This window comes from Bufo bufo, chromosome 4, assembly GCF_905171765.1.
Source record: "Bufo bufo chromosome 4, aBufBuf1.1, whole genome shotgun sequence".
NCBI lineage: Eukaryota > Metazoa > Chordata > Amphibia > Anura > Bufonidae > Bufo > Bufo bufo.
In genome coordinates this window covers 223,327,556-223,615,913 of record NC_053392.1, presented here as the reverse complement: position 1 = coordinate 223,615,913, position 288,358 = coordinate 223,327,556, and the positions used below count along the sequence as shown (strand labels likewise).

The 288,358-nt window shown below is 44.6% G+C and overlaps 1 protein-coding gene across 1 annotated transcript; it reads right to left on the bottom strand.

Moving 5' to 3' along the window:
• Positions 1-46,685: 46,685 nt before the first annotated feature.
• ATP13A3 (ATPase 13A3) lies at positions 46,686-248,129 on the bottom strand. The gene is made up of 33 exons (XM_040428333.1): positions 247,705-248,129; positions 181,293-181,391; positions 178,577-178,750; positions 162,272-162,457; positions 159,185-159,255; positions 154,395-154,475; positions 152,188-152,257; positions 147,165-147,299; positions 145,822-145,894; positions 139,806-139,937; positions 139,545-139,724; positions 139,271-139,428; positions 138,969-139,157; positions 137,874-137,935; positions 137,417-137,567; positions 132,202-132,318; positions 130,638-130,655; positions 101,720-101,873; positions 94,504-94,624; positions 92,505-92,629; positions 92,060-92,232; positions 89,229-89,351; positions 89,069-89,148; positions 78,395-78,437; positions 71,182-71,291; positions 70,245-70,341; positions 68,783-68,855; positions 63,672-63,849; positions 63,410-63,582; positions 63,142-63,230; positions 62,778-62,858; positions 47,663-47,749; positions 46,686-47,193 (listed from the first exon to the last, which is right to left on the bottom strand). Exons 2-33 carry the CDS (start codon positions 181,335-181,337, stop codon positions 46,996-46,998), a joined length of 3,747 nt encoding a protein of 1,248 aa, XP_040284267.1. The 5' UTR covers positions 181,338-181,391; positions 247,705-248,129; the 3' UTR covers positions 46,686-46,995.
• Positions 248,130-288,358: the final 40,229 nt, after the last annotated feature.

Sequence of the window (288,358 nt, the reverse complement as noted above, 5' to 3'; positions counted from 1 at the left end):
AGTTATATTATAATTATACAAAAGGGCCATTATATATTATAATTATACAGAGGGGCCATTAATAATATGATGAAGATGTTGAGGAAAGTCTACATCACAGGAGATGTCACTGGATGGATGAGGTATGTGGTGCTCTATTCTACTGTATATGTTTTAGCGATGTAAGTAATGTCCATCCACATATTTGTTTCACTGTAGGGTTGGGGGTGGATTGAGAATGGCCCACCCTGCCGCATCCTGGCCCCAGACTTCAGTTCCCACTGTGCGTGTTCTGAATTCTGGGGCCTCACACCATCTACTACATTATCTGTACTCAGAGTTATTACTGTGTTATCTGTGGTGTTACATAGGACGACAGGTGACATCCACTACATTATCTGTAAAAAGGGGCATGTCCCAGGTTGGGGTAGGGGCGCAATTTATGGCTACGCCACTGACAGCTGGTGAATAGATAGATCTGCCTGGCTGTAGCATTTAGGACAGACTGAAGGGGGGAGAGTTTAGTGAGAGGGAGACCGATTAGTAATGAGTTGCAGTAGTCAAATAGATAATTTCAGTAAAGAACATAAATGACTCTCTGAAGAGGGTCTATCTCGAACTCCCACCCACGAACACAGACATTTCAGCTGCACCACAAAGTAATATAAATGCTAGTCTGGCATTGCCATTCCTGCCCTATCCCTAGGCTGGGTCAAAGAAGCAAAGCCTAATTTGGAAAGTCAATCAGCCCATACCAAGGAGATAGTTAGAGTATTCAGTTGCTGTAATATTCGTTTTGGTATTGGGACCTCAGTAAAAAGTGTATAGGCATTTAGGCAAAATAACCAACTTGACCACATTTATACGGCCAGCTACAGATAAAAGGAGAGTCCTCCAAGTCTCACGTACATAAGCTATCAATGGTAAAACGTTGTGCTGAATATGTGATCTAGTGATTACAACTAGGGATGAGCGAATCGACTTCGGATGAAACATTCAAAGTCGATTTGCATAAAACTTTATTCTAATACTGTACGGAGCAGGAGCTCTGTACAGTATTAGAATATATTGGCTCCGATGAGCCGAAGTTATTGGAACCAAACCAGAGTTCGGGAAATGTTTTTTTACAGTACAAATTAATTTATAAAGTGATTGCACGAAGTCTCGCGAGGCTTCGCGAAGCAATAACTTTGGCTCATCGGAGCCAATACATTCTAATACTATACGGGGCTCCTGCTCCGTACAGTATTAGAACGAAGTTTTATGCAAATCGACTTCGGATGTTTCATCCGAAGTCAATTCGCTTATCCCTAATTACAACCTCTAAATATTTGTCTGAGACAATCCCAAGACCAGCTATATGCGTGTTACACCCCCCCCCCCCCCCACACACACACACCTACCTACCTTAAGGGTGCATAGACTGAATTGTCCCAATTGACTCTCAAGCCTGAATAATCACCAAAGTTGTTAATAAAAATGATAGCACGTGGAAGGGAAATTCTGGGATTAGAGGGGAAAAGGACCATATCATTGGCATAGGCTCTATCCTACTGGGAGGCACAAGTGATTCTCAAGTACTGATTGTCTTAACGGAGATGGACAGCTAGGGCCTCGATAGCCAAAGTGAGAGCGTAGAACGCACGGTGTCTTAAACTGGGCAAAAAGAGGAAAGCCCAGTAAAACTAAGCCCGAGGCCTTGAGAAGTTGTGGATGCAGCACATAATATCCACAAGAAGGATAAGCTTGCCTGATGACTGAAGATGATGTGCGGAAGGTACCTCTGGATATAGAGGACCACAGAATTGCTGTGGGGGCCCGGACTGGAAAGCCAAGATGTCTTGCATGACTACAGGCCCCATGGAAAACCGAGGGGGTCTACTCAAGAGAAATGGGTCTGTAGAATCTGGGTATGCATGAGACCAGGCGAATGAGCAACAGGAAGACCCAGACAAGACCTTATCAACACAGGAAAAACTTGGAAATCTGGAAGGAATTACTGGGCAACTGGCAGAGGACTAGTCCTGTAGGGATCTCCCAGGTAAGTGAGGAGACCCCTGTGGGCCAATTTGTAAGAGAAAATTGAGAGTAGCTACTCCTTTGTAAAAAAAAAAAAAAAATCCAGCACGAGAAGAGACCAAGGATACTTTCACACTCACGTTTAGTGCGGATCAGTCATGGATTTGCACAAACGCATCCGTTCAGATAATACAACCGCATGCATCCGTTTGTATCATCTTTAACATAGCCAAAACGGATCCGTCTTGAACACTATTGAAAGTCAATGGGGGACGGATCCGTTTTCTATTGTGCCAATGAAAACGGATCCGTCCCCGTCCCCATTGACTTATATTGTGTGTCAGGACGGATCCGTTTGGCTCAGTTTCGTCAGACGGACACCAAAATGCTGCAAGCAGCGTTTTGGTGTCCGCCTCCAAAGTGGAATGGAGGCAGAACGGAGCCAAACTGATGTATTCTGAGCGGATCCTTATCCATTCAGAATGCATTAAGGGCAAAACTGATCAATTTTGGACCGCTTGTGAGATCCCTGAACGGATCTCACAAATGGAAACCAAAACGCCAGTGTGAAAGTAGCCTAAAAAGTATTGAATATGATCACTCATCAATACAGAGATAAGGGACGGCCAAGGGGGATGAAAAGCCACCACGGGAACCAATCAGAGGTATAAAATGAAAAACCATAGGCAAATGGGGAGTAGTCTGATAGGAAAAGACTGTGTCCTCGGGGATCTGCAATGAGCAAGACAGTGGGTCTTTGGGGCTGCTATGCAGTGGGTCAGATTTAGGTGTAACTAAGTTTCTGACGCCAGTTGCAGCTTGCGCAGGTACTATAGAAGGGCCCTTTAAGATGGTATGAGCACACGTACTAGGTTAGGAATGCCAGAGGGGGATATTGTCTCTGTATTGTGTTTCCTACCTGTGGTACGGCTGGACTCCTGTATCCTGGCTCACATACAACAAAATTGAGTGCTGTAAATAGGAGTAATGGAGGAATGATTGAATTCCACACAGAGAATAGGGTCCAACTTGTCTTTACTTGAGGTTATCTTATGCAGCTCTAGATCCATACAATGTTACAGCAATAGTCTTTAGGTCCCAGCAGGTATTAGCAATATGTGGCAGGAATTATATATATATTCTGCATCTAGTACATACGCCTTTAAGAATCTGGCAGGTATCTGTCTTCTGCTCTGTCTGAGGTTCTGCTTAGTATGGGCCTGACTAGCTATGGAGGTACTTATCTTCTCCTTGTATTTGGAATCTGTACTTACAGAACTGCTCGCAGGGAATGGTGGTTTCTTCCTGGAGATCTAGTAGTTCTGAAGTTGGCTGCTTTCTTTGTCATCCAGCTGAGGTAAGGAACTCAGGCTGGGAAGATTGCTTTGGGCCTCAGGTTAGGCCTGAATCCTTGGTTGGGGTCCCTGTTTCTGGGAGCTCCTATACACACAGCCTACCCAAACAGGGGGTGGCTGGTACACTGCATAGAACTTTCTGTCCTCCCTCTGAAGTAGGATGTGGGAACATTCCACTCCTCAGATGGGGGAAGCTAGCCTGGAATGGTATTTTCTAGTCTAGGTATACTAAACTGTCCTACAGACTATCTGCATATTGCCGCCACCTGCTGGTGTACATTTGTAATTACAGCAAATACATTCAATACAGACATAGAAATGGCATACAATATAAATACAATGTATATAGAAAGGCTGAGCACTCTCCCAATGGACCACAATGCAGACTATTCAAAATTAATTATATTTATATTTATTACACCGATATATAGATCAAAAATTAAAAATACACCTTAAAAAATACAATACAATATAAAAATTATTTGAATAAAAAGTGTTCAAATAAAAGCATTAATGATGGTATACAAAAGATTAATGTATGCAACCTAAATAATATGCTGATTGGAAGAAAAAAGGAGTCGATATCTATTCAATATGTTCAATGTGAAAATAATTTTCGACCATAAGAAAATAAATGTTCGAATGAAAATAGGAACAAGTTATTTCCTTTCGGATAAATGTCCAGACTGGAATATGGTATTCAATATGAACTTGCAATAATAATGTGTTCAATATGTTCAATGTGAAAATAATTTTCAACCATAAGAAAATAAATGTTCGACTAGGAATAGGAACAAGTTTTTTCCTTTCGGATAAATGTCCAGACTGGAATATAATATTCGATATGAACTTGCAATAATAATGTCGATTAAATATTATTCAATCAATATTCCCTGTATGGCAATGCGAAAAAGAGGAACATTCACTCTTGCGAAATGCCGTCTGGCTATAGCTCACGGTGGCGTCCCACGTGGCTAATGGAGTCAGATTCGGCTGGTACCTGTTAATGATGATTCAACAGGAGCAATATGAACGGAGTAGCCCTCTGTGTAAAGGTTCTTTAGTAGGAGAGTCTTTAAATGCAGCTCTATCACTTCAAGGGTTTAAATGTTCGCTATATGCCATATGAATCCATCAGGGTAAAAGAAGTCGATTCCAGTAGTTGAAGTCAAAAACGTCCATCAGCTGATGTCCACTGAGGAAGGGGCGAGGAAAAGACCCCGAAACGCGTCTGGTTTCAAAAGACCCGCACATCAGCTGATGGACGTTTTTGACTTCAACTACTGGAATCGACTTCTTTTACCCTGATGGATTCATATGGCATATAGCGAACATTTAAACCCTTGAAGTGATAGAGCTGCATTTAAAGACTCTCCTACTAAAGAACCTTTACACAGAGGGCTACTCCGTTCATATTGCTCCTGTTGAATCATCATTAACAGGTACCAGCCGAATCTGACTCCATTAGCCACGTGGGACGCCACCGTGAGCTATAGCCAGACGGCATTTCGCAAGAGTGAATGTTCCTCTTTTTCGCATTGCCATACAGGGAATATTGATTGAATAATATTTAATCGACATTATTATTGCAAGTTCATATCGAACATTATATTCCAGTCTGGACATTTATCCGAAAGGAAAAAACTTGTTCCTATTCCTAGTCGAACATTTATTTTCTTATGGTTGAAAATTATTTTCACATTGAACATATTGAACACATTATTATTGCAAGTTCATATTGAATACCATATTCCAGTCTGGACATTTATCCGAAAGGAAATAACTTGTTCCTATTTTCATTCGAACATTTATTTTCTTATGGTCGAAAATTATTTTCACATTGAACATATTGAATAGATATCGACTCCTTTTTTCTTCCAATCAGCATATTATTTAGGTTGCATACATTAATCTTTTGTATACCATCATTAATGCTTTTATTTGAACACTTTTTATTCAAATAATTTTTATATTGTATTGTATTTTTTAAGGTGTATTTTTAATTTTTGATCTATATATCGGTGTAATAAATATAAATATAATTAATTTTGAATAGTCTGCATTGTGGTCCATTGGGAGAGTGCTCAGCCTTTCTATATACATTTTTAATTTATTTGACCGGGTGAGTCATCAGGCTTAGTAGCACCCATCCACAGTGAAAGGCGATAGAGAGCCACCATACTCTTTATATAAATATAAATACAATGTCAGGATACACAAGATGACAACACATCTACACTTTAACATCATGAAGCTGGGTGACAGAGTTTTAGTGACATACTCTGGGATGTTGCATATCAATGGCATCCCAGCTGTGCAGCAGAAAGCAATGTGGCAGAAGAGTTTAGCCAAAGCAACCTCTGTCACTGGACAAAAGAAAGACTGAGTGATGCTGGATCCAGGACCATATCATGACTGGCTTTAGACAGCCTACGGAAACTGAGCAACCGCACTGTGAAAAGAGAGCAGGCTATAATACATGAGAGAGAGCACATACACTCGGCAGGAATACACTCATGGAAGCCGATCCAATATGATATTGCTGGCCCTGCCTTCCATCCCAACTACAAAACGGGGCCACTTTTACTATTTTTTCCAGGGCCACTTTAAGTTGGAAAAAATAGTAAAAGTGGCCCCGTTTTGTAGTTGGGATGGAAGGCAGGGCCAGCAATATCATATTGTGGCACATTATACTGTCCCAACATAGTACCACAGTACATCATAAAATACTGCCAGGGATTAAATGGCCCCCTGAGCATCGGCCTACCAGTAAAAATCCCTGTGAGGTCTATGGCTAATCCGCCCCTGGTAAAGATCGCAGTATACACCTCTGCTTAAAAAAGAAACGCTCCCTAAGGAGAAGGTACTGTGGTAGACAGATGCCCCCAGAGCCGTAGAGGCTTGTCGTGAGACTTCTAGCAAAAGAAGCTGCTTGATACTCCACAGAGAAACTGCCCAGATAAGGAAGACCCAACTGTAGGCTGAAGATAAAAAATACAGTAGTGATCGTTAGAAGCAAAGCTGCTGCCAAAATATCAGGTGTGTAGATTCATCAGAGACTAGGGTTGAGCAAACCCGAACTTTATGATTTTTGGGCCCCGGGCCCGAATATTTCAGTAAAAGTTCGGGTTCGTTCGGTTATTTCTTGGCGCTTTTTGAAAGGCTGCAGAGCAGCCAATCAACAAGCGTTTAACTGTGTGACCTTAGAAGCCATCACAGCTGATAGGTTCCATTTCAGTCCAAAGCCTATTTTTATATAAGCTTATATTCCATCACTATCTATACATTAATACATCACGCACACAGGAACACGTAGGGGGCAAAGTCCTTGGAAAAACTACTACTAAGAGGTTTTGCTCACATATCACATATAGCCTTGGACTCTGGTAAAAGATAAGATAACTGAAATGTGTAGCTGGCCAAAACGTGTGTTACTGGTTAACTTAAACATCATGTAATTTAGGACTATATATGTCTCACGTGATCAATAAAAATGCAGAGTGACTTTGAACTGCACAGAAGTGTGTCTTGTGTCATTGTCTCTCTCTCTGGCCAGATAAAGAATCAAATCAAGCTGAATACCGAAGTCTTGTACAAGGAGTACAATTAAAAGGGAAAGATAAGAATATTCCTTACAATTTGGGGGCTCGTCCGGGATTGAGAAGGTCGTCCTCGAGTTTGGTAAGAAGAGACACTGATTTTTGTCCTTTAGGCCATTCCGGGGGCACTGACCACATCTCGATTCAAGTACATAAGGGACCCTTAGATAGACTTCGAAGTACTGTGTCAGGGATACAGTAAGCATAACTCAGTGAGTTTTGCCTTAGGACTCAGGGAAGTCCAGTAACAAGAAAAGTGCACTTCAGAGGGCTCAGGGAGCCCCGTAAAAGATCTGTTCCGGGAACAGAAAGGACTCAGGGAGTCCAGTAACAAGGAAGGTGCACTTCAGAGGGCTCAGGGAGTCCCGTAAAAGATCTGTTCAGGGAACAGAAGGTTTTACAGCTTGATTTGATTCTTAATAAGATAATTGTAGAAGTTTTGCATGATAAGTTGTTTTGTCTAACACACAGTTATATAAGGGGAAGTGACAGGCTGGGTCGTAAGTGTACAGCTGTCGTCCCAAGACTAACATTCTGTTTTGTTTTTTGCTATTACTGTTTTGAATTATTTTTGTAAGAAAATAAGTTTTAATAATGGGTAATAAAAAAATCTAAGACAGAATACCCTAAACCAGAACCAGGAGAAACATGTAAACAATATGTTGCCCAAGTCAGTCCTACAAAGTATTACCTTGTTAACCCATGGGTAGATAATTTGGCAGGGTAGACAGAGGCAATGGAAGCGGTAGACCCCTTTCCCAGGGAAGGAGACAATAGCATATATCACATGGACATGGTCAAGGGTCTATGCTTAGGCGACACTGCCACCTGACCATATTTTGAACCTGACCTTTCATGGGATATGGATTATATGCAGAAAGGAGATAGAAGAACACATGATAGAGGTATTTAAACAAAAGTCTTCACTCCCAGTAGCCGTAGCATGTAAGCAAAAACCCTCAGAAAGCGTTATTGATTTCTGGAGGAGATTTATGGATTGCTGGAAATTGGAGGCAGGGCTACCGGTTCTCCAGAATGACAGTCTAATTATTTGCACATTTATTAACAATCTATCTGATAGGATAATGCTTACAGTAAAACAGAACGTCTCCACGTGGACTTCAGACAACATAGATCAATTTGAAAAAATTCCTGAGATAAGGGAAGTAGGCAGGGAATCATGCAGAGTAAGTAATGTGTAATACATTATACAAGACTAAGAATTGTTCGGTCATTTTCTTTCCCAAGCAGTGTAATGTGGGAATCCAGCTTTTAACAAAATGACTGTATGATTATAACATGTATATTGTCTTCTTATAAGAGTTGATTAATCACAGAGTGAAGACCAGAAGATATTGGAAAAAGCAGCTCAATGGTGACATACTCCATTAGCAATTCTAGGTGTGGTGTGGATATCTGTTTCCAGGAAAGCTGTGTTTGTCTGTGCTACAAGTTTTGGAATGTAACATAGAAATTGTGTGACTGGGTTGGAAGATACATGATTCAGTGGAATGTGAATGGGTGTGGCTTTGAGTTGTAGTGGAGTTAAAAAATGTAAGAGCAGAGCTGTGTGTGCAATTCAGTTTTTATGTATGAGGGCGAGGTTATGAGCGGTTTGTGAAATGAGTACATGAAAATGTATGTGAATGTGTATGGAATACGGTATTTGTTTTCATATAATATGCGCATTGAGAATTTTATTTTATTTTTATTTTTCTTTGAAGTTTTTGTTTTTTATTGGTGCCAACAGCATTTAAAAGCTGTACATTTTTTTATTTTTTTTTATTGAAGTCAATGAAAAGTTTTTATGGGCCCTTTGTGTGTTCATGTCTGTATTGTCAGATCTGTTTGTTTCAATGTTTGAAGTTATGTGTTACATGTTAAGTGTTGTGCTAAACTGAGCTCTGTTCTTATGGACAGCTGGGACACTAATGACAGACAGGAGGAGGACCACAGCGTCCGACTAAAAGGGGTGGACTTAGATGACTAAGAGTGGGAGGAAGGAGGATCTGAGCATTCTATGTGAATTAATGGGGTTTTGACAAAACCTTTCAAAACTGACTCACTACCACTCGAGACCATGGACAGGGAATACATCACAGATCATGTATTCCGCATTATACCAGATTGCCCAGTCAGCCTGTTAGTGAGAGATTTGTTCATTAAGCTTGACTTGCAAGTATCAGCAAAGAATCAGGACATAAAAGAGTACACTCAGATCTCATTCCAATCTCTACACCTGTGCCACTGATTCTTGCAAACATACAGGACCACCCAGAACTTAATAACATTAACCCTGCATTATGACCTTCAAATGAATATGACACAGGATTCATAGATTACACACTTTACACAGCTACTGCGAAACCAGGTGTCATCTCAGTGTTCCAGAAACAATACCCGCTGTCAAAAGAGAAACTTGATGGACTTAGACCAATGATAGAAGAATTCCTACAAAAGGGAATCCTGGAAGAGGTGATTTCACCCTACAGCACGCCTGTGAATCCAGTGACAAAGGCAGATGGTACTACCCGCTTTGTACAGGATTTAAGGGCCATCAACAACATCATTGTGCCTATCGCCCCTGTTGTACCTGATGTCACTTAATTATTATCTGCCATTGCAGCAGACGCTGTCTGGTTCAGTGTGATAGATCTGAAAAATGCATTCTTTTCTATCCCAGTTGATAAGATAAACAGACTACTTTTTGCTTTTTCCTTTGACGGACGTCAACTGACCTGGTGCAGACCCCAGGGATATGCTGATTCACCTGTAGTGTACAGCATAGTCCTCCAAGCCACGTTAAAACCATGGTACCCCCCAAGGTTCTGTGCTGCTGCAATATGTTGATGATCTGTTACTGTGTAGCATGTCAGCGGAGGCCAGCATTCATGATGGTTTACAATGGTTGTCGGGATGTGGTCACAAAGTGACACTTAAGAAAATGCAATGGTGTAAAATGCAGGTTGAATACTTGGGCTTTGTCCTCACAAAAGGTGAAAGGAGAATCAGCATAGAAAGAGTCCAGTCTATTGTGGGCCTGATCACCCCGCACATCAAGAAAGAAATGTTAATCTTTCCTTGGTATGACAAATTACTGTAGACAATGGATTCCTGATTGCTCCTATTATGACAATGTTTTGAGGCAAGCCACTCTGGACGGAAATTTGATTAAATGGTCTTCTGAAATGTACAATGCATTTGATTATCTGAAATGTTTACTCATGTCGAGTCCAGGTCTGGGCCTCCCTGACTATAATATGCCCTTCCACATGTTTGCACGCCAAAATTGTAAAACCATGGCGGGTGTACTGACACAAGAAAACGGAGGCAAGTTGCGTCCTTGTGTATTCTTCTCAAAGGTAATGCCCACCCCTGTTCAAGGGATGCCGGCATGTCTGTGTTCTCTTACAGCCTGTGCTATGATGGTAGAGTTGGTAACTCCTTTCACAATGTGACATTACACCATTTTGCATACCACTCATGATGTTGTAGGCCTACTCAAGGACATCCGCACTCTACACAGCAGGCAGCTGAGCTCATGGCACTCACTAGAGCATGTATTCTACATGCTGATAGACCGGTCACCATTTATACTGAGAGTAAGTACATGGGGTAGTGTGGGACCATGGTATGATTTGGCAGAGGAGAGGATTAACGGCAGCAGATGGTAAGGATCATGTCTCACAGGGCAATGCGCTGGCAGATAAGGTGACGAGATGAATGGCCAAATGCAACCCCACAGGTTTGTGTAACCATTGGGAGATGCCATGTCTGGCACCTCCAACCCCTGAGATGTTGCAAATGCTTAATGATCTTCAAAGGTATGCCACTGAACAGGAACAGCAAGACTGGTGTTATCCAGTATTGCAGAAAAATCCTAAGATAGAATTAGTCTGCGAAGAGGGGAAGTTATGCATTCCCCCAACACAGTGCTTCCATCTTAATAGCACATTTCCACGGAGTAGGACATAAACAGCATTGAGATACTCATGGGGAGGCCTTTCCCCACCCCTTGGGCCCAATGATAGTGCAGGGAGGAGACCTTGATTTAATAAGGGAAGACTGTCACCAAATTGATACAGGTACTTAACTAAACTGAGGAAAAAAGTTGCTTGTAAGTCTCCCTCTCTTCCACAGGAACCCACCCACCCATACAGGGTGGTGGATGAGGTGGTGGTCGAAACACTTAAGAAAGGAATAGCTCAAGGTGATTTCGTATATGGCCCACCTACTACCGTGGTTGCAGTAACCAGAACAGCTGTGCTGACTGAACAATCTCCAATTTGGATCCACGCCACCCGAGTGAAGCTTGTGAGAGAAAGAGAGGAGGCAGGAACGGAGGCAGACAGCCTTGGCCTTGAAGAAAGACAGGAAGTACTAATGGGGGCAGACAGCCATGACCTCCAACGAGGCCCGGAGGTACTAACGGAGGCAGACAGCCTTGACCTCGAAGATACAGAAGGGGTACTAATGGAGGCAGACAGCCTTGACCCCCAACGAGATGACGCAGTCGGGAAATTCGTCGAGATGGCTGAAATGAAGTGCCTTGATAATTGCAGTCCCCACCCCAGTAGATGTATGGACAGGGCTCCTACGTTCCCAATCAAATGACACAGATTTTCAGGATCATGATGTTAAATATGGATATGTAAATCCTTATCATGCTCGTTATAACTGTCCTACATATGAGACTCTGCAAAGTAATATGATAGAAATCTAGAAAGTTGTAAAAAGATAGTATCAGAAAAAAATATGCAATGTAATATTACAAAAACAGTACCATCCCTAGACAAACATGTACCTCTACCAACAGGATGGGTATTGGCCTGTGGAAATACTAGTCACACATATATACCGGCCAATATTACAGAGGGACCCTGTACAATAGCTAGGTTGACATTAGCAATGATACCACTATTCCCAGCAATGCAGACACGACACACAAGAGACAATTCCCTACAGCTACCAGAAAAGTGTGACTACAATGTGAATCTCCTCTCTAGATCAGAATACATAAGTTTAGGGATATCTATGATAGGGGTACCAGGGTTGGCCATATATAACCACAGGACAATATCAAAACTTGCCTGTTTTATGGTAAAACAGATAAATGTCACTAGTGCAGTTCTGCAAGATATGCTGCTGGATATACAGTCATATAAAAAGGCTATCTTGCAGAATAGGGCAACTATTGACTATTTATTGCTCCAACATGGTATAGGATGCTCAGCGTTCGCAGGGATGTGTTGTTTCAATTTATCAGATCACTCCCGTGGAATAAAAGATAAAATAGGCCAACTAGAAGAGATGATAAAACATATAAAACAAGAGGTTGACCAAGGATGGTGGGACTGGCTTTTTGGCTGGATACCTGACTTTGGTCAAATAAGGTATGTCTTAGGAGTGGCACTCGCCGTGGTCGCTGCAATAGTGTGTCTCTGCTGTTGTCTACAGTGTGTGCCCTCCCTTCTTACCATATGTAAAAATGTGGCCGAAAGAGGGGTACACTCAACATTCCTCTATACTCCGGTAGAGGTAGAAGAGGCAAACACAACCCCAACAAAGCCTGAGGATTATACTCCTGAAGGGTATATGGAATACCTAAAGGCTTATAAGCGAACTAAGGAAAAACTAGAAAGGAACAAAATGAAAAAAACACATTATATAGATATATCTAAATGGGTTTAAGAGAGGATTGATAGGTTCTATTTCAGTCCAAAGCCTATTTTTATAAAGGGTTATATTCCATCACTATCTATACATTAATACATCACGCACACAGGAACACGTAGGGGGCAAAGTCCTTGGAAAAACTACTACTAAGAGGTTTTGCTCACATATCACATATAGCCTTGGACTCTGGTAAAAGATAAGATAACTGAAATGTGTAGCTGGCTAAAACGTGTGTTACTGGTTAACTTAAACATCATGTCATTTAGGACTATATATGTCTCACGAGATCAATAAAAATGCCCTGAGCGCAGTGACAGAAAAAAAATACTTTTATCCGCCTGTTAGTTAGGTAGGCGGTGGCCATTTTATGCAAACTCAGTGCACCAGCACTGCATCTGTGCTTTTGTGACATTCAAATCCAAGCTTGAAATACTGCACTAATAATAAACACCCTTTTTGGCAATATACAACATCTGGTGCCTTTGCAGGATTAGTCAGTGTGCAATTTAAGCTAGAAATACAGCCATAATTTTCTGTGTTTTTAAAAACACCCTTTTTGTGCAAAATACACTATTTTACAGCCCTAGCTGCATCTGCACGTGTGAAATTCAAACGTTATACAGCTTTCATATTCTGTTAGTAAAAAATTTTTTTGGGCCAATATACATCTGGTGCCTTTCATTTTGGGCCTCTGCCGCAGTAGTCAGTGTGCAATTTAAGCTAGAAATACAGCTGTAATTTTCTGGGGTTTTAAAAACACCCTTTTTGGACAAAATACACAATTTTACAGCCCTTGCTGCATCAGCACGTGTGAAATTCCCACTTTATATACTGCTGTCATATTCTGTTATTAAACAAACAACCATTTTGGGCAAAAAACTTTAATTGCGGCCTAGTCTGCATCTGTACGTGTGAGATACACCCTTTACATACTGTGGTTCTATTCAGTTATTTGAAAAACAGCCATTTTGTGCAAAACAACTTAAATTGTGGCCTAGTCTGGATCTGTACGTGTGAGGATACACACTTTAGATACTGTGGTTATATTTTACCATTAATAAAACACCCTTTTTGGGCAAAATACACAATTTTACAGCCCTTGTTACATCAGCACGTGTGAAATTCAAGGGTATATACTGCTGTCATATTCAGTTATTAAACAAACACCCATTTTGGGCATAAAACTGCATTTTGCAGCCTTTGCTGCATATGTCATTGTGAGATACACACTTTAGATACTGTGGTTCTATTCAGTTATTTGAAAAACAACCATTTTGGGCAAAAAAAACTTTAATTGCGGCCTAGTCTGCATCTGTACGTGTGAGATACAACCTTTGCATACTGTCGTTCTATTCTGCTATTAAACACCCATTTAGGGCAAGATCCTAAATTTGAGAAATATGAGAGAGTCAAATAAGGGACGTGGCCCAGGTTGTGGTGCTGCTGGTGGAGCTCCTGTTGCAGGGAGAGGACGTGGTCGATCTGTGCCAGCTACACGCACAAGTGAAAACCCTTCCTCAAGTGCGAGTAGGCGACAGAACCTGCAGCGGTATTTGGTCAGGCCTACTGCAGCTCGACGAATGGTGAGGCCAGAACAAGTACAGGCGATAGTAGATTGGGTTGCTGACAGTGCCTCCAGTTCCTTCACATTGTCTCCCACCCAGTCTCCTGCTGAAAGATCAGAGTTGGCACCTGCAGCCGATGTCCATCAGTCTTTCACCTCACCCCCTTGCAAATCAGCCAAGCAGTCTGAGCCCCAAGTCATGCAGCAGTCTCTTCTGCTTTTTGATGACTCTGTTAGCAGGGTTTCCCAAGGCCATCCACCTATCCCTGCCCCAGAAGTGGAAGAGATTGAGTGCACCGATGCCCAACCACTTATGTTTCAAGAGTAGTACATGGGAGGACCATCGCAGCACATCTCGGATGATGACGAAACACAGGTGCCAACTGCTGGGGCTTTCGAAAGTGTGCAGACTGACAAGGAGCGCAGGGGTGAAAACTGGGTGGAAGATGATGTGGAGGACGATGAGGTCCTCGACCCCACATGGAATCAAGGTCATGCGAGTGACCTATGTAGTTCGGAGGAAGAGGCGGTGGTCGCACAGAGCCACCAGCACAGCAGAAAAGGGAGCAGGGTGCAAAAGCGGAGCGGCCGTCCCCTAGACAGTATGCCTGCTACTGCCCACCGCAGCAAGGGACCGAGCACACCAAGGCCAGCTCCAAGGAGCTCCCTGGCATGGCAGTTCTTCAGACAATGTGCTGACGACAAGACACGAGTGGTTTGCACGCTGTGCAATCAGAGCCTGAAGCGAGGCATAAACATTCTCAACCTGAGCACATCCTGCATGACCAGGCATTTAAGTGCAAAGAACGAGCTGCAGTGGAGTAGACACATCAAAAACGAAGAAAGGTCTCTTACTGGGTGGCCACGCTGCTGGATCCCCGTTACAAGGACAACGTACCGTCCTTAATTCCCTCACTGGAGCGTGATCGTAAGATGCGCGAGTACAAGCGCACGCTGGTAGACGCGCTGCTGGTGGCATTCCCTGAGAAGTGGAGGCACAGTGGAAGCACAAGGCGAAGACAGAGGAGGAGGTCGCCAACACAGCTGGGGCACCGCCAGCCCCTCAGAAGGCAGGGTTAGCATGGCCGAAATGTGGAAAAGCTTTGTCAGTACGCCACAACAACCAGCACCACCAGCTGATATGGAACGTCTTAGCAGGAGGCAGAATTTCACCAACATGGTGGAGCAGTATGTGTGCACACGCCTACACGTACTGAATGATGGGTCTGCCCCCTTCAACTTCTGGGTCTCCAAATTGGGCACATGGCCTGAGCTTGCCATTTACACCTTGGAGGTGCTGGCCTGCCCTGCATCCAGTGTATTATCTGAACGTGTGTTTAGCATGGCAGGGGGCGTTATCACAGACAAGTGCAGCCGCCTGTCCACAGCCAATGTGGACAAGCTCACGTTCATTAAAATGAACCAGGCATGGATCCCAAAAACCAGTGTTGGCTACCTCGTCCTCCTCCAACGCTGCTTCCACTTACACCGCTACGTCCACCGCCTCTGTACGTATTTTATTTTAGGTCATTTCACTACTTTGTCTGTTACATTTTCAGGTGAGATTCACCAATTTTTGGTTGTGACATACCACTGCTATACCTAGTAGACAGGTTAAAAAAATTCACAAAATTTGTCTGTTACATTTTCAGGTGAAATTCACCAATTTTTGGGTGTAATATACCCCTCCTCTACCTAGTTGACAGCTTAATAAATTTCACTAAATTTTTCTTTTACATTTTCTGGTGACATTAAACAATTTTTTTGCCATAGACCCCTGCTCTACCAAGTAGACAGGTTAATAAATTTCACTAATTTTTCGGTTACATCCTTGGGTTAACATTTTACAATTTTGAACGTGAACAAACCCCTGCTCTGCATAGGTGACAGGGAATAAAAATTCTGAAATTCTTCTTTACTTGATGCGCGCCACCACATTTGCGCTTCAATAATTTGTCCCACATTTGCGCCTCAATAACTTTTCCCATATTTCCACTCGATCAAAATAAAATTTCATCCATTGATCTCCCTTGGATGTGGTCTCTCTTTCTCACGCTCCCTGCCCGGTGTGGAACCCTGATTCGCCGATAACCGTGATCAACATGGTAGGCTCAGAAAAGAAGATCGAAAGTTGATAGAGAAGATATCCAAATGGAGGGTGGACATCACAGGGGCACCTCTGCATAGGTGACAGGTACATAAATTTAAAAAAATCGTCTGTTACATTGTCAGGTGACATTTTACCAATTTTGCCAGATAGAAACCCCTGCTCTGCATAGGTGACGGGAATAAAATTTCTGAAATTCTTCTGTAATTGATGCTCACCACCTCCTTTCATTCAATGCTTAAACTTTAACAATTTGTCCCACATTTGCGCTTCAATACTTTGTCCCATATTTCACGATCATATTTAATTTTAAACAATTAACCTCCCTTGGATGTGGTCTCTTTTTCTCACGCTCCCTCTCCGGCGTGGAACCCTGATTTGCCGATAACAGTGATCAACATGGTAGGCTCAGAAAAGAACATCGAAAGTTGATAGAGAAGATATCCAAATGGATGGTGGATGTTACAGGGACGTGCAATCAGGCAGAAGTTATCTAGAGTCAACAAAGCGTTTCCAAATACAAAATAACTGGCTAACGTTTCCAAATACAAAATAACACATTTCCGCTCGATTACATTTAATTTCATCCATTGACCTCCTTTGGATGTGGTATCCCTTCCTCAGGCTCCCTCTCCGGCCTGGAACCCTGAATCCCCGCCACCCGTGATCACCATGGTAGGCGCATAAAAGAACATCGAAAGTTGACAGAGAAGATATCAAACTGGATCGTGGACATCACGGGGACGTGCAACATGGTGGAGCAGTATGTATGCACACGCCTACACGTACTGAATGATGGGTCTGCCCCCTTCAACTTCTGGGTCTCCAAACTGGGCACATGGCCTAAGCTTGCCCTTTACGCCTTGGAGGTACTGGCCTGCCCTGCAGCCAGTGTATTGTCTGAATGTGTGTTTAGCACGACTGGGAGGGGGTTATCACAGGTTATATTTCCCAATGTTTTGGGGTGTACCCTAATTTTAAAAATATATAAATTTAAAACCAAAAAGAAGTGTAGGCTACCTCCTCCTCCTCCTCCACTGCCGCTTCCACCTACACCGCCACATCCACCGCCTCCTCAACTTCCTACTCCATATGGACCTCCTAGATCAAGATTATTATTTTTTATTTTTACGTATTTTATGTTATTTAAAGTCATTTTCCTATCCACTTTTGTTTGCAGAGCACTTGCCATGCTCTTAACCACATTTTGCAGCCCTCTAGCCCTTTCCATGACATTTTTACAGCCATTTTAGTGCTCAAAAGTTGACTTCAATGGGGTTCGGGGTCAAGTTCGAGTCCCGAACTCAAACTTTTTTGTGAAGTTCGGCCGAACCCGAACATCCAGGTGTCCGCTCAACTCTATCAGAGACCATCTACTGTCATAATGTAGCAACTCTGCCTCAAGGGGACAAAGCAGTTATCAGAGTAATGCATAGACTGGTCCAATACAGGAGAAATACTCCTCCAGGAGAGAATGTGATGACTATTTCTGACGTCACAAAAGTACCTGAGAAAATCTGGTCACATAGGAAAAAAAAAAGTGCAGTCATTCCAGATCAGTAGGTAGCCAACCTCAGGAGTATGGATACTGGTCAGATAACCGAAACAGTATTTGAGGGAGCGCAATTACACGTCTTGCGGAGGTGCATAACGTGGAAAGGGTGTTGTGTTCCAGCAATAAACCATCTATTAGCAGTGATAACATGTAACAGCTCCACAGCTCTGTCCGATGAGGGGGGAATGTAGTTGATTCACAGTATGTGCCCTGAATAGGTGTGTCCACTACATAAGGACATGTCAGAGCTATTACTCCTCTCTTAAGAGGCAGTGCTGATAGTGTCACAGCGTCAACAGTTAGCGCCAATGTCCCACTTGTGATGGAAACAATGTGGTAGACCGGTGCCATAGAAATGGAGGTTATGCCAACTAAAGAACCCCGCAATATTACCCACCAGAAGTGAATGGCTCATCAGCTATAGCATCCATGCTAATGCAAATACCTGGTCTGAAAATGAAAGTAATGCAGATGACCATGTCATCAGGAATGAGAGGACTATTCAGCTAAAACTAAGTGCCAGGATAATAAGACAACCTATTGGAGCAAGCGGCCTCCTTGCTTCAAGTCACAGTAACCACGGCCCCTTTACTGTGACTGACAGTGCTTATGCACAACAGTTCGGCTGGCTTTGCCAAACTGCCGGCTGTCAGTCACAGCGAAGGGGTAGGGAAGGGGGCGTGGTTACCGTGACTTGAAGAAAGGAGGCCGCTGCCTCTGTGACTTTAAGCCTGACTGGAGATTAAAGATAGTTTTTACACCGGAAGTGACGCGTGCGTTCCACCGTCTGGAAGGGGAGGAGCTTAAACATAGCAGGCGTTGCGCGGCCAATTTGAAAAAGGGAACGCCGGCCAGCCAGCATGGAGGGAGCAGCAGCAAGCAGATACCGGTCCAGACGGCCAGATCTTCCCTCCATTCCCCCCCCCTTGAAGCAGCATCATCATGCAGGAAGAAGGGGAAGTAGAACTGCGCCCTGACAGACAGGAGCAGCTCTCTGAATCCAGCATGGTACTCCTGGGGGTAAGAGGGGTTAACCCCCACCATCTCCCTTTGGGGAGTTATTATTCTGGTCAGAATTAGACTGATTAGGGCTGTTTTTATGCAGGTTAAAGAAGCCCCAAGAAAAGCTACCCACAAAACGAAAGCTAAGGAGTGTGGAATTTGCAAATGTAAATTGAGCCCGTCCTACCCCAAAACATGTTGCCAACCATGTCTGGATAAGTTAGTAGCAGATGAGTCGCCATCTTTATTACAAAGCATCCAGGAGTTAGTTAAAAAGGAAGTTCGTTCTTCTGTGGAAGATCTTAAAAAATCCCTGCCTAGCTCATCCAGACATAAGAAGGCTCAGACGATAGTGGAGGATACTACGGATTCTGAGTCTGAGGAGGGCGCCATTGCAAGCTCAGATTCCTCCTCTGAGGATTTGACAGGGAAGCCGTTATTTAGAGCAGAGGATACGGATCTACTATTAAAAGCGGTTAGATCCACGATGGAGCTGGAGGAAGAAAAGGAGTCCAGGTCTAGGCCAGAACTCATGTTTGAAAGCCTAAAGCCCAAAAAGTCTAGGGTGTTCCCCATTCAGGACTGTATCAAAGACCTGATTAAACGTGAATAGGAGAAGCCCGACAAAAAATTACTTATCCCTAGAGCGGTTAAGAGAAAGTACCCCTTTGAGGATCAAGAAGTATCAGCTTGGCAGGAGGTACCGAGGGTAGACGCCCCAGTAGCTAAGAAATAAAAAATCAGCTCTCCTGTTTGAGGATTTAGGGTCCCTTAAAGATCCCATGGACAAAAAGGGCAGATGCCTACTTAAGAAAGAATTGGGAGGCATCCACTTCTGCCTTTAAACCGAATATAGCGACTACTTCGGTGGCAAGGTCATTAAAAGGTCTGGTTGGAGGAACTAGAGTCTCATATAGAGAATAAGACTCCTAGGAATCAACTTTTGGAAGCTATACCAACCATGTCCAGAGATGCCTCCGCTGATGCATTGAGGCTTTCCGCTAGAGCAGCCGCAGTGTCCAATTCAGCCAGAATGTCCCTATGGTTGGAAGGGCGATGTAGCTTCAAAATCTAAGCTATGTGCCCTTCCTTGTCAAGGAAATTTTTTGTTTGGGTCTGCTTTGGACGATATTTTAGATAAGGCATCTGATAAGAAAAAAGGATTTCCAACACCGTCCTTTCCTAGACAGGGGAAGCTATTTCAGAGTAATGAGAGAAGGAAAGGTTTTGGGGATCAGAAGAAAAGAAGGGAATGGAGATCGGATAAATCAAAAAGCGTGCTGTTTAAATCCAGACCTCAGACTTCAAGTTCCACTCAACAATGACGCCAGACCCCAGGTAGGCGGTCGTCTTTCTTCGTTTTTTTTCCTGCCTGGCGAAATATTACCGCAAGTGCCCGGGTAAGGAGTATTATAGAGGAAGGCTACCGCCTAGAATTCAAAACGCTACCACCCAGGACATTCAAAATTACTTCCTTAAACCAACATTCTCCAAAACAGGCGGCACCTACGGAGGAAATAAACAACCTCCTGGAAAAGGCAGTCCTTGTTCCAGTCCCAAAGAACAAACTAGGAGAGGGTTTTTATTCGACCCTATTTTTAGTTCCCAAACCCAACGGGACGTTCCGGCTGATAATAAATTTTAAGAGTCTCAACCAATATCTGACCTACCAGAAGTTCAGGATGGAATCCATCTCCTCCACGGTCCTCCATCTGTTCCCCAACTGCGTGATGGCCTCAATAGATATAAAAGATGCCTACTATCACATGCCCATTCATCCATCATCTCAAAAATACCTCAGGGTAGCGGTGAAGATGAGAGAATTAATTGTCCATTTAAAGTTCAGAGCACTTCCCTTTGGGATATCACAGGCGCCGAGGCTCTTCACGAAGCTAATGGCGGAGGTAATGGCAGAAATAATAATCAGACATCATTATAATCTCATACCTGGAAGACCTTCTCTTGGTAGGGCAGTCCCCAAAGCTGTTGAGATCTCAAATACAGGTGGACCTGGGGACCCTGATGAGCCTTGGCTGGTTAATAAATTGGGACAAATCGTCCCTGATTCCAACTTCCAAATGTGTTTTCCCAGGCATCTTATTAGATTCCCAGACGCAGAAATCTTATCTTCCGGTAGACAAGAAGAAAGTTATCCAGCAGAAAATCAGGTCTTTCAGCAAAACCAAGGAAGTATCCCTAAGAAAAGCAATGTCTATTCTGGGTCTGATGACGGCTTGTATTCCTGCTGTAAGGTGGGCCCAATTCAGGTCCAGAGTACTTTAATGGCACATTTTGTCCAAGTGGGACGGGAGGTTGCTATCCCTGGATTGCAAGATCGTGATCCCGGGGTCAGTAATACGGTCCCTAACTTGGTGGCTAAAAGTTCCGAACCTAAGTCAAGGAGTAGAGTGGTTAAAACAGGACCCCTTAATAATAACCACCGACGCAAGCCCTTGGGGATGGGGGGCCCATTCAGTTTTGGGGTTTTCCCAAGGCCCTTGGTCAAAAACCCAGAGTGCTCAGTCCCAAAATGCCAGGGAGTTAAGAGCAGTCCTATGCGCATTAAAGGAAAGTCTCCCATCATTGCCTCAAAAACATGTCAGGATCCTATCCGACAATGCCTCGGTGGTAGCTTATATCAACAAACAAGGGGGGGGATAAGATCTCCTCAACTAATGCAGCTAGCATCCAGGATCTTCTCGCTAATACAGGGGAAAGTTCTTTCTCTCTCAGCGGTTCATTTGAAAGGCTCAGAGAATCACCAGGCGGACTTTCTCAGCAGACACAGATTCAGCCCGGCGAATCGGTGTCTGAATCAGGAGGTATTTCACCAAATAGAGGCCCTATGGGGATCTCCCACAATAGATCTATTCGCCTCGGTAGAGAACAAAAAGTGCGAAAGTTTCTTTTCTCTGAGCAGGGAGGATCAGTCGATAGGCACAGATGCGCTCTCACAGCCATGGGGGAAGGGCCTAGTCTATGCGTTTCCTCCCATCAGCCTATTGCCCAGAGTGATCCAGAAGATCAGGGGGGAGCAGGCAACAGTGATACTAATAGCACAATTTTGGCCGAGAAGAGTCTGGTTTGCCTGGTTTTCCAGAAAGACAGGACCTATTGTATCAGGGCCCTCAACATCATCCGGAAGTCAAGAACCTCCACCTGACAGCCTGGATTTTGAGAGGGCATTCTTCAGGTCTAGAGGCCTATCAGAACAAGTCATTGGGACTCTTCTAGCCAGTAGGAAAAAGGTCACCTCCGAAATATATCTGAGGGTATGGAAGACTTTCCTTCGGTTTGCAGGGCCAGGCCTAGACTTGAGCTCACCCAACATACCTTTAAATTTTACATTTCTTACAGGAAGGCCTTAACAAAAAACTTAAACCCAGCACTCTCAAGGTCCAGGTCTCAGCACTGAGTGCTCTATTTGACTTTAGATTAGCTACTCATCCTTGGGTCAAAAGGTTTAAGGGTTTCTCTAGACTATGTCCTACAGTTAAATCTAAATCAGCCCCGTGGGACCTTAACCTGGTTCTATCCGCTCTAACCAAGGCTCTGTTTGAGCCCCTTGCGGACATCCCCTTAAAGTTGCTATCCTATAAAACTGTATTTTTAGTGGCCATTACATCCGCCAGACGAGTAGGAGAACTATCCGCTTTGTCATCTTCCCCTCCATATACTCAGATTCTGGAGGATAGAATTGTATTCAAACCGGATCCTGCTTTCCTGCCCAAAGTAGTTTCAGTATTCCATAAATCTCAGGAAATAGTTCTCCCTTCTTTTTGTCAGGACCCAAAGAACGAGGGGGAAAAGTCCTTTCATACTTTAGACGTCAGAAGGTGTGTCTGTGCATATTTAGAGTCTACGAAGGGCTTTAGGAAAACCCCACAACTCTTTGTTCAGTTTCAGGGTCAGAACAGAGGCTCGAAAGTCACAAGCCGTACCTTAGCCAGGTGGATCAAGAGAGCGATAGGTCTGGCATATTCACAATCAGATTGTCAGGTACCTTTAGATTTTTCAGCTCATTCCACCAGGGCAGTAGCCTCTTCCTGGGCAGAAAAAGGGTGTGCTATCATTAAGCAAATCTGTAGGGCAGCAACGTGGAGTTCCCCCTCTACGTTTTACAAGCACTACAGGTTGGACCTTTCATCTGTGCAGGATATGTATTTTGGGAGAAAGGTGCTGCAGGCTGTAGTCCCTCCCTAATAGTTGTCTAGTCTCTCATAGGTGCTGTCATGGGGCGTAATGGAAATACTTCAATTACTCTTACCGGTAATATGTTTTCCATGAACCCATGACAGCACCTACATAATTCCCTCCCTATAAAAAAAAAAAATAAAAAAAAAAAAAAAAAGTGTAAAATATATATATTCGTGAAACAAAGGGTTAAGGACGGCACACCTCCGATTTAAGATGGCCAGGTGCACCAAACAGGTGTTGTACCCAATCACCAAAAAACAATAGTAATAACAATAGAATGGGCACTCATATATCCAGTTCACAAGATAGGCAAAGCGACTCAAGCAATATATTAATAATATATCAATTTATTAGTTTATTTAAGACAGTATAAAAGCGGATGGGTAGCGGTAATATTATAACCATACGCAATAAGCAATGAGACCTAACCAGAGCTGTGTCCCCAATTCAAAATGTCTAAAATTCACATAAAATATATTAAAAAGGCAATTTATCCACTGTTATAGCTAATAGAAACTGGAAATCCAGTCCGGCATGTATGAAAGAACTAATATAATTCTGTTATCTAGAACAGTGGTGCAGCAGATATATCTCCAGATTATATAATTAAATAAATAAATAAATAAGCAATAAAAATGTGAATGTCAAAATTAATAGTGATAGTGCATGGTATAAAACATTAACATATAGTGAAATACCTATAAGATAAATATATTAAATAAATAAATATATATAGTGTACAATTAATTAGTGAATATATATGATTAGTGAATATATATAATAAGTCTCTGGAGAATCAGCAGTAATAGGTAACTTGTTGCATCCCACTGATGATTGTATTCCTAGAAAACAGTCTTTTACTATTGGAGCATAGAGCCTGGGAATCGGCTTGGTCCGCGCAATTTCCCAGGAGTATAATAGATTTCAACAGAGTCAGCCGCAACGAATGTGGCAAGATAATTGAGCAGCAATATAAATGTATCCACTGTAATGTGCCGATACTTGTGCAACAGCACCAGATTACTCACGTACAGTCCTGCTCTCACCGTGGCGTCCCACGTGGTAGAGATCCGGGGTGAACTTGTCTTTCAGTAGCGCAATCAAAATCTGCTAGGTTTATCTACTAGCAATGGTATGTCCACCCGACTGTGGACGGAGGTGCTTCGTTGTAACACACTGCAGAGCTGCGTCAGGTTTCTCTGATTAGAATGGGTGTTCCACCTGTCTAAGTCAGTACTGGTGGTGAGAATCTCACCCGTCAATCACTATAGTGTGTCCAGAGAAACCCGCAATTCAGTTGCTTCTGGAAACCGCAATAGAGTTGTCCTTTGGAAAGCGCTTTCTCAATCCAATGTGTAGTAAGAATTAAAGCCGGTATTTCATCAGGTCCAATTGCTCCTCACCAGACGCGTTTCGAAGGCTAGCTGCCTTCTTCCTCAGTGGCTAATTTGGGTCTGACTGACTACCCGGCTATTTATCCATTTTTTCATCCAAAGGGCTCCTTATTAGACCCGAAATGGAACCCAAAAAATCTGGATTTCACAGATACATTTATCATGTGTTGCAATATTGCTGCGGTATATCTGCGGCTTTTGTGTAGACATGCGGTTTTTTATTAAATACTCTTAAGTCCACCAGAAATAATTATATTAGATTCTTGTTATAGTTGGTTATGTTTGGATCCTATGTACATAGTTGCATCCAATATCATATCTTAGCAAAAACACTTTATTTATAAAATTAAATAAAAAGTCATAAATATAGAAAAAGCTTGGTTAAGAACCTATTAAATGGTAGGGAGCTTCAGTGTTAGGTCTAAAAATGTAAAATATATAAAATATATAATTTAAATAATTCATATAATATATGGGGTATTCATCTACTGGAAGGTACATGCATATGTTTTTTATATATTTATCTCTTTTATTTAGTTTTTATGTATATCTTGATTTTCTTAATAAACAGCAGACTTAACCTGTGGGGCTCATCCTCTAAAATGTTCAGGCAGAGTGCACAGGAGAGTGGTAAAATATATATATATATACACACATACACACTGCTCAAAAAAATAAAGGGAACACAAAAATAACACATCCTAGATCGGAATTAATTCAATATTCTTCTAAAATACTTTGTTCTTTACATAGTTGAATGTGCTGACAACAAAATCACACACAAAAAAAAAAATGGAAATCAAATTTTTCAACCCATGGAGGTCTGGATTTGGAGTCACACTCAAAATTAAAGTGAAAAAACACACTACAGGCTGATCCAACTTTGATGTAATGTTCTTAAAACAAGTCAAAATGAGGCTCAGTAGTGTGTGTGGCCTCCACGTGCCTGTATGACTTCCCTACAACGCCTGTGCATGCTCCTGATGAGGTGGCGGACGGTCTCCTGAGGGATCTCCTCCCAGACCTGGACTAAAGCATCTGCCAACTCCTGGACAGTCTGTGGTGCAACGTGACGTTGGTGGATAGAGCAAGACATGATGTCCCAGATGTGCTCAATTGGATTCAGGTCTGGGGAACAGGCGGGCCAGTCCATAGCATCAATGCCTTCGTCTTGCAGGAACTGCTGACACACTCCAGCCACATGAGGTCTAGCATTGTCTTGCATTAGGAGGAACCCAGGGCCAACCGCACCAGCATATGGTCTCACAAGGGGTCTGAGGATCTCATCTCGGTACCTAATGGCAGTCAGGCTACCTCTGGTGAGCACATGGAGGGCTGTGCGGCCCTCCAAAGAAATGCCACCCCACACCATTACTGACCCAATGCCAAACCGGTCAAGCTGGAGGATGTTGCAGGCAGCAGAACGTTCTCCACGGCGTCTCCAGACTCTGTCACGTCTCTGTCACATGTGCTCAGTGTGAACCTGCTTTCATCTGTGAAGAGCACAGGGCACCAGTGGCGAATTTGCCAATCTTGGTGTTCTCTGGCAAATGTCAAACGTCCTGCACGGTGTTGGGCTGTAAGCACAACCCCCACCTGTGGACGTCGGGCCCTCATAGTCTGTTTCTGACCGTTTGAGCAGACACATGCACATTTGTGGCCTGCTGGAGGTCATTTTGCAGGGCTCTGGCAGTGCTCCTCCTTGCACTAAGGCGGAGGTAGCGGTCCTGCTGCTGGGTTGTTGCCCTCCTACGGCCTCCTCCACGTCTCCTGATGTACTTGCCTGTCTCCTGGTAGCGCCTCCATGATCTGGACACTACGCTGACAGACACAGCAAACCTTCTTGCCACAGCTCGCATTGATGTGCCATCCTGGATAAGCTGCACTACCTGAGCCACTTGTGTGGGTTGTAGACTCCGTCTCATTCTACCACTAGAGTGAAAGCACCGCCAGCATTCAAAAGTGACCAAAACATCAGCCAGAAAGCATAGGAACTGAGAAGTGGTCTGTGGTCACCACCTGCAGAACCACTCCTTTATTGGGGGTGTCTTGCTAATTGCCTATAATTTCCACCTGTTGTCTATCCCATTTGCACAATAGCATGTGAAATTGATGGTCACTCAGTGTTGCTTCCTAAGTGGACAGTTTGATTTCACAGAAGTGTGATTGACTTGGAGTTACATTGTGTTGTTTAAGTGTTCCCTTTATTTTTTTGAGCAGTGTATATATATATATATATATATATATATATATATATATTGCAAAAAAAATAGAAATCTATATTTTAGTAATTGTGCCAAAGAGGAGATATACCTGGCATATATTTGCTGCAGTTTTTTCCTGGTTTGTTTTTTGCTTGTGTTCTTAGTTTCACTATATTGCTGGCCCCAGGAATCTTGTCAAATACTGAGTGGTGGAAGGCAGTGGACCAATTTAAAGATCTGGGAAGTTCCTGTTTTCTGTCCGGAAGGGGGAGGATCTCTCACAGGTGCTGTCATGGACTCATGGAAAACATATTACCAGTAAGAGTAATTGAAGTATTTTGCATCTATAATTGCATATTTACATGCACAGACAGACCAGGCAGTTACCAGAAAGGAATTGTACCCTTCCCGATAACTGCCTACTCGTCACTAGTGATAAGTAGCTGCCTTTATATGCAGCAATCACCTCCACTATTTAAGGGTAAGTGGGGGGCGGAAGAGATGTCTACAGTGATCACATGTCCCCCTTGAGATTCCTGGTTTCTGGGCAGCAGATCACCCTTTGCACAACATGATCTGCTGCCCTGAAAGGATGTATTAATCTGCAGCAGAAAACAAGATTTTTGTGAACTCACCTGTAAAATCTCTTTCTCGCTTAGTTCATTGGGGGACACAGGACCGTGGGTATTGCTGCTTGCTGCCACTAGGAGGCAACACTAGGCTGAAAAGTGATAACTACTCCCCTGCCGGCTATACCACCTCCAGCCTGTAGAGAGCATATCAGTTTGTGCCCAAGCAATAGGAGGAGAAAAAAAAACCCATAGGTAAACAACCAATAACTGACCAATGCCAGTCGGATCGAACTAGAACCGAAGACCACACTGGCTCCTCAACCTCATCATTCGCGGCAAACATAAGTTACTGGGTGGGAGCTGTGACCCCCAATGAACAAAAATCTAGTTTTCTCGCTTGTATCATTGGGGGGGACACAGGACCGTGGGACATCCTAAAGCAGTCCACGGGGAGGGAAACAAATCACACGCTCATGGAGAAAACTCCCTCGAGGATGCGTAATCCACTGCCGCCTGCAAGACCTTGCTGCCCGAAGCAGCATCCGCTGATGCCTAGGAAGGCACCCGGCAACATTTGGTGAACGTGTCCCCGGAAGACCAAGACACTGCCTTCTACAACTGGAAAGCTGCTGCCTAGAGGAGATGAACCCGAGAAGGGTGGACCATAACTCCACTGGGCGGTGTATTGTCCCGGGAGCAGAATGCCCGAGCAACTGAGAAACAGATATACCTGGAAAACGTTCCTTTTGGAGACTGTCAAGGTTTTACAAGACCTCCAGGAAAAACCAAAAAGCGCTAGGCATGGACAAGCAAACCTCAGAGGCCAAATGACATGGCTGATGGAGAGCTTGCTCTCTATAATGCGAGGGAGAAAGAAGAGACCATGTCTGATGATGTGGAAGGTGGCAACTACCTTCTGCAATGAAAGAAGATACTGGGCGGAGCACTGCCTTATGTTTATGACAAAAGACCAATGTACATACAAGAAGGTGCTATTAACCCCGAAAAACGCTGGTTGGATGATCCTGCCACTCGGAATGCCGCCTTCCCAGAAATACAAAAGACGACTATGTTCCAGAGGGATGAGCTGTTCCTCACTGAAAGGCCAAACGACCCACAGGTGTTTTGAATGAAGCTGGCTCCTTGCCACGACTCTGGAATCAGAACCAAAAACAACAATTGGTAGACCAATGCCCCTAAAGGCTTGTGGTGAGACTTCTAGCGAGAGACGCTGCTTGAGAAACCACCGAGAAAAAAAATGTCTCACTGCAGACCAAAGAACCAATACCTCGGAGAAAGGTAGAAGCAAATGTGATGCGAGCATGGGCGGTGATGGTAAGCCTACCAGTGCCATATATTGACAATGTGGCAACCCAGCCTGGAAGGGCAGATGAGTAGGATCAAGATAAGAGAAATACTCTTGCCAGGTGAAGTGCAAATCAACCGTACCCGAGGAACCCTGGTCACGTGGAAAAAATAAAGATGGGATTCCAGAGCTGTACAACCCAAGGCTACTGGACAGCTAGACAGAAGGGGAAGGTGGTCAGCTAACCAGCTGGAGAAGGGACCGGAAAAAAAAAGGAGTGTTTCTTTCCGGGAACAAAACCCTTACCAGCGTTGGCAAGGTGTGACAGACACCCGCTCTGCTCGGCGTGGGGAGACACGTAGTCCACACCCGGAATGAGCGGTGAAAGGAATGACCACCATATGCTTGAGGTAGCGTAGACATTACTCATCGGTAGCACTAATGGCATCACGGCACCCAGGTCCCGCTTATAACGGCAATCTAGTGGTATACGAGTGCCGCAGGGACTGAGCTACCCAGTAGAACGCACCCGAAGGTAGGTGCTGATCAGCTATAGCATTATGCAATCGCAAAGCCAGAGTTGAAGACAGAAGGACAACAGTTGACAGAGCAACTGACAAATTATTCATAGTGTAAACCAGCAAGAGGCCAGGGCTAAAGCCCAGTCCCACTGAGACTGGCGCTCTATAGAATCTAGTGGTAATGCAAAACTCCGCCTGAGGAGGAGGACATACAAGGGAAGCCACAAAGTAATGGTAACGCCATACTCCAGCTGAGTAGAGGGCCACACCGTAGAGGCCCCCGAATCCAGTGTTAGAAGAATCCGTCATCTGACAAAGGAGCTGTGCAGTAGGAACCCTAGTATCTAGTGGTGACGCAAATACCCTTTGTACAGTAGGAGCTACAGCATGCTCCGCCAGCGTAAAACTAGGGGGGGGCCTGAGGACATCCAGAAGAAGCCATGGTATCATGTTGTCCCATTTAAGTAGAGCTACCCTTAAACACTCCACCTGAAAAGGAGCAACCGCCGAAGCAGTGCCAAGGTAGAACCCCTACGTGAGGGGGGGCTGCCTCCCTGCAGCGACTACAATCTCTAGCCCTAGTGTGAAAACTTCCTTTGCGGAGAAGAACACGCTGTAGTAGCCACTGCAGAGTGTCAGCATAACACTCTCACCTAGATAAGGAAGAGTGGTGGACACAGAATAGAGAGTCAGTGCAACATTCTGCTCGCTGAATCGTAATCACCATATACTGTGCAATGGTGTGTGCATTACACATTGTCGAGGACTAATACCCTGACCGACCTGAACGGTGGAGGCCCATGAGGATGGGGGGGTCTAGGACACATAAGTGTTGCCGGGTGACCGCCCTGAGAGCACAAAAGTCAACATATTTGCACCCCGGACCAGCGCTGGAAGAAAAGAAAAATACAATATGGACGTAGCTACAGTATCCAGGCACCAGCGGGAGCGACTGTTGCCATGGCCCAGCCAAGGCATCTAGTGTTGTAGCTTAGTTGAATTATAGCATGCAAAGATGCTTAGCGATTCCCCCGTTAACGGATCACTTGTGGGAAGGGGTAATGCCCCAGGAAGCATGGCGATGGCAAACGACTGATTGAATAGCATCCAGTGATAGTGCCATCCTCTGGTTAAGGAAGGGGGGTAACGTGATAGTCAGAACCGTATCCAATGGTAGTGTAATTACCCCACCTATGGAGGAGGGTAATGCCTACGGTAAGCGCAGTACTCAGTGGTAGTGCAATTACTTCATCTATAAAGGGGAGTAACATATATTGCAAGTACTGTATCCCGAGGTAGTGCAAGTACACCACCTATGAAAGGAGGTAATGCATACGATGGATCCTGTATCCGGAGAGAAGTGCAATTACTCCCCCTAAGTAAGGGGGTAATGAATTCGGTAAACCCTGTAACTAGTGCTAATGCATAGCGCCACCTAAGAAAGAGGCTAATGCATACGGACAGAAATGTACCCAGTGGAACTGAAATTCTGCCACCTACGGAAGGGGGAACGCCTATTGCTGGCACTGAGACCAGTGCTAATGCGGTTAGTCCACCTACGGAAGGAAGTACCACATGAGGCAAGTACTGTATCCAGTAGTAGTGCAAAAGCCGCCTAAGGAAGGGGGTAATGCATACAACCTTGGAAGGCAATCTTGGAAGATTGAACCGGATTCGTATCAGAGTCCGAATAACTGACCCCCCCCCCCTCTTGGAACCAACCCCTCCAGGGAGGGAGGGTTCTGACGTGACCCTAGGGAGGAAGGGTGGGGGTGCGGAGGAGGGCAAGGAGGAACATGTCCTGCTCTGGTCCGCTCGTGCGCAGTTCTACCTCTCAGCATCTAGCCCATGCCAGTTGCGGGCTTCCCCAGTGGTGATATAACAACCAAACTACCCCGAGAATCGGAGCTTCTACAGGTCCACTCACCGGGTTGCGCAGGCGGTGCTTTATCAACCAAACGACCCAGGAGGGCGGATTGGGAATCCATCAGATGTCCTCCACTGGATTTTCCCAGGTGGAGCAATTATCAATCAAACGGCCCCGGAGGGCAGATTGGAAAACCCTCAGATGTCCTCCGCTGGATTTTTGCAAGAGGAGAAATATGAAACAAACAGCCCCAGAGGGTGGAATGAGAATCCTTTAGATGTCCTCCATTGGATTTGCGCGGGGGGAGCATTATAAACCAAACTGCCCAAGAGGGGGGATTGGGAAACTGCGAGAAAACCTCCATTGTCTGGGATAGGGCACAGCCCCAGTATGGTACACACAGTCAGGTGGTCTTGCATTGATGTGGGCTGAAGAGGGTAGGACTTGTATGGGCGCACTTTTTTTTATTGATGACCCAGCCTCAAATGGACAAGAGGCAGGAAGGGCTAGTTCAATATCAACGCTCATTGCCTGCAGATAGAGACCCAGGATAATCTGGAGCCGACCTCAAAGAGGTGGCTAGCCAGTAAGGATTAAAACGGCCTTGAGGACCGGGGGTAGAGCCAGCAGGCTCCTGGGCAGTGGGACAGCAAGTGGGAAGAATTCAAGCCAGAAAGATGAACCCGCCCCCCCCCCCCCCCCCATACCTGGGGATGAAAGTTGCGGCCGCAAGGCTGGGAACTAAAGTTTTGCCGCAGGCCGACCGGGAACCACCGCCTGCCGGAGCAGAGGGAGCTGCAACCGGAGCACGAAATGCGCCCTCCTGCCGCGGAAGCCCACCGCAGTGGGCCGGGAAGCAAACAGTGCATGCCGGAGAAACAAAAAACGGTAGGGCCGAAGTAAAGCCCAGGCCTAGATTTTGCGACCCCAGCCGACTGGAATGTCCGTTCCGGCGCAGAGGAACGGAGTAACCCAGAACGGGGCTAGCAGGCGCCCGGGTGTGTATGCCGGCCGCGGGTCGAATAAGTGCAACGCTTAGCCGACCGGGGAGCATGCCCGGTCGGACGGAGAACGGGAGGCGCGGAATGAGGTAGAAGGCGTCTGCTTGTAGTTACTGCCCGCAGGAGCCCACCCCACAGGCCGGGAAGAATCGTCGCAGGCCGCAGGGCCTAAGGAGCAAGAGGGGGATGTCTGGACTTAACTATTCTTATGCCAAGGCCCTGTGTTTGCCCCCCCCCCCCCCAGATGGTCTCCCGGGGCCCAGAATCGTAGTGGAGGGGGGAGGTGACCGAGAATACTCACCTAAACAGGATTACTCACCCCATCTTCATCCTCTCCTCCATCTCCTTCACCCCTCCTCAGCTTACCAGCAAGGTCACCTCTTCTGGCACCCGAAGTGGCAGGAGACTGGAATGGCGGGGGGCTCTCGGCGGATTAGGGTGACCCCTTGACTGGCGGGAAGCAGGGGAGCTGGGCTGCCCTGGTACACCTTTCCTTCTTGGGGAGGTCGGGCGGTGAGGGGTTCCGACACCAGCCTTGCTCCCGGGGAAGACAGAGTGACTAGGCAACTCTGTTTCCCAAAACCTACAAGGTAAAAAGAAAAAATAAGCAGGGAGGTCTGCCTCCTACAACACCAAGCTAAAAACTGATATGCTCTCTCCAGGCTGGAGGGGGTATAGCCGGCAGGGGAGGAGTTATCACTTTTCAGCCTAGTGTCGCCTCCTAGTGGCAGCAAGCAGCTATACCCACGGTTCTGTGTCCCCAATGATACGAGCGAGAAATGAACAATTCACCTGACGCATTTGCTCGTTCATCTGGTGATGGATGGCACCTTTTACACAGGCCAATTATTGGTAACAGGCATTCACAAAAACTTTTTTTCCTGATAATAGTCTTGCATAAATGTGCCTCAAGGCATTTATTTACTGTGGATAGGCTGTAAATGGAAATATCCCTTTAAAAACAGGCAGGCCCTCCAAATGCACCACTTGAAGACGTATTTTAGGTCAGAAGGAAACCCAGCAACCTCAGTGTGTTGCCATATGTAGGCAGCATTAAGCAAGGCCTCATGGCTTCGTAGCACAAGGGCAGGATTAGGTATTGTACAAGGAACTCAAAGAGGATCCAATAAAAACACACACTAACTTAGAATTGTGCATTTTATTTAAAAGGACTTTAATCACAAAATTATTTTACATGACTATATACATGATATACAGTATATATATATATATATATATATATATATATACACACATTTCTGAAGGTATGCTTTCTTTTTTACAGTAGGGTACCATAAAGAGCAGCACTTTGTTCATTTTGATATGCAGCATCCATTTCTTTCTTTATTTTTTTAGTATTCATGGGCAAAAGCCATGAAATTAATCTACAAGTAGTTGAGATGCAGGGCACAGTGTGGCAAAGAAAAAAATAAAATAAACTGTACAGTTCGGTGGAACTGGAATGTTCATCTATGAGGCTTACTGCGTGGAAATGACTCACTAATTTACTGTTCAGTTTAAGGTAAAAAGAAAAGGCTACATGCACACGACAGTGAAAAAAAGTCTGTTAAAAATGGACATGCTGTCAGTTTGTTATGGCCATTTTGCATCAGTGTGTGCATCCAGCTGCCCCCAGCTTTAATAATGCCCTCATGTTGGCTCCTAGCTAAAATAATTTCCCCCAATATTGTAGGAATTTTTTATTTTTTAACTGCCCCCAGCTTTAATAATGCCCCCTATTTTGGTCCCAGCTAAAATAATGTCTCCCACGGTGTAAATTTTTTTTTATTGTGCCCCCAGTTTTAATAATGCCCCCAGCTAAAATAATGTCCCCCATAGTGTAGGAATTTTTTTTTCTGTCCCCAGCTTTAATAATGCCCCCAATGTAGGCCCCCATCTTAAATAATGTCCCCCATAGTGAAGGATTTTTTTTAATGTCCCCAGCTTTAATTAGGGCCCCATCTTAAATAATTTCCCCCATGGTTTAAATAATGCCCACCGCTTTTTTTTGTTGTTGTTGATTTTACAAAAAAAACAAAAAACAACTTGCCTTATCCACTTGCTTGTGCTGCAACAGTATCTTCTCTCTTCACTGAACAGGACCTACGATGTGCGCGATGACGTCAACGAGCACTCCCACATGGTTACGTCACCACGCATATCGCAGGTCCTGCTCAATGAAGAGACTGCCGCAGCGCGAGCAAGTGGATGAGGTGAGGGTTGTTTTTTTTAAAACCCCTAAATGGCCATATAGATAAAGTGCACCCGTTGATTTTAATGGGGTCTGTCTGGCCGTGGAAACGGACAAATATAGGACGTTCTATTTTTGGACGGATGCTATTCACTGGCCGTTAAAAGAACGGCCATGTGAATAGCCCCATAGACTTTCATTGGTGGTAAAAAATGGCCGTGTGACGGCCGTTACTTAAAGGGAGTCTGTCACCAAAATATGATGTTATACACCACTTACATGGCTCTCTAGAACACCTATCCATGATTCTAATGGTACCTTTGTAATTTTCTTCTGAGTTTCACCCGCAGGAAATACGCAGTTTAATCCATATGCAAATGAGGGCTCGCAAGTGCCCGGGGCGGCGTTCTGTGTGTAGGAGCCCAGGCTGCTCTGCCTTCTCTTTACATTACTCCTCCCCAGCCTCTTCCTTGGCCTGCCCTGCAAGTCCCTTGCGTCATCCACAGGACCGGCCGATATCCCGCGCGTGCGCAGTGCACCGCCGGTGCGAGCATGCGCACTGTGATACCAATAGTGGGCACAGCATCGCTACATGTAGTGCGCATGCGCCGGCCTCCAGTCCTCCTGTTTGCTTCTGGTCCGCCCCCTAGTCACTGGTTTCATGCCTGTGCTGGCGCATGCGCACTACATGTAGCGATACCGTGCCCACAATTGGCATCACAGTGCGCATGCTCGCACCGGCGGTGCACTGCGCACGCGCGGGATGCCGGTCCTGTGGATGACGCAAGGGACTTGCAGGGCAGGCCAAGGAAGAGGCTGGGGAGGAGTAATGTAAAAAGAAGGCAGAGCAGCCTGGGCTCCTACACACAGAACGCCGCCCCGGGCACTTGCTAGCCCTCATTTGCATATGGATTAAACTGCGTTTTTCCTGTGGGTGAAACTCAGAAGAAAATTACAAAGGTACCATTAGAATCATGGATAGGTGTTCTAGAGAGCCATGTAAGTGGTGTATAACGTCATATTTTGGTGACAGACTCCCTTTAAACAGCCGTCACTGTCATGTGCATAAGGCCTAATCCTTACAAGACACCACCATATGCCATGAATGGATGTATTAAATAACCATATCTTAAGAAGCTCCATACTCTTTATGTTAAGTTAGAGACTTAAACTGTAATCTACATGCCAAATCGGGTAAGTCAGCAATGTCATCCATATACATATGTATAATATATCAGAAACTAAAGCAACTTAAGGTTTAATAAATTTACAGCACAATTACTGGTTATCCTCTTAACGTGTAGAGAGAAAAAAAAATTGTTATTGGGCTCAGCAAAAGGGGAATTCACTGGAAGAAACCTAAAGCCGTATGTAAACACAATGTGATATATAAGCGACAATTACATGACAGTCTTCAACTCTGCATGTACAGACAGCAAGGAAAGCCTTCAGTGCAGGCAAAAAAACGGGGTTAGTCAGCGCATCCCAGCACGCTGCCATGGCTAGAAACAGAGAAAAAAAAGACAATGCAACAGCACTCTGCAAACCAGATAAAGTACAATAATGCCATAGTCACAAAAAACATTCAAGCGCTAATGCTACACTTATTTGTAAAGTGAGATGCTTGACAAATGCATTTTGTACAAAACCATTTGAGCCCGTCTGCCTGAATGTCTCTGTAAAACGGGAACCTAACACTAAATACTACCTGTTATGCACCATAAAGTTCAGGAAGTGTTGGTTCCACATGCATGCTGGGTCCACTCTGCCTTTTACCATTTTTGGTGCCATAAAGGCCTCCATTACCTCCAGGGGATGCAGGTACCAACATGCATGCCGAGCCCACTCCATACCTCTCCTGGCGCCAGACGACTTCCAATGAATGTAGTGAGAGCAGGCCACAGCTTTATACTGAATCAAAAATCAGCCTATGGGGCAGACAGGCTAATCAGGAGTGCACAACTCGCTGGAGTGCCACACCTACAGCGCTGTAAATCTTAAAAAAAAAAAAAAGGGGGTTAGTCAGCACATCCCAATGCGCAGGTGCACGCTGCCATGGCTAGAAGCAGAGTGGTCCCAGCATGCATGTAGAACCAACACTTCCTGAGCTTTAGGGCGGCCATTATGTCGCATAACAGGTAGTATTTAGTGTTAGGTTCCCGTCTTACAGAGATCACCTTGATGTTTGGCGGACGGGCTCAAATGGTTTTGTACAAAATGCATTTGACAAGCATCTCACTTTATAAATAAGCGTAGCATTAGCACTTGAATGTTTTTTGTGACTGGCGTTATTGTACTTTATCTGGTTTGCAGAGTGCTGTTGCATTCTTTTTTCTGTTTCTAGCCATGGCAGCGTGCACCTGCGCATTGGGATGTGCTGACTAACCCCCTTTTTTTTGCAGATTTAAAGCGCTGGAGGTGTGGCACACCAGCGAGTCGTGCACTCCTGATTAGTCTGTCTTCCCCATAGGCTGATTAGTTTTAGTATAAAGCTGTGGCCTGCTCTCACTACATTCACTGGAAGCAGTCTGGTGACGGGAGAGGTATGGAGTGGGCTCGGCATGCATGTTGGTACCTGCATCCCCTGGAAGTAATGGAGGCCTTTATGGCACCAAAAATGGTAAAAGGCATCTCACTTTATAAATAAGCGGAGCATTAGCACTTGAATGTTTTTTGTGACTATGGCATTATTGTACTTTATCTGGTTTGCAGAGTGCTGTTGCATTGTCTTTTTTCTTCAGTGCAGGCAACTATGGACCCTGCAAGGAAAGCCTTCAGTATTTGCAGAACAAGCAACTATGGACACTGCAAGGAAAGCCTTCAGTACTTTCAGGGCAAGCAACTATGGACGCTGCAAGGATGGCCTTCAGTGTCTGCAGAGCAGGCAACTATAGACGCTGCAAGGAACGCCTTCAGTGTTTGCTGAGCAGGGAATGGACAATGCAGTCACCTGATTAGATCATATGGCCATGCACACAACATTTAAAAGGTGTTGTCTGACCCCCAAGCTGAAATTAATTAAGGCCCAAAATGTGTTTTAAATAAAAACTCACACTCACCTGCTCACAGGTGCTCGTTCTGCCACTAATGGTTCTGTCCCAGCTGCTTCCAGTCCCATGGACCAGGAGTTTGATGTCCAGTTCATTGATCAAGTGTACCACTGCAGCCAATCTAGCAATGATGGGTCCCCGACTGGCACATGACGCAGAGGTTCAGTGGTCATATACCATTCAGGGAAACCTCACCACTGAGACCAGTGAATGGCTGCAGCAGTGCATGTGACCAAAAGAAGGGACATGACACTTCTGGTCTACAAGGAACCAGTGGCAGTAAAGACAGGACCCACAACCAAAAACAGAGTTCCAGTTAACAGGCAAGTGTTTTATTTTTTTCTTTCACTATATATGCATTCTGGGCCCTAATTGATTTTAGCTTGGGGGGTTAGACAGCTCCTTTAATCATGGTTAATTGCTTACATACAGCTGTGAGTTTTCTACAGTGATTCTTTGGATAAAAATGGCTGCATAGAAATAAAACTTCATTTTGCATGAGCACTTTTTAATTTGTAACTAAAATGTATAAAAATGCATATGAGGAAATATTTAGCTAATCTTACACAACTATAAAAACAGTTAAAATTTTAATAAAATTGATGCATGTCATTATGCGTTCTAATTCAAGAAACCTGAAATTTTTGAAGGAGTCTGAGGCCTTGATTAACATCAACATAAAAATCTACTGAACTCGTGTCATCTCAATTGCTGCTGGCCAATGGAACTAGAATCAGTGAAATTTGATGCATTAGGAGGTCTCCACTTTGGTCTGTGCTTTCACAAGCCATGTTACTCTATGTGCAATGCATCATCAACACAGGTAAATGGGCTCTGTGCTTAAATATGCATGTCCCACAGTGCAAAGAGGATAGGACATAACCCTCTATATGGAAAGGATACTGCATGACTATTTGCTAATAAACAAAGAACACATAGAATACATATTACAGATTCACACAGTCTGAAGCACAACTGAGGAAAACAAATAAATAAAATAAATTATTGCAACAATCATGACATACATAAGCAAATATATAGAAAATGCAAGCTCCACCCACCCCCTTCCCCAAGACGGATTTTTAAGAATCATAAACTTAAATCTTAAAAACTGTATAAGCAAAGAAAAAGCATTTTGGTAGGCGACTTATTTCAAGCATTAATTGCAGCACTGTTTCCTGTAAAGAAAAAATTCTCATAACTGAGCTAAATTTAACATTAGCAATCATGTATGGATTAAACCAAATGAGAGAGCACATAACCGAATACCTTACCACACATTAACTTGTATTGCTTAGAGTTAAGTGACTTATAGACTGCTATTCTAGAGGTACAGTGAATACCAAGGAAAATGTAAACGGCCTTGACAAACCAACAGGAATTAGTGAAGTCTAATATTTAGGCCAAAGTTCATGGGGGGAAATTATCATGAGGGAGTATTTAAAGTCAATTTTGCAAGAGTCCGAGTTGCTTTTGTCTTATACTTAAACTGAACTCTTGTCTTAAAAAGCTTCTCCCGTTTTCCTATTCCACCCTCCAACTGGAATGAGATTGTGATTTTTTTTTTTGTGTGTGACTTTTTGGATAAATCTGGAGTAAAGCATACTAACTTGGCTAACCCCACCCTTATATGAAAACTGGAGTGAGTGGTGTTAAAAAAAATAAATAATAATTATTGCAAAAGCTACTTTTTGTGACTTTTGAAGCCAGAATTCTGCAGTGAAGGCATGATAAACTACTAGCAGTAACACAAATCTTATCATCTGTGATAACATATTGCAGTGACAGAACTGCCAGAGCAGCAACTATACTAGGGAAGAACAATGAGTTTGTGCCACTCATGCACAGTAACCACAGAGCAGTTTATATTATAGTACTTTTATTTTACAGTTTAGAGTGGCTAATAGTAATTTTAGTACATTGCTTGCACGATTACAAACCTGGTGTATTGTTTCTTAAAGGAGCTTTCACACGATTGTGATGGCTTATCTGTAGGAAGGCCATCACTTATAGATGACCTGCTAGCTCTCCTGCAAGGTCTATTACAGTAAATACTTTTATTCCTCGTGAAATAATTCTGGAACATCTTTTCTTATAATGCTGCATTGTGTAATTCCTCTTGAATATTTATTAAGATATCTTGACAATGGAATCAGTAAGACTTAGCTGTCAAAAGGGAGTGTTCCTACACAGTCTGATAATGTCAGCACTGAATGGACAAAGTCAGTGTATAAGAACACTGCCCCAAGCTGGTAACACGCAGTCATCAATTCCTTCATACATCAACAGTAGGAATAAAAGAGGAATAGCACAACACACTGTTGAATTATATCATCAATACAACTATTTGCTAAAAGAGACAAGGTCTGACAGGTCTTTCAAGGCTATAAACAGCTTCAGGGGCTATTTCATTTTATGATGGGATTTTACCAATTTTGGGTGAAAATCATTTTATAAAAAGTGATCTTAGGGTACTTTTACACTAGCGTTTTTCTTTTCCGGCGCTGAGTTCCGTCCTAGGGGCTCAATACCGGAAAAGAACTGATCAGTTTTATCCCCATGCATTCTGAATGGAGAGTCAGTCCTTCAGGATGCATCAGGATGTCTTCAGTTCAGTCTTTTTGACCGATCAGGCTTTTCAGAAAAACGTAGCATGCAGTATTTTTACCTCCGGCCAAAAAGCCTGAACACTTTGACTGAAGGCCGGATCAGGCATTTTTCCCATTGACTTGCATTAACACCGGATCTTGCGCTGTGTGTTCAGTCAAAACGGATCCGGCTTTTGCATGTTAAACCCGAAAAATGTGAAAAAAAAGTTAAAGTCCATAAATGGCGGATCCGTTTTTTCCAATGCATTTTTTCATTGTGATCAAAATCCTGATCAGGATTCAAATGTAATCCGTTTTCACACGTTTTTCCGGATCCGGCGGGCAGTTCCGGTGTCGGAATTGAACGCCGGATTAAAACAACGCTAGTGTGAAAGTAGCCTTTATCAGTTTTTTTTTTCTTACAGAGTTAAACTTCAGCCTAGCTGTAGAGTATCATAGTTTCAGTTTTACACTGAGTCCTTGTCATGTTGCTCTTCTTACAGCTATGTGTAGCCCTTATCTCTGAACTCCTGACAGCTCATAAACACACATTATACCTAAATTCTTATCTAGATAAGAACATGGCTTAAATGAGCATTTAGGAGCTGTCTGGGGTTCAGAGATAAGGGTTACACATAGCCGTAAGAAGAGCAACATGATGGGACTGTAAAACAAACTATAAAACTATAGCCAGGCTAAAATTTAACTCTGCAGGACAAAAACTGCTGAAACTGATTAATAAGGATCAACTTAAAAAAATGACTTTTAGCCCAAAATTAGTAAAATGCAACCAGAAAATATAATTGCCCCTGAAAGTTTTTATGGCCTTCAAGGTGCCCACAGAATTAGACATTAGTCAGCCGAACCCACCAATGTTTCAGAAAGGCCCACTATTAAATGTGTATGGGGGTGTCCCTACTCTCCCCTGATAGGAAAGAAGAACCTGGCATGTCTGGCTGGGGCTTATTTCCTGTTCCTCACTGAAAACGCATGTAAGCTCAGCCAAATGTGTTTGTGGGAGTCATTTGTAACAGGTTCTCGGTCAACAGCAATCAAAGATGTAGGGGCAGCTTTGCTAATGTATGGGAGGAGTTCTCATTACAGTTGCAGTACCTAAAGAAATAATTTACAGATCTGTATAAATTAAAAACTATCACTATATGGCCAAAACGTAGGCACTGATGCAGTAACCTTAGAGGTACAAACAGTTACAATAACTAAGTAACTTCCTGTGGCAGAGCATAGTTATAAAAGAGCAAAACCATCTCACTTCTGCAGTGCACTTCAGCAATTGCTATGAGTCAATGAAAGGAACTTAAGTAAAACTGAAATAAAAAACCCTGAGGGATGCTATATTTATTTCTAAGACAATACAAGAAAAATAATTTTAATATATTTAACACATTTCTGTTGCAAAAGCTAGAATTCTTTTTATACATTTGTGCGCTCATTTTAATCAGCAAAATATACACACTTTGCTTAAGTATACAACTTAGAAAAGGGGAGGGGGGGGGGGGGGGGCATATGCTTTAGCTGCTTAGCTACTGTACTGTTCAACTTGGGGACTGCAATTTGCAGAATGACCACAGTTTTATCAGACAGCTTCACTAGTCCATGAATATTTCATGCAGAAACTTTACTGCTGTTGGTGAGCCTGCAACAACATGGAACAGTTAAAAGGCCACTTTGTAAAGCCCTTATAAAGAAACTGAGCTGCCTTTTTCCTTGTTACCTTATTTTGTGGTGCAGTCCAACAAAAACACCAGTTCATTGCCAGACAGAATTAAAATCTCTAGGCACATAAAGGGTTAAGTTTGGAGACCACAAACCAGCACCATACACACGCAAACCACTTGTATTATCTGTTAGCACACCTTGCTTGCAAGGAGAAGTTCAGTCACTGAATAAATATAATCTTCACACGAAAACTCTGAAATTCATTATTATTCCCACTACAGTTATTAATTTCCAAATAATGTTCACAATAGATTAAAAAAAACTGAAAATTTAAAAAGGATTGTTGGGAAAATAAACTGTAGAGGTTACTTTCCTTCCTACCATATGGATTGCTAGATAAATTTACTGTACATACTAATATATACACATCTGTACAAGTCATTATATAATATCTACATACATAGATATGTATAAAGTTCATTTTTATTTGATATTTCATGTGTAAAAAAAACAAAAAAAAAACACAATAGAACTTTAAAGGGAACCAGTCATCAACTTCATGCTGACCTCACTACGGGCAGCATAAATTAGTGACAGAAATGCTGATCTCAGCGGTGTGTCACTCATGAGCTAAAAGTAAGTGGTTGCTGAGAACCAGCATCATAATCATTGCAGCCCAGGGCTTGAAAAGAGTCAAATCTACCTGAGAAGAGTCCGGGTTATTCATGAATTCCTGCTCTCCCTGCCCACCTGCTGATGATTGGCAGTTCTCTCCTAGAGAAAAAGGGAGAAAACTAGGTAGAAGACTGTCAGTCATCAGCAGGTGGGCAGGGAGAGCAGGACTTCATGAATAACCAGGACTCTTCTCAGGTGGCAGTGACTTTTCCTGGCCCAGTCTGCAATGATTGTGATGTTTGTTCTCAGCAACCACTTGTTTTTTAACTTATAAATGACAGACCGCTGAAATCAACTCACCTGTCTCTACTTTATGCTGCCTTTAGTATGGGCAGCATAAAGTTGATGACAGGTTCCTTTTGAAGAGGCGGTGGGGGTTGTAGATATGTTTCCTGGAAGTAACATGTATCCCTACCGTATGCATTAAGGCTAGGTTCACATCTGTGCTAAAATTCCTATGCCGCAACAGAATACTAAAAAAATCGCCAAATCTGGCATATGCTGGGCACTGCTGGCACCCGCTGGATCCCATTGGCAATAATAAGGTCCATTGAGTCCTTGTGTGGATACTAGCATTTTGCTGGATGAAACCCTCTGCATGAGCAATATTTCATCCATTATATTTGCTGGAATCTGCAACTGAGGCTCCTACTGGAACTGTTGCCGCAGATATGCACTTTAGCTTTTAACAGATTTTGAATTAATCAACAGGAATAACATTATTTCACTTGTATTTTTTAGCCACACAAGATGCAGACAACTTGTCTGCTCCGTGTGAAGCATAATCAGCAATGGCTCAGGAAACTGCAAGAAACAACCAGATATATCTTAAACCGAGACCACTGGGACTAGCATTACGGGGGGCACAATATTAGGCCAAAAATGTCGGAAATATATTTTTGTACGGGTTGTCTCACTTCAGCAAATGGCATTTATCATCATGTAGAGATAGTTAATACAAGGTACTTACTAATGTATTGTGATTGTCCATATTGCTTCCTTTGCTGGCTTCATTCATTTTTCCATCACATTATACACTGCTCATATCCACGTGTTAGGCTACTTTCACACTCGTGTTTGGTGCGGATCAGTCGTGGATCTCCACAAACGCATCCGTTCAGAACGGATCCGTTTGTATTATCTTTAACATAGCCAAGACGGATCCGTCTTGAACACCATTGAAAGTCAATAGGGTACGGATCAGTTTTCTATTGTGCCATATTGTGTCAGTGAAAACGGATCCGTCCCCATTGACTTACATTGTCTGTCAGGACGGATCCGTTTGGCTCAGTTTCGTCAGACGGACACCAAAACGCTGCTACGACCAACCAGCAATCCAGCAGTGGTGGTTGTGCTTGCACACTATAGGAAGAAGAACCGGCCTCTCTGGTTGAGAGGACTGTGGGCGCAGTCATACACGCACAGCAGCTCCCATTCTGACCACCTATCTGCGTTGCAGCAGTGGCCGCAACCCCTTGAAGTAAGCAGTGTATATGTTGGAAAAATGAATCAAGCCAGCAAAGGAGGCAATATGGACAATCACAATACATTAGTAAGTGCCTTGTATTAACTTTGTCTACATGATACATGCCATTTGCTGTGAAGTGCGACAATCCCTTTAAGTATTAATTTCCTCATATGTAGGATTGCTTACCTACCTGGAAAACATTATTATAGCAACAAGTATCTGAATATTTTAAATATTAGGCAGCATAACCTCCTGTATCTGTGCATGTGCTGTTTACAAGGAGATCCATGGGCAGCGTGTGTGGGCGGGCGAAAACACTTCTAGGTGCCTGCTGGGGTAAGGAATGATGTGCTTTACAGTTTCACATGCCAGTACACATAGGGTTAGGCCACTTCTGAAAATTCATAATAAAGTGGTCAGCCCCATAAATGGTCATGGCTGTTCGCTTGGCAAATGCTACATCTGTAGAGTCGGTTAGCTCTCTGGGCCCTTTTACATCGGCCAATAGAGCTTCCTCATTTCAGTTCACTGCCCTCTTGTTTGCTGCATTTAAATGCAGCAATCAAGGGGAGGAACAATCATTACTGCGAGTGTTCATCCCCATACAGTGCCAGCGTTGGAAGGCAGCACATCCCTGTTTACACAGAGCTATGTGCTGCCCACAAATGAGGATTTTTAGTGCTGCATGAAGGATGCGATAACCCAACAAGTGGGAAGTTTGCTCACCTGATCCTTGGTTCGTGTAAAGTAGCTGGCCATACACAAGACAACTTTGCAGCGATCAGTCGCCCGAGGGATCATTCATATCAACGATCCCGCCAGCAACACACCAGACTAAACTGACCAACCAGAGAGCCCATTTTTTATGCTACACACGCAGTTCCAAGCGAAAACGGCCATCATTTTCCAACCTGGGCGATTACATTTTTAGTATACAGACATCAGCCATCATGCTACTATTTGAAAAGATTATCAGCAGAAACTGCCAATTTGTATGACTAGATTAAAAGGGCCCCAAGATGAGATCCACTAGAAAACACATTTGTCCTATCCAATCCTTTTGTCTGTGGTAGAAACTACCACCAGATCTATGGCACTGCTTATCTCTTTCTACTCCAGTGAATTAGCATAAAAGTTGAACCAAAGATGCACGTTGATGGGGAAATCAGGACTGATCACAGATATCCTGTGTCCACAGACAGGTTAAACAGCTGTACATGGATGGGGTGCAGAATACATACAGAAAATAAATCCTCCCTGAACAGAGGTCCCTGAGATGACAGAGGCACAGGTAAGAATGACCTTCAAAAAAATGTAAACCAATAACCTAGCAAGATACTGTACAAGCAGATTTAGAAGAGGTAAATGTGTTGAATAGCACAACTCAGATTCCACAATGCTAATTGAGTGCTTTTACAGGGAGGTGCAAGCCAACTTAAATATCAACTGCCCTGTATCTTCCACTCAAACTAGTGGTTGCGCATGTTAAGCAACTGACGGCGAGCACTGTCAAAATACACGTTGTGGATCACCAAGTAAAACCGCAGTGTAATACAGAACCAGCAACGGGTACGGGGTTTCACAAATCTCATTTACACTTTGCTATTTTTCGTCCATGCGGAAATTCACCTTCAGTGTGTCAATTCTATGCGAGATTTTTTTTCTCTCCAGATTCCACCCTTTACAATGAAAGGGCGATATCTGTGGCATCAAATTCATAACAAAAACTGCAATAAACACAAGCAATAACACACCAATGTTTTTGGTGTGAATTTGGTGCGGAAACGCGTGTATGTACACTATAGGCTTCAACTGAACTGTGCCGAAGCAGTCCACAAAAGTTAAAATATTGATTCAGTCCTGATATATCTGCGCCGCACGTATTATAGAATGTAATTGCTCAAGAAATATACATTAAAGGTAAGATAATACTGTTATCTATATCATGTTGTATACCAGGGGGTCAGCAACCTTTGGCACTCCAGCTGCGGTGAAACTACAACTCCCAGCATGCACTCCTGCTCAGATGGCATGCCGGAGGTTGCTGATCCTTGCTGTATACTGTTTAGATCACTAAGGAAATTCCTGTCCAAGAACGGACAAGAAATTCCCATGCATCTTGCACAGGTGCAAATGTGCTGTGGTTTATGCCAATCTTTAACTCTTTAGTGCCTGGAGGATGAGCATAGAGAAGAGGAACAGATCCTTTTTCATGGACAGTATCAGAACTGAACACTGCAAAATTCACAGCTCTAAGGTCTGAAATGCATAGATCTAGCTGAAAAAAAAAAAAAGAAAGAAAAAATATAGAAGTTTCATTTTTACATGTACATTTGTAAAACATTTACTCGCTTTCTAAATCGTATTCCAAAGAATTCAGAAATGTTTTCTAGTGCAAACACTTGATGGATTCGGGGAGCAATACATATCCTGTGAAAAATAGGTGTAATTATAAAAAAAACTAAAATTAACCTCTGATGGATTCTTAAAAATGTAAATTAATGGGAAGTACAGACTGGGGTAAAAATGATTCTTTGGTGCTCAACACAAGTATTTAGTTCATGCAGACACAAGTAGGGCAGATGTATGATTTAACGAGGACCTGTCACCTCTCCTGACATCTGTTTTAATAAATAATTTTATTCCCCATGCAATAACTATTCTGTAACATCTTTTCATAGAACTGTATGCCGTTATGTTCCTCTATTATTCCTACTAGAAGTGTATTTCCAGATGTGGTCAATCAGTGCTAACTGTGCAGACATACTTCCAACTGGTAAAGTAACGTTGGCAATTCATTAAACTTCTAGGAGGAATAATAGATGAATGGCACAACACAGCGTAGTAAAAAGATGCTCCAGAATAGTTACTGCATGATGAATGCTAGCAGTTACTAGCATACACATGTCAGGAGAGGTGGGGCACTAGTTTTTCAGCAGGACACAGACTGGCCGGGAAAAGCAGACTTCATTTTTCCCCATAACAAAATACAATTTCTATATCTTTTGCAAAATGATAACTGTTGATCCAACGGTTTTGACAACATTGACAGATCACCAGAACATTCTGCTATGTTACTATTCCCTGCAAGTTGTTTTTATTTGGGGTTTATGGGAATTTAGAAGGAAGGGAAATAAAGGAAAACATTTCACTATTACAGTAATTGAAAGCATGAAAACCAATGGTCCCAACATGTGATTGCTGCTCCCTTCACCATCAACACACTGAGTGCTGCAGTGATAAAAAAAATGAACTCATTTCTGAAGTCTTTGCAAACAGTTATCCATTCAGACATTCCGTACGCAGACTTGTGTGTGAATGGAGGCATTACGAAAGTTCTAGTAAAGGGCTCTGCTCCACAAAGCATTGCAGACATCCCACGCAGCGATTTAACCATTAGAATAGTACAGAGCCGAAACGAGTGGCTGCTACGTCATTGTGACAATCTGATAGCTGCCATTCTCTAGGGCAGGGGGCTGAGCTTCTGTAGTTGTTCTTGGCTTAGGGGGCCAGTCTGGATCGACCAACAGCTCCTGTGCTAAGTGCATGTATTTGGCTTTCGGGATCTTCTTTTTGCAGAAACATAAGGAGGACAAGAATCGCGTTGCCCAGAGATCATTTGCTTCCTATGAAACAGAAAAAAAAAGTTTTTATTAAACTGCACAATACTTGAATTTGTAACCCGCGGGAACTGTCAACGGCACAGAATATGAACAGACACCCAATACCGCAAAAATCTATATGTGGTAGTAGCACGTATCAAAACCGAGAAATAGCATTATTGAAAATCAATCAGAACCAGGAATAAACGGGTTTGTTACGTTTATTACTGTGCATTTGTTAGTAGAGTCCTGAGGAGAGACTTTATTGCAAGCGCTTACATTAGACGCAATAGCTGCTCTTCCACCAATGCAATCCCTTAAAGCCACACATCATGCACGTAAAACACATTCGCAGCCTCGATAAACGCAGATGTAGTGAAGAGATGAAGAGGCACATAGATAACAAGGCACATGACACGGCTTAGCTGCTAATGGAAGCGATAAGGGGACAACGTTGTGGCTGCCCAACACATATGAACAGTGAAGTTCCAACCTGTGGGGGGTGGGTGACCTTGTGGGACTCTCCCTGCTTGTCTCGGTTGAACACAAGTTTCCAGAGTATGATATCAAGGACGATATTCTGCGAAAAATTGTGGGTGGGTGAAGAATTAAAAGCACCAGTTCATTAGAAACATGCAGATTACATCAGATATTTAAAACAGGTCAGTACCTCTCATTAGGACACAATCACAGTGCTAAATTAACAGCCGCGTGGGAAATACTTGTGATTTTAGAAGTGTTTCAGTGCATTTCAACACGGCAGATCTGTGAAACACTTGCCAAGTGGTTTGGTATTCGAACAAGACAAATCTATAAAGATAAATGTCCACCTTCACAACCAATGCATCTATAATGGAAAATAAGCAACTTTGCAAATAGTCCTGATTAAACGTGTCTTCTCGTTCTGGGTCTACAGCTCCTATGCAGACCAATGCTTCTCCATGGACAAGGACTACAGTACAAACAAAATCCATGTGCAGTCACATTCACATTGATCTGCACCCTACCAAAAGTGGTGGAGGACGTATAAAAGTGAGCCAGGCTGCAGCATCAGACCACAATGTTGGTTTGTAGCTTGGAACCTTGCAGATACATAGGTCTGCATAGCATCTGTATACACAAAATGGTATAAAAACATTTAAAAGGGGTTTTACCACAAACCAGACTTGTTTAGTACTGGGATCACATGTAGCATACATCACAGTACAAATTATATCTATTAATGTAAAAAAAACTAAACCAAAAAATAACCTTTTGAAGAGCCTCAGTGTCCCCATGAAAATCCAGGATCTGTGCTGAAAATGTGTGTGGGCTGTGCATTTACCCTTGGGCTCGAATCCTGACCCATTCATTTCAATGGGTACGTGCACATAAGCATCGTTTTTCCCTAAACAGACCCTGACTCACTCCATATCGCTCGTGTGTTCACATATGCGCTGTGAACGCTAGCATTCTGTTCCTGCGGAGGATATGCTGGCTTTTGGTCGGACCAAAAAAACACTGCACGCAGCACTATTAGTCTGGCTGAAAGCTGGCATACAGGTATATGCCAATAAGCAGCCAGATGCCATTACATGAATAGGGCTCCGGCGGTGCACGGTAGTATCCAGCTATGCCCGATGCAGTGAACTCCAGCAGTCTGTTACTCCGCTGGCAAATATGTGAACCCAGCCTTAAGGCTCCTTTCACACTAGCGTTTCTATTTTTCGGTATTGAGATCCGTCATAGGATCTCAATACTGGAAGAAAAAACAAACGCTTCCGTTGTGTCCACATTCACTGTCAATGGAGACAAAATGTAACTGAACAGAACAGAATGCTCCAAAATGCATTCCGTTCCGTTTAGTTGCGTTCCCATACCGGAGAGAAAACCGCAGGAAGCTGCTGTTTCCTTTCAGTCATGGGATGCAATAGAAAACGGATCCGTCCCCCATTGACTTTCAATAGAGTTCATGACGGATCCGTCATTGCTATGTTACAGTTAATACAACCGGATCTGTTTATAACGGATGCAGACGGTTGTATTATCAGTAACGGAAGTGTTTTTGCTGAACGGTGCCGGATCCAGCAAAAACGCTAGTTTGAAAGTAGCCTTACATGCTCCTACTCTCCCACAATTCTCCAGGGCAGCTAGACTATAAAGCTTCTCTCAAAAAAGTTGGGGACTGAACATACCTCTTAATCCATTTTCCATTATTCCCTAAGTACTTGGGAGGAAATGTCTGCAGCATACTAGATTCCCCCAATGAGCCCCATGCAGCTGGTAAGAGGACTGCTATGGCACACGTGCAAGGGACAGAAAAATTCAAAAAAATTGGAATGCTCTGTTCTGTGTGTGTATGAATGGAGCTTGATCTGCGTATATGTGACTAACTGTACCACGTCGATGTTACTACACAGAAAGTGGGACATGGGTCAATGCGAAGAAAATAACTGCATTTCTAAATTTCATAATTTTGACCTGACTACTGAGCTCTGTTTGTGTCGGTGGAAAGATTCCTTTAATCTAGACAAGTTGCAAAGTTGCACTCCTGACATTTCTGTTTTAGAACCTACTTGCATTCCCCATAATATAACAAATCACAGATTTCTAGCAGGAACAACAGTGAAACGGCACAACGCAAAAAGGGTCCAGTATTAACTGACAACTGGGTGTTACCAGTTGGGGGTGTGTCCTTGTATATGCCGACACCGTCCAATCAGTGCTGCCAGTGTCAAACTCTTCAGGTACACACTCCATTGACAGGAAGAATGACAACACCCAGTTATTCATTTATAAGAGGAATAACAGAGGAGCCATACAACACAGTTCTAAGAAAAGATGTACCAGAATTGCTAGCTCATGGGGAATACAAGTATTTAGTAAAAACAACCAGAACAGCGGACATTGCTTCTTTAAAAACAATTTAGGGCTAGGCTGCAATGTCTGTCCGTTCACCAATCAACTTGGCAGATAATGCAATATCTCGTCACTTCATTCAGCTTTTAAAACATAGATATAGTTTCTCTCAAATTGACTTGATTTAAAAATAGAAAAATTTCAATTTTCTCTCACATATCCATTGGAAGTGATCATTTAATACTTGACAATCTGAATTATATGTATAACAGTAACAGTCTATAGAATCTTGATTTCTTCCGTATTTCAGAGAGAAACACACAAATGCCTGAAAACATTTACACGCACGACTAACAGAATACTGGCGCAATGACGCAAAACTGAAAAGAAAAGGAACATGTAAATGGTGGCAGGCATGTTAGAGGGCTAGTTCAGAATTACAAGACTACCACCACACTGGCTCACAGGTTCAATGTGGTATCGCAGACTGACCCACTCACTTCAAATCAAGCTGAGATGCACTCCCAACCCTGGGACAGATATGGCGCCATTTCTAAGGGAAGCAGCCACGCTTCTCTACTCTTAGGCAACCTCTTAAAGGACCTATAGTGTGGAGAACAACCTAGAAACTCACACTTAGGTGATCAGAGCAAAAGAAATAAAGGGACATTGGGCCAGATTTATCATTACTTTGACAGCTCACTCCACTTTCACATATGGCTAAAGTCAGTTTTAGCCAAGTCAGATTTATGATCGGCCCTTTAAGACTGTAATAAATGTGGTTTGACAGTAGCAGTTTATCCGTCAGTAAGCAGCTTTACAAAAGTCGCACATCTTTACGAAAAAGTCGCACGTTTTTATGAAAAAGTCGCATGTTCTATTAAAAAGTCTCATAAGATAAGCATGGTCCTCACTGGAGTGAAATTGGGACTTTTTTGCGACTTTTTTAAATAGTCCCAATAGTAAATCTGTCTAGAGATTCATTTACATAAGAAAACACGCCCACTTTCAGAAAACTGGCGAGCATAGTGTAGAGCAGAAAAAAGTCGCAAATTTGTGCGCAGTTTTAGCGTTTGGGACTTTTTCACTCCATTATTCTGACCTGAGCTAATGATAAATCTGGCCCATTGTGTTTACATCAGTGGGTGTCCAACTGCTAGCATCCCCACTGAGCACAACCAGAATATCCCTTTAACCACCTTGGGGTGTATGCTTTATTACCCTATAAGGTCCATTTTATTAATTAAGAAAATTTGTCTGGAGGTTCACTTTAAATTCTGTAAATTAATCTCAGCAACATCCATTGTGCCGTGCACCAAGGAGCTGTCAAGTTATACTTTTTCGGTAGATACAGCCGTAAACCTTGGAAATGGGATAGGGAGAGTCTTCTACGAACATTTTAGCTAGACGCTGCTTATACTTTTTCCTTGTACAGTAGTAAAGGTAGCTTTACACAGAGAGATAATCCGACAGATTATAGGGAATGAACGTTCCTGTGAGCGCTCATTCTTGACAATCTGCTGCAGATCACCTGATGAGTGAACTAAACGCTTGCTCATCAGGTGATCCTGTTATTCGCGCCGGCACATCAATCACCATTTCTGGCCAGCAGGTCATGCGGTCTAAACAGCGATTTGCTGCCCAGAAACAATAATTCTGTATGAGGATGAGCAATCATAATATCCATCCCTCGTCTTCGTACTGTGAAGCAGCCGACTGCTGGGAAGAAACGCTTCCTTTCCAACAATCTGCGCCCCATTGGTATGTGTACATCCACCTCAAGTTCCCTTTAGCGGATTCGTGTCACAGGTCATCATCATCCATGGAAAGCTTTTCGACATTACCATTAGAACGGTCTTCGGAGATGGGACATAACCACACAGTTCACATTATAAAAGGCTGTTAGCATAAAAAGACTGATTATTAATATTTCTATGGCCAATAAAATGTATTGTAACACCCAGCAATTTCTACTACAGGGAATACACTATTACAAGTAGGAGCAAGACAAGCCATCACTCAAGTAACCAGCATAGCACAAACGGACCACTTCTGACACGGCCAGCCAGGCTCCATCTGTCTGTCTGTTTGCAGACTGACGTTTTCACATGCCTATTAGATACATGGATGCAATACAATACAGGATGGTGCTGCAGTACATGAAAGCAATGGGTATCGTGCAATATGCAGCATGCCTCACAGCAGCAGGGCTGTGGAGTCAGTACACGAATGGTCCGACTACTCTATTTTATCCTTCATAAATAATTAGTAATAACAAATCTCCTGTAGTAAAATGGTAATATCAGGCTTTTTTTCACCATCATATCAGTAATCAGGCTGCTCGGATAGAACATAAAGCAGACTTGTTGGAATACAATTTCTGAACAAATAACAAAACAAACAAATAACTTAAAGCCTCTCTCCTTCTGTACCAGTCTGTAACTCGTCTTGTTCATGCTTAGTACAATTGTCTGTATTATGTATGTATACCTCTTCTCATATGTACAGCGCTGTGGAATGAATGGCGCTTAAATAATAGATAATAATAAAAGGGAAAGTGTCACCTAGAAAACACATGGCTGCATAGGGATGAAGGCAGCGAGACGATATAGACCTCTACTGTACTTGTCAATGGTCGGAATTATGTAAAAAATGCTTTTTATTGCTGCTTTGACGGGTCAAAGAGGTGTGAATAAGGAATTCCCATATTGAAGACATGGCCACAGGGCTCTCTCCGGCCTCTTCATACCAACCTGTGGACACCAGGAAGTTGGAGAAAACCAAAGCGGCGGAGTTACTCAACTTGGTAACTCCCTTTGACTTAGTTGCACAAATGGCGTAGCCCTGGAAGCTATGCTGTTTTACCGAACTCTCTACGGCCTCCTGGCATCCCCGGGTTGGGACAGAGGCTGGAAAGAGCCCGGTGGACATGTTTTTCAAAACAGCAACACTCCTTTAAGTGCCCCGGCCTAACACCTCTCTCCACCCTCTCCCTTCCTGGTTGATAGAGCTCTCCAAGCCCTGCTGAAAACCTGTGTGTAACATCAGTAACAGAGAGAGATAGCTTACTGTTCAGTGACTGTGCGCAATCCATAGCAAGCGGTATCTCTGTCACTGAGGGCACATGCGCAGGTTTTCAGCAGGGTTCAGAGAGCAAAGAGACCGTGCAGGCCGGGGCACTTCAGTGCCTCATTCATGTCTCTTTGACCCTTCACAATGAAGTAAAGTAAGGTTGCAGCCATGGACAAGTACAATAAAGGTAAGGGTAGACGTACTGCTTCTGTGGCTATGTAGCCATGTCACCAGTTTTGTACGTGTTTTCTAGGCAAGAGTTTCCTATTTTCCCTTTCAATTCCTGTAAGTAAATAGGTCATAACTGGAAAACCTTGTTATGCTTTTAATAATAAGAAATATATGAAATTGTCCTCAGAAAAAGTATTGCCTTACTCAGATTCTCCTCCATGGATGCCCCGAGGGCAGAGAACAACATCTCTACTACTCTCTGTTGGTGGCAAAGCAGTGACCACACGGGCAACATCTCTGACAATAAAATAAGAGCCTTAGATTGATAGAACATAAATATATTTCATTATTAACATTTCTAAACTTCCTAAGAACGTAAATTATACAATATTAATAGATTATTTTTTTATTTTTTTTAAACTGTATCCAAAATCTTTTTTCCGATTCCAACTCCACAGCCCTGCGCAGCTGTAAATGTAAATGCTCTGCAATCAGTACATGTGTAGAACAATGGGGCAGATCTCTCAAACTGTCTAAGGGCTTAGTTCACAAGAAGCTGCAATTTTTTCAATCTGAGCACCACAGACCAGTTCACGGATGGATTTGCCCTATGGAATGCAGCTATACCACGAGTGGACACTGAGGTTCCCAGCAGAGTCTGTGTGGACACTGAGCTAACAAAATACATTACATGTTCTTTCTTGGTGCGATCACGGCTGTAAACTGCAGCGCAGCCTCGCACTGAAAATAATGGGAGACGGACCCAGCACAGCTGCCGGCGGCTTTTTGGTAGGGAATGCTCACCATATTCTGCCAGCAAAAGACTAAAGGGCCTAAAGGAACAGTCCATAGCAACCAATAGTAGCTCAACTTTCATTTTTCATGAGCAGAATATGAAATGAAAGCTGTGCAGCCGATTTTTTGCTGTGGGCAACAAAGACAGATTTCCCTGTAGACAGTTTCATAAATCTCCTCATTATCTTTGCCTCCTTTTGCGGTCACGATCAGCTGAAAGTTTCTCGAATGGTTTTCAGTCAAATGCTTTCTTATTAAGATAATCATACGTATAAAAAATAGAAAGTAAAAAAAAACATTTCATCTCAAACCACCCCCTAAAAGCATTCTGGTCCTCCCCCAGAATCCCTACTTCTGCTGTGATTGATAAGCTGCTCAATTCCCATATCTTTGTGAGAACACTACATGCTAGGGTCTTCTGTTTCAGTGCCATTTGAAGGTTAGAAGAAGACGACAGGTGTTGGAGACATAGCCAAGAAGTGGTCGAAAACTACACGCAAGACAACAGTTGTCTAATAACTGAAAAATGTATTGTCAATTGTCAATGCCCACACAAGTATGCAGCTTCATCTGAAAAACCATGCAACCAGCCATTAAAGTGGTTGTCTCACATCACGAGTTTAGGGCTTTCTGCGCTGTGTGTGTGTGGGGGGGGAGAAGAGTGTTGGTGGGGTTTCTGGTGGTTAAGAGTGATTTACGGCCGCTTGCCTGTGCATGCACGCTCCCGAGACTGCTAGTGAATTATTTTCAGCGCTGGTAGTAGCCTCCCTAGCTGTGTAGAACAGCTCTCAGCCTACTGCGTGCGCCCTGGAGCAGATATGGGGCGGCTGGGACAGGAGCTGCCGCACATGTGTGCCTATCAATCAATGTACAAATCTATTAAAAAACATGGCAGTTTGCATAGCTGTGCCCGCCATGTGCTCCCACCTAAAGATGTTGTGTAAAAATAGCCATGAACATCAAATGTCATGACAACACAAAACCAGTAAAAAGTACTAACAGGAAAAATATCACACAAAACATACACAATTTTAACGTACACTAAAGGGCAATTCATGTATCTTCTCCAGCAGATCTCATTTGAGTTCTGCCTCAGAAACAGACTAAGGCCTCATGCCCTTGGTCTGCAAAATACGGATACCCTCCGTGTACACTTCATATATTTCTCCCTCCCATCACTAGAAATGGCTATTCTTGCCTGCAAAATGGACAAGAATAGGACATGTTCAATAATTTGTGGAACGGACATATGGATGTGGACAGCACACTGATGACATTTGTGTGCTGTCCATTGTTTTTTGTAGACCCATAGAAATGGATGGGTCTGTGTTATCTGCATAAAATGCTGATGGCACACGGATGGAAAAATCCATTCATGCACCTAAGGCTACTTTCAACACTGGCGTTTCTAGGTCCGTTTGTGAGATCCGTTTCAGGGCTCTCACAAGCGGCCCAAAACGGATCAGTTTTGCCCCAATGCATTCTGAATGGATAAGGATCCGCTCAGAATGCATCAGTTTGCCTCCGTTCAGCCTCCATTCCGCTCTGGAGGCGGACAACAAAACGCTGCTTGCAGCGTTTTGATGTCTGCCTGACGATGCAGAGCCAAACGTATCCGCCCTGACTTCACTGACACAATATGGTGCAACTGAAAACGTATCCGCCTCCCATTGACTTTCAGTGTAAGTCAAAACGGATCCGTTTGCATTATCATGAACAAAATGCAATGCAAACAAATGGTAATGCAAACGGATCCGTTCTGAACGGATACAATCGTTTGCATTATAGATGCGGATCCCTCTGTGCAGATACCAGACGGATCCGCACCTAACGCAGGTGTGAAAGTAGCCTTAATCAGAAACCTTGGGCAGCAAGCATGATGTTACTGGTCTGAATATTGTGCCCGCAAAATGAGTGCCTCACCGTATATAGATTTATTGGTTAATGCCATAGGCTCCATTCAGACGTCCGTACGAATGGTCCGGATACGTTCCGCAATTATGCGGAACGGGTGCGGACCCTTTCATTTTCAATGGGGCTGGCAAAGATGCGGACAGCACACAGTGTGCTGGCCACATTCGCACTTCCAGTCTGTGGCTCCGCAAAAAAATAGAACATGTCCTATTCTTGTCCGTAATAGCGGACAAGAATAGGCATTTTCTATTATAGTGCTGACCATGTGCACATGGCCGGTGTCCGTGTTTTGAGGATCCGCAATTTGCGGATCCGCAAAACACTTACGGACGTGTGAATGGACCTATAGACTGGCACAAGTCACAACATTATTTTTCTTAATAAAATTCGAACTACATAGACTGGATAATTTTGTTTATAAGCCTGATAGATGTCACACAAAAAAGCCCTACGCCTCATGCACACAGATGTGATTCTTGGGCCATAAAAAAAGAAGAAAAAAAAAGTTTCCTTGAAAAACATCTTCTGTATGCATTCCGTGTTTTCAACAGAAAGGGCTATAATCTGCAAAAATGGACAAAAAACGAGATTTTTGTGAAACTCACCTGTAAAATCTCTTTCTCGCGGGGTTCATTGGGGGACACAGGACCGTGGGTATAGCCCCAATGAACCCCGCGAGAAAGAGATTTTACAGGAGAGTTTCACAAAAATCTTGTTTTCTCGCTGGTATCATTGGGGGACACAGGACCGTGGGACGTCCTAAAGCAGTCCACGGGGAGGGAACAAATCACATGCCCCTGGAGAAACAAACGCCCTCGAGGATGCGTAACTCACTGCCGCCTGCAAGAATTTGCTGCCTGGAACAGTATCCGCCGGTGCCTAGGAAGGCACCCGGTAAGACTTGATGAACGTGTGCCCGGAAGACCAAGATACTGCCTTCCACACTGGAAACTACTGCATGAAGGAGATGGACCCGAGCAGCGCCGACCGCTGGTCGGGTGGGCCAAGACTCAGCTGGGCGTTGCCTACCCGAGGGCAAATGCCCGAGCAACTGTTGAACGGATCCATCTGGAAAAACAGCCTTTGGAGGCCGTCAGCCTTGACAAGGACCCCAGGATAAGAATTGGTAGAAGTCCGTAGGGCTGTAAGCGCTAGTCAAGGACAAGCAAGCTCAGAGGCCAAATCACATGGCTGATGGAGAGCTCGGTTCGTGTACTACGAGGGAGAAGAAGAGAAACCCATGTCTGTGAGGTGTGGAAAGGCGACCACCTTCTGCGAAAAAAGAGGATCCTGGACGGAACACTGCCCTATGTTCATACTTAATGAAAAAATACGTACAAGAAAGGCGTATCAACTCAGAAAAAAAAATAAAAATAAAAAATAACGCCACCAAACAGCTGGCTCCTGGCCGCAGCTGTGGAAGTAGAACTAAAAGGCCAAGTCCGTAGGATTCACCTCTGGTCAGAGAACGCCCCCTAGGGAGCGGAATATTGGTAGACCAATGCCCTTATAGCCATAGAGGCTGGTGGTGAGATTTCTAGTGAGAGAAGCTGCCTGATAATCACTTAAGAAAAAAACGCCTGAGCCAGGCGTGCCCCACTACAGGCCAAAGTATCAATACCACACGGGAAAGGTAAAGTAAAGCCAATGTGAGCACCGCTAGTGATGGGAAGCCCCGTCAGTGACTATATTTCAACAAAGCGGCAACGATGCCTGGAAGGGCAGATGAGTGGAACAAAGATGAGAGAAAAACTCTTGCCGGGTGAAGTTTGACTACGCTCCACCCTTCTTGGTAAGGCTCTCAGTCCACCCCCGGAATGAGCAGTGAAAGAACAACCACCATTGGCTTGAGGTGACGTAGATATCACCGACATCTGAAGAGAGGTAGCACCAATAGCGTCACGGTATGACTACTAGAATCCAGGTCCCGCTTAGAACGGCAATCTAGTGTTGACGAGTGTCGCAGGGACTGATCTACCTAGTAGAACGCACTCAAAAAGTAGGTGCCACTCACTGTAGTCTTCAACAAAAGATTATGTCTTTATTGTTCACAAACAATACTCTGCGACGCGTTTCGGCTCACATCAAGAGCCTTTCTCAAACATATGGATTAGATGTGGCAGAAGGACAACAGTTGTCAGAGCCACGGACCCTTATTGGTAGTAAACCAGAAAGAGGCCAGAACTAAAGCCCATTCCCATGTGAGACTGGAGCTCTACAGCGTCTAATGGTGATGCGATACTCCGCCTGAAGGGAGGCCCTACAAGGGAAGTCCCAAGAGTAATGCTCACGCCATACTCCAGCCGAGGAGTAGGCCACACCGTAGAGGTCACTGATTCTCGTGTTAGAGGAATCCGTTGCCTGACGAAAGAACTGTGCAGAAGGAACCTTAGCATGTAATGGTGACTCAAACACCCCTCGTGCGGTAGAGGTTACCGCATGCTCCGCCAGCGTGGACATGAGGGGAAGGCCTGAGAACATCCAGTAGAATTTCATGTATCAAGCTGGCCCAGTTAGTAGAGCTAACCTTAAACCCTCCACCTGACAAGGGCGCTGAACAGGAGCAACTGCCGAATTAGTACCAGGGTAGAACCCCTACCTGAGGGGGGCTGTCTCGCTACCGCGACTAGGAGCATCTAGCCCTAGCATGAAGACTACCCTGCGAAGGAGAAGCCGTTGTAGTAGCCACTGCAGATTGCCAGCATAACGTCCTCACCTAGATAAGGATGAGTGGTGGACGAAGCATCCGGAGTCGGTGGAATATTCTGCTTGCTGGATCTTGACCACCGAACTCTGTGCAGTGTGACTGACCCGAACGGTGGAGTGCTCATGGGGATGGGGAGTCTCTAGGACACCTAAGGCTGGGTGACACCCCTGAGAGCACAAAGGCCGACATTTTTGTGTCTCCAATAAGCGCATGAAGAAAAGAGGGATATAGTATTGGAGTGTCCATATTATCCCGTGGCAGTATACATATGCCACTAGATGAGAATATCAGGCACCAGCGGTACCGACTGTTGCCACGGACCCCTGTGAAGGAAACCAAGGCCTCTAGATTCGTGGCGTAGCTGAAATACAGCATGCAAAGATGCATAGTGATCCCCCCGTTACTAGATCGTTTGTAGAGGGTAATGCCATAGGAAGTATGTGATGGCAAATGGGAGATGGAATAGTAACCAACGGAAGCGCAATCCCCGGGTTAGGGAAGGGGGTAGCGTGATAGTCAGAACCGCAATCTACAGAAGTGTAATTACCCACCCAATGGAGGGGGAAAAATCTACGGCAAGCACTGCGCCCAGTGGCAGTGCAAACGCTTTACCTATGATCGGGAGTAACATATCCAGTAAGTATTGTAACCCGAGGTAGTGCAAATACATCACCCATCGAAGGGGGTAACGCACCTAGCAGGAACTTGCATATGACGAGTTCTGTACTCTGTGGGAAGTGCCATCATCCCACCCCAGAAAGGGTGTAATGCGTACGTAAAACTGCGACAGCAGTGAGAATGCCATAATGCCACCTATACAAAAGGTTAATGTATGCTGACGATACTGAGCCCAGTGGAACTTCAATTCCGCCACTCACAGAACGAGGGCACCTATGGCTGGCATTGAGGCCAATGCTAGTGAGGTCAGTCCACCTCAGGAGGAGGTAATACCCAAATTAAGCACTGTATCTAGTGGAAGTGTAAGTAGTGCCTAAGGAAGGGGTTAATGCATACACCAGAACCAGAAAATTAATCCGGATTCATGTCAGAGTCCAAATAAATGTCCTGCTTCGGCTCGCTCGTGCGCAGTTCCACCTCTCAGCCTCTAGCCCAGGGCTGTTGCAGGCTGTGGCGGTGTTGACAGAAGAACCAAACTACCCGGAGGTGGAATGGAACTAAAGGTCTGCTTACTGATTGCGCAGACGGTGCTCTATTAACCAAACGACCCAGGAGGGTGGGTTGGGAGCTTCCAGAGGTCCTCCGCTGAGTTGCGCAGGAGGAGAAACTCAAACGGACGCCCCCGGAGGGTGGATAGGAAGTTAGTTATCCTCAACTGGATTTGCGCAGTTGTAGTATTATTAACCAACCGGCCTTAGAGGGCGGATTGGGATCCTCCAGATGTACCCCACTGGACTTTGCAGTTGGAGCATTATCAACCAAACGACCCGGAAGGCGGATTGGGGACTCTTCGGATGTACTCCACTGGATTTACGCAGTTGGAGAATTATCAACCCAACAGCCCAGAGGGCGGAATAGGAATCCCTCAGATGTACTCCACTGGATTTGCGCAGTTGGGGCATAATCAACCAAACGGCCTCAGAGGGCGGATTGGGATCCTCCAGATGTACCCCACTGGAGTCACGCAGTTGGAGCATAATCAACCAAACGGCCCGGAGGGCGGAATGGGAATCCCTCCGATGTACTCCACTGGATTTGCGCAGTTGGAGCATAATCAACCAAACGGCCCGGAGGGCGGAATGGGAATCCTTCAGATGTACTCCACTGGATTTGCGCAGTTGGATCATAATCAACCAAACGGCCTCAGAGGGCGGATTGGGATCCTTCAGATGTACCCCACTGGAGTCACGCAGTTGGAGCATAATCAACCAAACGGCCCGGAGGGCGGAATGGGAATCCCTCAGATGTACTCCACTGGATTTGCGCAGTTGGAGCATAATCAACCAAATGGCCTCAGAGGGCGTATTGGGATCCTCCAGATGTACTCCACTGGATTTATGCAGTTGGAGCATAATCAACCAAACGGCCCGGAGGGCGGAATGGGAACCCCTCAGATGTACTCCACTGGATTTGCGCAGTTGGAGCATAATCAACCAAACTGCCTCAGAGGGCGGATTGGGATCCTCCAGATGCACCCCACTGGATTCGTGCAGTTGGAGCATGGATTTTGTGGACTGAGGAGGGCAGGATTTGTTGCGCATAATTTTTTATTTTTTTTTTGGTGAGGACCTAACCTCATATGGAGAGGTCAGGAAGGGCTGTATACCGCAATATTAAGGCTCATTGCGCCTGCAGTAAGAGACCTAGGGTAAACAGGGGCCTGAAAAAGGTGGCTGTGCAGGAAGGGTTAACCCTGCTCAGAGGACCGGAGCGGAGCTCAGCGGGCACCTGGAGGAGGAGGGACAGCTAGACGGGGAGGATTCGCGCCTAAAGGACGAACCCGCCCCCTCCATAATAGGAATGAAAGTTGCGGCCTAGTAGGCCGCAAAGCCGGGACATAAAGTTTGGCGCACAGCCGAGCGGGCGGTACTGCCGGCCGGCTACCACAGAGGGACTCAGAGTAACCGCCGATACCCCCTCCAGATCAGTGGGCAGATGTGTCCACCTGCTGCGGGAACCCATCCCATGGCCGCAAAAAAACTGTACGGGCTGAGTTCCGGTAGGCCCGGAGAGAAGCCGGGGCCTAAATTTTTGGCGCCGGCCGAGTGAATAGCCGGCCGGGAAGTGGAGTGACCGGAGCGGCGCTCTCAAGCGCCGTGGTTGAACACCGGCCGCGGGTGCTCACCCCGCAGGCCGTATAACGTGCCGGCTACTACATTGGGGCCTGAGGTAATGTGGGGCCCTCATGAAGAAAAAGTCCTCCATCTTATGAGGTGACCGAGGTGACCAAGGGGAAGGGGGGGGGGGGGGGGGGCTGAGGTACTTACCCAATGAGGACTACTCACCCCATCTTCATCCTCTTCTCTTCACCCTTTCTCAGAGTACCAGAAGGGTCACCTCTTCAGCCGCTGGCACCCGAAGTGGCAGGGGACTGGAATGGCGGAGGGTCTCGCCGGATTCAGGTGACCCCTTTGGCTGGCGGGAAGCAGGGGAGCTGGGCTGCCCTCGTCCACTTTTGTTTCTTGGGGAGGGCGAGCGGTGAGGGATTCTGACACCGGCCTTGCTCCCGGGGTAGACAGAGTGGCCAGGCGACTCTGTTTCCCCAAACCTAAAAAAGGAAAAAGATAAAATAATAAAAGTAAGCTGCCCTGCAAAAGCAGGGAGGTCTGCCTCCTACGACACTAAGCTAAAAACTGATATGCTCTCTCCAGGCTGGAGGGGGTATAGCCTGCAGGGGAGGAGTTATCACTTTTCAGCCTAGTGTCGCCTCCTAGTGGCAGCAGCAAGCTATACCCACGGTCCTGTGTCCCCCAATGATACCAGCGAGAAATAGGATCTGCATTGCAACTTTCAAATCAGGCAGACAGATCCATTAAAAAACAAAAAACAAACTGATGTATGAACAGCCCCACTGAGTTATATGGGTGCATGTACTGTCCAGCTATACAAATGTGTTCCTATTTTTCAAGCATCAGTGCTTTTCTCAAACATTTCATTTCTGTACTTTTACCTTTTTTTTGCACTTTCATAAGGACACTACACAGATCCTAATCACCATTGGAACCGATGTACGCAAAAGATCCACACATACATATCACTATGCTGGCCAGTTAAAATGTGGACCCCCCCCCCTCTGGATTCACACCTTTAGAGTTTTCCCTAATGGTGTTCATTACACAACCTCACCATTTTCCAGATGTGTGCATGCTGTGAATATAAACATTCTTTTTTTTACATCCAGAGGTTAAAGTCTGGACAGATTTTGTGCTACTGACCCTGCATGGCTTGTTACGTTCTCTTTTCTATGGGACCTCGCACTTGTGTGAGACCTCGCACTTGTGTGAGCTGCACAAGGTCAATATAGGTTTTTTAAGACTGACAGGAAAAGACAAGTTCCCACAAAATGACAGCAAGCAATTAACCTTTAAATCTTTGCCTAACTAGTATGGCAAAGAAAATATATCATATTGCCTAAAACATTCTTAGGACTTACCTCAACCAAAATGGAAGTAAGTGCGTTTCCAATAATAATGAAGACCATCACAATGCGCCATTTCATTGGAACACAGACCAACTGCAAGAATAAAACGCAATAGTTAAAAACTCCATTAAGTACCTTCCACTGTATACGTATAGAGTAGAGTAGGGATCAGCAACCTTCGGCACTCCAGCTGCTGTGATACTGCAACTCCCAGCATGCACTGCTTTTATAACTACCATAGAAGTGAAAGGAGGATTCTGGGAGTTGAAGTTTTAAAACAGCTGGAGTGGCAGAGGTTGCTGATCCCTGAAGTAGAGACCATAGGGTTGTGTAGAGTATACGTAAACGTACTACATAAGTTATTAATATATCTTACCTCTAAGAAGTTGTCAACAGATTCAATTGGATACAGCATGAAGAATGATATTAAGGCATAAAGAGCCAATACAGAAATTACAAAAAGATCTAAAGGAAGAAAGAAGACCAGAGACTTAAGTAATTTACATTAGTATGCAATGGATATTCTGCAGAAAACTTATCTAGCTCTAGTCTAACACTGGCAAATAATAAAACAATATAAAAGCAGGTTAGACATGAAACATACTGTACAGAGTTTCACAGTATACTGAACATGGGACACGTACAATTTTTGTAGCTAGGCTGGCGAAAAGGTTTTCCTTTTGAGAATGCAACTGCCACAATGAGGTACTGGAAGCTGGACACATAGAAGAGAGTGGTGTTTTCATAGTTTCTGATGTTGTGCTCATCATGATTAGTGTCATTTTGATGGTGATCATCCATGGAGACATTACATGCACTGAAATGCAGAAGAAAAAAAAACAATAGAACTGGAAGCATAAAATGATGAACTCCTCTCAAATTTGTTCACTTTCAGACTTCACTCACTTGCTGCTGGCGGTCCAGACCTCGTACCAGGGCTCTTGTTTTACCAACATGAAAGCCATGGTCTGAAATGTCAAGCAAATAACGATTTGGGAGAGGACAGAAAAGAGAAGGGGTCCCGAGATGAGACCAGAGGGAGGTCTTTGTGCAACCAAGTCTTTCCAGGCTGGGTTTAAACTCACTGGAAAATAAATAAAAGGGAGTATTAAATCATTGCCACATACATTTCACTATAACAAAGGTGACGGCTGTAAAATATTTTACAAGTCCCCTGGATAACAGTGTGATTGGTGCAGTCTTATAGCTAGGTGACACAGTGGTCATATAGTCCCACTTCCACCCCTGACACGCAGGAAATGTCTGGAGATCCCTGCCTAGGCAATCACTGGCCACAGCAGTGACCTACATCAGCCAGTAATTAGCTGAACTGGCATCTCGAGGCATTTCCTGTGTGTCCGGGTCTGATCGGGGACAGAGATGAGCAGAGACTTGGCAAAGAGAGAATTGGGGGGTAAAATAGGTGAGGGAGACTACCCATGCTTCTATTTCGTTATCCCACTCTGAGACATTTTTTATAATTCTCTCTCCCCTGAACATCCCCTTTATAAAAAAAAAAAAAAGAACCAAAATGAAAACTGCAGCACAAAGAAAACAAACAAAAAAAAATACTTGAATGTGAAACATACAGTATATTGCATGCACTGTAAGAGAATCATCCAAAGCCAGTGTCACTTCCTGATTAGCTCTGTTCGTTTTAAGGGGCTAGACCAGCAATGCACATGCAGTCACTGCTGTGTTCTTTCACTCTTGTTTTTCTGTTGGTCTTTCATTACTAAGCCTGTCACACAACTCCAGTTTTATACTGGGAAACCACATTGCCTACGCTCCCAGAACTTCCTGTGACCTCCTTTTTCATTGTTGGTTCTGATGGATACTTTTCTGTGCACACTTGGCAGCAGCAGTCATTCAGCCGAGCAGGAGATGTGGTCCATGAAGAGAGCAATGTGGGCATTGTAGCTCAGATGAAAGGGTGGAGCAGAACAGACACCAACGCTTCCTCTTTTTGTGGCTGAGGATTAGATTCATATATTTTTCTTCACATCGTTCTCCTAACAGCTCCATTGTCCTCATCTTTGTGCAACACTAATGTTATTGCTCGAACCATTCTTCTTCTTAGGACGGGCTAATGTGCAGCTTGGCTACAAAAACTAGACGACCACCCACTGCTCTTCAGAAGGCAGATAAAAAGAGGAGGAGCAGCAGCAGCTCTGGAGGTCTGAAGTATAAGTGTGTGGGACTCCGCTTAGGGCTCTTTCACACCTGCGTTCTTTTCTTCCGGCATAGAGTTCCGTCGTCGGGGCTCTATGCCGGAAGAATCCTGATCAGTTTTATCCTAATGCATTCTGAATGGAGAGAAATCCGTTCAGGATGCATTTTTTGACCGGAGAAAATACCGCAGCATGCTGCGCTTTTTGCTCCGGTCAAAAATCCTGAACACTTGCCGCAAGGCCGGATCCGGAATTAATGCCCATTGAAAGGCATTTATCCGGATCCGGCCTTAAGCTAAACGTCGTTTCGGCGCATTGCCGGATCCGACGTTTAGCTTTTTCAGAGTGGTTACCATGGCTGCCGGGACGCTAAAGTCCTGGCAGCCATAGTAAAGTGTAGTGGGGAGCGGGGGAGCAGTATACTTACCGTCCGTGCGGCTCCCCGGGCGCTCCAGAGTGACGTCAGGGCGCCCCACGTGCATGGATGACGTGTCGCATGGATCACGTCATCCATGCGCATGGATAACGTCATCCATGCGCATGGGGCGCTCTGATGTCATTCTGGAGCGCCCCGGGAGCCGCACGGACTGTAAGTATACTGCTCCCCCGCTTCCCACTACTACTATGGCAGCCAGGACTTTAATAGAGTCCTGGCTGCCATAGTAACACTGAACGCATTTTGAAGACGGATCCGTCTTCAAATGCTTTCAGTTCACTTGCGTTTTTCCGGATCCGGCGGGCACCTCCGGCAAATGGAGTGCACGCCGGATCCGGACAACGCAAGTGTGAAAGAGCCCTTATAAGTCTATGGGGAGTTATGAAATGTAAAATACACACAGACTATAAAGGAGAGTGCGGATCATGTGTGGCTGACTCTCGAGGCTTCTTCTACTCTTACTACATAATTACACTGGAAATAGGGTTGTCACGATACCATAAAAAAGGTTTTGCGATTCTTGATACCACGCAAAAAAATAAAATACCACCAAAGCCACGTGCATTCCGCATTTTATGAAATGTCCCGCCAATAATCGAGCAGTCCTATCCCATATTTTTTTTTTGGGGGGGGGGGGGGGGGGGGGGGCGGCGACAAGGTGACTAAATAAAAACCATGCGATTCGCCATTTATTTTTTCTGTTACGGCGTTTTTCTGTTTTAATAGTTTGGACTTTTTGGACGTGGCAATATGTAATAGGTTTATTTATTGTTCATATATTTTATATGTAAAATTGGTAAAGGGGGTGATTTATACTTAATATTCTGGTGTTTGTATTTTTTCTACCTTTTTTATTTTACTTTTAATTTACTACAGTCCTGACCACTTCAAAAATGGCAAAAAATCATATTTAGCATGGGTGAATCTTAACAAGGTTCCAAGTAGAGCTTCAACATGCAATAAGAAGAAATGGGAGTGAGACAAAACATTTTTTGAGCATTCAATTTAATGAAAACAACGAATAAACTGAAACAGGCTGTTTTTCAGCTGATCAAAAGTTTAGGACCACACCTCCAAAAAAAAACTAAACCGCCCCCAAAACAGAAATCCAACTTCTAAACATGAACTCCGTAATGAGTAGCTCGGCTGTTATTGTTGATCACTTCAAAAATTCATTTCGGCATGCTTGATGCAAGCGTTTCCATGAGGTGAGTGGGATCATTTCTCCAAGTGGTGAAGACGGCCGCACGAAGGCCATCTACTGTCTGGAACTGTTGTCCATTTTTGTAAACTTCCCTTGCCATCCATCCCCAAAGGTTCTCAATTGGATTTAGATCAGGGGAACACGCAGGATGGGCCAAAAGAGTGATGTTATTCTCCTGGAAGAAGTCCCTTGTCCTGCGGCCGTTGTGTACTGTAGCGTTGTCCTGTTGAAAAACCCAGTCGTTACCACACAGACGAGGGCCCTCAGTCATGAGGAATGCTCCCTGCAACATCTGGACATAGCCAGGGGCCGTTTGACGCCCCTGCACTTCCTGAAGCTCCATTGTTCCACTGAAGGAAAAAGCACCCCAGACCATTATGGCGCCCCCTCCACTGTGGCGCGTAGAAAACATCTCAGGTGGGATCTGCTTGTCATGCCAGTAACGCTGGAAACCATCAGGACCATCAAGGTTAAATTTTTTATCAGAGAATAAAACTTTCTTCCACCTTTGAATGTCTCATGTTTGGTGCTCTCTTGCAAAGTCCAAACGAGCAGTTCTGTGGCGTTCAAGGAGACGAGGTCTTTGAAGACGTTTTTTGTTTTTGAAGCCCTTCAGTCTCAGATGCCGCTGTGAGAGACCCTGCTTATGCAGTTCAACAACCTGACCACTTTCAAAAAGGGAGAGTTTTTTTGCCTTTGCCATCACAACGTGTAACTACCTGACAGAAAATGACAATGAATCCACATCTTTGCACAGATTTGGCCTTTTAAAAGGCATGTGGTCCTAAAATTTGGATCAGCTGAAAAACAGCCTGTTTCAGTTTAATCGTTATTTTCAATTAATTGAATGCTCAAAAAATGTTTTGTCTCACTCTCATTTCTTCTTGTTGCATGTTGAAGCTCTACTTGGAACCTTGTTAAGATCCAACAATGTAAAATATGATTTTTTGCCATTTTTCAAGTGGTCTTAAACTTTTGATCAGGACTATATTAGCCCCCTTAGGGGCTAGAACCCTTGTCCTATTCACCCTAATAATGATCTATTAGTCTATTAGGGTGAATAGGACTTTACACTATCCCTGCTGCCCTGTATTTGTGCATACAGCAGCAGGGAACTTACCACGGCAGCCAGGGATTTAGTAGCGTCCTGGCTGCCATGGTAACCGATCGGAGCCCCGCGATTACACACGATCGCAGCACCCTGTCATAGAGGTCGGGTGCTGGCTATATGATTCTGCAGCCGGCACCCGCCTCCTGTATAGCCTGGCTATGAGCTGTGCGCTGCGATTGGCCAGCGCTGCAGCAAGGGACACGCCTCATACAAAAAAATCAGTCCAGTGAGCGCAGACACCGGAGCCTATACCGGGCGAACGGAGCAGCGCCCAGACATACTAGTAAGTGCAGGGGGACCCCTGGGCGCCGCTCTGCCCACTGATATAGATGGTTTTTAGTTTGTATACAAGTGAAAGGTCCTCTTTAATGGGCGAGTTATCTTCATTGGTGGTGCAGTGGCCACAACTCCTCCTCTTCCTCTCAGTCTTCTCATTGGTGGCAGCCGCAGCAGCAGCACAAGGGGGAGGGAGAGTGACTCCTTCTCCACCGTGCTGCTGAGGAAACATGGCGCGCGCTGAGAGCAGTGTGCGCCATGTTCTCCGATAGTAGCCTGCGCAGCAGTGCAGCCTAGTATCGCAAAAGGCAATTCCCGGTATCGAATCAATACCGGTACAAAAGTATCGATTGGGTATTGATAATTCGATACCCTGTGCAACCCTAACTGGAAATATTTGAACAGATGTAACACAAAGAACAAGAAGCAGTTTCAGTCCATGGACCATGACGTTTTTGACGGGGGACCACTACATTTGTTTTCAGTTTATTTCTTACATCAATAATATGTCTTTCATAGCCCGTATAGGCTGGCTATGTTATCCGTGACACATACAACATATAATACTTGATGCCATTGTAAACTCCTGGTCTTGTCTGCTGGACTCTAGAATCTCAACAGAACTCCCAAACAGGCCCCAACTGTGTACCTAATATGTGTCTATGTCTTCGCAGCCCCCCCCCCCCCCCATTTTAACCCCTTAACCCCATCTAAAAATTTTACAAAACAGTCCAAACAACATTAGACTACATGTAACATCAACGAAGCACCTGCCCCAAAAGACTGATTTTTAAAAAGTGCAAAAATAGATGTTCTTACTTGTAAACACCACCACCAAGATTATTGCCAGGTCTATGAAGAGAAACTGGAAGTCTCCCAAGTTGCTGAGAATCTAGCAGGGAAAGAAGGAGACAAGTATTTAAAATAATTTTACTATACATACTTGTCTGTCAGACCACACTATTCTGAAAAGCAAGTAGACAAGACAAGTGACTAGGAAGGAGCGTAAAAGTGCCATGGTCGCCTCAAACAGCTGATTGGCGGGGTTACAGCAGTCGGCACACCGCTGATCTGATATTAAAGGGGTTCTCTGGGAATTAAGAAAATAAAATTACTGAAAATACTTAAATATTACTTTATTATAAATATATTTCCAAATACCTTTCATTAGTTATAATGGCTTGTTTTGTCTGGGGAGCAATCAGGGGAAAAAAAATGGCTGCCGTCCTATTAGTACACACAAAACCTGTCACACAGCAGGACAAGTTACTTCACTACACTGAGCTAAAGAGCTGCCTCATCCTCCTTTCTGCTCTACAGTTTAGTACGATCTTCTTTGAAATCTCTGTAGGAATGGAGTTCATGAGGAGACATGAAGTACAGAGAGGAGGGTGGGGATGTAGCTAATAAGCAGCAGCACTTGTATGCAGTCTCCATTACCACAGCCCCACATTATTACAGACTGTCCTGTCCATTCTCTCTGAACTCCATTCCTACAGAGATTCAGCTGAAGATCATATTACTTGTATTCAGGATCATAACCCCTGACAAGGGCAGAGAGGAGGATGAGGCAGCTCTTTAGCTCAGTGTTGCCAAGTAATTTGTCCTGCTGTGTGATTAGGACAGTTTTTGTGTGTACTAATAGAACGGCAGCCATTTTATTTCTCCTGATGATTGCTCCCCAGACAAAACAAGCCATTATAACCAATGAAAGGTATTTGGGAATATATATCAAAGTAATATTCAAGTATTTTTTTTTTTTTTAATTCCTGGAGATCCCCTTTAATGACATATCCTGAGTATAGGTAATAAAAAAATAAAAAAAACTTTAAGGGGAACTTTTCATTAAAAGAAAAGACCTTTTAAAGGGAGTGTTAGCAGTTGCAGATGTAAAACTGCTGACAGACATAGGTAGGGGACAGGTGGTAGTGCATACTGGTCATTGCTCTGAACCAATTATGTGCTGTAAAAATGAAACTACGAATGCCGCTGGCTACACTCATACATCATTTTTACAGCACTATTTGTTCAGAGCAGGGACAGAGGTGTGCATTACCTCTTGTCGCTTGCCCCTACCCATGTCTGTCAGCAGTTTTGCATTCATGGAACTGTTGACAGATTCCCTCTAGTATAACAACAACTGAATTACATTCTAATAGATGGATAGAAGGCAATTTCTGACACATTAGATGTCCTGGTTAACCTTCCTAGGTGCAGCACAGTAAGTATTAGTATGGGTTTATAGTGATGTGATTGTATAATACCTGTGATAAATACTCACAGAATACAGCAGAGTAACTGTGAAGTACTGGATAATACTGTACAAAGCCATGAATTTAAACACACAGAAAGATGTAATCAGTGCTGCACGTCCTTCCCTGCAACAATAAAGTAGTGAGACATGAACCATTCAGTTCTATGGAGAAATGTACAATAATCATTAAATAGTAAAAAATGTCAGTGCAACCATTTATTCTTTATTTGCTTTCTAAATGCAAAATTAGGTACCTTTCTAATCTGGTCTACTGCCGTAGAGTCTATACAACTCCTGTACATGGATGAGTTCTCCTGGATGCTGTCTGCTTTCTCTACTCTCCCCTACCCTGTCTTAATCTCACATTAGCACAGTATAAGACAGCAGCAGAAAGGGATGGTAGGAGGTTACACATGAAACTTGGAGGGCAGGTTGCAATCCAGAATAAGAGAAAGTCTTAAAATGAATGAAGGAATGGAGATACCAACTTACTGCAACTTTTACACTAGGGAGCTACTAGCATATTTCAAAATAATATATTTTCCTTGCAAAGCTGTCGATAGCCTTTAACATTGATTTGCACAAAAAAGAAATACAAAAAATAAAGTATGGAATAAGCACTCTGCCAACCCACCACCCTCCATGTACACCATTAGGGTTCCTTGGCATCCATTATCACATTTTTAAAGGGATATTACAGCTTCTGCAAATAAAGCATATCCATTGTACAATAACTTTGAAATATAGTTTCAGTATAAAATTTAAGTACTGGGGAAAAAAACGTGCCCTGGTCATGTAAAGAACACAGATGCATAACCCATTTCAGATCTGAAAGGTAAGATAAATGTTTTTCCTATTTGAAGTTTTTTTGTTTTGTTTTTTAAATTTGCTGTAAATATACTGACTAGAGTCCAAATGAAGCCACAAATAGTTTTTTTTAATTTACACAAACATTAATTCATACCGTATCAGGTTTGGTACACAGGCAATGCTAGGAGTCCTGGATGTGAAAGGTGATGCCACAGATGCCTCCAATTCGGACAATGATATCCCTCCATGAGCTCTCTTCAGTGCCTGTGAACATACACAAGGTCAATAACAAAAATTGGATTTTTGTACTTACCGTAAAATCCCTCTCGTTAAATTAATTGGGGACACAGCACCATGGGTATATACGCCAAGCTACCACTAGATATGAAAAAGGTTGGCTCCGCCCAGGTAGGCTATACCTTCTCCACAGACACTAGGCTAATCAGTTTGTACCAATAGCAGTAGGAGAGAGAAACAAAAGCAAAGAACCAACATGTCCTGGACTGGGGAAGGAAAGAAGAACAGCAACCCGGTGACAGAAAGAGAAATTAAAACAAGGGGTGGGATTTGTGTCCCCCCAATGAACTGAACGAGAAAGATTTTACGGTAAGTACAAAAATCCAATTTTCTCGTTAATGTCATTGGGGGACACAGCACCACGGGACGTCCCAAAGCAGTCCCCGAGGGTGGAAAGGAAATCTCATGCAAAAAGTTGGGCGCACTGGTGCAGGAGAACCATGTAACCCAACAGGACCAGGAGAGGCCATAGCATGAAATGGTAAATAGAAAAACAAAGGAAGTGAGCCGAGAGGCTCTAGGACCAGCAAGAGTCCAAAGAATTTTTTTTTTTATGGGAGACCGCCAGGATACCAAGGACAAATGCCTGGGAAAAAAAGGCCATATGCAGGAAAGGAACAAAAGGAAACACCCAGCTCCCCCCAAGGTGGGAAAAAAAGAAGCTAGAGGATAGGGAGCAGGGCTAGATGTCCTGCGCAAGAACCGAGAGTTGAACACGTGTGCACTAGAGAGCCAGAGGAAGGATCTGGAAGAACCAGGGCTCCCCCTGAAGAGAGCAGCACAACCGGAAGGCGTCTGTTGGTAAAGAAGAGAGGACTCCAAACAGCCTAAGGAGGAAGAGTTCTCAAATCGAGGGAAAGCTCCAAAGAAGTGGCCAATATGAATGAAAATTGCAAATCGGAGCAACAAACTCCCAGGTACAAGGACATGAACCTGGGGAGAGGGGAAGAGAGGTTAAAGTCTCAAGAGAGAAACAAGCCTATGGGGACTCAGGAAAGAAAAGAACCAAACCGGGCCCAAAAAAAAAATAAAGAAAAAAGCTAAAAAAGTAGCAGCAAGACCTGCAGGAGAAGAGCAGGTAGTGTCTGCCCTCCTAAAGACACTAGAGTAAAACTAATTAGCCTAGTGTCTGTGGAGAGGGTATAGCCCACCTGGGCGGAGCCAACCTTTTTAATACCTAGTGTCGCCTCCTAGTGGTAGCTGGGCATACACCCATGGTGCTGTGTTCCCCAATGACATTAACGAGAAACAGATATTTACAAAACCTAAAAGAAGACCGAGCAAGTAGGCAAGGTAAGTATCAAGCAGCCCATTTCCAAATTCTGTTTAGCGTGTATAAGTTAATAGGAAAAGTCAAAAGAGAGTCATTCATCTAAAGAGTATTTGGTCTACAGTTATTGAATGTGTATGGCCAGCATTAGTATGGTTATAGACGTAATAACTATAACCTATATTCTATAGTACTAAAAGAGCATTTCTGACCAATGAAAATTTGTTCCATCTATCAGAATGGTATCAAACTCATTTCAATCATTTTTGGTTGTTACTGCCACAATTCAGTTATAAAAAGGTATTCCAACTTTTAGATGCTTATTACCTATTCTCCAGATAGGTCCCCAATATCAGGTGGTTGAATGGCAGTGAACTGGAGGTAAGCTGCAGTATGTCGTCATTATACAGTAGACGGAGCCTTATGCTTCTGGGTCCATCTACTGTTGTATCATCTCATACTAACACGATGCAGTGCATAACCTTTAATGTCAAGGGGCTCAACTCCAACGCCAAGAGGAAACTCTTGATTTTGGAATTGAAATCCCTTAAAGCGGACATTGTGTTCTTACAGGAAACACACTTTGATGGCAGCTCCTCCTTCCGTTTTGCCTCTCACCTTTATCCTACCGCTTATTCGGCTACTCATAGCCGTCGGAGGGCGGGTGTTGCCATCTTGGTGTCTGCACAGTGTCCCCTCAGGATTGAATCTTCAATATTAGATCCACAGGGCCGTTACATTATTCTCCGTGGCCGTTTGGCGGATAGACCCATCACCTTATGTAACATTTATGCACCAAACACATCCCTGACTCGCTTTCTCGGCGGAATCTTCCGCAAGGTGTTTGGTGAGGGAGCGGACTCCTCAGAGCCCCTTGTTCTCCTTGGTGGGGATTTTAATGCAGTGTTCTCTGAATCGATGGATTGCATGGCCCTTCCAGGTAGACCAATACACTCGACACAGCAGCGCTTAGCCAGAGATTTTCGTAAACTAGTGTGGAAATACTCCCTGTATGACCTCTGGCATCTCACTTATCCCACTGATAGGTCCTTTTGCTTTTACTCTGCCCCACATGGTTCACACACCCGTAATTGGTACCAAAGAGGTAATCTTTCGACCCTCAGACTATTGGAGGGAGCGGACATGGGCCGAATCACTTGGTCAGACCATGCTCCTGTACTAGTTGACATTAGTAGTGAGTCGGGCCATGTACACCATTGCCACTGGAGACTTAATGACTCCCTCCTGAAACAACCTACCATTAGGGAGGAACTCCGCGAACGTCTGAAAACGTACTTTGACCTAAATGAGGGATCAGTAGGGGGATGTCCGTCCTTTGTGGGAAACGCATAAAGCGGTCATGAGGGGTCATTGTATTGCAATAAGCTCAAAATTAAAGAAGGACTCGACTGCCTTAGTCAAGACCCTTACGTCCCGCCTTCAAACACTAGAAGACAAGATGGCTGCTCATCCCTCACGCTGCACACAGACGAATTGTAGATACTAGGGCCCAATTGAAGAGTCTAGTTTTAGGTCGTGTCAGCAAGTTATTACTTTACACACGACAGCGCTATTATGCTGGGGGAACAAACCCCACACTTTGCTGGCCAGACAACTTAGGAACCACAGCTCCCAAACGGGGCCGAGTGCTATTAGGGGATCTGACGGAACAATCCACTATGACCCCCGGGTGATAGCGGAGCGGTTCTCAGCCCATCTTCCCTGTATAACTTACCCTCCGACCTTCCCACAGATGAGGGACTGAGAGATAATACACTTCGGTCTTATTTGGCACCCTGTCGCTTTCCTACCCTATGGACTTCCGACCTTGCCGCCCTTAATAGTCCGATCACGCCGGAGGAGATTGGGGAGGTGGTGGAACATCTACCTGAGGGTAAATCCCCAGGGCCTGATGGCTTTTCGTACAAATATTATAAGACCTTTAAGACTGAACTAACCCCTCACTTAGTAACCCTATTCAATCATTTCCTAGCTGGAAATGCAGTACCTCCCCCAATGTCTCACTCGTATCTCACGAGGATTCCAAAACCTGGGAAGGATCCGCACGAATGCCCTAACTATAGGCCCATTGCCCTACTTAACTCAGACCTTAAGATTTTCACCAAAACCCTAGCTACCTGACTAAACGTCTTTCTCCCCTCCCTGATTCATAAAGACCAGGTGGGATTTGTCCCGGGCCGTCAGGGGGCCGACAACACACAAAGAAACATTGACTTGATAGAGGTCATATCTCGCTCGGGTGAGGAGGCGTTACTTCTTAGTTTAGATGCGGAAAAGGCATTCGACCGTTTAGGTTGGCCTTTCCTCTTTGCTACCCTCCAGGCTTACGGCCTTTCTGGCCCATTTGTTAGAGCCATTCATAGTCTATACTCCTCCCCCACAGCGACGATCAGACTACCTCATGCTCAATCTCGACCCATAAACATTGCTAATGGAACGAGGCAGGGTTGCCCCCTATCTCCCCAACTTTTTGCCATGTGTGTCGAACCCCTGGCGGCCAAGATCAGGGCTTGCCCGGATATCAGAGGTGTTATGGTCAAGGATAGGGAGTATAAGTATCGCTATATGCTGATGATATCCTCCTTACCCTTACCAAGCTTCACATTTCCCTACCAAACCTCCACTCCATCCTACAGGAGTTTGGTCGTCTCTCGGGGTATAAGGTCAACACCCATAAAACTGAGGCCCTCCCTCTTAATCTTTCTCAGACGACCCTGAGCTCTCAAGGTTAAACTTTCCTTTCCATTGGAAGACGGATTCACTGCGATATTTGGGGGTTGACCTCCCTCCCCGATATGGAGAGCTTTACAAAGCTAATTTCCCATGTATATATGCCGAGATTAGGGGTCTTCTAGATAGGTGGCCCCCTCTCCCACTCTCTCTCATGGGACGTATTGCTGCGACTAAAATGACGATCTTGCTCAAGCTTCTGTACCTTTTTGAGACCTTACCGATTAAAGTCCCCCTTAAAGACCTGAGATCCACTCGATCCCACCTCCTTAGATTCATATGGGCGGGAAGGCGGCACAGAATCCCAAGTCGGTTCTCCTATCTAGTAGGCACCAGGGCGGTCTAGGGGTTCCGGATCTGTCTAAATATTACTGGGCGGCCAAGCTACGCTCTGTAACAGCCTGGGCTTCCTTGCACCCTTATTCTGTCTGGATGCAGGTAGAAAGACTCTGGCTGGCTCCTGTACATCCCAACTCCATGCTATGGTCCGGACCTGACAGGACTCAGCCAGCCAAGGATCTCCTAGGGCCCATGGCTTGTACCAGACGCATCTGGCAGCAGTGCAGTAGCAAATGCCCTCTGGAGTCCATTCACTCTGTCATGACCTCGTTCTTATATCACCCCACGCTCCCTGCTAGTCTTATCACGTCCACAGCGAGACAATGGTTTCAGCGGGGGGCGTTTCGGTTCGCTGATATTGTGGACCCCTTCACTAGGGTCCTTATGCCGTTTACTACCCTGCAGGCCAAATATGATCTCTCCCCCCCCCCCCCCCCTCCTCCAACTTCTTTTATATCCAGATTAGGCACTTTGCCCAGTCCTCCGTCTTTTCAGGGGTCACAGTTTCCCTCCCGACTCCCTTTGAACGCCTTTGCAGGGAAGGGGTACATGCGAAAGGTTGAATTTCTGAGATTTACTCCATATTGCTGACTCCCTTCCCTGATTGGGTCCAAAGGCATTCCTACCTGGTGCGGTGGGAGGAATATCTGGGGAGGGCCTTGCCGGACTCACTCTGGCACCTTATATGGAGGAGGGCAGCGAAATCATCTATGTCGGTACTTCATCAGGAGAACCAATATAAAAATGTTATGTACTGGTATCACACTCCTGACCTCCTCCATAGAATGAATCCAGTAGTCCCGGGTGATTGTTGGAGATGTGGCTTACATAGGGGTACATTGCCTCACATTTTTAGGGACTGTCCCAAGATATGCCCCTACTGGACTGAAGTAGGCGCCCTCCTGAGTGATGTCTTTGGAATTGAAATCCGACCAGAACCTGTGTGCTTCCTCCTCAATGTGGTCCCCATACAAGTTAAAAAACATGCACTCAAGCTGCTGCTACTGATACTAACAGCAGCTTGTTGTCTAGTCTCCCGAGCCTGGAAAAGCCCCGAACCACCACGGGTCTCTGATTTGTATGCCAGGGTGATGGAGGTCCGAACAATGGAGTACTCCACTGCTATGTTTCAGAACAAAATGGCACTCTTCAATGCCATATGGGATAATTACTGGGCCACTAGGCAACCTTGACAATCTTGTGTGAAAGGAATGTTCTCTTCCCCTCCCCCCCCCCCCCCCCTTTTTATGTCTTTGTCTATGTCATTTGTCTTGTCTGTTGGGTATCGGTTGGGTATTATTGGCTGAGAAGCTCTGGGCCTTCGGGTCCTTAAGGCTCTCCCGCTTCTACCTGATGTCTCTTTGTTTAGGATACATTTCACAGTAGTCCTTCTTCGGACTGGTTACAGATAGACACAGTCTCGGTTAGTTCATGTTAATGCTTTCTTTTTGTTCGGTCTTCCATTCTTCATCACTGACTATTATAAAGTGTTACATATGCCCATCCAATATGTATGTGATGTGATTTGTGTATTATCCTTACTTTGTACTTCTGTGCAATATTCTACTGTAAAAGTATTTACATTTCTGTTTTACACCTAAATATACAATTAAAAAAAATTAAAAAAAAGAACCTGTCACATGCTTTTTGCACCCCAAACAGCCCCCGTTACTTGATGGTTTCTCCAGTGAACACAAGATCTCCACACCTCTAATTTGGCCCATCTGGCTTGAGTGATGTCCCAGAGCTGTAGAAAAGTCAGTATAAGGGCTCATGCACACGGCTGTGTCCATTTTTGTGGTCCGCAAAACACAGATACTGGCTGTGTGTGTGTTCCACATTTTGTGGAATGGAACGTCCTACCCTCTAGAGAACAGGACATGTTATAAATTTTTGGGGTGCCGCGGAATGGACATACGGATGCGACCCCATTAATGTGAATAAGTCCACATCTGACCTCCAAAAATGCAAATTGGATGCAGACAAAAAATATGTTCATGTGCATGAGACCTTAGCTTGTGCAAAGTCTTGGATGTGCCATCTTTTGCTGTTGCTCTTTAACTCCCCCACTTGTGCTGTACACCTTTGAAGACAGAGCAGGTTCACCAAGGTGTATGGCGCATGAACCTTATCTGAAGAGTAACAGCACATGGTCAACTTTTTTGTGGAGGCTGCTCCATGTCATTCATGGCATAAAGGCCGGCTTAGGGGCATAGAGAGCTTGACTCGTTCGGCTAAATCTCCACCCCCTGGACTTGAATTAGCTATTTTACATATAAGTTTTTTTCATTTTTTTACATGAATGATATAATCATTGGCTGTAAGATAGGGACCAATGGAGATGGCATCATGCGCACCATCAGATACTGGGGGTTGTTTGTGGGACAAAAAGCATTTAATAATAAATGCAATGATTATGGCACTTAGTAGTAACAACCAAAAACATTTGAAAAAATACTTTAGGAAATAGAAAAAAAAACAAGACAGGAAAAAAAAAATCCACTCATCAGTATTATAATGAGTGACATGTAATAAGCTAAACAATCTGGGCTGTGATTGGTTACTACAGACAACAAACCATTTTCTTTTAGACAGTTTCATAGATCTTCCCCAAGTTGTTTTATTTTAGGACATGGACAAACGCAGCAGCAGCATCATTCGTATGGATTTCTTGTCTTATAATCAGTTTTGTGCACATCTTGTCACTTACCCCACAATCATTTGCTCCATCTCCACACATGCCAACATAGTAACTGTATGAAAAAAATAAAAAATAAAAAAAAAGTTGTTGAAATTTATAACAATATGGAAAACTGGGCGTAAAAGGACAAAAGTGACAGATTTTTGGTCCCTGCAACCAAGTTTTTAGACAGGTAGTTAAAAGGAATGACCTTTTTATTTTGTGGTAACTGCTGTGGGTTTGATCCAATGAAAAATAAACAACACAACTTACTTTACCAGCCCCCTCTGATCCAGCACTGCCACTCCTGGGCTGCAGCCAGTGACCTATTCTTGTGGCTGCAGCCAATCGCTGACGTCAAGTCTCGGGCTGTATACCACTAAGGTCACTGATTGGTTCTAGCTGTATATGGGATGTCGCTGCCGCTGCCACAACAATAAGATAGAGCTGCAGCCCATGGCAAAGTGCAGAGCTGGACTTGAAAATGTATATATATTTTTTAAATAAAATTAAAAAAAAAAGTGACCGACTTCCAAGATCCGTCCATATAAACGTAGTTTGTTTTTATAATTTTTTTTGTATTTCTACCTACAGAGCTGTGTGGGAGCTTTTTTTCCGATACAGGTTTTTGAACAAATCTGTTTGGGATATGAAGCAGCCAGAAAAGGCTAATTTTAATCAATACCAATGCGGTTTATTTTTTTTTTGAAAAATGGGAAAGGAGGTAATTTCAAATGTTAATTATAATAATTTTTTATATATATATATATATATATATATATATATATATATATATATATATATATATATATATATATATATATATAATTTAAATTTAGGCCACCTTAGGGGGAGGGTTGAACATAGGATGATCATTAGAGAGCTTATACCAAAGACCGCAATAGTTTACTATTGCAGCCTATGGCAATAGCACTGTGTTCCTATTAGGGACAGGACATCCTAGGAGCTTTGTTACCTCCTCGCGAGGGGGCAGTCTGGTGGACAGGGGTAGTCTCACCTCTCCAAAATGACCATTCATTTGTCATGGTCACCAACTGATTTCCATGATCCAAGCGGCCTCCAATCATGGACACTGTCTGCGCATGTCTGCTGGGTAAGACAGCAGGCACCTGCTGTCTATGACGCCCACTAAGACTTGCCCTGTTCAAAATGTGTTTGCTTCTCACATTAGTCAGTAGATATGGCTGAAGCCATATGAGACTGATTAAAGCGGCTGTTGTGCCAGAGACAAAACCCCTGTTAAAAACCTGGCCTACAGACACAGTTGATTTTGCCAGGGTAGACTGTGTACAGACATTTTTGCTGCAGTGGAGATAAGGCATTACATGTAAGCCAAGTAATATAAGGCGAAGTATAGTCCACTATAAGAGCTGCTACTCTATGATGTCCTAATAAAGGACATCAACTGGGATTGTCTTCATGAGGTATTCATTCCTAAAATGGTGATTTTCATTTTTGAGTTTTTGATTTTCATTCCCTGCGGCACAACTTTTTTTTTTTTTTTTTTCTGTTCATGCAGAAGTAGAATGGCTTGTTGTACTTTCTAATAATCACCATTTAACAATGCATAAGATGTAGTAGGAAGCAGGAAAAAATACCAAATGGGGTGAAATTGGGAAAACAAGAAGCAATTCCGTCATAGCTTTACTGGTTTAGTTTTTACGGTGTTCCCTATGGGGTAAAACAGGGGTCTCTCAGGGGTCACAATTACAGCGATACCATATGTTTATAGGTTTTTAGGTGGTTTAATACTGGGAAAAAAAATAACTTTACTCTTTTCATTGCCATATTCTGCCACATCTATGGAGCTGTGTTGGGGCTCACTTTTTTGTGGGATGATCTGTAAATTTTATCAATCACATTTTGGATTGTGTATGACTGACAATTTTTTATAAAATTTTCTTGGGAAGGCGAAACAAAAAAACAAACAAAATGGACTTTTTTTTTTTCTTTCTTACGCCATATGGGGTAAATATTTTAACATTATGGGGATTTTTGGACGCAGTGATGCCTATTAAATTTATTTTCTAATTGTTTATTTTAATTTTAGATTGCCATTTCTATTCAGTAATGGAATTTTACCCAGGCCTGCATTGGAATATACCAGCAATAGGCCTAGAAGCCTTGTAAAGGCTGTGGCCTATTATTGCTAAGGAATGCCTTCCCCGGCGATCTCAATGAGGTAAAGAAGTTCCTTCCTGGGAACTGCACATTTCTGGATTTTTTTATCCCTCCGATGTCGTGGCCACATTTGACCACAGTATATGAGGGGTTAAACATCTACGATCAGCATTATCGCCCATCACAAACATTAATTCAGAGGGTCTGGTGAGTAAACAGTGCTCGCCATCTTTAGAGACCCAACATCTGCTGTACATACAGTACAGACCAAAAGTTTGGACACACCTTCTCATTCAAAGAGTTTTCTTTATTTTCATGACTATGAAAATTGTAGATTCACACTGAAGGCATCAAAACTATGAATTAACACATGCGGAATTATATACATAACAAACAAGTGTGAAACAACAGAAAATATGTCATATTCTAGGTTCTTCAAAGTAGCCACCTTTTGCTTTGATTACTGCTTTGCACACTCTTGGCATTCTCTTGATGAGCTTCAAGAGGTTGTCCCCTGAAATGGTTTTCACTTCACAGGTGTGCCCTGTCAGGTTTAATAAGTGGGATTTCTTGCCTTATAAATGGGGTTTGGACCATCAGTTGCGTTGAGGAGAAGTCAGGTGGATACACAGCTGATAGTCCTACTGAAAAGACTGTTAGAATTTGTATTATGGTTTGAGGTGAGCTGGACCGCAGAGTGAAGGCAAAAGGGCCAACAAGTGCTAAGCATCTCTGGGAACTCCTTCAAGACTGTTGGAAGACCATTTCAGGGGACCTCTTGAAGCTCATCAAGAGAATGCCAAGTGTGTGCAAAGCAGTAATCAAAGCAAAAGGTGGCTACTTTAAAGAACCTAGAATATGACATTTTCAGTTGTTTCACACTTGTTTGTTATGTATATAATTCCACATGTGTTAATTCATAGTTTTGATGCCTTCATAGTCATGAAAATAAAGAAAACGCTTTGAATGAGAAGGTGTGTCCAAACTTTTGGTCTGTACTGTATATGGCAGATGTCAGTAAAAGGTTTAAAGGAAGTTATCATCTACAATTTTCTATTTTTATTTTCTGCACATGATTATGGGAGTGTCCATCTTGCCTGAGCTACTATTAAAATGTTGCTTTACCATATGAACATGTAGGCTGGAGATGTTCATCGACTTCCATGGGTGAGTTTTCTAGGCCTAATCTGTGACCCATAAAGGGGTCATTGTGCAGAGAGAGTAGTAGGTAAAGTATGACCATCTCACCTATTGTGTCTATACACAAGTTTTATCAATCCTTGTGGTCCTGCCTGTGATGATGATTAGATGACTGTTTAAGGGTTCAGCTTCACGGCGACATTTGTCGCACATCATTTTATGTTGTTCATCAATGGTGTCACAATGCGACATGCTATGATGTGATAGTCATAAAAAAAATTCAGACATGTTGGATTTCATGTCGAAAGTTGCACTCATTTGCTCTTATTGACTTTGATGCAAGTCATGTGTGACACATGACTTCCCTGTGCTTTCACAGACAAATCACAGTCACACGACAGCAAGTTGCAGACAAATCGCAAATTTTTGTGTTGTAAGACTTTTCTGCAACTTGCTCTCATGCGACACATCACTCTATAGCTGACCCCAAAAAGTGATCTGTACAGAAGAGGAAGTGTTAGCTGACTGCGAGGCTCAGTTGCCCAAGTGAAAAATGCAGGATCCCAGGATTTAAAAATAAATAAATTATAAAAAAAACAAATAAAAAACAACCATTTCCTACAAGTCTAAAGATTTACTATCTGTGTCTGCCTATGTTGCTGCTTGCAAAAATGAGAGAATGGAGACGTTTAGAACAAACAAAATTAGTATGTTAGTATCTATTTTGCGGCATAATCGAATATAAATCATAGCATATGGCTTTGGTCTACTCTGTTTATTTCAATAGAAAGGAAACTCACAGTTTATTTTTCCTTTCATCTTTCTTGATAACACTATACACAACACTAAAGTATGGAGGAGTTTGCAGGCAGATAAATAGCTGGAGCAGGCACGGTCATGTGAAACGCTGGGATTCCGGGACTGTTCTGGCACATCTCAGAAAATTACAGGATGCTACTAGAAAAACTATTTGTACAGAGAACTGAAGCAAGGAGTGAGCTTAACCACCTCAGCCCCCAGTGCTTAAACACCCTGAAAGACCAGGCCACTTTTTACACTTCTGACCTACACTACTTTCACGGTTTATTGCTCGGTCATGCAACTTACCACCCAAATGAATTTTACCTCCTTTTCTTCTCACTAATAGAGCTTTCATTTGGTGGTATTTCATTGCTGCTGACATTTTTACTTTTTTTGTTATTAATCGAAATTTAACGATTTTTTTGCAAAAAAATGACATTTTTCACTTTCAGTTGTAAAATTTTGCAAAAAAAACGACATCCATATAGAAATTTTGCTCTAAATTTATAGTTCTACATGTCTTTGATAAAAAAAAAATGTTTGGGTAAAAAAAAAATGGTTTGGGTAAAAGTTATAGCGTTTACAAACTATGGTACAAAAATGTGAATTTCCGCTTTTTGAAGCAGCTCTGACTTTCTGAGCACCTGTCATGTTTCCTGAGGTTCTACAATGCCCAGACAGTACAAACACCCCACAAATGACCCCATTTCTGAAAGTACACACCCTAAGGTATTCGCTGATGGGCATAGTGAGTTCATAGAACTTTTTATTTTTTGTCACAAGTTAGCGGAAAATGATGATTTTTATTTTTTTTTTTCTTACAAAGTCTCATATTCCACTAACTTGTGACAAAAAATAAAAAGTTCTATGAACTCACTATGCCCATCAGCAAATACCTTGGGGTCTCTTCTTTCCAAAATGGGGTCACTTGTGGGGTAGTTATACTGCCCTGGCATTCTAGGGGCCCAAATGTGTGGTAAGGAGTTTGAAATCAAATTCTGTAAAAAATGACCTGTGAAATCCGAAAGGTGCTCTTTGGAATATGGGCCCCTTTGCCCACCTAGGCTGCAAAAAAGTGTCACACATCTGGTATCTCCGTACTCAGGAGAAGGTGGGGAATGTGTTTTGGGGTGTCATTTTATATATACCCATGCTGGGTGAGAGAAATATCTTGGCAAAAGACAACTTTTCCCATTTTTTTATACAAAGTTGTCATTTGACCGAGATATTTATCTCACCCAGCATGGGTATATGTAAAAAGACACCCCAAAACACATTCCTCAACTTCTCCTGAGTACGGGGATACCAGATGTGTGACACTTTTTTGCAGCCTAGGTGGGCAAAGGGGCCCATATTCCAAAGAGCACCTTTCGGATTTCACTCCTCATTTTTTCCTGAATTTGATTTCAAACTCCTTACCACACATTTGGGCCCCTAGAATACCAGGGCAGTATAACTACCCCACAAGTGACCCCATTTTGGAAAGAAGACACCCCAAGGTATTCCGTGAGGGGCATGGCGAGTTCCTAGAATTTTTTATTTTTTGTCACAAGTTAGTGGAAAATGATGATTTTTTTTTTTTTTTTTTTTCATACAAAGTCTCATATTCCACAAACTTGTGACAAAAAATAAAAACTTCCATGAACTCACTATGCCCATCAGCGAATACCTTGGGGTCTCTTCTTTCCAAAATGGGGTCACTTGTGGGGTAGTTATACTGCCCTGGCATTCTAGGGGCCCAAATGTGTGGTAAGTAGGTAAATGACCTGTGAAATCCGAAAGGTGCTCTTTGGAATGTGGGCCCCTTTGCCCACCTAGGCTGCAAAAAAGTGTCACACATCTGGTATCTCTGTATTCAGGAGAAGTTGAGGAATGTGTTTTGGGGTGTCTTTTTACATATACCCATGCTGGGTGAGATAAATATCTTGGTCAAATGCCAACTTTGTATAAAAAAATGGGAAAAGTTGTCTTTTGCCAAGATATTTCTCTCACCCAGCATGGGTATATGTAAAATGACACCCCAAAACACATTCCCCAACTTCTCCCGATTACGGAGATACCAGATGTGTGACACTTTTTTGCAGCCGAGGTGGGCAAAGGGGCCCATATTCAAAAGAGCACCTTTCGGATTTCACAGGTCATTTTTTACAGAATTTGATTTCAAACTCCTTACCACACATTTGGGCCCCTAGAATGCCAGGGCAGTATAACTACCCCACAAGTGACCCCATTTTGGAAAGAAGAGACCCCAAGGTATTCGCTGATGGGCATAGTGAGTTCATGGAAGTTTTTATTTTTTGTCACAAGTTAGTGGAATATGAGACTTTGTATGAAAAAAAAAAAAAATAAAAAATAAGCATTTTCCACTAACTTGTGACAAAAAATAAAAAATTCTAGGAACTCGCCATGCCCCTCACGGAATACCTTGGGGTGTCTTCTTTCCAAAATGGGGTCACTTGTGGGGTAGTTATACTGCCCTGGCATTTTCCAGGGGCCCTAATGTGTGGTAAGTAGGTAAATGACCTGTGAAATCCTAAAGGTGCTCTTTGGAATATGGGCCCCTTTGCCCACCTAGGCTGCAAAAAAGTGTCACACATGTGGTATCGCCGTATTCAGGAGAAGTTGGGGAATGTGTTTTGGGGTGTCATTTTACATATACCCATGCTGGGTGAGAGAAATATCTTGGCAAAAGACAACTTTTCCCATTTTTTTATACAAAGTATAACCAAGATATTTGACCAAGATATTTCTCTCACCCAGCATGGGTATATGTAAAATGACACCCCAAAACACATTCCCCAACTTCTCCTGAGTACGGCGATACCAGATGTGTGACACTTTTTTGCAGCCTAGATGCGCAAAGGTGCCCAAATTCCTTTTAGGAGGGCATTTTTAGACATTTGGATACCAGACTTCTTCTCACGCTTTGGGGCCCCTAGAATGCCAGGGCAGTATAAATACCCCACATGTGACCCCATTTTGGAAAGAAGACACCCCAAGGTATTCAATGAGGGGCATGGCGAGTTCATAGAAATTTTTTTTTTTTGGCACAAGTTAGCGGAAATTGATATTTTTAATTTTTTTCTCACAAAGTCTCCCGTTCCGCTAACTTGGGACAAAAATTTCAATCTTTCATGGACTCAATATGCCCCTCACGGAATACCTGGGGGTGTCTTCTTTCCGAAATGGGGTCACATGTGGGGTATTTATACTGCCCTGGCATTCTAGGGGCCCTAAAGCGTGAGAAGAAGTCTGGAATATAAATGTCTAAAAAATTTTACGCATTTGGATTCCGTGAGGGGTATGGTGAGTTCATGTGAGATTTTATTTTTTGACACAAGTTAGTGGAATATGAGACTTTGTAAGAAAAAAAAAAAAAAATTCCGCTAACTTGGGCCAAAAAAAATATCTGAATGGAGCCTTACAGAGGGGTGATCAATGACAGGGGGGTGATCAATGACAGGGGGGTGATCAATGACAGGGGGGTGATCAATGACAGGGGGGTGATCAGGGAGTCTATATGGGGTGATAACCACAGTCATTGATCACGCCCCTGTAAGGCTTCATTCAGACGTCCGGATGCGTTTTGCGGATCCGATCCATCTATCAGTGGATCCGTAAAAATCATGCGGACATCTGAATGGAGCTTTACAGGGGGGTAATCAATGACAGGGGGGTAATCAGGGAGTCTATATGGGGTGATCACCACAGTCATTGATCACGCCCCTGTAAGGCTTCATTCAGACGTCCGGATGCGTTTTGCGGATCCGATCCATCTATCAGTGGATCCGTAAAAATCATGCGGACATCTGAATGGAGCTTTACAGGGGGGTAATCAATGACAGGGGGGTAATCAATGACAGGGGGGTGATCAGGGAGTCTATATGGGGTGATCACCACAGTCATTGATCATGCCCCTGTAAGGCTTCATTCAGACGTCCGGATGCGTTTTGCGGATCCGATCCATCTATCAGTGCATCCGTAAAAATCATGCGGACATCTGAATGGAGCTTTACAGGGGGGTAATCAATGACAGGGGGGTGATCACCACAGTCATTGATCATGCCCCTGTAAGGCTTCATTCAGACGACCGGATGCGTTTTGCGGATCCGATCCATGTATCAGTGCATCCGTAAAAATCATGCGGACATCTGAATGGAGCTTTACAGGGGGGTAATCAATGACAGGGGGGTAATCAATGACAGGGGGGTGATCAGGGAGTCTATATGGGGTGATCACCACAGTCATTGATCACGCCCCTGTAAGGCTTCATTCAGACGTCCGGATGCGTTTTGCGGATCCGATCCATCTATCAGTGGATCCGTAAAAATCATGCGGACGTCTGAATGGAGCTTTACAGGGGGTTGATCAATGACAGGGGGGTGATCAGGGAGTCTATATGGGGTGATCACCACAGTCATTGATCATGCCCCTGTAAGGCTTCATTCAGACGTCCGGATGCGTTTTGCGGATCCGATCCATCTATCAGTGCATCCGTAAAAATCATGCGGACATCTGAATGGAGCTTTACAGGGGGGTAATCAATGACAGGGGGGTGATCACCACAGTCATTGATCATGCCCCTGTAAGGCTTCATTCAGACGACCGGATGCGTTTTGCGGATCCGATCCATGTATCAGTGCATCCGTAAAAATCATGCGGACATCTGAATGGAGCTTTACAGGGGGGTGATCAGGGAGTCTATATGGGGTGATCACCACAGTCATTGATCATGCCCCTGTAAGGCTTCATTCAGACGTCCGGATGCGTTTTGCGGATCCGATCCATCTATCAGTGCATCCGTAAAAATCATGCGGACATCTGAATGGAGCTTTACAGGGGGGTAATCAATGACAGGGGGGTAATCAATGACAGGGGGGTGATCAGGGAGTCTATATGGGGTGATCACCACAGTCATTGATCATGCCCCTGTAAGGCTTCATTCAGACGTCCGGATGCGTTTTGCGGATCCGATCCATCTATCAGTGCATCCGTAAAAATCATGCGGACATCTGAATGGAGCTTTACAGGGGGGTAATCAATGACAGGGGGGTGATCACCACAGTCATTGATCATGCCCCTGTAAGGCTTCATTCAGACGTCCGGATGCGTTTTGCGGATCCGATCCATCTATCAGTGGATCCGTAAAAATCATGCGGACGTCTGAATGGAGCTTTACAGGGGGTTGATCAATGACAGGGGGGTGATCAGGGAGTCTATATGGGGTGATCAGGGGTGATTAGGGGTGATCAGGGGCTAATAAGGGGTTAATAAGTGACGGGGGGGGGTGTAGTGTAGTGTAGTGGTGCTTGGTGCTACTTTACTGAGCTACCTGTGTCCTCTGGTGGTCGATCCAAACAAAGGGGACCACCAGAGGACCAGGTAGCAGGTATATTAGACGCTGTTATCAAAACAGCGTCTAATATACCTGTTAGGGGTTAAAAAAAACACATCTCCAGCCTGCCAGCGAACGATCGCCGCTGGCAGGCTGGAGATCAACTCTCTTACCTTCCGTTCCTGTGAACGCGCGCGCCTGTGTGCGCGCGTTCACAGGAAGTCTCGCGAGATGACGCGTATATGCGTGACTGTGCGCAGCGCTGCCACCTCCGGAACGCGATCCTGCGTTAGGCGGTCCGGAGGTGGTTAAACCTGTAAGAATGACACCCATTTACATTTTTTTTTTTTCTCTCTGCATTTCAAAAGCCATAATGTTTTTACATTTCCTTTAAGGCTACAACTTGTTTTGTTAAATAGCACTATTAGAGTACATCTAATGTTCTGTTTTTTCCCCCCAAGTTAATAGCTTTATTCTGTGGGTCAGTATGATTACACCAACACCAAATTTATATATATATATTTTCTACTTTTGCATAATTAAGACCCTTTTTAAAGAAACAATTTGGTTTTGTGTCACCGTACTCTTAACGTTTTTGTGGTGTGAGGGATAGTTTTTTTTTGTGGAACAAGTTGAAGTTTACCATTTTTATTGTGTTTTGGGAACAAAAAACAGCAATTTTTAGATTTTTTTTTAACAATATTTATCACAGGGCCTAATAGGCATCCGTACATGGTAGGTTTGGAGGACACAATTAGGTTGCCATAGCAACCACTTGGCACACTCTGACATCATTGTGGGTAGGTCGACTGGATGAGAGCGAGCCACCCACCTTCCCTCCAACCACTTCGATACCTTGATCAGCATTTACCACATTATCTAACGTGTTAGACGAATGAGATCGGAGGTATCATGCCGGCCATTAAAGTGGGGAGCTAAGATACTGTGGGTTAACTATTATACAGCCTTAACATAATACGGCGGAGAGAAGAAAGGGGTTAATAAATTAAGTATACTGGTAAAGTTCTTCTTTACAGGTATAAGCCCATGTTTTTTTAACATTCAAGTATTTACATAGATGTAAAAATAAAGATGGCTTTTTATTTATTAATTATAATTTTTTTACACAGTGTTATGCCTTTATTATTTGTGCTAATTTATAGTTTTATTTCTACTTTTTTACATTTAACCTAACCCTATAATGTTAATGAAAACATTTACCATATTTTAGTAAACCCTTTCAGGAATGTGAATTGCAAAACACTGGACGGTAAGATGGCACTTACTCTACATTCTGCAGCTCTTCCACCAGCTGTGTCTTTTGATCAGGTGCCATCCGTGCAAACACTGTACCATGCAATACCAACTGAAAAACAAAGCACTGGTGAGAAAGATAAGATAAGAGTAGAGCTGGTTAACAAGCAGAAATTCGTTAATTTGTGTAACCTTTGGAAGCAGGTCCTGGAAGTGCTCCAAGATGACTGCAAAAGACTTTCCATTCATAGCAAAATGGTAATCAATTGCCTGATTCTCTTCAAGACTGTCATTTAGTGACTTCATAGGAATAACCTGAGGAAAGTAGAAACATTACAATAAAATCCAGAAGCATTGAAGGCTACGGAGACTTTGAGATGATTTTATTTCATAGAAATTATTTTGGTCTAAAAACTTTATTTTTTTTACACTAACAAAAAAAAGCCCTTATGTCAGAATATCTACTCACGACAGTCAAACACAAGCCAAACTGCAAACCTACAAGACAGGGGCAGGAAGGGGGAGAACTTAGGCTGAGAAAGTGACAGAGGCAGAGACAGTGGAAGGAAGAGTGAAAGCTGGGTGAACCCCTGGCATGAGCTTGGCTGCCATTAATGCCAATAAAGCACTAAATACATAACATTCTGAACTTAAAAATTTGACTGCTGTGTTTGGTCAAAATGGCGCCTGTACTATATATAAGGTATGTAGGGCAGGTGCCATTTTGTGCAGAAAAAATACAGCGCTCTAGATTTTTCTTTTTTATTGAACCGCAATTTTTGTAACTTACCCCTAAGTCAATTATATGCTTGACCAAATATAGCAGTCAAATTTTTAAGTTGAGAATTTAACGAGGTTACAAATACCCAAATGGACCTCGGCAACAAAAAGGTTCCCCACCCATGATCTATGGGTTAACCTGACTAAGGCTGGGTTCACACGGGTGTGGTTCCGGATTAGGTCCGGATGCGTCCCGGTGTATTGCGGCAAACCCGCGCGATTAGGTACGCAATTGCAGTCAGTTTTGACTGCAATTGCGTTCCGATGTTCAGTTTTTATCGTGCGGGTGCAATGTGTTACCCAGACCCGAACTTCTTCACAGAAGTTCAGGTTTGGGTTAGTTGTAGTGTAGATTTTTATTATTTTCCCTTATAACATGGTTATAAGGGAAAATAATAGCATTCTGAAAACAGAATGCTTAGTAGGTGATCAATTAAGGGTTAAAAAAATAAATAAAATTAACTCACCTTCTCCTCTTGATCGCGTAGTTCCCGGTCTCTTCTTTACTTCTTTAATGATGAACTACCGGCTAGGACCTGTGGTGACGTCAGATCACATGCTCCAATCACATGGTCCATCACCACGGTGATGGACCATGTGATTGGAGCATGTGATCTGACGTCACCACAGGTCCTTTAGCCCACAGCTCATCATTAAAGAAGTAAAGAAGAGACCGGGAACTACGCGATCAAGAGGAGAAGGTGAGTTAATTTTATTTATTTTTTTTAACCCTCAATTGATCACCTACTAAGCATTCTGTTTTCAGAATGCTATTATTTTCCCTTATAACCATGTTATAAGGGAAAATAATACAGTGAATAGACTGTCACCTAGCAACCATGCGTGAAAATCGCACCGCATCCGCACTTGCTTGCGATTTTCACGCAACCCCATTCACTTCTATGGCGCCTGCGTTGCGTGAAAAATGCAGAATATAGAGCATGCTGCGATTTTCACGCAACGCACAAGTGATGCGTGAAAATCACCGCTCATCTGAACAGCCCCATTGAAATGAATGGGTCGGGATTTAGTGCGGGTGCAATACGTTCACCTACCGCATTGCACCCGCGCGGAAATCTCGCCCGTGTGAGAGCAGCCTAAGAAGCAGTGACCAAACACACACAACACAACACATGAAGGTAGGAATGGTACGCAGTGCTAATAAGGCTTCTCTCAATCGTTACGATTGTCTTTCAGGCTGTTCCGGCAGGGGAACAGCGTGCTGAATCCGTACTAACGTTTGCAGACAAGTACTGACGGAAGTCCGCCCTGGCCCCATTCTATAATAGGGACGGCCGGGAGATGCAGTCGCAGCACGGCAAACATGCGTTCTGTGTTTTTTGTCCGGCCGCCTCTACGCATGTTTGCTGTGCTGTGGCTGCATCTCCTGCCTGTCCCCATTATAGTGAATGGGGCCGGGGCGGACTACGTGTGCAAACGTTAGTATGGATCCGGCAGGCTGTTCCAGCAGCCTGGATGTGAAAGAAGCCCAACTATTAAAACTAGACAGTACTACCACAATAGTTAAATCCCAAAATAAAGTGCATATAAAGTCATCATATACTAAAGATGATCCATTAAACATAGTGCATATAACATAATATAATGCCTAACAAAACTTACCCTGGCACGTTTAATTTCCTTTATCGGAGGTGACGTGCATCAGTGTCTGTCGTGCTATGGTAAGATTTGTGTTGGGTATATTATCATCTTATATACGCTATTTTTAATTGTCGGTCTTAATATATGATGGCTGTATATGCACCTGTACTTTATTTTGGGTGTTAACTCTATGTGGGATCAGCATTAGCTATTGTTAATAGTTACTAGCATTGCTTATTATTCCTACCTTGCTGCATTGTGTACATTTGGTCTGGTCACTGCTTTGTAATGTGTTTAACCATGGAGGTTTACTAAAGATGACATCTACATTATAACTGGGAGTGGTGCAAGTCCTTGTAAGTTTTGGCCTGCTTGGCTCCTGCAGCTTGCACGCATTCCATTACACAGCAGACTCCAGAATGCAGGTCTCTAGCAAATCCATCAATCACCAGCTTCTCTGCATCTCCGGTTCGGAACAATCTTTTAAGTAGATTTATGACCAATCATATAAAGGCGCACAGTAAAGAAGTACTGTTTGTTAAGTTCCCCAGCTGCTGAAAATGTGCAAAGTAATGTTTTACAAGTATCATTTTAAGATGTGGAAATAATATGCTATTATTCCCTCCAAGTGAAATATTTACCTCCTGGTTTATTGCATTCAAATTGCTCCTTAGCATGGTGTCTGCATAGTGCCAATTAATCTTGGCAGCTTGGCCATCTTTAGGAGGTAGTGCTTCAGCTACAATAACCTTATCATGAGGTAGAATCATTCCGCAGTCTCGAGCAACAGAAATTGCAGTTAACATGTTGTCTCCTATAAAACAAATCAGTGTAAGAATACATTTTGAGACATGAAAAAAGCAAACAAAAAAAAAACACAATCCTCACTACTGGGGTGTGGGCAGGAGCTGGGCCACCCAACCCCGGCAAAATCAGTCAGGGGCTGTAGTATATTTCACCCCAGACGCATGGACCAGCGGTAGATGCACCTAATTAAATTAGGAACATCCTCTGGCAGTGCAGTGGGAATCAGAGACCGGCATAAAATGACCCCTAACCTCTTGTTCTACATATGCTTCGGCTCACCTGTGACCATGACCATACGGATATTAGCTTTGCGAAGGTCTTCAAGAACAGCTGGAGTTTCTGGTTTCAGTTTGTTTTGCATAATGATCAGACCCAAGAATGTCATGTTGTTTTCAATGGCATCTCTGCAATAAAGTTCCAGATAAAGTACTGTATAGTTATGTGTTTCATAGGTGTCACATTTAGTATTTTACAACAGTGCTTCCATTCTTACTATTGGTTTGGATCACTGAGTGTTGATTTCAGGAACCACTGTATGCAAACATTTCCACATGCACAGGACATGCAGTTTCCTTAAAAGTTTTCCCAACCACTACTGACCCAGAGATCAGCCAAAAGGGACAAAGCTATAACACAGGGTATATTACAAAACTAAAACACTACAGGTACTGTACTAGATTATAAGGTGATGTGTGTGCATGAGGAATAGCACTATATCTCACCATTAGGCCTCATGGACACAGTTTTCGCGGCTTGGATGCGGACCCATTCACTTCAATGGGGCCGCAAAAGATGCACACAGCAGTCCGTGTGCTGTCCGCATCCTTTGCTCTGTTCCGTGGTTCGCAAAAAAAATAAAAAATAACCTGTCCTATTCTTGTCCGTTTTGCGGACAAGAATAGGCAGTTATATTAATGGCTGTCCGTGCCGTTCCACAAATTGCGGAACGCACACGGACGCCATTCGTGTTTTGCGGACTGCAAAACACACAACGGTCGTGTGCATGTAGCCTTACTTGTACCCAGCATTTATCAGCAGCTCTACAAGCTCATCTATAGTTGTCAGTTTTCCTTGAGCTAGTGGGTGGAGAAGAGCTGCTCTGTTGTCCCCCAGAGAGAACAGATTATGCTCCTCCATTATAAAACAGTACTGTGCAGTGTAGTTGTGAATCTTTTATAGGGACAAGACAGCAGAAGCAGCAGTGTCTAGATCAGCAACCCACAGCTGCTACCCCTTCTCCCCTCCACACAAGAAATCTGATCTCTCAGGGTACAGACTCTCAGGGCAGACATACCACTGGTAACGCCTGTACAGCTGCATAGGGAACCCTTATGTAAGAAAAGGGCACCAAGGCTGTCTTGCTCAAAATAACGGATAAGATGGAGGACTGCATAGAGAGTCAAAGCAAGGAGATCAAAGATGAGCATATCAATCTTGATAAAATTAGCAGTTAAACCACAAAGGGCCCACATACTATTTTTGCACAGTAGCAGTAATGTTTAGAAGTGAATTAGGCTACTTTCACACTTGCGGCAGTGTGATCCAGCGGGCGGTTCCGTCGTCGGAACTGCCCGCCGGATCCGCCGCTGACTGAAAGCATTTGTGAGACGGATCCGGGTGCGGATCCGTCTCACAAATGCATTGCAAGGACGGATCCGTCTCTCCGCTTGTCATGCGGACCGACGGATCAGTCTTGTACATTTTTTCACATTTTTACCGATCTGCGCATGCCGGAACGACGGATCCGGCATTCCGGTATTCTGAATGCCGGATCCGGCGCTAATTCATTCCTATGGGAAAAAAATGACGGATCCAGCATTCAGGCAAGTCTTCAGTTTTTTTTCGCCGGAGAGAAAACCGTAGCATGCTGCGGTTTTCTCTTTTGCCTGATCAGTCAAAACGACTGAACTGAAGACATCCTGATGCAAACTGAACGGATTACTCTCCATTCAGAATGCATGGGGATAAAACTGATCAGTTATTTTCCGGTATAGAGCCCCTGTGACGGAACTCTATGCCGGAAAAGAACAACGCAAGTGTGAAAGTAGCCTTAGTTAATCATTAGTGCAGGGTGAGGGAGAAGAAATTGAGAAACAGGCATTTTCTGTAATATTACAAAGTTTGGTTATACATACTATTGATTAATAAAAAATATTTTTTTTTAAAAATTAAGCTTAGTCTTAATTATAATTTACTGGTAACTACCAATACGCACTTTGAAATATAAATACATTAGCCAAGATACATGGTGGTATAATGCTCTAGAAAGACTCCATACCTACTAATATTTTGTACTTTGTGCCATGCAATTTTGGATTCTAATTTTCTGTGTGCAAGTGCAATGACACGGTACCCCTGCTTTGTGTAGTCCTCTAACACAGCTGCAAAGTCAGAAGGAACTGAGAAAAAAAAAAAAAGTGAATTAAAATATGTAACATATGTAAAATTGTATACTGATTTTAAAGATAGTTATCTTTTCCAAGGTTAAAAAAAAAAAAAAAAAAAAAAAAATTAAAAAAGAACCTGTCACCAAATTTTTTTAATTCCAAAACTACCTTCTGATTACGGCGACTACAGCAGATGCCATTGCTATATTTTTTTTAGTTTTTTTTTTTCAGATTGGCCCCCTCCATTGTGCTGCATTGCCCCCCACCCCCTGTTCTGGCACACAATATGCAAATTAGTTGCAAAGATATAGGGAGTAGGAGATCTCTGCTCTCCTCAGTGGGCAGCATCTTCTCCTTGGTTGTGATGCTGTTCATTCACCGTGGACTGCTTCACAGCAGGGGAGAATACAAGCTGTTCTCGCAAAGATGTACCAAATCTGAGAACTGCCTATAAAAGCAAGTATTTCCTGACCAACGCTATTGTGACCAGTCAAGACGACGGAAGAAGAGAAGAGGAACCAAAGAACCGGGGCTCAGATTGTCAGTTCCTCTTCTCTTCTGCCTGTTGAGTCTTCTTGTCTGGTCCAAATGACGTCTAACAGGAATTACTTGCTTCCATATGCTGTTCTCGTGAGATTTAGTAAACTTTCAGAGAACAGCATGTCTTCTCCTTGGCTGTGATGAGGTCCACAACAATAGGACAGCATTATAATCAAGACTGAACAGAGCAGGAGGCAATGCTGCAGCATAGGGAGGCCAAGAAAAAAAAAAAAAAAAGAAAAAAAAAAAAGAAAGTGTGATGGCATCTGAAGTAGGCATATTACAGAAGAAAATATTCGTTTTAGAATAAAGGTCCGCTTTAAACTACTATTGTGTATTTTGTCATCTAAGAAAAAAAAAAAAAAAAGGAACTGCTGTTAACTATAACTGGTAGTAGTGGATGATGTATTCCGCTGCCAGTAGATTTACATTTCAGTGTAACTCATTTCAAAAAACGTTAGACATATCAGTTTTTATTGGTATGGGTGCAAAGACAAACCACTGATTCCTAAAACGAGGAGATAAAAGTGCTGAAGATGAGTTGAATAGAATGTCCAAGACGAGACAGTGCTTTTTTTTTTTTTTTTTTTAACTATTTCGCGAATAGTAGGGGTCTCAGCATCTGGAACCATACTGATCAAAACCTACAACGTCACTATAAAATGTCAAAAGCTTCGAAATGACAGTTACGTTTCATCTCAAAAGACAGCAGAGACTTCTATACAGAACATGAGGAAAAAAGGTTATCCAGTCACCTATAGGAGCGCTCATTTAGTTAAAAAAAAAATTGATTTGCAGTTGATAGCCAAATGAAGAACATGAATAAAAGGAACATACTAATAATAATATTGCTACTGGAACATCTCTCTGGCACATCACGAGTATATTTAACAAACACAAAAAAAAAAAAAAAAAGGAGATTTTTTGTGAAACTCACCAGTAAAATCTTTTTCTCGTCTTTTCCATTGGGGGACACAGACCATGGGTAAAGCTTAGAGGTATTAGTAGGAGGGACACTATGCAAATATAAAAAGAGAGCTCCTCCTCCTCGGTCTATACCCCCAGGCTCCACCAGGAGGAACTCAGGCGTTGCAAAAGCAGTAAGAGAAGGAGACAAGAAAAAATAAAAAAAAATAATGGAAGCCATCGGACCAAAGCCCATGAGGTCCAATCACAAACAGCACTGAACTGAAAACCCTCCTGCAACAGGCAGAATGGGTGGGAGCTGTGTCCCCCAATGGAAAAGACGAGAAAAAGATTTTACAGGTGAGTTTCACAAAAAATCTCCTTTTCTCGTACTTTTTTCCATTGGGGGATACAGACCATGGGATGTCCCAAAGCAGTCCATGGGGTGGATAAAAATATCAACACCGCCAGGAGGAACGTCCAACGGTCAAACAGGAAACACAGCCTGCAAAACCCTGCGGCCAAAGACAGCATCAGCCGAAGCCAGCGAATGTAACTGATAAAACTTCGTAAAAGTATGTAAGGACGACCAGGTGGCCGCCTTACACAGCTGAGACGCAGAGGCACAATTGCGCCTTGCCCAGGAAGCTCCCACCGCCCTAGTGGAGTGAGCGGTAATCCGAGCTGGGGGAATCCTACCACGAGCGCGATAAGCCGCGGAGATAGCCGAGCTGATCCATCGCGCCACAGTGACCTTGGAGGCCGCCAGACCCTTACGAGGTCCCTCGGGGATCACAAAGAGGGAGTCTGAACGGCGGACGGAGGCAGTAGCCGTAAGATACACCTTCAGGGCCCGGACGACATCCAGGGAATGGAGAGCGCGTTCCTTGGAGTTGCCGGAGAAGGACAAAAGGAGGGCAGGACAAGATCCTCGTCAAGGTGGAAGGGAGAGACCACCTTGGGCAAAAAGGAGGGAACCAGACGGAGCACCACCTTATCCTGGTGAAAAACCAGAAAAGGCTCCTGGCAGGAAAGTGCGGCCAGCTCCGAGACCCGCCTGATGGAAGTTATGGCCACAAGGAAGACCACTTTCCAGGTGAGAAAAGTCAGGGAAACCTCCCTCAGAGGCTCGAAGGGGGCCGACTGGAGGGCGCCCAGGACTAAGTTGAGATCCCAAGAAGGTAAAGGGGGGATGTACAGAGGGACCGAATGTGCCACCCCTTGAAGAAAAGTCTTCACAGGACCCAGGAGAGCAAGGGACCTCTGAAAAAAAGACGGCCAGAGCCGAAACTTGACCCTTCAGGGAGCTCAGCGACAGTCCCATCTCGAGTCCGGACTGAAGTAACGAGAGTACCATCAGGATGGAAAAACGAAGGGGAGGAAAACCTGAGTTCTCACAAAAGGCAAGGAAGGCCTTCCAGGTACGATGGTAAATGCAGGAGGAAGCCGGCTTCCTTGCTCTGATCATGGTTCTAATCACCGAATCCGAGAACCCCCTCCTCTTCAGGATGGCGGTTTCAACAGCCACGCCGTTAAACAAAGTGACTGTAAATTCCGGTGGAAGAGTGGGCCCTGAGACAGTAGATCTTCTCTGTCGGGAAGAGGCCATGGGGCGTCCGCCAGCATCTGAGCCACGTCCGAGAACCATGCGCGGCGAGGCCAATCCGGGGCGATGAGAACGGTCGGAATCCTTTCCGCCTCGATCTTGCGTAGAACCTTCGGCAGCAGAGGAAGTGGAGGGAAGACATAGAGGAGGCTGAAGTCCTGCCACGGAGACACTAGCGCGTCCACCCCGTACGCCTTCGGATGCCGGACGCGAGCCAGGAACACCGGGAGCTTGTTGTTGAGCCTGGACGCCATCAAGTCCACATCCGGGCGGCCCCACCTGCGGCAGACTTCTTCGAATACCTCCGGATGCAGAGACCACTCGCCTGGATCCACCTTGTTGCGGCTTAGAAAGTCTGCTGTCCAATTGTCTACTCCTGGAATGTATACCGCTGACAACACCAGAACGTGAGACTCCGCCCACAGCAGAATTCTTCTCACCTCCTGCATCACCGCCCGGCTGCGGGTCCCGCCTTGATGGTTTATGTAAGCCACAGCCGTGGCATTGTCCGACTGAATCCTTACCGGGCGGCCGGTAAGGGGAGTCCAATGGGAGAGGGAGTGGAAAATCAATCTCAGCTCCAGGATGTTGATCGGGAGGCGAGATTCCGCCTCCGACCAAACCCCCTGAACCGTGCAGGACAGGAGAACGCCGCCCCATCCCAGAAGGCTGGCATCGGTGGTGACGATCGTCCAGGAGAACGGGAGGAAAGATCTTCCCGACGTCAGGTTCATAGGGGACAGCCACCAGGGAAGAGCCGCACGAACCCGCAGAGACAGGCGGATGCGAGCGTCCAGACCACGAGAGGTCTTGTCCCAGAGGGAAAGGATCTCCTGTTGGAGCGAATGAGTATGAAACTGGGCATATGGTACGGCCTCGAAAGAGGCTACCATAAGACCCAGGACCCGCATGCACTCCCGGATGGAGAGACACGGTAGCGCAGCAGGTGCGACACTGCCCCCTGGATCTGGGAGGACTTGGCGACTGAAAGAAACACTTTGGCGGCCAAGGTATCCAAAACCATCCCCAGAAAGAGCTTCTGGGACGGGAGGAGAGAGGACTTTGGGAAGTTGATCAGCCAGCCGAACTGTTCCAGAGTCTAAACAGTGATCCGGACGCTGTCCTCGGCCTGCGGAAGCAAGGGGGCCTTTATCAGGATGTCGTCCAGGTAGGGTAGCAAAGGAATGCCCCTGGTGCGAAGAAGCGCCATGAGCGGCGCTAGGATTTTGGTAAAGACCCGAGGGGTGGTCGCTAACCCGAAAGGAAGGGCGACAAACTGATAGTGCCGGCCACAAATGGCGAAGCGCAGGAATCGTTGGTGAGATTCTGCGATTGGGACATGCAGATAGGAGTCTACGGACGCGAGGAACTCCCCTGGAAGAAGAGAAACAATAACGGAGCGGAGGGATTCCATTCGAAACCTCCACACGTGCAGAAACTTGTTGAGCAGCTTTAGATCCAGGATTGGACGCACCGACCCCTCCTTCTTTGGGACCACGAACAAGTTTGAATAGAAACCTGTGCCCTGTTCCTCTGGGGGAACTGGGGTAATAACACCCCGGTCCAGAAGGGAGGAAACTGCCATCAAGAGGTCCGAGGCTCGGGCCGGATCCCACGGAACGCATGAAGGGAAAAAAATGTTCCGGCGGCGAGTAACCTGATGTTACAATTTCTAGAGCCCATGCGTCCTGAACATGAGCCCTCCAAATCTGCTGATAAGAGAGCAGGCGGCCCCCCACCACAAGGGGTGGGGGCGCTCCTTCATGCGGAAGACTGCTTGGGAGCAGCAGGGCGGGCCGACTGTGTCCTCTGGCGCCAGGAAGGCTGGGGCTTGAAGGAGGGCTTTTTGCAGGAGTCCTGAGACCCCCCCAGCGGAGGAAGCAGGCGACGTCCTACTAGACGAGAAGCGACAAAAAGACTGGTACCGGGAGCCGGAGGACCTGGTCCGAAAAGTGCGCTTGGACCTGGGTTGAAGAAGATGAGTGCTCTTGCCCCCAGTGGCGGCAGAGATGAACTCGTCCAGCTGAGCCCCAAAAAGTCTGGAACCCCCAAAGGGGAGATTAGCGAGGGAACGTTTGGAAGAGGCGTCGGCGTCCCACACCTTTAACCAGACCTCTCTGCGCTGAATGACCGAGATGGCTGACATGCGGGCAAAGAGGGAAGCAATGTCCATGGAAGCTTCGCAAAGGAACTTAGAAGCCTGAGACATCTGGAGAACCAAATACAGTGTCAGTAGACGCATCAAGTTCCGCCAGGTCTTGGTGGTGGCGCTGCAACCACACCGAGAGGGCTCTGGCCACCCATGCTGAGGCAAAGGCAGGTCGCAGGGACGTGCCTGCCAGTGAGAAAATGGACTTGGAAAGAGTCTATGCGCCTGTCTACAGCGTCCTGCAAAGAGGAGCCGTCTAAGACAGGGAGGGCCGTGTTCTTGGCTAATCTGGCCACCGGGGGATCGACCTTGGGGGGAGAAGACCACTTCTCCACACTGTCAGCCGGAAAAGGATAAAGCGTATCCATGCGTTTGGTGGCAGAGAACTTTTGATTAGGACGGTCCCAGGCCCTGGATATGATCGCGGATAATTCCTCATAGACCGGAAACGCGGCAGCCTCCGGCTTCTTGGATGGAAAAAGGGCAAACTCCGGACTAGTGGAAGGAGGAGAATCCCCTTGGAGATTAAAAGTGTCTCGGACCGCTGCCACTAAGTCAGCCACCATGGTGGAGAGCTTAGGCGAGGGGTCCCGCTCCATGACCTCGTCCCCTTCAGGCTTGCGCTCCCGGGGGAAGGGGAACGTCGTCCGAACGCGCCTCTAGGCGAGGGGGGGAAACTGAGTCATCCAAGTAGGGATGCTGCCGCTCACGCTGCCTCTTAGTAGTCAGGCCTCCTCTGCGGGAACCACTGATAGGAGATAGAGTGGTTGGCGCCACAGGACTGGAAACTGCCATATTTCCATAAAAGACATGGCTGCCTTGGCGACTAAGGCCAAATCAGCGGCCGCACTGGACATGGCAGATGCCCAAGCGGGAACCGCAGGCTCCGCAGGGACAGGGGGGGAACTGGACTGGGCAAGAGAAGGATGATCCGTCCAGGGGCAGGGCAGGAGGCACAGATACCAGAGACCGAAAGTGTCAGAGAACACTCCTTACAGGACTCAATTGTGGTCCGAGAAGAGGTCTTGGCAGACTTAAGGGGGGCCCCAGGCTTAGGCATGATGGCAATCAGAATTATAAGGCTAAAAAAGTCCTACCACCCAGGCAACAGCACAGACCAGAGAGGAGCAGGGAGCAGCCACACGAATGAGGAGCTTCTCAGCAAGCGGCGGCAGATGCTAGAGCGAAGCGCAGAGGCTCCGCCCCCTGAGTACAATGCTCTGGATGGAAGGCAGCAGCAGGTGACCCAGGAGCTGGTGGGATGCCGGAGCTAACAGGTCGAGCCCGGATCCGCTTGTCTTCTTGGGGGAAAATGGAGGCAGCCAGGCAGCGTCCAACAGACTGCGGCGGGCACTCCACGGGGGACCAGGAAGGCGCAATGCCGACCTGTGTCCCCCTCTAGAAAGAAAATAACAAAAAGGAGTAGAATCAATAAGTGTCATCCTCCTTCACCAGACACTAAGCAAAGACTGAGTTCCTCCTGGTGGAGCCTGAAGGTATAGCCCGAAGAGGAGGAGCTCTCTTTTATATTTGCATAGTGTCCCTCATACTAATACCTCTAAGCTATACCCATGGTCTGTGTCCCCCAATGGAAAAAAGTACGAGAAAAATTATTTCTGCATTTGGAAGCAAAACCTGTCAGCTCATCGGACATGCATATCCTCTGCTGTATGACGGATGGATACATTGTATCCTGAATGCAATCTCTAGAGGACGCCTAGCCTCTAGACACCGCTCTGAGATTTCTGTTACTGGAAATCTAAGCAGAGCATTCAAAACATCATCATATGTCACAAATACATCTACAACAGATTACTAGATTAGACTAGATTCCTCCCCTAATGTGGCTTTATAATGGAATGATAGTTTTTGTTTTTTTTTGCCTAGAAAAGAATTTGAATTTTACCCGTTTCTGATCGGCAAAGGCTAGCTACCACTTCTGGGGCGCCCTTCACATAGGCATCCATGCGTTTTTCTCCTAATACTTTGGCAACCACTGCCATTCGCTGCAGAGCTGAAGAGAAAGGAAACTGCCGCACGATTCCGATTTCATATGAGGTCTGCAGGTGAATCAGAGGGAATAAAATATTAAATATCTTTAGACATCATTACCCAAGATCACCAACACTAAAGCTCCAGAAAAGAGGTCACTTTGTACATATCTGAAGTGGTGTCATCGTACGAGCCAATCCCCTTCCAGTTTCACACTCAGAGCATGGAGTGTAAATTAAACTTTGAATTTATTAATACTTATGTTTTGCAAATGAACTAAACTAGATACGCCATAACCACTTGATTACAGAGTTAATCTGTTAGTTCGGCCTGTGACATATATCCATTTTTTGTGTGAGATACACGTGCACTGCATATGTGACAGGAAATTAATATAGTTAATCCGTCTGTTAGTTCGGTGGGTGACATATTCCCATTTTTGGTGTGAGGTACACCTGCACTGCATACGTGACAGCAAAACTAATATAGACAATGCAGCAGCACTCTGCAAATCAGACAAAGTACAACAATGCTTACAAAAATTATGGTGCTAATACTACGCTTATTTATAAAAGCGAGATGCTTGGACAATGCATTTTGTACAAAACCATCTAAGCCCGTCTGCCGAACGTCAAGGCGATCTCTGTTAGACGGGTCCTAACACTAAATACTACCTGTTATGCGCCATAATGACCGCCATAAAATTTAGGGAGTGTTGGACCCACATGCATGTTGGATCCACTCTGCCTTTTTCCATTTTTTGTGCCAAAATGGCCTCCATTACAAGAGATGCAGGTACCAACATGCATGCCGAGCCCACTCTATAACCTTCCTGGTGCTAGACAGCTTCCAATGAATGTAGTGAGAGCAGGCTACAGCTTTATACTGAAAATAATTAAAATCAGCCTATGGTGCAGACAGGCTAATCAGGAGTGCACGACTCGCTAGAGTGCCACATCTCCAGCATTGTAAATCTGCAAAAAAGGGGGTTAGTCAGCACCTCCCAGTGCGCAGGTGCACGCTGCCATGGCAAAGACTTAGAGGAAAAAAAAGAGACCATGCAGCAGCACTCTGCAAATCAGACAAAGTACAACAATGCTTACAAAAATTATGGTGCTAATACTACGCTTATTTATAAAAGAGAGATGCTTGGACAATGCATTTTGTACAAAACTATCTAAGCCAGTCTGCCGAACGTCAAGGCGATCTCTGTTAGACGGGTCCTAACACTAAATACTACCTGTTATGCGCCATAATGACCGCCAGGAAGGGTATAGAGTGGGCTCAGCATGCATGTTGGTACCTGCATCCCTTGTAATGGAGGCCATTTTGGCACAAAAATTTGCTCCATTTTGGCACAAAAAATGGAAAAAGGCAGAGTGGATCCAACATGCATGTGGGTCCAACACTCCCTGAATTTTATGGCGGTCATTATGGCGCATAACAGGTAGTATTTAGTGTTAGGACCCGTCTAACAGAGATCGCCTTGACGTTCGGCAGACGGGCTTAGATGGTTTTGTACAAAATGCATTGTCCAAGCATCTCGCTTTTATAAATAAGCGTAGTATTAGCACCATAATTTTTGTAAGCATTGTTGTACTTTGTCTGATTTGCAGAGTGCTGCTGCATTGTCTCTTTTTTCCCCCTCTAGGTCTTTGCCATGGCAGCGTGCACCTGCGCACTGGGAGGTGCTGACTAACCCCCTTATTTTTGCAGCAAAACTAATATAGTTAATTCGCCTGTTAGTTCGGTGGATGACATACAGTTGCAAGAAAAAGTATGTGGACCATTTGGAATTATATAGATTTCTGCACAAATTGGTCATAAAATGTGATCGGATCTTCATCTAAGTCACAACAATAGACAATCACAGTCTGTTTAACCACTTCCCGCCACGCTAACGCCGAAAGGCGTCATTGCGGCGGCTCTCCCAGGTCACACTAACGCCGATTGGCGTCATCTCGCGTGAGCCGAGATTTCCTGTGAACGCACGCACACAGGCGCGCGCGTTCACAGGATCGGAGGGTAAGCGAGTGGATCTCCAACCTGCCAGCGGCGATCGTTCGCTGGCAGGCTGGAGATGCGATTTTTTTTAACCCCTAACAGGTATATTAGACGCTGTTTTGATAACAGCGTCTAATATACCTGCTACCTGGTGGTCCCTTTTGCTTGGATCGACCACCAGAGGACACAGGTAGCTCAGTAATAAGTAGCACCAAACACCACTACACTACACTACACCCCCCCCCCCCCGTCACTTATTAACCCCTGATCATCCCATATAGACTCCCTGATCACCCCCCTCTAAGGCTCCATTCAGACGTCCGTATGATTTTTACGGATCCACTGATACATGGATCGGTTCTGCAAAACACATACGGACGTCTGAATGGAGCCTTACAGGGGGGTGATCACCCCATATAGACTCCCTGATCACCCCCCTGTCATTGATCACCCCCCTGTAAGGCTCCATTCAGACGTCCGTATGATTTTTACGGATCCACTGATACATGGATCGGTTCCGCAAAACACATACGGACGTCTGAATGGAGCCTTACAGGGGGGTGATCACCCCATATAGACTCCCTGATCACCCCCCTGTCATTAATCACCCCCCTGTAAGGCTCCATTCAGACGTCCGTATGATTTTTACGGATCCACTGATACATGGATCGGATCCGCAAAACACATACGGACGTCTGAATGGAGCCTTACAGGGGGGTGATCAATGACAGGGGGATGATCAATGACAGGGGGATGATCACCCCATATAGACTCCCTGATCACCCCCCTGTCATTGATCACCCCCCTGTAAGGCTCCATTCAGATGTCCGTATGTGTTTTTTTGCGGATCCGATTTATGTATCCGTGGATCCGTAAAAAACATACGGACGTCTGAATGGAGCCTTACAGGGGGGGGTGATCAATGACAGGGGGGTGATCACCCCATATAGACTCCCTGATCACCCCCCTGTCATTGATCACCCCCCTGTAAGGCTCCATTCAGACTTTTTTTGGCCCAAGTTAGCGGAATTTTTATTTTTATTTTTTTTTCTTACAAAGTCTCTGACCCTGATATAAAAAATGCGGTCTCCGAGACAGCACAGGTCACATATCGCAGGGGTTTGAGCCTAAAGGACCGGCTGGTCTGCAGCCACTTCAGCGAGAACCAGGAGGTGAGAGAAATCTGGCTTCGGCCTCCTATTGGTAGTTTTCGCTGCAAAGGCTGCGTGGCATGCCCTCATATTATACAGGGACGCTCTTTTTGTAGTAATGTCACTGGTACGGAGTATAAGGTTAGACATTTTGTGAACTGCCGCACAAGGGGCGTGATATATAAAGCCAACTGTATTTGTGGCCTTGAATATGTGGGCAAAACCACCCGTGAACTCCGTCGACGGGTTGGGGAACATCTGGGTGACGTCAGGAATGACAGGGATACACCCATAGCCACACATATTAATACTATACATGGGGGCGACACATCTGACCTCAAGTTTATGGGAATAGAGATGGTTCAGAGGCCAAGACGAGGGGGAGACTGGGACAGGAGGATTTTACAGAGGGAGACTTGGTGGATCTTCCAATTGCAGACTGTGGCTCCTTTGGGATTGAATGAACAATTGTCATTCAATAGCTACATTGATCCCTAGGCCTCAGTCTTATAGATACCACCATATACTACTCATCTGTACTTTAAACAACGCCTACCTGTCTCATCTCTCCCTCTCGCCTTTGGCTTGTTGTCATTGCTGTTTTGATTTGTGGAAGCATTCCATAGTTAATATTGACGCAGTTATTATTATCAATATCCAGCCATATAAGCTCTATGTTACTATCTGGTGATCAATGACATCATTGATCCCTTAGATAAGTTTCTACTGTTTAAAGTGCCAGGTGAGGCTGCTTAGCCTGCTTGCTTCACTGACACATTGAAACAAATCCGCCCTTTGTGACGCCAATAATCCTGTGTGAGTGGGGCGGCGCTATAGCCATGGCGACCGCTGGATTGACAGCTGAGCGATCGAGGCCTCCAGTGTGTGGAGATAGTTGTCGCGTTTGCGGTCGCCATGACAGCATGATTTGCCTAGCGCCTCTCATCACGGCCGGGTCATCTGATCGGTAAACATTCACGTGCTGTCGTCACGTGACCCGATCAGCTGACGTGACGACGTCACTGGGCGGAGAATGGGCGGTACAAGGCGGCCTTTTTAAATGAGCCGCGAACTCACCCTCGGTGCAGCTGCTATACGCGGAATGCCAAGGAGTGACACCCGCACCTCTCTGTGGACAGTCGGAGCACTATGACTGTACAGATAAGTACTCTGCTGACTGTGTGATCAAACATCAATGTTGCACAGTGCCTTTAGGCAAAGTACTTTGCTGATTGTGCGATTAAATATCATTTGCTGCACAGCGCTTCTTGGCACACTGTGTTGAACGGCCTATGATTACCTGCTGGGGTATTATACTACACCAGTAAAGCCGTTTCAACACTGGAGAGCCAGCTATTTTTAGCATCTTTTTGAGTGTAAACCAGGCTACATATATTGTCTTACATTCGGACTTTAGTTTTATTGGTGGTCCAATTGATACACTGTACATTTCAAGTGACTTTTGAACAGTTAGTCACTTGATATATTGTTTATGATTGATGAACTGAACTAGTGACCCTGGAACAGGTGGTCACTGGCTTGCTTTAGTCATTTGAACCAAAGTGACTCGAGACCCCTTCACTTGAATGTTTTTTGAGTCTGTGACCCTGCAATAGGTGGATACACAGGGGGTCTCTTGAGTCTTCTTTGGTAAAAAGACAAGATTTCTGTACACTACCTGTGTGGCTATATCTTTGATACTTGAGAGCTACCTTTTTGCAGAACTTGATATAGTTGACTGAATGTGACATCTATATTTCAGCCAACTCAGTGACGGATACATTTAAAGGTTTCAGTCCCCTGAAGATTTGCTAACCTTCAAGGAAACGCGTCGGGACATTTTTCTAATTGACTTGGGACTTATCATCTATTCCTGAGCATCGTACCTATAGTTACAGTTACATTGTTCAATTATAGGTCGCTATATGTTTTGTTTGTCAGTCTACACTGCCCTCCTTTCTCTCATTTTGACTGTTTTCCCCTAGTTATAGGGACCACACTCTATCTTTCGGACAAAGCTGGGCAGTCCATGTTTAGGCAGGGCCATTTAGGGTCTGTGGTAGATTATATAGAGTGTTGAGGAGTCAGGGTAAGGGACCTCTAGGGTTATTGACCCAGCAGTGTGTCCCTCTTACTACGCATCCTTTCTTCTCAAACTATCTTTATATCTATCCCTTCTCATTTTTTGGTCCACACCCCTCTCTCTGGATTGGCATCTGCCAGCGGAGAGTTGTATGTAGTATCTTATGCACTCAGTCTAGATTTTTTTCTATATACTAAGGGCCCATCATTTTAATTTTTTGATACTATAAAATGTTAAGTATTAATTTAGCAACCCACTATTGTGAATTTTCAAAGTCTCATATTCCACTAACTTGTGTCAAAAAATAAAATCTCACATGAACTCACCATACCCCTTCACGGTATCCAAATGCGTAAAATTTTTTAGACATTTATATTCCAGACTTCTTCTCACGCTTTAGGGCCCCTAAAATGCCAGGGCAGTATAAATACCCCACATGTGACCCCATTTCGGAAAGTAGACACCCCAAGGTATTCGCTGAGGGGCATATTGAGTCCATGAAAGATTTACATTTTTGTCCCAAGTTAGCGGAAAGGGAGACTTTGTGAGGAAAAACCCCCAAAAAATATCAATTTCCGCTAACTTGTGGCAAAAAAAAAAAATATTCTATGAACTCGCCATGGCCCTCATTGAATACCTTGGGATGTCTTCTTTCCAAAATGGGGTCACATGTGGGGTATTTATACTGCCCTGGCATTTTAGGGGCCCTAAAGCGTGAGAAGTCTGGGATCCAAATGTCTAAAAATGCCCTCCGAAAAAGGAATGTGGGCCCCTTTGCGCATCTAGGCTGCAAAAAAGTGTCACACATCTGGTATCGCCGTACTGAGGAGAAGTTGGGGAATGTGTTTTGGGGTGTCATTTTACATATACCCATGCTGGGTGAGAGAAATATCTCGGTCAAATGCCAACTTTGTATAACAAAAATGGGAAAAGTTGTCTTTTGCCGAGATATTTATCTCACCCAGCATGGGTATATATAAAATGACACCCCAAAACACATTCCCCAACTTCTCCTGAGTACAGCGATACCACATGTGTGACACTTTTTTGCAGCCTAGGTGGGCAAAGGGGCTCACATTCCAAAGTGCACCTTTCGGATTTCACCGGCCATTTTTTACAGATTTTGAACTACTTCTCACGCATTCGGGCCCCTAAAATGCCAGGGCAGTATAACTACCCCACAAGTGACCCCATTTTGGAAAGAAGACACCCCCAGGTATTTCGTGATGGGCATAGTGAGTTCATGGAAGTTTTTATTTTTTGTCACAAGTTAGTGGAATATGAGACTTTGTAAGAAAAAAATAAAAAATAAAAAATCATCATTTTCCGCTAACTTGTGACAAAAAATAAAAAAAGTTCTATGAACTCACTATGCCCATCAGCGAATACCTTAGGGTGTCTACTTTCCGAAATGGGGTCATTTGTGGGGCGTTTGTACTGTCTGGGCATTGTAGAACCTCAGGAAACATGACAGGTGCTCAGAAAGTCAGAGCTGCTTCAAAAAGCGGAAATTCACATTTTTGTACCATAGTTTGTAAACGCTATAACTTTTACCCAAACCATTTTTTTTTTACCCAAACATATTTTTTTTGTCAAAGACATGTAGAACAATAAATTTAGAGAAAAATGTATATATGGATGTCGTTTTTTTTACAACTGAAAGTGAAAAATTTCATTTATTTGCAAAAAAAAAAATCGGTAAATTTCGATTAATAACAAAAAAAGTAAAAATGTCAGCAGCAATGAAATACCACCAAATGAAAGCTCTATTAGTGAGAAGAAAAGGAGGTAAAATTCATTTGGGTGGTAAGTTGCATGACCGAGCAATAAACCGCTAAAGTTGTGGAGTGCCGATTTGTAAAAAAGGGCCTGGTCACTAAGGGGGTATAAACCTGTGGTCCTTAAGTGGTTAAACTAATAACACAAAGAATTAAATGTTACCATGTTTTTATTGAACACACCATGTAAACATTCACAGTGCAGGTGGAAAAAGTATGTGAACCCTTAGATTTAATAACTGGTTAAACCTCCTTTGGCAGCAATAACTTCAATCAAACGTTTCCTGTAGTTGCAGATCAGACGTGCACAACGGTCAGGAGTAATTCTTGACCATTCCTCTTTACAGAACTGTTTTAGTTCAGCAATATTCTTGGGAGGTCTGGTGTGAATCGCTTTCTTGAGGTCATGCCACAGCATCTCAATCGGGTTGAGGTCAGGACTCTGACTGGGCCACTCCAGAAGGCGTATTTTCTTCTGTTTAAGCCATTCTGTTGTTGATTTACTTCTATGCTTTGGGTCGTTGTCCTGTTGCAACACCCATCTTCTGTTGAGCTTCAGCTGGTGGACAGATGGCCTTAAGTTCTCCTGCAAAATGTATTGATAAACTTGGGAATTCATTTTTCCTTCAATGATAGCAATCCGTCCAGGCCCTGACGCAGCAAAGCAGCCCCAAACCATGATGCCCCCCCCCCCCCCCCCAATACTTCACAGTTGGGATGAGGTTTTGATGTTGGTGTGCTGTGCCTCTTTTTCTCTGCAGCAATGGGTTTTTTGGACAGCAGTGGCTTCCTCTGTGGTATCCTCCCATGAAATCCATTCTTGTTTAGTGTTTTACGTATCGTAGATTCGCTAACAGGGATGTTAGCATATGCCAGAGACTTTTGTAAGTTTTTAGCTGACACTCTAAGATACTTTTTCACCTCACTGAGCTGTCTGCGCTGTGCTCTTGCAGTCATCTTTACAGGACGGCCACTCCTAGGGAGAGTAGCAGCAGTGCTGAACTTTCTCCATTTATAGACAATTTGTCTTACCGTGGACTGATAAACAGCAAGGGTTTTGGAGATACTTTTAGAACTCTTTCCAGCTTTATGCAAGTCAACAATTCTTAATCGTAGGTCTTCTGAAAGCTCTTTTGTGCGACGCATAATTCACATCAGGCAATGCTTCTTGTGAAAAGCAAACCCAGAACTTGTGTGTGTTTTTTTTTATAGGGCAGGGCAGCTGTGACCAACACCTCCAATCTCATCTCATTGATTGGACTCCAGTTGGCTGACACCTCACTCCAATTAGCTCTTGGAGATGTCATTAGTCTAGGGGTTCACATACTTTTTCCACCTGCATTGTGAATGTTTACATGGTGTGTTCAATAAAAACATGGTAACATTTAATTATTTGTGTGTTCTTAGTTTAGGATTCAGAGAAGCACCACTTTTCTAAAACATAACCTTTAATAATATAATGTTAAAAGCCAATACGCCCTTATAATCATAGAAAAGAAAAAATAATCGAAAAGAAAATCAAAACCTAATGTGAAGTTGCTATTCCAATGCCTAATGCTTGCAGGAAGGTAGGCAGACGTATTTTAGGCCTTGGATGGGGGCAATATCCCTAGTACTGGCCCTATTGCTGCCACCCTGCCTGCAAACGGAATAGCCGCCCCGATAGGGGCGATCCTGTGTCTCGTGCCTCCTAATAGCCCTCGGATGACCCGAACACGGGAAGGATTCCAACAATGTGGAATATTTGGCCCTGGACTAATATAAGTACCAAAAATAACAAACATACAAAATCCCAGGTGGGGTGACAGGAACCACCCTATAAAATTAGTGAAAATAAACAGTATAGAAACATTGGAAAGGAGTGTCCATAGAAGTGTCCTATATCATCCCTACGCGTTTCGCCTGGTTGGTGTCAGGCTCATCAGGGGACATATCAGACTAAGAAGTATCTATCACCAAAGATAATCACCTGAGCAAACCAAATACAATATATACACAATTCTTCTTTTCTAGTAGTAAAACAATCACTATTATGAGTGATGACTACTTGGTAACACTACTAAATGACTCAACAGGTCGCAAATGTAAAGCAGAAGCTAGTGTATATCAGATAAAGGCATAGTCGCTATTATGAGTACTGACTATGAGTGGACCCATTGACTAATACTTTAGCTAGAGCCAGAAAGTGTGCAAACTTCTATCCAGAGCCTGGGTTAACACAGGGTGCCTCACTTATTCACCCGTAATAAATAAATAAATAAATAAATATATATATAAATAGCATTCTATTGGGCTGAGCAATCCTGTAGATATATTCGATAGAACCCATAGTGTGAATATATGGAACAGCAGAAATGCACACAGATATACTGTTATAGCTAATTCAGTGAGCCTACATGTCCATGAACACTAATAAATCATTGGCCATCAATCACTTGTGTTGTCAACATGTAAAGCACATAGTGTAAATTAATATCTCACGAGTGCTGGTATGGCCAGCGATACTTGCGTGCCCAAGGGATGTGATAGGGCAACCCTTCAGTGTCCTCCGATATCAGGGGGCGCTCTCAGTGGGGGCGTGGATATAACCCAGACGAGCAGCGGTGGCTAGGATGTCAGGCAGATATAGCATCAAAGTGCTCCTGGCGTTCTCACCTTTTAAGCGCTACTTCCGGGTGCAGTCTGATGTCAGCCGCTCCCACGTGACCCTACTGCCCATCACATGACCGGTCAGCTAAGCCGTTCTCAAGAGGGAGGAGCAGAATAGGGTGCCGATATTAATGAATGGATAAAACAAATAATTTCCTCCATATCTTATGATTATATATGTTCCAAATCAGTATCTTATCGTCAGTTTGGTGTATTTCTTTATATTTTATAGCAGGCATATAGGTACAGCCCACTGAGCACCCCAAACTCCATGGATACCTATGTTATGCTGTAAATAGTCACGATTATATATGTGGGAAAAAATATTCCCTACATATTGATGTGATGGGGGACTTGTTGGGGCAACCTGTTAGTATATCAATATGTAGATCCCAGGCTAATGGATTGTTGATAAATTACAATGAGGGCGACTGGCTAGACTCTAGCCGCTAGAGCATTATGAGGATCTAGTTGGAGGGGTTCACCTCCCAGCCAACCTTCGTTGGACTATATACAATGTCCATGATAAATTGATCCCCGATTCAAGGATAAAGGCGGCCCCTTATAGAAAATATGCAAACTCAATGCATTCATTTAGTCCAGCAGGTGCAACGGTATTAAGCCTAAAAATCCATCTGGACTCTTTGTTTTGATAGTTTGTCTATATCTCCACCCCTCTTGGACATTTTGAGTACTTCAAATCATAGAAAAATGAATAGCCTTGGTGGACCCTGCATGACTGGCCCATATGTGACTAGAGATGGGTTTATCCAGTCTGTTCTGGATGTCCCCAAAGTGTTCAAGGATTTTTTTTTTTTTAAATCCTTTTTGTTTTCCCTATATATTTGAGTTCGCAGTCGCAGTGAGCCAAATAGATAATTCCAGAGGTGTTACAGTTTGCAAAGCTGCGGGTATAAAATACCTGGTCTTCTGAATTGTTAGTAAAGGTTTTGCCTGGAACTATAAAAGTGCAAGCCTTGCATTTACCGCACTTAAACGTGACAACCATGTGCTTATTTCTGGAGATTCTAGGTGGCTGTGGACTAGTGTATCACCTATACTGCGTCCACGTCTAAGTAATAGCCGGGTTCTCAGATAGTACTGCAGTTAAATCGGGGTCAGTTTTGATCAGCGACCAGTAGGGCCAGTACTAGGGATATCGCCCCCATCCAAGGCCTAAAATACGTCTGCCTACCTTCCTGCAAGCATTAGGCATTGGAATAGCAACTTCACATTAGGTTTTGATTTTCTTTTCGATTATTTTTTCTTTTCTATGATTATAAGGGCGTATTGGCTTTTAACATTATATTATTAAAGGTTATGTTTTAGAAAAGTGGTGCTTCTGTGAATCCTATTTAAATGACCACATTCTACTACAATCCCCTGAACATGGTTATGTTCAATCTGTGAGTTTGTGTTATTAGTTTAAGCAGACCGATTGTCTATTGTTGTGACTTAGATGAAGATCAGATCACATTTTATGACCAATTTGTGCAGAAATCCATATCATTCCAAAGGGTTCACATACTTTTTCTTGCAATTGTATACCCATTTTTGAGAGATTAGACAGAGACTAGACTTCAGGAATCACATCCTAGCTCAATGTAGAAAGTGAGGTGGAAAGATCTCTAAGATCTTTCCAGATATTTCTGCTTGGTAATAGGTCGTAAAATAAACCTTTTTTTAGTTCTCTCCTCAAGCCTATGAAATGTGTGGTTACCATGTGGCCATTCAAGTAACATTATTAATGTTGATCTGTCCTCTCCCAAAGCTGAATGTTTTTACCATTAGGTCACCAGCCTCCCACTCATGCCTGTGGTTTTAACCATGTACGATCACAGTGCCTCACGGAAACAAAGTAGGAAACAGAGTGTAACCAGACCAATCCTGAACAATAACAAATGCTTAATGATACAGGACATTTTACATCCTGGCTGCAGATGTGCAATGCACAGCGGTTTACCTGCATACTGCAACTTTACAAAAACTTGAGCCGGAATATAAACAAAGTCAAAGTCCAGTGCACAAAAAATATAAAAATATATACACATCCTGTTCTTTAACCCCTTTGGGACACCTTAAGGACCAGGCCTTTTTGCAAATCTGACCAGTGTCACTTTAAGTGGTGATAACTTTAAAACGCTTTGACTTATCCAGGAAATTCTGAGATTGTTTTTTCGTCACATATTGTACTTCATGACACTGGTAAAATGAAGTCAAAAATATTCATTTTTTTTAAATAAAAAAAAATACCAAATTTAGCAAATATTTGTAAAAAAGAATTGCAAATTTCCAAGTTTCAATTTCTCTACTTCTATAATACATAGTAATACCTCCAAAAATGGTTATTACTTTACACTCCCCATATGTCTACTTCATTTTTGGATCATTTTGGAAATGATATTTTATTTTTTGGGGATGCTACAAGGCTTAGAAGTTTAGAAGCAAATCTTGAAATTTTTCAGAAATTTTCAAAAACCCAATTTTTAGGGACCAGTTCAGGTCTGAAGTCACTTTGCGAGGCTTAAATAATAGAAACCACCCAAAAATGTAGAAAATACACCCCTCAAGGTATTCAAAACTGATATTACAAACTTCGTTAACCCTTTAGGTGTTCCACAAGAGTTAATGGCAAATGGAGATAAAATTTCATAATTGACCTTTTTTCCCCCACTAACAAAGCAAGGGGTAACAGCCAAACAAGACTATCTTTATTGCCCTGACTGACGTTTACAGAAACACCCCATATGTGGCCGTAAACTACTGTACGGCCACACAGTAGGGCGTAGAGGGAAAGGTGCGCCATATGGTTTTTGGAAGGCAGATTTTGCTGGACTGGATTATTTACACCATGTCCCCTGATGCACCCCTAGAGTAGAAACTCCAGAAAAGTGACCCCATCTAAGAAACTACACCCCTCATGGTATTCAAAACTGATTTTACCAACTTTGTTAACCCTTCAGGTGTTGCACAACAGTTATTGGCAAATGGGGATGAAATTTGAGAATTTCATTTTTTTTGCCAAATTTTACATTTTAACCCATTTTTTCCACTAACAAAGCAAGGGTTAACAGCCAAACAAGACTGTATCTTTATTGCCCTGACTCTGCGGTTTACAGAAACAGCCCATATGTGGTCGTACACTACTGTACAGCCACACGGCGGGGCGTAGAGGGAAAGGAGCGCTGTGTGGTTTTAGGAGGGCTGATTTTTATGGACCGGTTTATTTACACCATGTCCTGTATCAACCCCCCTGGAGTAGAAACTCCCTAAAAGTGACCCCATTTTGGAAACTACGGGATAAGGTGGCGGTTTTGTTGGGACTATTTTTAGAGTACATATGATTTTTGGTTGCTCTATATTACATTTTTGTGAGGCAAGGTTACCAAAAATTTAAATTCTGAAATTTCATCTCCATTTGCCATTAACTGTTGAGGAACACCCAAATGGTTAATAAAGTTTGTAAAATCAGTTTTGAATACCTTGAGGGGTGTAGTTTCTTAGATGGAGTCACTTGTAGGGAATTTTTACTCTAGGGGTGCATCAGGGGGGCTTCAAAAGGGACATGGTGTCAATAAAAAAGGCCATCAAAACCGGCCTTCCAGAAACCATGTCGGTCCTTTCTTTTTGCGCCCTGCCTTTTAGTGATACAGAAGTTTACGACCACAAATGTGGCGTTTCTGTAAACTGCAGTATCAGGGTAATAAATATAAAGTTTTGTTTCGTTGTTAACCCCTGCTTTGTTAACGGAAAAAACGGATTGAAATGGAAATTTTTTGTTTTTGGACAGTGTTAATCTGGGGGGTTAGGTCATGGGGTATTTTTATAAAGGAGATTATTACCGACGCGGAGATACCTAACTTGTATACTTTTTTAAAATTATTTTTGTTTTTACAATTTTTTTTGGTGTCTCAAATCTGAGAACCATAGTTTTTTTATCAGATGTCAAGTGGCTAAATTGGGATATAAATTTAGTACTCCATGGAAATGTGGTACTCCCTGAAGTAATAATGCAGAGGCCCGGATGATCGAGGCACTTGTCACATTGAGTAGTGGTGTCCTTCCATATCCCTCTCCTGTGACACACTCTGCACTTTTTTGGGTTCGTCCCTTCTTTCCAGTATGGGGGACCACACCTGGAAAGTTCCCGGGGTACTCCGGCCTGCTCTTTCCCGGTCCGAAAAGATCAGGGCCTTGAGGACTGCCTCATAGAACTGAAGGAATGTCCCTGTGTTGCCAGCGCTCCGGGACAGCACAAAAGAGTTGTATATGGCAACCTGCACCAAGTAGACCGCAACTTTTTTGTACCATGCCCGGGTTTTGCGCATGGCGTTATATGGCTTGAGGACTTGATCAGAGAGATCAACTCCTCCCATATACCGATTGTAGTCGACGATACAATCGTGCTTGAAGACCGTTGCCGCGGTACCTCGCACAGGGACAGGGGTGATGTACTGTCCACAATTCATGGTAACTGCAAGGACATCCCTCTTGTCCTTATATCTGACCAGCAACAAGTTTCCAGTGGTAAGGGCACGGGTCTCACCCCTGGGGATAGGTACCTGGAGGGGGTGGGCAGGGAGGCCGCGTTGATTTTTCCGCACGGTCCCACAATCTGACGTGGATCTGGCGGCGAGGGACTGGAACAAGGGGATACTAGTATAAAAGTTATCCACGTAAAGGTGGTAACCCTTATCTAGAAGTGGGTGCATAAGGTCCCACACAAGTTTCCCGCTAACACCCAGAGTGGGGGGACATTCTGGGGGTTGAATACGGGACTCTCGCCCCTTGTACACACGAAACTTGTAAGTGTACCCTGAGGTACTCTCACAAAGTTTGTACAGCTTCAAGCCATACCTCGCCTGCTTTGAGGGAACATACTGGCGGAAAATGATTCTCCCCTTGAACGCAATGAGAGACTCATCAACCGGTACATAGGCCTGTACAAATTTGGCCCCAAAGTGATCGATGACCGGTCGTATCTTATACAGACGGTCATAGGCAGGATCTCCTCAGGGGGGACATGCTGCATTATCTGAATAATGCAGGCATTTCCGGATGGCCTCAAACCGGGAGCGCGTCATGGCGTACTGTAAAGTGGGGTCTGGTAGAGGACGACCCCACTCCAGAAATGCCTAACACTAGGTTTCTTGACTAGGCCCATATGCAGCACGAGGCCCCAAAATGTCCTCATCTCGGCTGCACTGACCGGCGTCCAGCCACCGGGCCTAGCCAAAAAAGTGGCCAGGGTGTTAAGCAACGAACTGTTGGGCGTACAGGTTCGTCTGCTCCACCATTAGATTTACCAATTGGTCACTGAAAAAATGACAAAAAAAGTCATTCAGTGAAGCCCACAGTGGAAATCTGGATTCCTGGTTGACCTTCAAAATCAGGAATCACGGGCTCAAATCGCTCTGAGGTACACCAGACAAGTTCACCGGCAGGGGGCTCCGGTGGATTTAACTGGTGGGCCGGAAAACTAGTACAAGCCCCAGAGCTGCTCGTACTAGGGTGGGCCACAGGGTCCCTAACATTGCGGTCCCCTTGCTCCGCCGCCTTTGGGGGCTCATCATCATCGCTAGATGATGAGGAGGACGCGGATGACAACAGGAAAGTGGGGTCATCCTCGTTCTCACTGAGACTCTCCGACTCGCAGGCAAGCTGGGCGTATGCCTCCTCGGCCGAGAACATCCGGCGGGCCATAGGGGAGTGTGCGTTTGCGTGTGTGCGTGCGTGTAAATCTTTATTTGGTGTGCGTGGGGGCACGGGTGTTCGCGTACTTTATCCCTAAAACTAACAGAAAAAAAAAAAAGACCAAAAAAAAAAAAAAAAAAAAAAAAAAAAAAAGGGCCAAAAAATGTGAAAAAAGGTTTAAAAAATAATTCAAAACCGCTGATCAACCGTCCGAAGTTGATCAGCGGTGGGGTGTGCGATGGCCGGACGCTAAGAGTGCGGGCCACAGTCAGCGTACGCACACAAAATAAAATGAAAAATGTAAAGAACTGCATGCGCTCCCAAAAAAATTGTGGGGGGGGGGTCAAGCAGCAGCACCCCTGGGGGGTCTAGGGTCACAGCTGTGGACCCCAGACACCCTACTTAGGGTGATGCAATAAAACTTTTTTGCCCAACCTTTCCCTATACTTTCCCTAACTACCTGCTTATCAGATGGGGGGTGCTGGGGCACAGATGGGGTGATGCTGGCTCAGATCCCACCAACGTGCAGGCAGCGCTCCTCTCTCCTCGGGCTCCGGACACAAAAGGAGGAGGAGAGGAGTGCTGGCAACATTTGAATCTCCCGCCGGCCCGTCCACGTACCAATCAGAGGCGATCCTGAGAGGTGATGTCACCTCTCAGGATCGCAGGATGGTGATTGGTGGGGTTAAAATCACACCACCGATCACCATCCTGTTCCGGGTTATCAGGTCCTCAGAGACCCGAAAAATCCGGAAACGCTGAAAACCACAGGTCTGAATTGACCTGCGGTTTTCTGCGATCGCCGACAGGGGGGGTCACCGCACCCCCCTGCGCATCTAGTTAAGGTGCCTGCTCAATGATTTGAGCAGGCACCAGGTTCCGATCACCGCCCGCCGGTGATCGGAACTATACATGACGTACCGGTACGTCATGTGTCCTTAAGTACCAGGACAAAATGCCGTACCGGTACATCATGTGTCCTTAAGAGGTTAATGTTGAAAACAGCAAATTGAGACTGGATCAAAAGAACTTCTTAATAAGTGGTTAATGAGCTGCCTCCAAAACATGACTATAATGGATGTGTTCACAAATTCAGGATTTGATGAGGACTTCTGTGTGGATCTTCAAATCCACTGGCATCCAACATTCAATGTATGTGAATGGGGAATTCCTAGCCATTCACATGTAGCAGAAAAACCTGCACAGAATAATGACAACACTGTGGACACAACGGATATGTGAATGTGGAAAGCACACAAAGACTTCCATGTGCTCTCTGCATTCATATGTCCAATCTGCAAACGATAGAACGTAACGCGGACGGTATCCGTACTTTGCGGAACTGCATTTTATGGACTGCAATATACACACAGTCAAGTAATTGTACCCCAAGATCTACTGTCACATCCATAATGCGTGAGGCAAGTGTTACTTGGAGAACCCACCTTAAAGTGGTTCTCCAGTAATAAAAATAAATAAATAAATAAAATATTAATTTATAATAAATATATTCCTAAATAAATTTCCTTAGTTATAATGGCTCGTTTTGTCTGGGGAGTAATCAAGAGAAAATGGCTGCCGTCCAATTAGTACACACAAAACCTGTCCTAATCACACAGCCGGACAAGTTATTTTACAACACTGAGCTAAAAGAGGTGCTTCATCCTTATGACCCTGAATACAGCTGATAAGAACTTCAGCTGAACCTCTGAAGGAATGGAGTTCATGAGGAGACATGAAGTACAGAGAGGACGGATCATATTTAACTGTATTCAGGACCATAATCCCTGACAAGCTCTTCAGCTCAGTGTTGTGCAGTAACTTGTGCTGCTATGTGATTAGGACAGGTTCTGTTCGTACTAATAGGACGGCGGAAATTTTATTTCCCCTGATGATTGGTCCCCAGAAAAAACAATCCATTGTAACTAATGAGAAGTATTTGGGAATATATTTAAAATAAAAGTAATGTTTAAGTATTTTCATTAACTTAATTTCTGGAGAACCTCTTTAAGCTAGTTATTAGTGTTGAGTGAACCTGAACTGTAAAGTTCGGGTCCGTACCGAGCTTTGCGAGTTCGGGTGCCTGGACCCAAACCCCAACTTTGCTGGAAAAAATTTGGGTTCCAGTTTGGTGTTCGGGCATTTAATAAAGCTTTTGAAAGGCTGCAGGGCAGCCATTCAACAAGCTTTTAAGCTGTGGGCACTTAGAAGCCATCACAGCCATGCCTAGTAATGGCATTGCTGTGATTGGCTAATGCATCATGTGACCCAGCCTCTATACAAGCTGGATCAGTGTAGCACTGCCCATCAGCTCTGAGTAATGCAGGGACAGGAAGCAGGCAGCTGAAGCGAGGGAGAGTGTTAGGAATCTGGCCATTTGTTTTGTGGGTGACCTATAAAGATTTTTTTGTGGGTGCAATGCACCATCTTTGTACCCCTGACACAGAAATATAATAATTAATCTGGCTGTTAATTCTGTGGGTGACCTATAGTGATTTTTTGTGAGTGCAATGCACCATTTTTGTACCAGTGACAGGGAAATTAATAGTTAATTTGACTTAGTTCGGCCGGTGACATATACCCATTTTTGGTGTGAGAGATACACGTGCACTGCATATGTGACAGGGAGATTAATGTAGTTAATCCATCTGTTAGTTCGGTGGGTGACATATTCCCATTTTTGGTGTGAGGTACACCTGCACTGCATACGTGACACAGAAATTAATATAGTTAATTTGTCTGTTAATTCAGTTGGTGACCTCAAAGAATGAGGAGAGCATCAAATAAGGGACATGGCCCTGGTCGTGGGGCTGCTGGAGCTCCTGTTGCAGGGAGAGGACGTGGTCGATCTGTGCAAGCTACAAGCCCAAATGAAACACCTTCCTCAGGTGCACGTAGGTGACAGGAGGTTCAGCATTATTTTGTAGGCCCGAATAGCGGTGTACGAATGGTGAGGCCAGAACAAGTAGAGGCCGTAGTAGATTGGGTGGCCGACAGTGCCTCCAGTTCCTTCACATAGTCTCCCACCCGGTCCCCTGCTGAAACCGCAGAGTGGGCACCTTCAGCCCATGGGCATCAGTCTTTCACCTCACCCCCTTGCAAATTAGCCAAGCAGTCTGAGCCCCAAGTCATGCAGCAGTCTCTTATTCTTTTTGATGACTCTGCTAGCAGGGTTTCCGTGGGCCATCCACCTAGCCCTGCCCCAGAAGTGGAAGAGATTGAGTGCACCTCTTTCTCCCCCTCTTGAGTGAGACGGTGGCATCTGCCCACCACGCAAACAGAGGGTGTGGCAGCAACACCACCACCTCCACCACCACTATCACCCAGCATGTCCACACTGTCCCATGGAAGCATTCAGCTGTCCCTCCTCCAAACACTGGAGAGAAAGAGGAAGTACTCCCCTACCCACCCACGATCCCTGGCCCTGAATGCCAGCATTTCAAAATTCCTGGCCTTTGAAATGCTGTCATTCTGTCTGGTGGAAACGGAGACTTTTAAAAACCTTATGGCGGTGGCTGTCCCACAGGACAAAATCAGGTGTGCACTGCGCAGCACCATCTGTGGAAAGGTCCACATAACTACCGATATGTAGACCAGTAAGGACAGGCAGTGACATTATATCTCCCTAACTGCAAACTGGGTAAATGCAGTGGCACTGGGCCTGAGGCGGATAGCAGTTTGGCGCATGTCCTACCGCCACCGAAGATTGCAGGACATTTCTCGTTGCCTCCTGCTGCCTCCTCCGCTTCCTCCTCATCCGGTCAGCGTAACACCTTCACCACCAACTTCAGCACAGTCATGGGGAAACGACAGCAGGCTGTTTTGATACTCATCTGTTTGGGGGGGGGGGGGACGGGGGGGGGGGACCCACACTGCGCAGGAGCTTTGGACGGGCATGAAACAACAGACCGATGAGTGGTTGGTGCCGCTGAGCCTTAAGCCTGGCCTGGTGGTGTGCAATAATGGGCGAAATCTCGTAGCAGCTCTGGGGCTAGTCGGTTTGACACACATCCCTTGCCTGGCACATGTGCTGAATTTGGTGGTGCAGATGTTCCTGAAAAATTACCTCGATATGTCAGAGCTGCTGTAGAAAGTGCGGGCCATCTGTGTGTGCTTTCGGCGTTCTCACCCTGCTGCTGCTCGCCTGTCAGCGCTGCAGCGTAACTTCGGCCTTCCAGCTCAGCGCATCCTATGTGACGTACCCACAAGGTGGAAATCCACCTTGCACATGCTGAAGAGACTGCGAGCAGGCGATAGCGGAGTTTCTGCTGCAGCACGCACGGGTGAGTCGCTCTGTGGAACAGCACCACTTCATCACCACCAAGTGGGCCTCCATGCAGGACGTGTGTGCCGTGTTGCGCTGTTTCGAGTACTCCACCAACATGGCGAGTGCCGATGACGCAGTCCTCAGCGTTATTATCCCACTTCTATGTCTCCTTGAAAAACGCCTCGGGCGATGATGGAAGAGGATGTGGCACAGGAGGAAGAAGAGGGATCATTTCCATGGTTATCAGGCCAGTCTTTCACAAGTGGCTCGGAGGGTGGGTTCCTGTACCAACAGAGGTCAGGTACACAACTGTCCAGCCAGGGCACAGTTCTAAAGGATGAGGAGGAGGAACAGTGTTCACAGCAGGGTGGCACCCAAAGCAGCTTATGGGCATCAATGGAGCGTGGCTGGGGGGATACAGAGGACACAGACGATACACCTCCCACAGAGGACAGCTTATTGTTGCCTTTGGGCAGCCTGGCACACGAGCGACTACATGCTGCAGTGTGTGCCCAATCACCGCCGAGTTGCCCACAATCTAACTAGTGCTGATTACTGGATGGCCACCCTGCTGGATCCCCGCTACAAGGACAAGGTGCGGTGCTTAATAATGTCACTGGAGCGTGATCGGAAGATGCGCGAATACAAGCGCATGCTGGTAGACGCGCTGCTGATAGCATTCCCACCTGACAGCAGGGGTTCAGTGGAAGCACAAGGCGAAGGCAGAGGAGATGGAAGATGTCACCCACGCAGCTGGGGCACCGCCAGCAGCTCAGAAGGGAGAGTTAGCATGGCCGAAATGTGAAAAAGCTTTGTCAGCACGCCACAACCAGCACTACCAGCTGATACAGAACGTCTTAGCAGGAGGCAGCATTTCAGCAACATGGTGGAGCAGTATGTGTGCACACGCCTTCACGTACTGACTGATGGGTCTCCAAATTAAGCACATGGCCTGAGCTTGCCCTTTACACCTTTGAGGTGCTGGCCTGCCCTGCGGACAGTGTATTGTCCAAACGTGTGTTTAGCACGTCTGGGGGGTAAGGGGGGGGGGGGTCTAATCACAAACGAGCGCAGCCGCATGTCCACAGCCAATGTCTGTACCTTGTGCTGAGTAGACAAGTATACTGGCCGCACCCAGCTATTGTTATACTCCAGCGCACTCTCTCTTTGCATTCTCTTTTCCATTTCCTAATGTTTTGGGGTCTTCCCAAACTTATAAAAAAAAAAAAAAAAAAAAAAAAAAGTGTTGGCCACCTCCTCCACCGCCGCTTCCACCTACACCGACACGTCCACCGCCTCCTCAACCTTCTACTCCACTTTGACCTCCGCCTCCTAGTTCAAGATTATTTTTAATTTTTTTATTTTCTATGTTATTTTAAGTAATTTCCCTATGCACATTTGTTTGCAGGGCAACTATCCTGCTCTTACCCCCATTTTGCAGCCTTCTATTCCTTACTACGACTATTTTACAGCCAAGTTCAGGTCCCCATTGACTTCAATTGGGTTCGGGTTAGAGTCAAGTTCGGGTCCCGAACCCAAACTCTGACCCGAAGTTCGGCCGAACCCAGCGAATCCGAACATCCACGGGTCCGCTCATCCCTACTAGTTATACATACAATATTCTTCTTTGAGTGACAGTTTATTTAGACAGGTCATCACTTGCACTAAGTAAATGTACTATACAAATCATCTATGATACTAGAAACTGTGTGTTCACAACACATTTAAATAGTGTCACCCTCTTTCTCCTTCCTTTGTAGATTGGTTTTTATGTACGTAACCCTATTCATTTAGGCAGTGCACTGGAATCAAGTTTGTGGTCAAAAATATTAAATAAATCTTCACATTCTACCATTTTAGACCAATGCTTTTTCGTAAACTGGGGATACAAAATGAAATTATACTGCCACCTGTTGGTTAAGGTTGGCATTGCTAGTTTATATTTGTTCATTTCGACGGCCGTATGCTGATCCGTTTTTTTGCGGGTTAGATGTTGTCCCATTCATTTCTATGGGGAACTTTTCTTCCATTGCACAGCTCAGCAAAAAAAAAATTTCACTGACAAGTATAGGACATGTTAAATCAGGACATGGCTCTATTGAAGTCTATGGATCAGCAAAAAAACTGAATGCAATGCGTTATTTTGCAGACATGCTGAACTCTCCGCAAAAAAAAGGATCCGCATTTTTGCAGACAGCATACGGCCGTCTGAATGAGCCCTCAAACGATAATGGTCTGCCATCTGTTGGCTAAAAAGGAGACTTTTGTATTACTTACCAGTAAAGTCTCTTTCTCGCTCTTCCTTGGGGGACACAGGAAACCATGGGTATAGCTCTGCTCCCTAGGAGGCGTGACACTAAGTGAAAGCTGTAAGCCCCTCCTCCATCAGCTATACCCTTCAGCCTGGAGAGAGAGACTACCAGTTGCGTGTCCAAGTAGTGAAAGATAACCACCAACCGGAAAAAAAGAACTGTCAAGCCCCAACGGGGGCAACCAAGCCGGAACCACAACTGTAAACCCAAATGAAGGGTGGGTGCTGTGTCCCCCAAGGAAGAGCGAGAAAGAGACTTTACTGGTAAGTAATACAAAAGTCTCCTTTTCTCGCCCATATTCCTTGGGGGACACAGGAAACCATGGGACGTTCCAGAGCAGTCCCAGAAGGGAGGGACCAGAACAACTAGACCAACACCAGAGGCATCAATCAACTGCCGCCTGCAACACCAGACGGCCTAAAGCAGCGTCAGCCGACGCATGAGTATGCACCCTGTAGAACTTGGTGAAAGTGTGCAAGGAGGACCACGTGGCCGCCTTGCAAATCTGCTCCGTAGAAGCCCGATTCCTCTGAGCCCAGGAAGCTCCGATCGCTCTAGTGGAGTGAGCGGTAACACCAAGGGGCGGAACCTTGCCCTTGGCGAGATAAGCCTCAGTAACAGCCATCTTGACCAAACGGGCGATAGAAACTTTGGACGCCGCCATCCCTCTGTGCGACCCCTCCGGAACCACAAAGAGCGAGTCAGTACGCCTGAAAGAGCTGGTCACCTCCAGGTAAACCTTGAGCGCCCTGACAACGTCCAGGCGATGAAGCTCCCTCTCCCGGGGGTGGGAAGGGGAAGGACACAAAGAGGGGAGAACGATGTCCTCGTTCAGATGAAAGGCGGAGACCACCTTAGGAAGGAAGGAAGGGACCGGACGAAGGACCACCTTGTCCTGGTGGAACACTAGGAAAGGTTCCAGACAGGAGAGTGCAGCCAATTCGGACACCCTCCGAAGAGAGGTGACGGCCACAAGGAAAATAACCTTGCAGGACAGAAGTCGCAAGGAAACCGTCCGCAGAGGCTCGAAAGGAGAAGCCTGGAGCGCTGAGAGAACCAGGTTCAGGTCCCAGGGCGGTACCGGAGGGCGGTACGGGGGAACCGCGTGAGCCACGCCCTGAAGGAAGGTCTTGACAGGACCAAGGGGGGCCAGTGGGCGCTGAAACAAAATGGACAGCGCAGACACCTGACCCTTCAAAGAACTAAGACCCAGACCATGGGCGAGTCCGCTCTGCAGGAAGGACAAAACAGTGGGGAGAAAAAAGCGGAGCGGAGGAATCCCCAGATCGGCACAGAACCCCAAATAGGTCCTCCAGGTCCTATAATAGATCCTAGAAGAGGACGGCTTGCGGGCACGGATCATGGTGCGGACGACGTCCGCAGAAAAACCCCTACGTGTCAAGACGGTGGTCTCAACAACCACGCCGTCAAACGTAGGGACCTTAAACGCGGGTGGAAGATCGGTCCCTGAGAGAGAAGATCTTCCCTGGCGGGCAGCGGCCAGGGCGCGTCTGCCAGGAGCAGCATGAGGTCGGCATACCAAGACCGGCGGGGCCAGTCCGGAGCGACCAGAATCACCGAGACGCCCTCCGCCGCGATCTTCCGAAGGACTTTGGGCAGGAGTGGGATGGGAGGGAATATGTACGGACGCGCGAAGCCTCGCCAAGGACGAACGAGGGCGTCGGCTCCGCAAGCTCCCGGATCCCTGGCCCTGGACAGATAGGCGGGGACCTTGTGATTGAACTTGGAGGCCATGAGGTCCACGTCCGGCATGCCCCAACGAAGGCAAATGGCCTCGAATACCTCCGGGTGAAGAGACCACTCGCCGGGGTCGACAGTGGTGCGACTGAGGAAGTCCGCCGCCCAATTGTCCACCCCTGGAATAAAAATTGCCGATAGAGCCGGGACGTGGGCTTCCGCCCAACGGAGAATGCTGGTGACCTCCCGCATCGCTGCAGCGCTGCGAGTGCCCCCCTGGTGGTTTATGTATGCCACGGCCGTGGCGTTGTCCGATTGCACACGAACTGGATGACCCTTCAGCAGATGGGTCCAGTGTCGCAGAGACAGAAGGGCCGCTCTCAGCTCCAGGACATTGATCGAGAGTTTGGACTCCGATGGAGACCAAATGCCCTGGACGGATCGGGGAGGAAACACGCCTCCCCAGCCCAAGAGACTGGCATCGGTTGTAACCACCAACCAGTTGAGCGGCAGAAAGGACCTGCCCAGAAGAGGGGACTGTAACCACCAGCGGAGAGATGACCGCACCGGAGGCGATAGATGGAAGGGATGATCCAGAGACTGCGGCGATTTGTCCCAGGAGGAGAGGATCGCCCGTTGGAGAGGGCGGGAGTGAAACTGCGCAAATGGGATCGCCTCGAAGCAGGCAACCATCTGACCCAAGACCCGCATGCAGAAGCGGAAGGACGGTCGACGGTGGAGAAGGAGACCCCGAATCGCCCGGCGGAGGGTCAATCGTTTTTCCGAGGGAAGACGTACCTCCGCCGCTCCCGTGTCTAAAAGCATTCCCAGGAAGACCAGTTGTCTGGAGGGGGGAAGGGAGGACTTGGGGAAGTTGATGACCCAACCGAACCTCGCCAGAGTCTCTAGAGTGAGATCCACGCTGGCAACCGCTTGAGAAAGGGACGGAGCCTTGATGAGGATATCGTCCAAGTACGGTAGCAGAAAAACACCCCTGGAACGGAGTAAGGCCAAAACCGGGGCCAGGACCTTGGTGAACACCCGGGGGGCTGTTGCCAGCCCAAAGGGAAGGGCGACAAATTGGAAGTGGAGGTCCCCCACGGCGAATCGGAGGAAGCGATGGTGACACCGGGCTACCGGAACATGGAGGTAGGCATCCTGTATATCGATGGAAGACATGAAGTCTCCCCGCTCCAGGGAAGCCACCGCGGAACGGAGGGACTCCATCCGAAACCGTCGAAGGAGGAGAAAACGGTTGAGCTTTTTGAGGTCCAAAATGGGCCGCACCGAACCTCCCTTCTTGGGAACTACAAAGAGGTTCGAATAGAACCCTTGGAACCTTTCCTCTAGAGGAACGGGGGTAATCACCCCTCTGTCCAGTAAGGCTTGAACAGCCGCAGAGAACGCAGCCGCGCTTTTCGGGTCCCGCGGCGGGCGGGAGCGAAAGAACCGATCTGGAGGGAAGGACGCGAATTCGATTTTGTATCCGGAGGACACAATTTCGAGAGCCCAGGCGTCGGAGACGTGAGCCATCCAGACGTCCCTGAAAAGGAGGAGCCGGCCCCCCACCCGGGTGGGTGGGGGCGCGCCTTCAGGCAGAGGACTGCTTTGCTGCGGGTGTGCGGGCAGCCTGCGGCCTGCGCCAGGAGGGCTGCGCCCGAAAAAACGGCTTCCTACGCTTATCCTGGGGAGGGGCCGAAGCGGCAGCTGCGGGGGGAGCCCCAGAGTTCCTGCTGGAGGACCGAAAACGAGACGCACCGGGGCGTCCGCGGGGGGCGCCCCTGGCTTGGGGTTGAGGAAGATGGGTGCTTTTACCACCCGTGGCCTCCGAAATAAGCTCGTCTAGGCGGACCCCGAAAAGGCGGGAACCCGCAAACGGTAGCCCCGCCAAGGAACGTTTGGAGGCAGCGTCCGCTTTCCAAACCTTCAGCCAGAGCTCCCTCCTGACGGAAACCGCCAGGGCGGAGGAGCGTGCAATAAGGGCTCCCGCATCAAGGGAGGCCTCACAAACAAAATTCCCGGCCCGAATAATAAGCTGGGCCAAGGAACGTAGGTCCTGGATGGGGACGTCCGAGTCCAACTCCTGCTCCAGCTGCGCACCCCAAGCAGAAATTGCTTTACCTGCCCAAGCAGAGGCAAAAACCGGTCTGAGGGCAGAACCGGAGGCAGCAAAAATGCCCTTGGAAAGGGTCTCCATGCGACGGTCCTCCGCTGACTGAAGAGAGGACCCGTCGGGAACAGGGATGGCCGTGTTCTTTGACAAACGGGCCACAGGGGGGTCCACCTTGGGTGGGGACGACCAGGTGGCCACGACATCGGCCGGAAAAGGATAGCAAATGTCCAGCTTCTTGGGGTTGACAAAACGGGCGTCCGGGCGAGCCCAAGCCTTAGACACCACGGAGGAGAAATCAGAGTGGATTGGAAAAACTTTTGAGGCCTGCCTGGGTCTGATAAAGGAGACGCTAGCTGCGTCAGAGCTAGGGGGGTCATCTTGCACCTTAAAGGTGTCACGAATATCAGAGATGAGTTGACCCATCGCTGAGGCTAGTTTGGACGGCAGGGCCGAGTCCATTTCCAAATCTGAAACCGCCAATTCACCTTCAGAGAGCGAATCCTTTGGAGAGGAGAGGCCCGTCTGAGTGCGCACGCGTGGCGGGGAGAGGGAGGCATCCGAGGAGGAGGCTCGCTCTACTCTAAAACGCTTCTGAGAGTGCCTAGCTCGGGAAGGGTCACTAAGGGAGGGTGAACCCGCCGCAGCAGCAGAAGCGATGGACCCGGAGGGCGCGACAGTAAGAGTGGCGTCCTGCGGGGTAGGCGGCCTGTCTATTAGGCGGCCCACGACATGAGTGAGGCTTTCCACGGCCTGGGACAGGGATCTAGCCCAGTCAGGCGGGTCAGAGGAAGCAGGGAGCGACACAGCGGGCGACTGAGGCTGCGGTGGAGCTCGGCATGCAGGACAGTGCGGATCAGACTGCCCCCGGGGAAAGGCTTCCCTACAAGCGGTACAGGCATGGTACCAAGGCTTGGCAGCTGCAGAAGGGTCTGACATGGTGGAAAAAAAGTTGCACTTAAAGTGGGAGACCCCAGGTGAAAAAACGGGGATCACACCCAAGTAACAGTACTGGTGGCACGGAGGGGGTTAACAGTCCTACCAGACCCAGATGATGCAAGCGGCAGACAGCAAGGGCAGCAGACTGAAGGGAGGCTGTGGAGGAGAGGCGGCAGGCACGGAGGTGAATAGCTTCAGGATCGGACGGCAGAGAGAGTTCCACGCAGCACCTGAGATGTGGAGCCCGACGAACCAGGAAGTAGCGGAGCGCATGTAGGAAGCTCCGCCCCCCCCCCTTGCCGCGCTGAAGGAGAAGCAGAGCCGCGCGCGCGCGCGGCAAAATGATTTAACCCCCTAGGTAGATGAAGTGCCGGCCATGAAAAGGTGCCGTTCGCGCCAAGTAAGCGGCCCCTCGCCTGAATGTGACGACTCCTCATACAGCCGTCCCCCTGACTGCCCTGCCGTTGAAGTGGTAATCACCCCCCTAAGAACCACCTTGTCCTGGGTCTGCAACACCAGAACGAAGTCCCCCCCAAATGATGGCCGGTAAAGTTGCCGGCCCCGATATGCCCATGGGGGAGGGGGGGGGGGGTTGATGGACACCACGGAGAGATGTAGCAGCGGTGGGAGGGAGGGAAGGGGAGGCTGGAGCAGCCACTCTCACCATACGCTGTCTTCGCCCTCAATCCATCCAGCAGGGTCGCCCCTTCAGCCACTGGCACCGCAGTGGCAGGAAGCCGGGGGAGGGACTTGGCGTGCGGGCGACCCTTGAGCTGGCGGGACGCAGGGGAGCGAGGCTGCCCTGGTCCACCTTGTCTTCTGTGGGGGAGGCGGCAGTGCGGTATTACCGGCACAGGCGCGACTCAACCCCGGGAGAAAACAGAGGGGTCTAGTGCGCCTCTGTTGTCCCTGTAAGTAGAAAAAAACCGAATTAAAAACAACAAATAACGCAAAAATAAAAAATTATAGGAAAACAACCCTGCCTAAGCAGGGAGTGTCTTGCCTCCTTGGACACTAAGCAAAAACTGGTAGTCTCTCTCTCCAGGCTGAAGGGTATAGCTGATGGAGGAGGGGCTTACAGCTTTCACTTAGTGTCACGCCTCCTAGGGAGCAGAGCTATACCCATGGTTTCCTGTGTCCCCCAAGGAATATGGGCGAGAAATAAACGTTGTTAAATTTCAACCGATGAACATTCATTTTGGCTGAAATCATCTGTTTTCAAACAACTTTAGGCTACTTTCACACTGCCGTTTCTGGGTCCGGTTGTGAGATCCGTTTCAGGGCTCTCACAAGCGGCCCAAATCGGATCAGTTAAGCCCCAATGCATTCTGAATGGTTAAGGATCCGCTCAGAATGCATCAGTTTGCCTCCGTTCCGTCTCCATTCTGCTCTGGAGGCGGACACCAAAACGCTGCTTGCAGCGTTTTGATGTCCGCCTGACGATGCGGAGCCAAACGGATCAGTCCTGACTGACAATGTAAGTCAATGGGGACGGATCCGTTTTCACTGAGACAATATGGTGCAATTGAAAAAAGATCCGTCCCCCATTGACTTTCAATGGTGTTCAGGACGGATCCGTTTTGACTTTGTTCATGATAATGCAAACTGATCCGTTCTGAACGGATACAAGCGTTTGCATTATCGGTGCGGATCTGTCTGTGCAGATACAAGACGGATCCGCACCAAACGCATATGTGAAAGTAGCCTTAGACTAAAATTTATGGAGGCCTTTAGAAAGGCAAGGTGTTGAGGCTATTTGGATCTAAACCATCTGAACAGATATTATTTCCAAGTAGCATCAATAAGACAGACCAAATTTTGAAAGTTGCTTAAAGAAAACTATTCGCTTCCACCACTGCACACAACCGTAATTTGCAAAAAAAATAAAAATAAAAGGGGCAGTATACTCATGTCATCCATGTGCTGTCCACATCCATATGTTTTTTGCACAAATTACAGAACTTGTACTATTCTTGTCCTAGTTATTTCTAGCAAAGAAAACTGTTAAGTGCATGAGGCCTTAACCAAATGAAAATGATGAATAAGAGAAGACTGGGCCAATCAGTTGACACTTGCATTAGGTTTGCTTCCATCAAAATGACGTCAGAAATCACCATTTAATATCAAAGAGTAAAAAGACTTCTTACCTGCAATTCAAACAGTTCCTAAAAAAAAAATTTAAAAAAAATTGTGAGATGTGAAAAAAAAAATACAACAAATTTGTTCATAAGCAGATTTCAGTCATTGTGTTAAGATGGAAGAACCCAGGAGGAACAATACACATCCTATATATGCTATTGGGTGTTCTGCATCTTGCATATCTTCAAGAGCAAGTAGCATGCTACTATTCAGTGGATAAAAACACCCATATAGAATACCTAAAGCACACTGCAAACAAATATGTGCTGCGGAAGCTGACGTGAAACACGTGTCGGGGTGTTCTTTTTGGAGGTGCAGTCATCCGGGTCTGTATTTTACACGTTTCACTTGTACTGATTCTTTTAAGCTTTAGGGGTTGCGCCATATGGTATGATATGGTATGATATTATCGTTATGCACATACATCCCCTTCTTAGTAGTCTCATGTATAATTACAACGGACCCGAATTAGGCACCTTTTTGTGGCTTTTGTTTGTCAGTGCTTTTTCATGTACTTTTTAAATGGATCACGACCGTATAAATGGTTGTGCAAATGCGGACTCATTTATTTCAATGGGGCTGCAAAAGATGCTTCCGCACTTCCGTTCCGCGGCCCTGCAAAAAATATGGAGCATGTCCTATTCTTGTCCGCTGTTGTGGACAATAGGCCTTCTCTATATAGCTCGGGCCATGTGCGGTCTGCAAAATGCAGAACGCACACGGCCGGTATCCGTGTTTTGCGGATCTGCAATTTGCTGACTGCAAAACACTTCGTGTTCGTGTGAATGCTCCCTTATTATGTATTTTATCATCCAATAAAGATAGAAATTGGTATAATTTATACTTGTGTTTGCAGTGTACTTTAGGTATCCTATATAGGTAGTTTGAGTTCTTTTTATGCACTTGAAATTACTTTATTGTTCTGATAGTGACCCCTTTTCTGATAGGTGGGCTGCTGCTATTCAGTGGAATAACCAGAGGGATTAGCTCCACTGAATGAGGTGAATCCTTGTGCAGATCCGCTTCACTTCAAACTACATATTTGCAGCAGGAATCAGAGTGGAAGGGCCTTTTTACATGTGCCAATAGTTAAACGTTCACTGCTAATACTCATTTCCGATCATTGCCTGCGCATTAGCAGTATTGACATACAATGATCACTGCTGAATGGCGGGTGAACAAGTAGTATTACGATTGTTCGTCCCCTTATCGTTTCATTATCGGCAGCCCATGCCCGGGTACACAGTGCTGCTGACAAACAAGGATTTTGGGTGCCAAATGAACGATGCCATTACAGGATAACCGAGTATTTCCTCATTTAACAGGTGACTGGCAGCACATTTGCACAGACCAATTATCTGGAATGAGCATTTCCGAAAATTGGCTGACCATCAGCCCAAGTAAGAGGACCCTACACCTCTGTTTCCTGCAATGCATCTTCAGTAAAATACATGTCAGACCTGCAATATGACTAAGAATATATTCAGGATATCACTGCAGAGAAAACTTACAGCACGTGAACCTCCCAAACTAATGATTAGATACCCTCAGGAACAAGATAAATGCCCCTACCATTTCTTCGCCGTCAGCAGGCTTATGCTCAGAGGTGGGTTGTTTTGGAGGTTTAACAACGGTTGGCATTATTTTGTTATGAAGTGCAGTCTCTTCTTCTGTGGCTTCTTCCAGAATCTAAGCATAAAACACAGGTCACTGACATGTTCGTGTTCAGTGATTGCATTGACAAACATGTAAGGCCTCGTTCACATTTCCATTCTTCACAGATTTTCTGCAGACAGCACACGTACCCATTGATGTAAATGCGTTTGCGGACCACACAAGCTGATTCAAGTCTATGGGTCCATGAAAATCACTGTCACAACACGAATGGAACCATTTTTCACTGACCACTAAGCAGCAGGGTGACGCATGAACGGCAAAAAAAACAGGCATAGGGACAAAACACACACTCTTCATGGATTTGTGTGTCAGCTAGTGGATCCATCTGTGTTTTATCATTGAACATGTCCAAGAAGGATCTGTGTTTGGTCCGTGTGTTATCCGTACTCTACCAACTCTGCTTGGCTGAAAATTTATTTCCAGAGAATCTCCTACCAGTAGTCAGTGAAAAACAGGACAAACAAGGATACTATCAGTGTTGTGTCAGTGATTGTTCATGTACCCATAGACTTCATTGAACATGTATTGTCCACATCACGGACCAAAGTAGTGCATGTCTCTGACCCATAGTGAGTAAAAAACAAAAGTGATGGGTATGTGTGTTGTCCGTGGAAAGTGCGGACCGCACTCAGTGAAAAAAAATTCTTTTTAGCACTCTCCAGAGACATAGTTATAATGAACCCCCTAATGCTCAGGCCCCTTAGATAGGTTATACTTACGTAGCACCCGCTTCGCTCCTGATACCTGCACAACAGTCACACTAATCAAAACATCCAGCAACTGAGGATGTTAGGATGTGATGGGGGGGAGCAGCCAATTGCAGGCCGCGACAGACAAGCCTCCCTAGCGTCACCCACAATTGGGCGATGTGGGTGCCGGGGAGCGGGATAAGTATAACCTATCTGAGGGGCCTGGACATTAGGGGGGTAATTATAGGGGTTGGATAATCCCTTTAACCCCTTCAGGACACAGCCATTTTTCACCTTCTGAACACAGCCTAATTTTGCAAATCTGACCAGTGTCAATTTATGTGGAAATAACTTTAAAACGCTTTTACTTATCCAGGCCATTCTAAGATTGTTTTCTCATCACATATTGTACTTCATGACAGTAGTAAAATTCAGTCAAAATATTTCATTTTTATTAATAAAAAAAACATTTGGAAAAATTAGCAAATTTCTATTTCTCTACTCTTATAATAAATTGTAATAACTCCAAAAATAGTTATTACTTTACATTCCCCATATGTCTACTTCATGTTTGGATCATTTTGAAAATGACATTTTATTTTTTTGGGACGTTAGAAGGCTTAGAAGTTTAGAAGCAAATCTGAAAATTTTTCAGGACCGATTCAGTTATGAAGTCACTTTCTGGGGCTTACATATTAGAAACCACCCATAAATCACCCCATTTTAGAAACTACACCCCTCAAGCTATTCAAAACGAATTTTACAAACGTTAACCCGAGAATTAAAGGAAAATGGGAATGAAATTTCAAAATTTCACTTTTTTTGGCAGATTTTACATTTTAATCCATTTTTTTCTGCTAACAAAGCAAGGGTTAACAGCCAAACAAAACTCAATATTTATTACCCTGATTCTGTAGCTTACAGAAACACCCCATTTGTGATCGTAAACTGCTGTACGGGCACACGGCAGGGCGCGGAAGGAAAGGAATGCCATATGGTTATTGGAGAGCAGATTTCACTGGGATAATTTTAAGTTGCCATGTCACATTTGAATACCCCCTGATGCACCCCTAGAGTAGAAACTCCCCCAAAATTACCCCATTTTGGAAACTACGGGATAAGGTGGCAGTTTTGTTGGTACTATTTTAGGGTACATATGATTTTTGGTTGCTCTATATTACACTTTTTGTGAGGCAAGGTAACAAAAAATATTTTACATAATAAAGCATTTTTGAAAAAAAAAAATTGTTTGTGTCTCCATATTCTGAGAGCCAAAGTTTTTTTGTTTTTTGGGCGATTGTCCTAGGTAGGATCTATTTTTTGCGGGATGAGATGACGGTTTGTATGGTATAATTTTAGGTTGCGTATGACTTTCTGTTCGCTTGGTATTACACTTTTTGTGATGTAATGTGACAAAAAAATGTTTTTTATTTTTTTACGGTGTTCACCCGAGGAGTTAGGTCATGTGGTATTTTTATAGGGCAGGTTGTTATGGACGCGGCAATACCTAATATGTCTACTTTTCTTATTTTCCCTATTTTTTTTTACTTTATATTGGGAAAAGGACGCTTTTAATTATTATTTTTTTTTTACTTTTTATATTTGTCCCATTGTGGGACTTCACCTTTTTAGGGTTTGAGCCCTGTTTCAATTCAGTACAATACATTCTGTATTGTACTAAATTGAACTGTCAGTGTCTTACACAGTAAGGCCTTATTCACACGTCCGTTGTTTCTTTCCTGATCTGTTCCGTTTTTTGCTGAACAGATCTGAACCCATTCATTTTCAATGGGTCCTGAAAAAAAACGGACAGCTCAATGTCTGATTTTTTTTCAGGACCCATTGAAAATGAATGGATCCAGATCTGTTCAGCAAAAAACGGAACAGATCAGGAAAGAAACAACGGATGTGTGAATGGACCCTAAGAAGCTGACAGTTGCCTAAAGACCCAGCCCTCAGGCTGGATCTCCTGGGCTTCCGTAGCTGGCAAGCTCCGATGTCTGTGGAAGGCCACAGGGCTGCCATGGCAACCATCGGCCCCCATGCCAGCGCAGCGCGGTTAGCCAATGGAGTTAAAGGGAGCCCACTATCTCTGTAAACCCTGCATGTGTCGTGGTCAGCGCTGACTACATGTATGTGAAAATGCGGGAAGGGGTTAACTACCTCCAAACTGGACATGTAGACAAAGTAAATACGAGGCACTTACTAATGTATTGCGATTGTCGATATTGCCTGCTTTGCTTGCTGGATTCAATTTTCCATCACATCCACTGTTTGTTTCCAGGGGGTTATGACCACCCTGCAATCCAAAAGTGGTGGCCATGCTTTCACACTATAGAAAAAGCGCAGACCAAGACAGAGAGAGCATAGGCACACATACACAGCAGCTGCCTTCCTAGCCACTTTGTATCTGTGCTGCAGCCGTGGTTGTATCCCCTGAATATGAACAGTGTATAATGTGAAAGAAAAATGAATGAAGCCAGCAAAGGAGGCAATATGGATAACCACAATACATTAGTAACTGCCTGGTATTAACTTTCTCTACATGATAAATCCCATTTGCAATAGTGAGACAACCCCTTTAATCCTTTGTCACTTTCTCTTGTCACCTGTACATGATAGGACTGTGGCAGCCAATCAACACCAAATGATGTGGTGTCCGCATAGTGAGAGGCATTCACTGGATGCTTCAATTACATGGTGTCATAGCTAATAGACAAGAAGAATTTCGATCAGCACCTGTCACAAGAATACAGTATAATCTGCAGGTAGCATGTTATAGCGCAGGAGGAGCTGAGCAGAGTGATATATAGTTTTATGGAAAAGATTCAGTAGAACTTGAATGCTATTCATTTAAGTCCCTGCTCATTCTGGGCTTAGGAGTTTAGAGGGCTGTCTGAGGCCGAATGCACACGACCGTATTCCGCGTCCGAGAGCGGTCCGTGGTATCCCGGGCTGGATTCCTGTTCAGAGCAGGAGCGCACGGCGTCATTGGTTGCTATGCCACCGCTGCACTACAGTAATACACTCGTATAGTGTATTACTGTAGTGCAGCGGCGGCATGAAGCGCACGGCGTCATAGCAACCAATGACGCCGTGCGCTCCTGCTCTGAACAGAAATCCAGCCCGGGATACCACGGACCGCTCTCGGCCGCGGAACACGGCCGTGTGCATTCGGCCTTACTCAGGGAAAAACAACCATCACTGATCAGACTGCCCACCGGACTCCCAAGCTGAGAAGTACGCAGAGCTTTCAATCAACAAGTTGTATTGAATATTTTCGTTTTGTCATACAAATACAGTATACATTAATCTGTCCAGCTCTTCCTGCTGTCTAACATGCTGCTTGAAGATTGGACTGCATATTCAATGTGTCAGGTTCTCGTTATAGTCTGTACTGTACCATAGCCCCTGATTTATCATATCTTCACTCCAGAATTCTGGCGTCAAAAAGTCGCAAAAATAGAGCTTTTGCGACTTTTTGCACTCACATGCCCAAAATTTAGGCGGCATCCAGTTTTGTAATGTGGGTGGGAAAGTGGGTGTGGTTATCTATGTTAATGAGTTTCACTCCAGATTTTTCATTGAGACCTTTTTAAAAAAAAGTCGCAATCTCAGCCCAGGAGGAGGGTGGAGAAGGAAAACTGACACATTTATCAAGTAATATGAGACATTTGATAAATGTGGAATAAAGTACGACCACATCCTCAGATTTTCCACAGTGAGGAACATCTTGTATTTTATAATAATACTTGTTGAGCATAAGTTCTGACAGATTTAGAATCCATGGTTGAGTTTTCACACTCAACACCTTATCCTAATTCTCTTTCCTCTGGTACCTATCAGATTCTCAATAGCTGCGGGCTTCTTGTTTTACTAAAGTATATCCATAGGGCCCAGTTCACATGTCAGTTATTTGATCAGTGATTTACATCAGTTATTGTGAGCCAAAACCAGTAGTGTAGCCTACGTGGAGATAAGGTAGAATTGAAAAATGTCCTCCTATTTTGTGTTTTTGACCCAGAAATAACTGACAAAAAAAAAAAAAAAAACTGTAGTGTGAGCCTAACCTTGTTTTCATACCTTCTCTTGGGAGCAATAATATCTTTTTACCTTACAACAGGTTTCCTTTCTTCAGCTCTTAGGGAAATATGTTAATAGTTCAGGTTTTCAATGTTCTTACAGCCTAAATTATTGGGCCGATTGTTATTATTTGTAATTTTTTCAGGTTTTGTCAAAAGATATTATGCAAAAGTATAAATGTCTTATGCCATTTTGTTTGGCAACTGTATCTTGCCTTAAACTTTAATAAGATTTTGGGGGGGGAAATGTATTTTAAATGCACAGAAAAAAAGTGAGTGAGTGAACAAAATTGTGTTCAGATGCTTTTCAATGGGTCAGAAAGCTGAAACATCACTTACCCATCCTATGGCTTCAAACATTTTTAAGTCGAGGGGGTCACCTGAAATCAATCCATCAATTTTTGTGAGCGAGTGACATGTTGCCATGCAGGCAACAAACTGAGACTTAACCAAGCTCTCGCTGCAAGCTTTTTCCTCTGTCAAAAGGAACCTGGAATTTAGAAAAATAAAAATAAAATATTTATTTATATATATATATATATATATATATATATATATATATATATATATATATATATATATAAAGTACTGAGCACTTTCTAAATAGTTTAACAGCCACGAACACAAATGATTATGTAGAACTTTTTTGACGTGTGAAGAATCTACAAAAAGGACAGATCACGTGAAAAATATCCTTGCCCAGTACAGACTTTGTATCGCATACAGAAAAGTCACTAGAGCTATGAAAAAATCCATATGTGGTGTAATAAAGAACAGGAAATTAGACTTCTCTTACTGAGCATTCTCCACTCTTTGGATTCCCCAGAGGTCCAAACCGTCTTCGGTAAGAGTGCCAGTCTAAAAGACGAAAAGATAATTAAAACTATTTATTTATTTATTTTTTTGCTGAAAAGGGACAAGGAAAAACTTGTCGTTTTAAAAAAAAAGTCAACCATCCAGATTTCATACAATGGATCTCATTTATCAAAACGGTCTCAAAGAGAAACTGGCCTTGTGGTCCACAACAACCAGAGTTCAGCTTTCATTTCTTAAACTGCTGTGAAAAATGAAAGCTGTGCGTTGGTCGGTTGCTATCGGTACAGTTATTATAAATGAGGCCCAAAGCTTCAAGAAGAATGTGATCTAGTCTCTACAGGACTGCTGGAGAGATTGGAGTGGACTGCTTTATGGCGGTCCCATAGAGAATGAAAGGAGCGGCAGTGCACATGCCTGACCATGTCAATATGGTATTTTATATATTTATTTAAAATGAAAGAGAATCTGTCCGAAGTTTTTTTATAGCACTAGTTGAACTAGTGACAGATCCATAAGTTCTTAAACTGACCCAGCTGTTTTGCTAAAATTGTGTACTGAACAGCTTCAATGCTGGACCTGTTCAATACACAGTGAGTCAACGAGTCATGATATTCTTGGGGACCTGTCTCATCGCTATAACAAAAAAATGTGTAAATCAGTGGCAGCTTGTACTTTCTAGTACCATGGCTGTACTATAGGAGCTAAAGTAGCTCTGCAGGAAACGGCTCTGTGTGCGATGAGTAACAGTGGAGCACCGCATGACAAAGAAAAGCAGTCTAGATATAGGAAAAACAAGGCAAAGTCAGTAATAAGACAGTCAGGTGCTCGCCACAAAAACTATAAACAGGATTTATTAAGACCTCCAGATATTGCATACAGAAAAGCAGGCTCTGTGTTACAACTGGATAATACATACACTTTTTCTTACAGAGACTGACAATAGATCTGTATCTGTGGATGCAGATAATATTCTACTGCCATGAAAAAATGCTTGTAAATGTTGATAATCCTACAATATTTTAAGCCTGTGCTATTCTATGCAAAGATAAGTAAGGCTGTGATCAAATATATTAACCTTGTCAAAGCATATGAGGTTTAACTGCCCACAAATGTTTATTCGCTGAGGACTGATACAGAAGATGCCAAGTTTTTTCAGACGCCTTTGTGCATACACAATCCCAGCAGTCAAGGCAGCAGGAAGAGCAGGAGGTACTGTGATGGTTATAATGTCAAGGGACTCGATAACAATAATGTTGGCTGGGACCTGGAAGAACAGAGCAAACATGCAAAAAATAAATAAAGTAATAGTCATTGAAAATCAGCAAACTGTCAAAAAAAAAAAAGGGAGGGGGCTCATAAGACAAAGAGGATCCACACCTTATTTAAAATACTATTTACAACAGTATACAGGAACCCAATGCCAGCAACTCCAACAAGACATAGCAAGAACAGGTAGGCGTCTCTGTAAAGCTTGAAGTCTGTTGGTTTTGGATAAAGTATGGAACGAATAAGCTGTCCTTTAGAAGTGCTGAACCCTGAGAAGACAAGAGATTTAACACATCAAGGTTCCATTCCAATAACACAATTGCAATTTCTACGCGTAAAATACAAAACGAAAGACTAAACGCCATGAGAAGCAGATTGGTAATACCTGTCCGGACGATTATGGCTTTGACAGGTTCTCCAGCATAAAATCTGGTTTGGATGACATTGGTTCCACAAAATAAAGTGTGACGCTTGTGAGTTTCTGTATTATAGAGTTCATCTTCCACTCCTCTGGAATTTGTAGATGGGTCGGGCAAGTTAGTCTTGGTCACTGGCACACTTTCACCTAAAGGAAGCAGTACAGGCTATTAAGCTTTATACAGACACATTAGTGGCCATTAAGATAATTTCATATCCACACCATTACCTGTTAACATGCTTTCATTCACAATGCAGGTTCCACTAATCAGGACAGCATCACATGGCATAATGGTCCCATTAGGTGGGATTAACAAAATGTCCCCAGGTACAAGCTCCGTAGACATGATTTCTTCAACCTCTGCAAGAGAGATACTATATTACTGATGTTTTCATATGTTGGTAAGTTTAAATGCATCAGACATTCATCCTCTGGTTTACCACAGCTGTCACATGCAAACTACTGAAAGGTGTTTCCTGGGTTCACAATGCTGATTGTGTGTCCTTCAGATATTCCATCAATATTGGATCAGTGAGGATCAGACCACGGCCACCAAGCTGTGGTCCCCTGCACAGCCGCTACTAAGTGGATAGCATGCAGTGTAAACCGTGAAGAGGTCACAGCGCCCAAGCATAAACAATTTAACCTAAAGCGAGTCTATCAGAGGTTCCTGTTAATCAGGGCTGCTATACCATATATTTAAAAAATATAAAAATAAAAAAAATAAAAACTGTCAACTCTCCTTTTGACATGAAATACTGGAATATCTTTCCATACAACTCATTCATTGTGCCATTCCTCAGTTATTGCTCTTGAAAGTGTATGAATAAAAGTAACATCCTACATTTTAGGCTACTTTCACACTAGCATTCGGGGCTCCGCTTGTGAGTTCCGTTTGAAGGGGCTCACAAGCGGCCCCGAACGCATCCGTACTGCCCTAATGCATTCTGAGTAGACGCGGATCCGCTCAGAATGCATCAGTCTGGCACAGTTTGTCCTCCGCTCCGCTCAGCAGGCGGACACCTGAACGCAGCTTGCAGCGTTCGGGTGTCCGCCTGGCCGTGCGGAGGCAAACGGATCCGTCCAGACTTACAATGTAAGTCAATGGGGACGGATCCGTTTGAAGATGACAATATGGCTCAATCTTCAAACGGATCCGTCCCCCATTGACTTTCAATGTAAAGTCTGGACGGATCCGTCTGAAGCCACTTTCACACTTAGAATTTTTTCTACAATATAATGCAGACGGATCCGTTCTGAACGGATCCCAAGTCTGCATTATATGAGCGGATCCGTCTGGGCAGACCCCAGACGGATCCGCTCTGAACGCAAGTGTGAAAGTAGCCTTAAAAACCTTGGAACCTTTTCACTGATTTGGTTTTAGTTCTTCTCCTGCTTCCTAAATGCAGAATCATAATGTAGCATTTCAGCAACTGCTTCACATAGCCGACAGTCCTGTACCTCTGAGAAACATCCAACAGCACACTGCTCGTGACCGCCATTCGGTCTAGGCTGCCATTGTCCATTAGCTTTAATAAGAACCTACCCTCTTCCGCATGTATCACATGGTTAGAGAAAGCAGGGATGGGAAGGAGATTGAATGCATGAGAGCAAGAACTTTAACAGAGGAAAATCACACATGGCAGAGTCTGCCAGATTGTAATAATGTGAGGAGGGGAGGGAACGCAGGGCAGAATCTTTAGAGGAAGGGGACATCACACAAGCATGGCATCGGTGTCAGCACAGGTGAGAGGAGGACAACACACGGGCTATATCAGAAGCAGAAACCAGTACAGGAGTAAAGTTGTGCTGATACATGAAAGGTAATGAAGAAAGCAGCATTGTGGACACACAAACCTCACATACGCAGCTTGCAAACTAAATATCAGGAGGTCTATAAATGAATGAAGGAAGGAAGATTGAAGCCTGAAAGTTAGTGCAGTTTTTCTAACTTGTTACATAGCCTTTAACCCCTTAAGGACTCATTTCACCTTAAGGACTTGGCCATTTTTTGCAAATCTGACCAGTGTCACTTTAAGTGCTGATAACTTTAAAACGCTTTGACTTATTCAGGCCGTTCTGAGATAGTTTTTTTGTCACATATTGTACTTCATGACACTGGTAAAATGAAGTAAAAAAAAAATCTTTTTTATTTATAAAAAAAAATACCAAATTTACCAAAAATTTTAAAAAAATTGCAAATTTCTAAGTTTCAATTCCTCTACTTCTATAATACATAGTAATACCTCCAAAAATAGTTATTACTTTACATTCCCCATATGTCTACTTTATGTTTGGATCATTTTGGGAATGATATTTTATTTTTTGGGGCTGTTACAAGGCTTAGAAGCAAATCTTGGAATTTTTCAGAAATTTTCAAAAACCCAATTTTTAGGGACCAGTTCAGGTCTGAAGTCACTTTGCGAGGCTTACATAATAGAAACCACCCAAAAATGACCCCATTCTAGAAACTACACACCTCAAAAGGTATTCAAAACTGATTTTAAAAACGTCGTTAACCCTTTAGGTGTTCCACAAAAGTTATTGGCAAATGGAGATGAAATTTCTGAATTTAAATTTTTTGGCAAATTTTCCATTTTAATCCATTTTTCCCAGTAACAAAGCAAGGGTTAACAGCCAAACAAAACTTAATATTTATGGCCCTGATTCTGTAGTTTACAGAAACACCCCATATGTGGTCGTAAACCACTGTACGGGCACACGGCAGGGCGCAGAAGGAAAGGAATGCCATACGGTTTTTAGAAGGCAGATTTTGCTGGACTGTTTTTTTGGACACCATGTCCCATTTGAAGCCCCCCTGATGCACCCCTAGAGTAGAAACTCCAAAAAACTGACCCTATTTTAGAAACTACGGGATAGGGTGGCAGTTTTGTTGGTACTAGTTTAGGGTACATATGATTTTTGGTTGCTCTATATTACACTTTTTGTGAGGCAAGGTAACAAGAAATAGCTGTTTTGGCACCGTTTTTATTTTTTGTTATTTACAACATTCATCTGACAGGTTAGATCATGTGATATTTTTATAGACCAGGTTGTCACGGATGCGGCGATACCGAATATGTATACATTTTTTTTATTTATGTAAGTTTTACACAATGATTTCTTTTTTATTAAACAAAAAAAATCCTGTTTTAGTGTTTCCATAGTCTGAGAGCCATAATTTTTTCAGTTTTTGGGCGATTACCTTGGGTAGGGTATGATTTTTGCGGGGTGAGATGACTGTTTTATTGGCACTATTTTGGGGTGCGTGTGACTTTTTGATCGCTTGCTATTACACTTTTTGTTTTTATTTTTTACGGTGTTTATCTGAGGGGTTAGGTCATGTGATATTTTTATAGAGCCGGTCGATACAGACGCGGCGATGCCTAATATGTATACTTTTTTTTATTTATGTAAGTTTTACACAATATCATTTTTGAAACAAAAAAAAATGATGTTTTAGTGTCTCCATATTCTGAGCCATAGTTTTTTTTTTTTTTGGGCGATTGTCTCAGGTAGAGGCTCATTTTTTGCGGGATGAGGTGACGGTTTGATTGGTACTATTTTGGTGGGCAAAAGCCTTTTTGATCGCTTGCTGTTGTACTTTTTGTGATGTAAGGTGACAAAAAAATTGTTTATTTAGCATTTTTTTTTTTTTCCGGTGTTCATCTGAGGGGTTAGGTCATGTGATATGTTTATAGAGCCGGTCGATACGGGCGCAGCGATACCTAATATGTATACTTATGTATACCTATTTTTTTACCAATTTTTATTTTTTACTTTATTTGGGAAAAATTACGTTTGTTTATTTTTTACTCGAAACTTTTAATTTGGGGGGGGGGCGGGACTTTTTTTTAAACTTTATTTTTTTTGTCCCACTTTGGGATTTGAACTTTTGGGGGTCTAATCCCTTTTACAATGCATTCCAATACTTCTGTATTGGAATGCATTGGCTGTATGAGTAATACTGTGTGTATTACTCATACAGCTTCCGGCCTGTGAGATCCAGGGGGCTGTGACAGGATGACCGCTGAATGATTTCAGCGGACATCCTGTTGCGATTAACCCGCGCCGCAATCGCTATTCAAAGTAAGGACTCGGGAAACAGGGCGTACGGGTACGTCCTAAGTCCCTAAGGGGTTAAAAGTTTAGATGGTAGCTTTGGGGGGGGGGGGTTCTTTAATTAGTACATGCCTTGGGAACATTAAGAGACATGTATCTAATCTAATGTTGACCTATAAAAGTTTAATTATTGGGCATGATCACATTCAATAAACGTTCTGAAATGCAACATGATATCCATGTTAGGGATCGACCGATTATCGGTTTGGCCGATATTATCGGCCGATATTGAGGATTTTGAACGTTATCGGTATCGGCATCTATTTTGCCGATATACCGATAACGTATTGGGAACACAGAACGCGCTGCTCTCAGCGCGTTCTGTGTTCCCTCAGCAGCACAGGGGAGAAGGAAGCAGTGTCTCCTCCCCCTGTGATGCTGCTGCCGCTGCCTCCAATGACAGGACGGAAGACAAGAGGATGGGAGGGGCTGTGGCCGCTGCGCCACCAATGAAGATGAGTCTTTCATTAATTCAAATACAGGAGGCGGGAGCTGGCTGCAGAATCACATAGCCGGCTCCCGACCTCTATGAACGGCAGCTGCGGTCCGCGGTAGTTAACCTCTTAGGTGCCGCGGATCGCAGCTACCGCTCATAGAGGTCGGGAGCCGGCTATGTGATTCTGCAGCCAGCTCCCGCCTCCTGTATGTGAAAGAGAGGTATCTTCATTGGTGGCGCAGTGCGCCCCCCCCCCCCCCTCAAGCCCCCTAGTATTAATCATTGGTGGCGCAGTGCGCCCCCCCCCAAGCCCCCCAGCATTAAAGGGAATCTGTCACTAGCAATGTTTAAAAAAAAAATTTTCATGGATCCATGTTTAATAAAGTACCTTTTTTCCATCTGTGTTCTTCTTTTCCATGTCAGTCTTGTCCTTTCTTCTAAAAATCGATTCTTAGGATATGCAAATGACGCTGTAAGGAGCCCAGAGGGGCGTTTTTCTTTCTCCACGGTGCCCAGGAACGCCCCTCTGAAGTGCCGTGCCCGGCTAAATATGAAAACTACTAACGCCTCCATGTTTAGCTGAATCGCCTCCCAGAGGCGCGGCTAAGTCCTCAACATTCACCCCCCCCCCCCCCCCTCCTCAGCGCCGCGCTCTGCGAACACCCGATCCTCCTCTCGTCGGCGTCCCAAATCCCGCGCAGGCGCAGTGCCGGCGATTGCCTGCGCTCTGATAATACTGCTGAGGGCAACAGCTTCAACATCGTCACTGGGCATGCGCCGAGCCCAGTGACGATGTTGAAGCTGTTGCCCTCAGCCGTATTATCAGAGCGCAGGCAATCGCCGGCACTGCCGGCACTGCGCCTGCGCAGGATTTGGGACGCCGACGAGAGGAGGATCGGGTGTTCGCAGAGCGCGGCGCTGAGGAGGAGGAGGGGGGGTGAATGTTGAGGACTTAGCCGCGCCTCTGGGAGGTGATTCAGCTAAACATGGAGGCGTTAGTAGTTTTCATATTTAGGCGGGCACGGCACTTCAGAGGGGCGTTCCTGGGCACCGTGGAGAAAGAAAAACGCCCCTCTGGGCTCCTTACAGCGTCATTTGCATATCCTAAGAATCGATTTTTAGAAGAAAGGACAAGACTGACATGGAAAAGAAGAACACAGATGGAAAAAAGGTACTTTATTAAACATGGATCCATGAAAAAAAAATTTTGAAACATTGCTAGTGACAGATTCCCTTTAATCATTGGTGGCGCAGTGCGCCCCCCACCCCAATAGTAAAAACATTGGTGGCGCAGTGCGCCCCCCCCCCCTCAAGCCCCCCTAGTATTAGTCATTGGTGGCGCAGTGCACCCCCCACCCCCATCCCAATAGTAAAAACATTGGTGGCGCAGTGCGCCCCCCCCCCCCCCCACCCCCGACAAATTATCGGTATCGGCCCTAAAAAAAATCAATATCGGTCGATCCCTAATCCATGTTACACACATTCATAGGACAGTAAGCAAAAAATAATTCCAATATATAGTCAGTTGCGGGTGGCACAAGGATTTGTAAAGTCACCATTGCTATTAGGATGATGAAAGTTAATCTATGCACATATAATGCAATGTTTGTCAAATTGTATAGCCATCAGTATTCTAAAGCTTCAGAGCCAGCAATAGGCAGTATGAAACCATGCTAAGTGACTTACCTTGGTTTGCGCGGCACACAGTAACTCTAACAATACTATGAGCTGCAACCATGTCATGTAACATTATATATTGCTGTAAAAAAGAAGAAAATGCATTAGCACTAGCTGACACCGAGCATCAAGGGGAATAAACTGCTGACAGACACCTCTTGGTGTTCGTAAATCTACTGTGAGACAAATGGACTGAGCATGTCAAAATCCAACATGCCCAACATCTGCCATCAAGGAAGGGTCAGGACACACCCATACACATTGCATAATAGGCCGGTCCCATCTATATTAGTAGGTTTAAATGGCATGAAATTTCTTCCCTCCCAGATATTCCACCATCATCCTTGAGTTGTATTACTATAAAGTAGATGTGTTTAAGGAACCACACCAATTTCGTAATAAAGTGGCACGCCACAAAGTTACAGAGTGGGATCGCTGAGGACCAGTGTATTAAAGTTGTCAAAGCTCTGCTGACACAGTAACTGCAGAGCTCCAAACCTCCAGTGGTATCATCAGCAGCACAAAAACTGCACCAGGAGCTTCATGAAAGTCTTACAAGCACATGCCGAATGTCGCATGGAGTGGTCTAAAACACCTACCACTGGACTCTAGAGCAATGCAAACATGTTCTGTGGAGTAAAGGATCCAACTTCTCTATCTGGCAGTCTGATGGATGAGTGTTAGATTCTGGATGCCGGCGGCAGTGACTCTCAGCAAGTGGCAGCGCTAGCGTCCAGATTCCATAGCAATCAGGCCAGAACTCCAAGTTCAGGAGCACCGGCCAATCACTCATTGTGCATCAGGTTTGTTTTTTTTTTATCAGGTTTGTGGAAGTCTTAAGGTGCCAAAATATAAGAAACAATGCACAAGATTGCATTTTGGAATCTACACCCCTCAAGGAAATTATTTAGTGGCATTGTTTCCATTTTGACCCTGCAGGTGTTTCATAGAATTTACTAAAACTGGGAAGTTAATATGAAAAACAAAGCTTTACAGTAATATGTATTTTTAGTGGAAACGTTTTCTCTAAGGCTAAAAGGAGGGGAAAAAGCAACAAACACCCAAAATGTAGCTTTAAACAGACATTTGGGCACATGGCAGGGCTCAGAAGGGAAAGAGTCATTTTACTTTTGTAGGATTTAGCTAGAATTTTTTTTTTTTTTTTCTTCTACTTTTTAGGTTAGTCCCAAGTCTGCATCACTGGTACAATACAATGCAATACTCTGTATTGCAACGTGCTAGTGCAGGAACTCCTTCCCAACATGACTGTAATTGTATGATATATGTCAAGTGCTTTAATAGATAGGTCTTGTTGACACATTCTGAAGGAAGTCTACATTAATAAGGTTTACCTTTTTAATGGTATACAGAGAACTAATAATGGATATTACAGACATTAACACAATGGCAGATGCATAGTAGTAGTATTCATCTGTGCTCCACAAAATAACACTGAACAGCTGAAAAATGTAAAAAGGATTGAGAACCTGGAAGAAAAATAGAAAGAATGAAAAGAACATTAAAAAGAGTCACTATGCTTTCACATAATTTAACTTAAATAGAGAATAGTGTAAATAGCGAATTTCTAAATCATTTCATTTAAAGAATATGCCTGCATCCACCGGAAAAAGGCGGTAAAATTAAAAACCCAAGGGTCTCACTTCCACCTAATTTACAGTCCACTGCCTGTTGTCAGGCAAGATCCGTCCCTAGTAATAAAGAGACAGACTATGAATGAGAGGAAGCGGAGCGTGTCAGAGCTAGCCAAGATCCTAAGCCTGATAAAAGAACTGCTTCTACACTGCTTTTGAAGAGAACAGGAACATCTCCCTCAAAATCTGTTCTGTGAGCCCCAGAGCTGAAAATATTTTTTTTTTGGGTAATTAAGGGAAAGGATCACAGCAGTACAGATGGGAAATGACCCTTGCTTGTGAGAGAAATGTATCTAGCTGTGAAGCTGAAGAGGAGAATAATTAGACTGAAAAAGACAGGGAAGGCCAAAAGATCTATTCCCTCAATTCCGATTGTACAAAGAAGCACAGCTATTAATGCAAACTTTTTTTTTTAACTCAGGTACACTTTAACACTAAGTCTATGACAAGTGGTTGGTGCAATCACCATGAGGCCTCAAATAACTAAATAACTGGCATGTCAGAGTACACTCCAAAAGCAATGAATTAACTGCTACTAAAGGTAATCTTGATTACTGAAATGGGATCTCACTTAGACCTAAGCAGTCGTAATGCAGGTCGATTTTTTGCACAGATGCATGAGACATTAGCTTTGATAAATCACTAGAAGGCTACTCTCCAAAGTGCTATATGTCCAACAAATCGTAGTCATGGCTATCCATGCCTCACATCAGACACTAGGCATAATCTTACCGATTTGTAGAAATATGCTGAAGAAAAAGAAAAAAAAAAGAAAAAAAAGAAAAAGAAGATCGACCTAACTGCAGTGGCAAATTTATGTAACTATAAAATAACCTATTGTAGTATTCCAGGAAACACCACTGAATGACTTGCTCAAGCCAAGCAGCAAATGTGGTATATAACCAATAAAAAAAAAAATCCACTTTAACCTCTTCATGACCCAGCCAGTTTCCCCCTTCCTGACCAAGACCAATTTCGCAAATCTGACCTGTGTCAATTTATGCGATTACAGATTTGGAATGCTTTTACTTAGGCCTCTTTCACACGACCATTTTATTTTTCCGTTTTGCAGGCCGTTTTTTGAGTTCCGTATACGGTCCGTATACGGCATTTCAATGGTTCCGCAAAAAAAACTGAATGTACTCCGTAGGGATTAACCGATTATCGGTTTTACCGATATTATCGGCCGATATTGAGGATTTTGAACGTTATCGGTATCGGCATCTATTTTGCCGATATACCGATAACATATTTGGAACACAGAACGCGCTGCTGTCAGCGCTCTCCGTGTTCGCTCAGCAGCACAGGGGAGAAGGAAGCAGTGTCTCCCTCCCCCTGTGCTGCTGCTGCCGCCAATGGCAGGAGAGGAGACAAGAGAAGGGGAGGGGCTGTGGCCGCTGCGCCACCAATGAAGAGGAGTCTTTCATTAATTCATATAAAGGAGGCGGGAGCTGCAGAATCACATAGCCGGCTCCCGACCTCTATGAACGGCAGCTTCGGTCCGCGGTAGTTAACCCCTTAGGTGCCGCGGATCGCAGCTACCGCTCATAGAGGTCGGGAGCCGGCTATGTGATTCTGCAGCCAGCTCCCGCCTCCTGTATATGAATGATTGAGAGACTTATCTTCATTGGTGGCGCAGTGCGCCCCCCCCAAGCCACCCAGTATTAATCATTGGTGGCGCAGTGCGCCCCCCACCCCCATCCCAATAGTAAAACCATTGGTGGCGCAGTGCGCCCCCCCACCCAGTTTTAATCATTGGTGGCAGTGGCCACAGGGTCCCCTCTCCCCTCCTCCTCCGATCGGAGCCCCAGCAGTGTAATCCTGGGGGCTCCGATCGGTTACCATGGCAGCCAGGACGCTATTGAAGCCCTGGCTGCCATGTTCAGCTCCCTGCTGCTGTGTGCACAGAGCAGAGAGCAGCAGGGACAGTGTGAGATCCTATTCACCCTGATAGAGATCTATCAGGGTGAATAGGACAAGGGTTCTAGTCCCTAAGGGGGCTAAAAGTTAGTAAAAAAAAAAAAAAAAACACAAAAATATTAAGTATAAATGAAAAAGATTTACAAAAAAAATAAAAATACACATTAACAATAAACATATTAATTTTCAGCAGATTTGTGTAGGAATTTTTTTTTTTCTCAAAAATGAAAATTCTTAGAATATCGGTATAAGTTATCGGCTATCGGCCTGAAAATTCACAAATTATCGGTATCAGTATCGGCCCTAAAAAATCAATATCGGTCGATCCCTAGTACTCATGCATTCCGTTTCCGTATTTCCGTTCCGTTAAAAGATAGAACATGTCCTATTATTGCCCGCAAATCACGTTCCGTGGCTCCATTCAAGTCAATGGGTCCGCAAAAAAAACGGAACACATACGGAAATGCATTTGTATGTCTTCGGTATCCGTTCCGTTTTTTGCGGAGCCATCTATTGAAAATGTTATGCCCAGCCCAATTTTTTCTATGAAATTACTGTATATGCCATACAGAAAAACGGAACAGAAACACAACGGAAACAAAAAACGGAACAACGGATCCGTTTAAAACGGACCGCAAAACACTGAAAAAGCCATACGGTCGTGTGAAAGAGGCCTTATCCAAGTGATTTTTATTTTTTATGCTTTTAAGACAGATCGTTATACCTCAACAAAATAGTTATCAACATTTACCACATGTCTACTACATGCTGGTTTTTTTTGTAAATGTAATTTTATTTTTTAGAACGTTAGAAGGCTTTGAACTTCAGATCAATTTTTCAAATTATCAGGAAAATGTCCAAAACAGACTTTAACCCCTTTAAGGACTGTTTCCATTTTAAGGTCTTCCTTACCACTTACCAAGAGTCGTATCTTTTTAAACTTTCCGTTTACATTCACACAGTGCACTAAAAATCATAATTGTTCTGTGAATTTCACAAATCTGCTCAACTGAAAGATTGTTAGTCATTGCCACATCCTCTAGTCTGAACAGAAATCAGCCAGGCATTAGCAGTGTAACTGCTCTAGAGGAGAACAAGCAACGACTGCAGTAAAGACAAAACCAGAAAATCTGTGGCAATTATTGTTTATTGTGATTTTTAAGCACGCTTAAAGGGAGTCTTTCACCTAAGGCTACTTTCACACTTGCGCTTGATCGGATCCGTTCTGAACGGATCCGATCATATTAATGCAGACGGAGGCTCCGTTCAGTACGGATCCGTCTGCATTAATAACTTAGAAAAATTTCTAAGTGCGAAAGTAGCCTGAGCGGATCCGTTCAGACTTTCAATGTAAAGTCAATGGGGGACGGATCCGCTTGAAGATTGAGCCATATGGTGTCATCTTCAAGCGGATCCGTTCCCATTGACTTACATTGTAAGTCTGGACGGATCCGCACGCCTCCGCACGGCCAGGCGGACACCCGAACGCTGCAAGCAGCGTTCAGCTGTCCGCCTGGCCGTGCGGAGGCGAGCGGAGGCTGAACGCCGCCAGACTGATGCAGTCTGAGCGGATCCGCATCAGGGCTGGACGGAAGCGTTCTGCTCCGCTCGTGAGCCCCTTCAAACGGAGCTCACGAGCAGACAGCAGAACGCTAGTGTGAAAGTAGCCTAAAATGACCATTATAGAACACTAACCCCATGATCTGCATTATAGTCCCCATATTTGAATAGTACTTACCGTATAGCTGTCCGTCGCTTATTTTCTCAAAAAAATAAATAAATAATTATTATGTAAATTAGGTTCTGAAGGTGCCCAGGGGCGGCGTGCAAGCGGCCAGTGCCCAAGCCCCTCGTCGCTTTTCATATGAAACCCCTCCCCTTTCACCCCTCTGGCCCGCCCTAGGTTCTTCAGAAATCCAGCGCCAATGCCGTTCACAAGATTCGCCGCGCCTGCGCACTTCATTGTCCATTATGGGCAGAGGCACAAGGCCGGCTAGATGTACGGGCCGGCACATGCACATTAAACGCTCTTGTGCCTCTGCCCATAATGGGGAATTAAGTGCGCAGGTGCGGCGAATCTTGTGAACGGCGCTGTATTTCTGAAAAACCTAGGGCGGGCCAGAGGGGAGAAAGGGGAGGGGATTCATATGAAAAGCGACGAGCGGCCTGGGCACCGGCCGCTTGCACGCCGCCCCTGGGCACCTTCAGAACCTAATTTACATATTGAATAAAAGTGTTGTTTTTTTGTGAAAAAAAGCGACGGACAGTTATACAGTAAGTATTATTCAAATATGGGGACTATAATGCAGATCATGGGGTTAGTGTTCTATAACAGTCATTTTAGGTGAAAGACTCCCTTTAAAGAGGACCTTTTACCAGTCCTGACATTATCATGTTAATAGCTGGCTGTGTAGGGCATACTGATGGCATGTTATATCGCTTAGGCCCCTTTCACACGGGCGAGTATTCCGCGCGGATGCGATGCGTGAGTTGGTCTATAGACCACAGCAGAAGAGATTTTATATATATATTATTATTATTATGCAATATTTAGTCCACCTGCTTCATATCGCAGGGCAAAGATATACAGTACAGCTTATGCAATGACTTGACCTATGCTCCTCCATTCAGGACGTTCTACTGAGAGATTGTACTGGTATGCTGACATTGATTAGCTATGGTGTAGAATAATCAGTAATGAAGTGAAAAGACTGAACTTTGTACTAACTAGCAAGAAGAACTTCTTACAAAACATCATCAACATGAGGAAGAGGCATCTGAAACTAACCAAAGATCCACTTACCTCCTTTACTAGAAGCTTAAAAAGAGAAGGCACTTTAACAGTAATTTCATTTATTCCATAAAATAACTTTCTGAAAAGGAATTAAAAAAATCTTAACTTAATGAAGATGCAAACTGTTAAATAGCCCACAAAAAAGTGAGACGAGGTGCGGCTTACAACTTCCCACCAGACTTTGAGACATGTATGAAATTGCACATTTATTATTTTCAAAATTGGTTTTATTTAGCAAACTGTGTGCATGTGGTCCTTTATGTAGAAGATAAATTCATGCAGACGTGCAACATTATAGGTTTCATACTTCATATTAGGGATGAGATGCATGTCACATTTTATTTTTCTGTCTTCAATTAAAGTTCCATATAGTTCTAAATACATTTATATGTGAGCAACTACAAAACAACTTCTATAGAAATAGATTATATTCGTGCTTCTATCCTGACCTACAGAGAGGCCATAAATACCAACATTGAAGTCATCAGTAGGAACTTTACTTTGCGTAATCACCTTTGTATCAGTGTTACTTTGTATCATATGAATCCAGCTCAAGGTTAACAGTACATGTCAGTATAAACTAGGATCCATTTCCCATTAGTACATTACATTCATTTTAAGCTCCACACTTGCTGCAATCTAGACAGTAATCAAACATGAATGAAGAAAACCCAGAAGATTAAGGCCTTATTCAAATTTAGTATTTTGTAAACATTCTTTAAAGGGGTTCTGCAGTTTGTTTAAACTGATGATCTATCCTTTGGATAGATCATCAGCATCTGATCGGCGGGGGTCCGACACCCAGGACCCCCGCCGATCAGCTGTTTGAGAAGGCAGCGGCGTCACGACTAGTATCTCTGTTTACTTGAATGGAGCTTAGCCGCGGCCAGGCCAGTTGATACTGGTCATGACGTCACTGGGCCAGCGGTAAACAGTGAGAAGGCCGCGGCACTACTGCCAGCGCCGCTGCCTTCTCAAACAGCTGATCGGCGGGGGTCCCGGGTGTCAGACCCCCGCTGATCAGATGCTGATGATCTATCCAGAGGATAGAGCGTCAGTTTAAACAAACTGCAGAACCCTTTTAAGCAAATAGTTGATGCAAATAGGAGAAGTATAATCTTTGTTACTTTTTTCCCCCATGTATACCACCTATGAGGACTAATAGGGGCTACAAACATAAGAGTAAGGCCTCATGTACAAAAATGCGAACCGCACATTGATGTCACCTGTGTGCTATCCACACCCGTGCCGCAAATCATACAACATGTCCTATTCTTGGCCATTTTGCAGACAAGAATAGGCATTTCGACAATGAGGACTGCAGAAAGTGTGGGATGCATGCTGCTGGTATCCACGTTTTGCAAATCCAAGGTGTGCGGACCGCAAACTGATATGGTAGTGTGAATGAGGCCTAAGTTTGATTGAACCTGACAAATTAGGTGGGGCCAGATGACCATCTCAAGTGCATCAGATCATCAACAATCATGCAGCAGATGTTAAGCGGGAGGGAAGGATCGAGCATGCTGAATTTCAACATGCCTGACCTTTTGTTCTCAGGCAGCAGCTAATTCCCCTTCCCTCATTCAGAATACACGCATGTGTAAGGGAAAGTCAAGAAAAATGGCTGACTGCCAAACAAGTGTTCTGCTGATGGCTGTTGGGAGATATTACTCATCAAGGTTTAGTTACATTGTATAATGAACTAGAAGAATTTAAAATCAATGTATTCCAAAGTATGTGTAGATAAGTAAAATGTCATATCTGAGATATCAACTACATGAGAAAGTACCATAACCTTATAACGTTAGTTGGTAATAAATTTGCTGATAAGTCAATAATCTGATCGTAGACAACGTGTTCTATAGTATACAGGAATTTAAAATACATTTACATTTTTCCATCATGCTATGACTATACATGAAACACTGCAGTTTTCATAATGACCACTAGGTATCTGCACACCGGACTTCAATCTGAACTGACAGTGAAAGGAATCATCTTATCTGAATTTGGCTTACAGGTTTATTACCAGTGTTCTGAATGCGTAATACTACTAAGTGTATAAAAATCAGCGTTCAAGCAATTATCCGCGATCGTCAGGACAAAAAATAATATACAGAATACACTTGAAGGCTATGCCAACAGTCACTGAATGTGAAAAGATTCATTTTAGAAAAATAAAATACTAGTTCACTGAGGATAACGGAGCCACATACCTATAATCGTGGAGTTCTTTGCTTAATCCTTTGCTGTGCTCAGTGTGTATGGCAGCACATGAAGCCCTATCATCTAGACCCCTAGAGAGAAACAGTGCAAATCAATGTCACAAGTAATGGCGGGGAACAGAACACATACCTTAGAGTAGAAATTCTAAGCACAGAATAGGTACTGGAAAATTAGATGAGCCCAAGGACTATGTTAGGTAATCCTTTCACTACTACCAACATGGTAAGGGTCAATTCACACGTATTTCCGGTCCATATCCGATTTGCATTTATTGCGGACCCGCTCATTTCAATTGGGTCACAAAAGATGCAGACAGCGCACCGTGTACTGGTCTGTCCATTCAGCTTCCCTGTATAAAAGATAGAACATGTCCTAGTCTTGCCGTTTTGTGGACAAGAACAGGCATTTCTAACAGGGCAGAATGTGTGGGAGCGCAAAATGCAGGACGCACACCGCCAGTATCCATGTTTTGCGGACCGCGGAAGTGTACACACACAATGCCAGAATTGTTCTTTTTTTGTCTCATTTATGGGGGAAAGGGAAGCCAAAATAAATAAATCAAAACCAATTAGAGCTACATTTTATCGTGCAAACCTTTTAAACAAAATATAAAAAATTATTAATTTGGTATCAACAGAATAAATCCAACATGTCATACAAACTGCCTGGTGTATGCCAGGGATCAGCAATCTTCGGCACTCCAGCATTCCCACTTGTTTAGCTTTTCTTGTGACTCTCATTAAAGTGTATGAGGCATTCTGGGAATTGTATTGTCAAAACAGCTGGTGTGCCAGAAGTTGCTGATCCTTGGCATATGTTCTAAAACCGAACATCCTTAAAGCCCAAACAAGGCCATATCAATAAAGGGGCTGTCCTATGAATAATAATGTTTATAGTTAAATCCTGCCCATTACTATTAATTTTTATAAAAAAAAAATTGCCTACTGACATCTAAACACCCCCCTTCCCCCTGATTGACAGCTCTAGAGTATGACTTTGACTTGGTCTAGCACTGTCAAATCAAGGGGGAGGGGAGGGGGGTTAGATGTCGGTAGGTGTTGCATAGCAGTGCTAGTACTGAAAAAGCCCGCCTCCTGGTGCTCAAAATTACCTGCCAGCAAAGGAATAAAAGTATGATTATCAACAACCGTGGTGCTGACGATGAGAAGTAAGGTATCATTTTAAACTGCAAGATCACCCCTACCAGGCTATGTGCTTCGTTTAATAGGGGGTGATCCTGGTTACAGAGCAGCTTTAAAGGGGTTGTACCATGAAGAAAATAGATCATTAAAGGGGGGTTCTGCACTTTGTTTTAACTGATGATCTATCCTCTGGATAGATCATCAGCTTCTGATCAGCGGGGTTCCGACACCCGGGACCCCCGCCGATCAGCTGTTTGAGAAGGCAGCGGCGCTCCAGTAGCGCCGCGGCCTTCTCACTGTTTACCGCCGGCCCACTGACGTCACGACTAGTATCAACTAGCATAGGCGGAGCTAAGCTCTGTTCACTTGAATGGAGCTTAGCCGCGCCCACGCTAGTTGATACTAGTCGTGACATCAGTGGGCCGGTGGTAAACAGTCAGAAGGGCGCTGCGCTGCTGGAGCGCCGCTGCCTTCTCAAACAGCTGATCGGAAGCTGATGATCTATCCAGAGGATAGATCAGTTAAAACAAAGTGCAGAACCCCTTTAAATCCAGTCTCTAATTATGAACATTTTTGTATTTACACCTAAAGAATTTCACCATGGAATGCAGTGCAGTCTGCGGGCGGCATGTTATAGAGCAGGAGGAGATGATCAAACTGATACAGATTTGTGGGGGGGGGGGGGGAATTCTGTAAGACTTTATTTCGAATTTATTTCTCTGCTCTTTCTGAGCTCAGTTATACATTGGGCAGTCTTATCAGTGACTGACAGCTATCTCTGTATACACACTTACACAGAGAATGCTGTCACTGAGCAAAAAGAGCAAAGAATTTATTTGGGAATATTTCCCACAAAAATGTAGCAAACTGCTCAGCTCCTTCTGTCTGCAGGTTTCACTGCATTTCATGGTGATGGGTTCTCTTTGAAGAAAAGCCTTACATCCCCAGATATTCCCTGAACGTTCGTATAGCGCCACCTGCTGTTTCTATTGAACAGCACAGTCCTGTCCCTGTCTCTCTCTCTTATCCACCAAATATGTGGAGGATCCTTGGTGTGGTGAGCTGGGTGCTTCTGAACATGCAGCATCCTCTCTGCTTCCCAGATTCCATAATGCTGTCTCACGGTCTTTGATAACATTAAAGGGTTTCTGTAATCATAAATTACGTTATGTAGCTGACTGATATTACCGATGTGCTAATGTCAGCAGTACATAACAGTGGGCTCGGAGCGCGTCCTTTACTCACTGCGCCGAATATTAAACTGGACGGCGCAGGCACAGGATTTACTGGACGAAGAGGAGAAATCGCAAGTCAATCAAAAGAGACCTGGGCGTGCCAAAGGGTGAGTTGACCGAGCCTCTAGGTGCTGAAGCAACGCCCTCATAGCACCTAGAGGCTCATTAGCATACTTTAAAAGTGGTTATTTTAAGAGAACGGGCAGGGAGTTATAAAGCATACTGTTATGTACTGCTGACATTAGCACATCGCTAATGTCAGTCAGCTACATAACGTTATTTCTCATGACAGAAACCCTTTAAGGTTTCTGCCATAAGTTTCTCAAATCGCTGCAAAATCACAGCATTTTTGCCACAATACAGAAAAACGCTGCAAAAAAAGTGACATTAACACAATAGGGAAAATATATCAAGACTGGTGGATCCATCCGCCAGTCGTGATCTCCCTGCACTGGCAGGAGATGCGCCTGATTTGTTAAGAAGCAGAAACCTCTTAACAAATCAGGCGTATCAATGCCCTCCTGTGTACCAGATACTGAAGTCTACAACAGCTCCAGGCTGGCATAGACTTCAGCCATAACTTTTGCCACTTTCTAGCAAAAGTTATAGTAAAGGCAGCAGCTGTGCTAAGCCACACCCCCTTCTGGCAAGCCACACCCCTTTTCTCAGCACTTCAGAAAAGTGTGAGTAGCTTTAAAAGCTGCAAATTATGGTTTACAGATGGCGTGCGCCATAATGTGCAACTTTTTTACGCCGCAATTGTGTTGTAAAATCATTGATAAATGTTCCCCAATGTGTGAACACGGCCTTCACTCTTGCTCAGCATGGATAGAATACACCGCAGCTTCAGAAGCAACAACTCACCATGAATCAAATTCATTCAAAAGTTAGTCTGCTACTTAAGAGACTCCCCCTCTGCCTTGACTGACAGTGCAAGACATCTCACCAGGCCCTTTCAATCTTGTGGCGTTGCTCCAAGTAGCGGCACTAGCGCATAAGCTCTACTGCTACTACCTAAGCAGCGCAGATGGGAAGTGGGGTTGAACTCTGATTTCTGAATGAATTTGATCCCTCTGCGTACCAGAATGGTCGAAGAGAGAGATAAAAGGTGAACAAAGAAAGTCTGTTCAATAAAAACAGCCCGCCCATCTCCAGCTGAAGCGATCCTCTCCGTGCGCGTCTCTGTTCTGCGCATGCGCAGTGAATGTCTAATCGCTTCCCTGCTCAGACATCTCCACTGCGCCTGCGCCGATGACGTCATAGTGCTCCGAGGAACAGGCGCAGTGGAGATGTCTGAGCAGGGAAGCGATCAGACATTCACTGCGCATGCGCCGAATACGAGGAGCATCGCATTCCGGAGGAGATGGGCGGGCTGGAGGGACGCGCTGGGCGGCGGCAGTTTGTTAAGGTAGACGGAGCCTCTAGGTGCTAATCACACCCCCATAGCACCTAGAGGCTCATTTGCATATCTATATAAGTTATTTTTTTAGCTAAACGGCAGGACAATAAGCTCTTATATTAGGATGGTTAGATAGAGCAGACACTAGCGGATCGCTAGTGTCTGAAAGCTAAATAGGTGAAACGAAGTGATAGAAACCCTTTAAGGCCCAAAATGTCAATGTCCCAAGTCATTCAGTATTCCGTATTTTTCGCCCTATAAGATGCACCAGCCCATAGGTTTTTGAGGAGGAAAATAAGAAAAAGAATAATTTTGAACCAATGGTGGTCTGTGGATGGCACTGTTATAGGGGCATCTGGGACTGGCACTGTTATAGGGGCATCTGGGACTGGCACTGTTATAGGGGCATCTTGTTCTGTAATGGCAGCGGGGCCCGTTGCAGGCACTGTATTCTACTACACCGGGCCCTGCTCACTGTAGTAATCATATAGGCAATGTTAATTCATCTCCAATCCAGGCTGTAGTACGGTACTTACTACTAACTTCCATAGCAGGAGGCCGGGCGGGAGACGGCAGCGTAACTCACTACGTCACGCGCCTGCTTCATTTATAAAGTGGGCGGAGCAGGCGCGTGACATAGTGAGTTACGCTGTTGGCTTCCGCCCGGCCTCCTGCCTGCTATGGAAGTTAGTAGTAAGTGACATACTACAGTTTGGATTGGAGATGAATTAACATTGCCTATATGATTACCACAGATGGTGGCAGCGATGTATCAGTGTAAAATTGCAGCATTCGCCTCATAAGACGCAGTGCTATTTTTCCCCCACTCTTTTTTTTTGGGGGGGGGGGGGGGGGGAGAGAGAGAGAGAGAGAGAGAGAGAGTGCGTCTTATAGGGCGAAAAATACGGTAATTGTATTGTTACCTATAATAATTCAGATATGACATATGCATTGAGGCTGTAACTACATATACAAAGAAATCGGAAATGATGGCAAGTACTTACGTTACATAGTTGAATGCTTGGTGTAAATCGTTCCAGTAGTAAGTAACACTGTGATGCACAAAATAACGAACCTGCCGAAGAGAAGAAGAAAATCTATATTAGCCACATTTACACAAGAGAAGGGGAAAACAAAAGCTAGCTAACAGGACCAGTGAAAAGCCTACACCCTGCAATGCCTCCCACATCAGCTCATATAACAGAACACTACTATCACTGGTTTCTAGTAACTTTAGCAATTTGCGGAGAATAACCAATTTACAAGCATGGGCACGTGTCCAACACAACACTGAAACTCAGTTTCCATGTTTGTTGGCAGCTATGTCCTCAGTACAAACACCACATTACACAATGAGCCTCTGTTCCTGCTGCAAAACAAAGCCTAGCAATGCCGCAGCCAACCACACAGCCCGCCGCTACACGGCAATACGGACTGACTGTGCGCGCTCTCAGTCAACCCCATGCCAGTGACCGCAAAGGTGGACTGGCACGCACACTACCACTGCCTTCACAGAGGTGACTTGGGAACGCTCCATTTTCGGGACTGCTGGGGACTCGAGTGGACAGTAAACCCCAAAATCTGGTATTTATCACCCAAGTCTGTGAAAAAAAAAAAAAAAACGGAGCTAACACAGACTTTTTCCTGCTACAAATCTGTTCCAAAATTCACAGGTTGCACAGATCTTGTCCTCTATAAGTGGATGGGATTTTTAAAACCCCATCCACATAAAGTGTACTGATGGTATAGTGCTATAGACACTCAGTGCACAGAAAATCCTCTACAACTCTGCCGCATGTGAATAAAAAGTCTGTACAGTCTACTCATCCATTTCTTTATTGTAAAAATGTTCTATATTTAAAACGGAACCTGTCACGTTGAACATGGCGTCTGAGCTGCAGGCAGCAGATTATAGAGCAGGAGGAGCTGAGCAGATTGAAATAATATTTATGGGGGGGGGGGGGGGAATCTGTAAAACTTGTACACTGCTCAAAAAAATAAAGGGAACACTTAAACAACACAATGTAACTCCAAGTCAATCACACTTCTGTGAAATCAAACTGTCCACTTAGGAAGCAACACTGAGTGACAATCAATTTCACATGCTGTTGTGCAAATGGGATAGACAACAGGTGGAAATTATAGGCAATTAGCGAGACACCCCCAATAAAGGAGTGGTTCTGCAGGTGGTGACCACAGACCACTTCTCAGTTCCTATGCTTCCTGGCTGATGTTTTGGTCACTTTTGAATGCTGCCGGTGCTTTCACTCTAGTGGTAGCATGAGACGGAGTCTACAACCCACACAAGTGGCTCAGGTAGTGCAGCTTATCCAGGATGGCACATCAATGCGAGCTGTGGCAAGAAGGTTTGCTGTGTCTGTCAGCGTAGTGTCCAGAGCATGGAGGCGCTACCAGGAGACAGGCCAGTACATCAGGAGACGTGGAGGAGGCCGTAGGAGGGCAACAAACCAGCAGCAGGACCGCTACCTCCGCCTTTGTGCAAGGAGGAACAGGAGGAGCACTGCCAGAGCCCTGCAAAATGACCTCCAGCAGGCCACAAATGTGCATGTGTCTGCTCAAACGGTCAGAAACAGACTCCATTAGGGTGATATGAGGGCCCGACGTCCACAGGTGGGGGTTGTGCTTACAGCCCAACACCGTGCAGGACGTTTGGCATTTGCCAGAGTACACCAAGATTGGCAAATTCGCCACTGGCGCCCTGTGCTCTTCACAGATGAAAGCAGGTTCACACTGAGCACATGTGACAGACGTGACAGAGTCTGGAGACGCTGTGGAGAACGTTCTGCTGCCTGCAACATCCTCCAGCATGACCGGTTTGGCATTGGGTCAGTAATGGTGTGGGGTGGCATTTCTTTGGAGGGCCGCACAGCCCTCCATGTGCTCGCCAGAGGTAGCGTGACTGCCATTAGGTACCGAGATGAGATCCTCAGACCCCTTGTGAGACCATATGCTAGTGCGGTTGGCCCTGGGTTCCTCCTAATGCAAGACAGTGCTAGATCTCATGTGGCTGGAGTGTGTCAGCAGTTCCTGCAAGACGAAGGCATTGATGCTATGGACTGGCCCGCCCGTTCCCCAGACCTGAATCCAATTGAGCACATCTGGGACATCATGTCTCGCTCTATCCACCAACGTCACGTTGCACCACAGACTGTCCAGGAGTTGGCAGATGCTTTAGTCCAGGTCTGGGAGGAGATCCCTCAGGAGACCGTACGCCACCTCATCAGGAGCATGCACAGACGTTGTAGGGAGGTCATACAGGCACGTGGAGGCCACACACACTACTGAGCCTCATTTTGACTTGTTTTAAGGACATTACATCAAAGTTGGATCAGCCTGTAGTGTGTTTTTCCACTTTAATTTTGAGTGTGACTCGAAATCCAGACCTCCATGGGTTGAAAAATTTGATTTCCATTTTTTAATTTTTGTGCGATTTTGTTGTCAGCACATTCAACTATGTAAAGAACAAAGTATTTCAGAAGAATATTTAATTAACTCAGATCTAGGATGTGTTATTTTTGTGTTCCCTTTATTTTTTTTGAGCAGTGTATTTCAGTCATTTATATTCCTGCTCATTCTGGTCTTTGAAGTCAAGGAGGCGGTTCTATCAGTGATTGACAACTATCTCTATACAAAGTCATAGGGGAAGGCTGTCAATCACCGATAGGACCGCCTCCTCAACTTCAAAGACCAGAATGAGCAGGAATTCAAGGGAATGAATACTGAATCCTATAAAACAATGCTCTATAACTTGCTGCCTGCAGACTGCACTGCATTTTCATGGTGACAGGTTCCCTTTAAGAATAAAATCAAAATTAGGCAAGAATTCAAATTCAGATTCCCCATGGTGCTTCATTTGCTTTTGCTTTACACTCCACACCATTTATTAGGAGGTGCAGACCCACTAACTTAAAAAGACATCTATGATATCACAGAGTATATATGCCATACACCCAAAGCCTAAGACTGTGAGTGATGTTTTTCGAGATATGCACACAGAGTAAGGTACTCCATTCCTCTCCAGAAGAGACCCTGCCATGAAAGTTCAGATATAGAATAGAATAGATTATCACCTCGTTTAGTGGGACTGCTGTAGCGTTCACTGCATGATCTTCATGGTGCTCTGTGGGACTCTCAGGAAGGTGGCCGGTGTGACCATTGAGCGTTTTGCCTGCAATGGACTCAGGGCTTTGAAAGGGGTCTGTTCCTGGACACAGCCGTATTCGCACTTTTGCACAGAACCATGTTCTGAACTCATCCTGGTAAGAAAAAAATAAATAAAGAAAAAAGCATAGTAAATAGAAACGGACCTAAAATGGGAATGTATTGCCCTCCCCCAGCAGCTAGCACATCACAGCATTTCTAAGCCAAATTACAACCATAATGTAGTCACTACATTAATCCTACATGAGGCAGTAGCCAAGGTCCATGTGACATGAATAAGATACAATTAGAAATCCAGCCAGATGTAAACAGTGTGGGGACAGCAAGATGGAGACAGTGGTGGTTTCAGGGGCCATGCTGCAGGAACTTGTTACAAAATTATTTTTACTGACAAATCCCTTTAAGTCCCTGATAGATTGCGTGACATTTGGGCCAATTACTGGGATCAATGTTCCTGATATCTTGCTTTTATAATCGTGCCGCTGATCAGCTGATAAAAAAGGAATCACTCGTTTGTCGGCTGATTTGCATATTTTATGAGGGTGAGAGATGGACGATTATCGTACATCTCCCTGTGTTATCACGAATGTGCAAGCGATTAAGAGGGAACTGTGGGAGGAATGACTGTGGTAGCGATCATTCCTCCCCAATTAGCTTTGCACCGACCTGTGTAACAAGCAGAGCGCTGATCGACAACAAGGGTTGTGCACCACAGCTTTAAACGGACACTCAAGACGCAGTGCGAAAAGAGCTGCAGATAACGCTCAAAATGGCCATTAAATCTGCTGCAACATTAACACAAATGCTGCTGAATTGAATGACTGCTAAAAATGCTGTCTGAAGTCACTGGTTCCAATTCTAGAAGTCAGCAGAGGACCATATTTCCAATGTGTATTTATTGCATATCATATGCAATATTAAATGGTGGTGTTGGAAAGTACAACTTGTCCCGCAAAAAACAAGCCCTCATATGGCTATGTGAACAGACAAATAAAAAAGCCATGGCTCTGGGAAGGCAGGGAGCGCAAAATGAAAACGCAAAGAAACACTCTGGGGGTGAAAGTGTTAAGAAACAAACAAACAAAAAATCCTGGCCACTAAGCCTAATAATAGACTCCACTTCTTGGCCAGGACAGATCACTTTACTATAGTTATCTCCTTATTCCAGGCACAAGTGGAATGACACATATCACCTATATAGACAGATAACACAGGATCTACCATTCAAAATAGGTGATCTCACATCTGATCAGCTGTCTGCTGACTTTTGTACAGGTCACAGAGCATGCCTAGAAAACTCTCCCTAAGAAGTCAACAAGGCCCCCTTCTGACCACTGTGTCTATGGCCAATGTGGCTGCTGTAAAGCAAATCTCTAAATGTTGTTAAGGACTTCTCAAGCAACATGGCAACCCCCATAATAATGTTTAGGATATAGAATTAAAAATCTGCAATCAGGAAATAAAAACAGATTAGAAAAAAAAAGGGTGTGTGTCGCTGTCTGGTTAAGGGCTCATGCACATTGCCGTATTGCGGCCTGCAAACAGCAGATCAACAATACACAGGCACCGGCTGTGTGTACCCTGCATCACCGATGCGGACCCATTCACTTGAATGGGTCACAATTCGGAAGCTCGGTGAGGAACGGAAGCCTTTTTTTTGCAGTGTGGACCGTCGGATGCACATCGCAGACTCCATGGGTCCACATCCACATGTGGCAGTCCTACAGTTAGTGCCCCTGCATTGCAGACCGCAGCACGGGCATGGCTGGTACACGTTTGTGTACATGTGGCCTAATTGGCAGAAAAAAAACACATTCCCTTTAAGTTTAGTAGTTTGCCTAACACATACAAAGCGTGCTTGGTGATATAAAGTAGTAAAAATCTGCTGGGATTACATCATTTATGTATACTGTCTAATTGGTCCTTACATTTTTTTATAGCCACAAGTGTGAAACAGAAATTAGTGGCAACATTATTGGGTACAGCCTGTTCCTAGATGGTTTAGTCTGCATGTCATTATTCACAGACTTAGGGTCCATTCACACATCCGTGTACGGATACGCAAAACACAGACAGCGGCAATGTGCGTTCCGCATTTTGCTGACCGCACATTGCCTGCACTAAGAGAATATGCCTATTCTTGTCCGCTATTGCGGACAAGTTCTATTTTTTTCAGGTTCGGAATTGCGGACCTGGAAGTGCAGGTCCGCAATTCCGGATCGGGGCCACACATCGTGCGGCCCCATAGAAATGTATAGGTCCGCAATTCCGTTCCGCAAAATGCGGAATGGAATTGTGGATGTGTGAATGGAGCCTTACAGTCAGCACTAGACCAATGGCTGAAAATCAACTTCAAATCACTGAACTGTGCAGCCTCCATTCAACAACGGCTAAAGAAAATAGAATTTTACATGGCGGGGGAAATAAACCTTTGCAGAGATATCAACCACAAGGAAACCACTTATTTTCTGTTGGCTCCTGTACCCACTCACAATTTATAGTATCCATTACACAGGGCAGCCAGAAGTGATTATTTGGGAGATAAAACGCAAGGCAAAATATTGTTCTGATAAGAACAATACAAAAAAAAAAATTCTAGGAAAAAAATATACGGTATATAACGTTGGTAGATGTATGAGCATATGAGCAGTGTTTTATATTCTGTAGAATCCTTTCTCAGAGTCCTTTTCTGTAGACAGAAGCTAGAAATTAGGAAGAGTTGAGTAACACAGCAGGACGGGGATTTTAAAAGTCAAAGACGACAAAACCTGTACACTTATTTTTTATGCATGGTTACCTTCATGGCAAGTCTCATTCAGCTGAAGAGCTGGGAGAAAGAGAAGGCCAACATAGAACGCACCCCACTTCCTGTAAGCAGAACGCATGCTGGAGCGCAAGTTATCTTACTTCCAGTTTAGCGATCCAACTGGTAGAGGGACTAACAGCCAGTCCTCCTACCCCAATCAAGGGGAGGCGATGGCGCAGAGCCAAGCATTAAAATCGGAGGAGAAAACGTAATTAAGCTGGTAAAATAAAACTAAAATAAGATGTAGAAAAGGAAGATGACCATAATAAAGGTCAATTACCGAATAAGGCTTAAATGCTACTAATAGGGCAGGGCAGCTGTAACCAACACCTCCAATCTCATCTCATTGATTAGACTCCAGTTGGCTGAAACCCCACTCCAATTAGCTCTTGGAGATGTCATTAGTCTAGGGCAGTGGTCGGCAAGCCGCGGCTCGCGAGCCACATGCGGCTCTTTACACACTTTAATGCGGCTCTTCTGCAGGGCTCCAGATGCCATTAGCGACTAGACCCGCCGCCGCAGCTCTGCTCAATACAGCGGCGGGCACAGGAGATGATCGTTCTCAGCAGCGCAGGAGGAGTCTCTCCCTCCCCCCTGTGCTGCTGCTGTCCCCGCCGCTGCCAATAAGAAGAGGCAGGAGGAGGAGGGGAGGGGCTGTGGCCACTGCGCCACCAATGAAGAAAACTGACCTGTTAATACAAATACAGGAGGCGGGTGCCGGAATCAAATAGCCGGCACCCGACCTCTGTGACAGGGAGCTGCGATCCGCTGCAGTTGAGTTAACCCTTCAGGTGCGGTACCTGAGGGGTTAACTGCCGCTGATCGCAGCTCCCTGTCACAAAGGTCGGGTGCCGGCTATTTGATTCCGGCACCCGCCTCCTGTATTTGTATAAGAAACGTTGGTGGCACAGTGCCCCCCCCCCCCAGTATAATAAACGTTGGTGGCACAGTGCCCCCCCCCCCAGTATAATAAACGTTGGTGGCACAGTGCGCCACCCCCCCCCCCAGTATAATAAACGTTGGTGGCACAGTGCGCCCCCCCCCCCCCAGTATAATAAACGTTGGTGGCACAGTGCGCCCCCCCTCCCCCAGTATAATAAACGTTGGTGGCACAGTGGGAAGTGCCAATGAGGGTTAAAAATAATAAAAGAAAATTAACTCACCTCCTCCAGTTGATCAGGTAGCTGCCGGTCTCCTGTTCTTACTTCTTTCTAGTTTCTTCAGGACCTGTGGTGACGTCACTGAGCTCATCACATGGCCCATTACCATGGTGATGGATCATGTGATGAGCACAGTGATGTCACCACAGGTCCTGCGTCCTGAAGAAACTAGAAAGAAGTAAGAACAGGAGACGATCAATTGGAGGAGGTGAGTTAATTATTTTTTTATTTTTTAACCCTCATTGGCACTGCCCACTGCGCCACCAATGTTTATTATATTGAGGGGGGGCGCACTGCGCCACCAATGTTTATTATATTGGGGTGATGGGGGGGGCGCACTGCGCCACCAATGTTTATTATACTGGGGTGTTGGGGGGGCGCACTGCGCCACCAATGTTTATTATATTGGGGTGATGGGGGGGGCGCACTGCGCCACCAATGTTTATTATACTGGGGTGATGGGGGGGCGCACTGCGCCACCAATGTTTATTATATTGAGGGGGGGCGCACTGCGCCACCAATGTTTATTATATTGGGGTGATGGGGGGGCGCACTGCGCCACCAATGTTTATTATATTGAGGGGGGGCGCACTGCGCCACCAATGTTTATTATATTGGGGTGATGGGGGGGGGCGCACTGCGCCACCAATGTTTATTATATTGAGGGGGGCGCACTGCACCACCAATGTTTATTATATTGGGGTGATGGGGGGGCGCACTGCGCCACCAATGTTTATTATATTGACCTTGTACTAAGCATTCTGTATTCAGAATGCTATTATTTTCCCTTATAACCATGTTATAAGGGAAAATAATACAGTGAATAGACTTTCATCCTAGGAACCATGCGTGAAAATCGCACTTGCTTGCGATTTTCACACAGCCCCATTAACTTCTATGGGGCCTGCGTTGCGCGAAAAAACGCACAACAGAGCATGCTGCGATTTTCACGCAACGCACAAGTGATGTGTGAAAATCACCGCTCATGTGCACAGCCCCATAGAAGTGAATGGGTCCGGATTTAGTGCGGGTGCATTCCGGTATTTTGAATGCCGGATCCAGCACTAATACATTCCTATGGGGAAAAATGCCGGAGCCGGCATTCAGGCAAATCTTCATTTTTTTTCGCCGGAGATAAAACCGTAGCATGCTACGGTTTTATCTTTTGCCTGATCAGTCAAAATGACTGAACTGAAGACATCCTGATGCATCCTGAACGGATTACTCTCCATTCAGAATGCATGGGGATAAAACTGATCAGTTATTTTCCGGTATAGAGCCCCTGTGACGGAACTCAGTGCCGGAAATGAAAAACGCTAATGTGAAAGTACTTTAAAATATTAAGTTTAAATCCCCCCTTTCCCAATTTTACATATAAAATATATAAACAATAAATAAATAAACATATTACATAGCCTTTTTAGTCACCTTGTCACCCCAAAAAATAGCATAGGACTGTTCTATTATGGGCCGAATGTTTCATAAAATGCGAAATGCACACAGCTTTTTTTGTTGTTTTTTTTTTTTTGCACGGTATTGAGTATCACAATACTTTTTTATGGTGACGAAAGCGAATCAAAATTTTGGTTTCAAAACAACCCTACGCCGATCTGATCGGCGTAGCGTTGTCACGATACCAAAATTTTGATTCAGTTTCGATTTGGCAACTAAAAATTTGATTTGGCTCCTAAATTTTTCAGTTCAGGAGCCAATGGCTACTTGGAATTTTTTTTTAGTCTGGAGCACTGTTCTGTGTGCCCGGCGCCCGCTCCCCTCCCTCCTCTCGGGGGCGGCAGCCTGCGGCTGTCCTGCCTACATGTGTGCCGTGCGGCGCTCAGGCCAAAGGAGGCGTCACTGACTGTCAGTGGGGCCGCGGCGGAGGGAGGCGAGGAGGCGGAGCTGCTCTGTCTGCTATGACCTGTAAAAGCTGCCCCTCCAGGCTGGCAGCAGAAGAACACAGTCACAGAGTAACACTGAGGCACGACTTGTTGGAACTTGGCCGACCCTGCTGGACTCTAGTCTGGACTCTGGAGAAGACACCTTAAGGCAGAGCCAGCTGAGATTGGAGCCAGGACCAGACCGACCCCACTCCAGCCAGACCCCAGTGATATATCAGGTACCGACTTCAACATTGTCCCTCATCATGTCACCCCCCCGATGGTGCAGACTCCAACATTGTCCCCCATTAGGGAGCATAATGGATGGGGGCTGACGGCTGTCATGGGGGGCATGATGGCTGACATGGGAGTAATGATGGATGGGTGCTGACGGCTGACATGGGCATGATGGATGGGGTGCTGACGGCTGACATGGGCATGATGGATGGGGTGCTGACATGGGGGGCTGACGGCTGACATAAGGTCATGATGGCTGACATGGGGGGCATGATGGATGGGGGCTGACGGCTGACATGGACATGATGGATGGAGTGCTGACATGGGGGGCTGATGGCTGACGGCTGACATGGGGTGCTGACGGCTGACATAGGGGCATGACGGCTGACATGGGGGGCATGATGGATGGGGGCTGACAGCTGACATGGGCATGATGGATGGGGTGCTGACGGCTGACATGGGGGGCATGATGGCTGACATGGGGGGCTGATGGCTGACATGGGGGGTAATGATGGATGGGGGCTGACATGGGCATGATGGGGTGCTGATGGCTGACATGGGCATGATAGATGGGGTGCTGACGGCTGACATGGGCATGATGGATGGGGTGCTGACATTGGGTGCTGACGGCTGACATAAGGTCATGATGGCTGACATGGGGGGCATGATGGATGGGGGCTGACGGCTGACATGGACATGATGGATGGAGTGCTGACATGGGGGGCTGATGGCTGACGGCTGACATGGGGTGCTGACGGCTGACATAGGGGCATGACGGCTGACATGGGGGGCATGATGGATGGGGGCTGACAGCTGACATGGGCATGATGGATGGGGTGCTGACGGCTGACATGGGGGGCATGATGGCTGACATGGGGGGCTGATGGCTGACATGGGGGGTAATGATGGATGGGGGCTGACATGGGCATGATGGGGTGCTGACGGCTGACATGGGCATGATGGATGGGGTGCTGACGGCTGACATGGGCATGATGGATGGGGTGCTGACGGCTGACATGGGCATGATGGATGGGGTGCTGACGGCTGACATGGGCATGATAGATGGGGTGCTGACATGGGGGGCTGACGGCTGACATAGGGGCATGACGGCTGACATGGGGGCATGATGGATGGGGGCTGACATGGGCATGATGGATGGGGTGCTGACTGCTGATATAGGGGGCTGATCTGAGGTATGATTAACATTGGGGGTCTGATTGGTGGTCTGACCTGAGGTATAATGGAAAATATTGTTTCTGATTATACTCCTCTAAAACCTATGTGCATCTTATAGGGCGAAAAGTACAGTCCTCAAACCAGATCGAAGATATCAGGACCACACAGAGGAGAAGCCAGCTGCTGCAGACAGAACCAGGACCAGGTGAGCTGCGGGCGGGGCGGTGGGAGAAGGGGGTCACCGAGATGTAGCTTCGCTTGTGTTGCCAAAAAATCCTTGCACAGGCTCTGGTCACGTCCACGTGACAGGGCCGGTGCAAAGAGTCCCACAGTACCCGACCTATGTGGATACTTGCATGCACAATATTCTCAATAAAAACTTATTGAAACTAAAAACAGTGTACCATCCTATGTATTTTCGGTTTTAAAAATGTGGCTCTCAAAATAAATTTCAATCGTGGTTTTGGCGAGATTTGGCTCAGTTGAAAAAAAAGGTTGCCCACCACTGGTCTAGGGGTTCGCATACTTTTTCCACCTGCACTGTGAATGTTTACATGGTGTGTTCAATAAAAACATGGTAACATTTAATTCTTTGTGTGTTATTAGTTTAAGCAGACTGTGATTGTCTATTGTTGTGACTTAGATGAAGATCAGATCACATTTTATGACCAATTTGTGCAGAAATCCAGATCATTCCAAAGGGTTCACATACTTTTTCTTGCAACTGTATATAACAAATGATCAAGGTAGTACGGAAACACCGCCACACATACAGAAAAAGTCAGTCCCCACATAGGAAAAACTGAAAAGGGCAGAATCCCAGACGATTTGGAGGGAATCATATAGAAATAAACAAACATAATTGATAATAGCCAGGTGGCAGGATAAACGTCACCCACATATACAATCGGATACTTTGCGTATCCATGGCCGCTACAGGGGGTAAAGTACAAAAATTATTACAGTGAGCTCCCAGATCACAGAAAAGAAAATCAGGTATCTACAGAAAGCAGCTAAAGGTCAATCTTTCATTGAGAACCCTGGGGGACTGAAATCGGAAATGGTAAATCCATTCCAATTCCTTTTGAAGAATTTTCCTGGTGGGGGAATCGTTTTCAACACCGAGAAACGCAATGCATTGGGGTGCACTGAATGCTTATCAATCACGTGGCTAGCAATTGGGGTGTCCTTTTTGTTAAAGGGGTTCTGCAGTTTGTTTAAACTGATGATCTTTGCAGGGCAAAGGAGAGCATCGGAGCATGAACTGCTCCGATGCTCAAATTAGGGGGGCTGCCTGGGTGAAAATAAAAAGCTCTGAACCCAAACAACCCCTTTAAATTCACCCAGATCCCTCCTCAACTGCCTATGTTTCCGTTCCATTAGCAGACTCTGGAATCTTTCCACAGATGTCTGAAGGGATGATTCTCAAATCAAAGTCAGTCTCTATATCAGTCAGCTCTTTTAACCTTTCTGATGTTCTCTCGAACACTTTCCTTTCCTCCTCCAGGAGGATTTTCATCAGGTGGAGAGAGCTTCGTGTGAGTTCTTCTTCCAACTGTTTGAATAATAACAGGGAGGCAATACGTGCTGCAGGGACAAGTCTGATACGCAGTCCCTTTGGTACAATTTGATATTCTAACTAACTCTCAAGGGACTTAACTTCCTACCACGATTTTATATTCTCTTTATACCCTACGTAAAGCTTCCTGAAAGCAAGTTTACAGGTGGCGGAGGTGGAAAGACCCGGAATCTCGCTTCTTTGATAAGCGCCTCTGTAAAAAAAAAGTCCCTGATAGGAAGCTGGCCATATTAATGTAACAAATTGAGGAAAAAAGTATTCTGATAAATAAAACGATTATAGTGAGTTCCAACAAAATTAAAGAGAATAATAGAGCCTCCTGTACAGCAGGGATAGCCTCATGCAGGGTGGAGACTAGGGCACGTGCTGCCTTAGAACTACAACTACCAGCATAGCCTGCAAGCTAGGTCATTTACCACCTACTGTACAATGTTTGACCATGTCCAAAAGCAACACTAGGACTGCAGCTCCTCGGCAGTTTATCCTGAAAAAACCACCCCAATTACTATATTTGGATCCCCAAAGTCTGCCTAATGGTGCACCGAGTCCTCCGGTACCTGTGATATTGCAGCAGGAGGAGAAATGACCGGCCGGAGAGGAGCCAAAAGCGCCGACAGGGATATCCAAGATGGCGCTGGATCCGATACGCTGAGGCGCCGAGAGCGCGCTGGGGAGGTTCAGCGGGAAGCAGCAGCTAAGCTGGGCAAGTATGCCAGTAATGCAGCCTCAACCCCAGCAAAGAATAGCGGTGGCAACAGGCAACATCCTCCCACTGATTCAGAGGAAGAAGATTCTGCTGAAGGCACTGCAGCCAGGCATGTCTCTGACACAAGTGAATCCTTGCTAAGTTATAAAGACAGTGCTGAGATGGATGCAGACCCAGAGCCATCCTGCGGGCCATCAGTAAATGCAGTCCTTAACCGCTCTCACAATGCAAGTGACGTGTCTATAGTGCGCCATGATTTAAAACAGTTGGCGGAACGTACTACTGCTCTAGAAGGTCGCGTGGGGGATCTGGAGGACGCAATACCACCTCTAAGAAGGGAAACGAGTGAACATACCCGTAAACTAGATGTTATTGCGGCCAAACAGGACGACTTGGAAAATAGTCTACGCAGAAATAAAGTGCGTATTGTGGGAGTACCGGAAAAAGTAGAAGGGCCGAACCCTACTGAAAATTGGATTAAAGAGCAATTCGGGACAGAATCCCTCACTCCGCTTTTCGCAGTGGAAAGAGCGCCCTTACCACAAGGTGCCCCACCCAGACCAGTGCTCTGAAAATACTCCATTATAAAGACCGGGACATTATTCTCAGAAAAGCTCGTGAAATGCCTGCAATGTCTATTAACGGCCAGAAGGTGTCACTCTTTCCTGACTATTCTCTTGATGTCCAGAAAAGAAGGGCGAAATTCATGGACATAAAACGTCGCCTGCGAGTTCTCAACGTGTCCTACTCTATGCTTTATCCGGCAAAATTGAGAGTAGTTGCCTTAGGAACTACCACATTTTTTTAAGACCCAAAAAAAGCAATGAGATGGCTAGAGCGACAACTACGTGTGGCGGAACCACAGGCAGATGGGGACTGAATTATTCGCTCTTCTGAACGCCGTTGAATACTTGAGTATACTGTACTGAATGCATGCATGAGAATGTGTTCCTGAATGTTCATGCTGCTATGCACTAGAGTTACCGTTTTGATGGCACTGTCTTCCCTTTCTAACAAAAGATATTAGGGATTCATAGTAGTTATATAATATGACTAGGTTTGAGATTATATTGAAATTGCATAGTCCGAGGAGGTGATAGCGGTGGGTCCAAGGACTCTACAGGCCCCAATGATTTACCAACAAAAGCTGAGACCAGCAATTATATGTACCGCACGGCCACAAAACATGAAAATCCTACAAAAGCAAAACCAAGCCGCGGTAATGTCCGTATAAATCTTTATTAAACAAATATGCACACATACAAGATAAATAATTAAAACATAACACATAAGGCATCTTTCACACTTGCGTCGTCCGGATCCGGCGTGTACTCCACTTGCCGGAATTACACTCCGGATCCGGAAATCCGCAAGTGTACTGAAAGCATTTGAAGACGGAACCGTCTTCCAAATGTGTTCAGTGTTACTATGGCACCCAGGATGCTATTAAAGTCTTGGTTGCCATAGTAGGAGCGGGGATCGGTATACTTACAGTCCGTGCGGCTCCCGGGGCGCTCCAGAATGACGTCAGAGCGCCCCATGCGCATGGATGACATGTCCATGCGATCACATGATCAATGCGTTTGGGGCGCCCTTACGTCACTCTGGAGTGCCCGGGGAGCCGCACGGACGGTAAGTATACTGCTCCCCCGCTCCCCACTACACTTTACCATGGCTGCCAGGACTTTAGCGTCCCGGCAGCCATTCAGAAAAAGCTAAATGTCGGGTCCGGCAATGCGCCGAAACGACGTTTAGCTTAAGGCCGGATCCGGATCAATGCCTTTCAATGGGCATTAATTCCGGATCCGGCCTTGCGGCAAGTGTTCCGGATTTTTGGCCGGAGCAAAAAGCGCAGCATGCTGCGGTATTTTCTCCGGCCAAAAAACGTTCCGTTCCAGAACTGAAGACATCCTGATGCATCCTGAACGGATTTCACTCCATTCAGAATGCATTAGGATAATCCTGATCAGGATTCTTCCGGCATAGAGCCCCGACGACGGAACTCTATGCCGGAAGACAAGAACGCAAGTGTGAAAGAGCCCTAAGAAACTATAATAGCATAATAATTACATAACAAATAACCAACCTGGCTGGAGGGACGGCCCGACGTCCGTTTCGCTCACTAGCTTTTTCACAGGGCATTGTGAAAAAGCAAGTGAGCGAAACGGACGTCGGGCCGTCCCTCCAGCCAGGTTGGTTATTTGTTATGTAATTATTATGCTATTATCGCTTCTTATGTGTTAGTACCGAGTGTTAGTGGTACTTTACACAGTGCTATGCTTATTGGTCCCTTCTAGCCACCCAGGTTCGAATTATATAGGCCTGTGGTATACTCATGCATTCATTGATGAGACTGGCATATAGCACATAAGCAGCGGTAACTATATGCAACTATTATGTATTGACATACGTACTGGCATTGGGGGGGGGGGGGGGGGGGGGGGTGGTTTATCCACACTTCTCTGCATTTCCCTACTGGGTTTTAATTATTTATCCTGTATGTGTGCATATTTGTTTAATAAAGATTTATCCGGACATTACCGCGGGTTGGTTTTGCTCTTGTAGGAGTTTCAGGCCCCAATGATTGCAGATTCTATTTGAATTGTTCTGTGTTACATGGTTTAAAAGTTTTAACTTTGTTTTTTATTCCCTCACGGGGTAGTCAACTACGGGGCTGGACCCGGTGGTGCTGACGGGTTTTGATTATTGATCCCGCGGTCCTGTCATGGGAGTTTTTGCGGGGACCGGTTGGTGCGGCCGGTGTCCGTCCTTTAGTTCCAATTGTTTACATGGGATGGGGATAGGGAGGGTTCCAAAGGTCGCGGTTAGGGAAAATTGGGCTCCTAAGAGGTACGCTTTAATTAGTCACTTGCTGATGTTTGATGACCATGGCTAGCTCCGTAAATCTTCTGAGCTGGAATGTGAGAGGGATTAAGGACGCCAACAAAAGAAAAGCAGTTTTAGACAGTGTACGACAGCACCAGCCTTTAATATGTTGTTTGCAGGAAACTCACTTGCTCATTTCTGGGCTGGACATAGCTTCCACGCCACGTATTAGTCATATGCCAGGGGAGTGAGCATTCTGGTTCATAAAAATATTCTGTTTACCTGCATCACCAAAAGAATTGATGAGGAAAGGAGATATGTATACCTGCACTGCACTTTATTTAAAGAGGACCTTTCACTGATCCTGACATTGTGAACTAAGTATACAGACACGGAGAGCGGCGCCCGGGGATCTCACTGCACTTACTATTATCCCTGGGCGCCGCTCCGTTCTCCCGCTATGCCCTCCGGTATCTTCGGTCACAAGTCAAGTTATGGTAGGTATGGGAGAAAATAACCTCCCAGGCTGTGAGCTCTGCGCTGCGATTGGCCAGCGCTACAGCAGAACAAGGGCAGACTCCGCCTACCATAACTTAGTGACCGAAATCTCCGCCTACCATAACTTAGTGACCGAAGATACCGGAGGGCATAGCGGGAGAACGGAGCGGCGCCCGGGGATAATAGTAAGTGCAGTGAGATCCCCGGGCGCCGCTCTCCATGTCTGTATACTTAGTTCACAATGTCAGGATCGGTGAAAGGTCCTCTTTAATGTCGAATGCGTTCTTATAGGGATCTATCCCTCCGCCCTATTCACCATCGCTGATAAGGAAAGTGATCTCCTTTAATCGCTGACTTGCTACAGGTTCCCACTCTACTTTTTCGTGACTTTAATACTGTTCCCTGTCAGAAATTAGACAAGCTCAGTCAGACCTCTAATGTGATAAGTGAGGGTATTACTCCCTTTAGGCGCTTAATACAGGAGGCGGCGCTTTTTGACTTCTGGAGAATGAGAAATCCGGATGTGCGAAAATATTCTTGTCATTCTAGTTCGTATGGCTCATTATCTAGAATTGATTTGGCGCTAGGAAATGAGACTATGGGCCATTTTATACAAGATATTGCTTACCTCCCTAGGAGGTTGTCTGATCATTCTCCGTTACTGACAATCATTACCTTACAGCCACGCTTGCAGCAGGGAGACAGGTGTTGGAAATTGGCTGCATGTACTAGTGGATGTAGCAGATGTTAAGCAACAATTGGCAGAATTTTTCACTTTTAATTTACCTACTGCCTCGCGGATGATTGTTTGGGATGCGCTGAAAGCCTTTCTTCGAGGTATTCTCATAGCGAGGGTTAATGGGAGGAAAAAGAAGACTAGAGAAAAGGTGAGGAGGCTGACGCAAGAAGTAGCGGAAACTGAAGCTGAGTTTATATTAAGTCCATCTGTAGATTCTGAGAATAAGTGGAATGAGGCCCAAAAGGCGCTGAATAATCGATTATTGGTGAATGAGCAGAATAGGAGATTCTTTCAAAAACAGCGGTACTATGAGGAGGGAGAAAAGACAGGGAGATTGTTAGCTCTCTTAACTAAGGCCCAACATCAGTCCAGCTTTATACCAGCTCTGCGTAATTCAGAAGGGTCGATATGCACCTCCCCGGAGCAGGTGATAGGTCATGTATTCCTTTTACTCCAATTTATACTTCTCCAAAACTACTGCCTCTGAGTCTCAGATGGAAGACTTTCTGGTCCCACTTGACCTCCCTACTCTTACACAGGACCAACAATCTCAATTAGACGCCCCCATTTCCCTTATGGAATTAGAAATAGCGCTGCGAGACATGTCCAATAATAAAGCCCCTGGGAGGGATGGACTACCAGCTGAAGTATATAAAACCCAGTTGTTAGAAGTATTTAAAGAGGCTCATACCAGTAAGGCCCTGCCAGCTTCTATGAATGAGGCAATTATTGTAGTTATCCCAAAAACGGGGAAAGACGTCCTAGAGGCAGAATCTCACCGACCCATTTCCCTATTGCAGGTGGATATCAAACTGTTGGCGAAGGTATTGGCTAACCGTTTGAACCTTGTGATTAAGTCTGTAATCCACTCTGATCAAGCTGGATTCACACCCAACATGTCAACGGCGGTGAATATTAGGCGACTGTACCTGAATATTCAGGTGGGGTAGATTCATGCGTCTGATGCGGCGGTCGCGTCTCTAGACGTGGCCAAAGCATTCGACAGTGTGGAGTGGAGATACCTCATTACTGTACTGAAGGCCATGGGATTTGGGTCAGGGTTTATTAATTGGGTCCAGCTATTATATGCACGTCCTACTGCTAGAATACAGTTGAATGGCAATCTCTCTGACTCCTTTGAACTGCACAGGGAGACTAGACAGGGGTGCCCTCTTTCACCGCTATTGTTCGCAATCGCGGTGGAACCTTTGGCTGAGGCTCTCCGTAAGGCAGAAACAGTGAAGGGTATCGCTTGTGGGTCAATAACGGAAAAGGTTGCGGAGGACCTTTTGCTATTTCTTGATGACTGGACCTCCTCCCTCAGGATTAGGCCCAGAAGCTAATATCCAGCATGCCAAGGAGAATTGCAGAAGTCTTCAAAAAGAAGGGTCAATAAAAGAAAATATTGAGTCTTTGTATAATAAAAAAAAAAAAGAAATGCCAAATGTAAAGTGCATGAGAAAATTAGCCTAAGGCCTCGTGCACACGAACATTTTTGTGTTTTGCGGTCCGCAAACTGCGGATCCGCAAAACACGGATGGCATCAGTGTGCGTTCCGCAATTTGTGGAACGGCATGGACAGCCATTGATATAACTGCCTATTCTTGTCCACGAAACGGACAAGAATAGGATAGGTTATCTTTTTTTTGCGGACCACGGAATGGAGCAACAGATGCAGACAGCACACGGAGTGCTGTCCGCATCTTTTGCGACCTCATTCAAGTGAATGGGTCCGCATCCAAGCTGCAAAAACTGCGGCTCGGATGCGGACCAAAACAACGGTCGTGTGCATGAGGCCTAAAACAACTGCCAAGACCATCAGCACCAAGTTCAATAAGCATTCTGGAAAGCTTCACTTTTAAAACTTTTGTCAAAAAGGGTGCATAAAACAAAATATATTTGAAGCAATATTCCATGTTATAAGCCATTATCACTTAGAATTTTAGGCCATTAATCACTGCATTCAACAAGGATGGTGCAGAATAGTGCAGCAGAGAGCAGCATGCTTTCTGCAGTGCAGCAAAATTCAAGTCAACGCAAAAAAATATATATATATTAATATTACACAAATTACCTATACACTTTAAAAGGCTTTTCCAAGACTTTATAACTGATGATTTGTACTCAGGATAAGTCATTAGTATGTGAACGGTGGTGGTCCGACACATGGGACCCCTGAAGATCAGCTGTTTGAGAAGGCACTAGAGCTCCTGTGAGCGCTGCAGTCTCCTCACAGCTTACCAAGCACAGCACCGTACATTGTATAGAGGCTGTGCTTGGTATTGCACTCGGTCCCATTCACTTCAATGGGGCTGAGCTGCACCTACGCCATGTGACAGATGAACGTGACAACACTGGCCTAGGGGGAAAAATCAACAATGCTACAGCGCTACTGCAGGTGTGTAGCCTTCCCAAACAGCTGATGGGGGGAGGGGGTTGCCAGGGGGATAGATCTTCACTAATAAAGTCTCAGAAAACCTCTAAGTTCTTCATTCTGTTGCAGCCTCGTACATACAGCAAGACAAGAACCCAACAAATGAGAATTTCAACAAATCGCCATTTCCTGGAGATCACTCAACATTAGACTACAGGGACAACTTAGAGACTTACAGTCGTCCTCAGCAGCACAACGTCACATTCCTTCAATGTTATTCGAGTGCATGTTGCTTTCACGCGCCACTTAGGCATCCAATAGAGAAGGAGGAGAAGAAATCCTCCAGTACATAGCACACCCACAGCTACTAAAGCCAACTTCCACCGGCAAAGATTGTATCCATAAATCTCCTGTATATGGAAAGAAGGGAAAGCTGTTAGTAGACCACTTAGAGGTTTACAAATGGACTCAACTGAGTGAACTGGTACACAACATTATTTAAATAGATTCTGTCAGCACTTTTGACCATGCTAAACTGTTGACAGCTGTAGAAACATACCTTTTGAGGGACTTTTCCCATATATAGTAGTGTGAATATGAAGTTTTATTCTGCCAGATTCTGCTCCTTCAAATACCCAGAACAGGGATTCACCATGAAGTGCTCTCTGCATTCAGTTGTTTCACAGCCCCTCCCCTCTGCTCTGAGTGACAGCTGTACTCCTCTCCTGGTTGGATGCTACAGCTGTCACTCAAAGCCAATAGGAGGGGATGTAAGGTAGCTCAATGCAGAGAGCACTTCATAGTGATACCCTGTCCTGGGCACATGCAGGAGCAGATTCTTGCAGAATAAAACTTGATAAAGCTCCACAAAAGATGTGTTTTCACTGCTCTCCCTAGCCCCTACGTAGGGTAGTGAGCAGTTTTGCATGATCATACCTGAGTGACCGACAGACCCTTAAATGTAGTTTCTAGGCTTATAGAAATAGAGCTTACTTACATGAACAGTTCACCGATTTTTTTTTTATAATACATGTACCTCATAGAGCTATATACTTACAGGGACATTTATTAAGGCCGGTGTCTTTCACGCCAGTCTTAAGTCCCACTGCGCTGCCAGAGGAAGTGCAGTCCTCTACATAAGTTTGGTGTGTCATCCAGCAGGCCATGAGACAAACTTAAAGGGTAACTGTCATTTTTATTTATTTGCTAGTTTATTAGAGATAGGCATGTATACCTGAGTTAGTCTGTCAATAATTGTCAAAAGATCTGTAATTAACTTATAATAACAGCTTTCATTAATGTCCTCTGTCCCTTTCCACTGCTCCCTTAAAAGACCGTTGCTATGGCTTGTCTGTCTTCCTTTTAGTATAAACAGAAGACAGAGGGGCGGTCCTTTACACTGCATGCCTGCATTAGGCTTCAGAGTGAGGAGGCGTGTCTCTCAGTAATCCAATCTGATTGGCTGGCAGGGAGCTGCTGGCTACAGCAAGTGTGTATGGGAAGTGAGGGAAAGCAGTTTTTGCCCTAGAGAACTGGCAGAGGAGCCATCTTGAAAAGGTCCTCATATTGTAAATGTTTAAACAACCGTAACTAAGGGAAAAACTCAAGGAAAACAGTGGTATGTGAACAAACTAAAGATTGCTTTATGCATAATGCTGCTGCAGCAGTAACATATGCTAAAATAGATTTTTTGATGAAAACATGACAGTTACCCTTTAAAGGGGTTTTCTCATCTGAGACAATGGGGGCATATTGCCTTCTCCTAAACGGAGCCCCAAAAGTGGTGGAGAGCGCCCTCCATTCATTTCTATGAGGCCGCCAAGCGCAGGCTTGGCTATTTCTGTTGGGCCCATATAAGTGAATGGGAGCAGTGTCCGGTCATGCGTGGTGTGCTCCCATTCACTTTTATGGGAGCGTGCTTGGTGGCTGGACTGGAGTCCTCCAGTCACCACTTTGCCCGTTCCGTTCTCATAATAGGTGCGGGTCCCACCACGATATGCCCCCATTGTCTCAGATGAGAATACCCCATTAACTGTAGGCCAGCTCCCTTGCTGGTGTAGATTTAAGCCATTTTCCATGGCAAAAATCAGCATGGAAAATGATAAATGAGGCAGGCAGGCAGGGGTCCAGGGAAGCACTAATTAACAACCATTACAATTCTCACACTATTGTATGAAATGTACACTTGTTTATCTGTGAAGGGGTTGCCCAGCCAGAAAAACTTTATTTTTTTTTTCATAAAGAAAATAAGGTCAGAATGGCTAAAAAATAAAAAATAAAAAAGAAGACATGCTCACCTCACCAATTTGCTCAGCCAATCATGGGCTGAAAATTGTGGCTACACAGTGGTCTGTGGTCAAATTCCCTGTTTAGATGGAACCAGGTCAAGACCAACAGGGAGGATCAGGAAGTGTTATTTTTAAGCCATTCTGAAACATTTTATAGATTTTTTATTTATTTTTTACTAGCCAGACAACTCCTTTAAAGGCACAACTGTAGTTTTTATATATTCCGAAGATTTAGCATTATCTTACTTTTATTACAATGCCATACTTTGATGAAATACTTTATTCTTCTGCTCTTAGTACAGGGCACCATGTATACATCAGTATGGTGAGTTACTCGCACAACACACCCTCTCTATAAATGCAGCCTCTGTTAGGTCCACCTTTGGTCAGCACACAGACTTGCTGACTGACTTAGTGTGTGCTGTGTGGACAGAAGTCTCCTCTTCTATGCAAGTCTATGAGTATCTCAGACATGCACAGAAAATACAGCCAGTCCACACAGCAGACACGGTGTGCAGATCACCTGACCAATGGGGTACCCGAATGTAGGCTGCATTAGAAAGAGCAAGGCGTCGCCATACTAGAATTTTAAAAAAAAATCTATATGTTGCTGTAAAGCACACAAATGTTCTTGTTGCATTGTATGAAAATGAAATCTACTGACCATCTCATCTTCCTGCTCCTGGTTGATCTTCTCCCCATTCTCCATTTTGACTGAGTCCAAAAAGAGTCCTTCCAAACTTCAAGTTACCGGACTTTTATGCTGAAAGATCAAAAACACAAGGCAATTTAATATAAAGACAAAACCATAAGCAGCTAGAACTTTACTACAGAGACATGTGTTCCTAGAAGATTGAGAAGCTGGAGAATATTGCAGATCCATCATCCATACTGTTGTGTGGTTTTCTGCATTAGCTTTTGTATTAAAAAAATAAATAAAAAATAAACACTTTGGGCTCATGCACACATCATCATTAAAGGTGTTATCCACCAAAAGGTATTTATCATCTATACACAGAACTGTTAAATATTGGATCGTGGGGAGTCCGACTGCTGGGACTCCAGTGATCCCAAGAATGGAGGGCTCCTTCTCTAAAATGTAGTGGTGACGTCAAAAGCTCCATTCACTAATAAGGCTACTTTCACACTTGCGGCAAAGTGATCCGGCAATCTGCATGCAAATGGGCAGCATTTGTAGACGGATCCGAATGCAGATCAGTCTCACAAATGCATTGCAAGAATGGATCAGTCTGTCCGGTTGTCATAAGGACAAACTGATCAGTTTAAATTTTTTTCCACATTTTTAAAGGTCTGCGCATGTGCAGACCGGAAAGACGGATCCGACATTGCAGTATTTTTAATGCCGGATCTGGCACTAACACATTCCTATGGGGGGAAAAAATGACGGATCTGGCATTCAGGCAAGTGTTCCGTTTTTTTGGGCTGGAGATAAATCCGCAGCATGCTGCGGTATTATCTCCGTCCTGAACAGTCAAAAAGACAGAACTGAAGACATCCTGAAAGGATTGCTCTCCATTCAGAATGCATGGGGATATGCCTGATCAGTTCTTTTCCGGTATAAAGTCCCTAGGACGAAACTCAATGCCGGAAAAGAAAAAGTGTGAAAGTACCCTAAGAGAGTGGACGTAGCCAGTGCTCTGTCAGTCCCATAAGAGTGAATGGAGTTCTAAATCAATGTGAACTGCCGCTCCCCTGTGAACCAGTACTTATTACCTATTCTGTGGATAGGTGATAAATATTTTCATCTGAGGGCCTCTTTATAGGGGCTGTTCAGGCCACCTTCAGACTTAAAATAATAAACATTTAATACCTATAAAAGGTATAAAATAAAAAAATAGCAGTAAAACTCACTGCTCCAATTCTAACACTTCCCGGGTCCTCCATTAATGTGTGTATACTGGTCTCCGGCGGTAAAACACTGACACAGACGTGTGGCTGCTGCAGCCAATCATTAGCTGTAGCAATTAGGCCTCTTTCAGACGGGCATTGCGGGAAAATGTGCGGGTGCGTTGCAGGAACAATGCGTGAGAAAAATCGCGCATGTTTGGTACCCAAACCCGAACTTCTTCACAGAAGTTCGGGCTTGGGATCGGTGTTCTGTAGATTGTATTATTTTCCCTTATAACATGGTTATAAGGGAAAATAATAGCATTCTAAATACAGAATGCATAGTAAAATAGGGCTGGAGGGGGTTAAAAAAAATAAAAAATTGATTTAACTCACCTTAATCCACTTGATCACATCACATGATCCATCACCATGGTGATGGATCATGTGATGACCGGAGTGACGTCACCACAGGTCCTGTTCCTACAATCAGCAAAGAAGGAGACAGAAGAGATGTCGGCTGCGCTATCAAGTGGATTAAGGGGAGTTAAATAATTTATTTATTTTTAACCCCTCCAGCCCAATTGTACTATGCATTCTGTATTCAGAATGCTATTATTTTCCGTTATAACCATGTTATAAAGGGAAAATAATAATGATCGGGTCTCCATTCCGATGGTCTCCTAGCAACATTGCGTGAAAATCGCACCGCATCCGCACTTGCTTGCGGATGCTTGCGATTTTCACGCAACCCCATTCAGTTCTATGAGGCCTGCGTTGCGTGAAAAACGCAGAATATAGAGCATGCTGCGATTTTCACGCAACGCACAAGTGATGCGTGAAAATCACCGCTCGTGTGCACAGCCCCATAGAAATGAATGGGTCGGTATTCAGTGCGGGTGCAATGCGTTCTACTCACGCATCGCATCCTCGCGGAATACTCGTCTGTGTGAAAGGGGCCTTAGGATGCGTTCCGTAAATTTCGCAATCAAGTTCCGTCACTTTTGTCTGCAATTGCGTTCAGTGTTTATTTTTTTACACGCGGGTGCAATCAGTCTTGATGAGTTTTTCACGAGCGTGAAAAAAAAACTGAAGGTTTACAAACATCTAGCAACCTTCTGTGAAAAATACATTACATCCGGATGCAATGCAGTTTTCACTGATGCATGAAAAACTACACTGATGTGCACAGACCCACTGAAATGAATAAGTCCGGATTCAGAGCAGGTGCTATGCGTTCACTTCACGCATTGCACCCGAGCGGAAAACTTGCTCCTGTGAAAGGGGCCTTACACATCTCAAATAGTTAAAAGGGTTTTCCAAGATTTAAATACTGATTGGTATCTGATCGGTGGTGGTCCGACACCCGGGACCCCCGCCGATCAGCTGTTTGAGAAGGCATCGACGCTCCAGGGAGAGCTACAACCTTCTCGCAGTATACCAAGCACAGCACCGTACATTGTATAGTGGCTGTGCTTGGTACTGCGCTCAGCGCCGTTCACTTCTATGGGGCCGAGCTGCGACTAGACCATGTGACCGATGAACGTGTTGTCACTGGCCTAGGGAAAGCTGTGAAAAGGCTGCGGCAGAACTGCCTTCAAACTGCGGATTAGCAGGGGTCCCAATTGTCTGACCCCCATCGATCAGACATCCAGGGGATAGATCAATATTAAAACCTCAGAAAACCCCTTTAATCCGTACTTATAACCCACAAGAAAACATTGTCAGTTCCACACTAGTGCAAGATGTAGTTTGGCAATAAAAGACAACAATGGTGGGTTTACAGCAGACAGGGTGCCACACAGATACTGGCAGCAGTGGGGTTAAGTGGTCGCGAGTTAAAAGAAGAAGTTGTGGTGCAGGAGTCATTCATAAAGAATGCAAGACAATATTACGTTAAAAATAACACACTTGATTCATCATCCCTCCTGGCCAAACTTGGAGAACACAGCATCACAGGCTGAAGCATACCGCCCTGACTCATACATGAAGCCTGCACTTCAGAGGCAGGCGATACAGTACAACGCATATGACGACACAGAGGTGATCCAGAGCAAACGCCAAACTAGACCCAAAGTATCCACTCATCCCTAGTAAATATAGACCCGGCACGTCAGCACAACCCCTCTCTGAAAAATCATTATATGAATGAAGCTCCATTCCCAGTAACAAGTATCGTCAACACCAACACAGTCTAAACCAGTCCATACCAAAAAAGTGGATGCCAAAATGGCATCCGCAATTCCGTTCCCGAAAAAAAATAGAACATGTCCTATTCTTGTCCACAATTGCGGACAAGAATAGGCATATTCTATTAGTGCCAGCAATGTGCAGTCCGCAAAATGCGAAAACGTGTGAATGAAGCCTAACACCCAGAGGGCATCAAAGATCCACAGCAGAGTTGGAAGTAACGGTCTATAGGACAGATTCCTCAAACATATGGAAGAAGGTTCTCTGGACAAAGGAGACTCAAATCCAAGTTTTTGGCCATCATGAGAAACGCTATGTGTAGGGCTAACCCAACACCCCAAGAACACCATTCCCACAGTGAAGCATGCTGGTGGCAGCATCATGCTGTGGGGATGCTTTGGTCGGGACTGAAAAGCTGGTCAGTATTGAAGGAAGGCTGGATGGCAGTAAATACAGGGCCACTTTTGGAAAACCTGTTTCAGTCTTCCAGAGATCTGAGGCTGTGATGGACATTCACCTTCCTGCAGGACAGTGACCCTAAGGCTCCATTCACACATCCGCAATTCCGTTCCGCATTTTGCAGAACAGAATTGTGGACCCATTCATTTCTATCGGGCCGCACGATGTGTGGCCCCGATCCTGAAATGCGGACCTGCACTTCCGGGTCCGCATTTCCGTTCCCGAAAAAAATAGAACATGCCCATGTGGACAAGAATAGGCATATTCTATTAGTGCCGGCAATGTGCGGTCTGCAAAATGCGGAACGCACATTGCCGGTGTCCGTGTTTCGTGGATCCGCAAAACACACACACGATGTGTGAATGGACGCTTAATTAAACAATGTCTTAGAATGGCCTAGTCAAATCCCAGACCACTATCCAATGAAGAGTGGCATCACTTGCTGTACAGCAATGCAAACCATGTAACCTGAAAGAGTAGGAGCCATTTTGACTGGAATAATGGACAAAAATCCCAGTGTCTAGATGTGCTAAGCTCCTAGCGCTTGGATCAGAAACCTCCAGCACTCCAGCTGTTCTGAAACTACAGAACCCAAAATGCTCTATTCACTTCTATTGGAATTACAAGAACAACCAAGCAAACGTGCATGCTGGAAGTTGTAGTTTCACAACAGCTGGAGTGCCAAAAGGTTTCTGACCAGTCAGAGACATACCGCAAAAGACTTGCATCTGTTATTACAGCAAAAGGTGGCTCAGTAAATTATTAGCTTTCAGGGGGAATACATATACATTTATTAAGATAAGCATTTTAAACGCCAGTCTTCATAAGCTCCAAAGCTGGCGCCGGCCTCTTCATAACTTCGGCGGATCCACCGCCAGTTCTAAATGTAAGAGAGCATCCTAGCGGTATTACATTTAGACCTTTTTCTACACCTGAAACGTCCCCTTCCCTGCTACGCCCACAATTTTAGACCTGGCGTGAGCAGGTAGAAGTCGCAGATTGCGGCACAACTAACCATTGTGATGCAATCTGCGCCTCAAATATGCCTAATATAGGTGCATTTCAGCTTAATAAATAAATATATATATCTTGTCTTAATTACTGTTTGTATCACAATGAAAAAATATTTTGTACCTTCAAAGTGGTCGGCAAGTAAACCAAATTATACAACCAATCAACAAATCTATTTTAATTCCAGTTTATAACGCAACAAAACATGGGGGGCGGTGGATGAATACTTTTGCAGGGCACTATAATTAAAGGGAACCTGTCACCGGGATTTTGGGTATAGAGCTAAAGACATGGGTTGCTAGATGGCCGCTAGCACATCTAATACCCAGTCCCCATAGCTCTGTGTGCTTTTATTGTGTATAAAAACCGATTTGATACATATGCAAATTACCCTGAGATGAGTCAGAGCTTGAAAATATGACTTCTCTGGTCACACAAGTAAGATATGACTCTTTTATGTTAATTTGCATATGTATCAAATCGTTTTTTTTACACAATAAAAGCACACAGAGCTATGGGGATTGGGTATTGCGGATGTGCTAGTGGCCATCTAGCAACCCATGTCCTCAGCTCTATACCCAAAATCCAGGTGACAGGTTCCCTTTAAGGATACTGTCACACTAGCATTAGAGGAATCCGGCAGGCAGTTCCGTTGTCGGAACTGCCTGCCAGTTCCGGAAATCCGTTTACAAACTGATACCATTTGTTTCTGGATCCGGATCGGTTTGACAAATGCATTGAAATACCGGATCCGTCTCTCCGGTGTCATCCGGAAAAAAGGATCTGGTATTTTTAGATTTTCTTTAACAGGTATGCGCATGCAGACTGGAAAACCGGATCCGTTTTTCCAGAACACTTGGTACCGCATTAATACATACACTTGCTAGCATTCCGGCAAGTGTTCCGGAATTTTGGCCGGAGAAAATACTGCAGCAGGCTGTGGTATTTTCTCCGGCCAAATACCATAAAAGTGACTGAACTGAAGACATCCTGATGCATACTGAACGGAATGCTAGGACAAAACTGAAGCGTTTTTTCCAGTATTTAGCCCCTAGGATGGAATTCAATAACGCTAATTTGAAAGTACGCTAACAGCAAAAGGTCGGACAGCAGGACGAGTGCTGTCTTAGCTGCTGGTATGTAGGGATTGGTAGCAGCTAAAGATATGGGATTGGTCTTGTTTGAAAACTTGTTTAAAATCAAGTCGGGAGTGAAAGTAATGGAACTTTATCTTTCAGCTGCATTCACTGCCACCCTGGTTTCTAACAGCAGGGCCCTCATTCCTAGTGATTCAGTTGTAGATTAGCCAGTTACGTTGTGATGTCTTGTTTTGTGCATGAACCCTCTGAGTTGTAACATGCTGCGGAACATGGTGGTGCTATATAAATAAAGATTATTATTATTATCTCCTGATGTAGTGGCGATAATGCTGTGATTCTGGTCTTGTTTGAAAGCTTGAAATTAAAACAAGACCAGGCCCAATCCCTAGATATGAGCAGCTAAAGCAGCCCTTCCACCTTCAGTCTGAAGGTAGGTGGGTGCAGTTAGGGCGTGGACAGCCTGCAAGAGGAAATAAAAATAAAATAATAATTATATATATACGGTGTGATATATATATATATATATATTCCACAAAATAATGTTAAATGCTGTTTTTTTTTTTTTATCTATCCCCCTAAAAATGATAAAATTTATTAAATACATTATATGTGCCCCATATGGTAAAAACTCACCCCGCAAAGTAAAAAAAAAAATATTTTTTGAAGAAAAGATAGGACTGCTGGAACACAGAGGAGCAAAATGTTACTGGTCTTTAAAGGCTAAATTTAGTTATGGCATTAAGGGGTTAAAAATGCTATTGTGTCCCCAAAGTTATGCGCCAATTAGAATTACTTCAGACACATATTAAAAATCCACAATAAAGAAAGTGACATTTTCCAGAGGGTTTTTCCCAATTTGAATGTGACTGTTAACAGGTTAAAAGGGGTTTCTCAACTAAGTAGATGACCAGAATAGGGCAAAGCAACAAAAAAAGTTATCAGATCACTTCAAGAAAACCTTAATCCAGACACAAGAGAACACAGCCAGCAGATATTACAGCATTCACTACATGAAAGTTGGCGAGCCACTAATGGTAGACATAAAATTTATTTTAGGAATACTCCCTCCCACGTTCCAGAAAAGCTGCCTAAACCTGGAGAAATATCTCACCCACGTGAGGCATCAAGTCTTTCTAAGGGCTGCCCTAGACTATGCAAACAAAATGCTGCACAATTACGTCATTATGGAAAGACAGAGTCACCACTGTATGATGGGATTAAACTTACACACGCGCTGACACATGCTGGCATTCTCCAGGGCACAAATTAAGCCGACTGGTGCATTACAATGAATTCATTTTCTAAGTTGTCTCCAAAAACAGTCACTTCAAGAATCACTGGAAGAAAACTGTTCATATGATGGCAGCTCCATGGAGAAGTTTACTTCTGTTACAGTGGGTAGACGAATGCTTATTCCCCTGCCAAGGTATTTCTGGAGGAGGGTACAGACAGGACAGTAGTCTCTCTACGTGTATCGCTGAAGAAGCCGAAGTAATTTAGCGCATAAAGATGAACATTCCCTAATCTCAAACCCCAATAAAACAAGAAAAAGTTACCTCTTCTCAGCTGCAATCTGGACAGCCCAGTACAATGTCTCCTGTTATCAATGGTCAAGTGAAGCCGTGCTGAGCAGCCCACAGCATATCAGCAAGGGAAGTCCTGCCACTCAACTATTTTGTCTAAAATCTAAAAAAAGGTCTCCAAGGACCTTTCAGACTTCTTTATCAAAAGATTACAATATCAAAGAAATTTGGCACTGTTTGTTTATTTGGAACAATTGCAAACTCTAATCGGGCCCTAGTAGAGGATATGCCTTCAGCGCCCAGACAAGTGCTGTGGCTCAGTCTATTCAACCCTAACAGACAGCTGGTGGAGTCCTCGGACAGAGTTCCATGTGCATGCATGAGCCCTGATGTTATCTACCAGGGTAAAGCACTATAGGATATTATGCTGCTGACCAAACCCTTCCTTCCATTTACAAGGACCAGATCTATGCTGGGTACTTCTAAGCTATGGATAAGAAACAAAAAAAAAAAAAATGAGACAAAGGGGAAAAATGCACACTGCATCCAGGGTGGACCTGGAATGTCACCAGGATGGAGAAACTTGTGGTCTTACCAGAAGCTGCGTCTGCACTAATCAGATGAAGACAAGTAATAATGTCATCTAAATGTCAGCTTCTATAAAAGAAAAACTGCAATTTTTCTATCCTTACATGTACTAATAATGTATGTGGATGACAATAGGTCTAAGGGTACTTTCACACTAGAGTTATTCTTTTCCGGTATTGAAATCCGGTAAAGGGTCTGAATATCAGAAAAAAACGTTTTGTCCTAATGCATTCTGAATGGAAAGCAATCCGTTCAGGATGCATCAGGATGTCTTCCGTTCCATCCCTTTTACGGTATTTTGCCAGAGGAAATACAGCAGCCAAAATTCCGGAACAATACCGCACTTGCCGGGTCCGGCATTAATTTCCATTGAGATGTATTCATGCCAGATCCAGTACCAAGTGTTCCGTAAATTGCCGCGTCGCCGGATCCGGTTTTCCCGTCTGTGCCTGCGCGGGGATATAGGAGGAGCTGATTTCGCAGCTTCCCGTTTGCTTCTTTGCTCCAGCCTGCAGCATTAAAAAACAATAATTATAAGCAGCTCCTATGTACTTATACAACCTGCAGTCCCTATGTACTATTGCATAGAGACTGCTGGTAGTATAAGCACATAGGTGATGCTTGGAGTTTCAGTACCTAGGACTACTAATCCTAGCATCCCCTACCTGCAGTCCCTATGCAATAGTACATAGGGACTGCAGGTAGTACAAGTACATAGAGGATGCTAGGAGTTGTAGTCCTAGGTACTGCAACTCCTATGTACTTATACTACCAACAGTCCCCATGCAAAAGTACATAGGGACTTCTGGTAGTATAATGACATAGGCAGGGGATGCTAGGAGCAGTAATCATATGCACAAGAATATAACTACCACTCCTCGTATTAATTTTTTAGGAAAAAAAACAAAGCAAGCCTGTCCGCCTGCCATAAAAAAAAAGTTCCAGAAATGGAAAGTAAGTAATATTTACGTGGGTATGCTTGTCGTGTGTAAAGTTCAAATATAATTATTATATATATATTTTTTAAATAAACCCATCTTCTTCAAGTGAGGCCAGGAGCACTCCTCCTCACCGACATGATACGGTATGTCAGGTTGGATTATAGAAAGCCCCACTGTAATATTTTGTCATTATTCTAATTACGTTTTTTTTTTGTTTTTTTTCTCGCAGTCATCGTCTGTAGAGGAGTTGCACCTCGGCCAAGCAGCAATACCAGAGGAGGAAATGGTAGGTGTTTACTTTTCTATTCCCCCCACCCCCCACAACACATGTTATTGTAGGTTCTCAAATCATAATTTTTTTTCTGTTTTCCAGCCATCTTGTCCTATTGACTCTCAGAGAGGTCCTCGAGCCTCCGCCAGAGGCAGTTGGGAAGCGTGCGGCGGTTGGTGTTGTGTAAGTATTTGCAAGTCTTTTAAATTCAAAAAGTTTCAAACTGTTTTTTGTTTTTTAAGGTTCCAGAGTCTCCACCAGAATGGATGAGGAGGAGGTCGGCTTTTTTATAGATAAAGACCTCCTCGTCCAGGTGGTGGAGGCGCGTACAGCGCTGTGGGACCACACAGACTGCCGCCACGTAGACTACAACGCAACCCGGCTCCTTCGGCACGAAATCGATGAGGCAATAGTGCCGAATTGGGAGGACCTCGGAGACAGGCAACGGGAGCAGTGCCATAAGTATACAAACTTCATTTGTAGATTGCATACACGTATGTTTTATTGCTCAGAAGTGGTTTACCATCTACTTGATGTGGGTCACTGCCACCGATAGTTTAAGAACAAATGTATTTTCATTATCGTTGTGGCTAGATCAATTAAATAGTAAACCATATTTGATGGCAGAAAATCATGTATTTTAAAGACTAACCTTTATTTTTTATAGATTATTTTTTGTTTTCCAGGGGTGACAATCATTGCTCGGTGGCGGTCCATCAGGGAACGCTATAAGAAAGATTACAACGAGGAACTTCGGGTCCCGAGTGCTTCAGGAGCTACCTCAAGGCGGGAATATAGATATCATTCCGCCTTGGGGTTCCTATGAAGAACCCTAGAGTTGCGAAGGTAAGACATTATGTTTATCGAGATTATGAATTATGTTATCCAATCTATGTTTATGGCCCAGGCAGACTGTCATTTGGCACTCTGTCTTGGACATCCACATAGTATTTTATGGAGTAGAGATGAGTGAAGCGTGCTTCAGATTATACATCTGAAGTTGCTTTCCCCAAAAAATGTCATACTGTACATAGATACTTCTCTGTACACTAATAGAATGTATGGGCTCTATATACAGTATTTGTAATGCAACTTTCTATGTAGCATCAGAAGTCGCTTTGCTCACCTCTATTCCAGAGGTTCTCCACTGAAATCCAAATTGCAATATTTTTTTTCTCTTTGCTTTGCAGAACATCAAGCAGTACTCGGGTGCCCCGAAGTTCCTCAGGAGGCGGTCCCTGATGAGCCGGGCACCGCGGGCCCCTCTCGTCCTGCTCAAGCAACTGGTCAGGACTCCGATGTTCCCCTACCTCCACCCTCTGGCAACGCATTGATGGATCGATTAGCCCCAGAGGGCAGGTAGGAGCAGTCAGGAGGACTACGAGGATCTCACAAGGCTCCTTTACGAGTCCTTGAAGGGATTCACAAATAGAGTTGCCAGATTGGAGGATTTGCGTTGTCTTCAGGAGGGGGCGGTGTTGACGTCGCAAATGAGTCCGGTGCAACTTTATTTGAATTTGTTAGTACCCGTGATGGAACAGTTTACGCACAACCGATTGTTTGAGGCCAGAAGACAAGTGAACTGCGCTTTGTGGCAAGTGCAACACCGCCCCACATCCTTTCCCCCCACCCCAGCCCTATTCCCCTCCCAGTCCCAAACCCCCGGGCTATTTTCTCACCCCTTTTTTTCCTTCTCCTCCTCATTACTATCCTCCAACCTCTTGCACTACTCCCTCTTCCCTAGCTCGGCAAACTCCATCTCCTGCCCCATCCTCCACTTTAAATACTCCCACTGTTGCACTTGCCCCAACGCACACTTATTTGTCCACAGTGGCAGAACAGCAACAAGGCAGAGGGGTCCCAACCCATGCAATGCCCTCCACCCACCACTCTTCTAGTCCCCCCAGGCCTGTTTTTAGGCAACTGTAAATAGTTTTTTATTTATTTTTTCTGAAAAATTGTTATTAATAAATGTTAAATGTTTAAAAAAAAAAAAAAAAAAAAAAAAGGCAAAGATTTTTTTAAATGGTTTTGTTTAACCACCTCAGCCCCCAGTGCTTAAACACCCTGAAAGACCAGGCCACTTTTTACACTTCTGACCTACACTACTTTCACCATTTATTGCTCGGTCATGCAACTTACCACCCAAATGAATTTTACCTCCTTTTCTTCTCACTAATAGAGCTTTCATTTGGTGGTATTTCATTGCTGCTGACATTTTTACTTTTTTTGTTATTAATCGAAATTTAACGATTTTTTTGCAAAAAAATGACATTTTTCACTTTCAGTTGTAAAATTTTGCAAAAAAAATGACATCCATATATAAATTTTGCTCTAAATTTATTGTTCTACATGTCTTTGATAAAAAAAAAATGTTTGGGTAAAAAAAAAATGGTTTGGGTAAAAGTTATAGCGTTTACAAACTATGGTACAAAAATGTGAATTTCCGCTTTTTGAAGCAGCTCTGACTTTCTGAGCACCTGTCATGTTTCCTGAGGTTCTACAATGCCCAGACAGTACAAACACCCCACAAATGACCCCATTTCGGAAAGTACACACCCTAAGGTATTCGCTGATGGGCATAGTGAGTTCATAGAACTTTTTATTTTTTGTCACAAGTTAGCGGAAAATGATGATTTTTTATTTTTTTTTTTTTTTTCTTACAAAGTCTCATATTCCACTAACTTGTGACAAAAAATAAAAACTTCCATGAACTCACTATGCCCATCACGAAATACCTTGGGGTCTCTTCTTTCCAAAATGGGGTCACTTGTGGGGTAGTTATACTGCCCTGGCATTCTAGGGGCCCAAATGTGTGGTAAGGAGTTTGAAATCAAATTCTGTAAAAACTGACCAGTGAAATCCGAAAGGTGCTCTTTGGAATGTGGGCCCCTTTGCCCACCTAGGCTGCAAAAAAGTGTCACACATCTGGTATCTCCGTATTCAGTAGAAGTTGGGGAATGTGTTTTGGGGTGTCATTTTACATATACCCATGCTGGGTGAGATAAATATCTTGGTCAAATGCCAACTTTGTATAAAAAAATGGGAAAAGTTGTCTTTTGCCAAGATATTTATCTCACCCAGCATGGGTATATGTAAAATGACACCCCAAAACACATTCCCCAACTTCTCCTGAATACGGAGATACCAGATGTGTGACACTTTTTTGCAGCCTAGGTGGGCAAAGGGGCCCATATTCCAAAGAGCACCTTTCGGATTTCACTCGTCATTTTTTACAGAATTTGATTTCAAACTCCTTACCACACATTTGGGCCCCTAGAATGCCAGGGCAGTATAACTACCCCACAAGTGACCCCATTTTGGAAAGAAGAGACCCCAAGGTATTCGCTGATGGGCATAGTGAGTTCATAGAAGTTTTTATTTTTTGTCACAAGTTAGTGGAATATGAGACTTTGTATGAAAAAAAAAAAAAAAAAAAAAAAAAATCATTTTCCACTAACTTGTGACAAAAAATAAAAAATTCTAGGAACTCGCCATGCCCCTCACGGAATACCTTGGGGTGTCTTCTTTCCAAAATGGGGTCACTTGTGGGGTAGTTATACTGCCCTGGCATTTTCCAGGGGCCCTAATGTGTGGTAAGTAGGTAAATGACCAGTGAAATCCGAAAGGTGCTCTTTGGAATATGGGCCCCTTTGCCCACCTAGGCTGCAAAAAAGTGTCACACATCTGGTATCTCCGTACTCGGGAGAAGTTGGGGAATGTGTTTTGGGGTGTCTTTTTACATATACCCATGCTGGGTGAGAGAAATATCTTGGCAAAAGACAACTTTTCCCATTTTTTTATACAAAGTTGGCATTTGACCAAGATATTTCTCTCACCCAGCATGGGTATATGTAAAATGACACCCCAAAACACATTCCCCACCTTCTCCTGAGTACGGAGATACCAGATGTGTGACACTTTTTTGCAGCCTAGGTGGGCAAAGGGGCCCATATTCCAAAGAGCACCTTTCGGATTTCACTCGTCATTTTTTACAGAATTTGATTTCAAACTCCTTACCACACATTTGGGCCCCTAGAATGCCAGGGCAGTATAACTACCCCACAAGTGACCCCATTTTGGAAAGAATAGACCCCAAGGTATTCGCTGATGGGCATAGTGAGTTCATGGAAGTTTTTATTTTTTGTCACAAGTTAGTGGAATATGAGACTTTGTATGAAAAAAAAAAAAAAAAAAAAATCATCATTTTCCACTAACTTGTGACAAAAAATAAAAAATTCTAGGAACTCGCCATGCCCCTCACGGAATACCTTGGGGTGTCTTCTTTCCAAAATGGGGTCACTTGTGGGGTAGTTATACTGCCCTGGCATTTTCCAGGGGCCCTAATGTGTGGTAAGTAGGTAAATGACCAGTGAAATCAGAAAGGTGCTCTTTGGAATATGGGCCCCTTTGCCCACCTAGGCTGCAAAAAAGTGTCACACATCTGGTATCTCCGTACTCGGGAGAAGTTGGGGAATGTGTTTTGGGGTGTCTTTTTACATATACCCATGCTGGGTGAGAGAAATATCTTGGCAAAAGACAACTTTTCCCATTTTTTTATACAAAGTTGGCATTTGACCAAGATATTTATCTCACCCAGCATGGGTATATGTAAAATGACACCCCAAAACACATTCCCCAACTTCTCCTGAGTACGGCGATACCAGATGTGTGACACTTTTTTGCAGCCTAGATGCGCAAAGGGGCCCAAATTCCTTTTAGGAGGGCCTTTTTAGACATTTGGATACCAGACTTCTTCTCACGCTTTGGGGCCCCTAGAATGCCAGGGCAGTATAAATACCCCACATGTGACCCCATTTTGGAAAGAAGACACCCCAAGGTATTCAATGAGGGGCATGGCGAGTTCATAGAAATTTTTTTTTTTTGGCACAAGTTAGCGGAAATTGATATTTTTTATTTTTTTCTCACAAAGTCTCCCGTTCCGCTAACTTGGGACAAAAATTTCAATCTTTCATGGACTCAATATGCCCCTCACTGAATACCTGGGGGTGTCTTCTTTCCGAAATGGGGTCACATGTGGGGTATTTATACTGCCCTGGCATTCTAGGGGCCCTAAAGCGTGAGAAGAAGTCTGGAATATAAATGTCTAAAAAATTTTACGCATTTGGATTCCGTGAGGGGTATGGTGAGTTCATGTCAAATTTTATTTTTTGTCACAAGTTAGTGGAATATGAGACTTTGTAAGAAAAAAAAATAATAATTCCGCTAACTTGGGCCAAAAAAATGTCTGAATGGAGCCTTACAGGGGGGTGATCAATGACAGGGGGGTGATCAATGACAGGGGGGGTGATCAATGACAGGGGGGGTGATCAATGACAGGGGGGGTGATCAATGACAGGGGTGGTGATCAATGACAGGGGGGTGATCAGGGAGTCTATATGGGGTGATAACCACAGTCATTGATCACGCCCGTGTAAGGCTTCATTCAGACGTCCGGATGCGTTTTGCGGATCCGATCCATCTATCAGTGGATCCGTAAAAATCATGCGGACGTCTGAATGGAGCTTTACAGGGGGGTGATCAATGACAGGGGGGTAATCAATGACAGGGGGGTGATCAGGGAGTCTATATGGGGTGATCACCACAGTCATTGATCATGCCCCTGTAAGGCTTCATTCAGACGTCCGGATGCGTTTTGCGGATCCGATCCATCTATCAGTGGATCCGTAAAAATCATGCGGACATCTGAATGGAGCTTTACAGGGGGGTGATCAATGACAGGGGGGTAATCAATGACAGGGGGGTGATCAGGGAGTCTATATGGGGTGATCACCACAGTCATTGATCATGCCCCTGTAAGGCTTCATTCAGACGTCCGGATGCGTTTTGCGGATCCGATCCATCTATCAGTGGATCCGTAAAAATCATGCGGACGTCTGAATGGAGCTTTACAGGGGGGTAATCAATGACAGGGGGGTGATCAATGACAGGGGGGTGATCAGGGAGTCTATATGGGGTGATAACCACAGTCATTGATCATGCCCCTGTAAGGCTTCATTCAGACGTCCGGATGCGTTTTGCGGATCCGATCCATCTATCAGTGGATCCGTAAAAATCATGCGGACATCTGAATGGAGCTTTACAGGGGGGTGATCAGGGAGTCTATATGGGGTGATCACCACAGTCATTGATCATGCCCCTGTAAGGCTTCATTCAGACGTCCGGATGCGTTTTGCGGATCCGATCCATCTATCAGTGGATCCGTAAAAATCATGCGGACGTCTGAATGGAGCTTTACAGGGGGGTAATCAATGACAGGGGGGTGATCAATGACAGGGGGGTGATCAGGGAGTCTATATGGGGTGATAACCACAGTCATTGATCATGCCCCTGTAAGGCTTCATTCAGACGTCCGGATGCGTTTTGCGGATCCGATCCATCTATCAGTGGATCCGTAAAAATCATGCGGACGTCTGAATGGAGCTTTACAGGGGGTTGATCAATGACAGGGGGGTAATCAATGACAGGGGGGTGATCAGGGAGTCTATATGGGGTGATCAGGGGCTAATAAGGGGTTAATAAGTGACGGGGGGGGGGTGTAGTGTAGTGTAGTGGTGCTTGGTGGGACTTTACTGAGCTACCTGTGTCCTCTGGTGGTCGATCCAAACAAATGGGACCACCAGAGGACCAGGTAGCAGGTATATTAGACGCTGTTATCAAAACAGCGTCTAATATACCTGTTAGGGGTTAAAAAAAACACATCTCCAGCCTGCCAGCGAACGATCGCCGCTGGCAGGCTGGAGATCAACTCTCTTACCTTCCGTTCCTGTGAGCGCGCGCGCCTGTGTGCGCGCGTTCACAGGAAATCTCGCGTCTCGCGAGAGGACGCGTATATGCGTCCAGGAGGAATGAATCAACCACCTCCAGGACGCGTCTGTGCGTACAGCGGTCCGGAGGTGGTTAACCACTTCAGCCCCCAGTGCTTAAACACCCTGAAAGACCAGGCCACTTTTTACACTTCTGACCTACCCTACTTTCACCGTTTATTGCTCGGTCATGCAACTTACCACCCAAATGAATTTTACCTCCTTTTCTTCTCACTAATAGAGCTTTCATTTGGTGGTATTTCATTGCTGCTGACATTTTTACTTTTTTTGTTATTAATCGAAATTTAACGATTTTTTTGCAAAAAAAATGACATTTTTCACTTTCAGTTGTAAAATTTTGCAAAAAAAACGAGATCCATATAGAAATTTTGCTCTAAATTTATAGTTCTACATGTCTTTGATAAAAAAAAAAATGTTTGGGTAAAAAAAAATGGTTTGGGTAAAAGTTATAGCGTTTACAAACTATGGTACAAAAATGTGAATTTCCGCTTTTTGAAGCAGCTCTGACTTTCTGAGCACTTGTCATGTTTCCTGAGGTTCTACAATGGCCAGACAGTAGAAAAACCCCACAAATGACCCCATCTCGTAAAGTACACACCCTAAGGTATTCGCTGATGGGCATAGTGAGTTCATAGAACTTTTTATTTTTTGTCACAAGTTAGCGGAAAATGATGATTTTTTTTTTTTTTTTTTTTCTTCTTACAAAGTCTCATATTCCACTAACTTGTGACAAATAATAAAAACTTCTATGAACTCACTATGCCTATCACGAAATACCTTGGGGTCTCTTCTTTCCAAAATGGGGTCACTTGTGGGGTAGTTATACTGCCCTGGCATTCTAGGGGCCCAAATGTGTGGTAAGGAGTTTGAAATCAAATTCTGTAAAAAATGACCTGTGAAATCCGAAAGGTGCTCTTTGGAATATGGGCCCCTTTGCCCACCTAGGCTGCAAAAAAGTGTCACACATCTGGTATCTCCGTACTCAGGAGAAGGTGGGGAATGTGTTTTGGGGTGTCTTTTTACATATACCCATGCTGGGTGAGATAAATATCTTGGTCAAATGCCAACTTTGTATAAAAAAAATGGGAAAAGTTGTCTTTTGCCAAGATATTTCTCTCACCCAGCATGGGTATATGTAAAAAGACACGCCAAAACACATTCCCCACCTTCTCCTGAGTACGGAGATACCAGATGTGTGACACTTTTTTGCAGCCTAGGTGGGCAAAGGGGCCCATATTCCAAAGAGCACCTTTCGGATTTCACTCGTCATTTTTTACAGAATTATTAAACTCCTTACCACACATTTGGGCCCCTAGAATGCCAGGGCAGTATAACTACCCCACAAGTGACCCCATTTTGGAAAGAAGAGACCCCAAGGTATTCGCTGATGGGCATAGTGAGTTCATGGAAGTTTTTATTTTTTGCCACAAGTTAGTGGAATATGAGACTTTGTATGAAAAAAATAAAAAATAAAATAATCATCATTTTCCACTAACTTGTGACAAAAAATAAAAAATTCTAGGAACTCGCCATGCCCCTCACGGAATACCTTGGGGTGTCTTCTTTCCAAAATGGGGTCACTTGTGGGGTAGTTATACTGCCCTGGCATTTTCCAGGGGCCCTAATGTGTGGTAAGTAGGTAAATGACCTGTGAAATCCTAAAGGTGCTCTTTGGAATATGGGCCCCTTTGCCCACCTAGGCTGCAAAAAAGTGTCACACATCTGGTATCTCCGTACTCGGGAGAAGTTGGGGAATGTGTTTTGGGGTGTCATTTTACATATACCCATGCTGGGTGAGAGAAATATCTTGGCAAAAGACAACTTTTCCCATTTTTTTATACAAAGTTGGCATTTGACAAAGATATTTCTCTCACCCAGCATGGGTATATGTAAAATGACACCCCAAAACACATTCCCCAACTTCTCCTGAGTACGGCGATACCAGATGTGTGACACTTTTTTGCAGCCTAGATGCGCAAAGGGGCCCAAATTCCTTTTAGGAGGGCATTTTTAGACATTTGGATACCAGACTTCTTCGCACGCTTTGGGGCCCCTAGAATGCCAGGGCAGTATAAATACCCCACATGTGACCCCATTTTGGAAATAAGACACCCCAAGGTATTCAATGAGGGGCATGGCGAGTTCATAGAAATTATTTTTTTTTGGCACAAGTTAGCGGAAATTGATATTTTTAATTTTTTTCTCACAAAGTCTCCCATTCCGCTAACTTGGGACAAAAATTTCAATCTTTCATGGACTCAATATGCCCCTCACGGAATACCTGGGGGTGTCTTCTTTCCTAAATGGGGTCACATGTGGGGTATTTATACTGCCCTGGCATTCTAGGGGCCCTAAAGCGTGAGAAGAAGTCTGGAATATAAATGTCTAAAACATTTTACGCATTTGGATTCCGTGAGGGGTATGGTGAGTTCATGTGAGATTAAATTTTTTGACACAAGTTAGTGGAATATGAGACTTTGTAAGAAAAAAAAAAATAAAATTCCGCTAACTTGGGCCAAAAAAATGTCTGAATGGAGCCTTACAGGGGGGTGATCAATGACAGGGGGGTGATCAATGACAGGGGGGTGATCAATGACAGGGGGGGTGATCAATGACAGGGGGGGTGATCAATGACGGGGGGGGTGATCAATGACAGGGGGGGGTGATCAATGACAGGGGGGGGTGATCAATGACAGGGGGGGGGGGGTGATCAATGACAGGGGGGGGTGATCAATGACAGGGGGGGGTGATCAATGACAGGGGGGGGTGATCAGGGAGTCTATATGGGGTGATCACCACAGTCATTGATCATGCCCCTGTAAGGCTTCATTCAGACGTCCGGATGCGTTTTGCGGATCGGATCCATCTATCAGTGCATCCGTAAAAATCATGCGGACATCTGAATGGAGCTTTACAGGGGGGTGATCAGGGAGTCTATATGGGGTGATCACCACAGTCATTGATCATGCCCCTGTAAGGCTTCATTAAGACGTCCGGATGCGTTTTGCGGATCGGATCCATCTATCAGTGCATCCGTAAAAATCATGCGGACATCTGAATGGAGCTTTACAGGGGGGTGATCAGGGAGTCTATATGGGGTGATCACCACAGTCATTGATCATGCCCCTGTAAGGCTTCATTCAGACGTCCGGATGCGTTTTGCGGATCCGATCCATCTATCAGTGCATCCGTAAAAATCATGCGGACATCTGAATGGAGCTTTACAGGGGGGTGATCAGGGAGTCTATATGGGGTGATCACCACAGTCATTGATCATGCCCCTGTAAGGCTTCATTCAGACGTCCGGATGCGTTTTGCGGATCCGATCCATCTATCAGTGCATCCGTAAAAATCATGCGGACATCTGAATGGAGCTTTACAGGGGGGTAATCAATGACAGGGGGGTGATCACCACAGTCATTGATCATGCCCCTGTAAGGCTTCATTCAGACGTCCGGATGCGTTTTGCGGATCGGATCCATCTATCAGTGCATCCGTAAAAATCATGCGGACATCTGAATGGAGCTTTACAGGGGGGTGATCAGGGAGTCTATATGGGGTGATCACCACAGTCATTGATCATGCCCCTGTAAGGCTTCATTCAGACGTCCGGATGCGTTTTGCGGATCCGATCCATCTATCAGTGCATCCGTAAAAATCATGCGGACATCTGAATGGAGCTTTACAGGGGGGTGATCAGGGAGTCTATATGGGGTGATCACCACAGTCATTGATCATGCCCCTGTAAGGCTTCATTCAGACGTCCGGATGCGTTTTGCGGATCGGATCCATCTATCAGTGCATCCGTAAAAATCATGCGGACATCTGAATGGAGCTTTACAGGGGGGTGATCAGGGAGTCTATATGGGGTGATCACCACAGTCATTGATCATGCCCCTGTAAGGCTTCATTCAGACGTCCGGATGCGTTTTGCGGATCCGATCCATCTATCAGTGCATCCGTAAAAATCATGCGGACATCTGAATGGAGCTTTACAGGGGGGTGATCAGGGAGTCTATATGGGGTGATCACCACAGTCATTGATCATGCCCCTGTAAGGCTTCATTCAGACGTCCGGATGCGTTTTGCGGATCCGATCCATCTATCAGTGGATCCGTAAAAATCATGCGGACGTCTGAATGGAGCTTTACAGGGGGTTGATCAATGACAGGGGGGGTAATCAATGACACGGGGGTGATCAGGGAGTCTATATGGGGTGATCAGGGGCTAATAAGGGGTTAATAAGTGACGGGGGGGGGGGGGGTGTAGTGTAGTGTAGTGGTGCTTGGTGCTACTTTACTGAGCTACCTGTGTCCTCTGGTGGTCGATCCAAACAAAGGGGACCACCAGAGGACCAGGTAGCAGGTATATTAGACGCTGTTATCAAAACAGCGTCTAATATACCTGTTAGGGGTTAAAAAAAACACATCTCCAGCCTGCCAGCGAACGATCGCCGCTGGCAGGCTGGAGATCAACTCTCTTACCTTCCGTTCCTGTGAGCGCGCGTTCACAGGAAATCTCGGCCATCGCGAGATGACGCATATATGCGTGACTCTGCGCAGGGCTGCCACCTCCGGAACGCGATCCTGCGTTAGGCGGTCCGGAGGTGGTTAACCACCTCAGCCCCCAGTGCTTAAACACCCTGAAAGACCAGGCCACTTTTTACACTTCTGACCTACACTACTTTCACCGTTTATTGCTCGGTCATGCAACTTACCACCCAAATGAATTTTACCTCCTTTTCTTCTCACTAATAGAGCTTTCATTTGGTGGTATTTCATTGCTGCTGACATTTTTACTTTTTTTGTTATTAATCGAAATTTAACGATTTTTTTGCAAAAAAATGACATTTTTCACTTTCAGTTGTAAAATTTTGCAAAAAAAAACGACATCCATATAGAAATTTTGCTCTAAATTTATAGTTCTACATGTCTTTGATAAAAAAAAAATGTTTGGGTAAAAAAAAAATGGTTTGGGTAAAAGTTATAGCGTTTACAAACTATGGTACAAAAATGTGAATTTCCGCTTTTTGAAGCAGCTCTGACTTTCTGAGCACCTGTCATGTTTCCTGAGGTTCTACAATGCCCAGACAGTACAAACACCCCACAAATGACCCCATTTCTGAAAGTACACACCCTAAGGTATTCGCTGATGGGCATAGTGAGTTCATAGAACTTTTTATTTTTTGTCACAAGTTAGCGGAAAATGATGATTTTTTTTTTTTTTTTTTTTTTTCCTTACAAAGTCTCATATTCCACTAACTTGTGACAAAAAATAAAAACTTCTATGAACTCACTATGCCCATCAGCGAATACCTTGGGGTCTCTTCTTTCCAAAATGGGGTCACTTGTGGGGTAGTTATACTGCCCTGGCATTCTAGGGGCCCAAATGTGTGGTAAGGAGTTTGAAATCAAATTCAGGAAAAAATGACCTGTGAAATCCGAAAGGTGCTCTTTGGAATATGGGCCCCTTTGCCCACCTAGGCTGCAAAAAAGTGTCACACATCTGGTATCTCCGTACTCAGGAGAAGGTGGGGAATGTGTTTTGGGGTGTCATTTTATATATACCCATGCTGGGTGAGAGAAATATCTTGGCAAAAGACAACTTTTCCCATTTTTTTATACAAAGTTGTCATTTGACCAAGATATTTATCTCACCCAGCATGGGTATATGTAAAAAGACACCCCAAAACACATTCCTCAACTTCTCCTGAGTACGGGGATACCAGATGTGTGACACTTTTTTGCAGCCTAGGTGGGCAAAGGGGCCCATATTCCAAAGAGCACCTTTCGGATTTCACTCCTCATTTTTTCCTGAATTTGATTTCAAACTCCTTACCACACATTTGGGCCCCTAGAATACCAGGGCAGTATAACTACCCCACAAGTGACCCCATTTTGGAAAGAAGACACCCCAAGGTATTCCGTGAGGGGCATGGCGAGTTCCTAGAATTTTTTATTTTTTGTCACAAGTTAGTGGAAAATGATGATTTTTTTTTTTTTTTTTTTTTTTCATACAAAGTCTCATATTCCACAAACTTGTGACAAAAAATAAAAACTTCCATGAACTCACTATGCCCATCAGCGAATACCTTGGGGTCTCTTCTTTCCAAAATGGGGTCACTTGTGTGGTAGTTATACTGCCCTGGCATTCTAGGGGCCCAAATGTGTGGTAAGTAGGTAAATGACCTGTGAAATCCGAAAGGTGCTCTTTGGAATGTGGGCCCCTTTGCCCACCTAGGCTGCAAAAAAGTGTCACACATCTGGTATCTCTGTATTCAGGAGAAGTTGAGGAATGTGTTTTGGGGTGTCTTTTTACATATACCCATGCTGGGTGAGATAAATATCTTGGTCAAATGCCAACTTTGTATAAAAAAAATGGGAAAAGTTGTCTTTTGCCAAGATATTTCTCTCACCCAGCATGGGTATATGTAAAATGACACCCCAGAACACATTCCCCAACTTCTCCCGATTACGGAGATACCAGATGTGTGACACTTTTTTGCAGCCGAGGTGGGCAAAGGGGCCCATATTCAAAAGAGCACCTTTCGGATTTCACAGGTCATTTTTTACAGAATTTGATTTCAAACTCCTTACCACACATTTGGGCCCCTAGAATGCCAGGGCAGTATAACTACCCCACAAGTGACCCCATTTTGGAAAGAAGAGACCCCAAGGTATTCGCTGATGGGCAAAGTGAGTTCATGGAAGTTTTTATTTTTTGTCACAAGTTAGTGGAATATGAGACTTTGTATGAAAAAAAAAAAAAAAAAAAAAATAAGCATTTTCCACTAACTTGTGACAAAAAATAAAAAATTCTAGGAACTCGCCATGCCCCTCACAGAATACCTTGGGGTGTCTTCTTTCCAAAATGGGGTCACTTGTGGGGTAGTTATACTGCCCTGGCATTTTCCAGGGGCCCTAATGTGTGGTAAGTAGGTAAATGACCTGTGAAATCCTAAAGGTGCTCTTTGGAATATGGGCCCCTTTGCCCACCTAGGCTGCAAAAAAGTGTCACACATGTGGTATCGCCGTATTCAGGAGAAGTTGGGGAATGTGTTTTGGGGTGTCATTTTACATATACCCATGCTGGGTGAGAGAAATATCTTGGCAAAAGACAACTTTTCCCATTTTTTTATACAAAGTTGGCATTTGACCAAGATATTTCTCTCACCCAGCATGGGTATATGTAAAATGACACCCCAAAACACATTCCCCAACTTCTCCTGAGTACGGCGATACCAGATGTGTGACACTTTTTTGCAGCCTAGATGCGCAAAGGTGCCCAAATTCCTTTTAGGAGGGCATTTTTAGACATTTGGATACCAGACTTCTTCTCACGCTTTGGGGCCCCTAGAATGCCAGGGCAGTATAAATACCCCACATGTGACCCCATTTTGGAAAGAAGACACCCCAAGGTATTCAATGAGGGGCATGGCGAGTTCATAGAAATTTTTTTTTTTTGGCACAAGTTAGCGGAAATTGATATTTTTAATTTTTTTCTCACAAAGTCTCCCGTTCCGCTAACTTGGGACAAAAATTTCAATCTTTCATGGACTCAATATGCCCCTCACGGAATACCTGGGGGTGTCTTCTTTCCGAAATGGGGTCACATGTGGGGTATTTATACTGCCCTGGCATTCTAGGGGCCCTAAAGCGTGAGAAGAAGTCTGGAATATAAATGTCTAAAAAATTTTACGCATTTGGATTCCGTGAGGGGTATGGTGAGTTCATGTGAGATTTTATTTTTTGACACAAGTTAGTGGAATATGAGACTTTGTAAGAAAAAAAAAAAAAAATTCTGCTAACTTGGGCCAAAAAAATATCTGAATGGAGCCTTACAGAGGGGTGCTAAATGACAGGGGGGTGATAAATGACAGGGGGGTGATCAATGACAGGGGGGTGATCAATGACAGGGGGGTGATCAGGGAGTCTATATGGGGTGATAACCACAGTCATTGATCACGCCCGTGTAAGGCTTCATTCAGACGTCCGGATGCGTTTTGCGGATCCGATCCATCTATCAGTGCATCCGTAAAAATCATGCGGACATCTGAATGGAGCTTTACAGGGGGGTAATCAATGACAGGGGGGTGATCAATGACAGGGGGGTGATCAGGGAGTCTATATGGGGTGATCACCACAGTCATTGATCATGCCCCTGTAAGGCTTCATTCAGACGTCCGGATGCGTTTTGCGGATCGGATCCATCTATCAGTGCATCCGTAAAAATCATGCGGACATCTGAATGGAGCTTTACAGGGGGGTAATCAATGACAGGGGGGTGATCAATGACAGGGGGGTGATCAGGGAGTCTATATGGGGTGATCACCACAGTCATTGATCATGCCCCTGTAAGGCTTCATTCAGACGTCCGGATGCGTTTTGCGGATCGGATCCATCTATCAGTGCATCCGTAAAAATCATGCGGACATCTGAATGGAGCTTTACAGGGGGGTAATCAATGACAGGGGGGTGATCACCACAGTCATTGATCATGCCCCTGTAAGGCTTCATTCAGACGACCGGATGCGTTTTGCGGATCCGATCCATGTATCAGTGCATCCGTAAAAATCATGCGGACATCTGAATGGAGCTTTACAGGGGGGTGATCAGGGAGTCTATATGGGGTGATCACCACAGTCATTGATCATGCCCCTGTAAGGCTTCATTCAGACGTCCGGATGCGTTTTGCGGATCCGATCCATCTATCAGTGCATCCGTAAAAATCATGCGGACATCTGAATGGAGCTTTACAGGGGGGTAATCAATGACAGGGGGGTAATCAATGACAGGGGGGTGATCAGGGAGTCTATATGGGGTGATCACCACAGTCATTGATCATGCCCCTGTAAGGCTTCATTCAGACGTCCGGATGCGTTTTGCGGATCCGATCCATCTATCAGTGCATCCGTAAAAATCATGCGGACATCTGAATGGAGCTTTACAGGGGGGTAATCAATGACAGGGGGGTGATCACCACAGTCATTGATCATGCCCCTGTAAGGCTTCATTCAGACGACCGGATGCGTTTTGCGGATCCGATCCATGTATCAGTGCATCCGTAAAAATCATGCGGACATCTGAATGGAGCTTTACAGGGGGGTAATCAATGACAGGGGGGTAATCAATGACAGGGGGGTGATCAGGGAGTCTATATGGGGTGATCACCACAGTCATTGATCACGCCCCTGTAAGGCTTCATTCAGACGTCCGGATGCGTTTTGCGGATCCGATCCATCTATCAGTGGATCCGTAAAAATCATGCGGACGTCTGAATGGAGCTTTACAGGGGGTTGATCAATGACAGGGGGGTAATCAATGACAGGGGGGTGATCAGGGAGTCTATATGGGGTGATCAGGGGTGATTAGGGGTGATCAGGGGCTAATAAGGGGTTAATAAGTGATGGGGGGGGGGGGGTAGTGTAGTGTAGTGGTGCTTGGTGCTACTTTACTGAGCTACCTGTGTCCTCTGGTGGTCGATCCAAACAAAGGGGACCACCAGAGGACCAGGTAGCAGGTATATTAGACGCTGTTATCAAAACAGCGTCTAATATACCTGTTAGGGGTTAAAAAAAACACATCTCCAGCCTGCCAGCGAACGATCGCCGCTGGCAGGCTGGAGATCAACTCTCTTACCTTCCGTTCCTGTGAGCGCGCGCGCCTGTGTGCGCGCGTTCACAGGAAATCTCGCGTCTCGCGAGATGACGCGTATATGCGTGACTGTGCGCAGCGCTGCCACCTCCGGAACGCGATCCTGCGTTAGGCGGTCCGGAGGTGGTTAAGTTGGGTATCAAAAAATTTTTATAATTTTTTTTTCCCCTGCACTGGCGTGACACAAGTATTTGTCGCTCCACCAGCGTGCGAAAAATATGTTTAAAAGAGAAGACTAGCCTGGCTATGGCGGAGTGAACACGCGCTTGATGTGAGCTCCTGCCACGAGACTACAAAACAGCCGTTCCTCACTCTCCAGGCAGCCTTATCGGAGCCTCAATGGTTCAGCCCAGAAAGGGCTTCACGGCTGGCCCATCAGCACCGGTACCTGACCTTTTGTGCGGCGGTATTCAGCACTTCTTCGCCCCGGAAGGGCAGTCGGTAATAGGCCGCAACACATAGAACAAGTGCAGGTCCAATAATGCAGTACACAGGATCGGTGGGGGAAGAGCGGGATGGGCCACTACTGGTCTCGGAAGCCTATCTCCATAACCAGACAACCACGCGGCGGCCGCCATCTTGCGCAATAGCGGCGGAGCCCCAAGCCTCTACGCAGCAATATACAGTGCAGCCTCATCCTGTTCCGTTACTATCTGCAACACCATCTACACAGGACGAGGTAACTTGGGATTGGAGAGAACATGTAAAACCCTGCCGACTAGGCAAGAAATTGAGCATTTTACAGTGAGACTGGAGACATCATATAATTAAAAAAAAAACAATAGCTACACACACACACACACACACACTCTCCAGCAATCTACAAATCATTGAAGAAAGGGTAGAAGCAGTGGCCTCTCACCAGGATGAGTTAACATCCAGATTAGATGACCTTGAGAATAAGGGAGACACTAGAGATCAGCATATAAGTCAACTCTATCGCCTCCATGAAGACACCGAAAATAGAAGTAGAACAAACAACATTAGTATCAGGGGTATATCCAGGCTGTATCCACTGCAGATCTGGTGTCCACCTTACAGGACTTTTTTTTAAGACAATCCTGGACAGGTCGATCACAGATTATTTGGAAATTGACAGTGCACATAGAGCTTTGGCGCCTCCCAACCCTGATGCCGCCAAGCCGTTATCTGTCATTTGCATTATTACACTATAAGGCTCCATTCACACGTCCGTGGTGTGTTGCGGACCCGCAAATTGCGGATCTGCAACCCTTTTGGAAATGCCTATTCTTGTCCGCAGCTGCGGACAAAAATAGGACATGTTCAATCTTTTGCGGTGCTGCGGACCCAAAGATCGGGGCCGCACTCCGCAATTGCGGATGCGGACAGCACACTGTGTGCTGTCCGCATCCATTTCGTCCCCATAGAGAATGAATGGGTCCGCACCCGTTCCGCAAATTTGCGGAACGGATGTGAATGGAGCCTAAAGGAGGAAATTATGCGGAAAGTGCGCAATCAATCTACTATGCAATATAATGGTGCTCGCATATCTCTATTGCAAGACCTATCCAGCCCTACTTTACTACAACGAAAGGCGCTACACCCTCTACTGGACTGCCTCAGGGAGAGAGAGATCCCATATATGTGGGTATATCCTTTTCATCTAGAGGTCCGTCGCAACAGCAAACGCTTGGAGCCGAGAGATCCTTTAGAATTGTCGGACTTATTGGCAGCTCTTGGTTTGGGCTCATTCAGACGGCCGTATGCTGTCCGCAAAAACGCAGATCCGTTTTTTTTTTGCGAATTAGATACTGCCCCATTGACTTCTATGGGGCCCTTTTCTTCCATTGCACGGCTCAGCAAAAGAATGAAACCTGTCCTATACTTGTCAGTGAAAATCAGGACATGGCCCTATTGAAAACTGGAATGCTGAACTGTCCGCAAAAAAACGGATCCACATTTTTGCGGACAGCATACAGCATTCTGAATGAGCCCTTAGCCAGAGATATCTCTTCCGGATTGGCACACCATCCCTCCGCTGCCATCGTGTTTTTCGGTGTGGAAGGCTAAAAGATCTGGGACACGGAGGCTATCCACTACAAAGGGACTTCCAACTTGACCAACATGAGTCCTGTGGGACACACTATGACAGTGATGGTGAACCTCTTAGAGACCGAGTGCCCAAACTGCAACCCAAAACCCACTTATTTATCGCAAAGTGCCAACATAGCAATTTAACTTGAACACCAATATCCTATATCTTCCATATACTTTATCATTTAGCTATAATAGCCTGCCTACATTCAATGTGCTGCCTGTGCTGTTCATAGCATGTCCTGCACTGATGAATGGCAGGAAAAGTCTAAGGCATATTGGTACACCATAGACTTTCTCCAGGGTGCGGGTGCCCACAGAGAAGGCTCTGAGTGCCGCCTCTGGCACCCGTGCCATAGGTTCGCCATCACTGCACTATGACATCGACATGTGATTTATATTGACATTGTTTCTTTGCTGATTTAGCTAGATAGCCATACTTAAATGCTGAGATATTTTAGGAAGGAAGATAGCGTTAAGTGGGGTGCTCTTTTCTTTAATAGTCAACTTTATATTCTGAGTTGAGTCAGGGACAGTTGAAGAAGATATCGAGGTCATATAGAGCTCATTAGCGAATACATTTTTTTTTTTTTTGTCGCACTTTGGCGGCCCTTACATATACACTAATATATATATATATACACACACACACACACACACACACACACACACACACATACATATATATATACACATATACACACACACATTATAACTTTAAGTTGATTAGACTGCTATTGGTACTGAAGAAGAAAGAACGGTCACTCGTTAAGTATTGTTGCACACTAGTCTCATGGTGGCTTCCTCACCTGCTGTAGGAAGACCAACCCTATATAGTTAAACATTTATCGTTAAGTTCCTCCTTTTCGAGGTTTCACATAGGGTATACTAGACTAGAGTATACACCTTGTAGTGTGTTATACACCAACCCCTTTTTGATTTACTGTAAAAGTGGAGGTTTCTGCTTTTTTGTCTCCTCTTCCCCCTTGTGTTTTTCCCTATTCTTCCCTCTCCCTTCTCCTGTCCCTTGAGATATTGTCTAATCTACAAAAGGATAAGGCTCAGATAGTATTATTGCAGGAAACTCATTTTAAGACCCGCCATGTCCCTCATTTTAGCTCTAAAAGTTACACGACTTGGTTCTACAGCACAACTCCAGAATCCAAATGCAAAGGTGTATCTATTGCTTTACACAAATCCTTTTCTTGTTCGGTTATAGATTCCAGAATGTGTGACAAGAGCAGATATGCCTTCGTCAAGCTGGCTATCCATGGGAGAACATATACGATTGGTAATATATACCTGCCAAACTCAGAACAGGGTAAGGCATTCGCTAATATAATGGCTAGATTGGACTCCTTCATAGAGGGTATACTACTTCTTGGTGTGGACTTCAAACTGGTACTGAACCCAAAGTTGGACACTTCCCTGGGCAGGTCATTGGTACCATTTTCAACAATCTCCAGGGTGCGCTCAACTTTACATAGCAGGAGACTGGTTGATATCTGGCGAATTCTGCATCCCAGGGAACGAGATTATACCTACTACTCACCGGCTCACCAATCATATAGCAAGATAGACATGTTCGTCCTATCCCATCACGCTCTCACTTTCCAACCTAAGGCTACTATAGGCCCAGCTATGTGGTCAGACCATGTGCATAAATCCCTTACCCTCGAATTGTCCGACTTGGTGGCTAGGGAATGGACCTGGAGTCTTAACTAGACCCTATTGAGGGACATTGTGTGCAGACAGGCGATAGAGACAACAATCAAAGATTTCATGGAGACCCACGCTTTTGATACTACAGCTTTTCCTCTGCAGTGAGAAGCATTAAAGTGTGTGATTAGGGGCACACTCATTCAACATGGGGCTAGACTAAAAAAGGAAAAGGAAACACACATTGAGAGGCAGACAGCTCGCTTATGCAGATTGGATACTCTACACCAGTGATGCCCAACCTACGGCCCATGGGCCAAATCCGGCCCGCAAAGCTGTCATGCGGTCACTGCGGGGGCCGGAGGCCTTAGACTTTTCCCTGCTTTTTATCAGAACAGGGTGTGCTGTGAATGGCACAGGCAAGTTGCAACGCAGCGATGCTGCCTGTGGCTGCAATAACCAATAGCAAAGCTCCGGACAGCAAGGAGCTTTGCTATTGGTTAGATTGGCCGGGCGCGCTGCGCAAGGACCCCGAGAATCATGGCAGCTAAGGAGCTGAAGTCTACAGCCCAGACATCAAGATGGACCTGCAAAAGAAGGTGACAGCGCAGGGTGTAATGTATCGATGTGTGTAATGTATGTAGAGCAGTGTGTGATCATCACATATATCATACACATATATACATCACATGCCCCCTCACAGTAATAATGGCCAGATATGTGCCCTCTTCACAGCAGTAATGCTCACACGTGTCCCCTCACAGTATTAATGGCCAGATATGTGCCCTCTTCACAGTAGTAATGCTCAAATGTGCCCCTCACAGTAATAATGGCCAGATATGTGCCCTCTTCACAGCAGTAATGCTCACACGTGTCCCCTCACAGTAATAATGGCCAGATATGTGCCCTCTTCACAGTAGTAATGCTCACACATGCCTCTCACAGTGTTTGCATTTCTTTCTGGCAAAGCTACCTGGTTCTGGCCCGCAAAATTTATACCAAGTCTAGTGTGGCCCTCAGACGAAAAATGGTTGGGCACCACTGTTCTACACAAACAATCACTCACGCCCGCTCTCTTGGCTGAACTAACAGCTGTAAGAGATAAGTCTAACACTGTGTTCAGACCTGAGCGTATTTGATATGCGGGTTTAACGTTTGTCGCGCGTTTTTGTCCATAGTCTACGCGCGTTTGTGTGACTGACAGCAGTGTCCTATGGCCGCAAACGCGCGACAAAACGCCCCAAAGAAGCTCAAGAACTTGTTTATGCGTCAGGCATTTTTCAGCGCGTTCGAACGCGCTGTAAAACGCAAAAATGTGAACCAGTCCCATAGGGAAACATTGGTTTGCATCGGTTATGCGTTTTACAGCGCGTTCGAACGCGCTGTAAAACGCGCAAGTGTGAACTTACCCTAAAAGAGGCTATAGACAAAAGACCCAACCTGTAAAGGGAGCGTTTCTGCAGCTTTCTATACGACAACGCTAATAAATGCAGTCGAGCGCTGGCTAAGTTGCTCCATCCCAGACTCACACAAACATACATACCAGAAATTAAGGATAACAGGTGACAGGCACTACCCCACCCTTCCCATAGAGAAAATGTATTTCGTACATACTATGAATCCCTCTACAACATTAGAAGGACAATTTGCAGATATGCCACAACAAGAGCTTGAAGATCACATAGTCACTTATATAAATGAGACGGCTTTACCCAGGATACCAGTAGAGCAGAGAATAGAATTAGACCTACCTATCACAGAACCTGAAATTAGGGCAGTAATCTCCTCACTAAAAGGATGGAAAAGTCCTGGGCCCGATGGCTTCACAGCCACCTTCTTTAAATGTTATCATGAACTGCTTCTCCCCTTTCTTACCAGGGTTTTCAATAGTATATCGCAAACCTGCCCCTTTCCCAAACAATCCTTAGAAGCCCACATTGTGGTCCTACCCAAACCAAACAAAGACAACACTATATGCGTCCAACGGAGGTTGAAAGGTTCGGGCACCTTAGTATTTTTAAGGTGAACCTTACTAAAACCAAACTATTGAATATCTCTCCCAGACAGAGACACAATCCTTACAAGATAACTTCTCTTTCAAATGGAAGAGCTTGACATACCTAGGCATTCAAATCCTGATACAACTACACTTACGGTACTATTCCCACTCAACTACTTGCCACTGCAGAGGAGAACGCTTGAGGACCTAAGATTGTACAAGTTAAAACACTTGTCTTGGTTTGGCCGTATGAATACTGCTAAAATGGACATCGTCCTGAGATTTTTATATCTTTCAGATCATAACTTTTCGGGGCATGAATGGGTATCTTTTGGCTATACAAAGGGCCTCACCGGGTTTATTTGGCATACCAGTAAGCCTCGGTTAAATAAGAGGGTTCTAATTAAACATAAATCTTTGGGAGGTTTTGGCCTTTCAGACTTTCAACTTTATCACAACGCAGCGGTACTTTCTAGATTACTAGATTGGATGCACAGGGATTCGGGGAAGTTGTGGGTCTCCTTGGAACAGTCTCTGTCTCCACTGTCCCTTAAAGCTATACCCTGGCTCACTCTGGAAGACAGACCACCTAAAGAGGACTGGCCTTATCTCGTGAGGCATGTCCTGGCAGTTTGGGATGAATGGATCTCTAGATCACAGATTTTGCATAGACCTGGGCCCATGACTCCACTACATGATAACCCAGCTTTTAGCCCGGGATTGGATCCCTCATCGTTTCTCATCAAAGCTGTACACAACGGCTTTCTGAGACATCAGAGAGGTTATAACCTCAGGGACGTTGACTTCCTTTGAGGCCCTGCGCTCAAGCGCCACGAATTTCCATGACCACTTGGCTGTGATATGCCCAACTGAGTTCCTTTCATAGAGCTACGTTCACAAACAATGCAGTTGGCCCTCTGACAGGGTTTGATAAGATTTATCTACAACCAGGAGATGGAGGGGGTGCTCTGTCCACATTGTACAAGGTTCTCCTAGATTTGTGCAGTGGGGATAGGGCACCTTTCTTTGATAGATGGGAAGCCGACTTGCAGGTCCAATTTATAAATGCAGAAGTTGTAAAGATGTGTGCGTTCTCCCATGGAATATTGCAGGCCAAGGAAAATAATTACAAGATTCTTTCTAGATGGTACTACTGCCGGACTACTTTACATTATATGTTCCCCTCAGTTTCAGAGATATGCTGGCGATGCGAGAAGGATAGGGGATCCCAATTGCACATATGGTGGACTTGTCCTGCGTTTTGGGACAAGATTCTACAGATATATACTAAATACTCCGGCAAGAGGATCACCAATAGTCCTCAAGTAACCCTGCTTTCTCTTATCCCTGGTTCCTTGGCACAAGTTAAGAAAGGGGTTCTAAGGCATTTCTTGACGGCTGCGAGAATGGTAATTCCCAGACTTTGAAAGTCGAAGTCTCCACCCACAATATGTGAGTGGATCAAGGAGCTCAGATATATCTATGCATGGAAGAGCCGATAGCAGAACAACAAGTAAGGTCGGATACATTTATGAATAAATATCACTCTCTGCTCACTTTCCTAGATTCTCCGGAATTTCAGGCCTGTTGCGACTCCCTCAACATTGGGGGACTAGATAGGCACCAAAATTTTCTCACGCAGGACCTATCCCATTCTCTTCCTTCCTCGCATCCCCCCTATATTATTTTTTGTTCTTATTTCATAGTTATTTACTAGAAGTTACTTAGATGCACTAATGCTATGAACAATGAAAAACCAGAAAATAGGTTTTATTGCAATCACACACTTTACAGTATACATTGTGCTTCAGTTACAAATGACTGCCTTAATATGTACTGATTCTATGGCGTGATGTGTGCAGTTCGAGCAACACTGATTGAAGGCTGTATCTGTTCAATGTTAAATGGATCCTGCGTGATCCTGTGGAATGATTGTTCACATACCTGATGGCTTAATTTGTTATATTCTGAAAAACTCAAAAACAGAGTAAACATAAAAAAAGGAAGACTAGTGTGGAGAAGAGACGCCTGCCAATCTCCCAATGCTGGCGGAGCGACACAAGTATTTATTTTTCATAGACCCTTTTGGACCCAGGATTTTGAAATTATATGATTCAAATAGCCGAAGGCTACAAACTAAAGCTCCTGTTTCTGGTCAAATAAAGCGTAACGTTTATTCCAATCATTAAAACTAAAACAGAACAGGAGAAAAAAGAAAAAAGTATTTGTCGCTCCTCCAGGGTGGGGAGATCAATATATGCATAAAGACTCAGTATATGGTATAAAAAAAAAAAAAAAGAAGTTTAATACACAAACTAATTTTACAAAACAGGTTTTGATAATCAACAAACACTACTGTATCCACCCACCTACATAACCACGCAACCAAACTGCATCTAGAATATATTCTAATTACATTAATTTTTCATTTAAAAAGACGAATAATTTAAATCAGTTGGTCCTGCCAGTCCACTCTTCCTGCAGCGGAGCAGAAATATTCAGCAAAGGAGTCTCTCATCCTGGAAACTGCTACAGTGGTCCTTGGTCCAAAACTTTCAATACTGGCCAAATCACTGTCTTCAGAGATCTGTTCGACATGTAGCGGTTCTTTTATGAGGAGGTAGTTGTGTAACACCACACATGCCTTTACTACCTCATCAACAGTTTCTATTTTTAGTTGAATGGGTTTGGTGAAAACCCGCCATTTAGCCACCAGAATGCGCATTCCACCATTCTTCAGGCCCTAGTCAGGCGGTAGTTAAATATGCGTTTGCTACGGTTTAATCCGCAGCTGCAATAAGGTTTACCGTATTTTTCGCTTTATAAGACACGTTTTTCCCCAAAAAAATTGGGGGGGAAATGGCCTTGCATCTTATAAAGCAAATACTAGGGAGTGCTTCCATATGAAAGCGCTCACTAGTATCTATTAGGTGCGGGGAGCGAAGCGCCGCAAGTGCTTGTAAAACTCACCCTCCCGGTCTTCATTTCTGGGGCCGGCGCTTCACTGTCCTGACAGCGTACAGAGTCAGGACGTAGTGCGCGCACTATAACCTGATGCTGCATGCAGACAGGTAACAGAGCAGCGCAGGCCGGGAAGACGAAGAGCAGTGGCGCAGGATAGGCAAGAGGAGTTTTTTACTTTAATCTGATTTGAAGTCTGAAGAGGGTCTGACAGGGTGGGCTAATCTGAGGTCTGACGGGGGGGGTCTGACAAGGCGGGCTGATCTGAGGTCTGAAGAGGGTCTGACAAGGCGGGCTGATCTGAGGTATGATGGGTGTCTGACAAAGTGGTCTGATGTCTGGAGAGGGTCTGAAAACGTTAACTGATCTGAGGTCTGATGGGGGGGTCTGACATGAAGGGCTAATGTGATGTCCTGATACGGGGGCCTGATCTGATGTCCTGATATTTATGGGGGTCTGATATAAGGATTTGATATGAGGTGTGATAAAATATTTTTTCTTATTTTTCTCCTCTTAAAACTGGGGTGCGTCTTATAAAGCGAAAATACGGTAATTAGATTGCCACACATCTGAAACGCTTCATCACCAACCAACACGAAGGGCATGGGGGGAGCATCAGTACCTGTTAGAGGTTGAGGTGGTGGAAAATCAAATTGTCTATTGTATAGCCTTCGCCCCATGTCAGAATTTTTGAAGACAATAGAATCATTGATTCGGCCATAAGACCCAACATCGATTGCCACAAAACGGTACTGGGCATCAGCGATGGCCATTAATATAATAAAAAAAGATTTTTTGCAATTAAAGTACTCAGAACTAGTGCCTTGGGGCTTGAGAATACTTATATGTTTCCCATCCACTGCCCCAAGACAGTTAGAAAACTGGCACACCTCCCAAAATTTTCTGAAATTTCGATCCAATGTTGCCTACTTGGATGTGGTATAAATTCTGCATGCAACTGCTCCCACAAAGCACGGCTCATATCCTTAAAGGGAACCTGTCACCAGGATTTTGTGTATAGAGCTGAGGACATGGGTTGCTAGATGGCCGCTAGCACATCCGCAATACCCAGTCCCCATAGCTCTGTGTGCTTTTATTGTGTAAAAAAAATATTTGATACATATGCAAATTAACCTGAGATGAGTCCTGTACCTGAGATGAGCAAGGGCCAGGACTCATCTCAGGTTAATTTGCATATGTATCAAATCGTAGTTTTTTTACACAATAAAAGCACACAGAGCTATGGGGACTAAGTATTGCTGATGTGCTAGCGGCCATCTAGCAAACCATGTCCTCAGCTCTACACACAAAATCCCGGTGACAGGTTCCCTTTAACAATCAAGGAAACTGTGGATATTCCTAGACGAAACTGATAGAGGGACGTCAAACTTTCTCCTGTTGCCAGAATTGTATCAGAAGAAGAAAAAAAAAAAAAAAAAAGTGTAAATAAAAATGAGCAAATATGTTAAAAAACAAAAAAATAAATAAACAATACAAGCAATATAATTTGGTTGGCCTTGTTTGAGACCTTAAACTGGCCATACCACCGTTAAATGCTCAAATGCTTTCCTTTGTTCTCTGGTCATTCTCACAGGGCAAAGGCAATTTTTGGAAATCCAGTGATGGCATATGCTTCTGGCTAGCATTGTACACAGTGAAGTCAACGTCTCAAATGGTCGAGATAAAAGCCGGTGAAGTCACAATAAACAATACTAATGCAGAGCCCCCAAAGCCCTTGGCCTGCACAATCAAGAGCTGCGCTAGGTAGAGTACAGTATCAAATACAGAAAATTTACGTACCATGGGGTAGGGAAATATGTCTGGGTTCAGCTTTGAACCTGGAAAAGCTACGTTAAAAAAGTATACAAAAACAGTTACTAGCAAAATATAAAAGTAAAAAAAAAAAAAAAAAAAGTATAATTACCTTATGGTAAGCATTAACCGTTCTGCAGGTGAAACACTTCTGCGGAAAATGGTGCCCTGTCTTTCGATGCGATGAGACACCCTTTGTAGCAGATCATCAAAACTGGAGACGCTCATCCGTAGGTAGTTAAGAAACGTGTCAGGATAATTCCGCAGTTCGGGATAAAGAACTTCAAATGCACCCCATCTCATTCTGGCAGAAGTGATCGAATGCACCCAATAGCGACAACGCCGGTAGGCTCGAAGACATCTCCAGCGGGAAACAAGGATTAGAGCCCTAAATCTAAGCTGAATGTGGTCCAGCATCATGTTTACTATCTTCAGAGGCAGCATTTGAAGGGTATATGACCTTCGGTTGTCTTTCATAGCCACTGTACAATTTGCATCTGAAATTGGTTCTTTTGAAGCTTGAAAAATGTAAATACCGGATCAGTTATTCCGGATGATAATGGATGAGACTGATCCGGTATTTCACCGGATGCGTCTAACGGATCCGGGGAAAAAAAAAAAAGGATTTCAGTTTGCACATGGTTTGCCGGATCCGGGGACAAAACTGAACTGAACGAAACAGTATGCTCCAAAATGCATTCCGTTCCGTTTTGTTACGTCCCCATCACGGACAACATTTTTCTGTCCGCGATGTGGTGCGGAGCAAGACGGATCTGTCCTGACACACAATGTAAGTCAATGGGGACGGATCCGTTTTCTCTAACACAATAGAAAACTGACCTGTCTAACCATTGACTTTCAATAGCCATGTTAAAGATAATACAACCGGATCCGGTCATAATGGAAGCGTTTTTGCTGATCCATGAAAGATCCAGCAAACACTCTGGTGTGAAAGTAGCCTTAGAGGTAAACTGTGGAACAGAAGACTATGATGATGTTAGTTTTCAGATGTCTGAAACTACCTCGTTTCAAACTGGTCGTACTTCGGCTTGTCGTACTTCGTAACCGCAGTATAATTTCTCTACATGAAAGATGTACAGTAATTCAAATCTTTCATCAATACAAAAAAATAAAAATCTGAAAACGTATTACAACTAAGTGATGATTTAAAGGTGGATTTACACGGCCCGATGTTTGGGCAGATTATGGGGTACGAACATTCCGGTGAACACTCGTTCCCGACAATCTGCCCATCTAAATCTGCCGCCTATCACCCGATGAACGAGCAAAACACCCGTTCATCAGGTGATCCTGTCGTTCATGCAGGCACACCAATTATCGTTTCTGTAAGAGTATGAGCCATCATAATAGCCATCCCTCGGCCTCATACTGTGAAGATCGCTGCATGTAAATGTAGGGGTCTCCTCCACCAAACGAGCAGCCGACTGCCGGGAAGAATCGCTTCCTTCTCGACAAATATCGGCTGTTACATCAGGACGTGTACTGTATACCGGCTTTAGTTGTTGCAACAGATCTAAAAACCTCACCCTGAAATGAGATTATGAACACCAGAAGCAAGTACAGGACAGAGCTTTTTACTGACCAAGTCACAAAACAAATGGACGGCCAACAATAGAAATGACATAATAAAGAGCATGAATACATGGAAAATGCTCACAAAGCCCCATACTCCGGCTCACTTTATCACTTCCCATCTGGGGACTTGTATTTTGAGGCAAGCTTTTGTTTAGTGTTTAGGCTTTCGGAAGACCATTGTATGTTAGGAGCCCCTGCTACAAATATATTTACATTTCATCAGTGCTGAAAATTTCCTTCAAGAATGGATAAGGAGTCTACGCTAGACCCTGTCGGGGAGATTTATTAAGCAAAAGGTGCCACAGTCAGCTTCAAATATAACCAAAAAAGTGATGCAAGACAGTTACGTTTTAGAAACTTTTTACACCTACCTCAAACGTTTAAAAAAAGTGTCGGGGTGCATATTAACCCGTAGAGGACTGGCGTTGTACATGTACGGCAGGCTGATCGGGTGGGTGCAGGAGCTGCGTCCGCCCGATCAGTGGCACAGACCCAGCAGTCTCTGACAGCCGTGGCCCTGCTGCATATGCCGGAATTGGTAAAAACACAGATGCTGGCGTATTAACCCCTTGTATGCCCCCCGGCATGCAGAGGGTTTGCAGAAAGTATGGGTGCCCTCCGCATCTCCATCGGATCCCTGAGCTGCAGTGACGGGGACCCGATGGCAGAGAAGGCAAGCCCGATGCCTTCCATAGTGGGAACTACAAAGAGGTTCGAGTAGAACCCTTGGAACCTTTCCTCTAGAGGAACGGGGGTAATCACCCCCCTGTCCAGTAAGGCTTGAACGGCCGCGGAGAACGCAGCCGCGCTTTTCGGGTCCCGCGGCGGGCGGGAGCGAAAGAACCGATCTGGAGGGAAGGATGCAAATTCGATTTTGTATCCGGAGGACACAATTTCGAGGGCCCAGGCGTCGGAGACGTGAGCCATCCAGACGTCCCTGAAAAGGAGTAGCCGGCCCCCCACCCGGGTGGGTGGGGGCGCGCCTTCAGGCAGAGGACTGCTTTGCTGCGGGTGTGCGGGCAGCCTGCGGCTTGCGCCAGGAGGGCTGCGCCCGAAAAAACAGCTTCCTACGCTTATCCTGGGGAGGAGCCGAAGCGGCAGCTGTGGTGATGTAGCAGTGGCCATGTAGCAGTGGCCATGGGGGATGTAGCAGCGGCCATGGGGGATGTAGCAGCGGTGGGAGGGAGGAAGGGGAGGCTGGAGCAGCCACTCTCACCATACGCTGTCTTCGCCCTCAGTCCATCCAGCGGGGGTCGCCCCTTCAGCTCCTGGCACCGCAGTGGCAGGAAGCCGGGGGAGGGACTTGGCGTGCGGGCGACCCTGAGCTGGCGGGACGCAGGGGAGCGAGGCTGCCCTGGTCCACCTTGTCTTCTGTGGGGGAGGCGGCAGTGCGTAATTACCGGCACTGGCGCAACTCAACCCCGGGAGAAACAGAGGGGTCTAATGCGCCTCTGTTGTCCCTGTAGGTAGAAAAAAAATCGAATAAAAACAACAAATAACGCAAAAATAAAAAAATCATAGGAAAACAACCCTGCATAAGCAGGGGGTGTCTTGCCTCCTTGGACACTAAGCAAAAAAACTGGCAGTCTCTCTCTCCAGGCTGAAGGGTATAGCTGATGGAGGAGGGGCTTACAGCTTTCACTTAGTGTCACGCCTCCTAGGGAGCAGAGCTATACCCATGGTTTCCTGTGTCCCCCAAGGAATATGGGCGAGAAAAGCCATTTTTTGTCACCTTACAACACAAAAAGTGTAATACCAAGAGATCAAAAAGTCATATACACCCTAAAATAGTACCAAACAGTCATCTCATACTGAAAAAAAATGCTATTATGTAAAACTGAAACAAATAACCAAAAAATGCATTCATATTTGGTATTGTCGGGTCAGTAACAACCTGCTCTATAAAAATAGCACATGAGCTAACCTGTCAGATAAACACTGTTTTAAAAAAATAAAATAAAAATGGTGCCAAAACAGCAATTTTTTTGTTATCTTACCTCACAAAAAGTGTAATACAGAGCAACCAAAAATCATATGTACCCTAAAGTAGTACCAACAAAACTGCCACCTTATCCAGTAGCTTCCAAAATGGGGTCACTTTTTAGGGGTTCATCTTCAAATGTGACATGGCAATTTAAAATTATCCCAGTGAATTCTGCCCTCCAAAAACCAAATGGCGTTCCTTTCCTTCTGCGCCCTGTCGTGTGCCCGTACAGCAAACTACAGAACCAGGGTAATAGATTGAGTTTTCTTTGGCTGTTAACCCTTGATGTGTTGCAGGAAAAATGGTTAAAAATTTAAAATATATATATATATATATATATATATATATATATATATATATATATATATATATTATATTTGAAATTTTCCTTTAATTCTCGTGGGACACCTAAAGGGTTAACAAAGTTTGTAAGATCAGTTTTGAATACCTTGAGGGGTGTAGTTTCTAAAATGGGGTGATTTATGTGTGGTGGTTTCTAATATGTAAGCCTCACAAAGTGACTTCATAACTGAATTGGTCCTTAAAAAAATTGGGTTTTGGAAATTCTTAAAAACGTCAAGATTTGCTTCTAAACTTCTAATCCTTCTCACGTCCCAAGAAAATAAAATGTCATTTTCAAAAGTATCCAAACATGAAGTAGACATATAGGGAATGTAAAGTAATAAACTATTTTTTGATGTATTACCATCTATTTTTAAAGTAGAGAAATGTAAATTTTCTAAATTTTCAATTTTTTTCATAAATAAAAAATGAAATATTTTGACTCAAATTTACCACTGTCATGAAATACAATATCTTACGAGAAAATCTCAGAATGGCCTGGATTAATACAAGTTATCACCACAAAAAGCGATACGTCAGATTTGCTAAGAATGGCCGGGTCCTTAAGGGGTTAAAAGAAAAAAAAACTGGAAAAACCTCACACAAACCAAAGTCCAACTTTATCGAAATGGTGTGTTATTTCGGCATGATATACTGGTACAAATATTTAGAAATTCACATGGGGGGAAATATGTCTAGATAGTTGTGTCTCAGAAGGAAATTTGCTCAATTTCACCATCTTCACATCCTACAACACTACACATAAATCTCCTCCACTGTTCCTCAATTCTCTGCACTGCTTTACATTACAACATACAAGGGAATCTTTTACTAGCTGATGCTCCAACAGGCAGGCTGGTCTAGGCAGAGACTGCTTACTGACGTAATAGAGGCCGACGGGAAAGCTAATGTGTTAGGAGCAATATCAAACTCCCTATCCATGCCCTGTCACCACAAAATACAGTGTAATCTGCATATTAGATATAAAAAGGTGTCATTTCTGAAAAGCAGCAGCACAGCTCACCTCTTGTGGCATGCACTTGGCATGGGACAGACAACACAGAAACCATGTAAAACAGATGGTCAGCATGAGGTAAAGAGCTGAAACCCAGCCAACAGTAGTCCTGCACATCTTGGCAGCAGTCACACATCAGTACCACTTTACAAAGCAAACAGATGCCAGACAACTTGCCGATGCCAGTTTCCAACGAGACCCATCATACAGATAAGGCTACTTTCACACGCGCGTTTGGTGTGGATCCGTCATGGATCTGCACAAACGCATCTGTTCAGATAATACAACCGTCTGCATCCGTTCAGAACGGATCCGTTTGTATTATCTTTAACATAGACAAGACGGAACCGTCTTGAAAACCATTAAAAGTCAATGGAGGACGGATCAGTTTTCTATTGTGCCAGATTGTGTCAGTGAAAACGGATCCGTCCCCATTGACTTACATTGTGTGTCAGAACGGATCCGTTTGGCTCAGTTTCATCAGATGGACACCAAAACTCTGCAGGCAGCGTTTTATTGTCCACCTCCAAAGCGGAATGGAGACGGATCGGAGGCAAACTGATGCATTCTGAGCGGATCCTTATCCATTCAGAATACATTAAGGGCAAAACTGATCCGTTTTGGACTGCTTGTGAGAGCCCTGAGCGGATCTTACAAACGGAAAGCCAAAATGTGAGTGTGAAAGAAGCCTAAATCACAGCAGATAACACTGCACAGCAGAATGAATATGGAATTATTTTTATGAAAACTTCAGAAATTGACAGCGGGCCAAACCTGGTTGTAAAAATGTAAGTTTGACGTGCCATCTACACGCATAGGCAGGCAGCTGTCACTTGCATGTAGGTGGCACAGTTCCAGTCCAGCAGGGTTGGAAGCCGCAGTACTGGAACCAGTAGTCCTCTCCATTACCAGCAGCATGCAACAAGGTCCCATTCTTGGGGCAGGAATGGGTCCAGAGGTAGACCCCGCAACTATCAGACATTTATGGCATATCCTGTGAAGATGCCATAAATGTGCAGACTAGACAAGGCCTTGAGTGCAGAACTTGCCGAGAGGCAGAAAGAGGTAAAGGAGGGAGTGGAGACAGCAGGCAGCATTTGTTCCTTTCATATAAGATCCCACATCTGCGAGAACATGCTACTTCCCAGATGTAGCAGCTAGATGAGATAGGGGAGGGGGAAACACAGCACACAGCTGTAGCAATGCCACTCTCAATGTACTTGCTCTAGCAAGTACCTACCTATTAATTTGCTACCCATCTACCTAGTCATCTCGAAAAGCCAAAGCAACTAATTATCAGTGGCCCAGCCAAAAGATCCCAGTACACCAATACTCCTCTTTGAAAGTTGCAGTAATTCCTATAAATAATACATAGGCCTACATAATGTTAAGGGCTTCTACAAATCTGCACTGGAGGCTCAGTTCGGGACCTCTGTTGCAGATCATCAAAAAGACCAGACAAAAAGCCTTATATGCAGGACTTTGTCTGGAAAAAAGGAACCCAAAAAGAAGCTGAACAGACTCCATCATAGTTAATTCGGTTCAGTTATATGCCCGACTAGGGACACAGGAGCAGAACTACAAAAATAAATAGTGGTGGTGGGAACGTACCCTCCCATCAGCTTCTCCAACATACAGTCCCGTGTGAATAACATTGCTCCTCTCCCTTCAGCATAGGGTTAATAAAGCCCCTGAGGGGTCTGGGGTGAATGCAGAGCAGGCAATTATAGCCAAGTAATAAAGTACAGTCCAATAGTGTATCCTCACTGTACTTTATCACTTGGCTATAAAAGCCTGCCTGCATTTACTCCAGACCCCTCAGGGGCTTTGAAACCCCAAGACAACCCCCTATCCAACATTAAAAAGTAACCAGCAACATTAAAAAAGCAACATTAAAAAGTAACTTTTGATATGTCATAGGGACATATTAAAAGTGTTGATTAGTGGCGATCCCAGCTCTGAGATGATTTCTAATACGAGGAATCAGAAGCTCTCAGCCAAGCGCTGCTTCTACTTGCTGCTGAGCACGATGTGGAAGACAGTCTCAAAAGAAAGTCTATGGGACAGTCTTCAGTATCGCGCTCAGACACGAGGAGAAGCAGCACATGACATATCAAAAGTTCCAAAAACTAAAGGCCACTGAGGCTAGTTACCCCAGCAGGCACCAACCCCATGAAGATTGCGCACTGCTGCACAAGCCTCACTCCACAGTTTCAGCGCAGTGTGCTGAATGGTACGGCAGCCTGCCCAACCCGATCAGTAACAAAGCTCCTTGCTGTGAGGAGCCTTGTTATTGGTTATTTCAGGCACCAGCAGCATCGCTGAGCTGCCTGTGCCGTTCACCGCGCGCCTGGCGCTTATGAATGGTGGGAAAACACGTTAGACTTTTTAGGGAGTAAAACGGCCTGAACAGGCTCTATGACTCGTGTACAGATGTTATTGTGATCTCTGGGCCCAGCCCTTTCTTGCATGAAATCAACCATTCATATGAAAGGTCACAATGTAAGCGCAGCGAGACATGCGCTCTTCAGAGCAGCGAGACATGCGCTCTTCAGAGCAGCGAGACATGCGCTCTTCAGAGCAGCGAGACATGCGCTCTTCAGAGCAGCGAGACATGCGCTCTTCAGAGCAGCGAGACATGCGCTCTTCAGAGCAGCGAGACATGCGCTCTTCAGAGCAGCGAGACATGCGCTCTTCAGAGCAGCGAGACATGCGCTCTTCAGAGCAGCGAGACATGCGCTCTTCAGAGCAGCGAGACATGCTTATCTTTTTTTTACTGCTGGGGACAATGTACAAGTAGGAAGCGCATAAACTATTACTAGGGCCAACAAGAACATATTTGCAGAAGTTGAATTTGCTAGAAATACAGAATATTCTGCAGATTCAGCTAACTGACAGTTCAAAGCAGATCTGCGAGTGAAGAAAAAGTCCAGTAAGGACTCATGCTCACGAACCTATGCTGGCCGGGCACACCTCCAAGAGTGCTTCCTCAGGCTTCTGATCCGAGCCTCTGTTCCGCACTGTGTCATCGGGATTGCAGACACATTCAAGGGAATGGGTCCACATCCATGATACAGTGCGTACACAGGCGGTGCCCATATTTTGCGGACCCGCTGTTTGCGGGCCATGTGCATGAGCCGTTAAAGGCAGGGCTGCCAGAGATAAATTCAGCTCTGATATTTTATTTGGGCAGGTTCTCACTAGGCACTAATAGTCTGAGTATGTCTTATAATGGTAACCGATGAGACAGCAGATCCATAGCATCACACAGATGGCAGGGAGACCTGATGCTTTAGCTAGGAAAGTTACTCTTTCCCCATTTTTTATTACCATATGTTTCGCCCTTTAAGACGCACCTGCCCATAAGACGCACCTAGGTTTTAGAGGAGGATAATAATAAAAAAATAAAAAAATAGTGAATGACCCCAATACAGGGGGTGGGGGCCGGCATCTGGTGTTGTAATGGCAGTGGGGCCCGGCACAGTTGCTGTATTCTATTAAACAGGACCCGCTCACTGTAGTATTAATAGGTAACGTGTAGGCATGGGCGCTGTTTTAAACTATAGTAATCTTCTGCAGCATAGAGAAATCCGTGTAGTACGGTACTCACTTGAAACTCCTGTAGGCAGGCCAGGCAGGCGGCGGCAGCGTAACGTCATTCACTACGTCACGCAACTGCTGCTCCCACTTTATGATTGAAGCAGGCGCGTGACGTAGTGAATGAGGTTACGCTGCCGCCGCCTGCCCGGCCCCTCCGATCAGCGATGTATCAGTGTAAATGATAGTATTCGCCCCATAAGACGCACTGCCAGTTTCCCCCCACTTTTGTCTTATAGGGCGAAAAATACGGGTATATATTTCACAAATATATGTCACAGCTGATAATAGTAAGAGAAGGAAGACAGATCATCCAAACATAAAATGGCTCAGATTCTGCAGGTAACAACTAGAAATGATGTGATGGACAGCTTTTCCACAAATGAGACAAATCTGAATTTAATCAGACAGTTGTCTAAGTAAATTCCACCATCTAGGTGTACATAAACCTCACATGAACTGCCCAGAACTGATCCCTCTTCAGCACCATATTGAAACATTCAGCACTATGTTATATGGACGACTTGATGACTGAGACGCCCAGCAGTTGACCACTCAGTGATGCTGGCATTCAGCCGATATCCGCTCTATCTTCTTGGAAAATGTAGCACTTAAATCTATAGAAGGCGACAGATGCATAGTGTGAAGTGTATGTTCAGCTTAGATGAGATCTGCCTCACATTCTCCCAGTATTCCCTCGCTTGTAGTCTTGTCAATGGGAATGCCTTTTTGCAGTATGGTGAGTGACCCTAGTTATTACATAGGGAGAGCAAGATCCAGTGGCATCATCTCCTGGCGTCTAGGGTCAGTTCATAAGCAACAACCCAAAATAATTGCACTGCCGTTTGGGAAATAGTGGATGCAAAAATATATATACTATATAGTCTACACTGGGCTTTATGCAGTCTTACAGCAGACCTCAGTAATACGACATCGGATAATGCATACAACGATTATTAGCATTCTTACCTATTCCAACAGATAAAAAGTCTGCACGACACCAGAGGCGTGATAGGTATAAAAGCTTCAGATGCACTATAGGCATAAACATACTTCAGTGTATCAGTAAAACAACTAGAAATCTCAGGACAGGTGGATAACTTGGACTCTACTTACACAGGTGTATAAGTTCCGCCTGGTCAGACCATCGTGATAAGTTAGTGGGATCTGTTAGGACCTATTAAAGTGCCTTCATATTAGGGCTGCAGCTATCGATTATTTTAGTAATCAAGTATTCTACCGATTAATCGAGTACTCTAAGAAAAGGCTAAGAACATTTTCTATAAAAACTCATCACCATGCCATCAGTCCCCCCTCCAATGCAATTAGTTCCTCCAGCAGTGCCACCAGCTCCCCCCAGTGCCATCAGTTCCCCCCCCAATGCAATTAGTTCTACCAGCAGTGCCACCAGCTCCCCCCAGTGCCATCAGTTCCCCCTCCAATGCCACCAGCTCCCCCCAGTGCCATCAGTTCCCCCTCCAATGCAATTAGTTCCTCCAGCAGTGCCACCAGTTCCCCTTTCAATGCCACCAGCTTCCTCATGTCATCAGTTGCTCCTCCCCCAATGCCACCAGCTCGCCCCCAGTGCCACCAGCTTCCCCCACTGCCATCAGTTTCCTCCGCTGCTCCTCCTTCTAGCCAGTGTCCTGCCACAGTGCCAGTAAACTAAAATACTTACCTTAGGGGCATTGGCGACACTCCAGAGATCTTCCATTCTCTTGTTCGCGCGCTGCGGGTGACCACGGAGCGTGAGTAATAGCAAGCTCTTCACTCACACTCCATGGTCACATGGCACAAAACTAAATATCAATGCAAAATAATTTGCATTGCAGATTTTTTTGTGTCACGGTAATCGATTAATTCGAGTAATCGTTTCAGCCCTACTTCATACAAAGCAGATTTTTGTGCTGAAAAAGTCTGTGACAGAAGATCAGTTCCATTCATCTGAAGGCAAGAAGATGGATTTCTACAAGTCTAATTCACATAATTTGTCAGAATATATCTAGGGCACCTTTACAAACCAAATCCACCATACGAGTGCGGACCCTTCAAGAGCACCAGTGTGAACAGTGTGTCTTACTGCTGAAATATTAAAATGAAGCAACCATGACACAAGTACAAGGATGCAATAATGGCATGCTGTGAAGAAAGACACACCTATATAATGTGACTTATGTCTTTCTATTCCAACTGCAATAAATCCTCCCACTCCCTCTAGTGGCTAACTATACAATATTAGGCAGATTACGGACACTGAAATCCTATCCCAAGGCTGGAGAATGGACTCAATTCCGAAACAACCAGATGACACAAAGCGACCACTAACAAATCATACAGAGGCTTCCTAAATGGAATGATGCATCTTCCAACGTTTCATGAACGATACTTTACTAAAAATATTTTTCAGTGATTCTTCCTATATAAAGGCATCATTACATTTGGCCATTTTACTGATTGCAATATGTAACTGCAGCGCCTTACTCATTCCTCAAATGGACGGCAAAGTGACGTCACATTAAATAACACACTGAGGCTTCAAATTATATTTAATATGTTTTTCATTAGAAAAAACACCAAATAAACCCTTCACCTAGAGAACAGGGTTTGGGTTCGTGCACACGGCAGTTTTAATGCTCTGTTAAACCTCTGTTGTGCAGAGCTGTACTCCAATAGCCTCAAATGTCACAGCTTTTTTATTTTTATTTTTTACTGTTCTTTAGGACTTTAATATGGATGACCCAGGATAAGTCATCAATATCAGATGATGGGGGGCCCGACTACTGTTACTCCATGAACTGTCAGAAGAAGCCACTCTGCCTCTTTCTCAGCTTAGGATGTAGCATCCATTGGTCACATGGCCTTTTAGCAGTTTATTCCCATCCAAGTGAATGGGATTCTGCCATCAGCTCCCCCCATGCTATCAGTCCTGTGTGCCATCACCACCCCCCCCCCCCCCCTCCACCCCATGCCATCACAAACAGATTCTTGATGCAAAAAATTTGAAATCGAGGATTTTTTTTTGTATCTAGTTACGCGATTTAATTGAGTAATCGTTGCAGCCCTAGATGAGAAGTTATCCCTTATCCACAGGACTGGGGATAACAATTAGATTGGTGGGGGTCCTACCGTTAGAACCCCCACCTATCATGAGGATGGGGACCCAGTACCCTTTGGGAGTCCCCTGAAATGAATGGTGCGGCAGGTCAGGCATGCACAATGCAGCTCCATTTATAGAGCTGGTCAAGTACAGTGCTCTGCTGTTTCCGTAACCCCCAGAAGAATGGAGCACAGTGCATGTCAGACCAGCAGCTCCATTCATTTCAGAGGGCCCCAAGGGAAACGAGGATCCTGTTCTCATGATCATGGGAGTCCCAGGGGTAGGAACCCCACCAATTTAAAGGGGTTGTCCGAGTTATGAAAAAATAAAAAATATATAGCACTGTAAATCTGATGGGCAGCAATATATAACTGAGCCAAGCAAGTTTTAGGTATATATATATATATATATATATATATATATATATATATATATATATATATATATATATATATCTCCTCATTTCCCTGGTTCTCTTCTGGTCCTTTGTTTACCTGCAATTACAACAATCTCTGCCCCTCACCATGAACTGCTAAGGGAGTGAATAAGTCTGCCCTGAGTGACATGCCTGACTGCTGGAATACTCAGCAGCATGTTGTATGTGTAGGACTACAAGTCCCAGCTGTACAATGACACTGCTGATACACACAGGATCTTCTCCATACCTGTTCTTGTGCAGAACTCCTCTAGTCTGTGAGCTCCTGTGCCCAGTATTGGTCTCCTCACTACTCAGTAAAGCCTCTAGCTTCGAGTCTGTGCTCTTGAAGGGGTTAATCTTTCCTGAAGTATCCAGTCGGAGGGAGACACAGGTCAGAGCAGCAGCAGACGGCAGTGCAGGGGGGCTTGGCCAGCACAGTGACGTCTTGTGTACAGACTCACATCTGCTCTGTCAGGCTTATTGCACGAAACATCATCTGAGCAGGGAGAGAAGCTGACATCACAGGTCATGCGACCCTCAGTGAAATCTGAGAAAGGAGCAACTACAGATGCAGTAAGTGCATGGTAAAGCTGCTACATTTAATTAGTTAGAAACATACAAAGAACAAAAAAAATAACTCAGACAACCCCTTTAATAGTTTTCCTGTACCCAGTGGATGGGGGATAACTTCTCACAACCAGTATAACCCTTTAATGTTTTCCCCTTTAAATAGACAACAGAGGTATGTTACCATCAATTAAATGGGTTATCCCATGAGTAATGTAAAAAATGTAAATATGATATCATATAGTACATGACAAAGTTAGAAGCAGCCCTGTACCTCACATGGATCCAGAGATCTCCCCTTTCTCAGGCAGTATGTCCCGACTGCTGCAGATGAAGGATGGAACAGAGCATGTATGTCAACCTCAGTGAGCTGGACAGAGAAAGTAGAAAAAGAACCAGCAGGTGGCGCTATACAGATACATTTCAGTGAATAAATCACTGGCTATACTAAATTTTTAAAGAGGACCTTTCACCGGATTTTATTAATTGAGATAAGTACCTGTACTTGCGGGGTGCCCCCCGGTATTTTTCCCCGCTCAGTATGCTAATACTGAGCATCGGAGCAATGAGGAGGAGACTGAGTCTTTCTCTGTGGGCGTCTCCTTCTCCCTGGCTGTAGCACTGTCCAATCGCATCAGAGCGCGTCACAGCCAGGGAGAGGGTCACAGCCAGGAATAAACCTCCCTGGCTGTGACGCTCTCCGATGCGATTAGACAATGCAACAGCTAGGGAGAAGAAGACGCCCACAGAGAAAGACTGCGTCTCCTCCCCACTGCTCCTGAGCGGGGAAAAATAGCGCGGCATAGGAGCACTAATGTAACAAAACAGACAGGGTGGAAGCATCAGCAGGGGGTACCCCGCAAGTACAGGTAATTATCTCAATTAATAAAATCCGGTAAAAGGTCCTCTTTAATTACAAATATATTCAGATCCAGATGATGGTTTGCAAAATGTAGAATATTTTTTGTGGGACAATCCTTTTAATGGTCTCAGATCCAGGTGCTAGTGTAGTGGTCAAGCATAAACCCACCCACAACCCTGGACGGGTTAAAAATAAAATAAAAAATAATTTAACTCACCTTAATCCACTTGATCGCGCAGCCGGCATCTCTTCTGTCTTCTTTGCTGTGCACAGGAATAGGACCTTTGGACCATGTGATGAGCACAGTGACGTCATCAATCACATGGTTCATCACCATGGTGAGGGACCATGTGATTGGATCATGTGATGTGAGGTCACCACAGGTCCTTAGCCAGCAGCTAAACATTACAGATGACAGAGATCCGCAACTACGTGATCAAGTGGACTCGGTGAGTTAATTTTTTTTATTTTTAACCCCTCCATCTCTATTTTACTTTGCATTCAGAATGCTATTATTTTCCCTTATAACCATGTTATAAGGGAAAATAATACAGATCGGGTCCCCAGCCCGATCGTCACCTAGCAACCATGCGTGAAAATCGCACCGCATCCGCACTTCCTTGCGGATGATTGCGATTTTCACGCGGCCCCATTCACTTCTAGGGGGCCTGCGTTGTGTGAAAAACGCAGAATATAGAGCATGCTGCGATTTTCACGCAACGCACAAGTGATGCGTAAAAATCACAGCTCATGTGCACAGCCCCATAGAAATGAATGGGTTAGGATTCAGTGCGGGTGCAATGCGTTCAACTCACGCATTGCACCCGCGCGGAATACTCGCCCGTGTGAAAGGGGCCTAAGTGGCACAAGGTACAGCTATAATTCAGTGTTTATCTGCCAACATGAATACCATCGCCTATAAAGTTTTACATGAATCAAGTCAACATCTGCCTAATCCCACGGTGGAGAAAGCAGAACGATATGGGACAATATTCAGGCAGCCTCTACACAAAAAAAAAATAGGGCAGATTTACAAACCCCATCCAACAATTAGACAGTATACACTACACAGTGAGTTTACAGGTATTTCACACCAAAAACTGACACCTGCCATTAATAACTCAAAGCCATGTCCATTTTCTTGCCAATAGGCAATGCTACAGGGTTCAAATATTTGGCCACCAAGGGAACTCAAATCCTTCTACAAGCCAGAGGCAAAGCAGCTGCGGGGCAACTATGGAGCACATTCATGGACCAGGCGGTTTTTATTCATTTTTACTACTACAGGGTATAGGAAGTTCAACGGGTAAATGAAGCTTTCGTTTGAACCTATACTACGTGAACAAGGGGAGGACAGACCTCCATGGGGGTACACAGCACAGATATGCTGAATGCAATATTGATTTGGGTTAGGGCTCAAGCACATGGCCATATTGTATGGATCCGAAATAGAGCTACCCCAAAAGGTAAAAAAAAAAAAATCCTGCTACTGTCATACCAAACTTACAGGAGGCATATGGAATTTTCCCCCCCAATCTGATGAAACTATGACAGGGACAGTAAGTATAACCAGACACGGCTAGTGTACATACAGCAACGTTCTTAGACAGCTATGTACATCCATAACCAAGGGCCCCTATAAACGGGCAAATTGTCAAAACAAGTGCCGATATAAGGTAAGGGTACGAGCCCACAGTGCAGCAGGCCGTATGTGGTCAAGCCACGCCCACTCAGGGCAGCCAATAGCTGCATGATTTTGGGGCTGGCGTGACTTGGCCGCACACCAGGGCTATCTACGTTGCAGATTACATTTGGTTTTTCTGCACCGATTTTCACACAGATAAAACGCAGCATAATACAGGACCAGCTACGTGAATGAGATTACACAGATCTCATGTCCCATTTGCTATTTTTTTCCCCCATTCTGAATTTGACTTGACATGCAGATTTTGAAATTCACATCATGTCAGTTCCACACAGAACTTAAAACCGCAACATAAACTGCAAATTGAGTATAAATACTGTAAATAGTGCCGGCCTCGCTGCCAGTAAACATATGTGGCGAGCGCAATGTTGCTCTTGTGAAATAACCGCTCTCTAAGCTTTCGGGCTCCTGGTGATACACAGCCTTCGTGCCGAAACACGTGGGGCCGTACAGACAGAGCGAGCATAATGGATAGAATAGGAATTACATAGTGGGGTCCGGACAATAGGAAATCAACCTTGCCCTACACCTGCTTATGTGTCCATTGCTGAATACGGTACCCTGACGGGGGACATACAGCTGAGGAGGTGATCACCTCTGTGCGCTATTGTGTCCACACTAATTTGGGTCACATTTTAAAATTAACCCTTTTTGAGTACTTGTGGGTATCTGCCCTGATAAAAAGGTTTATTAAATAAAGTTTTTTTTGTTTTTTAAGCGTCCAGCTTTCAACAGCGATTGTTTTACTTGACTTATTGGTGGATAATTCACACCGAAAAGTACACTGCATGCGAGTGACATTAAGAAAGCTCCATCCACGTATGAGAAGACAAAAGGCGCACAGAGTTGACAGCACGCAGCTTTCTGCTGTGGATTTTATGGAAGTCACAGCAAATATAGCAGACTTCAAGTGATTTCCACATAGCCTAACCGACCAGCAAAAAAAGGTTAGAAAATCCAAATTGTATGACACAGCTTTCTGAATCAGTCAAATTGTGTTGGAGTGCAACCCAATCACAGTCAGGCGGATAGCCTGCATCACACCAGCCATGCACAGAGTGTCTAGCACAGCGACACATCACTGAAAATGCAACTTAATTGATGTCTAAAATATCAAATATTCCCAAAAATATAAAACTAGAAGCAAATCAAAAAAAAGCAGGCGCCCAACAAACAGAACACAAAGAAAAAAAAAAAGAAAAAAAAAGGGAAATTGCAATACAAGGAGTTGTGGGAGGGAAGGCTGTAATACTCACCCTAATGCGCCGTACTAATGTCCTATGGGACAGAGTAGCAGGTAAGTCGCTCTGCTGCACCCTACTTCTTTTCCGGCATAGAGTTCCGTCACAGGGGCTCTATACTGGAAAAGAACCGATCAGGCATATCCCCATGCATTCTGAATGGAGAGAAATCCGTATCGGATGCATCAGGATGTCTTTAGTTCAGTCACTGAACTGAGTTTTGGACGGAGGAAATCTCTGTCCAAAATTCCAGATCAGTTTCCGGAATGCCGGATCCGGCATTAATTTACACTGAAATGTATTAGTGCCGGATCCGGTATTAAAAATTACCGCAATACCGGATCAGTCACGCAGACCGGTAAAAATGTGAAAAAAATAAATATGGATCCATTTCTACAGATGACATCCGGAGAGACGGATCTGTTCTTGCAATGCATTTGTAAGACGGATCCACATCCGTATCAGTCTACAAATGCTGCCCGTTTGTATGCAGATTGCCGGATCCATCTGCTGCAAGTAGCCTAAAATAACCAAGCACACAATCTACCAGTCATAACAAACAGATAAAGCTACTTTCACACTTGCGGCAGTGTGATCCGGCTGGCAGTTCCGTCGTCGGAACTGCCAGCCGGATCCGCCGCTGACTGAAAGCATTTGTGCGACGGATCCAGATCAGTCTCACAAATGCATTGCAAGGACGAATCCGTCTCTCCGCTTGTCATGCGGGCAGACGGATCAGTCTTGTACATTTTTACCGGTCTGCGCATGCGCACGCCGGAAGGACGGATCCGGCATTCGGGTATTTTGAATGCCAGATCCGGCGCCAATACATTCCTATGGGAAAAAATGCCGGATCCGGCATTCAGGCAAGTCTTCCGTTTTTTTCGCCGGAGATAAAACCGTAGCATGCTGCGGTTTTCTCTTTTGCCTGATCAGTCAAAATGACTGAACTGAAGACATCCTGATACATCCTGAACGGATTACTCTCCATTCAGAATGCATGGGGATAAAACTGATCAGTTCTTTTCCGGTATAGAGCCCCTGTGACAGAACTCTATGCCGGAAAAGAAAAACGCTAGTGTGAAAGTACCCTAAGCTGATAAATCATGTATTCACAAACAGAAAATGTGAACCTCTGACAGTGTACTCGCCCCCAATACAAAAACAGAAGAGCCAGTCACTAATCTCTGATGATCAGTAGTGTATCCCGGGGACAGGGACACAATCATAGCATCCCAACAGCCAAACCAAAAATAGTTCAATGGAGGAGTTGCTCGCAGATTACAATGAGCCCACGGTCAGAAATTGGGGACTTGTTACAGGATTTCAGTTCAGATTCAACACAAAAAAAACAAAGTGAAATACACATGGCCCTATGAAATACAAAAACATACGAAGATTGGATCAAGAGATTATTTTATCTCACTGAATGTCTTAATGAACCATGTACATCAATCATTCATTAGCACTGGAAACATTGGCAGGTGCTAGGAAATGTAGTACTGGTAATCCAGGGGGACATGATCTTCACTTGAGATTTGAGGGCATGCAGGAGACTTTCCAACTGGATTAGCAGATTTACCAGGTACATGTGTTAGGGTACTTTCACACTTGCGGCAGAGGATTCCGGCAGGCAGATCCGGCAATCCGGACGCAAACGGATGCATTTGTGAGATGGATCCAGATGAGGATCAGTCTCACAAATGCATTGCAATACCGGATCCGTCTCTCCGGTCGATCCCTAATAAAGTGCACTTGTGCAATAACCCAGGTAACAATTGGTTACCCACTGGAGCTTGCACCCAACTTTCCTATTTCAAGGTTGGTGCTGCCATTCATTACATTTCGTATAATATATATATATATCTATATATAATTATTTATTTTTTTTAGTGTTCATCTGAGGGGTTAGATCATGTGATATTTTAATAGACCTGGTAGTTACGGACACAGCGATACCTAATATGTCTACTTTTTTTTTTTCTTCACTTTTAACATAAAAGCATTTTTTAAACAAAAAAAAATAAAATCATGTTTTAGTGTCTCCATATTATTGTTTGCCCGATTGTTTCATGTAGGGGTTAATTTTTTGCGGGATGAGGTGAGGGTTTGATTGGTACTATTTTGGGGGCCATACACCTTTTTGATCGCTTGGTGTTGCATTTTTTGTGATGTAAAGTGAAAAAAGGGGGTGGATCACGTGCTATTTTTATAGAGCCTGTCGTAACAGACGTGGCAATACCCAATATGTCTGGTTTTCTTTTACAATTTTATGTGTTTTATTTTGGGAGAGGGGCTTTTTTTTTTTTTACTTAAAACTATTTTTCTATTATGAAAAACATTTTTTTGGTCCCACTCTGGGACTTCAACCTCTGGGGGTCTGATATCCTCTGCAATGCATTACAATACATCCTGTATTGTAATGCATTGGCTGTCAGCTTGTATGCTGACAGCCTGCCTGTGAAACCCAGCCTAAGGGCTGGATCTCACAGGCTTCTGTAGGAGACAAGCCCCGAGGCCTATGAAAGGCATCGGGCTTGCCTCCTCTGCCATCGGGTCCTCATCACTGCAGCACAGGGACTCGAAGATGCAGAGGGCACCCGTCAGTGACTGCCGGGTCTGTGCCGCTGATTGCAGGAGCTGCGCCCGCCCAACCGCCCGATCAGCCCGCCGTACATGTACAGCACAGGTCCTTAAGGGGTTAAAGACAATATGTCATTAGAAAATTTGTTATTATTTAAAACAGGTTTTTAAGTTATGCTTCTGGTAAAATACCTAGAATCATGCAGGTTTCTAAAGAGCCACTAAGTCTAAATATGTCAAGTCTTCCTGGTGTGATCACATCTTTCACGAGGCATGCTAAAGGTGCTGCAGATCACCCAATGAACAAGCAAAAAAGCTTGCTCATCTGGTGAAATTATCTGAGGTGTGGGCAGCAGATTGTGCCACCCAGGAACAATGATTTTGTATGGGGACGACTGATCATCCTCATACTGTGGAGCTGACTGCTGCATGTAAATGCAGTGCTTCACCTCCACTTAAACGCTTCCTTCCCGACAACTGGCTGCTCCTCGCGGCATCTAAATGCACCTTTAAACGTCGACAAAGTACAACCCCTTCTACCTCAGGCCAGTTTTCACCTTCCTGCCCAGGCCACTTTAAAACGCTTTTACTTATCCAAGCCATTCTGAGATTGTTTTCTCGTCACATATTTCACTTCATGACAGTGGTAAAAATGAGTCAAAAAATGTAATTTTTTTTTTTTTTTTAAAAAACCAAAATTTACCAAAAAATTTCAAAAATTAGCAAATTTAGATTTCTCTACTTATATAATAGATAGTAATACCTCCAAAAATAGTTATTACTTTACATTCCCCATATGTCTACTTCATGTTTGGATCATTTTGAAAATTACATTTTGTTTTTTTGGGATGTTAGAATGCTTAGACCCAATTTTTTTCAGGACCAGTTCAATTATGAAGTCACTTTCTGGGGCTTACATATTAGAAACCACCCATAAATCACCCCATTTTAGAAACTACACCCCTCAAACTAATTTTACTAACTTTGTTAACCCTTTGTTGCCCCACGAGAATTAAAGGGAAATAGGAATGACATTTCAAAATTACAATTTTTTTTGCAGATTTTACATGTCTGCAACACATCAAGGGTTAACAGCCAAACAAAACTCAAAATCTATTACCCTGAATCTGGAGTTTACAGAAACACCCCATGTGTGCTCAAAAACTGATGTATGGGCGCACAGCAGGCTTCAGAGTGGAAGGAGCACCATATGGCTTTTGTAGAGCGGATTTAGCTGGAATGGTAATTGGGATCCATGTCGCATATGAAGACAACCTGAGCTGGCTCTACAATAGAAACCCCCAAAAAGTCACCACATTTTGGAAACTACACCCCTCAATGAATCTTTTAAGGTGCATCGTAAGCACTTTGACCTCAAAAGGTATTTCCTAGAATTAGGAAACACTTGGCAGTGAAAAAGAAAAAGGTCATTTTTTTCACAAAAAAGTTTCTTTACACCCACATTTTTCACTTTCCCAAAGGGTAACAGGACAAAATGCACCCCACATTTTGTTCCCCATTTCCCCCCCAAAACGGAAACACCCCATATGTGCTGAAAAAAATGATGTATGGCCACACGGCAGGCTTCAGAGTGGAAGGAGCACCATATGGCTTTTGGAGAGCGGATTTAGCTGGAATGGTAATTAGGAGCTATGTCGCATAAGAAGACACCCTGAGGTGGCCCGAGAGTGGAAACCCCCAAAAAGTCACCCCATTCTGAAAACTACACCCCTCGAGGAATATTTCAAGGTGTGTAGTGAGCACTTTGTCCTCAAAAGGTGATTCATGGAATTCCAGAAAAATGGACTTTAGCCCCACATTTTTCACTTTCACAAGGGGGAACAGGAGAAAATGTACCCCCTAATTTATTGCCCACTTTCTCCAGATTACAGCAATACCCCCATATGTGCTTGTATACTGCTATATGGGCGTACCACAGGGGTCAGAAAGAAAAGAGCACCAAATTGATTCTGGAAGGCAGATAATTCACAGGCGCCATCTTCCAAATGAACACACCCTGAGGTATCCCTAGAGTGGAAACCCCCAAATAGTGACCCCATTGCGGAAACTACACCCCTCAAGGAATATTTCAAGGTGTGTAGTGAGCACTTTGACCCATCGGGCGTTTCACAGAATTAGGAAACGCTTGGCTGTGAAAATTAAAAATGTACATTTTCTTTTCCAGAAAAAGTTGCTTTACACCCACATTTTTCACTTTCACAAGGGGTAACAGGACAAATTGTGTTTCCCATTTCCCCCCCGAATACGTCAACACTAGAGCATGGCAGGGCTCTAGAGTCAGACAGCTAACCCGAATTGGCAGACATGGATTTTAGGTGCTATGTCGCATTAAATAAATTCCTGAGGTCCCCAGAAATGAAAAACCCCAAGAAGTGACCCCATTTCAGAAAGAGCACCCCCGTACGAACATTTTAAGTAGTGGAAAGGGTACTTTTCAGCAAACAGGTGCATCACAGAAAGCAGAAATACTAGAGAAAGGATTTCCAAGCACACATTTGTAAAAATGAAAAATTACTAGCAGACCCCAATTTTTCACTTTCACAAGGGGTTAAAGGAGAAAATGCACCCCAGTATATGCTCCCCATTTTCTCCCCTTTTTGCAAACACCCCATATGTGCTTGTAGTCTGCTGTATTGGCGCACAGCAGGTCTCTAGAGGCAAAGTGCAAAATATGTTTTTTGCAGGCCTGAATTGGCAGACATGGATTTTAGCTGCCATGTCGCATTAAATAAATTTCCTGAGGTCCCCAGAAATGAAAAACCACAAGAAGTGACCCCATTTTGCAAAGAGCACCCCCGTACAAACATTTTAAGGGGTGGAAAGGGTACTTTTGACCTAACAGTTGTCTCAAAGAAAATATGTAGTGGTTGTTGGAAAGTGGATTTGCAAGCGAGGTGGACTAAATCAGAGATATACGGTCGTGTGCATGTAGCCTGAGTTTTGTGGTCCGCAAATTGCGGATGCGCGAAAAAAAACGGATGACCTCCGTATGCCATCCGTTTTTTTTTGCGGATCCATTTTAACAATGCCTAAAACGGACAAGAACAGGACATGTTGTATTTTTTTTGCGGGGCTACGGAACGCACATATTGATGCGGATAGCACACGGTGTGATGTCCGCACTTTTTGTGGACCCGTTGAAATGAATGGGTCTGTATCCTCTCTGCAAAAAAAAAGGATCGGACACGGAAACAAAATACGTTTGTGTGCATGAGGCCATATAAAGTGGAAATATTACAGGGCGCATAAAGCATGAAATTAAAAATCCATGGATGAGTGGTAGGTTCGGAAACAATCCTTTATGCAGAGAACAGGTTTATCAGGGCAGGTGTCGCACTGATAAATGGTGTCCTTTCATATTCCCCTTTTGTAACAAAACAGACATCTTTTTTGGGTCTTTCCCCTTTTTGCTGTTTGTGGCACTTCACCAGAGAAATGTTGTCCTGGTATAACATGGGCACCATGACCTCCTGTAGTACTCGGGCCCTCCCCTCCCTGACTCTGGAAAATTAGGGCCTTAATGACCACCTCTTGGAACTGAAGGAAAGTTCCTGTGTGTCCTGCAGTTCTATGTAAAATGTATGCATCGTACATTGCCATCTGTACAATGTATATGGCCAGCTTTTTGTACCACACCTTAGTTTTACGCATGGCACTGTAGGGCTTCAGAACTTGATCAGACAGATCAACCTCTCCCATGTGCCTGTTGTAATCAAGGATGCAGTCTGGCTTGTTGACAGCGGTTGTGGCACCTCGCACTCGGGCAGGAGAAGTGGTGCGAGTGTGAATGGTGGTCAGTACAAGGACATCCCTCTTGTCCTTGTACTTAACCGCCAGGATGTTCTCATGGCAGAGAGCCTTACTGTCGCCTTTTCGGAGTAGTTGCCCTACCAGGGACCTAAGGAGGCCTCTCTAATATTTGCATACCGTGCCGCAAGCCACAGTACCTCGGGCTTTTAGGGACATGAATAGGGATATGCTGGTATAATAGTTATCTACACAGAGGTGGTAACCCTTATCCAGCAGTGGGTGCCGTAAGTCCCACACGATCTTCCCACTAACTCCGAGGACGGGGGGGGGGGGGGGGGGGCGGCATTCAGGGGGGTTGTATCCATGAATCATCTTTCCCCTCATAAACCCAGAACCTGTAGGTGTGCTTGCTGGGCAGATACTGCAGAATTTAACCCTTCCTTTAAAATGTACAAGGGACTCGTCTATGCTAATTTCTTTTTCTGGAGTGAACACCTCTCTAAATTTGGAGTGGAGGTGCTCCAGGAGGGCTCTTATTTTGACCAGACAGTCAAATTGTGGGTCATTTTTTTTTTTTAGGGGGGGGGGGGGGGGCGGGGGGCACTGTGCGTTATAATTATAATGACTATATTATATGTAAATTGGAGTGTTTTACAAGACATCTGAATTCCAATATTGCCTCATTTCGGTGTTTTTTTTACCAGGCCCATATGCAGATACAGCCCCCAAAATGTCATAATGTCGGCTGCATTTACTGGGCTCCAACCTAGGGGTTTAGCATATGAGGATGTCAGGTTTTGAGCTATAAACTGCTGGGTGTACATATTTGTTTGGGTCACCATCAAATTTATGAAATAGTGAGAGAAAAATAATATTGAAAAAAATATATATTTCTGTGAAGCCTGTGCAATCAATCTGAATTCCAGAATTTCCCACAAACTCTGGAATTTGGGGCTCATAATCCTCTGGCGGTGTGTGGTCCATAGGGGATCACTGGGGGGGGGGCTACTTTATCTCTCCTGGGGAGTCTCCTTGAGGGTCCCTCATCACTGGATGATGATGATGATGATGGAGTAGAAGAATGTAACATCCTCTTCTCCCTCACTTGCAGACTGTTTCAGAGGCAAGGATGGCATATGTCTCTTCAGCAGAGTACATTCTCTGGGATGAATGGGACATTTTTACTTTTATTGGTGTGTGTGTAAGAGTACTTTCACACTAGCGTTATTCTTTTTCAGCATTGAGTTCCGTCCTAGGGGCTCAATACTGGAAAAGAACTGATCAGTTTTATCCTAATGCATTCTGAATGGAGAGAAATCCGTTCAGGATGTCTTCAGTTCAGTCTTTTTGACTTTTCAGGACGGAGATAATACCGCAGCATGCTGCGCTTATATCTCCGTCCAAAATTCCGGAACACTTGCCGGAATGTCTGATCTGGCATTTTTTCCCATTGAAATGCATTAGCGGCAAAACTGATCCAGCATTGCGGTCTGCGCATGCTCAGACCGCAAAAAAATTTGAATTTTCTTTGTCGGATCCGTTTTTCCAGATGACACCGGCAGTTCAATGCATTTGTCATACGGATCAGGATCCTGATCCATCTGACAAATGCCGTCAGTTTGCATACGTCTTGACAGATCCGGCAGGCAGTTCCGGCGACGGAACTGCGTGCCGGAATCCCCTAACGCAAGTGTGAAAGTAGCCTTAAATGAAAAGTGTCAGGGGGTGTATGTAGTTATTTGAAACGTGAGGGGGTTTGTAATGAATATAATTTATGATAAAAGAAAAAAAAAAAAAAAGAGAAAGAAAGAAAGAAACGAGAAAAAGATAAGTGAAAGAATAAGAAAAAAATAGGCAAAAAAAACACTGAAACCTAAGCAGACGCTGTCAGTAATTAACAGTACTGACCACCACTCAAGATCCACGTACGCAGACGGCTCGTGCGTAGGTTCAAAAATCGAACCTAGTACTAAAAAAAAAAAAATTGACGTGTGTGTATATATAACTCTATCTAAAAAAAGAAGACTGACTGGAGTCCGCCGGAGGGGGGGGGGGGGGGGGGGGGGGGGTAATATGGGGATCTGAAACTGCTGCAGATGAGCCAAAGATCACTACAGTTATTCCAGTTGTTGTTGTTCTTCTGAAAGTGAAAAGTAGTGAAAATCACTGATTTGCAGTGGGGAACAACTCCTCTCTGCAAGAAGTCACCAAGCTAGAATGGCTGCCTGCAGAGAGTAACATAGTAACATAGTACATAAGGCCGAAAAAAGACATTTGTCCATCCAGTTCGGCCTGTTATCCTGCAAGTTTATCCAAGCTAGAATGGCTGCCTGCAAAGAGGATCCAACTGTTCTTTCAGCTGCATAGCGCTGCCATTGGCTGGAGCGTTGTTCCAGCCAATTGCAGAGCTGGGAGGGGACATCAGTGTCTGATGTCCCCTCCCTGACCTCGGAGGTGACATGGGCTGATGTAATCAGCCCCAATCACCTTAGTCCCAGCCACCAGCAGCACCATAGATTGGCTAATAATAGTATAGCACTTCCATTGTGTGGTGTCCCCTCCCTGACCAAGGAGGTGACATGGGCTGATGTCATCAGCCCCTCCCACCTCTAGCCCAGCCCCCCTGCAGCACCATACATTGCTGGCGCTGTGATGGGTCGGTCTTCACTAACTGATTGGGGCTGCAGGGAGGCGGAAAAACTCCTCGTCGCCCTCAGCTAAGATGGCTGCCTGCCGATTAGTGCTTATTCCGGTCACCGCGCGATGCAGTGCAGTGACCGGAGTGAACCATGACGTACTATTACATCAAGATGCGGGAACGCACTGGCTTCTATGACGTAACAGTACATCATGTGTCGGGAAGGGGTTAAGCTGGGTTTACATGGCCCAGGAACAGTCGATTATTGACAATTGGCTGCTCAGAGGGGGTGAAGTGTAGCATTTACATGCAGTAATCTCCTCCACAGTATGAAGATGAGCCATGGCTATTACGATCGCTCATCCTCATACAGCTGCATTGTTTCTGGGTAGCAGATCCCCGTTACACAGCATGATCTGCGGCCCAGAAACGATCATTTAGGTGTCTGCACAAACGATGATCTAGGCCGACTATGGGGAATGAGTGTTTGTAGGACCGTTTGTCCCCGATAATCTGCCCAACAGTCAGTGTAAACCCAGTATTAGAGAAGAGAAAATGTGAATAACCACCTTATCTTCCACAGAAACAGCTCATGATATCTAGCAGAAATTGTGCTGGGAGGAGAACATGCTGATAAGGAACCATTGCAGACATTATCTCACTTATTAACAGTTTACTGCATCTGGAATGTCCCCCACGCAATAAAGTGACTGAAACTGCAGGTCAAAGGAGAAACCAATAAGGGTGTATTAGGGTTCCTGAAAATCCACCCGATTATAGGAGCAGATAATATTATTCCGCCGCAGAACCCAGGTTGGGAATTGAAACTTTTCAACCCAATAAGACAGGGCAAGTCTTTATGCCATGCATTTCCCTGCAGATTCTTCTGCCACACCTGAAGGCACTCTAACATGGGCCAAGTATCCCCCAAAAGGAACCATCTTAATCACTGGCCCGTGTAAGTGGCGGGCCTATCAACTGACAAGTAAACGCTCATTTGACCGCTGATCGGAGCTTGTATGCCAGCAGAACCTCCTCCCTTGTAAACATGTGCCACCAACAACAGTGTAATGTGATGGCCACAAACCATCTGATCTTTCATGAGGCGGTAAGTTTGGGCAAGGAGCCTGGGTTTACACCTTCAAAGTCAGAGACGGGAATAACTTCGCAGGGCGCCAAAGGGAAGGCAGACAGTGTAAAAGGAAGGTTCTACTCAATTGGACAAAGATATATAATGGACAAAATTATTGGTAGAGCAAAGGAGGGCCGGCTGCCACTGGTCTCAACCTAACCCTGATGCCCTCAGGGTAGGTGATAGGTAAGAAAAGAAAAAATACTCCTGAGTGGTCATTGTTCGATCCTGACATCTCTACGGGCGACCCAGGCGCAAGAGGTGTGATGTGGGTGTCTTGAGCTTTATTCCACACCTCCTGCGCCTGGGTCGCCCGTAGAGATGTCAGGATCGAACAATGACCACTCAGGAGTCTTTTTTCTTTTATTCCAAAGACAGGGAATACCTGGCTTTGGAATAAAAGAAAAGAAAAAAGAAAAAAAGACTCCTGAGTGGTCATTGTTCGATCCTGACATCTCTACGGGCGACCCAGGCGCAGGAGGTGTGATGTGGGTGTCTTGAGCTTTATCCCACATTACCCTCCTGGGTGAAGTGGGTCATTAATATTTTGATTTTATACGTTATTATCTATACCATTGTTTGACTTTATGTGGTCTGATCCTGAGAGTATATACATCCTGAGAGTGTGTAAGTATTGCTACTCCACTTGTTTTTCCAAACCCCATAAATTCTATTTTAGGGTTTTTTACGGTCCAAGTTCTAGATCCTAGGGATTTTGGCGCCTCCTTTCTGGTCCTTAAAAGTTTTCAGCGTTTCGACGCAACACTACTTTTCTTTTTTTTTTTTTTACACCTTCAAGCCAGGGTTGGATTCAAAAAGAGAAGACTCAGCATCCTCATGGCATGTGTCCTCCATGTGTGATCCGCTCCAGGCTTTAGCTTCAAAAACTACATGAAAAGACTGAACGTGTAAATACAACCTTATCTTTCTGTGTGAAGGTCCTTAAACTAATGCTGATCGACTAGCTATCCCATCAGGCACTCGTCACCGGGCAGAAATCTGCCCGTATAAGAAGACCGATGGCGACACAGTAAGGCTACTTTCACACTAGCGTTTTTACTGGATCTGTCAGGGTTCAGCAAAAACGCTTCCGTTACTGATAATACAACCATCTGCATCCGTTATGAACGGATCCGGTTGTATTATCTGTAACATAGCCAAGACGGATCCGTCATGAACTCTATTGAAAGTCAATGGAGGACGGATCCGTTTTCTATTGTGTCAGAGAAAACGGATCCGTCCCCATTGACTTGCATTGGGGGTGATGACGGATCCGTCTTGCTCCGCATCCCAGGGCGGAAAGCAAACCGCAGCATGCTGTGATTTTCTCTCCGGTATGGGAACGCAACCAAATGGAACAGAATGCATTTTGTAGCATTTTGTTCTGTTCAGTTACATTTTGTCCCCATTGACAATAAATGGGGACAAAACGGAAGCGTTTTTCCGGTATTGAGACCCTATGACGGATCTCAATACCGGAAAACATTAACGCTAGTGTGAAAGGAGCCTTAGAGCACCTGCTCACGATGATGATTACGTAATAGCAAAGTGAATGAGATTTGCGCATTATTTCATGTGGAAATTGATCTGCCGTGCAGATTTTTTAATCTGTGAATGGTTTGTGTGATTCTGCGCCTTATGTAGAGTAGTTGTCCCCACAGACTTCAATGGGGTTGTTAAACAGAAAATCGGCAACAATAACCGCAAAACAATATAATACACCAAAACTGCAAATAAATAGTGCGGATTTCTTTAAAATAAAAGCATCTTAGAAGTCTTACAAGTCCCTCTAACTGGGGATTGACTGTGGTATATTGTTGGTGTCAGGACACAGCAGACGCTGAGGTCGGCAGGAGGATCTATCAGGAGGTCAGCCTGAATGTTGGGGGCGGAGGCCATCATAGAGGTTGTACATACAGTATATATATATATATATATAATGACCATCAAGTTTCCACAGTTTACATCTGGATAAGGGCTCATGCACACCCGACCGTATGTATTTTGAGGTCTGCAAAAAACAAGGATGACATCAGTTTGCATTGCGTATTTTGCAGAACGTAACTATTGGGGGCCGGCTGGACAGTCCTATCCTTGTCCGTAACGCAGACAGTAATAGGACATGGTCTACTTTTTCGCGGAACGGACATACGGAAACTAACTGTTGTTTTTTTGTTTTGTTTTTTTGTGGACCCATACCCATGGTTCCGCATACAGTCCTCAAAAAAACTAAAAACACAAAAAAACAAAAATGGAATGAAGAAAATACGTTTGTGTGCATGAGCCCTAAGTCATCAGTATCTGATAGGTGGGGGTCCGACGCCCAGGACCCCTGCCGATCAGCTGTTTGAGAAGGCACCAGAGCTCCTGTGAGCGCCTCAGCTTTTCCTAGGTCAGTGACGACACATTCATCGGTCACGTGAATGGGGCTGAGCGCAATACCAAGTACAGGCGCTATACAATCTACGGCGCTGTGCTTGGTGAGCTGTGAGAAGGCCGCGGCGCTCAGAGGAGTGCTGATGCCTTCTCAAACAGCTGATTGGTGAGGGTCCCAAGTGTCGGACCCCCACAGATCAGATACGGATGACCTATGCAGAAGACCTGGAGAACCGCTTTAAAAAGATGCGTCCCACAGATGCCATTCAGCGGCATCAGTCATCATAGTATTACATTGTAAAAAAATAAATAAGGCGACTTTCACACTAGCGTTTTAGTTTTCCGGTATTGAGATCCGTCATAGGGACTCAATACCGGAAAAAAAAAAAAACGCTTTCGTTTAGTCCCCAATCATTGTCAATGGGGACAAAACGTAACTGAACAGAATGCTCCAAAATGCATTCCATCCTGTTTGGTGGCGTTCTCATACTGGAGAGAAAACCGCAACATGCTGCAGTTTTCTTTCCGTCATGAGATGCGGAGCAAGACGGATCCGGCATCACCCACAATGTAAGTCAACGGGGACGGATCTGTTTTCTCTGCCACAATAGAAAGCGGTTCTGTCACCCATTGACTTTTAATGGAGTTCATGACGGGTCCGTCTTGGCAACGTTACAGATAATACAAACGGATCCATTCATTACGGATGCAGACGGTTGTATTATCAGTAACGGAAGCGTTTTTGCTTATCCCTGCGGATCCAGTAAAAACGCTGGTGTGACAGTAGCCTTAGAGGCTCCATTAACACATACTTCTTTGCTGGACTCGGCAGGACGGATAAGTGCAGGGAAGAAGACACATTTCCATCCTTCTCTTCCCCCAGAGGATGTTGAATGTGATGATACTGCTCCATAACCAGCCATCCAAGGACAGCGGGAGAACACCCCACCATCCAGAATGTCACCCTCAAGGATGGGCACTCCTGGGCATGGTGGAGGCAGTCAGCAGCCAGCCCCTGACTGATGGCGGACTCTCTCTGATCAGCACTTTCCAGTTACAACTAGAGCCAGTGTGACAGCAGGAAAACAATGGCACCCAGGGCTGCCCCACACACCGAGCCCGGAGACTCCCTCCGGCTGCGGACACCACGTGGAGACCTCGCTGACAGCCCGAGAACGGCAGACCCCGGGGCGGCAGAGGACATGTCACACACACACAGCACACAATGCCTTACCCGGTGTTCAGGCCCCCGGTACGGGCGGTCAGGCCCGGGAATCCACGCTCTCCGGTAGCTCTGCTCCCCGCCCGCTGAATCCGGCGGCCGTCTCGGTTTATCACCTGAGGCCCATGGTGGGTGCGAGGGCCGGAGCCTGAGAGCGACAGAACGTGACAGGAGGTAAATACACCGAGGCAGGCGGGAGAGCGGCAGCGGCGAGGACTGGAGAAGAAGGAGATACCATAGAGAGAGGGACGGGGGAGACGAGAGTAGCGGAAGGAGGAGTAACGCGCCGAGAGCACGGGGAGGGGGGCCCGAGAGATGGAGGCGCCGGCCACGGCAAGGTGGGAACTGAGGTAACCGACACACGCCCGGCCTCGCCTACAAACAACTTAACCAATCAAATCTCGGCTTTCATCGTAACAATGTAGGTGATAAACTAAAAGAGGAAAGCTCATTGGCTACATATAAAGCCAGTGCAGGGGGGGTCGTGACGGAGCAGCCATGAGAAGCGCAGAGAGCAGGAGGTGTCAGGGAGGATAAGTCGCCATGAAGGACAAGGCAGAGAGCCATGGGTGGACCACAGGTCACCATTCATCAGAGGGCGGACCATCTGAATGAATATTGTCCAGAGCACTAATGAGTCAGTCATATGTGTTCTCACACAGGACGAGGTGATGGCAGTATTACTGTACTGGAGAATTATGTGATGGCGGTATTACTGTACTGGAGAATTATGTGATGGCGGTATTACTGTACTGGAGAATTATGTGATGGCGGTATTACTGTACTGGAGAATTATGTGATGGCGGTATTACTGTACTGGAGAATTATGTGATGGCGGTATTACTGTACTGGAGAATTATGTGATGGCGGTATTACTGTACTGGAGAATTATGTGATGGCGGTATTACTGTACTGGAGAATTATGTGATGGCGGTATTGCTGTACTGGAGAATTATGTGATGGCGGTATTACTGTACTGGAGAATTATGTGATGGCGGTATTACTGTACTGGAGAATTATGTGATGGCGGTATTGCTGTACTGGAGAATTATGTGATGGCGGTATTGCTGTACTGGAGAATTATGTGATGGCGGTATTGCTGTACTGGAGAATTATGTGATGGCGGTATTACCGTACTGGAGAATTATGTGATGGCGGTATTACCGTACTGGAGAATTGTGTGATGGCGGTATTACCGTACTGGAGAATTGTGTGATGGCGGTATTACCGTACTGGAGAATTGTGTGATGGCGGTATTACCGTACTGGAGAATTGTGTGATGGCGGTATTACCGTACTGGAGAATTATGTGATGGCGGTATTACCGTACTGGAGAATTATGTGATGGCGGTATTACTGTACTGGAGAATTTTTCCATTCTATGTTTATAGAGTTTAGAGCTGAGGACAGTGATTGGTTATGACAGTCATGTGACCCACATCAAAGTTGATACGAGGAGACCAGGGATTTGCAGTGCTCAAGGAGGAGTAATGGAGCCGCCCTGAACCCAGTGGCGGGGATCAGGTAAGTATGCTCACCACCACGGGTTCGGCCAAGCTGGAGAGTCTGGAAAAAAAGCTCAGCAATATGAACAACCCCTTTAAGGCCTCTCATCCACATGTTGCGGGAAAAAAAACTGTGTTGATTTAGGCTCCATTCACACGTCCGTATAATGGGTTCGCACCCGTTCCGCAAATTCAGACCCATTCATTCTCTATGGGGATGGAATGCATGCACATTATGTGCTCTCCGCATCCACATTTCCGGAGAGCGCCGCCGATCTTGCGGACAAGAATAGGAAGTTCTATGGGGGGTGCTGGCCGGGTCTATTGCGGATACGCAATGCATTACGGACGTCTGAATGGACCCTCATGCTGTGGTTTTCACCCCTTGCAAGGCGTAGAGTGAAGTCCCCATGTAACACATGCAGATTTTGCTGTGGAAACGCCCTATGTAAACGTACCCTAAGGGCCTCTTGACCCCCCTCTTGTCTCCAGTGTTTTACAATGTGACACCTAGAGCATGGCACATAAAAAAAAACACTACTGACTCCAAAGAGTTCCAACACCAAAACTTGCTTGGGACCCTCCTCTGAGCCAGAACAGAAAGCATCTCCCACCCTGACCCTGCAGGGTGGGCCGTTCATTTGAATGGACACCACATAATCCTACATTTCTTCTGCAGTAGCCAATGCCTGGTAAGTACCTGGCTGGCTGTGGCTTCTCCTGGCAAAATTGGCAATTTCCTTAGGGTGCCGGGTTCCTCAAGAATAGCAGCTCCCGAGGTATCTGGTGACGGCACATTCTTGCACCCATCATAGAAAACACATATGATGTACAGTATTTTTCGCCCTATAAGACGCACCTAGGTTTTTGAGGAGGAAAATAAGAAAAAAAAATTTTTTTATCAAAAGGTGTGCTTTTGGTGGGTTTTGAATTAATGGTGGTCTGTGCATGACACTATTATGGGGGATCTGTGGATGACGCACTGTCATGTGGGGGAATCTGTGGATGGCGCTGTTATGGGGGAATCTGTGGATGGCACTGTTATGGGGGATCTGTGGATGGCGCTGTTATGGGGGATCTGTGGATGGCGCTGTTATGGGGGATCTGTGGATGGCACTGTTATGGGGTGGGAGATCTGTGGATGGCACTGTTATGGAGTGGGAGATCTGTGGATGGCATTGTTATGGGGTGGGGAGATCTGTGGATGGCATTGTTATGGGGTGGGGAGATCTGTGGATGGCATTGTTATGGGGTGGGGAGATCTGTGGATGGCATTGTTATGGGGTGGGGAGATCTGTGGATGGCACTGTTATGGGGTGGGGAGATCTGTGGATGGCACTGTTATGGGGTGGGGAGATCTGTGGATGGCACTGTTATGGGGGGATCTGTGGATGACACTGTTATGGGGGGGATCTGTGGATGGCACTGTTATGGGGGATCTGTGGATGGCACTGTTATGGGGTGGGAGATCTGTGGATGGCACTGTTATGGGGTGGGAGATCTGTGGATGGCACTGTTATGGGGTGGGGAGATCTGTGGATGGTACTGCTATGGGGTGGGGGGATCTGTGGATGGCACTGTTATGGGGTGGGGGGATCTGTGGATGGCACTGTTATGGGGGATCTGTGGATGACACTGCTATATGTCATCCACAGATCCCCCTCATAACAGTGTCCCCCAATACACCGCCCCTCTGCTCACCGCAGTATTTATAAACATGATTCCTTATCCTGTTATTAAGTTTAACTAACGCTGCGCTCTCCCATGTTCCCCTGTATCCCCACAGCACTTACGAACACGCTTCCATAGCAGGCAGAGCGGACGGCAGCAGTAACGTCACTCACTGACGTCGCGCGTCTGCTCCGCCTGCTTCATTCATAAAGTGGGCGGAGCAGGCGCTCGACGTCAGTGAGTGACGTTACTGCTGCCGTCCGCTCTGCCTGCTATTGAAGCTTAAGTAAGTGCTATGGGGATACAGGGGAACATGGGAGAGCGCAGCGTTAGTTAAACTTAATAACAGGATAAGGAATCATGTTTAGAAATACTGCGGTGAGCGGTGGGGCCCGGTGTAAGAGTACAGTGACTGCATCGGGCCCCGCCCCTAGTTACGGACTCCAGCCCCTCCTCTCTCCCGGCTCATACAGCGCAGGCTGCGATGTAAAATGGAAGCATTCGCCCCATAAGACGCAGGGGCATTTCCCCCCACTTTTTTGGGGGGGGGAAAGTGCGTCTTATGGAGTGAAAAATACGGTATGTATTTTGTCTGTGATCCATGTTTGTATCTGCCATATGGAAGAAACACACAATAAACACGGATATACAGTATCTCACAAATGTAAGTGCACCCCTGACATATTTGTAAATATTTTATATCTTTTCATAGGACAACACTGAAGATCTGACACTTTGATACAATGTAAAGTAGTCAGTGTACAGCTTGTATGACAGTGTAAATCTGGTGTGCCCTCAAAGTAAGGCTGTATCCGTCATGGATCAGCAAAACACTCTTCCGTTAGGATAATGTTCATCCCTTCTGAACGGATCCAGTTGTATTATCTCTAAAATGACCATGACGGTCTCTAAAACCGTTTACAAAAATGTGCGGGGTATACTCACTTTTGTGAGATACTGTACATACAAAGTACAGACGTGACAATCCATATTTTCTCGGTATTTTGTTCCTTTCAGTCTGACTGTATGATTGAGGTCTATTTACTGCGATTCTCTTGCCTCCGTCACTGGCATCCACTGTTTTAGTGCTCCATGCTTCTTATACATGGTGGCCCCCGAAAAAATAGCCCAACTCCAGCCATATTACGACAAGATGAACGAGCAAGAGGATTGTGTTTTTTTTGTTTTTGTTTTTTTTTTATTACCCAGAAGTCACAAAAGATGCTGAAAGTGGTCCCCGTTCAGGTCTATGCATCTTTGGGCACGTTGGATTATGTTGGCTGATGCTGCGGATAGTTTTTGTGCTGTTTTCCTTGAGTTCATCCAGGCCATGCCAAATTTCTGGTCGGTTTCTTGTTTCATGTTTGCAACTGAGGCTACTTTCACAATCGCGTTTTGGGCGGATCCGTCTTGAATCTGCAAAAACGGATCCGTTACAATAATACAACCACATGCATCCGTCATGAACGGATCCGTTTGTATTATCTTTAACATAGCCAAGACGGATCCGTCTTGAACACCATTGAAAGTCAATGGGAGACGGATCCATTTTCTATTGTGTCAGTGAAAACGGATCCTTCCCCGTTGACTTACATTGTATGCCAGGACGGATCCGTCTGGCTCAGTTTTGTTTTGTGCAGGCAGTGTTTTGGTGTCCACCTCCAGAGCGGAATGGAGACGGATCGGAGGCAAACTGATGCATTCTGAGCGGATCCTTTTCCTTTCAGAATGCATTAGGGCAAAACTGATCCGTTTTGGACCGCTTGTGAGAGCGCCGAACGGATCTCACAAATGGAAAGCCAAAACGCCAGTGTGAAAGTACTCTGAGTCAGTTTGATGCCATTTCCGAACCAGACTCTGAATACAGCGTTTATCTGGTGGGTTTGTTTCTGGGTACTTGTCGGCAAAGGTCTCTTCTGTTTCCTTAATTGATCTGCTTCGCATATAGCCTTCCACAATCACTATTCGCTGTTCCAGGGAGAACACCATCTTTCTGACACATTAAACCATTATCAAACTAAAAAATAAATCTGTCATAGTTGTCCATAGCAACCAATCAGAGCTCAGCTTTCAGTTCCTACAGGGATCTGAATAAATGAAAGCTAAGCTCTGATTGGTTGCTATGGACAACTAAGACAGACTTATTATTAGGCAGTTTGGTTTGGAGATATTGGAGGCGGGCTACTTTTTTGTGGGCCACCCTGTCGTTTTCTAGTGATTTGATGCTCCGGAGGGATGTCACAGGTGTCGATATTCGGCTCTCTTTTCAATACTTTTATTTTAAAGTTTCCCTACTAAATAAACTCATTGGCAAAAATAAATAAATTACACCCAGATAGAAATATCAGATTTCTGCTAAACTCAGCATGGAGTTATGTCTCAGACAGATATGTGATTACATGTGTTGGAACCGATAAAATTGACATCTATGATACAGCTTTGATGCAAAGATGTTCTTTGATATCTTGAACTGAATCAGCCTGGGTCTTCTTGATATGCAAATGAGGACCATCAAAGGGTTCTTGGGGCAGGACACTGATGAAAGGTAGATCTGCGTCCTGGGGCAAGCCCGACCCCCTGCTGGTATTTACTGCCCACACCTGTGTCAGCAAGGACATACATGCTGGGATGGGGGCAGGGGTATATGATATAATTTTCTTTCTGTGTTATTATCTGCACTAACCTAGCTCACAAGTAGGAGCAATGGTGACCTTGATGACCTCTGGGACAAGACAAGTCTTTCTGGACTCTACAATCAATAATGTGATTCACTGAGACCTGCTGGAGAGGAGGGTTCTGAGTACAGAGAAAAGCCCATGGCATGTGTGACTGAGAGAGAGAATGGTGAAGCTAGCTCAAGGATCCTGACCCCCTCCAATCCCCTCTCCCATTCCCTTAATTGTATTTAGAATGTAGGTATATCCCTATTTGTAAATAAATCCAACACTGACTTAAGATACAGTTGTTCTTCAGTAATTTAAGGCACCCGCAAAGCAGAGCACATTCTACAACATGTATGGTTTGATTAGGCACAGGGCCTTGCAACAAGTGGGTGTAAAAGTGCTTCCCTACTAAAGAGGCTCTCAGAGGTTACTTTTGGATAGCATAAATCTTGGTGAGAGACTGTTGACAACTAATAGAAAAAAGTTCACAAAGCCCAGCTTACGGAAATATAAAATCCAGCTTTTATTGTTCCAAGACGTAAAATCCAAATAGCAAAAAAAAAGTCTACGCGTCTCTGGTCAGACAGCAACCCTTAATCATGACAAAAGGACAACTAGGTATGCCTCTATGACACACTCAAAGACATTTTGCCCTTGATCTTGACTGAGAGAAGCAGGATGGTTGTTTTTAGTAATTGCCCGCCATATAGGTTTTTCCGACCTATCTGTTATGAAGTATTGGGAACAAAGGTTAGAGCACACACAATCTGAACAGGCTCCAGATGGCCTGACAAGTATGAGCAATTCCCACAGTTTCGTTATCCACGATCCAAACACAGGTGGCACCTTCATTACACACCCCTGTCCGGACCATATCCAGGCGCCTATCAGAAGGAAATTTGATGTCATGGCGCCGATTATGTGTCCAGTCATTGAGAGCCAGCCACCATCACATTCGTTTGTAGTGGTGTCATGAACTTGAAACCTGGACTGCTACAGATGGGAACTGTATAGTCTTTAGCAATTTGGGATCTGATGATGGTCAGGTTCAAGTATGGAAGCCTTGTGGTGAGCGCTTCAATCCTGCCTTTGCTATGGAGTGACACACTGCCCCAACTGCTGGTGTGATGGTCTAAGGAGCTAACAGTCATTTCTAGTAGTAATATGAGGTACACTAATAGCTCAGTGATATATACAGGACATCCTGCAGCCACAAGTGTTACCTCTCATGGCAGGGATTCTAACTGGCATTTTCCAGCAGGATAATGCTCGCCCACACACAGCCAGGGTTTCCCAGGAATGTCTCCGCCAGATTGTAGCACTTCCTTGGCCTGTCCAGTCATCAGATTTATCGTCGATGAACTAAAAATTTTCTTTCCTACATTAATACTTGATTGTTGTACAATCCCATTGTAACACATGTCATGATATTTAATGCCATGTAGACCAATCTTATTTATGTTTTTGATCTAGATATTCATTATCATTTTACTTTAAAGCAGAATTTACTTTTTTGAACCTTAAAAATTTGAATAAAAAAAGAATTTAAACAGATTTATCGTCAATCGAGCATTGCTGGGACGCTAGCTTTGGGCATCCTGTAAGTTTGCAGGATCTAAAGGCCCAGCTACATCGTTGGTGGCGTATGTGCTGAATAATAACATACAGAACCTATATACCTCCATGCCCAGCCGTATCTTATCTGGGCTAGAGAGGGCCAACAGAGTACTAGAGTCTCTTTACAGTTGTACAGTTTTCCCCAATCAACTTATCATTTCACTCTACTTACTTACATAATTTATCATCATTACATTCACACATACAGGGAGTGCAGAATTATTAGGCAAGTTGTATTTTTGAGGATTAATTTTATTATTGAACAACCATGTTCTCAATGAACCCAAAAAACTCATTAATATCAAAGCTGAATATTTTTGGAAGTAGTTTTTAGTTTGTTTTTAGTTTTAGCTATTTTAGGGGGATATCTGTGTGTGCAGGTGACTATTACTGTGCATAATTATTAGGCAACTTAACAAAAAACAAATATATACCCATTTCAATTATTTATTTTTACCAGTGAAACCAATATAACATCTCAACATTCACAAATATACATTTCTGACATTCAAAAACAAAACAAAAACAAATCAGTGACCAATATAGCCACCTTTCTTTGCAAGGACACTCAAAAGCCTGCCATCCATGGATTCTGTCAGTGTTTTGATCTGTTCACCATCAACATTGCGTGCAGCAGCAACCACAGCCTCCCAGACACTGTTCAGAGAGGTGTACTGTTTTCCCTTCTTGTAAATCTCACATTTGATGATGGACCATAGGTTCTCAATAGGGTTCAGATCAGGTGAACAAGGAGGCCATGTCATTAGATTTTCTTCTTTTATACCCTTTCTTGCCAGCCACGCTGGGGAGTACTTGGACGCGTGTGATGGAGCATTGTCCTGCATGAAAATCATGTTTTTCTTGAAGGATGCAGACTTCTTCCTGTACCACTGCTTGAAGAAGGTGTCTTCCAGAAACTGGCAGTAGGACTGGGAGTTGAGCTTGACTCCATCCTCAACCCGAAAAGGCCCCACAAGCTCATCTTTGATGATACCAGCCCAAACCAGTACTCCACCTCCACCTTGCTGGCGTCTGAGTTGGACTGGAGCTCTCTGCCCTTTACCAATCCAGCCACGGGCCCATCCATCTGGCCCATCAAGACTCACTCTCATTTCATCAGTCCATAAAACCTTAGAAAAATCAGTCTTGAGCTATTTCTTGGCCCAGTCTTGACGTTTCAGCTTGTGTGTCTTGTTCAGTGGTGGTCGTCTTTCAGCCTTTCTTACCTTGGCCATGTCTCTGAGTATTTCACACCTTGTGCTTTTGGGCACTCCAGTGATGTTGCAGCTCTGAAATATGGCCAAACTGGTGGCAAGTGGCATCTTCGCAGCTGCACGCTTGACTTTTCTCAGTTCATGGGCAGTTATTTTGCGCCTTGGTTTTTCCACACGCTTCTTGGGACCCTGTTGACTATTTTGAATGAAACGCTTGATTGTTCGATGATCACGCTTCAGAAGCTTTGCAATTTAAAGAGTGCTGCATCCCTCTGCAAGATATCTCACTATTTTTGACTTTTCTGAGCCTGTCAAGTCCTTCTTTTGACCCATTTTGCCAAAGGAAAGGAAGTTGCCTAATAATTATGCACACCTAATATAGGGTGTTGATGTCATTAGACCACACCCCTTCTCATTACTGAGATGCACATCACCTAATATGCTTAATTGGTAGTAGGCTTTCGAGCCTATACAGCTTGGAGTAAGACAACAGGCATAAAGAGGATGATGTGGTCAAAATACTCATTTGCCTAATAATTCTGCACGCAGTGTAGAAAGTTCCTTTTGATTCCAACTCCTCGTTGGTGTGTTGGTTTTTGTGTACATCTGTTGCTCATGTACAAGTTGTGCCCGGTACTCTTTCAAGTGAACAGGCCAATGCTCCACAGTCGCTAAATGGATTATATAGTGGCTTCTCTTGTTTTGACTGTCAAAAATAAAAGAATCCCCCTTTTTCCCTTTACGTGGTCTTAACAGAGAGTAGAGAGGACCCTTTCTGAAATGTCTGTTTTAATAAATACTTGTATTACCCAAGAAAAAAATCTGGAACATCTTTTTTAGACATTTATCTTGTACTATTTCTCTGTTACCCCTCCTAGACATTTACAAATAACTAAAGGGACGTGTTCCCACACAATTTGGCACTATTAGCATTAAGTGGACTTTGTTAGCGTGTGACATTCCCAACTGGTATTACTAAGTTGTCAATTTAATGACTGGAACAGGGGCCCATGTTTCTCCACATGCATGTCCATCCATTGAACTCTATGGGGCTTCTGGAGCTAGCGGAGCAATTGTACTCTGTCATGTCCAGCAGCCCCATAGAGTTGAATGTAGTGGCCAAAATGCATGTGTGTCAACCACTCCATTCAGATGGGAAACACGAGCCCCCATACTAGTGATCGTCAAGAGCCCAGTGGTGAGACCCCCAGTGATCAAACACATCTCCTCCTTAATGCATTTCCTATAGACGAAGATAGTTTTCTTTTTTGTAGTATGATAAAGAGAAGTCTAGGTGTATGTACCCCTTACCCTAGAATTGAGGATCAGAGCAGAGTTCATTGGAACCTGGTCAGAGGTTTCCCAGGAGACCACTAAAGCAAACGTCACTTTTGTAGTAGTGAAAGCAAAATAATTTCTGTCTTCTCAAAGTTGTTTGACATAGATGCAACATTTTGTTTAGGTTCCCAAGGGTAAGAATGGAAGATTCTTAAGGGGTTCCCTGAGAGTGAATATTTTTTCAGGGGTTCCCCATGGTAGTATGGTTGGGAATCACTGGATTAGTGCACTGCTAGAGAGGATTTTATTTAATCCTCAGTTATCGCTTTGCCTAGACCCAAAGTTCAAGGTCTTCAAAAATAAGGTTATGTCTAGACAAGGAGTTAGATAAAAAAAAATCACCAAAACAATTGGACATTATTCCACTGTCTGGAAAATGATGTGTGGAGAAGATTTCAAACTACTAAATTGCCCTGCCCTGGCCAGGTTCTCTGTTCACCAAAAATATCCTACCTTTTCAAACCAGCACCTAGATATGAACGCTTGATTTTGCATGTAATAAAGCATTTAGTGTAATTTAGTATTTATTTAATCAGTATAGCACCATCTGCTTTTTATTCTTTTCCTTATTTCTCTGTCCACCCCACTAACATCACTAAGGTGGACACATATGCTCAGATCCATCAAGTCATCAGCATTATGTACTGTTAGAAGCTGTGACAGTTACAGGGAGAGAGCTGTAGAAGAAGGCACATGCCCCTGAAAATGGACACACACCTGAGCTGCCAGCTTAAATTAGCTGTAGCTGAGCGATGGGAAAATTGAATGTGGAGACTTCTGGATTCATGTGATGTACAGGACTGGTTCTAGCTTTGTTTAAAAAAACTTTTTCATGAACTATATTATGACTGATTTTCATTTTTTACACTATAGGAAATGGACACTTTCGCTGCAATTTTTTATTATTGCAATTTACTCATTTAGGGTTAAAAAATATTTTTTAAATTGGTCTTTATTAAAAATGTTTAGCCATTTCTGAGATACAAGGGTTAAAAATCAGTCTGTTTGCAAGCTGTTAGTCTGTTTTCTTTGAATCTTGTCAGCTGATGCCTAGTGTGTAGCTCTTATCTCTGATTTCCTGACCTCATAAACATTTGTTATCACTAAGTTCTTATAAAACTGTTAAGAATATGGCTTAAATAAGTGTTTATGGGGTCAGGAGTTCAGAGATAAGAGCTACACAAAGGTGTACATAGTATTTAATCGTGGCATAACCCTTTGAAGGCAACTTAATTATTGTCATAATTTAGGTGGTATACACCTATTGTGTCTATTTTATACATACAGTCCGGTCCATAAATATTGGGACATAGACACAATTCTAACATTTTTGGCTCTATACACCACCACATTGGATTTGAAATAAAACGAACAAGATGTGCTTTAACTGGAGACTGTCAGCTTTAATTTGAGGGTATTTACATCCAAATCAGGTAAACGGTGTAGGAATTACAACAGTTTGCATATGTGCCTCCCACTTGTTAAGGAACCAAAAGTAATGGGACAATTGGTGTGACGGACTGAACTGTCACTGGGGCTGCTGCAGGAGCCTGAGGGCTAGCCTCCTTCCTACAGACTATGGACCAAGAATGATGGCGACCCCCTTAGACCTTTTGGGGTTACAAGGAACTATGAACCCTGATTTATGTGTGTAATTTATATGTCACATATTTCCTATGGCCCATTAAAAAGGCATGGTGTGGATTCAGCAACACAAAAAGGGTTAACTGCACTGAAGCTCCCACTGATTGTGTTAGTGATGGGATTAAGATAGTTGATTATAATAGCAGCTGACTCCTATGATACACTCAGGAGATAATCCCATCACATGTGTCTCCTCGTCCTCTATTCATTCATTATGGAGGGGGTGAAGATATCTGTTTGCATGTTGATTGCGTCAAAGACAATGCCAGTGTGTTTGTTAATTGCATCACAGACAATGCCATTGGGTTTGTTGAATAGGGTTAGTTTTGTGTGTAAAGGATTGGCTGCTATGTCATGTCCTCAGTATGTCATGTGTATATAAGTCAATGCTGTGTGTTCAATAAAGAGTTCCTGTTTTACCCTTCATCATGTTGAGGCTGGTGTTTGGGTAACTGATCAACACTGGGGATTGCTATACACTGAAGATTTGCTATACTCCCCTGGCTATACTATTAGCTCTTGTAAGAGCTGTTGCTGCTCTCTGGATTTAAGAGAGGTTCACCCACTGGAGCCTGGAGCCTTGTCGTAGGTCCAGGGTGGGTAGGAGACGGCGAGACCTCAACCAAGCTTCAGCGGTTCGTGGGGTCTGCAGTGCTTACGGTGTCAAGTGGAGTGCTTGGAGTCCTCGGGAAGCGCTAGGAGCATCCATCGACGGAGGTACCCAGTCGGGGTGCTAGGAGATCCGTTACAATTGGCTTCTCAGCTGTTCCATGGCCAGGTGTGTGCTATTCCCTCATTATCCCAATTACAATGAGCAGATAAAAGGTCCAGAGTTCATTTCAAGTGTGCTATTTGCATTTGGAATCTGTTGCTGTCAACTCTCAAGATGAGATCCAAAGAGCTGTCACTATCAGTGAAGCAAGCCATCATTAGGCTGAAAAAACAAAACAAACCCATCAGAGAGATAGCAAAAACATTAGGCGTGGCCAAAACAACTGTTTGGAACATTCTTAAAAAGAAAGAACGCACCGGTGAGCTCAGCAACACAAAAGACCCGGAAGACCGCGGAAAACAACTGTGGTGGATGACCGAATAATTATTTCCCTGGTGATGAAAATACCCTTCACAACAGTTGGCCAGATCAAGAACACTCTCCAGGAGGTAGGTGTATGTGTGTCAAAATCAACAATCAAGAGGAGACTTTACCAGAGTGAATACAGAGGGTTCACCACAAGATGTAAACCATTATTGAGCCTCAAAAATAGGAAGGCCAGATTAGAGTTTGCCAAACGACATCTAAAAAAGCCTTCACAGTTCTGGAACAACATCCTATGAACAGATGAGACCAATATCAACTTGTACCAGAGTGATGGGAAGAGAAGAGTATGGAGAAGGAAAGGAACTGCTCATGATCCTAAGCATACCACCTAATCAGTGAAGCATGATGGTGATAGTGTCATGGCGTGGGCATGTATAGCTGCCAATGGAACTGGTTCTCTTGTATTTATTGATGATGTGACTGCTGACAAAAGCAGCAGGATGAATTCTGAAGTGCTTCGGGCAATATTATCTGCTCATGTTCAGCCAAATGCTTCAGAACTCATTGGACGGCGCTTCACAGTGCAGATGGACAATGACCCAAAGCATACTGCAAAAGCAACCAAAGAGTTTTTTAAGGGAAAGAAGTGGAATGTTATGCAATGGCCAAGTCTATTACCTGACCTGAATCCGATTGAGCATACATTTCACTTGCTGAAGACAAAACTGAAGGGAAAATGCCCCAAGAACAAGCAGATACTGAAGACAGTTGCAGTAGAGGCCTGGCAGAGCATCACCAGGGATGAAATCCAGCGTCTGGTGATGTCTATGCGTTCCAAACTTCAGGCCGTAATTGACTGCAAAGAATTTGCAACCAAGTATTAAAGGGTTTCTATCACTTCGTATGACATAATTAGCTGTCAGACACTAGCGATCCGCTAGTGTCTGCTCTGGCCAACCATCCTAATATAACAGCTTTTGGGGCAGCCGTTTTGCTAAAAAAATAACTTTTATAAATATGCTAATGAGCCTCTAGGTGCTATGTGGGCGTCATTAGCACCTAGAGGCTCCGTCTACCTTCATAAACAGCCACCGCCCAGCGCGTCCCTCCAGCCCGCCCATCTCCTGCTGAATGCGATCCTCCGTGTGACGCAGCGGATGAATTCTCGCACATGCGCCGTGCGCGGCTGTATTTGGCACATGCGCAGTGAATGTCTGACCGCTTCCCTGCTCAGACATCTCCACTGCGCCTGTTCCTTGGAGCACTATGACGTCATCGGCGCAGGCGCAGTGGAGATGTCTGAGCAGGGAAGCGGTCAGACATTCACTGCGCATGCGCCGAATACAGCCGCGCACGGCGCATGCGCGAGAATTCGTCCGCTGCGTCACACGGAGGATCGCATTCAGCAGGAGATGGGCGGGCTGGAGGGACGCGCTGGGCGGTGGCTGTTTATGAAGGTAGACGGAGCCTCTAGGTGCTAATGACGCCCACATAGCACCTAGAGGCTCATTAGCATATTTATAAAAGTTATTTTTTTAGCAAAACGGCTGCCCCAAAAGCTGTTATATTAGGATGGTTGGCCAGAGCAGACACTAGCGGATCGCTAGTGTCTGACAGCTAATTATGTCATACAAAGTGATAGAAACCCTTTAAAAAGTGGAAGTTTGATTTATGATGATTATTCTGTCCCATTACTTTTGGTCCCCTAACAAGTGGGAGGCACATATGCAAACTGTTTTAATTCCTACACCGTTCACCTGATTGGATGTAAATACCCTCAAATTAAAGCTGACAGTCTGCAGTTAAAGCACATATTGTTTGTTTCATTTCAAATCCATTGTGGTGGTGTATAGAGCTAAAAATTTTAGAATTTGTCGATGTCCCAATATTTATGGACCTGGCTGTAGTTCTTATTTCAAGAAAAGCGATTTATCTGTCCAAACAAGACGTGCCCAAGAGCAGAATTCAAAATACTGAAAGAGGTGACTACGACCTCATAGTAATTGAGGAGAATGCAACCAAGTTGAAACATAGTAAGGGCTCATGCACACGACTGTATGTATTTTGCCGTCCGCGAAAAAAGGATCCACAAAATATACGGATGACATCCGTGTGCATTCCGTATTTTGTGGAACAGAACAGCTGGCCCCTAATAGAACAGTACTATCCTTGTCCATAATGCAGACAATAATAGGACATGTTCTATTTTTTTGCGGTACGGAAACGGAATGAACACTGAGTAACTTCCGTTTTTTTTGCGGCCCCATTGAATTGAATGGTTCTGCATACGGTCCGCAAAAAAACAACAACAGAACGGACACGGAAAGAAAATACGTTTGTGTGCATGAGCCCTAATACAGATGGCCCAGTGAATTTGATACCTACTTGATTCCTGCACTAACTACACTTTTATATCGTACTCACAAAGTCTGATTAGGATTGACCTTTCTAAAGGTGGATTTACATTGCTCCTTTGTTGGGATGATTATCGGGCAGAAACATTATACAGTGATGGCTACCCTCCGGCACTCCAGCTGTGGTAAAACTATGACTCCCAGCATGCTCCATTCATTAGTATGGAGTTCTGAGAACAGCCAAACAAGTGTGCATCTTGGCAGTTGTAGTTTTACCACAGCTGGAGAGCCAGAGGTTAGCCATTACATCATTAGATCAAACACTCCCGTTCCCGATAATCTGTATGTTTGTATGTGCTGTCCATCACCTGAAAACAAGCAAAAGGTTAAATCATCTTTCATGCAGACATTAAATAATCACATCAAACTATTTTTTCTGGGCAGCAGATTGTGCAGTGCAAACATCGATCTGCTGCCCATAAACATTGAATCTGTACAGTGGAAGAAATTACTGCGTGTAAATGCAGTCCTTACCTCCCCTGAGAAGCAGGTAGTTTTCAATAAGGAATGGTCCCTTCCCAAAAATTGCTCTCTCGGTCGGCATATGTAACGACACCTTAAAGGGTTTCTGCAGTTTTTTTAAACTGATGATCTATCCTCTGGATAGATCATCAGCATCTGATGGGCGGGGGTCCGACACCCGGGACCCCTGCCAATCAGCTGTTTGAGAAGGCAGCGGCACTGGCAGTAGTCCCGCCGACTTCTCGCTGTTTACTGCAGGCCCAGTGACGCCACGATTGTACAGCCACAAAAGTATTAGTATTCTTAGGACTTTCAATACAAGGCAATATCAAAACCATACAGATCAAAGAAATAAGGGACAATAGAAAAAGTAAGGGGAGAGATAGCTACAAATGTAGACACAGTCGGAGATTGGATGAATCCTATACTGCACTAACAACTGTATTAAAAAGTGAATTTCAACACAAGTGCTAAACCAGGACATACCCCCATTTTCACTCAGACAGCCCCCCCTGATATGAGAAATGAAATGCTCCAATGCTCTCCTTTGCCCTGAATTGTGCAGGGCAAAGGCTTTTTATGGAGATCCAGTTACATACCGGGCTCTCCATAGGGTAAACTAGGCAGAGGCTTCTATGTAGCAGTGAGCCCAGTGATGTCGCTGGTAGTGATTGACGAACATCGGCCGGGACGTTTCGCGAACTTACATTCTCGATCAAATGTTCGCTGCGGGCCCCATTCACTTTAATGGCAGGCGAACCTTAAAAACCTAAGTGGATAACAATTTTACTGTAGGCCAGTGGAGTACAGGCCCTAAAAATTATGAGTATAGATGGGTATGACAGGCACACTCTTATACTTTACTGCACGGAATAAATACAGAGACAATGATGGGGTCTAAAATTGTGTGTTTATTTATATATCTACAGTCATGTGAAAAAATTAGGACACCCTTTGAAAGCATGTGGTTTTTTGTAACATTTTTAATAAATGGTTATTTCATCTCCGTTTCAACAATACAGAGAGATTAAAGTAATCCAACTAAACAAAGAAAACTGAAGAAAAGTCTTTTCAAGATCTTCTGTAAATGTCATTCTACAAAAATGCCTATTCTAACTGAGGAAAAAGATAGGACACCCTCACATGTATTCCCTCTTAAATTGGCTCAGATCTCACACAGGTATATCACACCAGGTGCACATAATTAGTAGATCGTTACTCTGCATGTTGAATGAGGCTTGCCCTATTTAAACCTCAGACATTTAGTTTGGTGTGCTCCTGACTGTTGAAGTGAGAGTGAGCACCATGGTGAGAGCAAAAGAGCTGTCAGAGGACTTCAGAAAAAAGATTGTAGCAGCCTATGAGTCTGGGAAGGGATTTAAAAAGATCTCAAAAGATTTTGAAATCAGCCATTCCACTGTCCGGAAGATAGTCTACAAGTGGAGGGCTTTCAAAACAACTGCCAACATGCCCAGGACTGGTCGCCCCAGCAAGTTCACCCCAAGAGCAGACCGCAAGATGCTAAAAGAGGTATCCAAAAACCCTAAGTGTCATCTCGAGAACTACAGCAGGCTCTGGCTACTGTTGATGTAGAAGTACATGCCTCTACAATCCGAAAGAGACTGTACAAGTTTAACTTGCATGGGAGGTGTGCAAGGAGGAAACCTTTGCTTTCCAAGAGAAACATCGAGGCCAGACTGACATTTGCCAGCGATAAAGTTGACAAAGACCAGGACTTCTGGAATAATGTTCTTTGGACAGATGAGTCCAAAATTGAATTATTTGGACACAACAGCAGAGGACCTGTTTGGCGTAAACCAAACACAGCATTCCAAGAAAAGAACCTCATACCAACTGTGAAGCATGGAGGTGGAAGTGTCATGGTTTGGGGCTGCTTTGCTGCAGCAGGACCTGGTCAGCTCACCATCATAGAATCCACGATGAATTCTACTGTGTATCAGAAGGTGCTTGAAGAACATGTGAGACCATCAGTTAGAAAATTAAAGCTGAAGCGGAACTGGACCATGCAACATGACAATGACCCAAAACATACTAGTAAATCAACCAAAGATTGGCTGAAAAAGAAGAAATGGAGAGTCCTGGAATGGCCAAGTCAAAGTCCAGATTTGAATCCCATTGAGATGCTGTAGGGTGACTTGAAAAGGGCTGTACGTGCAAGAAACCCCTCAAACATCTCACAGCTGAAAAAGTTCTGCATTGAGGAGTGGGGTAAAATTTCCTCAGACCGATGTCGAAGACTGGTAGATGGCTACAAGAACCGTCTCACTGCAGTTATTTCAGCCAAAGGAGGTAACACTCGCTATTAGGGGCAAGGGTGTCCTATCTTTTTCTCAGTTAGAATAGGCATTTTTGTAGAATGACATTTACAGAAGATCTTGAAAAGACTTTTCTTCAGTTTTCTTTGTTTAGTCGGATTACTTTAATCTCTCTGTATTGTTGAAACGGAGATGAAATAACCATTTATTAAAAATGTTACAAAAAACCACATGCTTTCAAAGGGTGTCCTAATTTTTTCACAAGACTGTAAGTATTAAAAGTTATTTTATCTAAAAAACGTTTTTTTTATAAAACAATTTTGGCAGAATTGTTGTTTTGGGGATGGGGAGTCTTCTTTCTTGAGTGGCTGTTCAGTTGGGATATGTAAAAATGTGGTGTTTATTTGCCGTAAAGGTTGGCTGGAGTGTAAGGTGTGTGGGTAGTTGTGCCGGATGGTTCTTGGTTAGGTATTAGGTGTGGTAGAACTTTAGTGCAGTATGTGAACTTCAGTTGAGGATATGTGCATATAAACACAAAAAAAGGGGGTTAGGCTTCCAATGTTTCTACAGGATATTTGTCCTGGTAGAGGAATTCGTATGACAGTCTTGTGGTAATCGTAAAAAGTCATATAAGTGGTTCCATGTGTTTGAAAAAACTTGCAATGGGAAAATAAAAATAACAATAAAAATAGAATTGGGAGTGATATATAGTTTCACTTGAGTCGGTTAAAAATGTTAGGTAGATCGTACTAACACCAATTTGCTGTGTTTTCTTCCGCTTGTCCGGTCGCTTTCTTTACCCTGCAAGGACCTACGAGGCGTCCCACGTGGTCCTTTGCGGGTGTGTTGTGGTGTCTCACTTGACAGGGTGGGGTAACACGTCACTCCTGGCGGTGGTTGCGATTGGTCCCTAAGTTTCGGGCGGGATTTCGCTTTTGGAGTGTAGAATCGCAATTGGTTATCCGCTTTCTGGTTCTTTCTGATTGGTTTTAAGGTGTTTCCGAAAGATAATTCGAACGATTTCGAAAAAACTGATATAAAAATTAGAAAGAAAAAAAAAAAGTGAAAATAGGAATAAATGTATATGATGCATTCATTGGACAGAAAAGAACAAGTGATTATGTCGCTAGAGGTACATTAGACCCTCAGTGGATAACCATTTTACTGTAGACCAAAACATTAGGCCCCAAACATTAGGCATTCACCGGACAGAAAAGAACAAGTAATTATGTGGCTGGAGATATATTAGACGGTCAGTGAATAACAATTTTACTGTAGTCTATTGGAGTACAGGCCCCAAAAATTATGCATTCACCGGACAGAAAAGAACAAGCGATTATGTGGCTGGAGGTTTATTAGGCGGTAAGTGGATAACAATTTTGCTACAGGCCCCAAAAATTATGCATTCATTGGACAGAAAAGAACAAGTGATTATGTAGCTGAATGTATATTAGACGGTCAGTGGATAACAATTTTACTGTAGGCCAGTGGAGTACAGGCCCCCAAAATTAGGCATTCACCTGACAGAAAATAACAAGTGATTATGTGGCTGGAGGTATATCAGACTGTCACTGGATAACAATTTTACTGTAGGCCAGTGGAGTACAGGAAAATCACTAGAATAAAGTGGCCTAAATGGGAGGAAATGCTCAAAAACTGTAGCGTGTTTATAACCGGGGGAGCAATTCCGCCACATGTGATCCGTTGCTAGCGGCAAACCCCAGCAAAAAAATGCATACAATGGAGGATGTCGGCAGCGGACCACATGCACCACAAGGCATCCTACACAAGATAGAGTAGTGTGTGGATGAAATTATACAAATACATAAATTGGTGGAAAAGGTGCACCACAATGATATGCACACACTACTCCATCTTGTGTAGGATGCCTTGTGGTGCATGTGGTCCGCTGCCAACATCCTCCATTGTATGCATTTTTTGCTGGGGATTGCCGCTAACAACAGATCGTATGCGGAGGAATTGCTCCCCCGGTTATAAACACGCTACAGTGTTTGGGGTTTTTGAGCATTTCCTCTCATTTAGGCCACTTTATTTTAGTGATTTTTCTTTATACAGTGGCGGAAATAATTATTTGACCCCTCACTGATTTTGTAAGTTTGTCCAATGACAAAGAAATGAAAAGTCTCAGAACAGTATCATTTCAATGGTAGGTTTATTGTAACAGTGGCAGATAGCACATCAAAAGGAAAATCGAAAAAATAACTTTAAATAAAAGATAGCAACTGATTTGCATTTCATTGAGTGAAATAAGTATTTGAACCCTCTAACAAAAAAAGACTTAATACTTGGTGGAAAAACCCTTGTTTGCAAGCACAGAGGTCAAACGTTTCTTGTAATTGATGACCAAGTTTGCGCACATTTTAGGAGGAATGTTGGTCCACTCCTCTTTGCAGATCATCTCTAAATCCCTAAGGTTTCGAGGCTGTCTCTGTGCAACTCTGAGCTTGAGCTCCCTCCATAGGTTTTCGATTGGATTAAGGTCCGGAGACTGACTAGGCCACTCCATGACCTTAATGTGCTTCTTCTTGAGCCACTCCTTTGTTGCCTTTGCTGTATGTTTTGGGTCATTGTCGTGCTGGAACACCCATCCACGACCCATTTTCAGTTTCCTGGCAGAGGGAAGGAGGTTGTCGCTCAGGATTTCACGATACATGGCTCCGTCCATTTTCCCGTTTATGCGAATAAGTTGTCCTGTGCCCTTAGCAGAAAAACACCCCCAAAGCAAAATGTTTCCACCCCCATGCTTGACGGTGGGGACGGTGTTTTGGGGGTCATAGGCAGCATTTTTCTTCCTCCAAACACAGCGAGTTGAGTTAATGCCAAAGAGCTCTATTTTGGTCTCATCAGACCACAGCACCTTCTCCCAGTCACTCTCTGAATCTTCAGGTGTTCATTGGCAAACTTCAGACGGGCCTGCACATGTGCCTTCCTGAGCAGGGGGACCTTGCGAGCCCTGCAGGATTTTAATCCATTGCGGTGTAATGTGTTTCCAATGGTTTTCTTGGTGACTGTGGTCCCTGCTAATTTGAGGTCATTAACTAACTCCTCCCGTGTAGTTCTAGGATGCTTTTTCACCTTTCTCAGAACCATTGACACCCCACGAGGTGAGATCTTGCGTGGAGCCCCAGAGCGAGGTCGATTGATGGTCATTTTGTGCTCCTTCCATTTTCGAACAATCGCACCAACAGTTGTCACCTTCTCTCCCAGCTTCTTGCTAATGGTTATGTAGCCCATTCCAGCCTTGTGCAGGTCTACAATTTTGTCTCTGACATCCTTGGACAGCTCTTTGGTCTTTCCCATGTTGGAGAGTTTGGAGTCTGCTTGATTGATTGATTCTGTGGACAGGTGTCTTTTATACAGGTGACTAGTTAAGACAGGTGTCCTTAATGAGGGTGACTAATTGAGTAGAAGTGTCTAACCACTCTGTGGGAGCCAGAACTCTTAATGGTTGGTAGGGGTTCAAATACTTATTTCACTCAATGAAATGCAAATCAGTTGCTATCTTTTATTTAAAGTTATTTTTTCGATTTTCCTTTTGATGTGCTATCTGCCACTGTTACAATAAACCTACCATTGAAATGATACTGTTCTGAGACTTTTCATTTCTTTGTCATTGGACAAACTTACAAAATCAGTGAGGGGTCAAATAATTATTTCCGCCACTGTATGTATGGAATGTGCCATTGTGCAATGCTGGTAATATTCTGTTGCACCTGGTAGCCTGTGTCACATGGCCTGTTATAGGTGGGGCTTGCAGCCCTATCCCTTCTCCCACTGCATGAGTGATCTCACTATGGAGGTATGTGGGAGCTTGGCTGTGAGTTAGATCTTAGCACCATTCAGACAGTGTTCACACACCATAGTGGTCTAGTGGTAGGACCCATGCCACAATGAGATACCTTGACGGTGGTGCAAAAAGGCTCTGTTGTGTTCCTGACTAGAATACATTGTCTAAAGTCTCAGTTTTCAGCCTGGGGGATTAGTCAGTATTGTCAGTTGCATATCATTGTGGTGCACCTTTTGCAGTGGAGTACAGGCCCCAAAAATTAGGCATTCACCAGACAGAAAAGAACTTGTGATTATGTGGCTGGAGGTACATTAGGCGGTCACTGGCTAAAATTTTTACTGTAGGCCAGTACAGGCCCCAAAAATTAAAGGGGTATTCCCATATAAGACAATAGGGGCATATCGCTAGGATATGCCTCCATTGTCTGATAGGTGTGGGTCCCGCTGCTGGGACCTGCACCTACAACGAAAACGAAGCTGGGAGTGCTGTGGCTGGAGGACCCCGTTTTCCCAGGGTCCGTCCACCACCAAGCGCTGCTCCCATAGAAGTAAATGGGAGTGCATGGCCGGGCTGTGCTCCCATGTCTATGGGGCAGACGGCAATAGCGCCCTCCTTTAATTTCCCGGCTCCGTTCTCATTGTAGGTGGGACCCGCACCTATCAGACAATGGGGGCATATCCTAGCGATATATCCCCATTGTCTTAGATGGGAAAACCCCTTTAGGCATTCACCTGACAGAAAAGAACTTGTGATGATGTGGCTGGAGGTACGGTAGGGGTTAATGGAAAATATTTTACTGTAGGCCAGTACAGGCCCCAAAAATTAGGCATTCACTTGACAGAAAAGAACTAGTGATTGTGTCTGGAGGTACATCAGGTGGTCACTGGATAAAATTTTTACTCTAGGCCACTGGAGTAGAGGCCCCAAAAATTAGGCATTCACCTGACAGAAAAAGCCTTTTATGCCGCTGTATATACATAAGATAAGGACCATTCTTTTGTGCTGCCGGATATGTGTGGGCTGACATGAGGAAATTAAATTACACGTGGTCATCACAGGTGTTAAAGTCCTCCAAGATCCATGCCTCATTCATTTTTAGAAATGTGAGGTAGTCCACACTGTCATGAGCTAGGCGAGTGCGCTTATCGGTCACAATCCCCCCTGCTGCGCTGAACGTCCTTTCGGACAGGACACTCGACGAGGGGCAAGCCAAGAGTTCCATTGCAAATTGTGCTAGCTCTGGCTACAGTTCAAGCCTGCACACTCAGTAGTCCAGGAGTTCCTTGCTTCTCAGAGTGTCCACCTCGGCTGTTGACCTGATGTAGTCGGACACCTGTCGGTCTAGGCGTTCCCTGAGGCTGGATCTGGAGGGCGGCTGTTGATGGGTTGGCTGCAAAAATGATCTCATATGCGAAGTGACCAACACATCTTCAAACTGCCCTCTTCTTGCAGGCGTGGTAGGATTGGTACCCGCACCTGTTTCACGTAGGTGGAAATTTCTCTGCCAGTGCCCGCAACAGCAGAATGCAGCATCTCTTGCAGTAAGGCCTGAAAATGCATTCTGACATCCCTCTGTGATGCTGGTAACATGTCTGCCATTTTGTGTTTGTACCAGGGGTCTAAGTACGTTGCCACCCAGTACTGGTCCTTGCCCTTTATGCTTTTTACACGGGGGTCCCTCTTCAAACACTGGAGCATGAAGGCTCCTATTTGCACTAAATTGGAAGCGGTAGAGCTTCCTGGCTTGTGCTCATCGCCCAGTAGAATGTCATCCTTGGTCTCCTCCCCCTAGCCACGGACAACACCAGGAATCCACGAAAAGTTTAAAGTCCCCCTCAAAGCCTGCTCTTCTTGCTCCTCCTTCCCCCTCCAGCCACCATCCTCTGACTCCTCTTCAGACTCCTGCTGACTTGTCTCAGATGGAGTGGCCCCCCCTGGGAATTCATTCAGCATTGCGACTTCCTCATCTTCCAACTCCTGCTTCTCGACAGCTTGATCAATGACACGACGCAATTCACACTCCAGAAAGAAGGCGTAAGGTATGATGTCACTGATGGTGCCCTGGCTGCGACTGACCAGTTTGGTGATCTCATCAAATGGCTGCAGAAGTCTGCATGCGTCACGCATGAGCAGCCACTGACGTGGTGAAAAGAAACCAAGCTCCCAAGAACTTGTCCTGCTGCAGAGTTCGTATAGGTAGTCGTTAATGGCATGTTGCTGCTGGAGCAGCCTATCAAGCATATACAAGGTGGAGTTCCAGTGCGTCTAGCTGTCACAAATAAGACGTCTGATGGGCAGGTGGTGTCGTTGCTGAACATCAGCAAGGCGAGCCATGGCCGTCTAAGATCTTCCAAAATGCCCAGAGATTTTCCTGGCCTGCTGCAAGACGTCCTAGACCCTGGGGTATTTGGCAACAAATCGCTGCAATACTAGGTTCAGAATGTGTGCCATGCAGGGCACGTTTATAATTTTTCCCTGTTTCAGCGTGCTTAGCAGATTGGCACCATTGTCGCACACCACTTTACCAACTGTCAAATTGAGCAGGGTTAGCCACTGATTGGCCTGTAACCGCAGAACTGAAAGCAGTGCGGGACCGCTGTGGCTCTTGGCTTCCAGGCACAACAGCCGCAGCACAGCATGGTAGCGTCTCACCTGGCACGTCGAATAGGTTTTGGGGGGTGCAGCGGAAGAGGCGGTAGCAGTGGAAAAGGAGGAGTCAGCCAAGGAAGAGACGGAGGATGGAGTAGGTGAAGAAGAGGCAGGCCTGCATGCAATTCGTGGCGGTAGCACCAAATCTACATGGGTGCCACGGGTTACATGCTTGACGGCCGTCAGGAGGTTCAACCCGTGGGCAGTAAAAGTTATGTACCTTCCTTGCCCGTGTTTGCTAGACCACGTGTCTGTGGTCAGATGTATCTTGGCACCGACACTGTGTGCCAGAGATCTATTCAATTGCCGCTGAACGTTGCTATATAGCTCTGGGATGCCCTTCTAGGGCAGAACGGAGTAGCAGTTTCAACAAGCCAGCGGTCAGCCATTGGGCAAGAGGGTTATCCGGCGTCATCAACTTTTTATGCTCAAACATTTGGGGCACGGAAGCCTGCCTTCTGCTAGATGAACACGATGATGGCACGGTTGAAGGTGGAGGACAAATGGGAGAAGAAGAGGCAGGAAGTGGAGTGCCGGGAGTGTGGCTTTGTGGGTTCTGATGGTGTTGCTCCCACTGGGCTCGGTGATGGGAAGCCAGGTGCCTAGGTGAGTGTTGGGATTACCTCGACTTACGCATTGACAGCACAGGCTGCAGATAGCAACACTTTTGTCAGCAGCTGACATGTTAAAAAAAAAAGCTCACACTGCAGAGCCATGTGCCGGCGTCCTGGGAGCGCAAAATGTGCATGGTGGATGGCTCACTCCAGATACATTTGCAGTCTGATTTTTGCGTCCTGTGCACTGTGAGTTCTGCCTGCTTCTCCTCCCTATCTGCTGCTCCGTCTCTCCCTCTGAACTTCCCTCCTCTTCCTCTCTTGTGGGCACCCACGTGGCGTCCATCGACACGTCATCATCGTCACCTTCACCACCACTGACAAAGATCTCGGAGTAGGCAGCAAGAGCGAGGACCACCCTCCTTGGGCTGATCTGGGTATTGTCGTCAGACCGCTGGGTGGCGGTCGTTGCTACCTCCTCATCCGATGCCAAGAATGACTGCACATCGGTAAGGTCTGGGAATGGATGGGAAAATAATTGCTCTGACTCGAGTGGAGGGGCTATGGTGGTGGTGGTGGTGTCTTTGGGGGTGCACACAGCAGAGAGTGAGGAGGGTGCAGAAGCAGAAGGCTAAGTGAGCCACTCAACCAACTCTGGTGCATCCATTGATGTAATCAAACGCACCTTCACCAACTTCCCACTTAGGCTCCGGCCTTGTGCACCTGCCCAAACCCTACCACCCCTGCGGAATGGCCTGCCTCTTCCTCTGCCTGTCATTTTCAAAATTACCCTGTGCCAAAGTCCCTAGAGAAGAGCAGTATTTTGTAGATGCAGGTATATAAAACCCCTTAATCAGTATTTTGTGGAAGCAGGTATATCGCACCCCTCAATCAGTATTTTGTGATAGCAGGTATATCGCACCCCTCAATAAGTATTTTGTGGAAACAGGTATATAGAACACCTGAATCAATATTTGGTTGAAGCAGGTATATCGAACCCCTCAATCTGTATTTTATGGAAGCAGGTATATCAAACCCCTTAATCACTATTTTGTGGAAACAGGTATATAGAACACCTGAATTAATATTTGGTTTAAGAAGGTATATCACAACCCTCAATCAGTATTTTGTGGAAACAGGTATATCAAACCCCTCAATCAGTATTTTGTGGAAGCAGGTATATTGCACCCCTCGATCAGTATTTTGTGAAAGCTGGTGTATTGCAGGCCTCAATCAATATTTGGTTGAAGCAGATATATCGAACCCCTCAATCAGTATTTTGTGGAAGCAGGTATATAGAACCCCATAATCAGTATTTTGTAGAAGCAGGTATATTGCACCCCTCAATCAGTATTTTGTGGAAACAGGTATATAGAACATCTGAATCAGTATTTGGTGGAAGCAGGTATATCAAACCCCTCAATCAGTATTTTGTGGAAGCAAGTATATCAAACCCCTTAATCTGTATTTTGTGGAAGCAGGTATATCAAACCCCATAATCAGTTTTTTGTGGAAGCAGGTATATCGCACCCCTCAATCAGTATTTTGTGATAGCAGGTATATCGCACCCCTCAATAAGTATTTTGTGGAAACAGGTATATAGAACACCTGAATCAATATTTGGTTGAAGCAGGTATATCGAACCCCTCAATCTGTATTTTATGGAAGCAGGTATATCAAACCCCTTAATCAGTATTTTGTGGAACCAGGTATATAGAACCCCTGAATCAATATTTGGTGGAAGCAGCTATATCGCACCCCTTAATCAGTATTTTGTGGAAGCCAGTGTATCGCAGGCCTCAATCAGTATTTTGTGGAAGCAGGTATATCGCACGCCTCAATCAGTATTTTGTGGAAACAGGCATATAGAACACCTGAATCAATATTTTGTGGAAGCAGGTATAGCGCACCCCTCAATCTGTATTTTGTGGAAACAGGTATATCAAACCCCTTAATCAGTATTTTGTGGAAGCAGGTATATCGCACCCCTTAATCAGTATTTTGTAGAAGCAGGTTTATTGCACCCCTCAATCAGTATTTTGTGGAAACAGGTATATAGAACACCTGAATCAATATTTGGTTTAAGCAGGTTAATCGCACCCCTCAATCAGTGTTTTGTGGAAGCAGGTATATCAAACCCCTCTATCAGTATTTTGTGGAAGCCGGTGTATCACAGGCCTCAATCAATATTTGGTTGAAGCAGGTATATCGAACCCCTCAATCAGTATTTTGTGGAAGCAGGTATATAGAACCCCTTAATCAGTATTTTGTAAAAGCAGGTATATCGCACCCCTCATTCAGTATTTTGTGGAAGCAGGTATATAGAACCCCTTAATTAGTATTTTTTAGAAGCAGGTATATCGCACCCCTCAATCAGTATTTTGTGGAAGCAGGTATATAGAACCCCTGAATCAATATTTGGTGGAAGCAGGTATATCGCACCCCTTAATCAGTTTTTTGTGGAAGCAGGTATATCAAACCTCTCAATCAGGTATATCACACCCGTTGCAAACAGTTGTTCTAATAACGCTTGTCCCTCTGTTCTGCTGCGGTATCACAGCAGAACCGCACACAACTGCTGCACAATACAAATGCACTATAATATACTTTCTATGTTAGAAAGTATATTATAAGTATATCACACCCCTCAGTATATCACACCTATCGAAATCACACCTATACCAGTCCTTAAAATGACTTTTGTGGCCCTACTAGCTAGCGTTTAGTGTGCCTAACAGTCTGTCCCTGCTCCACAAAGCAACCTCTCTATACACTGGCAAAACACAGAATGTAAAATGGCTTCCAGATTGGGTTCTGTTGTAGGGTGGGGGTGTATCCATGTGGTGAAACGTCTCAATTGGCTTTCCTGTCCCACCTGATGGATGTGTCATGGGTCAAAGTTCGCAATGCAAAAGAATTTGGCGCATGCGAACATCGCCATATGTTCGGCGAATCACGAACGAGCAAAATTCGCCAGAACGACCGCCGGGCGAACCGCAAGGCCATCTCTAGTCACTGGCACTGATGTCCCTGTAAAATGGCTAGGGCAGTGCTAAGGTGCCCATCAGTGCCGGTGACGTCACCGACACAACTGCTAGGTGGAAGCCTACGCCTAGCAGTCTGAAAATATAAATAAATAAGCCTTTGCCCTGCACGATCCAGCACCCGTTCAGCTCTGAACCTGGACAACCCCTTTAATGGTTTCTAAATGCTGTTAAGAACAACAGAGACTACAACGATTATAACAAAAGGATATCTATCTGGTTTTAGCTGGCAGATAACCTTTTTGGTGTCACATTTCCTTTAAAATGATATAATCAGTGTAGAGATCTGGAGTGATGATCAATAGAGAGGCCTTATGGATTTTCAGTTTGAAAAACAGGAATCAGTTTGGTCTCAAAATTTAAATAATTCACTATTGACTATATTGCTGTAATAGCTCACTTACCAGTCTGCTTGTGTACAGTAAACTGTATCACAATTTATTTCTAGAGCACACTTTGCGATAGTTATACTGAAACAGAATGATCAGAGTATGTGATCATTTTTACCATGTAGAGATCAGGCAAATGCCAATTAGCATTGCTAGTTTTATCATAGCCTGTGATACTCCGCAAGATAATTCAGCTATGAAACGGAAGTGTAGTTAATTGATACTATTTAATTGAATACCAGTGCCAGAATCAAGGTGGTCTTTAATTAATACAAATCAAATTCACAGGGACATCTGCATTAAATACTTAGTTTCAACTTAGCTAGATTCTCCTTAATGAGTATGAGGTCATAGTCATATGATGCAGGTTTGCGTGGGGTCAATATATGGCCTATCTATGTAATGTGGGATCGTCACATGATCAGGTTCCTCCTGACACGTGCCTCCCCCACACAGATCATGCAATAAAGCTGATTGACTAATGTGTAGCTAAATAAATGGCAGATTTTTTAAAAAAAAACTACTATGTTGTCAGGCAGGTGTTCAGAAAGTCGTAAAAAGGGGTCATGCGACAAAGAAAAAGCACATAAAAATGTTCGGAAAAGACTCCCAATATAGAGTCATGGCCCCAAGTGTTGGCACCCCTGATATTTTTCCAGAAAATGAAGTATTTCTCCCAGAAAATTATTGCAATTGCACGTTTTGTTATACACATGTTTATTTCCTTTGTGTGTATTTGAACCACACAAAAAAACTGAGGAATAAAGGCATAATTAAGAAGTTTACAACCCATGGCACTGTAGCTAATCTCCCTGGACGAGGACAGAAGAGAAAACTTGATGAAAGGTTGCTACGCAGGACAGTCCAGATGGTGGATAAGCAGCCCCAATCAAGTTTCAAAGAAATTTAAGCTGTCCTGCAGGCTCAGGGTGCTCCAGTGTCAGCGCAAACTATCTATCAACATTTGAAAGAAATGAAACACTATGGCAGGAGACCAGGAGGACCCCACTGCTGACACAGAGACATAAAAAAGCTAGACTGAAGTTTGCCAAAATGTACGCGAGTAAGCCAAAATCCTTTTGGAAAAACCATCTTGTGAACAGATAAGACCAAGATAGAGCTTTTTGGTAAAACACATCACTCTACTACCGAAAGCTGAATGAGCCCTACAGAGAAAAGAACAGCCTTGACTGTGTGCAGGGACTGGGGCCCTCCCTGGCCGAAGGGTTTAATGCTGAGGAAAGGCCTGAGCTGTCCCCCTCTCTCTTCAGAAGGCTGGTACCATGGCAAAGGCTGGAGGCCCAGAGTCTGTCTCAGAGTATCCCTGTCTCAGTGCTTTCTTCTGGTCACTCAATAGTCTGGCAAACTCCCCTATTCTGAACACTGTTCCCTAAATGCAGACAGTGGCGTCGCCAGGGGGGGGCCAGAGGGGGCCACGGCCCCCCCTACATCATGATGTGCCCCCCCAACTAAAATGACCCCCCCCCCCCCCCAGTGAGCCGCCGCCGGGCACAGGGAGATGAGCGCTTCCATTGCGCTCATCTCCATTGTAAACTGCCTGTGCCAGCGGAGCGGAGGTGCAGGGGAGGGAGAGGCGTGTCCCTTCCTCTGATAGGCTGCAGGCAGGCCCGAAGTGGAGGAGAGGCCCCGCCCCCTAATTGCTCCTGTTTATCTTTCTAAAGCTAAAGGACCTTTGATGATGTCATCACAGGTCCTGAAAGGGAACTGCACAGTGTAAAGTGTAGTTCCCAGGTTAGAACAGTGCATCTGCCAGGACCTGTGATGACATCATCTTCAACATCACAGGTCCTGCAGAATCTAGCAAAGGAACTGCACCAAAAATGGTGTAGTTCCTAGGTTTCAAAGGTATATCTGCCAGGACCTGTGATGACATCATCACAGGTCCTTCAACCCCTAACAGCAAGTATTAGAAGTACACAAGCAGCTCTGCATTGATCCATACAGACTGGAATGGAGAGGTAAGAGGAGGTCCTCCACTTCTCATCATTTACCCCCCCCCCTCCATGCCATGTTTTTACTCATTGCTCACTCATGTATAATACTTCAGACAGGTACAGTGACCACTACCTCATGTACCTCACCCACAGTGACCATAATGTATAACTGACCACATATTTCTATAAACGCTGCATCTACAGTATTATACCTTCTATGTGTCACATCAATACACTGCTGTGTGTGTAATATATGTATATAGATACACACACATACATGCACACACACTGCATATATTACACAGTATTATACATGAAATATGTACAGATATATAGTATATACCGCAGTGCACTGTATAGTGAGGTACAAGGTATAATAGATGCTGTGTGTACAGATATCAGTACACTTCTGTATATACTATATATGTGAGGTACGAGGTATAATAGATGCAGTGTGTACAGATATATAGTATATACAGCAGTGTACTGACATGTGAGGTACGAGGTATAATAGATGCAGTGTGTACAGATATATAGTATATACAGCGGTGTACTGATATCTGAGGTACGAGGTGTCAATACACTGCTGTATTTACTATATACCTGTACACACTGCATCTATTATACCTCGTACCTCACATATTACACTACTGTATATACTGTATATATTATACCCTGTACCTTACATATCAGTACACTGCTGTATATACTATATACCTGTACACACTGCATCTATTATACCCTGTACCTCACATATCAGAACACTAGGGAATATACTATATACCTGTACACACTGCATATATTATACCGCGTACTTCACATAACTGTACACTGCTGTATATAATATACATCTGCATCTATTATACCTCTTTTGTGTGCCAGGGCTGTTTTGTAATCCCAATCCGGCCCTGATGGCATAAATTATAAAACGCAGCAGCAAGAATAGTTCATGGAACAAAGGGAGGGGCTATAAAAGGGGAATGGGGGCCCAATTTAGATTCCTGCTATGGGGCCCAGTGATTTTTATGTACGCCCCTGGCTGCAGGCACTAGGCCGGCAGCCTATCAGAGGCCGGCGCAATGATGTCATCGTGCCGCCTGAGCCTTACATTACAGCGTGGGACACAGGAAGAGGCTGCATCGCATCGCTGACACTTAGGTAAGTATAAGTGTTTTTTTTTTGTTTTTTTTTTACAATAGTGTTACTGGCACATTGGGGGGGCTTATTACAATACTGGCACATGATGATGGGGGGGACTTAATACTGGCACATGATGATGGGGGGGACTTAATACTGGCACATGATGATGGGGGGGGGCTTATTACAATACTGGCACATGATGATGGGGGGGCTTATTACAATACTGGCACATGATGATGGGGGGGACTTAATACTGGCACATGATGATGGGGGGGACTTAATACTGGCACATGATGATGGGGGGGACTTAATACTGGCACATGATGATGGGGGGGATTTAATACTGGCACATGATGATGGGGGGATTTAATACTGGCACATGATGATGGGGGGGGATTTAATACTGGCACATGATGATGGGGGGGACTTAATACTGGCACATGATGATGGGGGGGACTTAATACTGGCACATGATGATGGGGGGGACTTAATACTGACACATGATGATGGGGGGGACTTAATACTGGCACATGATGATGGGGGGGACTTAATACTGGCACATGATGATGGGGGGGACTTAATACTGGCACATGATGATGGGGGGGACTTAATACTGGCACATGATGATGGGGGGGACTTAATACTGACACATGATGATGGGGGGACTTAATACTGGCACATGATGGGGGGACTTAATCTGGAACATGGGGGGGCTTAATACTGGCACGTGATGGGGGGCTTATTACTGGCACGTGATGGGGGGCTTATTACTGGCACGTGATGGGGGGCTTATTTCTGGCACGTGATGGGGGGCTTATTACTGGCACGTGATGGGGGCTCTTGTTACAGGCACGTGATGGGGGCTTATTACTGGCACATTGGGGGGCTCTTGTTACTGGCACGTTATTGAGGGCACTTATTACTGGCACATTATTGGTGGGCACTATAGGGGCATCTACTGAGGCCACAAATAAGGGGTGTTTTATATGGGGAACTCTGTACAGTAGCATTTTATACTGGGACACATTATGGTGGGTACTATGGAGAAGGGGAGAGAGGAGTACTATGGAGTCATCTACGGGGGGCACTAAGAAGGGGTAGTTTATACTTGCAAATTATGGGGGACACTGAGGGCATCTACTGGGGCACGATATATGGGACATTTTATACTGGTACATTATGGGGGGCACTAGCAGGAAGGGGGGAGAGGAGCACTATGGAGGCATTTACTGGTGCACTATATAGGGGTATTTTATACTGGCACATTATGGGGGACATTAGCTCAACTGGGGGCATAAGGGGGTATGTTTTGCACATTATAAGGATAATTATTTCTACTGGGGGGCATTATGGTGGGCTTTATTACTCCCCCATGGTATGACCCCCTAGTAGCAGCACCAGCCTCTCCCTGCTCTGCTATCCCTCTGCCCCTTCTCCAAATCCTTATTATGAAATCTTTCTCATTAGGATAAAACACAACATCAGCTCCGCCGAGCCCCCGGCCAAAGTGTGGAAGTGGCGTCCGAGATCCCCAAGGGCCAAGCCAAGTAACTGTAAGTGTTCATGTGAAATATGTTTATTTTATATATGTACACTCCTGTGAGAGGCGGAGAGGGAGATCTGTGGATGACACTGTTATAGGGAGGGAGATCTGTGGATGACACTGTTATGGAGGGGGAAATGGGGATGACACTGTCATGGGGTGGATCTGTGGGTGACACATATAGCATAAGATGCTATATACGGTATGTGGCATCCACAGATCCCCCCCATAGCAGTGTCATCCACAGATCCCCCTCTCTATAAAAGTGTCATCCACAGACAGCTGGACTTTTCTTCCCTGTTGCGGTTTTAGGTATTGGGTAAAGTATTGCAGCATTTCTAAGCGTACTTGTGTAAATGTATCGTTGTTATAGCTGCCCCCCCTACTTTTGTCCTGGCCCCCAGTGTGCCCCCCCAAAATTTGAAAGCTAGAGACGCCACTGAATGCAGAACATTAGGGGCTCTGGCTGCTCTCCTTATATACAGTTTCTGGCTGAACTAGAACATTGTAGTGGGAGGGGTGGAGTGGAGAAACTCAACACAAACAGACACATTGTTACACTTTCCATCTGTCATAGACTTATATTAGCTCTTTAGTGATATTCAATGGCAATGACACAGCAGTGTTTCCAGACATAACATAGCTAAGGCTAGTTTCACACTAGCGGTGAGGAGCTCCAGCAGGCTGTTCTGGCGGGTGAAGAGCCTGTCGGATCCGTGCTGCTGCTAGTGCACGCATGCCCCCGGATAACCGCTCTGGCCCCATTGACTATAATGGGGGGGGCGGAGTTCCGGCGGCAGCGCATGCCGAGAAGCGGCCGGAATAAAAGTACGATATGTCGTACTTTTATTCCGGCCGCCTCTTGGCATGCACTGCCCTGCTGCCGCCGGAACTGCGGCCCGCCCCCATTATGGTCAATGGAGCCAGAGCGGTAGTCCGGGGTGACGCGTGCACTAGCTGCAGCATGGATCCGACAAGCTGTTCACCCGCCGTCACAGCCTGCTGGAGTTCCTTGCCGCTAGTGTGAAACTAGCCTAAACCGGACATTCAAAAGGTCAGTCTGTCTGGTTTTGGTGGTAAACAAGTCTGGCTTTTTCCCATTAAAACATGGTCTAAAGTAAAGACAAACAAAAAAGACCAAACAGGCCCAGCACTTACAACAACTAAATCACGGGCGTACAGTGCACTGTGCTTGAAGACTACCAGCATCTATTTTGGTAACCAAGGTACCAGCTCAAAAACTGCAAACAACTTACAAAGAAGAAACAAGCCCAAAGCAGTACCCATAAACATAAAAAATCACATGATGCAAGGACAGGTGGCAAAAAAGCATCCTCCTCCAGAAAAAGCATGTTATTTGTATACAGAATAAAGCTTTAATATATTTTATGGGTACTACTTTGGGCTCGTTTCTTCTTTGTAGGTTGTTTGAAATAAAGTAAGGAGTTGATGACTTTGCATAAGGGAAACGGCAAATTTCCAGACTTTAAAGTACCCCTTCTACAGAGCACTACATATTTGCAAGGCATCATAAAATCTGAAGATTAGCAAAGGATTTTGGGTCAGAATGTAGGGCCCAGTGTCAGAAAGCTGGGTTTATGTCCTAGGTGATGGGTATTCCAGCGGGACAATGACCCCAAACATACTTCAAGAAGCACCCAGATATCGATGGGAACAAAGTGCTGGAGAGTTCGGGAGTGGCCAGCAATGAGTCCAGATCAAAATTTCTGTTGAGAAGTGTAAGAAGCTTGTTGATGTTTATAGGAAAGGGTGTTTCTTCCAAAGGGTGTGCAACCAAACATTAAGTTAGGGTGCCAGTAAATTTGTCTGGCCCATTTTGGAGTTTTATATCATTTTTGGCTTTTTTGTGTTTCAATACACACAAAGGAACTAAACATGTATAACAAAATGTGTAATTGCAATAATTTTCTGGGAGAAATACTTCATTTTCTGGATAAATTTCAGGGGTGTCAGCGCTTGAGCCCATGACTGTATACTGAGGGCACTGCAGGGATTTAGGTTAAAAAAAAGCGAATGAAATTCATCTGTTTTTAATGGCCTTTAAAACAGATGCAAAACTGATGAAAAACAGATGTTGAGAACCAGAGGGCCAGAAAATTGATGCACACACGGATGCAAAATGGCCATAAAAAACTGACAGTTTATCCGTTTTTTTTCACGGTCATGTGTATGTACCATTAATCAGTAGGTTTTTACATACCTCTGATAACAATCCATTTGTTGCCAGTATGATAATGCATTTTTTATATCAAATATGGTATCTACTATGTTAACCATGACTAGGATGTTGGTCTGAGCTATGTATTTACAGGCAGAGATAGGTTTTGTAAAATAGGAACAGGTTGCTATTAAAAATAATAATGAAATCAGCATGTAGCTGGCCAGCTAAGACCTGTCCTAGGTTGCTAATATAGCTTATATGTTTATACAGCTAGACCTGCCAATAACCTTAATACAGTTCCTATGTTTGTGTGTTAAAGACAAAAGCAGAGTTATTTACAGTGACTTCATGTTTGGATGTCATATAACTGTTATATATATTGTGTTCACAGATGCAGAAAAGATAATATGCCTTTACGATTCATTATATGTTTCTGAGGTAAGCTCAATGACACAGCAGCAACAATAGAAAGCATAGAGTTAAACTGTTGTTGCTGGGCAGGAGTTTTGACCAATCACAGCCAGCCTCACACACAGCAAGAGTTTTGACCAATCACAGCCAGCCTCACACACAGCCTTTGTGGGAAATTCCCCTAGCAGGAGCTGCTAGAATCATTACACCAGAGGAAAGAAGCTGAACAGACATTCACTCCACTAAGAGCTGTGTTTTATGGAAGCAGAGAGGCCAAAATAGGTATTTAAAACATTACAGAGTTACAAACAGTCTGGCTAGACTAAAATTCAGAGATATCAGAATTCTTCTAATGCCACAGCGCAAAAGGTTCTTCATAGTGCTGCGCCTGCCACATAGCAGCATGTGAATTTCAGTTGTGGAATTGTCGCAGGTTTGTTGCAGGTCTTCCCCATTGAGTTTAGTGGGTAAATGAAAATCCGTATTTGCTGAGGATTATGCTGCAGATTAGTCAGGGATCCACTGCAATAGAAAACACAATACTCGCCTCCACTGCAACTTCCCTGGCTCCCTTGCCTCATCCCATGGCGATCTCTACAATCTGGCCTGCTGTGATGATCGCTGAAGCCTGGAGAGGTGAGTATTTTTTTTTCTCCTGTGTAAATTCGCAATCTGTATGATTTGGTAAGAATTTGCCACTGCCAATTTTCTTATGGATACTTGCGGAATTGCTAGAGTTATATATGTATGCATGTGGCCTAAAGCCACGTTCACTTGGCAACATATGCAGGGTATTTACAGCAGTAATATGCTTCAGAAATGCTTGATAAAGCTTCTCATTATTTTTTGTGAGAAATACACACAGAATTGGACAGTCACAGAAGTTTCCCCAACATAATTTAGGTGCAAGCTATGACAGATAAAAGGGGAAACAAAGACCAATGGGGAATTTATTGAAGACCAGCTTTTAAGGCCTGTCTTTAATAGCTTCTGCCCTGCCAAAGGATGCACATATTTTATGATGAGGCACACACCTTGTCATAAATTAGGCACACACACCCAGCAGTCTATGCGCCTAGAGGGAAAACTACTCCAGACTAGAGGAGTTTTCTGCCATAATTTACCCATTTTCAGGCGTAATTGTTAGTGAATTCGCTAAGGGGTTGATGCCTCCCCCCCGCCACGTCCCCGCCACACCACGTGTGACAAAATTTTATTGCACAGGTGTAAAAAAGTCTCAAAAAGGGTGCTTGCAACTTTTTTTCTTTTTCTTTTTTACACTATACTGACATTAGACAAATTCATTTTGCTAGTACTGTACAACTGTACAGAATTGCCCGAAAATCTGTGATGCCAAATCTGCAGCTAATCAGTTACATGTGAACCCAGCCTAAGGTTAAGAATGAGAAGTTCCATATTTTATAAAGCCTAAATGCTGAATAGCTATTTTTTAGCTCATAGTTTCATTTCTCTTTCTGCCATAGTAATTCATGTTAACAGTGTTATGGCTGTCACTAAGAAGCATGCTGTTCTGTCGCTCGCCAGCCTTTGGAGTGAGATTATGAAGTGCCCTGAATTATGTTTGGCTCTTGGAATGTCTGCTGAGTGTAGGTTTAGCACTGCCTTAACATAACATTATATTCATGTCATTAAAAAACATATTCTCTGTGATCAATACTGTGAGAGAGAGGAATGCAAATACAACTGTCATGGATATTTCTGAAGATGTGTAGGAAGGTGTAAAGATTAGAAAGAGACAGACGGAGACATCAGCAAGTCATTACTGCAGCACCACTGCTACCACACTGTATGTCAAGATATCTGACACTTAGATACCAGAAAAATCCTGCAAAGTCATGTCTACAGAGGCATTTCTAATGTCATTTTATTACACTGCTTTAAGGGTGCTGCTAAATGTCGCGTTTTGGATGTAGCAAAAAATACATAAACGCATATGATTTTTGCAACAACATATCTGCAATTATGGTGCTTTTCCTTCCAGCAAAGGGGAAAAAGCAAATGACACACAGCAAAACTGAGTTATATTACATTAATGGAAGAAAACGCACGATAACCGCAGATATGAAGCAGTAAATGAATTTGGAATGTGCCGGACGGTTTTAAATACTTTTACCTCACCGCACTTCTTAGGCCTCATGCACACGGCCGTTGCCCGCAAACAGCGGGTCTGCAATATGCGGGCACCGGCCGTGTGCTTCAGCGCATCACAGATAGACCGCAAATTGCAGTCCCCATACACAGAACGGCTGCAAAACGGCCGTGTGCACGAGGCTTTAGGCAGTGTTAAGATTTGTCACGATTAGTGTTGAATGAAGCTAGTTTCGGATGCCTCACCCTAAGTCGCTTTGTTCAAAACTTCGGAATAATACTGTACAGAGATCCGTCTCTGTACAGTATTAGAATGTATGGGCTCCGATGAGCCGAAGTTAGTCACAAATTGCATGATTTTCCTAGTTTATGACGTAAAGTCATGATTTTATTAAGGACACGGAGGCGAGTATTGCATTCTCTTTCTTTACTGAAATTTCTATAGCAGCACAGAAAAAGAAGAAAAAACCTTTACCACACAGGGTAACCATGGCAACAAGCCCTCCCCTAACCCAGTATAAAGAGTCCTGGCATCAAACATCTCCTCCTCTTTCTTTGATGAAGGCACATCCTCAAAACCGTGATGACAGCAAGACCGAATCCCAACACGAAGATCCCAATCCGAAAACATCCAACCGGGATGATTGTAGAGACAAGGCAACAGAGCCAAACTTGATCTCAGGCACCAAGAACGCCAGTGCTGTTATCCTAAGGAAAAAACAGACAAGAGAACATAGATAATGTAAAATCAATGCAAGCCAAATGTACTGCATAGCGATAAGAACAGATCAGTACTGCAGTAAAGCAGAATAAGCATATAAATAAATATTAAGCAACATGAGGTATGATATAGCGTAACAGTAATAATAAGAATATCATCAAATACCAAATATAGACAATGAGGGTGGGAGAATATAAATATGGGAGGGGCAATACTCGCCTCCGTGTCCTTAATAAAATCATGACTTTACGTCATAAACTAGGAAAATCATGCAATTTTATTACATGACACGGAGGCTCCTATTGCAAGTTTAAAGTTGTTGAATACCAGAAGAAAATACATGAGTGGATGGACGGAAATAAAACTCACGAAATGTGGAAACTCGAGACCAGTTAGCCACACGAAGAATATCCTCCAAACGGGCACCAGCGACCGCCATCGATGTAGAAGCAGCGCCTCTAGTGGAATGAGCCGTGAACACAGAAGTATCCACACCCGCTAAGGACATAATCCACTTAACCCATCTGGATAAGGTAACACAAGTGACTGGAGCGAATGGACGCCGATACGACAGAAATAATTCCGGCGATGCCGAAGACCGATGAGGAAACGTGCGGGCCTCATATACCTGTAGGCACGCAACTGGACAAAGGGCAGGAACCTCGGGAAAGCTAGGGTAAGAAACCGATCTAATATTAGTTTTAGTACGCCGCGAAATGTTAAAAACAACACCATCCGGCGTAAAAGATCTAGCATCATAATCTAAGGCCCTGACATCGGAAACCCGCTTACATGAAATCAAACAAAACAAAGTGACCAACTTTGCAGACAACTGACGCAAGGAGAGCTGGTCATTGGAGGGCCAGGAAGAAAAAAGGGAAAGAACCAAGGAAACATCCCAGGTACAAGAAAATCGAGGACGAGGTGGACGGGAAAGACGGGAACCCCTGAGAAGACGACAGACCAAGGGGTGTTGCCCAGCCGGGCGACCGTCAAAACCCGAATGATAGGCAGAAATGGAAGAACGGAACAAGTTAATTGTTCAGTAAGCCTTACCCGACTCAAACAGAGAAGTGAGGAACTTCAAGATCTCAGTTACAGGGGCTGATACGGGATCCAAGTTCCCTGCAAGGCACCAGTCAGACCAAGATCGCCAGGCAGCACGGTAGGATCTCCTAGTCCCCGGAGCCCATGCGCTCTCCAAAAGGCGTCTAGTTGCTTCCGGAACCTCAGAGACGTCCCAGGAACCCCTGAAACTCTGCACGCGATCAGGCGTAAAGACCCGTCCAAAACGAGCGGATGTTGGTGACCTGACGGATCGAGTAGAAGGTCTGGGAGAGACGGCAGGAGCAAGGGAGGTTGAATTAGACACTCCAGAAGTTGAGGGAACCATGACTGGGCCGTCCAGAAAGGAACCAGAAGAACCATCTCGGCTCTCTGAAGACGCAGTTGAGCAAGGACTCGAGGGATCATCATGAACGGTGGGAACGCATACGACAGACGACTGGTCCACTTCTGGAGAAACGCGTCCACCGCCTCCGCGTCCGGGTCTGGCCTCCAGCTGTAGAATCTCGGAAGCTGAGCATTCAGGCGAGAAGCGAAAAGGTCGATGCACATAGGACCCCATCGAGAAGAAATAGAAGAGAACATCTTCACGTCTAATCTCCAATTGCTGGAATCCACCAGAAAACGAGAGGACCAGTCCGCGTGAGTGTTGTGCAAACCCGGAAGATATTCTGCCACAACATTGATGTCCTTCTCCAGGCAAAACTCCCAGAAGTCCCTCGCTAGCTGGGAAAGAGCTGAAGAGCGTGTTCCTCCCATGGCGTTGACATAACGCACCGCCGAGATATTGTCCATCCGCAGTCTCACACACGCGTTGGCCATACCATTCGTGAAGCTGCGAATTGCGAAGGAGCCAGCCAGCAACTCCAGAGAATTGATGTGCAGATTCGTCTCCGCAGGGGACCAACGCCCGCCAGTGGTCACCCCGTTGCAGTAGGCACCCCAGCCCGAGAGACTGGCGTCCGACTCTATCGTGAAGTCCGGGAGCGGACCAAAGATAGCCTTGCCGTTCCAGGCCTCCAGATTGTGGATCCACCACTGAAGCTCGTCCTTGGTCTCTCTGTCCAGAAAAATCAGGTCCTCGTACGTAGCACCGGCACGAAGGTGTGCAAGTTTGAGGTGTTGAAGAGCTCGGTAGTGTAACGGAGCCGGGAAGACCGCCTGAATGGAAGCGGATAGAAGGCCTATCACTCGGGCAAGCTGGCGTAGCGAGACTTGCGGGAGAGTCAACGTCCGGTGAAGTTCCCTGCGAAT

What these genes read in the sequence shown, in the direction of transcription:
- ATP13A3 (XM_040428333.1), bottom strand. Translation starts at nt 181,337, where the DNA reads ATGGAGAATGGGGAGAAGATCAACCAGGAGCAGGAAGATGAGATG. An exon ending in AAAGTACAAAATATTAGTAG is followed by an intron (nt 92,630 to 94,503) that starts GTATGGAGTCTT and finishes ACTTTATTGCAG; the next exon opens with AGATGCCATTGAAAACAACA. An exon ending in GTCTGGACCGCCAGCAGCAA is followed by an intron (nt 63,583 to 63,671) that starts GTGAGTGAAGTC and finishes TCTGCATTTCAG; the next exon opens with TGCATGTAATGTCTCCATGG.